Here is a 271,664-nt window from a genome sequence, read left to right as displayed (position 1 = left end):
AGGCTTTCTCCCCATCTCATTTGCATAGCAGTTCATCCACTTACTCATAGCCTGTGTTCCTCAACTTATTACTATGGTATTATTATATTGCTTTCCTAAGGAGTCATTTTAGACATTCCCCCAATTGTCTCCTCCCCCCACAAAATTTTTAATGCTTAAAAACTTTAACATATATATCTGCTGTAATTCACAAACCATTGATGGCATTTTTCACCCTCAAGAACCAATTTTTATTTCCTTGGGGGTCATATTTGCCCCCACCTTTAAGAATACGAGATTTATTCCACTCTGTTTCCTGAGCATCTACTTTGTGCGAAGCACTGTTCTAGGCATTGAGTCTATAGTAGCGAGTAACAGATTTAAGCACCTGCCCTGTGGAGCCGACAATAGCTGAGGTACCCAGTCCGAAAGCCATTTGGTCTGGTGGTTCTCCGCCTGTTGGATTGGTCAAGGGCCCCCATGTCACCCCCTCCCACTCTCATAGTGTTCCTCTCAACTTTCCTTCCTCTGTTCTCCCAGGAAAAAAACCAGAAGCCCACACACCTGGTGGGGGCCTTCCTCGCCTTCATCTTGGGCAACCTTTACTTCTGGCTGCAACTCCTTCTCTCCTGGCGGATGAAGGGCCTGCCCCAGCCCGGGGCCCCCTGGATCCAGCCGCTGCGCCTGATCCTCTGCAGCCTCTGCACCATCCTCATAGTGGCCAGTATCCTTATTGGCATGGGGGTGGGGCAGGGCATGGGGTGGTCCCTCCCCGGGGTCAGTTTCCTGTGCCCTTGCTACGTGCTGTGCCGCGGTGGAGATTCTTCGTGTGTGCGGGCCGCAGTCTCCCGCAGGATCATCGTGAGTGCTGACTGGAGGTCAGCCAGCCTGGGGTGGAGCTCCATCTGCTCCACGTGCTAGCTGGGGGGACTTGCGCTGCTTTCTTCCACGCCTCTGCCTCCTCACTTACCAAGTGCAGGAGTAACAGGTCCACCTGTGGTTGTGGGGGGCGGGGAGGACAGTGCATATGAGGCGCTTAGATCTGTGCCTGGCATACAGTGAGGCCGGTGCATCCCAGAGCATGACCTGGAGCCAGGCATGGTGCTGGTGTCTGAGTGGAGGCAGGTGGAGGCAGGGGAGCCTCTTGGCCAAAGCCGTGGTGAAGGTCTGAGGAGTCAGTGATGGGCCGCACCTCTCTTCCCAACTCCAGGTACTATGGCTTCACCTGTATGTCTTGAAATGGCCATGGGGAAAGTATTTACACCAGAATAATTGTCAAATGCTACCAAGGAGAGCCAGTTGTTAAACATTTGCCAACATGCCTCCAAGTGGAGGCTCAGTTCCTGCTCGCTTCTGAGTCACCCCAGAACCAGACACTTTCCAGCAGCATGGCACACCTCTGGGTGGGTCCAGTCCCTCTGAGGCCGGGTCCATATCCTTTATCATGAGTAATTCTGATAGGGAGTTCAAGTGCATAGAGAGACAGCAGGAGCTGCTCATCAGTGAGCAGGCTGGCAGGGGAGGCCGAAGGGAAACCAGTCAAGGCCTGGCCGGCTGCGGGCAGTGCGGGCAGTGCGGGGTGAGCCGGCTATCTCCCTTCCCAGAAGAGCAGCGGGAATCCCAGAGTGAATGGGCAGGCTGGCCCTCAGCCTGGCCTTGAGCAACTCCAGCCTGTGGGAACTGGAGTCCTGCTGGTAAAATCCAGCTGGTCCCTCGGAATCTTCACAACCAGGGCTGATAATTAGTTTGGTTGCAGCGAGCGGGAAGGAGCCATAAAGATGGACAGCCCAGTGATAAGGACTGGATGCCCACGACGATGGGTCTGAGACCTGACAGGAATCTGTGGCTGGTCCTGCAGATGTTTGTCCCAGGCTGGGAAGTTGCGGGGAGGGACAGGTGTGTGCAGAAGGTGGAAAAACCAGCTCAGGGAAGGGAATGAGGATGCTGGTCCGACCAGGAGTTCAGGATCTCTAAGACGAGGGGTCACAGGTCTGGGTAATTGGAGAATGGAAAGCCCATGAAGCAGCGTCAGTCCTGGGGGTCAGCAATTTCTGCTCAAGGACTCCCACCTGTTTTGTGCGAGACACCTAGGGCCAGGGGTATCAGCTGCATTCACCATCTGACCCCACTGCCTGGCACATGAGTTTGGAATCCATGGAGGAATGGAATACTGTCTCAGTTGATCCAGGAGGGGCAAGCTGGAGCTAGATTTGATAAAAAGGAGAAGGGGGCTCCAGCGAGAGGTTCCAGAAAATAGGAATTTTCCCCGTGCAGCTGGAGCTGTGAGGCTGCATGGGCTGGTGGTACAGAAAAAGGCTTTAAGGAACTGGACCTGCAGAGCCAGAGAAGGGATGGGTGGAGCCTTGGGAAGGGCAAGGCAGGTAGGAGAGGTGACCCACTGGCCAAGGCAGCCTATCGAGGCAGGACGGTCCGCGAGGGCCCAGCAGGCTTGGGGGAGGAGATTAGGCTGTGGGGCCTGTGGGTGAGGCGGGAGAGGATGTTTAGACCAAGCTGTAAACAGCCTAAGGCTGGTGGGGGAGGAACATCCAGAGGGAGCAGCAGAGCCATCCTAGAAGGGTGGACGGGACAGACACAGGTTTGGGATCTCGGATGTGCACTTTAACCAGAGGTCACATGCAAAGGAAAACCCTGGCACGGAGAGATGGGATGGGAGGACTCGGGCTTGGGGGAGGAGGTGAGGATCCGCGCTGAGGGTATGGCCAGCCGCTGCCAGCTGAGCCGGGGCAGGACGAGCGGTCCGTGGGAGGACACCCAGGTGGGCGGCGGCCTGGGCCCTGGGTTCTTCCTGCGCGCGCGCCCTTGACTGTGTGTGCAGCGGTGGTCCTCTACTCCGGGGCGCTGCGTTCCGCCGCCGCTGCCTGCGAGTGGGCGGTGGCCATGCTGCTCTTCGTGCTCTTCGGCCTCTTGGCCGTGGACTTCTCCAGCCTGGACGGCTGCAGCCTGTGCCTTCAGCCTCAGCAGGGTCTCGGGCCCCCGCCGGGCTCCCCCGTGTCCCTGCAGGTCCAGCTGTCGCAGGCGCTCTGACTTGGGCCCTGCCCTTACGGGTGGAGGAAGAAGAGTGGGCCGATCCCTCCTTCCCCCCACCAAGATGAACCATCGGGGTCTCTCCAACGGGCTGGCACTGGGGGCTGCTGACCATTCCTGTCCCGGAGCCTAGTGGGCATGTGCAGGGGGCTTGGAGCAGCCAGAGCCGGCATTCTGCCTCCGCCCTGCATCCGCACCCAGGAAGCACAAGGCCAAGGCCAGCCAGCTGTCCCTGATGGAGGCTGTTTATTATTGGTTGTTGTTGCCGCCGGTGGAATCAGAGACACGACGCAGGCAGGATCACGCGAAAACCAGAATTCCTTCCGGAGAGCAAATCCGTACAGAAGGTTGTGGGGGTGGGTGAAGGACCAGGGGAGGAGGGGCCCGGGAATGGGGAGTTGGGGACGACACAGGGACAGAGGGCCCCTGTCCGGATCTGCTAAGCCACCCCAACCAGCTCCCATCCCTCCCCCACCCCGCCCACAGAGTTTGATCAATAAATAAAATAATAAATTAATCAATAAATAAAATAGAAACGGTTCCCCACCCCCATCTCCCCTGAAGCCCCCCCGCTGGGCATGGCCTGGCACCCCATCCCTGCAGGGCAAGGCCAGTTTCTGGGTCCCCCTCCCAACATACTCCTTGGGCCTTATTTACAGATTCACAGTTGGGGGGCAGGGAAGGGGGTGGAGGGGCTCCCCTCCTTCCCCGGCCCCCTGGGGTCAGGGCAAAGGGGTCCCGTTGGTGGCCAGGAGCTTCTTGTCCTTGGGGGGCCCTCGGCGGGGAGAGCCGCTCAGCTCGGGGTCTGGGCGGCTGGGTGGGGGCTGCAGGCTTCGGGGTGGGGCGCCGGCAGGCCGGGTCTGGGCCCCGTTCTTCTCATCTGTGAGGGAGGAAGAGGTTTTGTGCCGGCTCCAGGGCTGAGGTTCCCAACAGCTGGTCTCAGCAGCCTCAAGACCCTGCCGAGGCTGGATCAGATTCTCCACCTGTGGGACTGCGAGCCGGTGAGGCGGCCAGGGGACACCAGCTGCTAAGGAGGCCTGCCCTCCCAGATGGGGATGTGCCCTGGCAGCCCACAGGGCTTTGGAAACCAGCCAGTTAGTCCCAGTGAGGCCTGGGCCAGTTGGGCTTCAGGTGACTCTCAGGGGCAGCAACACAGAAGGTCAGCCAGAGGCTGCCCCTTACCTCCCGCTAGTTCCATGGGAATGGGGCCGGAGGGGCCACTGCATGTTGCTTGGGGGTCCCAGGCCCTCCAGGTTGGGTCTCCTGACTCAGGCCACCCTCCGGTGGGGCTTGACTTCCCCAGATGAAGGCTGCTTACTCTTGGGGACTCAGTGGAGATCTGGGGGCAAGGAAGTAGTCTAGCAATTTCCATGGGGGCTGAAACATCAGAAGTCTCCTGATACAGGCCAGGTTCCTCTAAGACTGCCGATGGCTGGGGGCAGGAGGGATGCTGCCTCAATACCGTAGCAACAAGTAAAGTTTTGCTTCTAGGGCACCCCGTTTTCTTTACAAGAAAGGTGGGCCCTCTTGGAATCCCTGGTTGCTGAGGCCAGGTTTCCTTGGCAAGAGGACCAGTAGGCCTGATTTTCCTTCTGGTTGCCCCAAGTACCCATAAAGGAGAACAGTGTTTCTCACCTGGGCACTGTGTGTGTGAATGTGCAGTGCCGGGCATTGAACACAGGGCTTCTTTACCACTGAACTACATCGCCAGACCTTTTCTTTATTTTGAGACCATCTTACTAAATTGTTTAAAGCCTGGCTAAGTTGCTGAGGCCAGCCTCAAATTTGAGATCCTCCTGCCTCAGCCTCCCAAGTTGCTGGGATTACAGGCATGCACCACTGTGCCCAACTTCCAGCCTTTTAAAACTTTTTCTATTTTGAGACAGGGTCTTGCTAAGTTGCTGAAGGTCTTGCTGAGTTGTCCAGGCTGGCCTTGAACTTGAGATCCTCCTTCCCTAGCCTCCAGAGTAGCTGGGATTACTGGTGCACCACCATGGCACTACTGACATTTGGGGCTTGGATAACCCTCGGCTGTGAGGCAGCTTCCCTGACCTCTGCCTACTGGACACCACGTGTATCCCCTTGCTCCCCTAGCTGAGACAACTACAAATGTCTGCGGACACTGCCAGATATCCCCCAGGGATTTGTTCAAGGAATGTCCCCCAAAGGTGTCCACACCCTAACACTGGAACCTGTGACAACACTACCCACACACAGGGTATTAGAGACCCTGAGCTGTGATTAAGGTGAAGCACCCAGGTAGGGAAACCACCTTGGAATACCTGGGTAGGTGCGAGTGGCCACATGAATCCTTAAACACCCTTTCCCAGTTCAAGTCGGGCCAGGACAGTGTTACGGGCTCTGGATGCAGAGGAAGGGGCTGTGGCTCGAGCAGCACAGGCAGTCTCTAAGGGTTGCAGAAGGCAAGGGGAGGCTGTCCCGAGAGCCTCAGGAGGCGTGGGGGACCTTGGGTCACCCAGTGTCACCCAGTGATGCCAGGCCGGTGTACGATGATAGCTGGTTTGTGGTCACTTGTTAGTGGTGCTCACTAACCCGGGGCAAGGCACCCCATCAAGAGTCTCAGGTCCCCAGGGCAAAGACCTGACCCTGGGGCTCAGCATTCTCCAGTGACAAGGCACCACGGCTCCTGCCCCATTGCTGGGTCTCCTTTGTCATTCCCATTCATGGGGGAGGGGACAGTTTGGGAGGGAACAGTGACATGTGAGGCTCATGCTGCTAGACTTCCCCAGGGCAAACAACTGTCCCCTGGTGGTCATATTGTGCCTGGCACCTGCATTCACTGTCCTGTGGGACCCCTGTTCCAGGGAGAGGCCACAGTGTCTCAGGAAGGGGACCTGCTTTCCTGAGCAGGAGCTCCTATCACTTAGGAACTCCGGTCCTCACCAGCACCAAGGGTAGGCGCACCTTGTGTGAACGCTGCATCCCCCAGATTCGTCTGCTGGAATCCCAACCCCAAAGTGATGGTATAGGGAAATGGCCTTTGGGAGGTGACCAGGTCCTGAGGGCAGAGCCCTTGTGAATGGGGTTAGAGCCCTTGTAAGAGAGACCTGGGGAGCTCTCCTGCCCCCTCCATCAAGTGAGGACTGAGGGTACAGCCAGTGGGTGCCATCTGAGCCAGGAATGGGCTCTAGGCGGGCACCGACTTTGTTAGCGCCTTGACCTTGGACTTGTAGCCTCCAGGCTGTGAACAATGAATTTCTGCTGCTTCAAAGTCATCCAGTCTAGGTACTTCCTATCACAGCCTGAATGACAACAAATCAGCAGGGTGAGGCCTGGCCTCTGCTCTGCCCCCTGGTTGCTAGGGACCATTAGGCCCTAGCGTCAGGGCCCGTTAAAGTCTGAATCCTTGAATGCCAGTGACATCTGAGTCCTGCAAAGAGGACAATCAATTTGTCCCAGTTTTCAGCTAAGAGTCTTGCATCCCAGAACCATCCCCTTAGTGCCAGGGAACCAGGATGACTGGTCACATCCTCCAGAGCAGAGGTCCAGAACCTCTGCTGCCAGGATGTTCCACTGCCCCCAACTGAGTGGCTACTCCTGGAGGCCAGTGTCCAGGTTGCTAGGGGGTCTCTTCTGCTCAGGACACTATAGACAAGGCCTAGGCACGATGAGGGCCAAGAAGCCTGACTGGTGGGCCTGGCTTTCTCGCGCTGAGGCCATGGCCACCTGCCACCCACAGGCCCTGCCACCCACCTGCCAGGGCCTGCACAGAGGGCTGGTCGTGAGTGCTCAGCAGCTGCGCCTGGATGGTTTCCACCACTCGCTTGAAACGCCGGCTGGGACCTGGGGGGCAGGCGGACAGGAAACACAGTGACTCGGGATAGGGGTAGGGAAGGCCTCCTGGTCTGCAAAGCCCAGCGTCTCCACCAAGCAAAAGACTCTGCTCTAAGCCTCAATCCCTCCACTCTGTGGGGACAGCATGGAACCACAGTTTGCAACGGGTCTCCACCTTGCTATTTAGGGAACTCCTCAAACTAGACACCTTCGACTTAAAATAACAACAGGTGTGGGTTTCCATTTAAATAGATGCTGTTGCTTATTTGTTCCTAGTTGAGGCCTTGAAGAGCCAGCCATGTAAGAAAAATAAGAGGGAGAGAAAAAGATTGATTACAATGGAGAAAGCCCTGCGTTTTAGTCTTTAGGGGGAAGAAAAAAGAAAAAAAAAGAGCTCTGATTCTTTTCAGTGATGGGGCACCCAATGCTCCACAGCCACCTGGCTTAGAAGCTCTACCTCCTGGTACAATCAAGATCAGTGACAAGGAGAGCAAACAGAGGCCCTGTTATCCAAACTCCCACGGTGAGGATGCGGGACCCAGCAGAGTCCGAAGTGAGGTTTCCTGTGGTTTTCTTTTTTTTTTTTTTTTTTTTTGCGGTGCTTGTGCTTGCGAGGGGAGCACTCTACACACTGAGCTACCTCCCCAGCCCTTCCTGTGGTTTTGGTCTCTTGACCAACTCTTGATTGGTCATGGTTGCTTGAGTTAAATTTCTTGAGGCTGCAGCCAGGCTCTGTGGGGAGAGGTGCTGTGACCAGCTGATGTGGGACTGATATCTAGGGGCAGCATGCCGAGTCTTTGTCTCTCTCATCTAGGATCTTGAAGTAGTAGGAAGAGCTCTGCTGTTGACCATGAAGTCAGGAGGTCCAGGCTGAGCCCCAGCTCTGCCATGGCTTACTGTGTGGTGTGGTCAAGTCCACTTACCTCTGCAGGACTCAGTTTTCTCCTCTGTAAAATGGGTGGCTGCTAGCACCTCAGAGGCTGCTTGGGAACTCCCATGAAATGATGCACTCAATATTTACAATACAATATTTACAGAGCAAACTCCCACGGACAGACCAGGGAAGAGAAGGAAGTGGGGGCCTGTGGGGGAAGTCAGAGCGGCCGCCCTCCCCGCACTGCGGCCCTCCCGGCCCACTCTCTTATCTGAAGGTCTTGGACACGGAACGTGGTTAGGAAGCAGTACTGTCGACTCACCGGAGATGAGAGTGAAGGTGACGGAATAGATACCACCTCCACTGCTGCCGTCCCGGCGGGGGGAGGGCTCTGGACCCTCGGAGGAGCTGATGTCCACCTGGAAGCGGACAGGCTTCTGGAAGACGGAGGGACCGCCACTGGCCTTGTACTCAGCCCTGAAGCTGGTCTGGGACAGCACACTGTGACTCAGGCTGGGGATCTGGAAGGTGAGACCCCGACGGAGTGAGTGTATCTACAGCCCACAACTGGCCCTGCTCCGGACGACAGTCCTCCGAGCCACTAGGGGAGCCACAGAAGAGACCCTGGGAGGCCCCACTGCTTGCTGGTACCTGCAGTTTCCTCTGCCTTAAAATAACTGAGGTATCAAAGGAGTGGCTGAAAAACTGGATGCCAACCCCATGAGGAGCTGCAGGCTCTAGGACCACAAGAGACCCACGTCTCCCTCCCGTCACCAGTACTACTGATAGCCCCAGACACTCAAATGCCATTAGCACCCTGAGCCCAGAGACCTGCAGTCCAGCAGCAGACAGCCCTAAGGTCTGCTGGGAAAAGTGGCTCCTCCTGCCATCTCAGGCCTGGTGGCAGAGGGATGGCAACTCTCATCCTCCACTGCTCCCTGGAAACTGTTGTCTGGGCTCTGAACCTACAGGTCTCTGGGCACGAGAACCCTTTCCCGCCTCCCTGCCCTACACTGAGCAAACCTGATTAGAAAAGAACCCGGGGAGTCCCAGAAGGAGGACAGTCTGGGGAGGCAACCAGGGTCTGTGGATCTGGGGAGGCCAGGCTGATGGCTCTCACCGACAGGAAGGCGTGGACAATGTCCGCTTTGATGCTGCTGAGAGGTTTGTCTTTCAGCACAAGGAATATTTGTTCTTCTTTGTCCAAGGAGATGAAATTCCCAAACCAGGAGCGTTTTGCCAACCTGCAGCAGGGGTGGGGGACAGCAGGAGCAGGGCACGGAGGAGTGAAATCCCCATGCTTCCCTCCCCGTCCCATTCACTCCACAGGATCCCCCACCCCACTCACTGTGGATGATCCCCTTGCCCCCCTCTCCCCTTCCCAGTCCCACTCACTCTGGAGAGGACTCTGGCGTTAGGCTGGACATCTCCTCAGCGGTGGGGACTGGATGGGAAAAAGGAGAGAACGTGGTCAACACTTGTCCATCCATCGCCCCGGTGGCCAGCAGCCACCTCCTCCCAGGGCTTCCAGACCAGAGTGGGTACGCATTAGTCTCCCAGCAGCTAAACCCCACAAGGCAAGGTGCCTCGTGGGAGCCTTCACCGATGAGGCCACGACCCCTGGGGCGGGGCTCGCGAGCCGTGGACCAATGGGGAGGGAGCCAAAGCAAGAAGGGGCATGTTCTTCGGATGGGCCCCTCTTCCAGGGCTGGAAGTTCACCTGTCCCACACCTGCACCTCTGCTCACACCCCTCTCAACCCGCGCTCAGAACACGTGAAGCCAGCCTTCTTCCTAGCTGGAGACCCCTGGGAACCAGCTGTTCAGCCCTCCGGCGCCTTCCCCACTTTAGGCCTCAGCAGCCCCAGCCCTTGCGTCCCATACCCTGCATCTTGCGCCGGTGGAAGCGAGGGGAGCCCAAAAAGCTGTTGCGAATGGAATTGAGACGACTCCTCCAGGCGGCTCCCCCGACGCCACCGCCCGGGCTGGGAGGCGGCGTTGTCCCCGGGGTTCCGGTGGGGCTGGCCCGGGGTGTGTGCAGGGGTGAGTGCAAGGGGGTACCCCCTGAGGAGCGCGGGGAGCCCGGGGGTCCGGGGAGGGGTGTGGAGCGGGCACTGGGGGGTGGGGGCTGCTCCCCGGTGCCTCCGCCTCTGGGGCCCCGGGAAGGCAGCGTCTGAGTTTTGGAAGTCGGAGAGCCCCCGCCTCGGGCCTCATCTCCAGCCCCGGGCTCCGGCGAGAAGGAGAAGACCGGACTCTGCGGAGGAGCAGGCCGATGAGGGCGGTCTACCATTCCCAGGAGGCGCCGGCACACACACCGCCTTTGCCTGCCCACCCGCCAGGGGCTTCTAGTCCCTCCCAGAGGCAGAGGTCTGCTGCGTTGCGGGGACAGAGCAAAGCCTGGCACACAGTAAGCGCTGTTAATTTCTCCTAAGTGAATAAATGAACCCTTCAGACACACGGAAAACCCAATCCCAAGGAGGTGGGGATGGCCAAGTGATGGGCTGTGATGACGCCTGGGCCTCTGGCCCTCCAGGGACAAGCAGGCTTCATGGAAATTGTCATTTCTGCTGCTCAACTTTTGCTACACAGTGGTTCACCCTCTGACCCCTCTAAATTCTCTGGGAACCTGGCCTTACCCGTGGGCTGCTTAGAGGACTGGAGGACAGACCAGTGGAGGCTCCACTGACACTGCGGGATCTGCTTCCAGAATAGATTAAAAAAAGAAAGAAAAGAAAAGAAAACGTTGTGAGGATTTAAAAGGTTCAGACTTCCACTCGCTTCCACAGCCCTTCCAGATGAGGACACGAGGCCAGAGAGGGGAAGTGCATTGCCCCAAGCACAGTCACATCCGAGGCTGGGTGGGGGCTAGAACCCTGTACTCCCTCCACACCGGTGGACCCAGGGTCCTTCTTGGAGAGGCAGGAACTCCCACCTCTGGCTGTGCTGGGCCATCTCCAAGGCCCGTCGGGTGGGCACTGGGGAGCCACCACCCCCAGCATCTGTGATGCTCAGAACCTCCATGGACTTGCGCTCTGGCCGCCGCTTCCCGTGCCGGCTCAGCATTGGGGAGTCCACACGCTTTCGTGGCGGGTCTGAGGGCCAAGAATTTCAGCCCCATTAGTGGCTGGATTTGCCCAGCTGTATACTGCATTTACATAACTGCCTTGTGAATGCACAGGTGGGGAAACCAAAAGGGTTTTCATCAGTGTCCAGCTGTTTAAACACAGAAGCCCAGGCCTGTGGCATCGTCCTCCCTCCGGAATCCTGTGGTTTGGGCTGCTCACCAACATCATTGCGGGGAGGCAGGTCCTGGTCCTCACAGCTGGGATATCGCTCCTTCCGATCCAAAAGCAGATAATATATCATTTTTTCTTGGTTCTCCCTAAGACAGGGAGGAGGGAGGGGATGAGGAGAGAGCTGAGGTGGGAAATCAGTGCCCAGAGGTCTCATCTCCTCAGCTGCAGTGGCTTTCTGGGGCTCAGTCCCACCAGCAGTTAGTCCTGTGGGGCCATTTTTCTGGCTATCAATAGAGTTGGTGTGCCATGGTTCCGTGCGCAACACAGGTTTGCTTAACCCTAATAATAATACTACCTAACGCCTGGGAACTTCCTAAGTGCTTGTAAGTACGACATTGGGAAGGCGCCGTCCAGGCCAGTCTCTGCATCTATTTACTTTCCCATCTAATACTTTCCAGGCTGGTCCCCAAGCTCCCACGCTGTAGCTGTAAACCAAACCCCTTTGCTGTGGTCTGCGTGAGCACAAGGCCCTCGCGCCCCCTGCCGGCTTCTGGGAGAACTGCGGCAGCTAGTCCTACGCGGGCGAGGAGTGTGCACGCAGGGGTCGAGAGGGTCTTACTCCTCGCTGCGCAGCTCGCGGTGCAGGCGCTCGCGGTCCCTGAAGCAGCCCAGTGACGCCATGCTCTCCAGGACGTCGGGGTCCAGCTCTCCATTGGAAGGCAGGCTCCTCATGGCTACCCTGCGGCCCGGGGCTGGCTCCAGGCACGGGTCCGGCTCATGTTTCCCGCCCCTGGAGATGGGGAGAGACATTATCCGGAAACCAGTATTCACCTTTGGGCCTTCTTCATCCTAGACTCAAAGTCCCGGGCCTCAGCTTGCTCCTCTCTCAGGATCTCAAGACTCTGGGTCCCCAGGCCCTCGTCCCTCTGACCCAGGCATCCTGGACTCCTAGGCCCCTCCTCCATCTGACCCCCAAGCCCCTTCTCCACCTGTGGCCTCCTCCCCAGCATCCAGAAGTCTGAATCCCTATTCTCTCGTCATTCAGGAACTGTGGCATCTACACCCCCGTCTGCTTCCTCTCTGCTTTGGCTTCTATTCCTTCCTTTCTCAGGGACCCAATTGTCCACTTGCCCCTTACTCACAGGTACCAAGGATGTTTCTGAATCTGCTCCAGCTGTTAGGAGGAATTGTAGAAAAGCAGAAATGAGGTCGCATGCACACAGTAGGCGTGGAATTAAAAGCTGACTGGGAGAGATTCCTAACCGTTCGGATGCTAGCCAGGGTCAGGATGACATTATTTCTCCACCTAGTGGCGGCTAGGCGCATCGCTCTAAGGCACCAGCGGCCCTACTACGTCTTAGCTTCCCGCATGCGCAGTGTCATCCCTCAGCTTCGCGCGCCCTCGGCCGGACCAGTCAGGGCAGGCCTCCGTCCAATCTTGCGCTACCTCCTCCGCAGTTGCAAGGTGCAGATTTTGTTGGACTTCTGGCTGCGGCTCAGCTAGCGACCCGCGCCCCATGCCCCAGGGATCGATGGGCAGATCCTGTAAACCCCTTTCTATGACTCCTCTAGGGCTTGTGCCTTCACCCCCGACTGCGCACCGCTGCAGGTCCCCCCAAACTCACGCTAAGCCTTTTTTCGGGCTCCACTTCGATCATCCCCCTCAGGAGGCTCTGGCAGTCTGGAGGGATGAAGTGGGGCATGTGGAAGACGCCGCGTTTCACCTTCTCCAGAAGCTGGCGGAGGTTGTCATCGTCAAAGGGCAGAGCCCCCTGCGGGAGAAACAACAGAGCCCTTTACACAGAGGGGACGATTTGCCAGGCGAGAGTCTCAGCACTGGACGCTCATCAGCAAGTTTCACCTCACCCCAAGCACAGGGGGTCGGGAGCTTTTATTGTCTGTTTGCGGATGGGGAAACTGAGGACTGATGCGCAGTACTAAACAGCAGAGCAGGGACTCCCAAGGGACAGTCTGGCACCAGTGCTTAAGGGGCAGGAATGCAGCTTTGGGGTTATTCCTTAAATCCAGGGTTCTCCCCATACCAGCTTTGGGAAGGGTAATCTTTGCTAGTTCATTCATTCATTCATGGAAAGGTGAGCTCGTGTGTGTCAAGGATCCAGCAGTGAGCAAAACGAGCCCCTGTCCTCCTACAGGTCACACTACAGGCCAGGAGACCTCAGGTAAAAAGCAAACAGTTCCCCGATGACAGTGGGGAGGGAGGCTTCCTTTCCTTGGGAGGAGCCCTTGGAGCAGAGACCAGAGCGCGGCTGAGCCCTGGTCCAATAACCTGTCCTCCTAGGAGGGGAGGACACAGAGGCAGAGCCTGGTGGGCTACAGCAGGAAGCCAGGAGCTCCCAGCGGTGAGGAAGAGGTGAGGCGGGACTCTTCCCCAGCCCCATCAGAGGGAGCGAGGCCCCGCGGATACCTTGAGTTTGGATTTCTAATCTCCAGAACGGCTGGAGGATATTTCTACCACCAGTTTGTGGTACTTTGTTATAGCAGCCCTAGGACATCAAAAAAGAAAGGAAGAGCATGCGCCTAGGACTGAAGGCATGCACAAGGACTGCAGGTGACAACAGTGACCGAGGAGAGACAGGGGTGGCGAGCGTGCGCGGAGGTAGGTGGCAACGGGTCACAAGGGGCCTCGCAGGAAGGCAGTGAGCACAGCGGCCAGCATGGTTTCTGGTGCCCGCCTTTGCTTGCGTATTTATGCTGCTGCCACTAGCTGTGGGAGGTAGCACCACTTCTCTGAGAACAGCAATGGGCAGGGACACTATCCACCCCAGGGACGGTGTCAGAAGGAGCTGCCTGGTACAGTGCGGGGCTCACAGGGGGGCTTCTGCACCCATGGGCTGTTGTTGCACATCCAACAACGGTGCCCTGCTGCACCCCAGCTCCCAGCCAGTTCACTAGAGATGGCACAGAGGACAAGGCCACATCCCTTCCTGCGTGCAGCTTTGCCTGGGACGGTGGCAGGCGCCACGCACGGATGCCTGGTTACCAAGCAACAGTGACCGAGTGAGCAACAGCTGCATTTGGAGGAAGACAGACAGTACACAATCGGACCTGTGGACGAAGGTGGAGTGTGTGAGCAGGGTCGGGGTCAGAGGCAGAGCAGGCCCAGGGTTAGCCAGGGTCCAGCACAAGGGACAGCACTCGCTGGAGAAGACCATGAGCCCGAGGGCTCTTCTAGTGTCCCAAGTGCCCTGGTGTCCCACTACAGGAGCGTGTGGATGGATGACGCAGGGTGTGCGTGCAGGCAGGAGGGGGTCCTGGGTGCTGCTCTCATGGTCAGGAGGCCTGGGTTTGGCACTGGTGCCTAACGCCTAGCATGGAGCCTCCATTTCCTCCTCTCTGTGACAAGGACATGATGATCCTGCCAGGAGGCATTAATGTGTGGGTTAAAAGTGATGACAGTGACAACACAACTGATCCCCCTTGTCATGTTGTATACGGTCACCCTGAATGCTGGTCAGTGAGTGGGGACCACGGCTCCCCCGGAGGACAGCTGGCTGTGACGGTCCTGTCCTTACAGCCGGCACCTCAGCTTGTGTTTGTGTGTCTCGTTTACAGACACCTTTGACGCATACTGTGCCGACACGGACTCACGGCCACCGGCACTGCCGCTCCACCTGGAGGAAGCTCGTCCCTCACTGGTGCTCCCTGAGGCTCCTCACGGTCGCCCTGTGCTCGGGGACGCTAGCATGACGCTTGGGGGCCACGTTAAACAGGGAAGTCAACAAAAGCCACAAAAACACAGGTGCACAACACTAAGCAGACTGCAGAATGGACTGTGTGCAGGGTAAGAGCCAAACACGCAGAGGCAGGTGGCCGGTCAGCCTCAGTTGGGCACCGCACCCAGGTGTGTGGCTGGGCCACTGGGAGCTCTGCTCTGTGCATGTCCCGGGGGCCACTGTGGAAGGCCTTCAAGTGCTGTTCTGGGGTTCTAGGTAAGCTCTGAGAGGTGCATTTGCAAATATGCAGCCTGCCAATCTGGCGTGATAAACTGTTATCACGCATGATTCCTGAGCGCCGCTCCAAGGGCTGTGTGCGACCTTTAATCGGAACCCTCAAGACACAGGTACTGATCATTCCCACTGTGAGGGTGAGGAGACTGAGGCTGGGAGAGGAAAGTGTCTTGCCTGCCCAAGGTGAGGGAGCAGGGATTGAACTTGGCCTTCTCACCACTGGCTGTAGAAGGCGGAGCTCTTGGGTGCGCTTAGCTGGCCGCCTGAGTGCCTCTGCTGCTCCCCCACAGGGTTCTGAGCCCCAGGAAGGCAGTGCCCGATTGGCCTCATTCCCCGTGGTGCTGGCCACATAGCCTAGTGGTTAAGAGACCAAAGGTTGATCCCAGGTCTGCCTCTAATCACTGTGTGCCCTGGGACAGTCACTCCCCTCTCTGGCCTGCTGAGGGAATCACGTGCGATGATGTGCTTGGAACAGTGCCTGCATAGCTCACTTATCTATTCACGCTGCATCAGGGTGCACAATGTGCCAGCGCCGGGGTCGCAAAGATCAGCTGACAAAACAACAAAGCACACAAAGAATAAAGGCCTGACACGGGCCCTGGCCTTGGGGCGCTTCTGAGAGAGAAGACATCGTGCAGGAACACAGTGACACAGAGTTGCCAGGAGAAGGACCGACTGCTGGCCGCGGGGCTCTGACCTCACGGGGTGAGGGAGGGGGAGACGGAAGCCAAGGGAGGCTCCTGGGAGAAGTGACTGTGGAGCTGAGGGCTTCAAGAAGTCTAGATATTTACTAGGTGAGCAAGCGAGCTAGCAGGGATGCAAGTGTCCGGGCAGAGGGAAGAGCGGGTACAAAGGCCCTGTGGTAGCAGCCAGCCTGAGAGCCCCCGGCCCCATTACACGGGTGGTTTAGATACTGCAACACCCAAGACACAGCCAGGAAACAGCCCTTGTCCCAAGCCCTGCAGCTGCCCCTGGGTGCCCCATCCCTTCTGGGGACTTCCCTCAACCCTCTCACAGGCCTGTGACTGGAAGGCTGGCTCGGCACAGAGCAGCTGCTGCAGCACCTGGGTCCGCGGGGCGCTGGTGCCTTCCCACCAGTTAACTATCCGGGAGGCACCCGAGGCGGGGATGCCGCACAGGTTCTTTGCTCCACCAGGCAGGGCTGCTCTGGAGTCGGGGCGCAGGCAGCGGGGTGCCTTACCACAAGCAGCGCGAAGAGGATGACGCCGCAGCTCCACATGTCCGCCCGGCGGCCGTCGTACTTCTCCCCCTGGAAGGGAGAAGGCCCCGCTCGCTCTCCTCCGGGCTGCCTCGGCTCCCCGCCCCGCGCCTGCCCCTCACTCACCTTGATCACCTCTGGACACGCATAATGGGGGGACCTGAGAGCAAGAGTGGAGTCAGCTTCAGGCCAGCCTCGGCCCTCCCTGGGACGGGGCCGGCCCCACTCACCCGCAGCTGGTCTCCAGGAGGCTGTCCCCCACTTGCAGGGAGGCCATACCGAAGTCTGCGATGCGGATGTTGTTCTTCTCATCCAGCAGCAAGTTCTCTGGCTTCAGATCTCTGTGGCTGAGACAGGCAGGTGAGTCAGCCTGCCGCCTCCCAGGCAGCCAAGGCCCCACTCACTAGCTCCGAGTGGGACACTTCTGGCACCTTTTCATGACAATCACAATGTGCCCCAAAGTCTAAAGCTGCCCATGCACCCAACCAGCTTTGGCCTCACGATGGGCGGACACACCACCCTTCCAGGGATATTTCGCAGGCCATCCCAGACATTGTATCAGTCTGCACACACTCAGGTGAGCAGGTGCAATGTGAGACGTTTTGAGGTTAAGAAGGGTTGATATTGAGCTGGTTCTTTAAAATGTCAAAATATATCCATACTGAATAAAAACCCCACTGCACCCCACCTGGTCACCCCTCCCTCGGGACCCTCTCACTCCCAGGCTAGACTCCTTAAGGCTTAGGGGTCAGGTGGAAGTGGAGAGGGGCTGTAGGCCTCTGCAGCTCCTACTGCGGGGGGAAGTCCAGTGACTGGGTCAGGCTTGTCAGTGACGGCGAATACTGCCCCCGAGGGGACACAGTCTTCCTACCAGGGTTGACACCGTCCCCTCAAAAGGAGGGGCTGAAAGGGCTGGGGAGATAGCTCAGCTGGTAGAGTGCTCGCCTCGCAAGCACAAGGCCCTGAGTTCAATCCCCAGTACCGCAAAAAAAAAAAAAAAAAAAAAAAGGAGGGGCTGAGAGTTAAAATGGGCTGCATGTGTGAGCCCCTCACCCTGATCTCCACTGCACCCCAGACGTGCCAGAGGGACGGCGAGTGATCAGGAGGCTAGAAGATGAGGGCTTCCATTGGGCACCTTAGGTAGTCATAGGGTGCTGCATACTTACTATCTTGTTTGGGGGACTGAAAGTGATTCAGTGAGGAAAAGGTGAGTCCTCATGCGGATGTTCCTATGACGAAGAATGAACGCCAACCCTAACTTGACACCATTTACAAGAATCAACCAGAAGTGGACCCCGGACCTAAATGCAAGAGCTGAACCTACAGCCAAGAGTGGTGGCACATGCCTGTGATTCCAGCTGGTGTGGGGGTGGGGGTGCTGAGGCAGGAGGGTCACGAGTTCAAGGCCAGCCTCAGCAACTAAGAGGGGCCCTAAGCAACTTAGGGATACCCTGTCTCAAAACAAAAACCAGAAAGGGCTGAACCTACAACTTCTAGGAGAAAGCACAGGAGAAAATTCAATTGAGCAAAGGTTTCTAAAACAGGACAGAAAAAGAATGAACTGTAAAAGAAAAAAACAATTAACAGACCAGAGCTCACAATTTTAAAATGTTGCTGGGGGGGGGGGGTGCACATGTAATCCCAGCAACCGGGAAACCTGAGGCAGCAGGATCACAAGTTCAAGGTCAGCCTTGGCAACTTAGCAAGGCCCTAAGCAACTTAGTGAGACCGTGTCTCTAAGTAAAAAATGAAAAGACTGGGCATGTAGCTCAGTGGTAAAGTACTCCTGAGTTCAGTCTCCAATATACATATATAAAAGTTATTCCTAGAGTTATCTCTTCTTCCTAGAGTAAAAATTATTACAACTCCCTAGTAAAAAGACTGATCGTATGGGCTGGGGCTGTAGCTCAGTGGTAGAGCACTTGCCTAGTGTGTGTGAGGCACTGGGTCTGATCCTCAACACCACATATAAATAAATAAAATAAAGGTCCATCAACAATCAAAAAATACTTTAAAAAAGACTGAACATATTTTTTAAAATAGCTAAAAAATGGGCAAATAACCTGAACAGTCATATCTCCAAAAAAGATATACAGGGGAGATGGGAATAGGAGAGACGGAAGAATGGATCGGACATCACTTTCCTATGCTCATATATGCATTCACGACCAGTATGTACCACCACAAGTGTGGGAAGTTATACTCCACGTGTGTAGGACATATCAGAATACATCCTAATGGGGCTGGGGTTGTGGCTTAGTGTACAGCACTTGCCTAGTATGTGTGAGGCACTGGGTTCAATTCTCAGCACCACATATAAATAAATAACTTAAAATAAAGGTTCATACACAACTAAAACAAAAAAATTAAAAAATACATTCTACTGTTATGTATAACCAAAAAGAACAAATAAAAAATTAAATAAAAAAGAAGATATACAAAAGGCTAATAAGCATGAAATAAGATGCCCAACATGAGAAATCATTAGGAAACTTCAAAGTAAAACCACAATGAGGCAACATTTCACATCCACTAGGATAGTTATAATCAAAAAGACAGAAAATAGCAGGTGTTGGTAAGCATGTGCAGGGGCTGGAACCCACTTTGGAAGATGGTCTGACAGTCCCTCAAAAGACCAGAGTTACCATTTGACCCAGCAATTCTCTAATGTATTTACCCAGGAGAACAAAAACACAGGTATACGCAGAAACTTAAACAGGCATGTTCTCTTGTCCTTGAGTGCCCATGTTACTCATAACCGTCAAGAGGGGGAAAACCCAAAAGGTCTGCTATTGGATGAACAGAGAAACAAAAGATGATCTATCCATTCCATGGAATATTACTCGGTCATGGAAAGGAACAACGTGTTGACACACTACAACATGGACAAATCTTGAGGACATTTTGCTAAGTAAAAGAAGCCATATGAGGCCATATACTGTGTAATTCTATTTATAGGAAATGTCCGGAGAGAAAAGTCACTGAGACAAACACAGGGGAGTGGGGAGTGACTGATTAATGGATCTGGGGTGTGAAAATATTGTAAAATTCCATGGCAGTGATGCACAGCACTGCAAATACATTAAAACTACTGAATGGTACACTTAAAAAAGCTGGACCATATGGGCGGCGAGTTATATCTTAAGAATATACAAAAGGGAAAAGATTTCTTTTGGGGCCGACCACACAGACTTCTCCTCTGCCTTCCGTGTGCCCCAAGGTAGCCCCTCCACACCTCCGTGGCAGCGCTCAGCCCAGCCTCCCCCTCACGCTGCCCCCTCACCAGATGGAGTAGCTATGGCAAAAATCCAGGGCAGACACAATCTGGCGGAAGAATTTCCGGGCCTCCTTGGGTGTCAGTCTCCCCTTCTTTACCAGGTAGTCGAACAGCTCACCCCCAGAGACGTGCTCCAGAACCAGGTACCTGAAGGATACAGGGGGGCAGCGGGCTGGAAGGGGCATGTGGAGGACCACAGGGCCTGGTCTTCCTCTTCCAGTGGCCTCTGAAAATCAGAGACCCCAGTTCCCTTGAGTCCTTGGGGGAAGAGACTTCGATTCCCAGAAGTCCTTGGAATGAAAACACTCCAATTCCCAGGAGTCTCTGGGACAAATGACTCCAATGTCTACCAGTCTCTGGGAAGCTCGAATAATCTCCACTAGCCCTGGGCAGCAGAGACTCCCATGAATACTTCAGGAAGACCCACACTTGGACTCCTAGGCGTTTCAGGAGAGAAGGCAGCTCCATTGGCACCTGAAGTCAGAGACCCCTAGGAAATAAACACCCTACTGCCATTAATCCCTGGAAAATCACACCTCTATTTCCCAAAAGCCTCTGAGATGAAGAGACCCCAATTCTTACTCACTCCTGGGCAGTAACGATTGCAATATGCACCACGGGTAGACTACCACTCCCATCAGTCCTGCAAGGTTAAAAACTGCAGAGTCCACAAGTCTCTGCAATGTAGAGTACTAGTTCCCATCAGCCACCTGGAGCCTCAAGACTTCAAATCCCATCAGGCTCTGGGGGTTAAAACTCTAATTCCCATCACCTCTTGGGAAGCAAAAGCTCAATATATGAGCTCTTGGACAGCCAAGATTCTGGGGTAGAACACAAACTCCCATGGGCCCTCCTCCCAATACTGCCAGTGGAGGTGAGTGGTAACTCTACCTGTTGAGACAATGGCCCTCCCATCTCCGCACCTGAGAAAGCTTGAGAACTACAATTCCCATGAGCATCTGGGCCAGGGTAGCATCAAGACTGGGAAATCCAGTCGCACATCTCATGGATGTTGGAGTCATTGCATCCAGGGAACTGGGTGGTGGGGGCAGGAGGTCTGTCCCTTCTACTGCTGCCCAGGCCAACTGTCCTTTGGGCCACCAAAGTCTAGACAAAGAGGCCTATTCTCTGGAGTCAGGACAGCTGGATCCTGTCCCCATCCTTTCCAGGGGGTAGCTCTGAGATACAGACTCAGAACTCCTAAGCAGGCCCCTTTTGGAGTGTCCAACCATGGCACCTGGACCGGTGGAGGGGAAGGGGTCTTCCGTACTCCAGTGTGTGTGGGAGTTTGGGGAGCGCCTCTGGGCTGGCTAGGCTTCACTGCCTCACAACCCCGGGGCTGGTCTGCCCTGCTGAGTGGGCTCTGGCCTCAGCGTCCAGACTGCCCAGCAGAGGACGTTCCCTCGGTGCAGCACCACGCGGGCGGGGCTGGGGAAGCAGCGGGAGGCTCAGCCTCCACTCCAGACAGGGCCACTCAGGTCCTTGGCCAGACCACCCTGAACATGCCCGATCTCGTCTGATCTGGGAAGCTAAGGGTAGGCCTGGTCACTGCTTGGAAGGGAGGGCAACTCAGGTCCACTGTCCTGCCCCCAGCATCAGGCCCTTCTCAAGTCAGCCCTGGAGTGGCCTGGGGCAATCCCTACAGCAGGGCAGGGGCTAGGCCTTCAACGTCCAGCCAGGGAGCCCGAGATGCCCAGGCTCCTCCGGGCCCTTTCTGGAAGGGCCTCGTCCCAGCAATGGGGTGGGAGCACAGGGGCTGGGCGTCTATAAATACCTACAAATATTTCTTGTTCTCGTAGACGTCATGGAGCTTGAGGACGTGTGGGTGCTCGATGAGCTTCAGGATGGCGATCTCCCGTTCCACCTGAGGGCCCGGGATGCAGAGATCAAGGTCAGCATGGCCTCCCAGGCTGTCCCAGGCCCAAGGGTGCTCCACCACACACACCTTCATCAGCACTGACTCCGACAGCTTCTCCCGGTTCACGATCTTGATGGCAACCTTCTGGCCGGTGATGCAGTGGACCCCGAGTTTCACCAGCCCTGGGAGCAGGGTGACAGTGTGGGTGTTCTCTGGAGCCCTCGCACTCCAGTCCTAAGGCCCTTCACCACTGTTTCCTCCTCCTTCCCCGCAGGCTGTTTCAACCGCGGCCTGCACTGCCCTGCACTGAACACCTGGGAGCTCACGGTTGCCATTCCCATGCAGCACAAGCCCACCGCTTCCCGGACCCAATTCAGTTCTGCCCGACTGTCCACTCATTCCCTGTCCCTCCACCAGCCTCCTCTACTCCCACCCCAAGTCTGTCCTTTAGGTATGCCTGCCTAGGTTTGTCCTTCCGTATTTTCTTTCTCCACTGTCTCCATACTTATCTCTCCCCCATGAAACTTCTTACTATCTTGACCCCTTGCTCCCATGAGTTCTCTGCCTTTCAATCTTTTGCAAACCCCACATCTCCCAAAGAATATGATCTTATATTTTCCCTTACCCCAAACCTCCCCATCCTTCACCTCTCCAAAACCTGATCTCTCAATTCTTTTCTGATCTTGTTTTAATAGCAGCCATACTTGAAATTATACAAACTCCAAGGATATGTCCAGTCCCAGCCCATTCCTCTCCAGGTTCTTTAACACCAGGACCTAAGCTCCCAAACCACAGATGTAGTCCTTCCTCCCCTAGACCCAGGGCTCCAGAGCTCGCCTCCTCCCTCAGACCCAGGGCTCCAGAGCTCACCCTCCTCCCTCAGACCCAGGGACCCAGGCCCACCCTCCTCCCTCAGACCCAGGGCTCCAGAGCTCACCCTCCTCCCTCCGACCCAGGGCTCCAGAGCTCACCCTCCTCCCTCAGACCCAGGGGTCCAGGCCCAGCCCTCCTCCCTCAGACCCAGGGCTCCAGAGCTCACCCTCCTCCCTCAGACCCAGGGCTCCAGGCCCAGCCTCCTCCCTCAGACCCAGGGCTCCAGGCCCAGCCTCCTCCCTCAGACCCAGGGCTCCAGGCCCAGCCTCCTCCCTCAGACCCAGGGCTCCAGGCCCAGCCTCCTCCCTCAGACCCAGGGCTCCAGGCCCAGCCCTCCTCTGACCAGGTGTCCAGCTTCCTGACCCCTTCCTTCTTTCCCGTAGGGCTCAGGAATTCAGGTCAGCAAGACCTTCGCACTCCTGGGATCAGGATCTGGAGGCTGACCTCTCCATTTCCTGTCTTGGTTCTGCCCCTCGGCTTCACAGAGACCCTGCTGTGCTGCCCTGGGACACTGATGTGGGCACCAGTCTCACTCCCATCCATCCAGCAGGAAGGAGGCTGCAGGCAGCTGCCAGTGTTTAGCAACAGCAAAAGCTGATTCCCCTTGCCACGGCTCCTCCTGGGAGATGTGCCTCCTCTGCAGCCCACCTCTCCACCTTTCCATCTTTCCATCCCATTCCACACTGAGAGTGTGCCAGGGCAGGGGCAGAATGTCTAGACCCCATGCCCCTGGCAGCCCAGCGGGTTGCCTGGTTCACAAGGTCCCTAGACCCGAGGGCAGTGGGAGGAAAGAGGCTCCCCAGGATGGAAGCTCCTCCACCCAGCCTGCGGCGGTACTGCAGAGCTCCCAGAGGCAGCCAGCCTGCGTCCGCACCGCCTCCGTCCCCACTGTGCCCTGGACCCCCTCCAACCTCTGCCCCAACTACCAAAACCAAGAGTCCAGACCCCTCTTCCTTCCTCACACCCAGGAGTCCAGGCCCCAGCCTCCTCTCCTCCAGGCCCCCCAGAGACAGAGTCCCCACCCCCTCTATCCTGGGGACCTGCAAGTCTGGACACCAAGTCCCTTCTCTGTGACCGGACCCAAGGGTCTGGACAGCAGGCCCCTGCCCTCTAAGTACCCAGGTCCCTTCCTCTGCCCCCACCTGCACCCTGCCCAGGCGGCAGGTATCCCCTCGGGCTGGACTCACCTGTCTGTCCCTTGCCCAGCGTCTTCTCCAGTCGATAGGGGCCCACATATTGGGCGTGCTGGGGTGGGTGGGGGTGGGGGTGGGGGAGGTGGTAGGCGGGGGAGCCCCCGCCACCTTCCTTGGCCCCGGACGACATGGTGCCCTTGGTTCCGGCCCGACCGGCCCCCCGGCCGCCCCCCCTGCGGCCGGTCGCCCCGTTCCTCCGGTGGGGGCCGGCGACAGTTCCGTCCCGGCCCCCCCGGCTGCTCCCCACCTCTCCGGGGGTCCCCAGGGGGCTGGGCTGGGCCCCCCCGTCGGCGGGCCGCGGAGCTGGGGGAGGGGGGGCTGGCCCAGGGGGGGGTCAGGCCCCGGGAGTCGGCATGACCCGGGGGGGCTGCGCGGCCCCCCCTCCCCAGCCCGTCCCTGGCCGCCCCCCCCTTCCTGCGCCTCCCCGCGCCGGGGGGGTCTGAGGTGCGGGCCGGCGGATGCTGCAGGCCGAGGTCCCCCCCGCCCCCCCACGCGCCCTCTCTCCTCCGCCTCCTCCTCCTCTCCGCCTCCCCCCGCCACCTCGTCCTTTCTCTCCGGCACGCTGACATCACCATCCGGGGACTCCGGGCCCTTCCCCAAAGTTAACCCTTTAGGAGGGGGGAGGGGGTGGCGAGGGGCGGGCCTGGGAGCTGGAGGGATGGAGAGGAGGCAGGAAGATGCTGGGAGGGGTGGAGGATGCAGGAAGAGAGAGGGATGCGAGAGAAGACAGGGATGCAGGAGGAGCCAGGGATGCAGGAGGGAAGCGGATGAAGGGAAGGATGGAGAGAGACATGGAGCCCACAGACAGAGGCAGAGATGGAGGCACACAAAGAGGGAGACTGACAGGCGAGATGGCAAGAGAGATGCAGACCACCAGAGGCAGGGGTGAGGCAAGAGAGAGACGCAGGGAGGCGGAGGCAGGGGACCAGACAGAAGAGAGGGAATGGTGGGCAGGAAGAGCACAGAGACACGGACAGGGCGAGAACCACTCAGCAGAGGTGCGGGCAGGGATGGGAATGTGATGTGGAGAAAAACAGACGGGATGGCAAGATAAATGCAGAGACAAAAAGAGGGATACAGTGGGAACTGCCAGGGGACATGGAGGGTGCACACTGGTGGAGGAACCAGTGCTGGGCAAGATGGGGACAGAGCAGAGGCACAGAGGACGGGGAGGCAGGGGCAAAGAAGGGAAAGAATTTTTGGGTATTGCTGCCCCAAGACTGGTCTCTGTTCCTCAGGTCCCCCAAGATCACCCACCCTGTGCTCTTTGGCCAAGCTGTATCTTCACCAGCGTAGGGACTCACATCTCAGGGTGCTTTTGGATTCTCTTGCTCCTACCGAGAAACTTCCAGAATCCCCTGAGGTCTCATGGTGTTTTAGATTCCTAGGCATCTGTCCTTGTCTTGGGTCCTGGAAATCATCATACAAGCCCCACTATAATCCATATATCTCCACTGTGCACATCCATGTATCTGTGCTCAGTTTGTGGGTAATCCACACACCCTGTTAGATTTCTTTTAAAAAACTTTTAGGGCTGGAGATATAGCTCAGTTGGTAGCGTGCTTGCCTTGTAAGCACAAGGTCCAGGGTTCAATCCCCAGTACTGAAAAAAAAAAGTTAAAGGACACAATACCTTTATTTAATTTTTACGTGGTGCTGAGGATTGAACCCAGGGCCTCAGGCATGCTAGGTGAGCACTGTACCACTGAGTCACAACCCCAGCCCCCATTAGATTTCCACATAATCCAGACTCCTCTATTTCAGATACTCAAAGGCATTGGCACCCTTTTAATTCCTAAGTCCCCTATAGAGTGTGCTGTGAGACTTTAGGCTCCTATGAGATGCCCAAGTCTATGTATGCAACCACCCTTTTTCTGTGAGTCTTTAACAAGTGCCAAATCTGAGTCAGGCACTATTCCAATGGGTAAGGATATGGCAGGGAACTGGATCTGCACAAATGCCTACCCTGTGGTTCTCCCATGATAGTGGAGAGACAGCTGATCGACAAGGTAAACAAACAAAATCATTGTTAGACATGTCTGACAGTGCTGGTCCATGCTGAAGAGGTGACTAATGTGGGAAAGGGGTTAGGAGTGTCTGCTGAAGGGAGTATGATTTTAGATACAGTGGCCAGGAAGCAAAATGAACTATGCGAACAGCCAGGGCAGTCCAGGAAGAGGAAACAGTAAGTGCATACATAGGTCCTGAGGCAAAAGTGTGCCTGGGTGCTATAGGGATATTGAAGGGGCCAGTGTGGCCAGAGAGGAATGAGCAAGGGAGAGATTGGAGGTAAAGAAGCAGATTTACACAGTTTTAGAAGCAGGGTGGCCATATATCCTGGGTTATGCCTATGTAAGTATTAATTTGGTCTCTTTTCTCTCTGAAGTGTCTCACTACAGAGGGAAAGTTATTTGATCACATTCCTTATAGGATATTTTAAAGCCCAAGGCTTTTATAGGGCACATGTGGTTTTTCATCTAGACTACCAGAGTATTATTTCTACAATCATATATACAATACTATATCATATAATGTCACGTGATGTATGTACATTCATATTATACTATAGGTATTACACATGATCATATGTACACTATGTTATAGATAGACCTGTACACAGATGTCTACACCCTAATTCCCACACCTGTAAATGTATCATGTGGCAAAAGTAACTTTGCAGATGTGATTGTGTTAAGGATCTTGAGATGGGGAGAGTGTCTTGGTTATCTGGGTGGCCCAATGGCATCACAGGATGAAGGAGGGTCAGAGTCAGGGAGATGAGGGGATGGAAGCAGAGGTCAGAGTGACATGGCCACAAACTAGGGGAGGAGGGTGGCTTCTAGAAGCTGGAAAAGGCAAGGAAAAGAGTCTCCCCAGGAGCCTTCAGAAGGAATCTTGCTGACACCTTGATTTTGGCCCACTGACACTCATTTTGAACTTCTGCTCCCCAGATGGTCAACATAATAAGTGTGTGTTGTTTTAAGACACCAAGTTTTTTTGGGAATTTGTGAACAGCAGCAATAGAAACTAATACAATAGAGTCCCAGATCCCTGTCCACATCACAGAGCTGCAAACACCCACAGCCCTTCCTATCTTTGCCCCAAATATCCCCTTGCACAACTAAGGCCAGCAGGTACTCAGTATCTCCGTACTGGTGGCCCCACCTGAAGTTGGGCACACCCTTCTGGATGGGGAGAGCCTCCTATGCAGACCAAGATGTGGTTTCTTTAAGCCCAGCACCAGGCAAACACCCTGCAGACCTAAGCCCCATATCTGACGCACAGAGGCCTAGGGCTTCCCTTCAACTGGGCTCTCTTAGCTTTCTGAATTCTGACTCAGGTTCTGATGGCCTCCACAATTCCGTCCTCTCTGGCTGGCAGGAGTCAGGTAAGAGTGCCTGAGGGATAAGAGAGATCCTCACTGTAGCCCCACTTGACAAATGAGGAGACTGAGGACAAGAAAGTGGTTGTATATTATGCACAGCTTATGTATTAGGGCTGAAACCCAGAACTCCAGTAGTGGGGATAAAATCAGATCTGGGCATGCGGTGGTGATGCCTGTAATCCCAGTGACTCAGGAGGCTGAGGCCAGAAGATTGCCAAGTTTGAGGTCAGCCAGAGCAATTTAGGGAGGCCTTGTCTCAAAATAAAATAAAAAGGATTGGGAATGTGGCTCAGTGGTAGAGCGCTTGCCTACCATGCACAGGGTTCCGAGTTCGATCCCTGGCACCTAAAAAAAAAAAAAAAGCCTAGGCACCAAGCTCCTGAGGGGAAGCGACCAGTCAGACAAGCAGCGAAAGTGGGCGTGGCATGCGAGGGGCGTGGCCCAACCGGAGCAGCGGACTCGCTAGTTGCTGAGGCGGGGCTTAACGGGGAGAGGCCGAAAGGCCTAGAACAGGGGAGGGGAACACGAATGTGGGCGGGGCCTACGCCGGCGTGGGTGGACTTTGCGATAAGGAGGCGGGGCTCGCTAGAGGGAGAGAGCTGATGGGGGATGGGGCGGGACCATGGGAGCAGGGGGCTGCCGGGAGGGGCGGGGTCGAGTGCGGTATCGGCCCAGAGCCCTGGCTCAGAGCCCAGGGCGAGCGCATTCAGCCTCACCTACCGCGCCAGGTTGGGTGGGTGCGTCAGGCACTTCCGGGAGAAACCGTGCGTATTTCCGGTCAAGATGGCGGCGCCCAGCAGAGTCAGGTGCGGGCGACTGAGCCTTTAGGCGCGGCGGCGGCTCGGGGCGCGGGAAGGTGAGATCTGTCCCGCTACGGCGCCCCTTCTCGGAGAGGAGGGAAGAGCCCTGTTGCTAAAGAGAACGAAGGGGCAACTTATTGCAGTGGAGGCGGGATAGTAGGGTTGCTAAGAGACGGGGACGCACACAGTGGAGATGGGGGAGGGGATTTGTTGCTAGGGAGAGTGGGTGGGGCCTGTTGCTAGGGAGGAAGGAGGGGCTTAAGGCTTTGGGGAAGGGTCCTGTTGGTATGAAGGAAGGGCAGGGGGTTGTGGTTAACCCGGGTGTGGGCAGAGAGGTTTGAGGTCATGGCGGGGCGCCGAGCTCCCCTAAAGTGCCACCTTCTCAGCAGACCCCCAGGAATCGGCCCATCAGGAAGACAGAGCTGCCTCAGCGGTGACCACCTTCTCTCCCACAACACATTCTTCCCTTCTTCACAAAAGGTCCATGGCAGACAAAGGTTCGGGGGGCAGTCGCCTCCCCCTGGCGCTGCCCCCAGCGTCCCAGGGTTGTTCGTCAGGGGGCAGCGGCTCTTCAGCAGGGGGTTCGGGCAATCCCCGGCCTCCACGCAACCTCCAAGGCCTGCTGCAGATGGCCATCACGGCGGGCTCTGAGGAGCCAGATCCTCCTCCAGAACCCATGAGTGAGGAGGTAAGGTATTGGGACCCAAGAAGCTGGGGTGGGGGGCCTGGGGCAGACGTGTCTTGGGGAACTGTGGCTTGGGGAATTAGAAGCTGGGAATTTCCTGGATGGGGGCAGGATTCCAAAGGTGGAGGCATGGTAGTCTGTATTTGTGCTTGGTAGGGTCTTTGTAGACTGAAGGTCAGATGTCAAGTGTCTTAGGGGACAGATAACTGTATTCCAACACTGTTCTGGGATGCATAATAGCTTTCTGGTTTCAAACAGAAAAACAAACAAACAAAAAGGCTCTTTAAAGTCAGACAGACCTGGATTCAGCATTGTCTAGCTGTGTGACCTTGGATATTTTATTTAATCTTTCTGTGCCTGCAGATCTTCATGTATTTGCAAATTGCTGATAAGGACAATAATGAGAACTTTTCCTCTTTTTCTTTTTTCTTTGCTTTCTTTCTTTCTTTTTTTGGTACTAGGGATTAAACCCAGGGGTGCTTAACCACTGAGCTATATCCCCAAAAATGGCCCCCAGCCCTTTTTTATATTTTGAGACAGGGCCTTGCTAATTGTTGAGACTGGCCTGGAACTTGGTATCCTCCTGCCTCAATCTCCTGGGTCACTGGGATCACAGCACTGTGCCTGGCTATAACAGCACTTCTTAAGGTGGCTCAGAGACCAGTTTCATTTGGCCTGCACAAATGCTTTGTGTTCAGGCAGTACATCAATTTGACTTCAGTCAGACTGTACCAGTTGCTAATGGTGTGACCTTGCCTTGGGCAAGTCACAGCTTCTCTGTGCTTCTGTTTTCTCATCTGTGAATTGGGAATAATGGTAATTCCTCATAGAATTGTTTTAAAGATTGATAGCAACATTTATTAGATGTAATATTTAATTGGCAATTACTGTATGGTTCTAATCCATTTATATACATCATGTCATTGAACTCTTAAAACAATGAAGTAGTTGGACTGGGGAGATAGCTCAGTCGGTAGAGTGCTTGCATTGCAAGCACAAGTTCCTGAGTTCGATCCCCAGCATGGCAAGAAAAACAACAACAACAACAACAACAACAAAAACAATGAAGTAGGAAACAGACAAAGAAAGGTCTGTAGAGCCCTCTCACGAGTACTTAACATAGGGCCTGGCAAAAAAAAAATTCTAGTTACTAGCTCTCAGCTCTCATCCATTTTGACCTGGTAGCAGCATTTGATTACCCTCACCTCCTTGAATCTTCTGTCATTTGCTTTTTTAGGATGGTATAGTCTCCTGTTTTTATCCCTCAGTCACTGGCCCTCATTTTCTCCTTTGATTCTTCCTTGTTTCGTGATTCTTAATGACGGAGTGCACCAGAACCAGTCCTGAGATCTCTTGCCGATACTTTTCCTGATCTTATGTTGTCTTGAGGCATAACCCTGACAAGTCTCAAATTTATGTCTCAAAGCAGTGGTCCGCCACTAGGAGCAGTTTTATTCTCCCCAGAGAAAAATTGGCAATGGGTAGAAACATTCTTGGTTGTTATAACTGGAAGGAGGGTGCTGCTGGCATCTAGAGATTGCAGGTCAGGGACACTGTGGCCACTGGATTCCAGTGTGCGGAACAGTCCCCCACACAGAATGATCAAGCTCAGTGTCAGTAGAGCCAAGGTGGAGAGAGTCATCTGAGCTGGAGCTCTACCCTCTAGCAGCCACCCAGTGCTCTACCTGCGTGTGTAGACCATAGCCACACTTAGCAGTTAGGTCAGAGAGTGAACTCTTGCTGCTGCTCCCACTCCGCACCTGCTGTTCTGGTAGCCTTTCTGTCTCCTCTCTCTGGCATACCACATCTCAGCTAATCACACTTTCTCTTCATAATGAGTCTGGGATCTGAGTATTTCTCACCACTGCCTGGATCTCTGCCTCAGCCTCCTGACAAGTCTCCCCTCCCTGCCCTTCTCCCCTCACCCTGCTCAGACCCCCGCCTGGCGGCTCCCCCACCTGCTTCCAGTGAGATCCCAGGTCTTTATAGCCAGCCATAGGGTAAGACCTGATCTGCTCCTGGGACTCTCTCCCCTCCCCCTCTGCACCTGCCTCCTTGCTCGCTTTGCTTCAGCTCCATTGACTCCCAGCTGGTCCCTCTGCCTGGAGTATTCATCTCCTGAGTATCTGCCCGTCTGTTCTGTGACCGACCTCATGCCGCATGGCCTGCCCACGACTGTCCCGCCCAGTTGGCAGCCCCCCGCCCCAGCTGCCCACCCCCTGTACTCACCCGCACCCACAGTGCTTGTCCCATCACTGAGCTGTGTGCTGCATGGTTGCTTGTTTCATGTGCCATCCACTCCTCCACCAGAGTGAGCACCCACCCCTGCAGGAGTTTCTGTCTGCTGGCTCAGGACCAGGTCCTTAGTGCCCAGGAAAGAGCCTGGGCATAAAAAGATGCTCCCTGGTGTTTGCCACAGAGGGCAAAGTCAGCCTCGTGGTGGCTGTCACTAGTACTGTCACTCCCTAATTAGCTATGGCTCTTCTGTCTTCATCTTTGTCCTCCAGCGACGCCAGTGGCTGCAGGAGGCCATGTCGGCTGCCTTCCGAGGCCAGCGAGAGGAGGTGGAGCAGATGAAGAACTGTCTCCGAGTGCTGTCCCAGCCTGCGCCGCCCACAGCTGGTGAAGCTGAACTGGCCAGCGACCAGCAAGAGCGTGAGGGGGCCCTGGAGCTGCTGGCCGACCTGTGTGAGAACATGGACAATGCAGCAGGTAACCCCTCGTCCCCACCAGGGCCTGTCACCTCTGTCCACATCTCAAACAGCTCAGGCTCGTTGCGTCTCTTGAGGATCACATCACTGGCCCCATTCCAGCCTCTGGCCTCCTCCTCTAGCCAGGAGGATCAGGGCTCTTCTTGGACCCTAATAAGCCAGCCTGGTGGTGGGTTCTGTCCACCATTTTCCTAACAAGTTCTGAGGCTGGTCATTTCTTTTCTGTCTGCTGACCACCCACTGCTACTCCCTAGAGTATGAAAGGGGAGGTGGTTTGGGGTGGAGTGGTCAGGGAAGGCCTCCCCTGAGGTGATGTTTGATCAGAGACCTGAAGTGAGAGGGTGAGTAGTGGGATTATCTCTTGAAAAAGCATTCCAGGCAGCAGTAACAGCCAGTGCAAAGGTCATGAGGCAGGAATGTATGTTCATGTTCAGAACTGCAGGAAGGCCCTAGAGGCAGAGTGGAGCAAGTGAGGGTCCAGGGGTAGGAAATGACACGGGGCACGTGGGACCTTGAAGATTGAGGTGCATGCTCTGGGTCTTACTCTAAACATAGCAGAGCCCATAAGTTGCAGCAGGTGGGTGCTGAGTGATGTGGTGTGGTCATCAGGGTTTGGGTTGGGGCTTCACTTCCGTGGCTGCTAGTCCAGACTGTGCTGCTTCACGGAGCAGGAGCTTAGGCAGGTCCCTGGAGCTCTTGAAGCCCTGGTCACCTCCTGTGTCCATGGGCTTATGAAGATGAGAGGTGAGAGCTGCACGGGACTCCATCTGCCCTGCTGCGGGCACAGAGCAAAGGTGCAGGGCAGGGGTTCGGTGTTCACTTTGGGCATGGCAGGACCAGGTTGGGAAGGCCTTCTTACTCCAGGCTCGGGAGCACAGTTGGCACTCTGGGCCTCGGGGAAGATGCCCAGTGTTTCCTAGATGTATCTGGGCAGTGGGTACTGTGCCCCCAGTGTACCAGATGGCTTTCGTGACTTCGTCTTTGACTTGATCAGGAAACTGTTGGGCAGCTGCTGTGTGCTAGGCACTGTGTGAGTCTCCAGGTATAGCAGCAGTGACTGGTAACCGGTGGGGAGTAAAGGAAGCGTCCCTTTCCTCTGGGACTTGCTTCTCTCCACATGTGTGTGCACACGAACACTTTTTTTCCCTTTTTTTTTTTTCGATTTAGAGACCAGGACCTTGCTGAGTTGCTGAGGCTGGTCCTGAACATGCCATCCTCCTGCCCCAGCCTCCTGAGTCCCTGGGATTACAGGCGTGGTCATTGTTTCTGGCCAGCTTTTTTCTCTCTTGGTGTGACTGGCTTATTTTTTCCTTGGCAAAACTGCGCAGTGCTAGCGAAGATGGGCTGTGCAGAATGTCCTCTCACGTGGTTGTTGACCTCGCTACTATTTGTTGAGGCAAAATCCATGTAACAGAATTAGCCATTTTGAAGCATGTAATTCATGGTGTGTAGTGTACACACAGTGTCATGCCACTGTGTCTCCAGAACTTTGTCGTCCCCCCCAGATAAGACCCCATACCCGTTAAGTCATGTCCCTGTATGCTGAGGTATTGGGGTGAGGACGTCAGCCTGTGAATTCAGGGGCGTCATTCAGCCTGACTGACTTCTGCCCTCTGTCTCCTGCACAGATTTCTGCCAGCTGTCGGGCATGCACCTGCTGGTGGGCCGGTACCTGGAGGCAGCGGCTGCAGGGCTGCGGTGGAGGGCGGCGCAGCTCATCGGCACGTGCAGCCAGAACGTGGCGGCCATCCAGGAGCAGGTGCTGGGCCTTGGGGCCCTGCGCAAGCTGCTGCGGCTGCTCGACCGGGATGCCTGCGACACGGTACGCGTCAAGGCCCTCTTCGCCATTTCCTGTGAGTGTCCCAGGTGTCTGGGTGCAGGGGTCCGGGCGGGGCCAGTACTGTCCAGGAGGGGGCCTGCTGGATCCGCCAGGGGCAGGGGACGGGGCACCTCGGTATTCCTGTACTTCTGTGCCTGGCAGGACAGCACTGGCTCTGGAAGGGAGCATCGGCCTCTCTGGAGCACACTGTGGGTCTGAGCTGATGTCAGCCATGCAGGGAGGTGCTGGAACCACATCCCGTGTGGATGAGAAGGGTCGACTGCCAGAGGACGGTGTTGGCTGTAAATCAGTTACCCATAAACTTAGCTCATCAATAAAAACACGAGAGCCAATACTCCTTTTTTTTTTTTTTTTTTTTGCGGTGCTGGGGTTTGAACCCAGGGCCTTGTGCTTGCAAGGCAAGCACTCTACCAACTGAGCTATCTCCCAGCCCCCAATACTCCTTTTAAATGAGAGGGGATGTGACAGGTCTTGCCCTACCAGATCTGGCCTGCAACAACATGGAGCAGCCCAGCTCTGTTGTATTTATAACACAGGTAAAGGGGGCAAGACTGGGAGGAACTTCTTCTATGATGCACAGGATGGGGTGGAGTTAGAGGAGCCATTTTCTTAGAGGACTGTTGCAGAACTAGACAGGGAACCATCCCCACAGTGCTGCACACCCGCCGGCAATCTGGGACAGACCTCAACCTCAGCCAGTTCTGGGAAGACAGACCCCTACGTCATGAGGCCTGGCCTCGGATTCTGCTAGATGAGGATGGCTTCCCACAGTGGGCAGCACTGTTCCAGTCTCAGCCCCACTCTGTCCTCGCCTGGGGCCAGTTCATTCTTCCAGGGACCATCCTGTGTACCCTGAGCTGTGTCCCCAGCCGCCACCCAGCGTGATAACCAGGACGCCTCTGGCGTTGCAGAGTCCCTGGGTGGAGACCACCACGACTCCACCTTTTATCCTGATGGGGGCTGTTTCTCAGGATCTGGTGGCGTGGACGGAGACTTGGCCAGGGTTGTGCAGCTCTTACTGCCTCACCTTTCGAGGTAGGGACCACAGCATGCCCTCTGCAGAGAGGAGGGGCCAGGCCAGGGAGGCCCGTGAGGACACAGGGAGCAGTGTCGCGCCTGTGTGTTGGTGCTTGTGTGTGCGCTACGCTGGGACCCCCACACGGCCTTGTCCTTTTTTAACAGCTTTATTGGGACATAGGTCACAAGCCACACATTGGCCTTTTTAGGGTGTACAATTTAGTCCTTCCCAGCACAGTCACAAGGATGTGCAGCCCCCATCTGATTCATCACCCCCAGCGCAACCCAGTGGTACTAAGCAGTCTGTGACCGTCTCTGCTCCCTGCGTCCCCCCGTCTGTCTGCTTTGCTGTTGAGGCTTTGCCTCTCCTGGACTTCTGATACGCATGGACCCGAGCGGCCTTTTGTGTCTGGATCTTTGGGCATATAGCCGTCCCCCTGTCGCGTGCGCCATGCTTCTTCCCTGTTTGTGGCTGAGTGAAGTGCCCCTGTGCAGGTATCGCAGGTCTGCTCATCCACCTGCTGATGGACGTAGGGCCTTCGAGTCCCGGTTGTGAGCCATGAACATGGGTGTATGAGTCTGTGTGGATGAAAGTTTTTATTTCACTGGGGACGTACCTGGGAGTGCACTTGCTGTGTCATGTGTGACTCCTTGTCTTTCTATTCCAGGTCGACTGTTTCTTAACTCTGGCAGCCATACGTGGTCATGGAAATGGGGTGCAGGGAAGGGCCCACACCCTTGTTCCTGAGCCCTGGTGTCCTGCCTGTTCCTGTGAGATGGGCAAATGGTGCTGGGCACAGAGGCCAGGGAGAGGAGCAGGGAGGGTCTGGAGGGGACCAGGAGGAAGGGAGCATTCTAGCCAGGGGAGGAGTCACAGAGAGGAGGGCATTGGAAGGTCGCAGGGTAGACTAGGCAGGCGAGGGACAGACATAGGCAACTCAGCCACGAGGGCACAGAGGAGAGGACTTGGTGTCCAGAGTTGGCAGACCAGAGTAGGACAAGGAGGGGTTGACTGTTTTCTTCTTTGTTTTAAAAAGTTCTTAGTCAGGTGTGGTAATCCTAGAGACTCTGGAGGCTGAGGAAGGAGGATCATAAGTTCAAAGCCAGCCTCAGCAACTTAGCAAGACCCTAAACAACTTAGTGAGACCCTGTCTCAAAATAAAAAATAAAAAGGGCTGGGGAGTGGCTCAGTGGCTAAGTGCCCCTGGGTTCAGTCCCTAGTACCAAAAAAAGTAGTTCAATTCAGCGTTCAGAGAGCCTGTAAGATGGCCACGTGGCTCAGTTCAACAGGCAGACAAGAAGAGAATGGAAAGCCTGTCTCTGAACTGCTGGTCCTTTCTCAGATTCACTTGCATTTTCTGCCCCCAGAGACCGTGGCAGATCTGTAAGCACAAATGTGTGAGGTGTGTGTGTGAGTGAGGGTGGGGTATGGGTGTGCGTGTGTGGTGGGTGTGTGTGAGTGTGGTGGGGTGGGGTTGTGTTGGGTGTGTGTTGTGGAATGTGGGGTGGGGGTTTGTGGGGGGCGTGGGTGCGTGTGTTGGGTGAATTTGTATGGTGTGTGGCGTGAGGTGTGAGAGCACAGAGCACACAGATGCACACATGCCTGTCTTTCTCCCCTGCCTTGACACGCACCTGGTGGAGCACTGTCCCCACTCTCTGCACCTTGAGCACCTCAGCGGCAGTGGCTTCGTATCTTTGCCCAGTTCTATGGAGGCGACGGGGAGCAGCCCCCTCCAGTCCTCCTTGCTTTGTGGTCATGGGGAACAGGGTGTCATCTGTGCACCCTGCCGAGCTCTGGGCAGGTGGTGCCTCCTTTGAGCCCCACAGTGCCTTCTGAGGCCAGGTGCTGAAGGCCAGCCTCCACGTGGTCCTGGTGGACAAAGGTTTGGTGAAGGCTGCTGAGTGGCCTCACAGCGTGGCTGTCCCCCCAAGAGGGTTGTCCTGGTCAGGAGCTACGCTGCCATTTGTTTGGAAAGGGGGTTGACGTACCCATTTTGAAGCACGCAGTCCGGTGGGACCTGCCCTTTCTTCGGTGGCTTCAGGGCACGCCCTTGCCTGCACAGCTGCTCATGGCCCATGGCAGCAGCCTTGCTACACTCGCTCCTCCTGCGAGCACGGAGGGCTCACTTGCTCTCCACCTGTGAGTGGCTCTGTGTCCACAGAGAGGGGGATTCAGAGACTTGGGGATCAGTGGAGGTGTGCCTGTGAGGGCCTGGGGACGGAGACTCTCGAGCACCAGTGTGCTTGACCCAGGGTGCTTTACCACCACGTCACATCCCTAGCCCTTTCTGTTTTACTTTTAAGTTTTAAGTCAGGGTCTTGCTGAGTTCTGGGGCGGCCTTGAGCAGTTGCAGGTTCACAGCAGAACTGAGTGGAAGGTACGGAGTTCCCACGACCCGCCTCCCTGGTTGTCAACATGCCCACCCTGAGCTGCGTGTTTAACTAGGTGGACCTCCACTGCCTGTCACTGTTGGCGGAGCCCATGGTTGCCCTGCGGCTCACTCTGGTGTCCACCAGCACAGGCCATGGCTTCACGGCTCCAGCCCGTGCTCCTCCTGCCTCGCAGCCCTGACCCTTCTTCCTTGCTCCCGGCCTGGCCTCGGCTTCCCGCAGGTCCTGTGGTTGGAACCCTGCTGTGTGCAGCCTTCTCTGGCTGTCTTCTTCTTTCACTTGGTAGTGTGCATTTACGGTTCCTCTCTGGCGCAATAGCTCACTTCTTTTCAGTGCTGAATAAGTGCAGCATTGCAAAAAAAATTTTTTTTTAGTTGTAGATGGACACAATACCTTATTTTATTTATTTTATGTGGTGCTGAGGATGGAACCCAGTGTCTTGCACGTGCAGGTGAGTGCTCTACCACTGAGCCACAACCTCAGTCCCAATAAGGGCAACTTTTAAACAATTTTTGGTACTGTAGCTTGAACCCAGAGGCATTTAGTCACTGAGCCATATCAGCCCAATTTTTTATTTTGAGACAGGGTCTCACCAAGTTGCTTAGGGCCTTGCTGTGTTGCTGAGGCTGGTCTCAAACATGGAATCCTCCTGCCTCGTCCTCCTGAGCCTCTGGGATTACAGGGGTGTGCCACTGTGCCCAGCAAGTACAGCCTTTCTAAGGGAGAAGTGTGACTCTGTGGTGGCCTTGGTTTTCATTTGAAAGAGGTGGAAGCCACACCCAGATAGCCCTGCTGCTGCCCATAGGGTGGATGTACCGGGGTGGGTGGGAGGCGGAGAGTGAGTGTGGGCTTAAGAGGTAAAGGTCTACAGGGAGCAAATGGCAGCTTTCAAAGAGGGGTGATGGTGTCATGTTAGAACTGGGGATCTGGGCGCCAGCATCAGTAGAGTGGACCAGGGATGCTGCTGCACACCATGTAGTGAGAAGGGAACTCCCACACCAGAACTCCAGAAGCACAGCGCCAAAAGTCTGCCGAGTCCAGGCGTGAAGCCCTGTGTGAGGGGCGTGGTGGCTCCGGGATATCTCTTGATGGACGTGTTCTTTCCTTATTCGTTTGTTTGTTTATTTATTTATAGTACTGGGATTAAATCCAGGGGTGCCCTATTACACAGCTACATCCTCAGATCTTTTTAGTTCTTGAGACAGCATCTCTCTGACTTGCCCAGCCTGACCTCAAACTTGGGATCCTCCTGCCTCACCCTCCTGAGTTGCTGGAATTGCAGGCATGTGCCACTGTACCTGGCTAGCATTACCTATTTATTTTTTTCTTAGTTGCTGTTGGGCCTTATTTTATTCATTTATTTATATGCAGTGCTGAGAATCAAACCCAGTACCTCATACGTGTGAGGCAAGTGCTCTACCACTGACTTACAACCCCAGGCTGCATTACCTATTTTTAATTCTCATGACTGCCTCAGAGGTAGGAGCTCTTGGATTCCCAGGTTACAGATGAGGAAGGTGAGGCCCAGAGAGCCAGGCTATAGATCATGCATGGCCTTCATCCTGACAACAGAGAGAATTCTGGAAGGCCTCTGGTCCCCAGGGAGTCAGTTCTTGGGCAGGCTCTAGGCCTGCAGGAACAGGAGTCATAGGCAGCTTGTGGCCACCAGGTACCTGCACATGGCGGGCGTCGGTGAGGAATTGAGCCTTTCATTTCAGTCCACTTCACTGAAACGTGGAGTAAGAAATCTGAGGGGCTGGGGTCCTAGCACAGTGGTAGAGCGCTTGCTGAGCATGTGTGAGGCACTGGGTTGGAGTCACAACACCGCATATGAACAAATAAAGTTCTCGACAACTAAAAAAATACATATTTAAAAAAAAAAAAAAAAGAAACCTGAGGCGGTGCACAACATTCTGTGAAAGGCAGCTGTGCAAAGGCAGCTGTGTGAAGTGTCCTGTTAGGTAGATCCAGAGAGACCGAAAGTGGATCTGTGGTTGCAGGGCTGGGGAGGGGAAATTGGGGATGAGTGTTCACGGTGCTGGGTGTTGGAAGTGTTCTGGGTTAGGTGGCAGGGATGGTAGTGCCCCGTGGGAATCTGCCTGGAACCCCTGAGTTGTGCACTTAGAAACAGTGAACTGTGGGTTGGGAATTATTCTTCCAAGAGACTTCCAAGAAAGGTAGACGAGGTGGGCTGGGGATAGCAGTGACAGCGGTGACGGTGGTGGTGGTGGTGGCAGTGGTGACTCTGATCTCGAGGCCTCTTCCCCAGGCCTCGTCCGGGAGCAGGAGGCTGGGCTGCTGCAGTTCCTCCGCCTGGATGGCTTCTCTGTGCTGATGCGGGCCATGCAGCAGCAAGTGCAGAAGCTCAAGGTCAAGTCAGCGTTCCTGCTGCAGAACCTGCTGGTGGGCCACCCAGAGCACAAAGGTGGGTGGCCTCTGCCATGGGGAGCAGACATTCTGGGAGGGGAGGGGACAGGTGTGGGTGGCATGGGGTGGCACGGGACTGTCCTTTTAACCCTGCAGCCCTTGCCCTAGGGACCCTGTGCTCCATGGGGATGGTCCAGCAGCTGGTAGCCCTTGTGAGGACGGAACACAGCCCCTTCCACGAGCATGTGCTTGGAGCCCTGTGCAGGTGTGCTGGGCCCTGAGGACGGGCCAGGCGGTTCCTACTGGGGAGACAGCTCAGGCGTCCAGCCTCCTCCCCCCGGACCCAGGACTCGGAACCTTCCCTGGGGGATGAGGAGTGTGGGATCAGGAACCACAAAGCCCTAGTTCCCCCACCCTCACAGCATACAGAGCTGCCAGGGAGAGGGAGGCCTTTCCTGCTGCCCAGCCCCAGGAGCAGCTGAGTGTTCGCAGAGGTGGAAGGGAGCGCCCTGAGCGGTTTGGGGTGGGGTGGGACTTCGTGGCAGATCTGTGCTGAGTGTCTCTCACCATCTAGTCTCTGAGATGACATGGGACAGCTGAGGTCCCTGTGCAGGTGGGAAGCCAGGTGCAGCGTAGGCAGTGACCTGCCCAGGCCCCCATGGGAGCACGGGTGGGTGGGGGCGGCCCGGGCTGTCCCTAAGTGGCTCCCCTGTGCCCCGCAGCCTGGTGACAGACTTCCCCCAGGGCGTGCGCGAGTGCCGGGAGCCTGAGCTGGGTCTGGAGGAGCTGCTGCGCCACCGCTGCCAGCTGCTGCAGCAGCGCGAGGAGTTCCAGGTTCGCAGGCGGGCACGGAGGGGGTGCGGGAGGCAGGTCAGTGAGGGACGCGCGGTCGACGGTCGTGTAGGGAGGAGTGGTCAGCTACTCCTTAGGCGTTCGGTTAGTGGACCGGAAGTGGTGTTCCTGAGTGAGTGACGGATTCAGCCGACTGTTGGCGGGTGCTCTGTCCATGCTTACGCGTGCTCAGCAGAGCCATGCTCAGTGCCTGCCACCCTCCTGGGCCATCTGTCCCGCTGTGGCATGGAGCCCCTGGTGGTTCTGAGGTGTGGGTAGGATGTGTGGGCTGCTGCTTGCTGCATCTGTGTGATCAAGCCCCAGGCATCCCGTGCCAGGCACTACATTGGGCCATTCCAGGGCCTGCCCGAGGCTGCCCTGCCCACCGAGAGGTTCACCACTCGTGGGTGGCATCATGTGAACTGACCAGCACTTTTTTGTTGTGGTGGTGGTGGTTTTGGTACTGGGGATTGAACTGGGGGCATTTGACCACTGAGCCGCATCCTCAGCCCTTTTTTGTATTAAATTTAGAGACAGGGTCTTGCTGAGTTGCTGAGGCTGGCTTTGAACTTGTCATCCTCCTGCCTCAACCTCCCATGCTGCTGGGATCACAGGCGTGCATTTGAACAGCACCCGGCCAGCACTCCTTTTTTTAAAAAAATGTTTTTTTAATTTTTTACTTACTTTTTAAAGATTTTTTTTTTTTTTTTTAGTTGTAGATGGACACAGTACCTTTATTTTACTTATTTTTATGTGGTGCTGAGGATCAAACCCAGTGCCTCACACTTGCTAGGCAAGTGCTCTACCACTGAGCCACAACCCCAGCCCTAAAGATTTTTGATAGCTTTCTTTCTTTCTTTAGGTACTGGGGACTGAACCCAGGGGCACTTAACCACTGAGCCACATCCCCAGCCCCTTTTATGTTTTATTTTGAGACAGGATCCCACTGAGTTGCTTAGGGCCTTGCTATGTTGCTGAGGCTGGCTTTGAACTCAGATCCTCTTGCCTCAGCCTCCCGAGCCACTGAATTCAGGCATGTATCACCACACCTGGCTTTTTTTAGAGCTTTATCAAGGTGTAGCTGACGTACAATAAAGTGTTCGTATTGAGAGAGTAAGCACAGGCGATTTTGGCCCAGGCAGCGGTGGAAACCTTCACTCTTCATCTTCCACTTGTGAGGTAATAGGGAGCCCGTGGCAGGCCCAGAGAGACACTGGGTGCTGGCGTGGGGCACAGGTGTGCTGTGTGTGCGTGCACAATGGAACATGGTTTTACACGTACTGTTTTATACGATATGCTGTCAGAGCAGAGCTACAGTGAGGAGGGACGACACCCCTGATGGGTAGAGAGTGTGTGTCACCGTAGGTCGGTCAGTTTGCTGTGGCTGCCACCACAAACAGTGGCTTTGGTCATTCATTGTGGTGCTGGAGATGGAACCCCAGGTCTCATGAATACTTGGCAAGCGTCCCACCACTGAGCTACATTCCCACCCAGTGGAATGTCTTTTTTCTTTTTGTTTTTGGTACTGGGGATTGAACCGAGGGACACTATATCACTGAGCTATAGCAACCCCATCTTTTTTTGTTATTTTGGGACAGGGTCTCATAACTTTCCCTCAGACTTCCCATGCTCCTGCCTCAGCCTCCTGTGTCACTGGGATTGTAGGTGTGCACCACTGTGCCCAGTCAACTGAATGTCTTGAAATAAACATATTCTCTCACAGTTCTGGAGGCCAGAAGTCCAAAAATCAGGGTGCCCTCAGAATCATGCTTTTGGCTTCTGGTCCTTGCTGGCACTCTGCAGCGTTCCCTAGTTGTCATAGTCAGTCCATCTCTCCTATCTTCATGTAGCCTTCTTTCCTCTGTGTTTTGGAAATCTTTCCATATTTTTAGATATAAATGTAATGTTAATGCAATTCAATTATATAGTATTCTCCATATTGACTATAAAGAGCTAGTCAGTCCTTTTTTGTGGGCATTTACTTTTTTGGGGGTCCTGGGTATGGAACCCAGGGCCTCATACATGTTAAGCATATGCTGTGCCACTGAATGAACCCCCAGTCCTACTGATGCTTTTTTATTTTTTTTTTGTACTGGGGATTGAATGAATCCAGGGGTACACTACCACTGAGCTATGTCCCCCGCCCTTTTTATTTTTTATTTTGAGACAGTGTCTTGCTAGTTTGCTGAGGCTGGCCTCAAATTTGTGATCCTCCTGCCTCAATCTCCCATTTCACTGGGATTGCAGGTGTGCACTACTGTGCTGGGCTACTACTAACAGATCTTTCAGTTACGCGATTCAAATGTCAAAACCCACAGGGAGGATAAACAGTGAAAAGTATCTCTTACCCACGTCCTCAGCTATCTGCGTCCTCAGCTGCCTGATACCTCTTCCAGTGCCTTTGTGGCCTTCCTAAGATACTAGGTGTGCATCCAAGCAAAGGTGCATATCAGTTCCTCTTTTCTTTTCTTTGAGCAGAGTTCTCTCCTCCTGACCGCAGTTTTTGTGCTGCCTTGTTCCCTTTCCTAACCCCTCCCAGCACGCGTGGGTTCTTCCCTGCTGGTGACATCTGCAGGGAGCGCAGACTTCTCTGACATAGCTCTCTCCTACAGGGGTGCAGGTTCTTTTCATCTGTTACAAACGCTGCTACGGGGAGGATCTTTTATATGCATTAGCTTGGATGTCTGTAGAACATGTTTAAGGAGGGAAATGGAGCAACTTGGGAAGCATCAAAATCAAAACTTGAGTGTGGGGGTGCAGCTCAGGGTAGAGCCCCTGGGAGCTCCCCAGGACCCTCTCCTTACCCCCGCCCCCCAAAAGAAAGAAAGCTGGGTGCAGGAGCTGCAGGTGGGTGAAGGAGCGCAGGCCGTGCCGTTAGCTGCTGCTGGGTGTTCCTCCTCAGCCGCGCGGGGCTCCCTCCCTTGTGGCCTGCCTTAGCTGACTGCTCAAGTGATTTTTCCATCCGGTTTGCATTTTCTCCCATGAGTGAAATTAGGCATTTTTTCCTTGTGAACAATCATTAGTTATTCATATCCTTTGTCCATTTATTTATTGAGTACTTTTGTTTTAAAAAATTTTTTTTAGTTGTAGATGGACACAATATATTTATTCGTTTATTTTCATGTGTTGCTGAGGATCGAACCCAGTGCCTCACACATGCGAGCTACAGTGCCAGCCCAGTTTGATTTTTGCAGTACTAGGGATTGAACCCAGGGGCACTCTGCCACTGAGGTACATCCCTAGCTCTTTTAATTTTATTAAAATTAATTAATTTTTTGGCATCAGGGATTGAACCCAGAGATGCTTAACCACTGAGCCACGTCGTAGCCCTTTTTATTTTTTGAGACAGAGTCTTGCTAAGTTGCTTAGGGCCTTGCTTAACTGCCCAGGCTGGCGTTGAACTTGTGATTCTCTTGCATCAACCTCCTGAGTCGCTGGGATCAGTTGTGGGTCACTGCCCCCAGCTTTATTTTTTATTTTGAGTCAGGGTCTTGCTAAGTTGCTGCCGGTCTTGCTGTGTTACTGAGGCTGGCGTGCAACTTGCCATCCTCCTGCCTCAGCCTCCCGAGTTGCTGAGACTACAAGTGCAAGGCACTGCGCCCAGCTGGGTGGCAGAGTTTATATTTGAACTTTTAAAGGTGTTTAAGCATTAAGTATGCAAGAACTTTGTCATATAAATCACAAATACTTTTTCCCCAACATATTTTTTTTTCACTTTTTTATCTGCAGTTTATCTGCCATGGAGGTCTTTTGTATTTCCGTTAGCGTGTTTTTTTCTGGTATCTGGGGTTTGTATTCACGAAAGGGGTTTGAGTGTGCAGTGATGGGGTCAGTCACTCTGGGGAGTCAGAAGTGACCGACAGTGCTGGTGAGAACAGACCAGTGTGGGAGACCCCAGGTTCTAGCTCAGTAGTTCAGAAACCAGTGGGAAGGGAAAGCGAGTAATGGACCTGAGCGGTGGTCGGCAGAGCCAGGGTGGCTTCTTGGGTGGTCGGGAAGTGACGAGGACTTGTTCCTGCTGCTCTGCGTGCTGGTGGCAGGGTTTGGCCTCTGCTCAGGTCTCCCCTCTCCCCCGTCACGCAGGAGGAGCTGGAGTTTTGTGAAAAACTGCTACAGACCTGTTTCTCCAGCCCCACGGATGACAGCATGGATCGGTGAACGAGGTGGCTTCTTACCTTCTCCACAGGAGCCCCCAGCCTCCTGCCTCCCTCCCTCCCACCCGAGGCATTGAGGGGCCTTGTGGAACCTGGGCCTGGGGCATGCCAGCCTGTACTGGGCTGCCCCCTGGAGGGGTCGCCCAGAAAGGCACCGGCTCCTGGGACCCCACCTCCCATGCTTGCTTGCCCTCAGTCCCTTTCTCACGCCTGCAGTACCCTTCTAATAAAGGTGTTTATCCTCCTCCCCGTCACTGCCACCTTGTCACCTCCCTTGGAGGGTGCTTGGGGGAGGGCAGGAGAGGCATGAGCTGGGGGACTTGGAGAGCCACTGGAGAAATAATAAAAGTGTTGCTCCTTGACCCGCAGAGCCGTTGTCTCCTGTCTTCTGGCCTCTAGAGAAAGAACATGGGAACGTCTGTCCTTTTGGCTTACCAGCATCTCTGAATTCTCCTCAGTTTGATTAGAGGTTCTAAGGTAGAAGTCATTCCTTCTCAGCATCCTTGCAGTAGGATAGTCATGTGACTTCACCTCCTCCAGTGATGGGAGCTAGTGATGGAGGAGGCCCCGCCCGGGTTACATGCTGGCCGGGGCTGGAGCAGATGCACCTGGCTTTTAGAGAGGGTGGGCAGAGATTCTGCCCATAGTGACTGTGCTGGATGCTGGTGACAGCAGCCGCTGTGTCCCAGGAGCAGGCTTGTGGCTGGGTGCAGACTGGTTTGATTGCAACTCACTAAGCCTATCTCTGGAGCCTTTTCAGAGATCTGAGGGGAACCACTGCACCCCCTTTAATCAGTTCCTTTTCTGTTTAGCTAAAGGAAGTTTTGTCATTTGCAACCAAGAGTCCTGACTGATGCTGTTTTTCAAGTCATTGAGCCCGGGGTAGTTAATCCTTGGCTGACTTCACTAGTCAGGATTGAAACCTGGGCTCATCCCTAGGCTGTCCTGGTTTCCCCACTCCATGTGATGCTAGCTAGACTCATTCCTCTCATGTGGACTATACCTGTACACCAGGAATTTTTTAGTCAATTTGGGATTTGGGGCAATTATTTTCACCTCTCTACCCAAATTCAGGATGGAGAGGTAGGTGCAGGATCTGAGAACTGGGACTCAAATGTCACCTTTATGACTGTTACAACCATTTGAAAAATTAGTCTGTCTTGCTGCTCCTTCACCCCCACATCAGACAAGCATGCCCAGCTGCCTGAGTGGGTCTCCCCTTGGGTGGTCAGGAGCAGGCCAGAGCACAGGTGTGCTGTGGGCAAGTTGGCTGCACATGGGAGGAGCCCAGGGCTGAGCAACAATGCCCATGGGAGCAGGTGAATCATTCCGCATCCTCTGAAGGGGTGGAGGCCAGGATAGAGACACTATTAAGCTCCTTCATGTACATACGTGACGGTGGGAAACATTGTTCCCACTATACACTCGAGAAGTTCCAATCCTATTACTCAAAACAGCATCATCGGTCTGTGATGTCTGCCCAGGTAGAGACAGATTTCAGTCCCCAGCCCTTGCAGCTTCCGGGATTCTTGAGATCTGCTTCTCATGATCCATTTGGTGGTTAATATGATGGTCCTCCTGCCCCACAGTTCCTGACACTGTTGAAACAGTGTGACAACTATGCCATATTGAGGGAAAAGACAAGGGAGCCAAATGCTGGGTTGCTGGGTCAAAGATAGGATCCCAACATAGAAGAAAAGCAGCAGAAGGAATGCCTCACTGTGGTCATTAATTTTAAGTGCCAACATACCTGGGCTATGGGACACTTGGCTCATGAAACACAACTTCTAGATGTGTCTTTGAGGGTGTTTCTGGAAGACATTAGCGTTTGATCAGTAAACTAAATAAAGAAGGCTCCTCACCAGTGGGAGTGGGCATCACATCATCTGTTGAGGGTCCAAACAACAAAAGGGCAGAGGAAGGGCAAATTGACTCTGTCTTCTGCCCTTGGACATAAGGCTGGCTGGTTCTCAGCCTTTGGACTCAGACTGGGACTTGACTGTTGGCTCTCCTGATTTTCCAGTCTTCAGGCTTGGTCTGGTAGTACACCTCCAGCATTCCTGGACCTCACGGGACTTCTCAGCCTCCATAATCGTGTAGGCCAACCCCTCATAACCACTTTTTGTGTGTGTATGTGATGTCAGGGATCAAACTTGGGACCTTGCACACGCAAGTGCTTTACCACTGAGTCACATCCCCAAGCTAGATAAAATCGTTTTCTATATATATGTATTTTTTGGTACCAAGGATTGAATTCAGGGCACTTAACCACTGAGCCACATCCCCAGCCCTCTTTTTGTATTTTATTTAGAGACAGGGTCTCATTGAGTTGCTTAGGGCTTCATTAAATTGAGGCTGTCTTTGAACTTGTGATCATCCTGCCTCAGCCTCCCAAGCCACTGGGATTACAGGCGTGCACCACTGTGCCTGGCTGCTTTTTATATATTGATAAAAATCCTGCTGGTTCTGTTTCTCTGGAGAACCCTAATGTGCTCATAATTTCTGCAAGTTATATGTCAGGAACCTGAGACCACTTTAAAATGAGACACCAAAGATGAAAAGGAGGCTGAGGTTGTGGCTTAGTGGTAGAGCACTTGCCTAGCATGTGTGTCAGCACCACAAATAAATAAATGAATAAAATAAAGGTCCATCAACATCTAAAACAATTAAAAAAGATGCAAAGTGAAGATTGGCAAACCCAAGGAAACCTATTGAGAACTGTGGTAAACTACATTGTGCAGTGAAAACTCTCTCCCTTCCATTCTGCCTCCATGAGACAAGAGGACTTTTCTATCCCATTCTGGGTGCCGCATATGACCTCTCACCACCGTGTGCTTCCCTTTTACCAAAAAGATGGTGGCCAATGTGAGGCTGTGGACTTAAAATATTCTAATGCAGTTGGGCTCAGGCTCTTTGGCGTCTGAGCATGAGACATGGAGAGCAGTCTTGCCAGCCTTCATATGTGCAGCTCCAAGCTGTGATCATGGCACATGCCATGCCACTGAGATGGCCTATCATGCGGTACCAGCTGCCAGATGCAAGGACCAAGCAAAACAGGGAGCAACAAAGACACTAGATTATTTCTAGCAGGGACCAGAAGAGACAAGGCTGAAAAATCAAATTAGTGACAGGCTTTAATCAGTGGATGCAGGTGAAAATGACAAAGATCAAAGCCATTAGAAGTTAACGGGTGTTAAGGACAAATGTATAATCGGCCTCGAAATACAGAAAAGAACAACATACTCAGATACATGATTTAACAAAATGTCCCTGGAATGAAAATATCAATCTGCAGGTTTAAAAGCGAAAGTTATGTTCCTTAACGCACTTACTCAGCTAATCCTCACAGGAGGCCTCCAAGATGGGCAGGGGGGAAGCTATGAAAGCTGGGGAAACTGATGGGCCAGATGGGCCTACGTGAACACAAGGTCTGGGCCCGAGGAGCGGGGACAGAGGCCAGCCAGAGCCACGGAGAAGGCACCGCCAGAAAAGCGGGGCGAGGCAGAGGAGAGAGGGACACGCCGGCAGTACTGGGCCGTGAGGAGCGGTACCGCGGACGGAAGACAGAGCGGGGAGAGAAGCCCGGGAGCAGCTAATCACTGGCTCGGTGATCACTGGCAGCACAGCGGCGCCTGCACCTAGGCGGTCTGAGCTCACACAGAATAAGGGCGCCGCCCAGCGCAGGCACACTGGCGGAGGCAGGGTTACGGAAGGACAGTGCCGATGCCCGGGACAGGCGCATGCGCACTGCGGGAATTCGGAGAGTAGCCCTGGTGCACCTGCGCAGCGAGGCGGCGGCGGGAGGGCGGGGCTTCCGCAGCCGCTCGCGCTCGGGGCATTGTGGGATAGTGGCGGAGTGAGCCGGGCGTCGGAGGCCCTCAGGCGGACTGCGGCCCGAGACCCAGCCGCTTCGGGGGAGTCGGCAGCAAAGGAAGCGGGCCTCGGCCTCCGTCGGCCGCGGCGCAGCTCTGCGGTCCGTTCGGGCTGTGGAGAAGGACGTCCTCCCGCCTCGCGGGCGCCGGCTCGGCCGGGAACCCAGCCGACTTCCCCGTCCCTGCGCGCGGAGGCGCCTCGCGGGCCTCACCACCCGTTGCCACCCTCGCCGCGGCCCCCGAGCTCGGCGCGGCCCGACCGAGGGCGCGTGCGCGCCCCGAGCCCGGCGCGGCGCCTGCGCGAGCCGCCGCCCCCGCCCCACAGCCCGGGCCCGCGGCGGGGCCGAGCCGCCGGCGGCGGGGCGGGGGTGGGGCGCCCCGATGAGCCCCGAGTGCGAGGAGCCGCCGCCCCGCTGCGCAGGTGAGCCCGGTGCCGGCCCGGCAGCTGTTGTGGCCCAGGTGTCCCTCCCGTCTTTTCCTCTCTGCCCGAGTCTCGGTCCCTTCCGTCCCTTCCTCTGCCTGCGCATCAGTCCTTTCCCGTCCCTTCTTGTCCCCCTCCTCTCCCTCTCTCCCGAGCCTCCGTCCCTTCCAGTCCTTTCCCGTCTCTTTCCGTCCCTTCCTTCCCGCTGGAGTCGCTCTCTTCCCGTCGCTTCCTCCGTCCATGTCTCGGACCCTTCTGTCCCTTCCCGTTCCCTCCTCTCCTCCTGGTCTTCGTCCAGGCCCTTGGCCTGAGTCTCAGTCCCTTCCCACCCCTTCCCTTGGCCTGACAGCCTGTTTCTTCTCCTCTTACACATACTGTCTTCTCCTTGGCCCCCTGAGTCTCTGTCCCTTCCCCTCCACTCCCAAGTCTCTGCCTCTTTTCCTCAGCCAGTGTATCTCTGTCTCTTCCTTTCTGCCGCCCAAGTCTCTTTCTCTTTCCCCTGTCGCCCCCCGCCCATTTCTTCTCAGTGTCTCAGGGCCCTGTCATATCTCCTGCCCACTCCCATTTTTCCCTTGGGAGCCCCTCTGGTCTTATAGTTCTTGCCTGGGCCCTCTCCCACCCTCTTCCCTCCAGCAGACATCAGGGTCCCTTCCATTGGGACCCACATTACCTGCTTAGCCCCCTTGGGCCCCTCTGCCACTGCCCACCCCCTCAGTCTTCCTCCCCTTGGGTGTCACCTCTTTTCCTCCTCAGACCTCTCCTTCCTGCATCCCCCCACGTCTGCCCTTTATCTTGCCAGCCTTCTTGGATTCCTTGGCTTCCCTTCACCTGACCCAAGGCTCCTGCCCTGGTGTTTGGTGGCAGAAGCCTGGGGAGATCTGCCCTGCCTCTGTGCAGTGAGGCCTGCTGAGGCCAGGCTGGGCCCAGAAGGTGGGGAGCTGCTCCCTGGGGAGACAAAGGCACAACTGGACAGTCACAATTACTGTCTTATGATGAAGTAACTCAGGGCACTGCTACAGGAGGCCACAGAGTGGGAGAGACTGGTGAGACTGGCTGGACAGGTGGCTTTTTCTGTCTAGGAAGGATGAGTAGGAGTTGACAGATGGAAAGTGGAAAGAAGGGCCTTCCGGGTGGAAGGAACAGCACCTGCAAATATGTAAAGGTGGGAACATTGGAAGAACCGTGAATCCTCTGTGTGGTTGAGTGAAGAAGCATTGAGGGTAGAGGGACAGAGTGGTTTGGCTGAGATGCCCTGTCCATGGCTTTGAATGTGACCTCTGGTTAAGGTCTTACACCCTTACACACAGACACCCATGTCTGTACTGAGGATACAGGTGTTACTGGTTACCGCCTGAAAGGTGTTTCTGGAAAGGAAGCTGCATTGTCTGTCAGATGTGGTACTAGGTTCAGAGTTGTAAAGAAACTGCAGCGGGGTCGCTTTCCAGTCTGAGGGCGAGGTTCTAACTCAGCACCAGGGCAAAGACTTGAGATTGCCTGAAGAGCACATTTGAAGTGATTCGTATGCGCAGCCCTGTGTTAACGTACTGCACACATGGAAACCCTCACCACACCCTGCCGCATCCACTTACTAGTGTTGGAACGGTGGTTGGGGTTGGTTTATGCTGTTTAAAGTGCAGCGTGCTCTGAGTTTTTTGCTTGCTTGTTTGTGGTGCTGGGGATTGAACCCAGAACCCTGCACATGCTCGGGAGGTGTTTTGCCACTGAACAGAGGAAAACTTTTGCCTAATGAGTATCATTTTGTCCAATTTAAATGACTCTAGTTTTGGGATGGGGTCATTAGGAGGTAGGAAGGCAAGTATGTATTGTCAGAGAGACCGAGGTGTCAGTCCTGTCTGTGCCTTTCAAAGTGATGAGACCTTGAGCAGTTACTAAGTGCTTTGTGCCATCTCCTCATTTTTAAGTGGGGTTAACAGGAGTGCTGTCTGAATAGGGTGGTTGTGGGGATTAAGCATGGATATTTGTATATTCCATAGCTGAGTGCCAGGAACTGTAAGTGTGCCTGAACCAGTATAGCTCTTTAGATTATTATTTGATATATATTGCAATATATATCCCTCAACTGGACAGGGAACATTTGACTATGTCTGTAAACCTTTTTTGGTTGTTTCAGCTGGGAGAGGGGATGTTACCAGCATCTAGTGGGTGCATGTGGAGGCCAGGGATGCTGCTCAGTGTCCTACAATACAGGAGAGTCCCCTCACCACAGAAACCAATCCAGCCCCGAATGTCAGTAGTACTGATGGTGATAAACCCAGCTTTATTGCTTGAGCAATGGGTATAATATGGGCTTATCTCCTCTGTTGCAACTTGTGAGTGGCAGTGTTTTATGTGGCCTGTTGTGTATTTTGATTTATTTTCATTGTTTTGGTGGTTTGCTTTTGTTGGGGGATACACTGTTTTCTTTCATTAGAGGATGACCTTTTTAAGGATCCGTGACCAAGTTACCTTACCCACCACCTGCCTTCAGTTTTCTTTAATCCAACAAGTACCTTTAGCTCTGAGCCTTGCCTTATGCTAGATCCTGAAAATTGGCATCTTACAGGCAGTCGGATGCCTGAACAGGCATGTCCTCTCACAGAGCTTGGGCTCAGATGCTGTCTTGGGATGACCAGGGAATGCTGTAGAAGGAGGCATGGAGGAAGTACTGTGTGGAGACAAATTGGCATCTTACAGGCAGTCGGATGCCTGAACAGGCATGTCCTCTCACAGAGCTTGGGCTCAGACGCTGTCTTGGGTTGACCAGGGAATGCTGTAGAAGGAGGCATGGAGGAAGTACTGTGTGGAGACCTGCAGCACCCAGGAGGAGTGAGTCAGACTGGAAGAGCAGAAAGGAGGATGGAATGAACTGCCCAGCTGGGGCTGAGAGCAGGCAGGTGAGGTGTAGCAGCTGTTGGGTGCTGTGCCATTCTCGTAGCAAGAGGTAAGGTGAAAGGCCTGTGCGCTCTGCTGAGCCTGCACGTCTCCCCTGTTTTAGGTAGCATGACTTGTTGGGGATAAGCTCTCCCTACCATACCACACAAGGGTTTTCCCTTCGAATACTGGGTTTATGGATCCTTCTCTAGGAAGTGCTACCTTAGGATGACCCCATCTGTAAGCTGTTTCTCAGAGGGGAAAACAGACCTTGGTCTAGGCCACATGGAGATTTCAGTTGGAAAGAGGATTTGAACCCAGATCACCTGTGATATTCACTCTGCTTTTTTTGTTTGTGTATGGGTTATTTGAAATCTGTTCACTGGTCTTTTCCTTTTCTCCTTTAAACCTGTGACGAGTTCAGGAGATGGGTCCTGAGTGTGAGTCCCCTCCCCAGTTCCTGACCAAGTGTCCTTAGACAGTTTCCTGAGTACTCCATCCCTTAGGTTGGTCCAGAGCTGCCACTTCCCCTGGGAGTGAGATTTGTTATCAGAGGGGGAGTTGCCTGGTTTGCCCTCTAACTGGGGACTCTCCCCCAGGCTTTCCCAAACCCTGGGAAAATCCCATGTTGTTGTACCTTACAGCCTTAGGTAGGCCCCTCCCCCCTTCTCTCAGTGGTCCCGTCTTCCAGATGTTTGTCAGTAGCCTTGCCATGGTGGTGTTCGGTCTGCAGCCATGCTTCCTGTGGGTTCTGCTCAGAGGTGGCAGGGTTGCTGCTGTCCTTTCCCTGTCCTTGGAATTCAGTGTCACAAACCCCCTCTCCAGATTCGGTTTGGTGCTGTGAAGTTAGAAGTTCTGCTGACTCTGAACCATCTAGCCTTTTAAGGAGCTGGATGTTAGCAGGCCTGCTGCTGGTAGCAAGTTCTCTCCCCTCCTAAGACAGTCTGCTGTACTATGGGCCTGTCCTGAGGCAGGAGCCTCCGCTGAGCCTCCGTAGCTTAGGTGGCTGTCTTCAGAGGCCTCTGTGCCCTCCACCTCCTTCATTTCCAGGTGCTGAGGGGCCAGGGTGGGTTAGGAAGGTTTGGCAGATGATTTTCCTGGCAGGCAGTTGTGTGTTTGCAGGGACAGTGACTGCTGCTGTGGGAATGCAGTGAGTCCCTGTCTGACCAGGGAAGGGGCAGGGGCTGGAGGACGTCTGATGGGCAGCAAAACAAGAAACTAGAGGTAGTGGTTTAGGACTGGCAGGAGAGGCAGAGGTAGTTTTCATTTTTTAAGGGCTTCCTTTCTCATCTACAATTTCCCCTTCTTCCGTTTGCAGCCAGAGCCATGGTTTTCAAACGGTCTCTAAGGTCTCTCAAAACTAGTGGTAGTCACTTCCGTTTTCTTGAAGTTGCTGAAAGTTGCAAAGGGTGGGGGTGGCGGGGTGTGTGGTGCCTGCCTGAGTATTTGAGTGATCTCAGGAAAAGTACTTGAGTCACTTGGGGAAAGGTTGCGTGTCTCCTGCTTTTCTGTTTTGAGTGCCATTGGTGACTGTCTCTTGCCCATCCCGCTCCAGTGTTTGAACATGGTCTCAGGGGCAGCCTGGACATGTCTTCACTCAGCTCATTTTCATAGAAGCCTTCCCTCCTGGGTTTTGTCCCCCATTTCATAACTGGGGACATATGGCTCAGAAAAACCAAGTGCCAGGTTAAAGAGTGAGCGTGAAACCCAGCTGTCTTGCCAACCCCCAGAGTTTCCAGCAATTTTTATTAAGTTGAAAGATGGGTGCTGAGAGTCAGGGCTTGAAGCCAGAGTGGACTGAGTTTGTGGTAGGGGAAATTTCTTTTTCTTTCTTAAGTTCTGTACTTGTATCTTCATTCAGAACCAGTGTTTGGAGGGTATCAACCACCACTCAGTTGAATTTGATTTTTTCAGTCTACTTCTGATTTTTGGAGGGATGACCTGAGACTGAGAGTTTAAGGGTTCTTGGGGCTTACAGAAGCCCCGCGTACCACATCCATGCCAGCCAGCCTCTCCCTGCTTGTTCTGGAGGCCTTCAGCCAGTTCTTTGGGGAGCCAGATTTGGGAGCGAAGCCTGGCCTGTTCTGTGAAGCAGGTGGTGAGTTTGGAGTAGGGGTAAGACAAGTTTTGGAGCTGAGGGACTGTGGCCTGTGCCCTGTAACCAGTGCCTTAGAAGTGAGTGAGTGTCATCTGTCAAGAGGCCAGGGCACATTGGAAGGAGCAGAATCCTGGCTCTGCCTCATGGTGGCTGAGTAGCTGTCCTTCTGGGCCCCTTTTCCAATAGGGACAATGAAAATTCATTCCATTGCCTCGATGTAGAGAGAGGAGGTGCTGTAAGTGCAGGTGCCTGGTTGCTCCACAGGTGTTGTCATGGCATGGCCCCATCCTGCTCCTTGGCTCAGGGGATGTTGCTAGTGAGAGATGGAGCATGGGCAACCTGGGTTAGTTCCCCAGAGCAGAGCCATGGTGGCCAGGCCAGTGGGCCTCTGTGAGTTCTGGGCTGGCTGGGATATAGAGAGCCCAGACCTCTGCCTGGGCCTCAGTGTGGTCGCCTCGGGCAGCTTCTGTTTCTTTGGTAACAGTTTTGATATATAATTCATAAGCCAATGCGGTTTGTCCACTTGAAGCGTCCAACTCAGTGGTTCTTAGTATGTTCACAACTTGGTGGAACCATTGCCACAATTTATATTTTTCTGTTTTCTTACTCTTACTGTTGATTTTAGAAAATAAAGAAAAAAAATCACTCCAAAAGGAAACTATTCCCATTAGCAGTCACTCATCCAACCCGCCCTGATTCCTGAAACTAATCCACTTTCTGTGTCTGTGGACTTGCCCATTTGGCACGTTTCCTATCAGTGGGGCTACACAGCATGTGGCTCTTTGTGCCTGGTGCGCTCACTTGCCTTGGGCCACTTTCTGACCTGCCTGGTCTTCCTGCTGCTCCGGGATAGTCTCCCACATGGAGAGGCTGTGTGTTCACCACATTGAACTTCTTGTTGGTTCCCACCACATGGGCTTCAGCCGGAAATTAGAGTCAGAATTAATTTGGTGGTTGTCCCTTGAGATTATGCTGGTCCTAGGTACACCCGGATCAGGAAATGCATCCTGCCCCACCTTCACTGGTGTCAGGTGCTAGGTCAGCCTGTTGCGTCCTTCATCATCAAGTGGAATAGAAAGTAGGGACAGGTCCCTGAGGTCTCAGGTCTGGCACCTGGGCAGAACTAGGAGTCCCACTATGCAGGCGTTTTTCCTGTGCAGCAGAGTGCTTTTATCTTCTCATGCTGGGAAGAACACACCCTGCACTCCCTCTGTGGAGCCAGCCTGCCCCTCCCAGCCAGCCACAGAAGGGCAGGAACCTGTGACCACTAGTTTGGAGATGGGTGTGTCTTTCAGCTAGTATTTGTGAGCAGTTACTGCCACAGTGCCAGGTTCTATGTTAGGTGCCACACCAGGTGCTCATGGTACCCAGGTGAGGAAGATTTGGGAGGAAGCATCTGTAGAGGCAGTGTGTGTATACTACAAGTGCACCATTACTGTGCAGTAGAGATGCTTCCAGACAACACTAAGTGCTGTGTGGGTCAGAATGCTTGTTCCAGGGAGACAACACCGAACAGTTGATGGGGACGGGGGCTGGGCCTGGTTCTGCTAGGCTGGTTGGGGAAAGCACCAGTGTGGGCTCCCCATTCTGTAAGCAGAGTGCTTAGCAAAAGACAAAAGCATAAGAAACCCATTACTGGGGGACTCATTGAGGTGATCCAGGCATAGCATGTTCTGGTGGGTTTTTTGTTTTGCTTTTTTCTTTTTTGGTGCTGGGGATTGAACCCAAGGGCACTCTACCACTGAGCTACATCCCTAGCCTTTTTTAATTTTTGTATTGAGATAGGGTCTTGCTAAGTTGCCAAGCCTGGTCACAAACTTGTGATCCTCCTACCTCAAATTCTCAGCCTCCTAGTAGCTGGGATTTCAGGTGTGTACTACTGTGCCTGGCCATAGCATGTTCTGGAAGTAGAAAGAAGGCTGATGTGACTGGGGCAGTTGTGGAACTTGGCATGAGGGATGCTGGAAGATCTAGTTTGGAGATGGTATTTGAGAGCAGCAGGAGGCCACTGAGGGGCTGTCATTTGAACAAGCTCCCACTGACTGGACTGGCTGGCTGTGGAGGATGAGGTGGAGAGCACCTGGAGACCATGGGGAGGTGTGGGGTGGTGGTTGTGCAGAGAGAAGGGAGATGGAGGGTCAGCAGTGCCTGTCTTTGGACTGGGAAGCCCTGCTAAGCCCCCGGATTTCTTACGGTGCCAGGTTGGAGGACAGCTGAAGTGTCTGAATGACAGTGTCCTACTGATGGGCAGGGGTGAGCTGTGCTATCACAGCTGTCCACCAGGGTCATGAGGACCATTGCCTTCCACTGTGTGTGTGTGTATTGCTGGGGATTGAATCCCAGGCCTCACATATGCCTGGTAAGTCCTGTACTGTTGAACCACATCCCCAGCTCCCTTTCCACCCTCAGTCCAGAAGGTGTCTGTTGAACAAGTGCTAGGATGAGGTAGATGCAGAACTTAGCATTCAGCCAGGTCCCCTGAGGAACAGGAGGGTTGGCTTGGAAATGCAAAGCTCCTTGGGATAGCCAGCTCAGATGCTCTGGGCAGCTTTCGCGTCACAGGGTAAGCACTGGAGGCAGCCTGCTGGAGCTCACTCATTCATCCAGGAAGGCCCTGTGATGGCACAAGGCTGCCATGCTCTGAGAATTTACCTTCAGGGCTGAGTGTTAACGCCACTACTCACCCCTCAGATCTGGCATGGGCACATTGGGCTTGGGCAGTTACCTTAGTGTACCCCTGTTTCCTCACCTGTAAAATGGGGCCAGTAGTAGATTCTCCTTTGGAGAATAGTTGAGAGTTACAACAGTGAAGTCCTTAAGAGGATGGTTGGTACAGTGGAGGTGCTAGGCACCTTGATCAATATTGTCCTTGTCAGATGATAATATGACAATGCCTCTATCCACAAAGACCCTTGAGGCCTTCTGGGTGTCCTGCATAGTGCCACGGGCTGCACATAATGGAGTGGTCTTCCTGGGGTCTGTAGATTGTGGAGGAGACACCCCCAAGGGGTAGAATCAGAGCTCTGGACAGTGGAGGTCAATCTGTGAGCCAAGTGGACAGGGAGTGGATGAGCAGGGGCACAGAGCCTGGTGTGTAGACTTGCAGAGGTGGGGGCCACATGTCACTGAGCATACGGAGGGTGGGCTCAGCAGAGGGGAGGGGAGGTTGGGGCCAGGCCCTCAGGGCCCTCAGAACAAAACCAGGGGAGCCACTGCAGGACTCTGAGTAGGAACAAATATGAGGTGTTTGAGTTAGTACTTTAGAATGGTTATTGGAAAAGCAGCCTGGGGACAGGTGCCCAGGTGTAAGTCCCAGTGAGTTGTGAACCTAGGATGCGGGGGCCTTAGAGGAGTGGGGCTCTTCGGTGTCCCTGCTGTGTCACAGACTTGAGTCTCCCTTGCCTCTCCCAGCCCCCACCTGACAATCTTGGCTACCACCGATCCCAACCCTTTCCTTCATTCCACCTGCATAGACCAGGGCTCAGAAACTGACAACACATCCCATCAGGATTGTAGATTCCCCAAGGTAGTAGGAGCAAGGTCCCAGCCACGCTTCCTACATGCCTTAGGGTGGTCCCCTTGTCTGACAGGAGTGGACAAATGAGCAAGGAGGTGAGGGAGTCTCCCGCTGTGATTCTGGCCTGGCTTCAGCCTGCTCTGCCTGGGGGCTCCACCCCAGTCACACTGCTCAGGTTGCAGGTCAGCAGGTTCAGGATATAGTGGAGGCCTATGTAGAGAACTTGGAAGGGTTGAGTGGAGAGAGTGCAGAGGGCATTGTAGGAGAGGCACCAACCTGTGTGTTCCCAGGAGGAGGCATCCTGCCTCCCATCATGGCCTGCATCAATCACCTCTGCCTCCTCTTCCATGGTTGTGAGACTGAGGAGGCAGGTAAGGAGCAGGAACTTGCCTGTGGCAGGAGCTCCATAAATGTTGTCCTTGGGGCCAGATGACCTGCAAGGTCCAGGAGGCCACCTGTGAACCTGAGCCTTAGGTCCTCTCATCCTGTGTGGTGGGGTAATGGCAGCCTCTGTGGACCAGTTGTGGCCTGGATGTTGTGCTCAGTGTGTGTTGCTGAACCACTGGCCAGGAGCACAGGTTGGCTCTGCCACCCATGGGTTCTGGAGCCTCGGAAGTCCTTATGAGGAGCTGTGTGCCAGTGCATGTGGGTGGCTGAGAACAGCACTGTCTGGCCTCTGGTTAGTGCACCATATGAGTTGCTCTCATTGCCAGTTAGTCACCTGTGTCCTGGGTAGTGAGGAGCTGGGTGTTGGTAACTCACTGGGTTCATTTGGGCACTGGTTGGTGATGTTCTGGGAGCCTCCCACCCCCACCCCTAGCCCTTCCCTGCCTCAGGCCTTCATGTGGGGTGGTGAGGAGATGGTTGGGATGTGTTTGTGTATGTGGTGTCCAGGCAACAGCCATGGCCTCCAGACATGCAGACTTCCTCCTTGCCCCTTGCCACTGCCTGCACCTAACGAGTAGCCTTGGGTGATTTGCTGGGCTGGGCATCAGTTGTGTACTAGAGGTCAAGGAGCATTTCAGTTTGTTCAGCAGATACAGATAGAAGTGAATCTGAAGTCAGAATTTCAAGCTATGTCCTTAGGGTATCCCTGCCTAGATGTGTAGACAGTGAACCCTTGAGGTGAGAGGAACCAAGCTCACTCTGCAGCGTCTGGCCTCTCCTTGCAGGTCTCGTGTGGTCTACATTGAGGACTTCACCAGGCCTAGGACTGGGGGTGGACAGGCAGTGGGCCTTGGGCCCTGTGGACTGCAGGGGAGGTGACTTGAATACTGGAGATGATGGTGGGTTGGAGGGTCACTGGCAGAGCCTGATGCTCCCTGGGAGCATCCAGCTTGTGCAGTGGCAGTGCTGAGCTGAAGCTCATCCCTGGAGACAGGCTCAACCTGAGGGTGGGAGCTGGGTCTGCAGTCTGGGAACAGGTACGTGGGGGGCGGTGGGGATGTTTGGCGTCTGGCTGGCATCTGGCTGGCATCTCGTCCAGCAGGGAGTGCAACATGCAGATTGTGTACTGTGCCCACAGGGCGCCATGTTTTGGAAGTTTGACCTGCACACAAGCTCGCACCTGGATACGCTGCTGGAGAGGGAGGATCTGAGCTTGTCTGAGCTACTGGATGAGGAGGACGTGCTGCAGGAGTGCAAGGTCGTCAACCGCAAGCTGCTGGACTTCCTGCTTCAGCCACCGCACCTGCAGGCCATGGTGGCCTGGGTCACCCAGGAGCCACCAGCCAGTGGTGAGGAGCGGCTGCGCTATAAGTAAGTCCCCCACATCACCCCTACATTTAGTAAGTGAGTTGGGAGATTAGGAACTGAGGCAGAGTGGGCCTGGTCCCTCCCGGAGTCACACAGCTCCCCTGGGTGCAAACCCTGCCCAGCTGCAGATTGTTTTATATTGTGGAATTTTCTAGACACACCCATCACTCAAGACCTGGTGGAAGGAGTGAGTCTCTCTTCTCCCAGCCTTGACAAGGAGTAGTGTTTTGCCAGTATTTTATTTACTCAGCCCCTACTTTTTCTCCTGCTGTTTTTTTCCCAGCTGAGATCTTTATGGGGGTAATTGTAGGATGAAATGCAGTTGTAGGAACAATAGAGAATTCCTGAGTTCCTGTTGCCACGTGACCACCAGTGGTATCACAACTGGGATGGTGACAAGGATGTTAACCCTAACCCTAACCCTAACCTGTTGAAATGAGGTTCCTTGGATTTACTTGGGCCTACTGTGTGTGCAGGTGCTAAGCTTATCACCCTCAGAGTTTTGTGTGTCTAGAACATCCTGAACACTTCTGTCACAGAGACCCTCATACGCCCCTCTGTAAACACACCCACTTTCTCCCACCCTGTACCTGACCCTTGGCAACTACCAGTTGTCTCTACATATGTGCTTTTTTTGAGGTGCTGGGGTTCAAGTGCAGGGCCTTCTGCATGCTAGGCAGTGCTTTACCACTGACCCACACCTCAGCCCCTTCTATGCACCTTTGTCATTTGAAAAGTATTATCAAGAGCATCATCTAATAGGAGACCTTTTGGGCTTTTTTTCTCAGGTTAATACTCTGGAGACTCATTCAAGCTGTAGTGGGAAAGATGATTGTCTTTTTGTTGTTGTTGAGGTCCTCTGTGATTGACTGTAACTTGCTGTGATTTGAGCCCATGTGCCTTACACCTCTGGAGGGCTCCCCATGGGCTTTAAATCAAATCCCCTGGTTCTGGATCACATCTTTAACACCTGTGACTCTGTTGTTTTCCCTTTGGGATTGTGAGCTTGAGAGGGCAGCAGCTGGCATCTATCCTTGGTGCAGTGTGCTCTCTGGCATGAGGAGTGCCATGGTGGAGGCTCCCTGTGACCTCTGCAGGGAGGGAGGCAGGACCAGGTGGCAGGCCTGTCGGATTTGGACCTGTGTTCGCCCTCGTACTGCCCCTCCTGGGCCCTTGCGTAGTTCCCAGTGGCCTCCGGGTCTGTGCCCTTCCTGTCTCTCCTCTTTCTCTGTCTGCCCTCTGTCTCACTCCAGGTTTTCAGTTTAGAGTCCTTGAGCCAGACAGAAGGGGATGAGGGCTGCTTCTCAGTTTGCCTTTTATAACAGGGACTTGGTAAAGCAGAGCCGACTGGGGAACTTGGGGCCTGGGGGGTCTCATGCTGCTGCTACTGCTGCTGCTGACAGCACCTTGGGCATGCCAGCAGAGTGCCCCTCATGCTACCTGATGTCTGTCAGATGCCACCCTCCCCCACTGTGTGCCTTCTCTCTTACTCTGGTTTCCCTCTCCCAGGGCCTCTATTCGCCCTCACTCCACTGTGTCCACTGGGCTGCAGACCAGGCTGCTGTAGCAGGGCAGCCTCCTCTGCACACCTGCACCTTGCTTGACCCAGGGTCCCTGCCCCTTACCAAGAAGTCTGCTTTCTAGGGGAGGGGCACCTGTTGGATCCTCCACAACTTATGGATTACACCAGAACAGGTTGTAGCCTCCAGGGGCTTTGAGTGGTAGCCTGGGCAGAACAGCTCTTGTGCTGGGACTGTCTGGCATTGTACATGAGTCTGAAGAAGCGAGGCAGGAGATGAGGTTAGAGGGTTAGAAAGGTTGCCTGGGGTGTGGGGCAGGGATGGGCATGCAGGTGGTGACCTGGAGAGAGCCAGTCTCAGCTGGGACAGTGTGTGGGCTATTTGTGCACTCCTTGGGAAGAGTGGGAGTTAGTGGTGGTGGCAGGGTAAGGAAATGAAGGGACTTCAGGACCATACTCAGGTCAGGTGTTGTCTTGGGGTGTTGGGGAGCCTCAGGAGTTCTTGGAAAGACCTGGGGTGAGGAGGACCTTAGTGTTCCTTTTGTTACCCTTTCCTGGACACATAGCCCAATGTTCTCTGAATCCCTCAATCCCCATGCTTGCTTCCCAGGTACCCCAGTGTGGCCTGTGAGATTCTGACCTCAGATGTGCCTCAAATCAACGACGCCCTGGGTGCAGATGAGTCCCTCCTGAGCCGGCTCTATGGCTTCCTGCAGAGCAGCGACAGCCTCAACCCGCTGCTCGCCAGCTTTTTCAGCAAGGTCATGGGCATCCTTATCAACCGCAAGACAGACCAGGTGCCTGCTTCCCTTCCACACCAGGGTTGGGGGATTGCTTGGGATCAAGGACCCTGGGCCGTGACGTGGCCCTGTGTCCCCAGCTCGTGTCCTTCCTGCGCAAGAAGGACGACTTTGTGGACCTGCTACTGCGTCACATTGGCACCTCAGCCATCATGGACCTCCTCTTGCGCCTGCTTACCTGTGTGGAGCGGCCCCAGCTGCGACAGGATGTCTTCAATGTGAGGAGGGCCCCACTGGGTCAGGGTTAGAGACCAGCCAGTGCAGTGGAGCAGCACACTGCCGAGGCCAGCCTCAGCAAGGTGGCGAGACAGAAACAACAACACGACAGGGCTGGGGGGTGTAGCCCATGGGTGGCACTAGCGAGTTCTCAGGAAGTACCAAAAAAAGAAAAGAAAAGGGAACCTAATGCAGCGCCTGCCCTCTCGCCCTCAGTGGCTCAATGAGGAGAAGATCGTCCAGCGGCTGATCGAGCAGATCCACCCATCCAAGGACGACACTGTGAGTGCCCTGGTGTCTCCAGGCCTCGTATTTCAGGTCCCGCCCCTGCTTCTTGCCCCTTAGAAAAGGAGCAGTAAGGAAGGGCTCAGAGCACAAGGTGCATCCCCCGTCCCACACAGCTGTGGGCTATGGCAGGTGCCATGAGGGCCTGGAGGTGTGGCCCTGCCATCTCGAGGGATGAGGGCACAAGACTGAGCTATGACTGCTGCCTGCTTGGTTAGACCCAGTGCTCTGCTTGGGCTTCACCTCCTTTTTGGTACCAGGGATTGAACCCCGGGGCAAACCACTGAGCCACCTCCCCAGTCCTTTTTATTTTTTTATTTTGAGGCAGGGTCTTGCTAAACTGTTGAGGCTAACTTTGAACTTGTGATCCTCCTGTCTCCCCCTTGCGAGTTGCTGGGATTGCAGGCATGTGTCACCACACCTGGCTTTCCTTTTTCTAACAGCTTTATTGAGTTATAAATGGTGTATTGTACAACATACCTACTGAAGGTTATAGTTCAGTGGATCCTAGTACATCCACAGTTTTGTGTATTACCACATCAAATTTAGAGTGTTTTTCATACTCCAGAAAAGAAACCCTGTGACCAGTTTCTCCCAGTTCCACCTGCCCCTCTCCCAAGCTTTGCTCTTGTCTGGATTTGCCCTTTCTGCTCATTTTACACAAGTAGTTTGGGGCTTTGTCTTTTTGTTTGTTTGTTTGTTTAGGTGCTAGAAATCGAACCCATGGCCTCACACATGCTAGGCAAGTGCTCTACCCCTGAGCTACATTCCATCATGTTGAATAATATTGGAATCTGGTACTAGATGATATTCTGTCTCTGGCTTCTGTCCCTTGACATTGTTTTCAGGGTTCACCCTGAGACTGGGTTGTGGCTCGGTGGTGAGCACTTGTACAAGGCCCTGGTCTGCCCCAGTACCACCCGCAGGCTTCATCCTCATTGCAGCCTGGGTCAGTGCCTCATTCCTTTTGGTGGCATAGTGATACTCCGTGGTGTGGAGAGACCATGCTTTGCTTTCCATCTACCAGCTTGTGGGCATCTGTTGTGAGCAGTACTGTGTGTGTGTGTGTGTGCGCACGCGCGCGCGCGTGTGTACATCTGTTTTCTGGAAGCATGTGGTACCTCTTTGTTCCCTTCCTCATAACATTTCCCTGTGTCTGTGTGACTATCCTTCTCTATCCCAAAGGGGCTAGGGGCCACAGATGGTCAGCTTATGCAGGGTCCTCACCCATTTCCCCCTCCCCAGCAACATTCCAACGCGTCCCAGTCCCTGTGCGACATCATCCGCCTGAGCCGGGACCTGATGATCCAAGGCCAGGACAGCCCGGAGCCTGACCAGCTGCTGGCCACCCTGGAGAAGTGGGTTTGCAGGATGGAAGTTGAGGCCCAGGGAGGGGAGCCGTCTTGGGTCTTCCCTGCCCTGGCCCTTCACTCTGACCTACTCCCACTTCCCAGGCAGGAGACCATCGAGCAACTCCTGAGCAACATGTTTGCGGGAGAGCAGAGCCAGTCTGTCATTGTCAGTGGGATCCAGGTGCTGCTGACCTTGCTGGAGCCCAGGAGGCCCAGGTGAGGGTGCTGACCAGAGGTGGCATGCCTTGGTATCCGTGGGGTGAAGCATGGCATTCGGCTGCCCCACCATGTAATGACTGGTTGTATACCTATATGCCAGTCAGATGTGCCAAGAGACACATTTTGTTCCATTGAGGAGGAGGAAGCTGAGGCCAGGCTCACTGTTCAAAGCTGATGGGGCCGGTGGTTGGGGATGCAGCTCAGTTGGTAGAGTGCTTGCCTCACAAGCACAAGGCCCTGGGTTCAATCCCCAGCACTGAAGAAGAAAAAAAAAAAAAAAAACTGGTGGAGGGAGGGAGGGGCAGCATTCGATGACTCTCTGGCCCCAGGACCCAGCCCTCAAGCTATTTTGGGGCTTCTACTCTACCTGCCATGCTCTGCCTCATCCACTTCCCTTTACCTGTGCCCAGTGAACTGTGGACACTGGCTGGACTGGGCTTGCAGTCTTCCTTGCCCTGCTGGTCTGGCTCATCCAGAGGGCTCCAGAGGAGCAGCCACAGGGCACATGACTGCTGGCTCCTTTCCCAGACATGTAACCAGCCCACTCCTGTGTAGAGTGCGCAGGCTCATCTGGCTCACTCTGCCCTTGATCCTGCCCCTGCTGCAGGTCGGACTCTGTGACCATGAACAACTTCTTCAGCAGCGTGGATGGGCAACTAGAGCTTCTGGCCCAGGGTGCCCTGGACAGTATGGCATCCAGTGTGGGTGCCTTGCACGCCCTACGCCCACGACTCGGCTGCTTCCACCAGCTCCTGCTTGAGCCTCCTGAGGTGGGGAATGTGGGGGTTATTGTGGTCTCCAGGGGCAATGGAATGGCAGGGAAGGTGGCCTTCAGGATCTGAACACGCTCCTGTACCTGCAGCTGGAGCCACTGCGGATGACATGGGGAAGCCTGGCCCCACCGCTGGGCAACATGCGGTTGCACGTGGTCAAGCTCCTGGCCAGCGCCCTGAGTGCCAACGATGCTGCCCTGACACAGGAGCTCCTGGTGCTGGATGTGCCTAACACCATGCTGGTACAGGAGCCCAGGGGATTGTGGGGCCAGGGGAATGGCAGGTCAGAGGTCGTACGTCCCTGGTGCCAGCATGTGTCCCACCCCTCAGGACCTCTTCTTCCACTATGTCTTCAACAACTTCCTGCATGCTCAAGTGGAGGTGTGTGTGAGTGCCATGCTGAGCTCAGGGGCCCCTCCCGATAGCAGCTCTGAGACGCCTGCTCCAAACCCTGTGGTGAAACATGTGAGTTGGGGTCCCTGCCTCCCTCCCTCTGAGGGCCTGTCCCCAATGGTATACCCTCAGAGGCCTGTCCCTGGCCCCTTCTTGTGCCTGTTTGTTGGGTGGCACCAGGCTGGGTGGGACATATGCAGGGCAGCAGCAGGGACCGAGAATGCTGGGCAGGCCTGTGATCAGGTTGGCTGAAGGCATGTGTGTCTCCACACGCGTGTGCACGTGTCTTGTGCTCTCTGGGAAAGAGATGGCGGCTACGGAGGCAGGGGCCTAGCCTCTGTCCCTCGCTGGGACCTGGTGAAGTGTGTGCTGAGGCCCCCACCCGATTGCCGCACCACCAGGCCAACCCTGCCCTGCTCTACTTTCTACAGCTGCTGCAGCACTGCCGCCTGGTGGAGCGCATCCTGACCTCCTGGGAGGAGAACGACCGCGTGCAGTGAGCTCCTGCTGCCTCTGCGGGTGGACGGGGCAGGGGAGGATGGGCCAGGGCTTTTGTGGCCCTGGCATCCACCCCACTCTCCAGCTGTGTCCTCCCTCTCATCCAGGTCTGGGGGGGGCCCGAGGAAAGGATACATGGGCCACCTGACTCGGGTGGCCAATGCCCTGGTGCAGAATGCAGAGCAGGGGCCCAATGCTGAGCAGCTGGGGCAGCTGCTGAAGGGTGAGGCGGGGGCTGGCCAGGATACCCAAGGGGGTGGGAGGGGGCTGGAGTCTGATGGATGCCTCACAACGCGCACACGCGCTTCCCTTCCCTTGCGTACAGAGCTACCAGGGGAACAGCGGGAGCGGTGGGAGGCATTTGTGTCAGGACCCCTGGCCGAGACCAACAAGAGGAACACTGTGGATCTGGTGAGGCCTGATGTTTCTGGCAGGAGTGTGCTTCCCTCCCTCTTGTCTGCTTACCTCGCTCTGCTGCCATAGGGAACTCCAGCAGGCCTTGACCGCTGTCCTGTCCTGCCCCAGGTGAACACCCACCACTTGCACTCCTCCAGCGACGACGAGGACGACCGGCTCAAGGAATTCAACTTCCCTGAGGAAGCCGTGCTGCAGCAGGTGGGCCTGGGGCTGTGTCCGTCTGTACCCGGGTGAGGCTCTTCCTGCTCAGCTTCCCTCCAGCCCCAGCCTCCATGCCCCCTGCAGGCCTTCATGGACTTCCAGATGCAGCGCATGACCTCGGCTTTCATCGACCACTTTGGCTTTAATGACGAGGAATTTGGGGAGCAGGAGGAGAGTGTGAAGTGAGTATACCTGTGTGAGGCAGGGCACTGCCTCACCTCACAGCAGCGGGTGCTATTCCTGTGTGTGTGAGAGAGGCTGGGGCGCCGTCTTGTCTTGACAGCACACGCACCAGCGCACGTCTTTCTCCCAGCCTGTGCCACTGCACCTCCTCTTAGACTGAGACTGGGCTCTGTAGTCCCCCTCCCTGTGCTGAAGCCGTGCAGGTGAGGCACACACATCTCCCATGGGGGATAAAGAGTAAGTCCCAGCCCCTGGAGCGCAGTGACCAGCATGGAGGCTGATGTCTTGCCTCATTGAGAAACTTATGAAGAGTAAGTTCACCATGTCACTGGGAGAAGTGGAAGAATGCGACCTTAGAGGGCAGGACATGGTATCTTCCTGCTGTTAGATCATGGGGATGCATATGGAAAGGGGTTGGCATGGGGAAGGCTGGGGTCAGCATGCCCATCACCACTGAGGGTGCTCTGGGAGCCTCGTGGGTGTCGTCTTATTTTAGGATAACACCCACAGTTGCCTTTGGGCAGGGCTTCTGAACCCAGCACAGCCAGGAGGCCGAGACCCCAGGACAGAGCTGGTGAATGTGGGGGGATTGCTGCTGCAGCCACTCCAGGGCCCCTGTGCAGCACTGCGTGAGAGGCACCATGGTAGCCTCTAGTGAGCTGTGCCCCTGTGTGTCCCCCGCTGGACTGAGGTTTCCTTAGATGTGGCTGATGATCCTGTGTTTGCTGCTTCTCAGCCCAGGACCTGGGCTGTGTGCTGTGCTGGCCTTTTTTTTTTTTTTTTTTTTTTTTTTCAGTACCATGGATTGAACTCATAGTTACTTAACTATTGAGCCACACCCCCAGCCCTATTTTGTATTTTATTTAGAGACAGGGTCTCACTAAGTTGCTTAGGGCCTTGCCTTTGCCGAGGCTGGCTTTGAACTCACAATCCTCTTGCCTCAGCTTCCCAAGCCTCCCTGCCACTGCACCTGTCTGTGCTGGTCTTATTGATCAGAGGCCTGTACTGAGACTCCTGGGAAAGATGCACAAATACAGACCTGACCCCATCCTGGTGGGAGGATGGACTGACTACTGAGTGAATGACATTGACAGCTTCCCTGTGAGATGAAGCTATGACCCAGTCACTGTGGCACACACCTGTAATCCGTGTGACTTAGGCTGAGGCAAGGGGTCACAAGTCCAAGGCCAACCTGGGCACCTTACACCCTATCCGTAAATAAATAAATAAATGGCAACAAAGCTGTTACCTCTCCTACCAAGATAAATTACATGAAAAAAAAGTGAAGAACAAACCCATGAAGAGTTTTCTAGGAGGGAAAATGTATGGATATCTAATTTTGGGGATGGAGATTCAGGGTTCCTATTGCAGGAGTCGTCAAGTCAGCTAAGAGATGGCCAGTACAGAGTGGACATCTGGGCTGCCCCACCCTGGGCCCGCTGTGTGCCTCAGCCCGTTTCTTTGTGCTTTGAGAGGAATCCGGACACTCCTTTGTAGGGTGGTTGTGACTAGAGTGTGTGAGCAGCGCCTGGCGCAGGCCCAGTGAAGACCCAGCATGGCTTACTCAGCGTCTGCTGGGAATGTGTGTCGGGTGGCCTGTTGCTCCACACTTGCGAGTGACTGCAGTCCTGCAGGTCTTGCTTTGGGGAGCAGGTGGTATGCAGATGGAGTCAGAGTGATGAGGGTGGGCTGTGTGTCAATGAGTGAGGGGGACGCGGACCCCGCGGCACTGTCTCAATGCACCTGCCTTCTCGTCTCTCCTAGTGCGCCTTTTGACAAGACAGCCAACATCACCTTCTCCCTCAACGCTGACGATGAGAACGTGAGTGCTTGCCCATCCTGGATTGTGGGGGAGTGGGCGGCTGTGAGAGGGAATGGAAAGAGTAGCCATCATCCCGCCCTGTACCTGTAGCCCAACGCCAACCTGCTCGAGATATGCTATAAGGACCGCATCCAGCAGTTTGACGATGATGAGGAGGAGGAAGAAGATGAGGAGGAGGGCCAGGGCTCTGGGGAGTCAGATGGAGAGTATGGTGCCTGGCAGGGCAGCCAGCTGGTGAGAACGGTCCGCTTGGGCCAACCCCCCGGAGTCCGGTGAGTTCCCGCTGAATGAGAAATCAGGAAGGCGTGATAGTGTGTAACTTGTTGGGCCCTTTGAATTTTGAGTGATAGAAACCCAGAGCAAATGAGTTGAGTTATAGAAGGAAAGGATGGTCTGGGGTGCAGGCGGGTCCTCCTTTCCATCACATGGCTGCTCCCCCGTACGAGCTCTCATGCACGTTTCCCGTAAAGGGAGTAAAGTGACCCCTTTCTTCTAATTCCATGAAACTGGAATTAGGTTGCAATCAGCCTGTGTGAGTGTTGTGTTATGTTTTCATTCTGATACTCATGATTAAGTGGACTCATGCTGTGTACATTTGCCAGCATGAACACCAGCTCATGTGCTGCGACTCCATGGGCTGCCTGGTGACTTGATTTGCAGATTAGAGTGTTTTATGTTAACTTTTTGGGGGGGATAGTACTGGGGATTGAACCCAGGAGCATGCTGCCATTGAGCCACAGTCCCAGTCCTTTTTACTTTTTATTTTGAGACAGGATCTCCCTAAGTTGCCCTGGTTGGCCTTGAACTTGGGATCTCCCTGCCTTAGTCTCCCACATTGAGGCATGTGCCACCACACCTGGCTTCGTGTTACCTTTTTAATTGATGTGTGTTGTGCATATAGACAAGTGTACAAACCCCAAGAGTATGGCCACATGGACACCCTTTGTCAGTGCCTGGTCCAGGAGCTGGACCTTTCCATTTCCCATGGTACCCTCTGTTGGCCAGTGACCTCACATCCTGCCCATGGACCACTGTGTGACCCTATGGTACAGGTTGAGCATCCTCTGTCTGAAATGCCTGGGGCCAGGTGTTTGGATTTTCAGAGAAGGACCTCCTTTTGTGTCTGACCCCTTTTGCGTCTGACCCCTCTTGCCGGCCCTGTGCTTGTGAGGCCTGGGCCCTGGGTGGTGCGTCAGCCCTCATGGTGTTGCCATGCAGTGATGCCACTGTGAGCACTGGATGTGCACTGCCCGTTGTGAGTGGAGCTGTGCGAGCGCCCTCTCGTTTCTGAATCCAGCGTCAGGGACACGTGTTTTCTTTTTTTAAATACTTTTTGAGTTGTCAGTAGATCTCTTATTTTATTTATTGTATGTGCGGTGCTGAGTATTGAACCCTGATCCTCAGACGTGCCAGGCAAGTGCTCTACCCTGAACCACAACTGTTTCCTTGTAAGAGTTTATCATGCTGGCTCTTCCATTGAGGTTTTGTTCCAGTTTGAGTTAACTTCTGTGTATGACTGAGTAGGGTTCCAACTTTATTCTTCTGCATGCAGATAGTCATTTTTCGCAGCAGCAGTTGTTAAAGAGGGTGTCCTTTCTCTGCTGAACACTCTTGGCACCCCTGTAAAGCATCATTTGACTATGTATGTGAAGACTTCCTTCTGCCTTCTCTGTTGTGTTGGGTTGTTTTGTGTGTCTCCATTTATGCCAGCATCACACTATCTTGATTGCTGTCAGTGTTTTGTAGTAGATTTTGAAATTGGAAAACGAGAAACTTTCATTTTTGAGATCGTTTTTACCAGATCCCTGAATTTTAGGGTCAGCTTGTCAGTTTCAACAAAGAAGCCAGCTGAGGTTCTGATAGAGATTTCATTGACTTTCTAGAGCAATTTGGGTAGTATTGCTATTTTGACACCAGATCTTCAGATCCAAGAACTTAGGATATCGTTCTATGTAGGTTTTTAATTATTTTCAGCAATGTTTTATAGTTTTAGAATATAAAGCGCTCGGTGTCTTTTTGTTGCTATTATAAATGGAATCTTCTTGAAATCATTTTGAGATGTTGCGGGCGTGAATCCCGGGACCTCTAACAGTGCCGTACCTACCATGGTTCAGTAAGGCTTGCTAATGCAAGGGTGCGGCTGCTGGCTGCAGTGTGTTCTGTGTGTTGACGTCGCCTCCATCAACCTGGTGAAACTGGTTAGTTCTGGTAGTTTGGGTGGGTATTAGTGTCTTCTGTGAGTAGAGATGCTTTTGTTTCTTCCTTTTGTTTCCTTTTCTTGCTCAGTTCTCTTCTAGAACCTTCTGCGCCTCGCTGGGCAGAAGTGGTGGCAGTAGCTCCCGCGTCTTATTCCTGGTCTTAGGGGAGCAATCAGCTGTTTCTCATTTAGTCTGCTGTTGCTTGTAGGTTTGGTAGATGCCTAAAAGGAGATCCGTCCACTCAGCTGTTGAGTATTTCAGTTTGGTTTTTACTCTACACAAATGAATTTCTTTCCAAAGTAGTCTCTGCATGTGGAAATGACGTGCATTCAACATTTTAGAAGTGATGTACAGTCAGACCTGCATTTCCGTGGGTTCTCTATCTGCAGACTCAGCCAACTGAATTGAAACTTTTCAGAAGAAATTTTATTCTGCACACGTGCAGACTTTTCCCCTTGTGACCATTGTCTAAACAACAGAGCATGACAACTGTTTATGTAGCATTTACACTGTAATAGCTATCATAAGTAATCTAGAGATGACTTAAAGTTTATGGGAGGAAGTGTGTAAGTTTTATGCAAATACTATGCCATTTTCCTAGCACAGTCCCCAGGGGGCACCAAGGGACTGTGTTGTTGTCTTGCCCCTTCCTCAGCTGGTTGATAGACAGGCTGTTGGGATTTTCTTTGCCGTCGAGAGTCATGTGTCAGTGAACACTCAGCCAGTGTTCTTGGAGCAGCTGTGGGTGCCAGGTGTTTTTCTCAAGGCCAAGGCTGTGGCAGTGACCAAAGTCAGCAGAGGAAGAGAGTGAACACTTTTGTTCAGTGGAGGCTCCGGGTGGGGAGGTCTGCTGGTGGAAGAGGATGCTGGGACTCGAGAGCTGGTAGCCTGTGGCCAAGAGGACAGATGGGAATGACTGTCTTTATCATCCTGTTCAGCACATGCAGAAATCCCTTGTCGCCAGGCTGTAGAACCTCCCTGTCAGTGGCTTCCCCAAGTCCTCCTCTACCTGTTTCCTTCTGTCTGTCTGCCCTGTGGCCTGAGCTGCAGTGGGGGAAGTGGGTCAGTGGGCTGTCCCTGCATGGCCACCTAATGAAGTGGTGTCTGGAGCAGGAGCGGAGGCAGCACAGACAGTGAGGATGAGGAGGAGGAGGAGGAGGAGGAGGAAGATGAGGAGGAGGGTGACAGCAGGGCAGCCCGTATCCGGGTTGGCCCCACTTCCTACCCCACAGCTGGCCCTCAACCTCCTGGTAAGTGGTGGGTGGTGGGTGGCCAGGTACTCCTGGAGTGTGTGCCACGAGTTCACCTTTATCTCCATTCCTTCACCTCTGCCCCAGGCCCGAGCTGGACAGCCACCTTTGACGCAGTGCCTATGGATGCTCCAATGGACTCCCAAATCTCCAGAGAGGAGGAGCTACACTCTGGGCCTCCAGCCCCCGCGGGGCCCCTTGACATACCACCCACCCAGAGCCTGACCAGTCCTCCAGCCCTCAGTGCTCTGCAGCTCAGGTGGGGATAGGTGGGACAAGTGGGCATGGGACTGGCATTCCCCGGTCTAGGTCCTGGTCCTCTCCTTAAGCTTGGGTGCTGATCCCAGCCATGCCCTCGGGCTCTTCTTATCTCCCAGGTCTCAGGACCCCACACCCACCTCAGCACCTCAGGAAGTCATGGATGGTAGCAAAGTGGCAGAGCCCTCTGGTGAGCCTACCTGTGCCCTGCCCACTTGGGTCCCTGGGGTCTGAGCCTAGCTGTGTCTGAACTCACTGGAAGGCGGTAGCTGAGACCTGACCTGTCCCTTCCACAGCCCCCTGCCAAGCCTTGGTTAGTGTTGAGGGCCTCCAGGCTACCCTGCACGGGATGCGCTCCACCCCCAGCAACTTGGACAGGTAACCAGGGATTGTGTGGGCTGTTGGGCGGCAGGGGCAGCCTTACGTTCCTACAGAGGTGGGTGTGGTATCTTTCTTATCCCTGAGCTGCTCCTGGTTGCTGAGCCTCTCCTTGCACTCTCTCTGGCCATTTTTTTTTTTTTTTTTTTTAATAAATACATATAGGGAAGGGGCATGCTTGGGGGCTCTTGTAGCCCCAGAGGCAAAGAAAGGCTTCCTGGAGGGTGTGAGGGGTCTTCAGAAGTGGATGTGCACAGGACCTGTGTGGGTGCAAGCATTTCCTGCACAGGGTGTCCAGGGGGCAACTGAATGTGGGGTTCTAAGAGGGCACTGCTTGCTGCCCCCACCGCAGTCCTACGCGGGCTGCTTGGTCCCACTTCACTCTGCCGTCTTCTATTCCCATGGGCATCCATGAGGCTACTGAGCATCTAGCTGGTACTATCCTCAGCAAGTTCGCTCTGGGAGTGATGGGCAGCCTAGGTGGGCTACGGTAACAAGTGAGGCCACCACTAACTGCCATGTTGGTCTTGCTTACAGTGCCACCAGAGACCTCTCTACCTCCGTCCCGGCCTCCGGGGCCGACCAGCCCCCACAGACCACGGAGTGGGAGAAGAGCCCAGGGCCTGTGGAGCTTCCCCCAGGCCAGAGGTGAGCAGCGAGAAGGCCTCCCTGGGAGGGGAGACTAGGAGGGGGCAAGGCTGGTGGGCATGCAGTGACCTCTGGGTCCCCTTCTTTTCTCTGACAGTGCCCAGACCCTTGAGCCTCCTCCAGTGCCCAATGGCTCTGCCCCTGGAGGGCCCATCTCCCCGGGCTCCCAGTGAGTGTGGCCACAGCTTGGGGCAGGCGGGAGGGAGTGGGACAGGGCTCCTGGACCCTCATGTTGTTTTGTCTCCCTCTCCTCCCAGGTAGCTGCCTGGTGGTGGTGGTGGCCAGATCCTCCGTCCTTCCCGTGGACCCGAGTGGGGCAGGGTGGGTCCCATGATGCCCCCTGTTCCTGTCCCCCCGTTCGTTCCCTCACATTCTCTCCTCTGGACTCCCAGGAGGCTGGTGCCAGGGAGACAGCCCCTACCCACCCCCATTTGCACTGAGAAGAAAAATTACGGAGCTTTATCTCCTAGAATAAAGATAGTCACATGGAAAGAAAGGGGAGAGAGAGAGAGAGAGAGAGAGAGAGAGAGAGACATATATTATATATTATATATATATATATTGAGGGAGTAGAGAGGAAGCCAGGATGCTGCATAGGGCCAGCGGCTCCAAAGCACAACCTCCCTGTCTGTCCCAGTGGGGGCTGGCGCTGGGGTCCTGAGGCCACTGCCTATGCACCCGTTCTGTGTTGCGTGTTCCGGTGCCGACGCCCACACCCACATCCAGCCTTTCAGCTCAGGTCCACCTTGGGGGGAAGCCCGCGAGGGTGTCAGGCCCAAGTGGGGCCGTGCCTTCGCCCAGACCCTGCACTTTCACCCAGGCGCCTGGCCCTGGGGAGTGGGGCCTCCCTGGCAACATCCCCAGGGGCCCTGAATCAGTTTGGCTGGGCCCCCTTGCCCAGGGGCCTGGGGTCCCAGCCCTGCTGCCGTGTGGCCTTGTCCCAGCTCCCTCCCCCAGCCTGGCGTGAGTGTGTGTGTGTTCGTGCTGAGCTTCTATTTCATATTGCAAATATAAATAAAGGAAGACTGTTTACGATTCTTGATCGTCGGACCTTGAGTTCTGGAACTTGGGGTGGGGTGAGCCTGCTGCACATGGCCAGGGGAGAGCAGCACCCCTTCCGAGCCTGTGACCCTTGTGGGACATGCTTCTGGGACTGGTGATGACCCATGGCCAGATGAGGCAGAGATTTCCAGGAGGAAATCTGCCCCCGTCCCCAGTCTGCACAGATCCATACCCCCTGTATTCCACATGCCCAAGCGTCCCTGGTCTGCACATGCCGGCTCAGGTGGGAACTGTGCCGAGTTGGCTCCTAACCAGATCCACCTGCCCTGCACAGCTGGGGATTTGGAGGCAGCAGGGAGCCCTGGGTTCTGGGGCCTTAGGTTCTCGCTAGTGGGAGGAGGGAAACTGGAATCCCTGCACTCATCCCCGGTGGGAAGCAGCGAGCTGTGCTGCTGGTGAATGGGTTTCCAACAAGACACATGACCTCCCAATACTGTCCACGTGCCGGTCCCCATCGTCCAGACGGGAAGGCTGAAGAGTGAGTATTCTGGCACGGGGCACAAGGACAGCATCCTCACTGAGTACTCCTTCAGCCGATGCTTGGCAGGGAGTGGGTTCAGGAGGCCCCCTCCCATCCCTTCCCAGCTAGCCCACTCCACTGGAATCCTGAGCCACCTGTTCTGATTGGCTGGGCACAGGACAATGGGAAGGGCACCTGTGGGCCTCACCCCACTGGGAGCAGAAACCAGGCCAGGTTCGTGTATGCTGGGCAGCAGCTGTGGGGATGGAGGGACCCCTGGGTCCTGTTAGTGGGCATCAGGCAAGGCTACTCCTGGGGTGGGGCAGTATCTCTCTGGACCCTGTTATCAGCCTGAGTCCACAGGACACTGGGTTAATGTGTAACCATGACCTCTCCCCTCCACCCCCTGACCTTACCAGCTCCCAGATACAGGCCACTCTGGTGTCACACCAACATGGACAGTGGGAAGGAAGTGCTGCTCCTGAAGACGCTTCTAGTCCAAGTGAGGGCCCAGCAGAGACATGGGACGTGGGGCAGGGACTGGGGTCCTCTGTCCACCCAGGAGGCTGAAGATCCTGGTCCCTGAATAGGTCCAGCCTGGGACGGCTCCTGTCCCAGGGTGGGGGTAAGGTGGGGAAACTGGGAGTCCTGAGTGTCAACCGGGCTTCCTCCCTGAAGCACCAGCAGGCACGCAGATGGCTGAGCCCCTTCATTGTCACCTGTTCCATCTACTTCCTTCTCTGGATTCCTGAGAGCCAGTCGACCTGTGTCAGTGCCCTGGTCAAGAGCCTGCCTGTGCTCTCCCTGGTGGCGTACCTGTGGGCCGTGTCCTCTGGCGGGAGCTATACCTGGCTCCTCCAGGGGGCTCTTGTGTGCTCGGCTGTGGGGGACGCCTGCCTTGTCTGGCCCGAGACCTTCCTTCATGGTGAGTGGGGAGTTGGTGACGCCGTATCTCGGGTCCTCACTGGGGAGTTGAGTTGGTACTGGGGCACGATCCTGCAGTACAGGGAGGCTCCCTGACCTACGCCGAATGAGGGACTAACAGCATATTGGGTGAGACAGTGAATAGCAGGGTGCAGCTTCGAAGTGGGGGTCAGACAGCGCGAGTTAGAAGGCAGAAGGGGCATGGAGGAAAGTGAGTTGGTTGAGCAAGGTTTTGCTGAGGAAGTGACCAGTAAGCCTTCTTGAAGGAGGTGCCCCATGCATGTGTTGGGGAGCACGTTCTGGGCAAGGAAATAGCTAGTGCAAAGCCTGGGGGTAGTGGCATATCAGTGCCTTTGTCCAAGTGGGCTAGGGTGGTGTGCAGAGAGTGACAGGTGGAGGACGTGGGTATGCCAGAGCATGGGGCAGGGCCTGGGTACATTTTAAGCGTTAGGGTTGCTCCTGCTGCTTTGAGAACTGATGGAGCAGCTAAGGGCAGGGAGAGGTTGGAACTACTGAGGAGGTGGCCCTGTCATCCCAGCAGACAGCCATGGCATGGCCAGAGTGGAAGCTGGTGAGACCATCCTTCTCTCAGAAGTGGGTGGGGGCCAGGGCACAGGGAGAGGCAGGACTTGGGTGGTTCTGAGGACGGCCACCTCACCTCTCTGGGCACCTGCCCTCCCCCCAGGCATGACCGCCTTCGCCGCTGCCCACTTCCTCTACCTCTGTGCCTTCGGCCTGTCCCCGCTGCAGCCGGCCCTGCTGACGCTCGCCATCCTGGCCTCTGTGGTGTACTACGGCCTGCTTCTGCTGCACCTCGAGCCGGACATGTTCCTGCCAGTGGCTTTCTACATGCTCGTCCTGACCACCATGCTGTGGCGTGGCCTGGCCCGGGGTGGGAGTGCTGGCTGGGGCGCTCTACTCTTTGCCATTTCTGATGGCATACTGGCCTGGGACATCTTTGTCCAGCCCCTGCCCTGTGCCCGCCTGGTGACCATGTCCACCTACTACCTAGGCCAGCTTCTCATCACCCTGTCAGTCCTCAAGAGCCTGGGGCTCAAGATGGACTGACCAGGAGCCAGATGCCAAGTCCCCTCCCTCCCCTCTCCCAAAGACTGACCCAGCCTGAGAAGCGCTGGCGCGCCTCGGATGTGGCCACAGGTGCTGTCTGTCTCAAGACATTTGTGTGCTCTTTGTGGATTTCCAAATCTGCCCCTGGCTTCAAGCTACCTTCCCTGGGTTTTGGCTCTGACTTGGGGCCTCTCAGCCAGACCCATGTTCTGCCTTCCCCTGTCTCCCCATCCACCTGCCCCTTCCCACGGCTCCCAATATGTTTTTCTTGTTGCCCAAGTAAAGTGAATATTGAAACGTCAGCGGCACCATTATTTTGGGAACGTGTCAGAGAGGAATGATCACAACCCATTAGAGCCCAAGAGGCAGCATGGTGCCCATGGGACCCTCTGGAGCCCTCAGGTGGGGGCATCCATCCTCCCCTTGCTACAGGGGGACTACAGTATGAAGGCCAGAAAGGACACAGCTTAGGGGGCACAACCCACTATAATTACAGTATCAGGAGTTGAGGTGAGGAGGGGACAGGTGACGAGGACATGTGATAGAGCAGGAAGGAAACCCAGGGGTGACTGCAGCTGTGTGACCTCTGCGACTGAGCACATGAGCTCTGCAGACCCAGCTTGACCTCCGCACCCCTGTGTGCTGTAGGAGCTCTTGCAGCAGAGGAGATGCGTGGTGGGCTCTCAGCGGCCAGGGCACAGCAGTGAAGGTGGGGATCGAATCTGCAGCTGGAGAAGGTGGAAGCAGAGGGATTCCCTTGAGGAAGGGGAAGATAGGAGGCGAGGAAACTCTGAGGGGGTGGACTGTCATGTCTGCAAGCACCACTTCCTGGTTTCCTGCCCTCCCTCCCACAGACCTCCCGAGGAGACTGGGAGGAGGAGATTGAGAAGACAGCAGCAGAGGGAAGTGTGTGTCAGTGCGAACCCGCAGACGTGGGGGACTGGTCTGGGAGTCGTGCTGTGGGTGGGTGCTTCCTGCCAGGACCCCCAGCCGGCTCAGGATGGGAAGGTGGGCTGGGGAGTCTGTATTTGGAGGAGAAAGGGCTGTAACCTTGGATTGCTGGGCCTGAGGTAGGAGGCTGGGATCTGGACCCCTGGGTCTGAGGGGGTTTCCTGACCCCTTCCCTCTCCCTGAGCTGTGTGGCCCAGCGCACAGTCATGATCAGCAGGAGCACAGGCACCACAAGCTGTGGCCTGGGACTCTGCCTCCTGCGTGTGTGCAGGAAGAGGGCTGCAGGGATGCCCTAAGTACACACGGGGTGCCAGAAACCTGTGCGCCTGTGTGGGTGCATGCAGTCACGTGCACAGAAAGTCCGGGACTGTTCCTTTGCCACCAGGGCTGTGTGTGACTGACATCCTCTGTAGGCAGAATGGACCCCAACACCGCTGTATCCTGATCCCCAGAACAGGAAATATGTTCCCTTCAGTGGGAAATGTGGCCTAAAGTTACTGACGGAATTGAGGTTGTTAATCAGCTGGCCTGAAGATAGGTTGTCCTGGTTATCTGGGCAGCCCCGTTATCCTAGGAGTCCTTTAAAAAGTGGTGGGGAGGCAGATTTGAAGAAGCCTGGCTGCTGGCTTTGAAGGTTAGAGAAGAGCCATGTTCTCCCCTGGAGCTTCCAGGAGGAACAGCCCTGCCTTCATCTTCACTTAAGTCAGTGAGACCCATTTCAGACTGTCTGAGCTTCAGTCCTGTAAGATAATAAATGGATGTAGTTTTAATGACTAAATTTGTAGTGATTTTTTTATAGCAGCAAATATAAAACTAATATCTCAGCCCGCCTTCTTGGATGTCATGAAGTGTTTCCTTAGCCGAAATCTGGGGCCTAGGCCTACTCTGCCTGGCCTCCCTCCCAGTTCAGCTGCTTACTGACCCGAAGAGCGTGTGTGCCTCCACATTCTAGTTTGCCAATGTGGGAATAAGAACAGTTCCAGGCTGTATGAGAGCCGCCTTGGCGCTGTGTCTCCAGCAGTCTACTGAGGAGGCTCGCAGGCCTCTCTCCTGTTGTCTAACCCTCCCATCCCTCTTGTCTGCAGCAGAACCAGAGGCTTTACAAGTCTGAGCACTTGTGCCTCCTGGGCTGGCCCCTCGGGTGGCACTGTGACTGCAGGTAGGCTTGCTGGGGAGCACTGAGGTTGGCCCTGCTGCTCCCTTGTGGGTGGCCTGCTCCTCCGGCTGGAAACCTGGGTCTTGAGCTGTTCTTACATGTGGCTCATTTGAGCTCACAGAGCTCAGGAGGTGCTGGGCCCAGTGTCTGCAGACCCAGGCGGTTCCTGTCTGGCTGTGGGTACTGCAGGGTAGCTTCCTCTCTGCAGCTTTCTGTCAGGCTCTGAAACTCCTGACAGAAACTCAAACTCTGGACGGTGGCTTTCCCCAGGGATTCAGCTCTTATCCTTGGCTTGGTCTCTGTTTTGTGTTGTGTTGGTTGTTCTGTTGGAGAGTTCTTCCACCTCTCTTCCGAGCCTTCTACTGTATTTCATTTTTATTTTAATCTTATTCTTAATTTCCCAGAGTCTTCTCCTGGTCTCTAGTTGTTTTTCACAGCAGCTGGTTTCTTCTATGCGTAAGTGGCTCTCTCGCGTTTTTAATCTGAAGCTCTCTGCTGGACTTGGCTTTCTTCTGTTTGCTCAGGAGTTCTGTGTTCTGCTGTCTGTTCTTTCTCCTTCGTAGTTCTCTGTGGTTGAGGTGTTTCCCGATCTGGAGCTTCTCCTGGGCTTATTCCTGTCTGGGTTTTTGCTAAGCTGAGCCTCATTTCCTCCTGCAGTACTCAGGTTTTCTATCTATCCATCAGTCATCTATCCATCTACTATCAATCATCTGTCACCTATCCAGGTACCTATGTAACTTTAAATGAGCTTTTTTAATTAAAAGGTTTTTTTTTGCAGGGGGTTGGGGATTAAACCCAGAGCTTGGAGCATGCCAGGAAAGCATTTTACCACAGAGCCACATCCCTGCTGTACCTGTCTGATCTTATGTATCACCTCTGTACCATCTACCTTCCTACCTACCTGCCTATTGTCTTTTTATCCAACTACTGCCAATCAACCATCTGTCATCTGTCAGCTAATGTCTGTCTGTATCTATCTAATCTGTCACCTATCGGCTCACTCAGCATTTATCGTCATTCATTCTCATTTCTCTCTCTTGCACCCTTACAGGCAATACAATAACTAGAGCCCCTTGCCTGCTCTAGTGGAGACTACCTTCTTATTTCTGTGACCATAGGCGAATCTTGCCCGTCCTGAGGTTTCGTTTTAACATTGATCCGGGCTGTGGAGGGCAGCAGTGCTTCGTTCCTTTTAGTTGCCAGACAGACACAGCTGTGCATCCCACATCCAGGTTGTTTCCAGCTTGGGGCTTTTATGAATGAGGGTACTATGAGCATTCTCCTGCAGGTTTTTGGTGGGCATGTTTTTATTTTCCCCAGTAAATACATAGGAGTGGAACTCCTGGCTCATAGGTTAGGATACGTGAGTAACCTTATTTTAAAAATGGTCAGTTCTCCAATTGACCGTGGAGTTCACAGCCCCTCCAGCAGTTAGCAGAGCTGCTGGGATTCCAGGCTTGCTCCACTGCGCCCAGCTCTTCTCCCTGTTGGTGCGTAGACTTCCCCTGGGTTTCCTGGAATGTGTCCTTTATCTGCCCTCTCTGTATGGTGAATGTTTTCTTCTAGCTTATGGCTTTTCTGTTATTTTCTTAATGATATCTTTGATCAGCAGAATTTTTTACTTGACAGAATTAAATTTATGTTTTTTTTCAAAATTTGTTTTAGTTGTTGATGGACCCAATATCTTTATTTTTTATTTTATGTTGTGCTGAAGTTCGAACCCTGCCTCACACGTGCAAGGCAAGCTCTCTATCACTGAGCCTAGCCCCACATTTATGTTTTTTTTCCCTTACAATGAATGCTTTGTTTCTTGCAGAGAACTCTTAGCCTATTCCAAGTCTGTGAAAATATCTTCATGTGCACTGTTCTGCAGCGTTTCAGTCCCAGCTGTTATATTTAGATCTGTGATCTTTTTTAGGTTAATTTTTGCAAAGCAAGGTTGAGATTGATTTACTTTCCCATGTGCCAGTCAGCTGCTGTGAATGTACCACACTTGGTTTGCCCTTTCATCAGTTGTTAGATTTTGAGTTGTTCGCACTGTGTGGGTGCAGTGAGGATCCTGGCACAAGCTTCTCATAGGTGGATGTGTTTTTTATCTCCCTGGAGCATATACTCAGGAGGGGGATGGTCCCTCCCTTTAGCCTTTGAAGGAACTTCCAGATGGTGTTTTTTTTGTCTTTTTGTTTTGTTCGCAGTGCTGAGGATTGAACCCAGGGCCTCGTGCTTGTGAGGCAAGCACTCTACCAGCTGAGCTATCTCCCCAGCCTGCTTCCAGATGGTTTTTAAAGTGGCTCCACCATTTTACATTCTCATCAGTAGGGAGCGTTCTGATTCTCCTCCTCCTTGTGCATACTCCATATTTGTCGTTTGGATTAGAGCCTCTGTGTTAGTCGGCTCTCCATCACTGTGACAGAGACCTGAGATTATCAAGTTATAAAGAGAAAGGCTCACATCCTGGAGGTTTCCAAGCTTGCCTGGTCGTTCCTGTCCCTTGGCCTGTGGCGAGGCGGCACGTGGTGGGAGAGCATGGCAGAGCAGAGCCTCCCGACAGGCAAGAGAGGAGGGTGGGCCTGGGTCCCTGCGTGGCATGCTCCCAGGACCTGAAGCCCTCCTGGCCTGCCCCTCAGAGGCTCTGCCGCCTCCCAGTGGCATCCCCCTTGACTGCTTGTGCCGGCTCAGGATCCAGAGCCTCGCACCCTGAGTCGCAGGAGTGCACCTCAGTATTTGCTCCTCGCTGTTCTTTACATTCAGAGGCAGCACTGCTGACTGGGGTTCTCTATGTGGCTGGCTGCTGAGGCCCAGAAGGGAAACTCCAGAAGGCTCATCTTCCTCTTTCGTGTGTGTGTGTGTGTGTGTGTGTGTGCGTGCGTGTGTGTATGTATTTATTTATTCTTTGTACCAGGCATTGAACCCAGGGGCACTTTACCACTGAGCCACAAGCCCAGCCCCCAGCCCTTTTTATTTTTTGAGACGACATTGCTTAGGGCCTCGCTGATTTGCTGAGGCTGACCTGGAACTTGTGATCCTCCTGCCTCAGCCTCTCACACGTGTGCACTACTGAGCCCAGCCGCTTCCACGTTTAGCAGGTGTGAATAATGCTGTTATTACTGTGGTGTACACACATCTGTTTGGGAAACTGTCCTTACTTCTTTGGGCACACACCATGTTTTCCATGGCAGCCACACTGTCACATTCCCACCACCGAGCACCAGGGTCCTCACCAAAACTTGTTTTCTTCTCCTCCTCCTTTTCTTTTTCCTTCTTTGTTCTCCTTCCTCTTTTCCTTTTTCTTACTTTACAGCACTGGGATTTGAACCTAGGGCCTGGTGCATACTGGGCAAGTGCTATACCACTGAGTTACAACCCTTTTTTAAATTTTGTTTTTGAGACGGGGTCTTACTAAGTTGCACAGACTGGCCTTGAACTTGTGGTCTTCCTACCTCAGCCTCCCGAGTAGCTGGAATCCAGGTATGCAGCTGTCCCTGGCTGTTGGGGTGTTTGGTCGTAGGCATCCTGGTGGGTGTGAGCTGGTAGATGTCTCGTTGTGGTTTTGCTTTTCACTTTGCCGATGGCTAATGATATTGAGCATCATTTCACATGCTTGTTGGCCATTTGTATATCTTCTCTGGAAAGCTATAAATTCAGGTCCTTTGCCTGCAATCCTGCTTCTCTCATGTTCGTCCCCATGTCCTCTTCCATCTTAATCTAAAAACGGCTTACTCTTCCTCCTGAGCGTCCTGTGTGCACCACACCCCTGTGGGACTGCTTGGCATCTCTTCCTCCCTGGGTCTCACCCTCACCTCCTGCTGGTGCAGTCGGTCCGTGCCACCTTCTCCACCGTCCTGGTCTCCGGTGGCTTTTTGCACCCTTCCTTAAACCTGGACTGACACTGAAAGTGCCTGGCATGGATCCTTCGTCTGTCCAGGCTTCTGTTCTGCTCTCGAGCTGGGTGGGGTGCCCGGTCCCCACAGTGGGGGTGAATGGGCACACTCCCTCAGGCCTCTTGTACCAGGGCACCGGGCTGTTTAGGGAGGCTGCAGCTACAGGACCTAATCACCTTCCTAAAGTGCCTTCTTTTAATTCCATTATCTTGGGGATTTGCTCTCCACATCTGAATTTGGGGCATACAGGTCTTCAGAGCACAGCAGATGGACCCTGGCCTTTCGGATGGCTGCTGGCTGCAGGACTGCTGGAGGAGGGCACCCTGAGTTGCTGGGTGCTGGGTCCTGGCTTGGGGCACTGGGTGTGGCATGTTTTGAACAACTAGATATTCTAACCACATTGGCCCTCCCGTCTCCCTCTGCACCCCTCGAGAGTTGGGAGGTGGAAGGGCTTGAGAAGCAGGGTCTTTGCCATTCCGTGTGCCACAGCACGCAGGGATGCATCTTGGCCGGGGATCTTGCCAGCTGCGTTGGGAGAAGTGAGGATGGCATGATGGCTTGGCCGAGGAGGACCAGGTGGGGGTGGGAGGACCAGAGTGCCGGGGACACGCAAACCCACCCCAGCCTGCTCCCGCTCCTCACCTCGGGCTCCACCAACACAGTCGGACAGTTCCTACTCTTACCAGCCCCCCTTTGAGTGCTGGCAGCTGTATTTTCGTGGGTAGGGGGCGGAGGCTGGGGACCATGGGGGATCTCACCATTTCCCAAGCTGGCCCTGCTCCCCTCGGGGTCCCCATCAGTGGAGCTGCACCCCTCTCGCTTCTCCACATGCCCGTGTGTCCCTGCACCACAGTGTCCTGGCCGAGCCCGGAGGCAGAGGAGGAGAGGGCTGCGGGCAATGCAGGACTTGGGCACAGCTGAAGGCCTGTCTCGGGATGCAGTTGGCACCACTTGGGGAAATCTGAACGAGGATAGCGAGGCCCCGTGGCCCCCACACCCACCACGCTCACCGAGCTGTCCCCTAGTCGAGTGGCGGCTGGGTCTGGCCTGGCTTTCCCATCAGGAGCATCATGGGCTGCTGGAAACCTCACTTTCCAGACCACCTCATACCAAGGACAGTGCCGGGAGGACTCGGCTGCCGGGTTCTTTCCAGGCTCCTTCACGCTGGCCTGGGGCAGCTGCATCCTTGTTTCCTGTGAGTTCTGACTTCAAGCCCCGAGTGGATGCCCAGTGAGCACCGTGCCTGGGGACTTGAGCGTGTACCGAAGCCTCAAGATACTGCTTTGGAGTGAGCAGCCTTGGGCACGCAAAGGTCACCTGCATCCAGGTCGCAGGCCGCAGCACCCTGCCCACGTTTGTACAGTGCTTCCCCAGAACGCAAAGCTACCAGCTGCCACCAGGAGGGGGCTCTGTGCCCACAGCCCCACCTTGACTTCCTCAATATGGGGAGGCAGACTCTGGTCGGTCACCTCCTGGGTCTTTCAATCCTGATTCCCCACAGACAGGAAAGAGGAAAACCATGGCAGGATTGGGTGAGGAGCGGGCAGCAGGGTGGGCAAGGAGCAAGCAGCCTGGAATGGCTCACGGCATGGTGCCGAGGGAGGGGCCAGACCAGGGAGGTGGGAGTGGCCCAGCTGGATCTCCGTGGTGGATGCTGAGATCTCGACCCTAAGGCTTGATCAAATTCCAATCGACTGGTATTTCCTGAGCCTTCATTGGCTTCCAGGTGGGGAGTTGGACTGTTTCCAGAGATGAGTAGACTTGTCTCAACCTTTAAGAAGCTTGACCTGTGCCTGTAATCCCTGTGACTTGGGAGGCAGTGGCAGGCAAGAATGGGGCCAACCTGGGCAACTTAACAAGACCCTGCCTCAAAACATAAAGGGGGCTGGGCTGGGGCTCAGTGGTAGAGCGCTTGCCGAGCACATGTGAGGGGCACTGGGTTCAATTCTCAGCACCACATATAAATAAATGAATAAAGGTCTGTCAACAACTAAAAGAAATCTAAAAATAAATAAAAAGAGGATGTAGCACCCCTGGGTTCAATCCTCAGCACCCCCCTCACACTCTAAAATTCCAACTGTGATAAAAGAAAAGAAAAATAGGCAACCCACAGCCTATTAGATTAAGAGAATTGGCTTAGTTATACTCCAAACACGGGAGGGGGTGGCCAATTGTATACAGGTCTGCCAAGAGTAGAAGGAGAAGGAGGCATTGGCTAATAGAGAAAGGACTTACTAGGCAGGGTAACAGCATGTGCAAAGATCCTGGGGTCTGAAACAACTGGAGTGCCTAGGAAAAAGGTGTGGGATTTCTTTCTGTGCAGCCGAGTGAAGCCAGGAGAGGAGGAAGAGGTGAGCTGGCAGTAGACCCAGAAATCTGCACTATCAAGGTGAGCATTCTTTACATTCAGTCAACAAATATGTATCGAGAAACTAGCAAGTTCCTGTAAGTGTCTCTTCCAGTGAAGGGACCTATGTGATGTCTTTTTTGGGTTGATCAGGTTACCAAGGTCCCAGGGAGAATCTTGCCCAGACCAACATCTGTTTGTTAGGAGAAAACTCTTTGTTCAGACTAACCAGTAAATGCTAGGAGACCCCACACGAGAACACTAGCTGCCATGGAAGCAGCACCTGATCAGGCCGAATCACTAGGCAGTTGTCACTTCCATGATCTGTCCACTGTGGGTTAACCGTGAGCGTCAAAGGAGAATGTCATCAGTCATCCCAGGCTCATGGTGGCAACGATCTCGCTTGGATCTCCCACTTGGGACAAATGGAGAAGTCCTAGCAGCTTCCATTTCTCCTTCCTGCCACCAGGGACACCAGGCGAGGCCTGTGCTGCTTTATGACCTATTTCCCCTGCACTCTTCGCAGCTGAGGCAGGAACCCCCAGGCCCGAGTGCACCCGCTGCCCTCGGTGAGTGGTCCATTGTCACCTGACACCCCCAAGCACCAGCAGACCAGGGTCCCCCGAGACCTTCTGTTCATCCTAGCAATACTACGGTCCCCTCTCCAGGCCCCCATCGCCCTGGAAACAGGTGCTGGGGAAGCCAGGAGGAAGGCCTACGGCCGGCTTGGACGGCGTCAGCGAGTCCTCCCTGCAGGGCGGGCGGCACCCAGCCCCACACACACCTCCGCTACAGGCACTGCGCAGCCCCCAGCTCCTGGGAGCGCTGCGCTCCCGAGAGAACTGCCCTTGGCCAGGCAGAAAGGTGGTGTAGCGGGAGGTCCAGGGATTCTCACCCTGGGAGGCCACAGTTCAGGGCCTTGACCCACGATGGGCCCTCCGAGGCCACACTCGGGTCCTTCCCCTGCCCGTGCCGCTCCCTCACACCTTTTCTCCTTAAAGCGTGTCCCCAAAACCCATGCGCTCCTGGCAGGTTTTCAGCATCCCTACTCAGTATTTGTTTCTGTGCTGCTAGGGACTGGACCCAGGGTGCTTTGCCACTGGGCCATCCCCACCCTTTTTTTCAGTTGTAGATGGACACAACGTCTTTATTTTCTTTACTCTTACGTCATGCTGAGGGTCGAACCCAGTGCCTCACGTGTGCTAGGCTAACGCTCTACCTCTGAGCCACATCCCCACCCCTTTTTACTTTTTATTTTGAGACAGGCTCTCACTAAGTTGCCCAGGCTGAACCTGCGTTGGCCTCCTGAGTCGTGTGACGGCGGGCCTCCAGCCCAGCCCCTGTGAGCTGCTGACTCCAGGCTCTGCTCCCAGGGACGCCAGCTAGGCACCCTGGCACCCCCTGTGGTGGCTCACGCCTGGTCTCTGTCATCCCACAGGGGAACTGATCACATGGACCACGTCACACAGCAGGCTGATGGGGGCCGGGAGGAGTGTCAGAGCTGGGCTCCATCAGTGACTGCTGGGGAACTCGTGGTCTCGAGGGTGAAGGAGACCAAGATCCTGGTGGCCCCGTCGGTTGTGCCTTCCTGCAGCGGGCGGCCTGCTCTGTTGGCAATTCAGAGCCAGGGAGCCGGGGCAAAGCTCTCAGGTGGGCTTTGAAGGGCACCGAGTGTCCACAGAGGTGATCTTTTGCTTTTAGACAAGGAATGTGGGCATCTGACAAGCTGGGGAAGATCCAGAAGGATGGGGAGGAAAGAGGAAGGGAGAGACCCAAAGATCAAAGACACAGGAGGAAAACAGAAAGAAACCTAGGTCACTGCTAGGGGATGGGGCCGGCGCCACCTACAGGAAATCCTGCAGCCTGACCCTGGGTACCACAGCCGGGGCTGTGAGCAGGACTTCCTGCGAGCAGCGGCGTGACCCCTGAGTGCCACTCCTGCCACCATGTCTGTGTGAACAACTTATGTTCTTGAGCATAAAATGTGCTTACGGCTGGGCACAGTGGCACACGCTTGTAATCGATGTGGCTCCGGGTACGGCACCCCGGTTTCAATCCCTGGTACACACCCCCAACCGCCAAAATTGCTTACGTAGTGAAAATTTTAAATCAGACAAAGATTTAAGAAAAAATTAAAATTCCTATCATTCCAATCAGGATCCTCAGGAGTGCCCTGGGCGCAGCGTGGAGGTCAGTGCTGCACACCGGGGGGCGCAAGAGGGAAGAGTGGGGAGAAGCCATGTCCAGCCCCGGAGGTGTTGTTCCCGGGCCCACTTCCTCCGTTTGCCTTTGCGAGGAGCCATGTCTGGGAGAAGCTCCCGGAGCAGTGCAATAAGTGCTGGTCCCTCTCCTTCCTGCCCTTTCGTGGCACTCGCTGCGTGACCGAAGGGGGCCAATGCTGCAGAAAATGGCGAGAACGGCAAGCCTACACGTGGTGGCCCACCAAGTTGCCCCCATCACTCGTGCCCTCTTCACACCTCCGTGCAGCGAGTAGGTGCCAGTCAGGGGACAGGGCGCTCCAGAATGTCAGGAGGCCTCTGGAGGCACTTCTGCCTGCTGGTTTCTCCTGGAGCTGGAACCTGGTCGTGAGGTGCCAGGATGCGCCGTGGGGAGGCGTGCATGGTGGAGAACTGAGAGTCTGGCCCTGCAGTCAAGTCCTGAGGCCTCACACCAAGAGCCTCCAGGTCCACCGTCCCCGGGGAGACCCACCAAGCCCAGTGGAGCCTGCCGATGAGTGCAGGTTGGCCACACCTTGATGGCAGCCTCAGGAGGAAGCCAGAGCAGGAACGGCCCGGCAGGACACTGCTGGATTCCCAGCAGCCAGGAGGGGACGGATAACACATGCTTGTTGCTGTTGAACCAGTGCGTCTCGGAGTGACGTGTTACACACAATAAACAGCCAATACGCACGTAGCACCTTAGCAGTCTCATGACGTTTCCTGGAAGGTAATATTTTTTCTCCTTTCCATTTTATTTTTTATTAATAAATGCCACATAATTCACCCCATGGCCTTCTAGAAGAAGTAAGTGAGCGGTAACTGAATTATTTTTCATCAACCAGGAAAATGCTTCCCAAGTTGATGGATGAACCCCAGGTATGCACCTGCCTCTCCCATCAAACTCCGTCAAGGTAACCAGCGGGCAGCCCTTTTACCAAAACAGGGACACTGAGATGTCCACGCTCCAGAGCTGGCCAGAAGTGGGTAGCTGCTTTGTATCTGAGGAAACTAGTATTCAAAACTCATTTTAGGAACAAGGAAACAGGGAGATGGAATGAATCACTCCAGGTGCACAAGTGACCAGCAAGAATGCAAACACAGGTCTTGGCTCCCGTGCTACCCGTGCGGTGCAGGTGCCCGTGGGCCAGGCCAGCAGTAAGCCAGGGAAGACACCGAAGGCCCCTTCTGGGCATGAAGGGCTGGTGGAGAAACCAAAGAGAATGCGGCCGAGACACTGGAAGCTTCAGGGACCAGGCCCTGGGCTAAGTAGTACACATTTCTACAGTCATCTCGCTCCTTCCTCACTGTATTTACAAAGGGCTGTGCCCATGTTTTTAGAGGAGGAATCTGAGTCACCATAAGATGGTGGCTTGCTTGAGGTCACAGGTAGACTATGGCGGGTGGATATGCAAATGCCAGCCATGTGATGTGGCAACAGATGCGGCCCAGGGCGACCCAGAGCAGGTGAGTTCTGAACTGATTTCCAAGCGAGGAACAGGGATGAGATGTCCTGACACAGCGGGAAGAGGCACCTAATGGGGGCAAGGCATGTGCCAAGGCCAGGAGGTGGGAGCCGCAAGGGACGGGGCCCCTGGTGGATGGGAGAGCTCGGCCGGCCGTCTCCATTTGCTGCCATTCCTCGGAGAAGAGGGAGTCAGAGGGTCGGCTCAGCTCTCCTGCTCCGCTCTCCTGCATTCCTGCGACAGCCGGAAGCAATGCCACCTCAGGGTTTCCCTTCACGTGAGTGGAAGGGAGACTTCATGGAACAGAGCAGGCTGAGCTGGGATGGGGGTTCCCAGGGGCGCCTGCGGCAGGACAAGGAGCAGAGGTGAGGTAGAGGGGCCAGGGCAGGGCAGGGGGAGAGCCAGGTTCACAGGCCGCAGCCTCTACTTCCTCCTCCTCCCCTTCCTGCCCTCGCCTCTGGCCCCACCAATGGGCTGGGAAAGGGGAAACTCTTGAGTTTAAAGTCCAGCAGGTGGAAGAACCAGGCCTGGGACTCCTGTGTTCCTCCAGCGTCTGGACATGGCCAGTGCAGGCAGGGGCCTCGGGGTCTGGGGGAGCTTGGTGCTACTGGTAAGTCCTCTCCTCCTCAGGTAGGAGCTCTGGTCCCAAGGGAGGGAGAGGCTGGGGGCCAACTCACATTCCAAGTGTGAGGGAACTGGGTCCTTGAACCCGGAACCTGAGGAGGCAGGGACCAGTTACTCCCTGGAGAAGGAAGGCGGATTGAGTTTGGGGGAGACTGTCTTTTACCTAGGATGTGGCACTGCAGTGAGCACCTGATGCTGACTCTCCAAAAACACAGCTGTACTCACAAAGCTCCAAGATCTTCATTTGCTCAGACGCAGGGGTCCAGGCCCAGCCTCCTCCCTCAGACCCAGGGATCCAGACCCAGCCTCCTCCCTCAGACACAGGGGTCCAGGCCCAGCCTCCTCCCTCAGACCAGGGTCCAGGCCCAGCCTCCTCCCTCAGGCCCAGGGGTCCAGGCCAGCCTCCTCCCTCAGACCCAGGGCTCCAGGCCCAGCCTCCTCCCTCAGACCCAGGGGTCCAGGCCCAGCCTCCTCCCTCAGACCAGGGTCCAGGCCCAGCCTCCTCCCTCAGGCCCAGGGCTCCAGCCCAGCCCTCCTCCCTCAGACCCAGGGGTCCAGGCCCAGCCTTCCTCCCTCAGACCCAGGGACCCAGGCCCACCCTCCTCCCTCAGACCCAGGGGTCCAGACCCAGCCTCCTCCCTCAGACCCAGGGACCCAGGCCCACCCTCCTCCCTCAGACCCAGGGGTCCAGGCCCAGCCTCCTCCCTCAGACCCAGGGACCCAGGGACCCAGGCCCACTCTCCTCCCTCAGACCCAGGGCTCCAGACCCAGCCTCCTCCCTCAGACCCAGGGGTCCAGACCCAGCCTCCTCCCTTAGACCCAGGGACCCAGGCCCAGCCTCCTCCCTCAGACCCAGGGACCCAGGCCCAGCCTCCTCCCTCAGACCCAGGGACCCAGGCCCAGCCTCCTGCCTCAGACCCAGGGCTCCAGCCCAGCCTCCTCCCTCAGACCCAGGAACCCAGGCCCAGCCTCCTCCCTCAGACCCAGGGACCCAGGCCCAGCCTCCTCCCTCAGACCCAGGAACCCAGGCCCAGCCTCCTCCCTCAGACCCAGGAACCCAGGCCCAGCCCTCCTCTCTCAACCTAGGAGTCCAGGCCCAGCCTTCCCTCCTCAGATGCAGAAATCCAGACCCTATTCCTCCTCTCCGAGTGTGGTGTGTGGGGTACTTTGTTCGATTTCCTTTTCTTCCCATCTCTGCTGTGTTTTTGATTGCGTCCCTGTTCCCAGTCTTCCAAGGTTGTGTTTTTCTGAAAGTGAAACTGTCAAGTTTATCTCGGCCTTGCCAGGGGAGCCAAACTTAGCTCCTGTGTCTCTGGAGCCCCACCCTGCCACGCTCGTTCTCCTCCCTGCCCAGAGCACTTGCATGTTGGGGTGACCTTTGTCACAGCCCAGCGCCATGCTCCTTTCCTCAGGCAAGGGTGACTCATGGGGGTGGGGTCATTCACTGGGTTACCCCAACAGCCCCACAATCCCTCCTGGGTCCAGGGAAGTGAGGTTATGTCTAATTATGTTTTCCCTGCGCTTTCCCCAGATTCTGTGCAGCTGGACAGGGTCCAGGGCAGCCGGTGAGTGAGCCCTTCTGAATTCACTGTCCACAAAAACAAAACAAAACAAAAAATAAACACAAACAAACAAACAAAAAACTCAGGACCTCAACTCCCATGAGCCTCTTAGAGTCTTCATGGAGGTCCTGGTGTCCATGGGAAGGACTGAGGAAAGGGTTTTTTCCTAAGCTTGGAGTGGGAGGGATGGTATTCATCTGTTCCTTTGTTTACACGGTTCTCTTGTCAATTCTCAGCCCCCAACCCAGTGAGAAACCTGACAGTGGGCGCTCGGACCAACAGCTCCATCACCTTGCACTGGGAGGTCCCCGAGGACTCAGACTCTCAGAACCTCACCTACTGGGTCCAGTGCACTGGAGATGGCAGAAATGAGACCCAAAACACAACAGACACCAGCCTCACGGTGGATGGACTCAACTCGGCATCGTGGTATGAATTTTCTGTGTGGGTAGAGAAGGATGGAGTATCTGGCTCCAGGGAGGTCCTCAATGCAACCACAGGTGAGAAGCCCCACGTCCACTCCCAGTTCTATTCCATTTGCTCCTTGAAGAAGGGTGGCAGAGGATGATTGAGAACCCCCCAGAGGTGTTACTTCCTTGTCCTCCACACTGGGCATATGCCCAGGCTTGGGACTCATTGGACTGGACCTTCAGTGATCTGCAGGAGAGATAGGCCATATCCAGGGTTACCTTTCTTCAGGAAACAGAGTGTCCTTGGGCTCTCCTGCCTCTGAGTAGGGATTGAACAGACTTTCCAGACCACAATGCTAGGGTGTCTTAGCAACCACGGCTCCATAGGAGCCAGGGCAGGTCACCTGCACTCTGGGAGACTAGATGCTGTGGTGTGGGGACACTCTGATCCCCTGACTCTTGCCTAGTCTTCAACTGTGCGATAGTCCTGGAAGCTCAGACCTTCAACTCTAATCATCCTGCACGGACAGCATCCTTTTCTAGACCTCATTATCTCTTATGGTAGTCACCATCATGTGTGGGTTTTATTTTTATTGTTTGAGTGGAAGTCTCCTCATGTTGCCCAAGCTGGTCTTGAACTCCTTGTCTGAAGCGATCCTCCTGACTCAGCCTTCTAAGTGCTGACCACAGGCATGTGCCACCATGCCTGGCCACAGTTGGCTTTTGAAGTATAAGTTCACTAAAACTGCAAAGTCAGGCCCAAGTTTCATGTACTCAAGAACCCTGTTGAAAGACTCCAGGCCCAGGTCTGTCCCCACAGGGCCAGTGCCTGCCATACTGAGCAGTGGAAAGCGTGGCCAATGCCACAGAAGTCCAGTTGGAAGCACTGGTCTAGGTCTTTGCTACTCAAGTGTGGTCCGTGTGTGGGCAGCACCGGCACAACTGGGAAATGCAGGACCTCGGCTTCATCCCAGACCTTCCCAATCTGCATCAACAAGACCTCCCAGTGAGGTAGTGCACATTAGTGTCTGAGCAGCACTGGCCTAGACCATACCCCCAATCGCTGGGACCACCAGTTGAGGGAGAACTAGGAAGGCTGAGGGCTTCCCCATCTTTTATTCTATACCCTTGCTCACGTTGGATCTTTCTTGTTAATTTCTCAGCCCCCAACCCAGTGAGAAACCTGACAGTGGGCGCTCGGACCAACAGCTCCATCACCTTGCACTGGGAGGTCCCCGAGGGCTCAGACTCTCAGAACCTCATCTACTGGGTTCAGTGCACTGGAGATGGTGGCAGAAATGAGACCCGAAACACAACAGACACCAGCGTCACGGTGGATGGACTTGATCCTGGTTTCACATATGAATTTTCCATGTGGGTGGAAAAAGATGGAGTTAAGAGCCCCAGGGTTACTCTCAGTACAGCCACAGGTGAGAGGCAGACCTTTCTTTGTTATAGGGAGCTAGAAGGATTGGCTGGGAACTGACAGGAGAAGTAGCAGGTTCTGTGATCCAATAGAATGATAAAGCCACACGGGCAGTGTGTGGGGGGCTGTAATTCCAGTGATTTAGGAGACTGAGAAAGGATTGCAAGTTGAGACCAGCCTTAGTAACTTAGTAAGGTCCTAAGCAACTTAGCGAGACCCTGTCTCAAAATAAAAAATAAAAAGGGCTGGAAATGTGGTTCAGTGATTAAGTGCCCCTGGATTCAATTCCCAGTACTCACCCTCTGCAAAAAAAAAACACATACTGATTTCCATTTTCTGCCAGTCACATCACCATAAGGAAAAAGAAGCTGCTGGAATGAATCACTGTGAGCTATTTCAAGTGGCCCCACAGATCTAAAGTAGTATCACTCCACGTGTGATCAGCAGGAGAAGGGTCAGTAAGGTTGACCTTAGTTCCCCACCAGTATTTCACGCCATGTTTTACTCTCATGTGCATCTCGATGGGAACAAGCCACATCACAGGAGGATAGCCACGTGGGGCTTGTGCTACCATGTTGGACACAGCAGGTCCGAGCCACCCCCTCCCACCCGCTGGGTCCGAGGGTTAAGGAAGAGCTGGAAATTATGAGGCCCAGAAGCCACAACTGATTTATCTTCCTGACTATTTCCAGCCCCTAACGGAGTGAGCAACCTGAGAGTGGGTGCTCGAACCAACAGCTCCATCACCCTGCACTGGGAGGACCCCCAGGGCTCAGTCTCACAGAACCTCACCTACTGGGTCCAGTGCACTGGAGATGGTGGCAGAGATGAGACCCGAAACACAACAGACACTAGCGTCACGGTGGATGGACTTGAATCTGGATCTTTGTATGAATTTGGGGTGTGGGTAGAGAAGAATGGGGTTAATGGCTCCCAAGAGACTCAAAATGCTGCCACAGGTGAGTGGAGTCACTACCCCTTTTCTGTTTTAAGAGAGGTGGTATGTGATGGTCGAGGAGTGACAGGAGAAAACTGCCTTCAGGCCTGTTGAGCTGGATACTCGTGAGTGCCACCTCCTGGGGCAGTTCTGTCTCAGGTAATAAACAAAGGTCGCTCACAGTGCCTCCAGCTTCTGACGGGTTGGTCAAGGCCTGAGTCTCTGTGCCGTCCTGAACACCAGGGTGTGTACCTGCCTGCGCATAGAAGGATGCGTAGGGGTCAAGGCGTGCCACCTGAGCCCTGTGAGATTCACGCACTGCCAGTGGGAGCTCTCCATTCCTCTGACCTTTTTAATCCCATTTGTGTTGCTCATTCGGATGACATTCAGATGGACATTCGGATTATCGGGTGCCTCAGCTTGATGTGGACAGCTCCCTCCCTCTAGATCTACATTGTCCAATATGGTAGCTACTAACTGCTAGTGGCTACCTAAATTGAAGCTAATTACGTGGCATAAAATTACAAATTCAGCCCTGCTGAAGGTCTCTCAGTAATTCCTTCATCTTCCACCGGGCATGCCTACCTTGAGAGACACTAGGAAACATTTCCACCATTGCAGAAAGCTCCCTTGGGCCTCTTATAAGGGCACTGAGTCCATATACGAGGGAATCACCTCCCAGAGGCCCACCTCTTAGTAGTATTGTGTTGAGGATTAGGTTTCAACATATGATTTCTGGGGAACACAGCTATTCTGGTCATAGAACTACTTAGATTATGACCCGTGTGTGGGCAGCTTCAGTGTCCACAGAGCTGACTGGAATGCAGAATCTGCTAGACCTGCTGACTCAGAAGTTGTATTTTAGCAATCCCTCAGAGGCATGTGTGCATGAAAGTTTGAGAAACGCTGGTCTAGACCATGCCCCCTTATCTACTGGGATAAGCAGTTGATGTAGAACTGGGAACTCTGGGGGCCTGGAGTGCCACACTGACCTCACTCTTTACTTTGCACCCCTCCTCAATTTGGATTCTTCCTCATTTTTTAGCCCCTAACCCAGTACGAAGCCTGTCTTTGGAGGATCAGACCAACGACTCCATCGCCCTGAGCTGGGAGGCCCCCAGGGGCCCAGACCTTCAGGACTACACCTACTGGGTGCAGTACACTGGACAGAGTGACAAAAATGAGACGCGAAACACCACAAGCACCCGTGTCAGGGCTGAGGCACTCGAACCCGGGACCTTGTACCAGTTCTCTGTGTGGGCAGAAAAGCACGGAGTACCCAGCTCCAGGCAGAATCTCAGCATCTCCACAGGTGGGAAACCTCACTACTTAGCCCCTGTTCTGGTGAGAGATTAGAAACTGGCAAAGATGGCACCTCCTCTGGGTCTGGGCTCCAGCTCTTTGATCCATGGTCTCCTTAGCCCCATGGAGCCAGGACCACGGGAGAGAGGTGGCCACGTGGGGAATGGCTCTGCCCCAGAGAAGAGGAGGGCTCGTACAGATGTCTCCTGTCGCTGAGAGCTGGGCCGCAGGCGCCCAGGCCTTCAAGGCGCCATTGCTAAGAAGCATTTCCTGACCAGCTAAGCTGCACAGGCTTGGGCATAAGTGTGTTCTACACTCCTGGGGACTAGGACGTGGAAATCCTGACTCTCCGCTCCTTCCGCCAGTCCCTAATGCTGTGGCAAGTCTCAGGACGCAGGATCAGACCAACAGCTCCATCACCTTGAACTGGACGGCTCCCATGGGTCCCAGTCATCTGCTCTACACCTACCACATCTTGTGGGTTGAGGAGGGCGGCTCTGACACTGCGTCCAATAGCACCTCTGAAATCGGAATCACACTGACAGCGCTGGAAGCTGGGAGCCTGTACAGCATCACCGTCTGGGCTGAGAGGAACGAAGTCAGGGGCTATGCCCGTACCCTCACTGAGGCCACTGGTGAGACATGGTCCACTTCTGGTCCCAGCCCTACTGGGATGGGGAAAGGGAAAGTGTGGGGGAACTCTGGAAGCTTCCAGGAGATAAAGAGAGCTCAGTAACTTTATCCAGTCTCACTGGAGCTTGAATTTGTAGGTCTTAGTCCTAGGAGTTCAGCAACCAGGATTTTGAAGCTATGGAGCCTGTCTTTCCTGCCTTTGGGAAATAGGCTCTTTGGGGTCAGAGAGCATCATTACCACCTCTTGGGAATCAAGAGTCACCAGCTGGACTATAGTCAGCAGATGGTTCCAGTGAAATAGAGGAACAAAAATAGTCTCAGCTCTCAGCTTATATATTGGTGACTCTCAAGTCAGAAGAATCAACATTACTGACTCCAGAAACTGGGTTCATTGTTGATGAATGGAATGTGGGAGCCTTAGACCCTGGGTTGACCCTCTGGGCTAAGAAAACTAAAGTTGGCATCTCCCACTAGCAACTTGGTATGTCTAGGAGTGAGAGGTTTAGACTTTGTGGGCTGAGGTGAGTGGACTACAATTCCCATCATGCCATGGGGTCAAGTCTTCATAAACCACAGTGAGGGAGTCCAAGGGTTCATAGGAATTGTAGTTTGAGGGGACAGTGTGTCCATTTGGGGAGAAGAAAAAGGGATGGGTAAGATCCAGGGGTGTAGCCAGGGGACAGGAAGAGCTCAGATGATGTTGGTCTCCACCAGGCCACAAGTTTCTGAGTTCTTTTCTGTGGCTCATTCTCCTTAGTCATTAGAGCCATGGATAACGGGCAGCTCAGCCTTGCTGTGAGTGGGAGGCAAGCAGATTCAGGGAGGAGGATCTTTGAGCATACTTCCCCTGAAGGCTCATCCTCACTTTCTCAGCTCCCAACGAGGTTACACATCTGCAGAATGCAAGTCAGACCAGCCACTCAGTGACCCTGAAGTGGCAGGCCCCTGCAGACCCCCACGCTCAGCTTTACACATACTGGGTCCAGTGGGCCAGCGAGGAGCCTCCCCAGAGGGAGCAAGATCCCAGCAGAGACTGGACCACATCAATGCACAGGACCAATGAGACTTGGTATGAGGTGGAAGCCCTCGAGTCTGGCACTTTGTACAACTTCAGCGTGTGGGCAGAGAGGGAGAACGTATCCAGTCCCACACAGAGCCTCCGTGCGCCCACAGGTGAGTTGCCCTGCCTGCCCTCACCTGGGGGACTGGACAAGGGCCAGGATAGGCAAGTGGCAGGTCCCGTTATGCCCTGGAGTCATGTCTTCGTAAGCTGCAGTGACACCAAGTCCAAGGGTTTGGGGTTTAGTTTGAGGGGACTCCCATCCATTTGGGGGGAAGAGAAACCGAGGGAAGGTGAGACATTCGAGCCTGTGGCTTGTTCTGAGGACAGACACGACTAGAGGGGTGGGGGGAGGCACGTCGGGTGGCCCCTCCTGACTGCTCTCCTTCCTTCACCAGCCCCAGCCGCTGTCACCATTACCTCCTGCGTCAGCACCTCTGGGGGCTATGGGGTCATCCTGAGCTGGTCCTGCCCCTCGGGGGGCTATGAGGGCTTTGAGTGGGAGGTGGGTGTGCAGCGCGGCTCCCAGAGTGGATCTTCCTGTGGCGAGGACGTGTCCGTGCTGGGTCTCGGGCCAGCTCAGTCCTACTCGGCCACGGTCACAACTCTCTCCAATGGAATGAGGACACCGTCTGTCCCTGTGACCTGCAGCACCGAGAGTGCAGGTGAGCGGGCAGTGGGGCCTCCAGGCCCTCGTGAGAGCAGACACAGGCTGTCTTTTGCTTCCTGATTCCTCTCAAAGAGCTTTGTTGAGATATAATTCACAGAACACACAATTTGCCCACTTAATGATACAATTCGGTGACTTTTAGCATGTTTGTGACGTGGGGCAACCATGGCTGCTTCAATCCTAGAACATTTTTGTATCCTGAAGAGAAAGCTCCACTCCCTCAACCATCACCTCCTAGCTCCCCATTCCCAACCACCGTGACCAGACAGCCTCTAACTTGTATCTTGATCTCTCTCCAATCCACTTCCCATCTCTATAGATTTGCTTGCCTGGACATTTTATAAAAACAGAATCATACATTATGTGGTCCTTTGTGACTTCCACTGAGCATGATGTCTTTGAGGCTCATCCATGCATTAGCAAGAAGCAGTACTTCCTTTTTATTGCAGAATAATATTCCATAGGCTGTATATACCACATTTTTGATTCATCAGTTGCTGGATCAGTTGGGTTAGTTAGTCAGTTCCACTTTTGACCATTGTGATCAGTACTGCTATGAACATTTGGGCACAGGTTTCTGTGGGGACACATGTTTTTATTTTTGTTGGGTATATGCCCAGGAGTGGAATTGGAGTGTCATATAGCAACTGTGTTTTTGTTTTGTTTTGTTTTGACTCAAACCCAGGAGTGCTTTATCACTGAATCACATCCTCAGCCCTTCTTATTTTGTATTTTTGAGACAGGGTCTTGCTAAGTCACTGAGGCTGATCTTGAACTTATGACCCTCCTGCCTCCCAAGTTGCTGAGGTCACAGGTGTGTGCTGCCACCCCTGGTGTTCGATTCTATATTTAACGGCTACATTTTACCCAATGTGACTGCACCATTTTACGTTTAGCAGTGGGTACTTGAAGTTTGCTGCTTGGACTTTGGAAAGTTCTGATTGTGTGTCGAGACTGTGGCTGTGGGCCTCACGTCCCCCTCTCCATCCCTTCCCATCAGGGTGTCTTACAACACTGGGCCTCCGGTCTGCAGAGAGTCTGGAAAGAGCGCGGGTGGAGGGTGATACAACGATAAATGGGTGCTACTCCAAACTGGGCTTTGCCAGATTCCATTGCTCAGCAATGTCCTGCTCTTAGCAGCAAGGGTCCCTGAGAGGACACATTCTGGTCCAATTCTGTAGGTCCACGTCCACAGGGAAACAAGTCCCCATAGGGGCTGTACATCCCTGCTGGAGCCTGTGGAGCAGCAGCCTGCCCAGGACTGTTGAGCAGCTGCCGCCCGGGGTCCCCCTGGCTGGTGAAGACGGCTGTGGGCTTGAGCTCCCCCAGAGAGCAGGTGTTTAAGGACAGATGCTGGGGCAGCTGTGTCCATCGGAGCCTGGGGCCATCTGAGACCTCAGGCACTACCAGGCCTCAGTGATCCCCTGTGGGGAGCCCTTCCCTCAGCAAGCAGGACCGAGAAGACGGAGCCTGGTTCTGGGCGGGACCGAAGCCTTCGTGTCAGGGTTAGGGTTTGCTCAGCCTCAGCTCTGCTGACATTTGGGGCTCGATGCTTTTTTTGCCATGGCAAGCTCTCGGCCTCCACCAATTGGATGCCAGCAACGCCCCCGCTACCAAGTTGTGACACCCAAAGTTGTCTCCAAACACTGTGCAGAGGCCCTAAGGGCAGCCGCGCCCTCTGAGAGCCACTGTCTGGCCCAGGAAGGGTGTCGTGTTTAGTGCCAGGTCTGCTCAGAGTGGGGCGTCTTTGGATCAGGAGCCTGAGGACATGTCAAGGGGAAGGTGGATGGAGACAGCGTTGTCTGGGAGGTCGTCCTTTCCCTTCTCTGCTCAGCAGCTCCACCATAGGCCTCTGAGCACAGCTGGCTGAAGACAGAGATAGGAGATCAACAGACAAGACTTGGGCTCCTACGGCTCCCTTTGCCTTCCCCCCAGGAGTCATTGCTGGAGCTATTGTGGGTGTACTCCTGTTTCTCATCCTGGTGGGCCTGCTGGTGTTTTTCCTGAAGAAGAGGTGAGACTCAGTGCAGGACTGACCACCCAGAGGGTGGGGACAGGGCAAGGAAGGGTGAGGATCCCTGGTCTCAGCCTGACGCTGAGCCTTACATTCCAACATTCTTTCCCCAGGAATAAGAAGCGTCAGGAGAAGGCAGTGCCCGGGGATCTGGTGTTCAGGTGAGTAGAGGGCTCGGGGGATCATCCAGAAGGACTGCTGTCAGGTCATATCAAGGGGTGTTTGCTGGTAACTGGTCAGGTCAGAGGGCAGGACCGGTGAATCCACTCAGCAGCCTTGGAGAGGACTAGCGCCTCTGCAACGGGGACCATGGCACTTCTAACCAGTGTCCGTCTGAGGTCCAGGACATCCCTTCATTCATCAAACAACAACCAACAACCCGAAAGGTGTTGGACACTCTTCTAGGCAACAGTAAATTAAACAAAGCTTCTTCCCTGTGGAGTTTGCCCTCTGGCCTGGGAAGACATTAATAAGTGAGATAATATAGTATAGGATGTATTAGGAGAGGATAGGAATAAAGCTCACCAGAGGGGAAAGACCTGTGCAATAAAAATCACAGAACGCTAAGGAAGGAAACAGAAGAGGACACCAGATGATGCACAGAGCTACCATGTTCATGGATAGGTAGAATGTTTTACAAAATGATCGTATAACCAAAAATGATCTACAGATTTGATCAACCCCATCAAAATACCACTGACATTCTTCACAGAACTAGAAAAAAAGAAGTTCTAAGATTCATACAGAAGAATAAAAGACCCAGAATAGCCAAAGAAATTTTGAGCAAACAAAACAAAACAAAACAAGAAAAAAACAAAACCGATGCTGGAGGCAACACAATACCTGATTTCACAGAGCTGAGTAACAAAAGCGGCCTGGTGTTGGCATGGAGATCAGGGGAGAAGACTAGAAGACGCAGAGGCAGACCCACAGATATGGTCATCTGATCCTTGGCAAAGGTGCCAAAGACATACGTTGGAGAAAAGACTCCTTTTAATAAATGATGCTGGGAAAACGGGATATCCATATGTAGAAGAATGAAATCAGGTCATTATCTCTCACTCTGCACAAAAGTCAACTAAAAAATGGATGAATGACCTTGGAATCTGACCACGAGCCACACCTGCTGGAAGAAAGCACAGAGACAACCCTCTAACACACAGGCACAGGAAACAACTTCACCGAGAGGACTCTGAATGCTCAGGAAATGACACCAAGAATCAATAAGTGGGGTGACATCAAATTAAAAAGCTTGGGCACAGCAATGGAAACAATTAGGTGTGAAGAGAATGCACAGAATGAGAGAAAAGCTTTGCCATCTGCTCTTCCAACGGAGGATTGATGTCCAGAAAACAAAGAAGTCAAAACATTTAACATGGGCACACACCAAAAGACCCCTAAATAATCCAACCAATAAATGGGCAAATGAACTAAAGGGACGTTTCTCAAAAGAGGAAATTCAAATGTCCAACAATTTACCTGACAAATGTCCAACACCTGGCTGGAGGTGCCACTGGAGCCGGCTTGGCTGGCGAGTCAGACTGAGGAGTCGGAGCTTGGGCCGCAGCTGCCTGGCGCCTGCCCCTGGTCCCTGGCTCCTGGTCCCTAGTCCCTGGTCCCGCGGGCCCCGCGGGCGATGCTGGAGCGACCCAGGGAGTTGGAGGCGGCGCTGCTGAGTCCCGGTTCCCCGAAGCGGCGGCGCTGCGCCCCCTGCCTGGCCCACTCTGGGCCTCAGACCCTGGACACAGGGCAGTTGCTACAGCGTTAGGTGCAGCTCCCGCCCTGCCTGGCGGGGAGCCGCGCCTTCCAACTCCGGAGCAAAGCAAAGTTTTCAGAACATAAAGCAAGAATATAGTCGTTATCAGAGGTGGAGACGTTAAGACGGTGTTCTCAGAGTGAAGCTTGTGCTGGGAAAGCCGCCTCCTCACTTAGCATTCAGGGCACCTGCTACTCCAGGTTCCTGGCATGAAGAAGGACCAGCCCACCTTTACCCTTGGACAAGGTGGAGTGATATGTGAGAGGCTCCTCAAAGACTGTGAAGGTAAAATTTGGGAGGAGTATGAGCAAATCCTCAATACCAAAGTAGCAGAACAGTAGGAATCTTTTGTGAAATTCACACATGGTCAGATTATGCGGCCATATGGGGCAAGACCGACAAGCTATGTATCCTGAAGCTTTCTTGCATTGTCTGGGTACCAGCTTTGCCCTCAGAGATGGCTGCTGTACACTTTTTATTTTTTGTTTTGTTTTTTCAAAGTGGGAGTTTATTTATTTATTTTTTTAAATTTATTTTTATTGTAAACAAATGGGATACATCTTGTTTCTCTGTACATGAAGTAGAGGCGTACCATTTGTGTAATCATACATTTACCTAGGGTAATAGTTTTTGATTCATTCTGTTATTTTTTTTCTTCCCCCCACCCCTCCCACCCCTCTTTTCCCTCTATACAGTCCCCCTTCCTCCATTCTTGCCCCCCTCCCTATGTGTCATCATCCGCTTATCAGTGAGATCATTCATTCTTTGGTTTTCTGAGATTGGCTTATCTCACTTAGCATGATATTCTCCAATTTCATCCATTTGCCTGCAGATGCCATAATTTTATGCTGTACACTTTTTGCAACAGGTTTGATATCACATTTCAGCTCCGAACTTTGTATATGGAGAACACTTAAACATTTCTGCAGGTCCATTTTATACAACTTGTAAGACCTTAAAACTTTCTGGTTGCCACAAGCATGTCTTTCTTTTCTGCTCATCCAATAAACAGCTGTGTCCTACTGTGATAGATCTTCTAAACAAAAATACCTGGAGTAGCAGTTAGCAAAATATGCCTTCAGTGGCACTCAACAAATGAAGTTTCCCCAAGCACAGTTCTCTAAGAAGTGTGTGAGACAGTGTGTGTATATGTATGTATGTATATTTTTAGTTATTATTAGTATTGTGCAATTTTTTTTTATCTTGGGGATTCTGGCTGTGAATTTGATGCATATGGTTAAAAACATTTGTTTGGTTTACAGAAGATCATTAATGTTTTGTGACCATATAAGTTTTAATAGTGGATTGTTTTATGTGTAGGTATTATTGTTAAATACAGGGACTGTTTCCAGGCATTGAATATGAACCTTAAGTTAGGAAGGACATTAGATGTGATTATGAGGCTATAACAAAGGTCTGAGGTCCTAGATCTGCAAATGTGTGGTGAGAAATTAGAACAAACTGGAGACAGGCCATTGACACATGGACTCTACCTAGTCATGTCAGGAAAAAGGAATCCTTGACTCCAAACCTTAAAGTACTCTGTGGAGTTGGCACTGGCCTCATTCATACAATCAGGAAGCTCCCTGGACACTGACCCTCTAAAGGGAAACAGTCTCTCCTGGAGCAGAAGCACTAGGGTTTGCTTGGGAGCATAGCATAGGTGAGCAAGGGACTGGGCCAGGCCCCAGCAGCACTGCTATTTGGGAGGAACCACTTCACCTTTGTATCGGTTATTAATAAAAATGCAATTCAGATTATTTGGTCAGGTTCCCCCAAATTCTGAGGTGTCCATGTTCAACTACTTGAGCTGTTTTGGCAACACCCGAAGAATGTGGGGGAAAAGGAACACTTTTGATTGGGTTGTAAATTGGTACAAACACTATGGAAATTAGTATGGAGGTCCCTCAAAAGACTAGGCATGGCCAGGCACTATGGCAGGCGCTGTATAACAGCAGCTCAGGAGGCCGAGGCAGGAGGATCTTGAGTTCAAAGCCAGCCTCAGCAACTTAGTGAGGCCCTAAGCAACTCAGTGAGACCCTGTCTCTAAATAAAATATGAAAAAGGTCTGGGGCTGTGGCTCAGTGGTTAAGTGTCCCTGGGTTCATTCCCCTACACCAAAAAAACAGAGACTAGGCATAGAGCCACCATATGACCCAGCTATTTCACTCCTCGCTATTTATCCTAAAGAACTGAAGTCTTACTACAGTGATACATGCCCACCCATGTTTATAGCAGCACAACTCACAATGGCCAAACTGGAACCAGCCTAGATGTCCATCAAAGGGTAAATGGACTAAGAAAATGTGTTATACATACACCATAGAGTTATACATACAAAGAGTTATATTCAGCCACAAAAAACTAGATACCATTATATTAAGTGAAATGTTTTTTCTAATATGAGGAAGATAGAAAAAAATTTTAAGAAGGACCTCATGGAAATAGAAGGGAGACCAGTGGGAGACCAGCACAGTAGAGGAAGGGGATCAGGGATAGGTAGGGGGGAGGGAGGGAGGCTGAAAGAACTGATCAAGTGATTTCCTGTGAATGCATGAATATGTTGTAATAAATCCCCTACCACATATCATCGTAATGCACCAATAAAAACTATATTCCATGGGGAGCAGACAGAAACAACTGGAATTACAGAAAGTCAAGGGAGTTTTTAAAACTCACAGTGAAAAGACAGAGCAGCATGTCTACAAGCTAAAGGGAAAAAAGAGTTGGTACTAGACAGAGTACCTTCTGCAGTGATGGCCACAGGCCCTGAGGGCTGGGAGGGCTTCGGACTTATAACCCAGGAGGAAGGGAATAGGGGACAGTCCTAAAAGAGAGAAGAAACGCCCATTCCTTTCAAAATACTTTTTAAAAATTTCAACTATGGCAAAATACACCTAACAGTTTACCACCTTCTCCGCTTTTAAGCCTGTGGTGCAGTAGCATTAAGTAGTCTCTTACGGGGTCTCCGCTGTCTATCTTCAGAGCTCTTTGCACCTTACAAAACTGAAACTCTGTCCCCACTGAACACTCACTCCCCACCTGCCTCCTGGCCCCTGGTGCCCTGGTTCCACCTGCCGTCTCTCGGGCTTGATTCCTGTGGGTGGTTTGTAGGCGGACTCCGCGCTGTCTTCTGTGATTGGCGACTCGCTGGCACACCGTCATGGTTGCTGCAGCCTCGCCAGGGTCTCTTTCTGTCCTAAGGGGAAGAGTGTTCCACTGTGTGTGGGGGACTGTGTTGTGTGGATCCACTCATCCACCAGTGGGCCCTTGGGTGGCCTCCAGCTTTGGGCAATCGTGCATAGTCTCACTGTGGCCATGGGGGTACAGAACTCTCTTGGAGTCCCTACTTTCATTTCTCTGGGGTCTACACCCAGAAGTGGCAGTATTGAATCAAAACTTTTTCTTTGATACCAAGAGCACATGATTAAAGGAGGTTAAAAGCGTTTCTCCTTTCCTCCCTGCCACAGATTTCCAGGGGACATCCTGGCCCAAGACTTTGCTGAGCATGTCAGGAAAAACGAGAAGGACAGCAACTGTGGGTTTGCAGAGGAGTACCAGGTGGGCTGAAGGCGGGAGGGGCTCCGTCCCATGTGCCTCAGCCCAGCCAGGCCTTCCCACACGCTCTGGGTTTAGAGCAGCAACACAGACCTTGCTCAGTTGTGCAGGGATTCTCGGGAGTGGTCATCCTTCCAACAGGGACATCTTAAACGCTGAGGAGCACTGGGGGCAACCATGCAGTGACGCCCCTACTGGGGTTCTCTGCCTTTCCCCTAATGCCTGCTCTCCTACCTGTCCCTAGCTTCTCCCTAAATCCTCGCAAATGCCCCACAGGGTGGGTAGCCACATTGCTTCTCTTTTTGTGGGTGACACAGAATCCCAGGATGCAAGGGAAAAGATGCTGAGATGGAAGGGGAGTCCTGGGGTTCTTGGGGGAGGTAAGATACTGCAACACCATGCACCCCCTTTGCCTCTGCCCCCAGCAACTGACCCTGGAAGGCCATGGCCAGTCTCAGATGGTGGCTTTAGCTCCTGAGAACAAGGCCAAGAACCGCTACAGAAACGTGCTGCCCTGTGAGTTTGGATTTCTGCTGTCTTCATCCCCAGCCCTACTGTTGTCAACACCCCATTCCTGGGCCCCTTTTCTATTCCTGTGAGAGACAAAGCTCCTCCCCCTGGTGAGTCCCGTCGAGAATCTCCTAGCCCACCCTGCCAGCTGGGGTCCTTCTGCCCCTCTCAATCCCTACATAGCTCCCAGTGTCTACATCTGGTTGTGACTTCTCTCCCTGAGTCTCCGGCTTCTCTCTGCCTCTCTGGGTCTGTCTGTGTCTCATTTCTCTCTCCACAGTGCTAATGCCGATTTCTTCTCCTAGATGACTGGTCCCGGGTGCCCCTGCAGCCCCTCCATGAAGAACCAGGCTCTGACTACATCAATGCCAGTTTCATGCCTGTAAGGTGGGGGCTGGGGCTGGAAGAGGCTCAGAGAGTCTCAGAGATAAAAGCTGGAGGAGTCACAGATGACCCCTGATCTGCCTGTTTTCCTCAACCAGGGACTTTGGAGCCCCAGGGAGTTCATCGCAGCCCAGGGCCCCCTGCCACAAACTGTGGGTGACTTCTGGCGCCTGGTGTGGGAACAACAGAGTCAGACCCTGGTCATGCTGACCAACTGCGTGGAGTCTGGCCGGGTGAGAGGGCCTCTGCCCTGGACGCTGACCGAGTGTAGATCCTGACACACACCTCAGATTCCTCCACTGTGGCCCCAGTGTGGACCCCTCTCCTCCACCTGGGCTGTCTGCTGGGTCACTTGTGGAGGTGTCTTATCTACTGAATACACAGACTGGGTCATTTATAAAGTTCTGGAGTCTGGAAGCCCAGGAACATGGGGCAGGCATCTGGAGAGAACCTTCCTGCTGACTCATAACATGGCGGAGGGCATCACATGGAGACACAGCCACCATGCCAGCCAGGGTTTCTTTTAAAGCAGTGAATGCCACCATGGGACCCTGCCCTCAGCACCTCCTCCAGCCCTGATCACCTCCCAAGCCTCCCCCTCCAAACACCATTACCGTATGAATTTGGGGACGAGGTTTCCAACACATGGAGTGTTGGCGACATGTGCACACCTCAGCAGGGAGTGGAGCTGACCCCTCTGCCCTTGGGCTGGAGGGTCTCCTTGCTAGCATGCCTCCATACCTGGCTGCCCGTGGGTCCCCCTGAGCAGAAGAGCCACCTGCGGAGAGGCCTTCCCATGCCTGACTGCTCTGTCCTCCGCCAGGTGAAGTGCGAGCATTACTGGCCTCTGGACGCTCGCCCCTGTACCCATGGGGACCTGCAGGTGATCCTGGTGGGTGAGGTGGTGATGGACAACTGGACAGTGAGGGATCTGCACCTCCTCCACGTGAGTGCCTCCAGCCGGCTCAGAGCGCTCCCTGCAGTCTGACTGCAGCGTGCTGCCCGCAGACACGCTCTCCCTCCCCAATCCTTCCTCCTTCCAGATGGAGGAACGCAAGACCCTATCTGTGCGTCAGTTCCACTACCTGGCCTGGCCGGACCACGGCGTCCCACACCCAGATCCCTTGCTGGCTTTCTGGAAGGTGCTCCGGCAGTGGCTGAACCAGACCATGGAGGGAGGCCCCCCCATTGTGCATTGCAGGTAAGCATCACCCTGGCACCCTCGCTTGGAGAGAGCCCCCACTGGGACTCAGAGAAGGTGTAGATGGGTTCCTGGGGGCTTGTAGAGGAGGTAGAAGAGGAGGAGGAGAGTGCAGAGTGATCAGGGTTATAAAGCAGATTAAGAAGGTGATGAAATCTGGGGTACAGTTCAGTGGCACAGCGCTGGCCTTGCTTGGGTTTGCTCCCAGCAATGAAAACAGGAAGGAGGGAGGGAGTGGGGAGAGCGGGGCACAGGGGAAGAGGGCTGAGGATAAGGGATGGGTGGGAAAGAAAGCCCTGAAGGAAGAGCAGGTGTGGGCAGGAGCGGCAGGAGGGGCAGCGAGGCTTCGAGGAACATCTGAACGCCCTGGCTCCTGGCTGCACCTCCCTGCACCTTCTGTTCCCGGTGTTTGTGCTGAAGCCTGCACAGATGAGGTTCCACCTAGGTGCACACCTCAGCGGGAGGAGGAGAGGGGGTACTCGGGGTGACAATCTGAATTGGGGTGTTCTTCCAACGATGGTTGATGTTTATGAGACACAGCCAGTCACGCTGGTCCTCAGCACAACCTCACAAGGGGCCTTCCTCCCACTTAAAGTCAGTTATTGCTTTCAAGGCTGGTAGCAAGTGGCCAGACTGGGATTCCTTTCTGCCTGGCTCCAGGTGGGGCCCTTAACTGCTCTCTGCACTGTGTCCAGAGGCAGACCCTGTCCCCAGCTGGTTCCCCCAGGAGATGTCCCCAGTTTCACATGGTCCCTTCCCTCCAAATGCAGTTGCAGAAGTGGTTAGTTCAGAGGATTAGCTGAAGCTATGTAAAGCAGTGAGCTCTAACATGCAACAACATGGATGAATTCAAAATCACTGTGTTCAGTAGAAGAAGCCAGACAGAAAAAAAACGCACCTTGTCTGACTCCATTAATATGAAATGTCCAGAACAGATAAATCCACAGAGAGAAAACAGACTTGTGGTTCCGGGGGCTGGAGGAGGAGGGTCTTGCAGTGGGGAGCGACTGCTTTCGGGGTATGGAGTCCCTGCTGGGGATGATGTGAGTTCTGTGACTGGAAAGAGGTGGCAGTACAAACAAATGCCACTGGATTGCTCACATTGAAATGGTTGGTTCTGTGTTTAGAGGAATTTAGAAAAGATCCGCTCAGGAGTCCATCTTCCCTAGCTTGTCACCTAGAAGCTGCATGGCCTGCGAAACGTGCTGGCTGTCATCTCCCCAGCTTCCATTTCTCCATCTGCAAACTGGGCATGCTCATTAGGCATGGGAGGGACGGGAGGGTGTGTAGCACTGAGAACAGGGCCCGACAGATGGAAGGGACTCCGGCAGCCACTGTCCCTGCTCTCTACTTAGGTAAGCAGCCCCACACAAACGCGTGATCCTGACTGCTCCAGCAGCAGCTCCCCTCCTATGACACTCCCCTCCTGTGACACTGGCCTTGTCCCTGCCTAGTGCTGGTGTGGGCCGCACGGGCACTCTCATCGCCCTCGATGTCCTGCTTCGGCAGTTGGAGTGTGAGGGTCTCGTGGGGCCCTTCAACTTTGTGAGGAAGATGAGAGAGAGCCGTCCGCTGATGGTGCAGACAGAGGTGACGGAGGCGGCGGGCAGGGCGGTGGGCCCGGGGGCACCCCTCATGCTTCATGCAGGGGCGGTGGGGCCAGGGAGGCACCCCTCACGCCCCATGCTCCTCCCAGGCCCAGTACGTATTCCTGCACCAGTGCATCCTGCGGTTCCTCCAGCAGTCAGCCTCAGCCCCAGCCCAGTCGGAGACCACCTACGAGAATGTGGCAGAACTCACCTACGAGAATGCGGCTGCCATCCGGGCTCATGAGTCGGGGGATAAAGACACAGGCAGCTGATCTTACAGCCCAGCAAGACTCAGCGCTCAATCCCACTGCAGCCAGATTCCTGGACCCTGGGAGAGCAGAGGGCTGGGGTCTGGGACTCCCAGGCCCTGTGGGAAGCGTGTCCTGGGAACCCAAACTCCTGTTTTCCAAGAGGAGAGGGGTTTTCTGGGCTTCAACTCAGAGATCCTGTGGGAGCCAGGACCTGGATTCCTGGTCCTTGCGGGAGAAGGGTGGCAATAGGTGGATTTCCTGGTGTTTTGTTTCATTTTGTTTTTGTGGTACAAGAGTTTGAACCTACAGCCTCAGGCATGCTAAGTGCTCTACCACTGAGTGACATCCCCAGCCCTTTTTATTTTATTTTAAGTCAGGGTCCAACTAAATTGCCCAGACTGGTCTGAACTGGCCATCTTTCTGCCTCAGCCTCCCGGTGACTGGGATTACAGGTGTGTGTCTCTGTGCCAGGCTTCAATTTCCTGGTTCTTTAAGGGAGAAGGTGGCTGTGGCCCTGAGTGGAGGGTTTCAAGGAAAACGACTGGAACCTGAATTCCAAGGGGTGGACTTCTGGTGACCTGAGGAGCAAGGGCAGGCAGGATCTGTCCTGCTTTTACTTCAGAAATCAGCTCAGTCTCCTGTGATCTGAGGTCACAGGGCTCCCTCTGCCTAGGTGCCTGGGTACCCCTGGCTCTGCACATACTTCCTTTAATCCCAGGCCTTATTAAATCATTATTTTCCCCCCGAGTTGCTCCAGTGGATTTCTGGGTCCAGAGATAATTTCAGGGTGGGAGTGGGGGTGGGTTCCTGATCTGAGGCCCTGAGCAAACTGTCAGGGAGGAAATTCTTGGGACCCACAGTTTTGCACCTGAAAAATATGTTTGGCTGATCCAGTCTCAGAGAGGGCTGCGGATCTGGACCTGTGTGTCCAAGGTCAGCCTGAGGGTGGTCTGTTTGGAGCCCAGGGCACCGGGGCTTGCCCTAGAGGATGGCAAGCTCTGGGAGCCCATATGCTGGCGACTTTGATGCCCTGACTAGGGCGGTCTGGGTACTCGAATAGGTGGGTCTCTAGAGGAGGTTCTCTTGGGTCCTGGAGCCCCGTTATTTCGGCCGTACCAGGTGTGTTTTGTGTGTATATTGTGGAGTCGGGGATCAGTGTGGATGTAAGACGGCTGGACCAGAAGGTAGAAACTTGTAGGATCAACATCAGTGGGCGCCATCGTGGTGCCAGGGTGGGGCGGGCCGAGGGGCGGGCCGTTCTCTCTCTCCCACCTCCACCGCCTCTGGCGCGCGCGCGCGCGCACGGCGGGGCTCCTCTCAATCGCGCCCCCGCCTTGCGGAGCCCCGCGATCAGCACCCGGGACAGCGCCGGCGGCCCACGAGCTGGGCGGGGTCCCGGCCCGCCAGCGCTTCAGTGTCTGCAGGAGGGTCCGGTCCTGCGGCTCGGCAGGTAGGAGCTGCTGGGACCCCTGCCCGAGCCCATCCTCAGTCCCACCGCTAAAGGGACGGGATGTGTAGGAGGGTTCGGGTGCGGTGGATGGAGGGATACTGGGAAGGATCAACGGAAGGGAGTAGGAGGGTGGAGCCTGAAATGGAGAGGTTGGGATTTAGAGATGCGAGACAGGTGTGGAGACAAAATGCCAGAGGGCGGGATAGGGGGCAGACAGAGGCGGAGGGGAGGGACCCCTGAAGACCGAGGCCAGACAACAGGCAGAGGGCAGGAGAGTCGAGGGCAGAGGCAGATGGAAGACAGACACAATGGGGAAGACGCCTGTTAGGGGTCAAAGATAGAAGTGGATCAGGAGAACAGGTGTGAAGACAGTTTGGGATGCGCGGAAGAGACCAACGGTCCGAGAAGGAGGTGGGGTCCATCAGAAATACTGGGTAGTCCCCACCCCCAGCAAGAGTGGGGAGGGCCACATGCGGAGGAAGCAGCCGCTGTGGACGCAGAGACCACGGGCGGCCCCTTGCCACTCTTGGTGTGCCAGGGAATCTCAATCGCCAGGGTCCCAGGCGACTGCTAGGCCGGGAGCGAGCATGCCCCGCCCGGACTCCGCTTCTGTGCGTCAGCCCCGCCCGTTGTCCTGGCAACAGTCTGTTGCCCGGCAACCAGCATTGCTCCCACCCCATCCGAGTGGGGCCTGACTGTTGCTCTGGGCAACACAGTTCGCTGGTTCCCACGCCCGCCTTCGCCCACATCCGGTTCGGTCCAAGGGTAGGGCAAGGAAGGGCTACAAACCTGCCGGATGTCTGGGGGGATGCTTTGGAGGCAGGGGACGTCCCTCGGGGACGGATATAGGCCCCCCAGACCCGTCCTCAGTCGCCGGAGGGCTGAGACTACAACTCCCAGCATACACAGAAAGCCGTGACAGTGAAAGTTCTTGGTGCGGAGGGCTCAGTGGAGAACTCAATGGATGCCTGGGGTGGGAGTGGGGGGCTAGGGCGCTTGGGTGCCTCTGCAGCAAGGACCGCAGGACCTCGCCGCCATGTTGCTGGAGCCCGCGACCCCGGGACCTGCAGCTTCCGACGCGCCCCCGGATTCCAGCCGCATTCGCCACAGTACAGGTGAGGAGACCTTGGGCGGGAGCCGACGGAAAGTCCTGCGGGATCATCGCGGGCGGGATTCGGAACCCTGCTGGCTGCAAGGATAGGATTGTGGTCGACTCCTGGGCTGGAATCTGAATGAAAGAGAGTGTAGGGGAGGACAGGAGCTAACAGGTTTGCAAGAAAAACCAGAAGTGGATCAAGGGGCGTGGCATGGAATAGGATCTTGGATTGGTGAAGGAACTGGAAAGTCCACTTCTCCCTTAATTTGCCTATACAGAAACAGGACCAGGAAGGGGCAAGCATCAGGGGTTGGGCAGAAATTAGAATGGGTTGGAAAAGATGTTGGAACTAATAAGCAAGCAAATCTAGATGATGTCATCCTGGTAAGGGCATCAACTAGCTGGAAGAAAAACATGGGAGGGAAATGGAATGGAGGTGGCTGGAAGGAAAACGAGGCCAGGATTGCACCTTCCAAGTAGGAGCCTAACTGAATCTGCCAGGCGGCTTTCCTGGCTTCACTGTGTGTTCTCTCCACTCCTCTACAGTGCCCCCCTGGGCCCTGGCCACCATCGTACTGGTCTCAAGCCTCCTTGTCTTCAGCTGCTGTTTCTGTTTCTATCGTAAGCGGTGTCGAAGGCGGCTGGGCAAGAAGACCCAGGCCCAAGCCCAGGTTCACCTTCAGGAAGTGAAGGAACTGGGCCGGAGTTACATAGACAAGGTGTGGCCTGGCCCAGTCCCTCAACCTGCCCTTCTCCACCCTGCTCCTCTCTGTGGTCCAGCAGATCTCAGTCCCCAGTCCCTTCCCTCCTAAACCTGGGACATTCTTCCCTGTGTCTCGCTCAGCTGGACTCTGGGGACCTAGAGATGGACCTGATCTAGTCGCTGTTCACGAGAATTTTCCAGTCTGGTAGGGGAGGCAGATGCAACAGTGGATGGCATAGGTCTTGTGCAAGGGACAGTTGGGCACTAAATACACAGAGAAAGCACACCACAGCCTAGAGTCAGAGGAGGCCATGTCTATTTCCTGCCTGTGATAGACCTCAGTAATCAAAGGCTGACTCTGCTTAGCCTGCAAGTGATGGGGCATAGTCCAGGGGATCTGTGGGTTTCCTGTGGCTTTGATTCTGCTACCAGGGGAAGAACTCACCTGCCCTTGCCCCTGGCTCCCTAAGGTGCAGCCAGAAGTGGAGGAGCTGGAACCCTCACTGTCAGGGCCAGGGCAGCAAGCAGCAGAGAAGCATGTGTTGGGACGACTGCAATACTCACTGGATTATGACTTCCAGAGTGGCCAGGTGGGTGTGGAGGAGGGGATGTCTTGGAGGGGCGTTCAGCCTCTCCCCAGAGCATGCCCTGGAAAGGAGGCTAAGCCTCAGGTCCCCTCTACTGGGCACCTGCAGCTGCTGGTGGGTATCCTGCAAGCTGAGGGACTGGCTGCCTTGGACCTGGGAGGTTCCTCAGACCCATATGTGCGGGTCTACCTGCTGCCGGACAAGCGGAGGCGACATGAAACCAAGGTGCATCGGCAGACGCTGAACCCACACTTTGGGGAGACCTTTGCTTTCAAGGTGAGCTCCCACCTTGTTGCCCCACACTCCACAGCCTGACCCCAGCTCCTGGAATGCTGGGGACCCTCCCTCTTCAGCCTTTCCAGGAGATAGTCACAGCTCAGGTGGCAGCTACCACCTGGGGGCTCTTCCACTGGACCCTGTGTTGTCCTCGGTGTTGGGGGGCACTGTGACCCCTGGGCTGTTGTCTTGGGCCTTAGGCCCTCCCACTTGGGTTCTGTTGGTCCATGGTTTTGTTCCTGTGGATCCTGGTGCTCCCCCACGTTGTTCTGTTAATGTCCCCCACTGTTCCCTTGGGCCCTCACTACTCCACTCCGCACCCTTCACGGGAAGGTACTATACTCTACTTCCTCTTCCTCCCCTCCACTTGGTATTTTCTCCGTGCTCCCTCCCCACCCAGGTCCCCTATGTGGAGCTGGGGGGCAGGGTGCTGGTCATGGCTGTATACGACTTTGACCGCTTCTCTCGTAACGACGCCATTGGGGAGGTGCGGGTTCCTATGAGCTCCGTGGACCTGGGGCGACCAGTGCAGGTCTGGCGGGAGCTGCAGGCGGCCCCGAAGGAGGAGGTGAGCATTCATGGCCCCGCCCCGGAACTCCGCCCATTCCTACCCTGGACCAATCAAATCATAGACTGTTCAGAGCACCGCCCCCCCCCCAGCGTGAGGAGGGTTAGGCTGGGGCGCTTAACTCTGGACCATTCCATTCCAAGGCATGGGGGAGGGAAGAAGGCTGAGAGAAGATGGACGTGGAACTGGGCTCTGGTGACGGATCCCTTTCTACTTTTTAGCTGGAGAAACTCGGAGACATCTGCTTCTCTCTCCGTTATGTCCCCACGGCTGGAAAGCTCACTGTTATCGTCCTAGAGGCTAAAAACCTGAAGAAGATGGACGTAGGCGGACTGTCAGGTGTGTGGGAAACAAATGGTGATGTGGGTGTGATCGCTGGCTCTGGCTAAGTAACCGAAGGAGCGGGGCCCTTGGAAACGGAGCTCCGGGATGCCATGCAGGATATAGATTCAATTTTGGCAGAGAGAGAGAGACCTGGGTGCATGGACGGAGTATCTCTATGGTGGTCCAAAGAGTCGTCCATTCTCCAGAACCCCTGAACTCAGAAGTGCTGGGCGGGCGGCGCCATAAGACTCCTCCTCCCGCTCCCCAGACCCCTACGTCAAGGTCCACCTGCTGCAGGGCGGCAAAAAGGTGCGGAAGAAGAAAACCACCATTAAGAAGAACACTCTCAACCCTTATTACAACGAGGCCTTCAGCTTTGAGGTGCCCTGTGACCAAGTCCAGGTGAGCTCAGACCTGCCCCTGCCTCCGCCAGAACAGCCCTGGCCCAAGGGCCCAGGCCTCAGGAACCCCTGTTGCAAGGGGAAGGGAGAGTCTCAGCACCCGGTAGAAACCAGGTCCTGGAGGCTGAGGTATGTTATCCATCTCAGTTTTCTCCTGAGGGTCCAGATGCCCCGCCCACTAAGGAAGTCTTCTAAAACCTGGGCTCGGGCATTGTCTCCCCAGGATCAGATGCCCCACCTCTAAGATGCTCCACCCAAAACCAGATCAGCTTGTTCCCACCCTTTAGGGTTCTGGCTACTAAGAAAAAGACTACCCCTCCCCATCCCTGACCCTTTAGGGACTGGGCCCTTGGTGTGGCCCTTGTCTGTGTGTAGGAGTTCTGAAGGTTTGCACTCCTGGGAGGGCTGGTCCCAAGGAGGCTCCTGACCATACCTGAGCAAGGGGGTTCTGAAGGTTTATCACCTTAGGAATTCATTTTTTTTTTTTTTTCTTTTTTGTACAAGGGATTGAACCCAGGGACACTTACCACTTACCACATCCCCAGTCCTTTTGTTTTTATTTTGAGGGGCCTCCCTAAATTGCTGAAGCTGGCCTCGAAGTTGTGATCCTCCTTTCTCAGCCTCCCAAGTCACTGGCATTACAGTCATAGTCCACTACCCCCAGCTAGAAAACTGTTTTTGAAGTAAGAAAGGCTTCAGGGCATCTTTTCACCACAGGGCTCCTCCCTTCCATCTGTCACCCTCTCTGTCCTCTAGAAATGGCACTTTGATTTCTGGTATCACCCGGAGAGGCCCCTGTAGCAATGACACCTGAGCATCTCCTGGTGCCTTCTTTCCTCACCCTCTCCTCTTCTCTTCCTCCCCGCCCACTCCAGAAGGTCCAGGTGGAGCTGACCGTGCTGGACTACGACAAGCTGGGCAAGAACGAGGCCATCGGGAGGGTGGCTGTGGGCGCGGCAGTGGGTGGCGCTGGCCTGCGGCACTGGGCGGACATGCTGGCCAATCCCCGGAGGCCCATCGCGCAGTGGCACTCGCTGCGGCCCCCTGACCGTGTGAGGCTGCTGCCAGCGCCCTGATCCCTACGCCCAAGACCCTGCCAAACCTGGATTCTGGCACTGACCCCGGACTCCTGAGCCTGACCAGAGTCCATCCCAGCCCTGCCTTAGGCCTCTGCCTCTGGCCCCCGACTGCCCCAACCACGGATCCATGCCTGCCTCCCACCCCTACCGTGCCACCGCGACAGCTTTCCAACCCCAGGAGCACACTCAGAAGCCCCAGGCACCCCTGGGGCGGGAGAGCAGCCCGGTCTGGCCCGCCCCCAGGCCCCGCCCTCAGCCGTGACAATCGGCCACGCAGTCTAGTATCCCCTGCGCTCCCAGCGCCTCTCTTTCCACACAGCTTGACTCCTGCACTGCTCTCCGGGCCAAATAAACACTCAGCAGCTCTGGTGGCCTGGCCCCAGTGCTCCTTGAGGGGTGAGCAGGGCTGGGGGCCAAGAGGGAACCTCACCTGCGCTTACCGGGCAGCCCTGGTGCTGCCCACACTGGAAACCCAGTTCGGCACTCACTTCCCAGCCTCCCCTGCCCCCTCTGGAAGCTGTGATCCGAACGTCTTCCACATTCGCTGCTGCACTGAGAGTCCCCTGCTCACGAGCTTCCCAGGCCCTCCAGGCCCTCGCCCACCCCGCTCGGTCTCACACGCAGCCTCCAATCCTCCCCTGCCGCCCTCGCTCCTCCGCCCTCTGGTTCTTCCTTGCATCTCGCATCATCTTCCTTTTCCGAGGTCTTCTGTGTGGGCCAGCACAGGTGCAAACCCAGACCTACCCCAGCCGCTGACTCATCCAGAAACAAATGGACAGTCTCCCACGGAACTCTCCAAGGCTGGGAGAAAGGACGTGTTCAGGAGAGTCAGTGACTATTTCCACCTCGTTCTTCTTTCAACAAAGGCTGCTTCCCAATTCGTTTGTGGGAAGATGATGGATTCACTGACTTCCCCCTCACCATACAGGGTTTTGGGTGGTAGACAAAGGCTGTGGACTCTGGCCAGGAAGTTTCTGAGCAGTGAGTTGAGTAGAAAATGGTCAGAAAGTACCCCCATGTTCTAAGGAAAGGGTCAGAGTACAAACATTCCTGAGCTTCCTGGTAGCCAGTGGGCAAAGGGAGTCAGATCCATTCCATGCAGTATGATGTCCATGTGATTTAAACATTTCCCCAAAGGAATGCTGTAGTCTCTCCTGTGCGTCTTTATGAAGACAGCACGGCATTATAACTACTACTGCTACCACTGCCAAGATCCTCACAGCACAGCAACTCTGCAAGACCCTGTCTGAGAATGAAGAATGAAAAGGGGTGGGGTGTGGCTCAGTGCTAGAGCACCCTGAGTTCCATCCCCAGAGCCAAAAATCAAACACACAACTAAAACCCACAATTTTCACTCCCAAAATGACAAATGAGGGACAGAGAATCAATGTGACTTGCTCAGAATCACATAGCCAAAAGGTCTGTCTGAGTCCTGGCGTTGAATCTGTTCCAATTTAGATGACAACCGTGGGGCCCTGGTTCTATCTCAGCAAGAGAGCAGACCAGTGAGAAGAATAGAGCCATTACCACTGGCCCTCCGCGTCGGAGGGAAACCAGCAAAAGCTGACGTGGTTCAGGAAGGCGGTTGGGGACGTCCTTCCTGAGGAGGGGCCGTTCAGCTGAGGTGGGAATGATGAATGACCACCTGGAAGACCACACACAGGGTGACGCACCGCGGCATGTCACCCGACAGGAAGGAAGGAGCGCTCCTCTGTGCTTCAGCATGGCCCGCCTGGGAATGTTACTGCGAGTGACAGAGGCCACAAAAGGCCCCAGTAGCCGATGGCACTGTTGCTGGGGAGTTCCCCAGGACGGCCGCTGCCCTACTGAGGAGTGGGGTCCGCGATGCATGGGATGGGGAGGGGTCTCAGGTGGGGTGTCTGTTTAGGAAAGCAAGAGACACACTGAAGGCAGAGAGGGAGAAGCACCCTGGGGGCCTGGTCCTCTTCTCAAGGGAACTGGGGAGAGGTGGGCGTGGGAAGGTGTGGGGTGACATCATCTAGTCAGTCTCAAGATCCTCGGGTGGACGTCTCCATTGTCTGGTCAGCAGGTAATGTTGGAAAGTCCCTTAAAGTATAACTTTCTTTTTTTTTAATATTTTTTAGATGTTGATAGACCTTTATTTTATTCATTTATTTATATGTGGTGCTGAGAATTGAACCCAGTGCCTCAGACATACTAGGCAAGCACTCTGCCAGTGAGCCATAACCCAGCCCCTAAAGTATAGGTTTCTTAAAATGCTGTGTCTCTCTTAATCCATTTATCAGAGGGATAATCAACAGTGCATCAGGGAATTTTCCTAAGTGGGTGAATTTACAGCAATTAAGATTTGCCAGAAATTTGGGAGGGTCAGGCCTAGGAGAGTATTCGGAACTTCTGAATTAAAATTGTCTTTCCTGTCCTTCCTTTATACCTATTTTAAACTTTCTTCCGCCTGTATGAAGTCTCCAGAATTGACAACTCTGTAGAGCCAGAAGGTCACTTAGTAAATTGGTGGTTGCCCCGGACAGCGGGGAGAGAGAATTGGTCAATAGGTATGGAGTTTCTTTTTGAGGTAAGAAGAAAGTTTTGTGACTAAATAGTCGTGCTGGTCATGCAGCATTGTGAATGAAAACCTTGGTAGACATTATGCTGTGCACATTTTACCACAGTGCTAATGGCAAAAGGATGAGGGGGAGAGAATCACAGGAAGAAGGTGTGCAGACTGCAAAGGCCCTGGGGCAGGAACAGGTTTGCTGTGTTCCCACAGGATGGGAAGCCAGTGTGGCTGGAGGGAGGGGAGGAGGCCCACCCCCAGACCATCAGGGCTGGAAGGCCCAGCTGAGGAGATGGATTGTTTCTAGTTGCAGTAGGAAGCTTCTGGTGGTCTTTTTTGTTTTAGTTTTTTTCTTCCCACTTATACACAACATATATTTTAACTTTCTTTCCCATTTGAAAATTAATCATTGGGTGTATAATATTTAGGTTGATTTTGGAGGAGACCAATTTGGTGTGCACATCAAATATGTCCAATATTTCACTGTTCCTGTGGCTAGCAATAATGGGGGCCACCTTGGGAAATTTTTAATTTATTTAAAAATGTTATTGTGCATATTGAAGTGTATAATGTGATATTTTGATATACAAAGAGAGGAGCAGTAACTCAACATAACTGCCATCTGCCCAGCTCCCCCTTCAAAGGCAGGGGTTTGAGAGGGGAGTGACTTGGTTTGATTGGCATTCAGGAAAACCCAGGCTCCTTTCACCAAGAGTGTTGATGGGAATGGTGGCAGTAGGGATGACAGGCATTAGGCCTCCCTGCGGGGAGCCAGGTTGAGGCTGCCTGGGCTGAGGGCTGAGGGTGGGGCCTGGGAGCAGTTAAGCCCACAGCAACTACAGCCCTGAGTCCTGCCACTTGGCAGACCCTGAGTCAATGGGTTTACAAGCACCAGGTCTTTTTTGTCTTCCTCAATTCTGTGATATTGGTAGATAATATTATATACAATATTACTATGATCTTGGCAGATATTATTTCATATACTCTGATATTAGTAGGGATTATTAGCTTCTGATGCTCAGGCGGTGAAGTCAGGTGGCCCAGGCTGCTCAGCCAGCAAGATCCTAGGCGAGATGCAAATCCAGGCTTGCCTGACACCAAGGACCACCACCCTCACCAAGGTCTCTGCTGTCTGGTTCCCTGAAGACCAACCAGAGGAAAGTCACAGGTGCAGGACCGTAGCCATCCTGTGGAAAGGTAGAAGATTCCCTGGCGAAGTTGGAAGGAAGAGCAGGACTTTTGTGGGGTGAAGGAGGGAGAACGTTAGCGGGAGAGTGCAGATTTAAAGGCAAGAGGGGCTTGGTGTGCTTCTGGTGGTGTTACCAAGTTCCTTCTGCCTGGAGCAGGGTGTGCCCTTGCCATGCTGAAAATGTCCCCACCATGGTTGATTCCATTGAATGTAAAGTCAGTGGGTATGGAATTAAGAAGAGATGCCTAGCCAAGAGGGGTGACCCACACCTGTAATCCTGACTCAGGAAGCTGAGGCAGGAGGATTGCAAGTTTGAGGCTAGCCTCAGCAACTTAGCAAGGCCCTCAGTGACTTAGCAAGACCCTGTCTCAAAATAAAATATGAAAAGGGCTGGGAGTGTGGCTCAGTGGTAGGGTTCAATCCCCAGTACAAAAAAAAAAAAAAAAAAAAAAAAAAAAAAAAAAAAAAAAAAAAAACCTACTAGTACAACATTACAGTATTTCCTAGGGCCTGGATGAGCCTCCCAAAATTTAAGATGAAGTCAAGCAATCAAGATAAATGGTACTTTAATGCAAAGTTGTTTAAAATACAACTTAATCTAAAAGTAACATCCACTATGGGAAATTTAAAAAATGTAAACACAGGATACAACCTGCACTTAAAAAACTAAATAAAACAACCTTGCCCTTAGACATGACAACCTCACCTAATCATGGGTCCAGGGTTTTTTTGTTGTGGTTTTGTTTTGATGGTACTGGGGATTGAACCCAAGGATGTATCCTCAGCCCTTATTATTTTTTGTTTTGAGACAGGGTGTAGCTAAGTTGCCCAGGTTGACTTTGAACTTAAAATCCTCATGGTTTAGCCTCCTAAATGACTGAGATTACAGGCATGCATCATCAGCTCTGGTTTCCTGGTCCCAATTTGAATAGAACTTTATTTTCAAAGACACGTGCTGGTTGGCTCTAACAGGCTGATTTAACTTTTCAAGATATTGTACATATATACTGCATATACACACACTATATGTATTGGCAGTGTTCGCGATGGAACCTAGGACTTCCCACAAGCTAGGCAAGCACTGTACCACTGAGGTTCACCATCAACCCTAAAATAACATTTCTTCCCTGTGGGTATAATTAGATGGAAATAACCTCTAGGGCATCGATAATAGTAAAATATAATGAAACAGTAAGCAATGAGTTTTGGGTATTCTTACTTTTAATTTTAAATAGCTGTGAGTAGTAACTCGCTCATGAAATTTCAAAAACATAAGAGCAGGTGCCCTGATTCCTACCTTGTTAGGTCTGTGTTAAGGCAGCCCCAGTGTGTGGGGAGAAAAGAGGACACAGAGGTTTGCAGTCTGAGGTATAAGCCACCTCTGTGTCGTTCATTTATCAAAATTTGTTCCAGTTTTGCCTTAATTTGAAGCCGCAGTCTTAGGCCTTCCCCTTCCCAGAGATTTGGACCGCCCCAACCCCTTCCCCGGCATCCTGCAACCCCGTCCCTTCTCCGCCCGCTGTAGTCGTGACAACCGCGTCCACACACCCTCCTCCCCTGTTCTCCCGGAGCCGTTCCTCAACTCTCCTATTGGTCAAAAGTTCATGGTGGGCGGACCCCACACGTGAGTATTGGTCTGTTGATAGCGGCGGTGCCAGCCCCCACGCTCCCATTGGCTGATTGATGGGAAGGGGCGGGGCTCTGTGCCCGGCGGTGCAGGTGCGCTGGACTGCCGCACCGCGGTCGGCGAGAAGGGGCGGGTCGCAGTACTCGGCAAGACACAGGTGAGGGGGTCGCGTGGAGCCCAAGGGGCGAGGAGTGAAGGGCGGTGGGAGGGTATGGGCTGTACCAATGCGGGGTTCCCAGAACGTCTGTCCCGCAGGGCCATGACCACGCCGGCGGGCTCCGGCGTCGGCTTCGGCTCTGTGTGCTGGTGGGGGCTGTCCCCGGCGCTGGATCTGCAGGCTGAAAGTGAGTCCCCACGCCAGGACCACAGTGTCTGAGACAGCGGTTCCTTCCAACGCGCGCAGACCCTCTTTAGGACTTGTAGTCCGGGAGTCCCTGGCAGGGGCCCCCAACGGTCCCACGGCTCAACGGCGGCGGCGGAGGGGGCGGCGCGCTCCGGTGTCCTTCCTCTGCGCGGACTTCGAGTCCCAGAATGCATAGAGGCTCAGCTCCCCAGAGAACCCAGGCCCCGCGTGAGGCCTGCTGTAGCACTAAGGGAAACTTCAGGGGCCGCTCTGATGGCCATCAGCCTCAGCCCGCTGTCTTCCTGCACGCAGGTCCTCCTGTGGACCCAGACTCTCAGGCAGATACAGCGCACAAGACCCCTGAGCTCGATGTGCTGTTGCTGGGCTCGGTTGATGGGCGGCACCTTCTGAGGACGCTGGCCCGGGCAGCGCTCTGGCCTCGAAGGAGATTTAATGTGAGTTGGGAGTTCTGGGTTCGTGGAAGAAGGATGAAGATGAGAGCCCAGATTCTCGAGTCCTTGAGAAGAGGGAATTGGAATTAAAAAATTCTAGGTCCAAAGAAGGGGCTGGAGGCTGGAGTCCCAGGTCTGAAGGAGATGGAAGGTGGGAGCCAGATCCATTGTCCTGGGGTATGGTACTGCTAGGTTTCAGAGGGAGGAAGAATCTAAGGATCAGGCCTGATGCAGTGGCACATGCCTGTAATCCCAGTAACTCAGGAGGTTGAGGCAAGAGGATTACAATTTCAAAGCCAGCCTCAGCAATTTATGGAGGCTCTAAGCAACTCAGCAAGAGTCGTCTCTAAATAAAATATTTTAAAAGGCTGGGGATGTGGCTCAGAGGTTAAGCACCCTTGGGTTCAATTCTTCAGTAAAGTTTAAGGATCAGGTCTCCAGTAGTGGTGGGGAGGAGCATTCCGGGGGCTTAGGCTCCTGTGTGTGAAGGAGGGGACTGGTGACAGGACTCAGGCTGGTGGAAGAAGGGGACTGAGGGCCTACTCTCCTGGGCCTCCTAAGAGATAGGGATGCATGTCTTAGAATTGTCCTGCCCCATCCACCATTCCAGTTCTACGTGGTGGAGAATAATCTGGAAGCTGTGGCACGACACATGCTGATCTTCAGCCTAGCCCTGGAGGAGCCTGAGAAGATGGGGCTTCAAGGTCAGTTGCTAGGACCTAGGACCAAGGCATTCTGACCCTCACCTCCTCTCCCTACAGGGGTTCTGGACTTTTAGTGATATAATTAAAAACTTTGGTCATTATCCCTTACTTCATCATTTGTACTCGTAGAACCTTAGTTTTTTCCACTGTAAAATGGGACTAAATATATTACCGCCTGGAGCCATAGAGAATTCTAGGAGAAAAATCCACATGAAACTTTCAGAACAGTGCCTGACACTGTGTATGCTTTCAAAACTTCCCTTGGGAGAAGGCCACAGGAGATCGGGAAATGTCCGAGAGGTGTCAAGCCTCCAGGATGTGGGGAGGCAGAAAATGACCATTCTTTGGTAACATCTTCAGTGCAGTGTCTAAGGTCCCTGGACTCAGGCTGCGTTCAAATTCTTGCTTGACTTGCTCTGTGACCTGGGGCTGGAATCTACCCCTTTCCTCCACCCATAGGATTCTTGTGGGGATTCAGTGGGATTTAGTACTTGGCTTAGGACATCAGCTCAGTACACTTGAGGGGTTACTATTTTTATCAAGATTATAGATGGTCATTGTCATCAAGAGTCCATACATTTAGAAAAATTGCACAATAACCCTTTTCAAAGGTTTTTAAACAACTAGAACTAACTAATCTAAAGGTTTACAATTCTCTTCTATAAGGTTCTTAAGTAAAATGAAACAACTTATATGTATATTTTCACCTCTATGTATCTATATTATGTATTACTATATATAACAGAACACAATACATGTGTATATCTCTCATATACAACTAAAGGTATATGGCTTTATCTTATAAACTCAAACAACTAAAATCAAACTATTTAACTCTACATTTAAAAATGCGCAGATCTCCATCTATATGTGCAGATCACTTTCTGTATTTTAAAGATAAGGGAAGTATAGTTTAAACAGGAAGTTCAGGGTTGGGGTTACCTGAGGGGGCTGAAAGAATAGACTCAGAACCCTAGTTTAGGAGTGTTTGTCCTTCAAGATGTAGTCCCAGGGATGGTGCCGGGAATCCTCATGCTCACTGTGTGACCATGAAATAATAGTGCGGCGTTTAGGGTCTGATTTCTCGGTTCACTTGACTCCCTATTTCCACCTTCCCCCAGAGCGGAGCGAGACCTTCCTGGAGGTGTGGGGGAACGCACTGCTGCGCCCCCCTGTGGCCGCCGTGGTGCGTGCCCAGGCGGAGCGCCTGGCGAACCTGGTCCCGGAGCCCGACCGCCTGGCGGAGCAGCTGCCCTGGCTCAGCCTTTCCGCGCTCAAGGTGCTGCGGCTGCCCGCCTCTCCCGGGCACCGCCTGGGGTCCGGTAGCCTGGGAAGAGTGGCAATGGGCAGTCCTGATGGGTTTGCGTTGATGGAGCGGGATGGGGGCTGCGAATTTCGCATTCCAGGTCCCCTCTCGCATGGGAGGTTTATCCTCGGGGTAGGGGTGGCCTCTGCTCTCCGAGCCTAGTCCGCACCTCCTGGGGTGGAAGGGAGGGGCAGGCAGGAGAAGCTGCTCTCCCTGCACTCCTCACTCCCCGCCTCCTCCCCACGCTGGCCGCGCCGCGCAGTTCCGCGAGCGGGATGCCCTGGAGGCTGTGTTCCGCTTCTGGTCCGGAGGGGAGAAGGGGCCCGAGGCCTTCCCCATGAGCCGCCTCTGGGACTCGCGGCTGCGCCACTACCTGGGCTCCCGCTATGACGCCCGGCGCGGGGTCAGCGACTGGGACCTGCGCATGAAGCTGCACGACCGCGGGGTGAGGGGCCCGACCCGAGTCCTGGGTGCGAAGGAGGAGGGCCGGGGTCTGAGGGAGAAAGGCGGGGACTTGGACCTCTGGTCTCAGAAAGGAGGCCAAGTTCACCCAGGCCTCCCTTCTCTCCCGCTACCCCCAGGCACAAGTTATCCACTCCCAGGAATTCCGACGCTGGCGGGACACAGGTGTCGCCTTTGAACTCAGAGACCCCAGGGCCTACCACGTGCCCAACAGAACTCTGGCATCTGGTCGCCTCCTGAGTCACGTGCGTATCCACTCTCTGGTGTGGTCTGCGCCTTCTCTTCACCGACCAGGAGTCAGGGTCCCCAACATGGACCTCACCTGCCTCCTTTCTCCCTGCTGTTCCAGCGTGGAGAGCGTGTGGCAGCGCGTGGGTACTGGGGGGACATCGCCACCGGGCCCTTCGTGGCCTTTGGCATTGAGGCAGACGACCAGAGCCTGCTGCGGACTAGCAATGGACAGCCAGTCAAGGTGTGGGAGGGGACGCTGAGTGGGGGCCTCCTCGCACGCTCCGCCTCCCCCTGCCAGGCCCCACCCCTGGCTAACAGGGCCCTGGTGTGAGGTAGGCGACTCTATCCAAATAACAGGACCCTCCCACAACTTCGCCCACGCCTTTGCCGGCTGTTCGAGTCCCTGCGCTGTCCTAATTCAACTCTTGGAGTGCAAGCGCGCCCGGAATTCTAGTCCCGGCTAGCTCACACCCCGCCCTCCTAGTCCCGCGCCTCCGCCGGCCCCCACCTCGACCTCGCAGCCCCAGCCCCAGTGTCTGGCCACGACCCCTCTTCCACACAGACTGCCGGGGAGATCACGCAGCACAACGTGACAGAGCTGTTCCGAGAAGTGGCCGCCTGGGGGCGACAGAAAGCTGCCCAGGATGACACGGACCAGGAGCAGCCTGGTGGCTGCCCCAAGCCGCAACCGTGGACTTCAGGTAAACCACGGGCTGGTTCAGGCTCCAGACACCGCAAGTCTGAGCGTGGCCTTGAGCTGGTTTGGGATGCCTGGGCAGGGGACCTTTCCTTCTTGATTTCCCGCCTCTTTTTCTCTCTTCTCTCCCTTTCCTAAATCCTGACACCATCCTCAGGGTTCCGAATCCGCCTGGAAGCATTCTCAGCCTACCTGCAAAGGCCTAACAGGGAGTTGTCCAGCTTCCCCTTGCACACGCTTCCCACCTGGACTCTGCCTTCTAACCATCCCCTCTCTGGCCCTCCCTGGGTGTTTGTCCCCTTGTGGCCCTGGATCACCCACTCTTTCCCCTCTTGAGTTTCAGTTGCTTGGTCGGTAAGATGGTTTTCTGTCTGCTGAGCCAATCTTTCCAGACTTTTGCAGAAATCCACCTCAGAGAAAGGATGGAAAAGTACTTCACGAATGTCATCCTCAAGCCTTGCACGTCTGCCCAATTCTGTCATCCCTGTCTGCCTCTGGGTTTCTGTCCTCAGGGTTCCACCCAGAGGTGACCCCTTTGGCTCTTTCCCAGCAGCCTCTGCGCGGGAATCCTTCACGGTCCACTTCCTGCCCCTGGGTTCTGCACAGACTCTCCACCACAAGCGCTGCCACCAGGGCCGGTTCCAGCTTCTCTACGTGGCCTGCGGGTGAGGGGAAGGCAGCTATGCTTACTGAGACCCAGGCCCAGGCCCCAGCCCTTCCTCTCCCAGGACCCAAGACTTGAGCCTCTCAGCCTCCTCCTCCCTCCAGGCCTGTCCCCAGTCCCCGCCTGCCCGAGGACCTGAGGCCCGAATCTCAGCCTCTCCCCTCTCCTCTCTGCAGGATGGTCCATCTCCTTGGGCCTGAGCTCGGGGCCTGCGTGGCCCCCGGAGGGAACCTGGTTGTGGAATTAGCTCGGTGAGCCAGCGCAGCGAGGGTGGGAACGTCTGGGCTGGGCGGCTTCCCTCACACGGCTCTCCACTCCAGGTACCTAGTGGACCTGCGGCCCGAGCAGCTTCAGGCGTTCTCCACCCGGGTCGAGGAGCTAGCGCGGGCCGCTGGGTTTGCCCGGCAGATTGGGCCCAGCCCCTCGGAGACTTTCGCGCGCTTCTGCAAATCGGGGGACTCTGTCCCCGGTGGCCTGGACCCAACTGTGGGATCCGAACCTCTGCCTGGCGAAGTCCTGACCCGGCCTCTGGAAGTAATGAGCCCGCCCAGGGCGGACCAGGTCCCAGCCACCGAGTCCCTCTCGCTGTCCTCCCCGCTTCAGGGTTCCAGCGCTCAGATCCCGCTCCAGGGGTCGCTGGCCACGCCCACCGAGAGTCCTGCTGGGAACCTAGAGTCCGTCTCCACCCCAGATCAAGTGCCCCATCCCTAACTTCTAAAGTCAGGTCCTGGAATTGGAACCCACCCCGACAATTCTAAAACACTGCGGGGCTTCTTAGCTTTACTCAGTGTTCACTCAGCCCCAGAGATGGAGCGAGAATTTTCAAATTCCATTTCCAGGACTCTAAGTTCGAGTCCCAGAATCCAACATTTTTCTCTCAGAACTCGGAATTCCATCCCTGAGACTAAACCCAGCCTCGATTGAACCTTGGGTCTCAGGCCTTCTGCCTTCACTGCCTCCGCCCCGGAAGCTCCATTCCTAACTGGTGGTGGGGGTGTCTTCCCGCTGGGCCTGGTCATTTCACAGGTGGTTCGAATAAAGAGTGTTGGGTCCTCTTCACTGTGTGTCCTAGTGTCTTTCCTGTTGGCAGTCTGTCTTCAGGGTTGGGAGAGGGCAGCGTCCAGGAGACCAGACCTCCTAGGTTTCCAAGTGGACTAGGGAAGCATTTCTCAATGCTGTAGCCTGAAGATATGGGGCCCACACCTGGTCCTCAGACTCATCGACATGTATGGGGTGGCCAACAGGTCGGGGCACTGAAACTGACCTATGGTAGTGAAAAGATTAAAGTTCTAGCACAAATGGAGACTGCAATTTAGTGAAGGGCTGGGGCCTGGACTCCTGGGTCTGAGGAGGAGGGGCTGACCCTGGGCAGATGGGCCTGAGGGATCAGAATTGGGGCTAGACTCCTCAGTTTGAGGGAGGAGTGTCTTGTAGTCCGGTACTCTTTTTTTTTTTTTTTTTTTTTTTTTTTTTTTTTTTTTTTTACACATTTTCAAAAAGATGTTGATAGACCTTTATTTTTTATTCATTTACCTGTGGTGCTGAGAATCGAACCCAGTGCCACATACAGGTTAGGCAAAGGCTCTACCACTGAGCCACAACCCAGCCCACCCGGACTCTGAGTCCGGGTGGGAAGGGGTCAGAATCTCCAGAGTTGGAGGGCAGAGAGGGGTCTGGATTCCCTGGCCACCAAGGTGACCGAGTAGTCCTGCTGGAGTGCGTCCAGCCCCACCCCTCACGCGCCCCGTTATCTCCCATCCTGGGCAGGGGGAGGAGACAGCAGTATATTTAGTCTGTCCTCGCCCTTTATCTCAGTGTCCTCAGTGAGGCTTGGGCAGTCCGGAGGAGACGGAACGTCTGGAGCCTCCAAGGTCACCGGGACACCGCTTCGTTGACCCTCCTCGAGACCCCGTATCCCTTCTCTGCCTCCTGAGATCCCTGTCGGTCTCTGCATGGCGGACGAGTGAGTGAAGTTTGGTAACCCAGACCCTGAGGCCCGAAGGCAGGGGAAGTGGGTGATCTCCAGCATCCTGAGAGGGTGGGAGCGGCGAGGCTCCACACCTGGCCTGAGAAGGGAGGCAGGGTGGGGTTCCTGGGTGGAAATGAGGTAAGAACTGGGGACTCTGACCCCTGGGACCCAGGAAGGGGGCGCTGCTTGCCTGGGTCTCTTGGTCTGAGGGGCCTCAGGAGATGGAATCTTAGGGGTCAGACTCGGGCCACCACTAATCCCCCTTCTTGTTTCTCTCCTTCCAGCAGCAGCGATGCGGTGAGAACCGCGAGTCCTGGGCGTGGGCGGGACTCTGCAGCCGGGTGGGCGCTGCAGGGAGGGGCTGGGGCGTGAGGCTGCAGCCCTGAGAGAGGGTACGCGGAGAGGCTGCAGGGTCTCGGTGGTGACTCGGCCCGCTCCCCCACCCCCAGGCCGGGGACCCGCGCCCCGCGCCCGCCCCGGTGCGACGCCGCTCCTCAGCCAACTACCGCGCCTACGCCACCGAACCGCATGCCAAGGTAGGTGGGACCTCGGCGGGGCTGGGCTTCCCGGGTTCCGAATCCCGAGGGACCCGACACCTGACGGGAGGGATGCGGGCCCGGATCCTGGGACCCCGAGAGTCTTCGGTCATGGGCGGAGTCCGGGCGGGTGGAGTACAGTTTCTTAAAGGGTCAGGTTCGGACTGGCAAAATCTAAAAGGGAACGGCACTGCCCACAACATTGCTTAGGGGGGGAATGGGCGGTACCTAGCTTGGGCAAAACCCCGGGATTGGTGGATGGGCCCGAGGGCGTGGCTTCCCATTCATTTTGGAGATGGGCCCAAATCTGAAACAGTTTCAAGGTGTCCTCGGGGTATCTTCCTCCCACCACCCACCTTCGAATAGCCCCTCTCGCTCTTTCCTTTCAACATGTCACCATGGCAGAAAAAGTCTAAGATCTCCGCCTCAAGAAAACTGCAGCTGAAGGTGTGAATGTGGGTAGGGGGGCGGAGCTTCGGATACGTGGGCGGGTGTGGGACTTTGTCCTTAGGGGCTTGACTTCACTTGGGGAACCCCTCTGAGGGAGGGGAGGAGCTTTGGAACCGTTAAGACCAACCCTGAGTGGCCGGGTGTCTGGAAGACTCAGGACAAAGTTTGATCCCCTTACGGAATCAAACTGCAGTCCCTCCCGTCCCTCTGCAGACCCTGATGCTGCAGATTGCAAAGCAGGAGCTGGAGCGGGAGGCCGAAGAGAGGAGGGGAGAGAAGGGTCGCGCTCTGAGCACCCGCTGCCAGCCTCTGGAGTTGGCTGGGCTGGGCTTCGCGGAGCTGCAGGTACCTGCTTACCAGACGTGGGCACCTACCCTGCTTGGGACCTGAGGTTCTTAGACTTGTCTCGCATCCCTTGAGATCTTACCTCTAGGGATGTAGAAGTCCTGATGAAAGTCACCTACAATTTCAAAACCCAGACGTCATTCCTGCAACCCTGAATCTGTCAAGTGCTCAGGACTCCAGGCTCCTACAACACTTCCTTTACAGTTCCCTGAATTCTGGGCTCGGATCTACTTCCTCAGGACAATATGTTTAGGCGACAACCACTCCTCCCTCAAATCCAGGAATCCCGACCCCAGGCCCCCTCCCTCAGACCCATCCTGATCTCTAGCTTTTCTCTCACAACACACACTGTGCTCCTCCACCAGGACTTATGCCGACAGCTCCACGCCCGGGTGGACAAAGTGGATGAAGAGAGATACGACGTAGAGGCGAAAGTTACCAAGAACATCACCGAGGTGGGAAGCACTGAGCAGTTTGGGCACCTGCACTGGTCGGGCAAGATGCTGGGATTGTGGTCTCAGCCCAACTGTTGCAGCTGCTTTTGGTCGTGGGTCCCAGGAGACCCAGGACAACCTGTGAACAGGGTGTGGAAGAACAGCAGCGTAGCAAGGAGGGCTGTTGTGGCACAGGGACAGCACATGCAACGCCGGCACTGGGAAGTGTGGGGCCTGTCTGTGGGAGTGTGTGGGTGCAGCAGTGGGCGCTGGTGAGCAAGTCCAGGCACAGGCCAGGGAGTTGGGTTTGCAGGTCCAGGCCAGCGGTGTGTTCAAAGTTTTGAGAGATGAGGGCGGGGCACGTTGTAGAGGGCTCTGAGTTCCAGGACTGGAGGTCTGAACTGGGAAGAGTGGGCAAGGCCGAGGCACCTGGTACTGGAAGGCGGGACGGGGAGAGGAAGAGAGCACATGGTGGGAGAGAGTGGTGAGGAGCCAGCACGGGGCTGCCACTCCCCCTATGCCTGCTGGCAGATTGCAGATCTGACCCAGAAGATCTTTGACCTTCGTGGAAAGTTCAAGAGGCCCACCCTGCGGAGGGTGCGCATCTCTGCAGATGCCATGATGCAGGCACTGCTGGGGGCCCGGGCTAAAGAGTCTTTGGACCTGCGGGCCCACCTCAAGCAGGTGAAGAAGGAGGACACCGAGAAGGTGAGTGTGGGCTGGGACCAGGAAAGGGGATGCTGGGATGGGGCCTGGGGGCAACAGGCCTAGGGCCTCAGTTGAGGGCCTTACCTGAGGACAGGTGGCACTTGGAGCTGAGGTGAGAGGCACCATGGTGTAAGGTATATGGGAAGGACACAAAGTGCATTTAGAAGACAGAAGTCGAGGGGAGACAGGAAGTGCATCAGGGAGACAGGGAGTGCATCAGGGAGACAGGAAGTGCATCAGGGAGACAGGGAGTGCATTCGGGAGGTAGAAGACAGAAGTGGAGGGGAGACAGGAAGTGCATCAGGGAGACAGGAAGTGCATCAGGGAGACAGGGAGTGCATCAGGGAGACAGGAAGTGCATCAGGGAGACAGGGAGTGCATTAGGGAGGTGGAAGACAGAAGTGGAGGGGAAACAGGAAGTGCTTCAGGGAGACAGGAAGCAGCAAGAGGCCAGGAAGTTCACAGGACAACAGAAAATCCATGAGTGAGGAAAGAATAGCAGGAGGGGAACAAGAGGAAGAGACAGGAGTGTAATAGGAAGAGAAGTAAGGAAGGAGGCACGAAGTGTAAGAAGGAGACAGGAAGTGGAAGGGGGAAGTTGGCCATTCTTCAGAACCAGATTCTTGGACAGGCATCCAGAGTGCAGTAACCAAGCAAGGCAAGAGAGCAGGTGGAGTCCCTTAACCTCTGACCCTACCCTCCAGGAGAACCGGGAGATAGGAGACTGGCGCAAGAACATCGATGCGCTGAGCGGAATGGAAGGCCGCAAGAAGAAGTTTGAGGGCTAAGCCTCCCTACCTACCACTGTGGCCCTGAGAATGGCCCAGAGGAATAAAAAGCTTCTCCCTGAGCTGGAAGTGACTGTGTGTCTTTTGCCCTGGGGCTTAGGTATGAGAAAGCTGGGAAAGTAGGGGGCAACTCCCTTCCAAAGCCCCACAGCAGGTAAGGGAAAGCTGGGTTTCTAATATGGGGTGTTCTCAGCTCTTCAGCAGAGGACACGGTACATACAGGGTCAGAAGGGAGAGACAGAGAGGCATGTAGGGACAGACCGGGCCAGAGACCCAGAGAGAGAGAAAACAAAAAGACGGAGACATAGAAAGGAGTGCAAAGAAAGGAACAACAGGGACGAGATGTATTCAGAGAGGCACATGGATGACAGACTCCGTAGAGATGGAGATAGTGACCCAGCGGGGAGAAATGCAGACCCTCACAAAGAGCTAGAGAGAGAAACAGGGGACCCAGACAGACAGAGCCAGAAGGAGGCAGAAACAGAGCCTTAGGCAGGCAGAAATGTGAGAGATGGTGACCATCAGAGACACACAGAGTCTGGCAGAGTGAGAAGCTCACAGAGAGTCCCAGACAGAAGAGATGCAGACAGACCCAAAGAGATACCCTGAGAAATGCACAGAAAAAAACCCACGGAGGTGAAGACCATGAGGGACAGAGTTACCAGCAGGCATAGAGGGGTGCGAAGCCTGCACTCCCAGGCTGGCTTCCCTGGAGTTCAAGGTCATGACTTGGCTGGAAGTAGGGAAAGAGGATACCAAAAAAGATCAGTGTCAGATGGAGGTGGGGGTTGGGAGCGTGAGGTCTCACCAGCCTGACACCCCATCCTCCCCCACACACACCTGCTGCCAGGCTTTAGTGCCTGTTGTCACCAGGGTGGAATCCTGGTGGCAGACAAAGAGGTGGGGGTGGGGAGGGGGAGTCAGGAGTTGGACAGTCACAGAAGGGGGAGACAGAGGAGTAGAGAAAGACACACATAGAGACCTGCAGGTGGAAAGCCAGGAGATGAGAGGCAGAGACCACAGGGTTTGAGGATGGAGAAATAGAGGCCCAGAGAAACACAGAAAAGGGGAACAGAGATGGAAACAGGAAGTGTCCCTCGTGTCCCTTTGTCACTAAGGGTTCTCCAGGGCCTCTGTTTGCAGCCTGGGGATTTTACAGCATAGGGTGTTGGTGCTATAGGGGAGCTTGGGGGGGGGTGCCTGATCCAGCCTGGGGCTCCAGGGAGGTGCTACTGGGTGAGGGAGGGGTTTGGGAGTAGCCCACGGGTGCTTGGACCCTGAATCTGGAGCTAAGGGGGCAGGGCAGCCTCTGAGCCCAAGGACACATGTTTGAGCAAAGGAATTCTCTTCCCTCCTCCGACTCTGGGGCGGGGCTGAGCCACAGCTATAAACCAGGGCTATAAACCCCCAGAGGCATTTTGCCCTCTTCGGAGCTCAGCCTGCGGTTCAGAGCACCTGCGGACCCAGCCTTAGGTAACAGAGCTCTCTGTGCTCTGTGGTCTCCATGGCCCATGTCCTTGCGGGAGGGGAGCTGTAAGGGAGAAGGGAGAGAGGGAGGTCTGGGAATTCTGGAGGCTCGGACTTCAGGGGGACTGGGGATGGAGGGGAAATGTGGGTTACAGAGTCCGGGGGTCCCTCCTTTGGACTGCAGAGGTCTCAGAGTCCAGGGGAATCTCAGAAATCGGGGATATCTGGGCTTGGAGGTCAGTCTGGGTATCAGAATTCAGGAACTTAGACTCTGAGGGTATGGAAACTGGGGCAGGGTCTCAGAATCTGAGGTCTTTTAATCAGAAGGTTTGGAATTGTGATGCCAGAATTCTGGGTCATGGACTGGGACTCTGAGCTTGGGTATCATGGGTTGTTTGGTTTTTTTTTTTTGTTTTGTTTTTTGTTTGTTTTGTTTTCAAAAGACCTCGAGGTCTCAGGGCCTGGGGGTCTTCGGATGCCAGGCCCATGCCTGGACTATCATGGATTGGATCGCTCAGACTCTGGAGACACAGGACTTGCTGTTTCTGATCAGGGGCATCAGAATCTATGGGCATTGGGATTTGGGGGCTCCCGGGGTGGGGGTCTAGGTGTTTCAGGTCAGGCTGAGGTCTGAGGACCGAAGCTGCTCTCGGTGACGAACCCCCACAACCCCGTCGGTGGATGTGGGTGAAGGTGAAAAGAGGAGACAGGTGGGAGGAAAACCAGCCAAGGGGGGTGGTGAGGGTAGGAGAGGGGACGGGTGTGACTAATTGTCACAGAAGGCCCCCCCTCCTCAAATCCCTTCTTAGGAAATGTCCTCAGTTTCACCGACTACGACATCCCTCCGAAATAGCACTAGGGGTGGGGCAGCTATTGTCTTCAGGCCGCTGTCTCTTCTCCAATACCTCCTAATCCCCACTGCGATCAGGTTCCCGTGGACTTGTCACAAGACAAAAGAGGACAGCTGTATTGAAGGGGCGGGTCTGCAGCCTTGGTGCCAGGCTGGGGCCACACCTCCATGCTAGGTTCTCCAGCGTGATTTGGGATTCTGGGTCTCCAACCCTCGCCCCCTAGGCCCAGGCGCCCAGGCTCCCTACTCCCGCCCCAGGCCCAGGGGTCCAGGCCCCAGGCTCCTCCTAGAGGACCCCGCCCCACTCGCCCTTCCCTCTGGTCTCAGGTCGCACCAGGATGTCGGACACCGAAGAGCAGGAATATGAGGAGTGAGTGGTACCGGCGGGCGGGTGGGTTCGGGGGCGGGGGGGGAGGCGGGAATCGCCCACCACGACGTCTAACTGTCCCCTCTTCTCTCCCCCTGTCCGGGTCCTCAGGGAGCAGGCGGAAGGTGAGCGGACAGCCGGCCGGCCCGGGGTGGGGACGCCCGGCGGCCCCCGCCTGTGGGCGCAGGTGCGGGTGTGGCTCCCGGGGCGCCGCGGGCCCTCCCGGCCCCCGCAGCCGCGGCACTGGGTCCCTGGCGCCCGAGACCCCAGCCCCGGGGCCTGGGCGCTCGCGGGCCGCCCCCGGAGCTCCTAACGCTGTGTGGTCGCCCAGCAGAGGAGGAGGCCGCGGAGGAGGAGGAAGGTGAGGCCCGCGCTGGGCCCGCGCGGTGGGAGCGGGGCGCCGGGTCGCGCCCGGCCTGACCGCTGTCCCCTCTCTCCCCCCGCCCGCGTGACCTCCCCGTCCTCGCTTGTCCCCCTCCCAGCCCCCGAGGAGCCCGAGCCGGTGGCAGAGCGAGGTAACGCGGCTGCTCCGCTTCCCGAGGCCGCCGGACTTCCTCCGCGCCTGCACCCGCCGCCCCTGCGCCCGCCGCCCCTGCACCAGCCGCCCCGGCCCTTTAAGCCCCGGGGCCCCGCGCCCCCTGGTGGCCGCGAAGGGAAATGGCCTGTGGCCTGGGCGCTTTCCCTTTGGTAAAGGGACCGACCCCCGCCTTCTTCCCCACCCGAGGAGCTTGCGGAAGGGTGGGACGCTCGCCGAGAGGCGCCGCCTCGCCCCCTCTCCGCGCCCCACCCTGTTCTTCCCCCATATACATTCAAAGGCTGGGACCTGAACCCAGGATCGTAGTAAGAATGGGGTGTCCCGGGGAGGGGCGGGGAGCAGAACTCGGTCCCTGAAAAACGGCAGGGACTGGGGCCCCGCAATGCGGGTCTTGATGGAAGAGGGCAGGAGCGCTGGGCGCATAAGCAGAGGTGGGTCTGGCTTTGGACGCTTGGATTTCCCGAGAGGGTGCGGGACCCCCATACCAGTGATGAATGTATATCCGATGCGTGTGATCCTCCTCCTCCTTTATGGCCACCCCGACTTCCTTCTCCCCTTTCTTTTCCCTGTGCCCTTTCCCCAGAATTGGATTCTCCTGTCTTTCCCTGAGACCCTGGGCAGAAGGTTGGGGGGTTCTCTATGGGGATGTCAGACTCTCACCCCCATAACTCTTCTTAATTATCTCTTTGTATCCCCCTTCATCCCCAGAAGAAGAGCGCCCCAAACCAAGGTGAGATTCTATGGGGTGGGGACTGGGGTACCCACTACTCCTAAACAGTTCCGAACTCACAGAGATAGAGTGTGGAAAAGGCAGCGAAGACAGGGGATTGAAGTAAGGCAACAGCGCCACCACTCTCAGCCTGCGGACAGTTCCACTGTGTTTGGCAGGGCAGACCCTGTTTGCCACCATAGTGGTGAGATAGACCAGGGAAAGTGACGGGAGCCCAGGTTTCAGAGGAGCCGGGCGGGGGCGGGGCGGGCATTCACGGAAGGCTTCCCCTGGAAGGCGTTCTCTAGTGGAAAGGAAGTCGGAGGGGCATTGTAGGCAGAGAAGGCTGTGTGGTGTGTGCAGAGTCTAGTGGCCAGATATAAAACCAGTCCAGGGAACTGATGCAGACACGGGTCATTCTGATGGTGAGCATCCTAAACTAAGCAGGTCAGTTGAGGCTCTGGGAGCTCAGGAGGTGACATTGGAGACAAGGCTTGGAGATGCAAGGAGGCAACCATCCAAGTATGGAGGAAGTCGGAAGCATCAATTCCCTGGACCTGGATTGGCAGTGGTGCAAATTTCATTACAACTAGAGTTCATTGTGTAAGAAGGAGCAGAGTTTTGGAGGCCAGGGCACTGGGGAGCCATGGAAAGGTTTTGAGCAGAGGAGATGTAGACCCAGATCTAATGGAGAGAGCACATGAGAACACAGATGTGTTTCAGGGCCAGAGAGGGTTTGTGGAGCAGGTGAGGCCACTAGTGGGTGGAGTTTGTCAGGGGAAGAGCATCCTGGGAAGACCGCACTAAGTGCAAAAAGGCTCAGGGTGTGAAACCACGGGTCACAACCAGGGCACCGTGAAAAGCTGAATGTGTGAGTGAGGAGAGGAGAGAAGGTGGAGGGGCTGACGGGGGCTGATGGGGCAGGGTCTGAAGGTGACTTGGACTTGTATTTAGGATGGGGCCATGTTGAGGAAGGATTCTGATCAGGGCTATAGCAAGGTCTCTCTGGAGTTGTAAAGGAGGATGAGCCACAAGCGGGAGGCAGGGTGGTCAGCGAGGAGGCTGGGAGGTTGGTACAGGTGGGAAGGCAAGAGGCCTGTGCTGCAGCAGGGGGCTATGGTTGAAAGGAGGGGACAGATGAGAGTCCAGGTGAAGGGGCAGGACTTGGGGACAGTTGAGCTATTGGGCAAGGGAGAGAGGAGGCAGGGTCAGCCCTCAAGGGTCTCTGGCCTGGGAACAAATGGACAGTGGAGCTGCCACCTCCTGGAGAGGTTGATGAGCTCTGCTGGGCATTCGGTGTGGGGAGGTGTCCGTCAACCTGAGTCTGGGCTGGAGATGGAGTTGGCGTGTCCTCAGCACAGTGGCCTCTGTATCCATGGGCGTGGTGTTTGTGGATTCCACCAGCCGGGATCAGAGATGTTAGGACATTCCGACTGAACTGAGCATCTCCAGGCTTTTTTCTTGACTTTATTCCCTAAGCAGTACCATGCTATTGATAAGCAATGCCGGCTACATAGCACTTGCCTTGAATCAGGTGTGGTGAGTCATCTAGGGATGACTCAAAATATGAGTCACTTGCAAACATGACACCACTTTGTGTGAGGGAGAGTTCATGGAGGTCCACATCCATGGGGATCCTGGAACCAGTTCCCCCCAGACACCGAGGAAGCACTGTAATTGATCATTGAAGTCCCTGGAGTGCATTGTATTGATCATGGGAGTGTCCTTTGAATGAGGAAGAGGGTAGACTCATGGGGAATGGGGTAGCCAGAGAGGTAGAGGCAGATCAGGAAAGAGAGCATTCCAAGGAGGTGGGGGTTATGGTTTCGGAAAATCAGAGAAAGGTCTGGGCTGACTCCGAGGACAGCCCCACCCACACGACACAAGCCACGTGTCATTTAAATGATTTATTAGATACATTCTAAAATATTCCTCAAAACAGGTAACATGAATTGTCAAGCCACATTTTATTCAACCTGATATATTCAAAACGTCATCGCGTATAAAACATCGTTAGGAAGGTGGGCCTGCTCACTGCCTTTGTCCCCATCTGTCCCCCAGTCGTCCTGTGGTCCCTCCTTTGATCCCCCCGAAGATTCCGGAAGGGGAGCGTGTGGACTTCGATGTAAGTATCAGGCGTCCCGAGTGCTGCGCAGCCGCGGGTCCGTGCGCCCCGGGCGGGTTAGGAAGGCGCGCTGCCCACGCCCTCCTCCCCAGCCTCGGTGTGCACACTGCTTTGCTGCCATCAGCTGGGAGCCCTCGCTGTGCGGTCAGCCCGGTCCCTGACGCCTGGGGCCCTGAGGGACTGGGCTCTAACGGCGCGCTCTCGCCCCGCAGGACATCCACCGGAAGCGCATGGAGAAAGATCTGCTGGAGCTGCAGACGCTCATCGACGTGCATTTTGAGCAGCGGAAGAAAGAAGAAGAGGAACTCATTGCGCTGAAAGAGCGCATTGTGAGTGGTGGAGTGTGGCGTCCCCAGATGCCTCCCGAGCCGTGTCTTAGGCCTTGGGAAACGCGGGAAAGCGGCTGCCCTTCAGTTCAGAGCCGAGGCGGAGACTTTAGGGAACTGACACACTCCGACCCGCTTCTCTCCACCCTTGCCCGGCTTGGGGAGGAATGGCTGGCTCGCTGGCCTCGGCGCCCCCTCATTCTTCTGCCCCCAGGAGCGGCGCCGGGCGGAGAGAGCTGAGCAGCAGCGCTTCAGAACCGAGAAGGAGCGGGAGCGGCAGGCCAAGCTGGCGGTGGGTGCCTCGCCTCCCCCGGAGGCCTCCTCTTCCTCCCTCAGTTGGGTGCTGCTTTTCCTGTTTCTGATACTCTCCGAGATTCTGAGAAGGTCCCTATGCTGTATCACTTAAGGCTCTTTCTGTGGGAAGGGATGGAAACCCCAACCATAACTGGATTCAGCAGAAAGAAAATTTTATTGACTCATATAAAAAGACTGGCCGGGCGCAGGTGGCGCAGCCACGTAATCCCAGCGGCTGGAAGGCGGAGGCAGGGGTACAAGGTTAAGGCCAGCCTCAGTCACTTAGCTGGAGATCCTGTCACAAATAAAACATAAAAAGGGCTGAGGAGGTGGCTCAGTGGTTAAGCGCTCCTGGGTTCAATCCCTGATACAAAAAAAAAAAAAAAAAAAAAAAAAAGGCTAGAACTGCTGTTGCTGGATCAAGGGACTCAAGAGACACCAGAGAGACAGAACTTTTCTCCTTCCAATCCTTGACCACCTTTCTGTGAATTCTAGGGTGACCAACTCCCCCTCCTGGCTTGTCTGGTAATCTCTTGGGTTTAGCCATGAAAATCCCACATCCTGTTAGTCCCATGCACACTGGAATGGCTGACCACCCTGCTAGGCACCCTCACTTGCAGAGTGGCCACCAGCAGCCCTGGCTTAAATTCTTTCTGTGTTTTCCACACAAACCCAGGGAGACACTGAAACTGCTCTTTCCCCCATGGAGCACAGCCCTGGCCATAGCTGATCCCTGAGGGTGCTAGGGTGGTTTAGAAGGCTCCGGTTGGTTTGAAACTTCACCCGTGTTGGCATTAAGAGGATCCTCATGCAACCCACTTTTAAAGGTGGCAGCAGGGTACAGTGGAAGGCAGAATATGCCCCCAAGATGCCCACACCCCAGGCCCCAGAGTTGTGCAACCTCACACAGCAGAAGGGACTTTGCAGATGAGACCAGATTAACGATCTTGAGAGGAGATGGTCCTGGATAACCCATCTGGGCGGCCTGAGTCGTGCCAGGGCCTCATTAAGGGAGGGAGGAGGGAGAGCCAGGGAGATTTGAAGATGCTGTGCTGCTGCCTTTGAAGGCAGAGGAGGGGGCAGAAGCCGCACTGCCTCTGGGATTTGGAAAAGGCAGGGACCGGCTTCTCCCTCGAGCCTTGGGAGGAACCAGTTCTGCTCACACCTCGGTTTTGACCCAGTCAGGCCATTTCGGGCTTCTGAACTGTGGAACTGGAAGATAATAAATCTGCATTGCTTGAAGTTTGCAAATTATAGCAGCAGTTGGAACTGGGGGCGAGAAGGCCGGCTGTGCAGACCACCAAGCCCCCCGCCAGCCCGCGGAGGGGAGGGGGCTCAGCTGCACAGCCACCATCTCTGGAAGGTGCACTGCAGACTTTCTGGAACATGGTGGTGCGGCAGCCCTTCCTCTTTAGCCTTTCTTTGTTGTCGTTGTTGTTGTTGTTTTGCTCCCTTTGGTGCTGGGGATGGAAACCAGGGCCTCTTGCATACTAGGCAAGCGCTCCACTACTGAGCCACACCCCAGCCCCGGCCACCAGCCTCTTTATCTCCAACACCGTGGCATTAGCTCCTGACACTCTGAGGACAGGCACCCTCCTCTCCTGAGGCCCGGAGAGGCAAGGCTCACAGAGATGGCCGCATGGCGGAGTCCACCATTGCAGGCTGCAGGCTGCAGGCCATGCCAGCACCCCACCCCGACACTTTAGTGTTTGCTGGGAGGACATTAAAGTCCCAGGGGAGGAATGTACATGTGGTCAGGCAGTGGGGCTGGGAGGGACGGAAGGGAGCTCCTTCGTATTCCCCATACTGATATCCCAGCTCTCGGGCATGGGTCTGAAGGGCCCTGCATTGCCCATCTTCGCCCAGCGTGTTGCGGGGGGAACTCCCTGCTGCCACACCCCAGGCCCTCCTCCCTCAGCCCACAAGGGAGGCCATGGCGGACCCTCCTTTCCCACAGGAGGAGAAGATGCGGAAGGAAGAGGAAGAGGCCAAGAAGAGAGCGGAGGACGATGCCAAGAAGAAGAAGGTTCTGTCCAACATGGGGGCCCACTTTGGGGGCTACCTGGTCAAGGTGGGTTCAGCCGGCAGAGGCTGGGAGTCTACCTTCCATGGGGAGGGAATGCGGGCCCAAACTTCTGGTTCTGGATAGAGGAGGGCTGGGCCTGGGTCCCTGAGTCTGAAGGAGGAGGCTGGGCCTGGGTCCCTGGGTCTGAAGGAGGAGGCTGGGCCTGGGTCCCTGGGTCTGAGGGAGGAGGCTGGGCCTGGATCCCTGAGTCTGAGGGAGGAGGCTGGGTGAGGACCCTGGGTCTGAGGGAGGAGGCTGGGTGAGGACCCTGGGTCTGAGGGAGGAGGCTGGGCTGGACCCCTGGGTCTGAGGGAGGAGGCTGGGCCTGGGTCCCTGGGTCTGAGGGAGGAGGGTGGGCCTGGACCCCTGGGTCTGAGGGAGGAGGCTGGGCCTGGACCCCTGGGTCTGAGGGAGGAGGCTGGGCCTGGACCCCTGGGTCTGAGGGAGGAGGCTGGGCCTGGACCCCTGGGTCTGAGGGAGGAGGCTGGGCCTGGACCCCTGCATCTGAGCGAGATGGTGGCCAGGAGTGATGGTCCTGGTCTGCACTGAGTGCCTCTCCCTCCCCCAGGCAGAACAGAAGCGTGGGAAGCGGCAGACCGGGCGGGAGATGAAACTGCGCATCCTGTCTGAGCGGAAGAAGCCTCTGGAAATCGACTACCTGGGGGAGGACCAGCTCCGGTAGGTGGCTGGGGAGCCTGGGAGTGGGCGGGAGGCAGGGACCCTCACTTGGGCGAGGTGGGCCATGCTCTGGATCTGAGCCCTGCTGCCTTCTCTGAATCGTGTCACTGGCAGGGACCGGCCACCGAGGCCACCCGACCGCGCTGGCCCAGGTGGAGACGGTTGCTGCTGGTGAGCTCTGGGACTCCTCATCCCACTGGAGCCCGCCGCCGGGAGGGGCTTTTCTTTTTTCCCTGTGGCCTGGACTCTCTTCCCTTCCCCTCCTGCTACTCAGGAGCCCCGGTCTGGAGGCCCTGAGTCTGTCCTTCCGGGGCTCCTGTGTCTTGATGTGCTCTGGCCTGGGGTGTGTCCTGAAGCCAGGGTCTGCATCCGCTCCCATGGTTGAGTGACAGGGCTCAGAACTGGGGCTCCTGGTGACACCACCACCTACTAGCTGTGTCCTCTGAGGCGTCCTGCTCCTCACTGGCAAAATGATTCAATGACAGCGAAGTCTACAAAATCTACCTCGGGTGCTGTGAGGTCAATGAGGTGGCAGCCTCCTGAGGGGGACTCGCAGCTCATGAGGAGACTGTTAGCATCCTCCTGTTAATGGTGAGGAACCTGGCACAGAGAAGTGAAGTAACCTTTCTAGGGCCGTCCAGCAAGCAAGTGGAAGAGCTGGGCCTTGAACCCGGGTAGTTTGGTGTGGTGGTCTGTATTTGCTACTGCGCTGTGAAGTGGTTTGACAGTAAAGGTGTGGCGGCGGGCTCTCCAGGAGCAGAGTCTAGGTTCAGCGCTTGCCCATTTCCATGGTGTAAACACTCCAAGGATTTCAAATTACCAAGGTGAGCCGCTAGGCAGAGTTGAGGAGGTGTGCACAGGAACGCTGGGAAATGTAGTCTGTCAGGCCACCCCAGAAGTCCAGAGTCCGAGGTGTGAGTTACCTCACTGGCACCCCAGGGCCACGGAGGACTTTGGGGATTGTAGTCCCGGCTCCTGAACTCTAGTGGCACACTGGGATTTATAGTCTAGGGGAAGCGCTGCAGTGGGCTTGGAAATTCACTCTTTTTGTTTTTGTCAGGGATTGAATTCAGGGTGACTAACCACTGAGCCACACCCCCAGCCTTTTTTATTTTTTACTTTAAGACAGGGTCCTAAGTTGCTGAGGCTGGCCTCTAACTTGCCATCCTCCTGCTTCAGCCTCCCAAACTGCACATGTTGTCTTGATGCCTTCCGAGCTGTGTGTCTACCTACCCACACATGGTTCACGGGGAGACCCTCATGGGACTGGTGTAGCAAAGTGGTGATGTTCACACTTCCTTTTTCTTCCTATTTTGCCTTTTTCCCTGCTACATACCTTCTCATAATTTGAGTTCAATCATATTGTTTGAGAATCTCAACTAAATTTTTTTTATTGGATGGAGAAACTTGAGGCGTGTAAGGGGCTCTACAACTTTAAATGAAATACAGTTGTCCCTCAGTGTCCATCAGGACTTTTTGTGGACCCTCCAGCCCCCACCCCAGAAGCCAGAGTCTGCAGGTGCTCCTGGTCATTGTCGCATGGCGTGGTGTCTGCACAGAGCCACGCACACCCTCTCGTATGCTTCCAGTGTTGACTCCGCATTGTGTACAATAGTTGTTGGCGCAATGTGAGCGCTGTGTCAGGCGTTGTGCCCTGCTACCCAGGGAATGCCACAGGAAAGAAGCCTGTGTCTGATCAGTGCAGACACAACTTTTTTTTTTTTTTTCCAAATCTCTTTTGTCCATGGTTGGTTGGCTGCGTGGGTGGGACTACCCACACGGAGGACCAGCTGTGCCCCTGGAGGAGAGGGCCCTGGAAATCCAGAGCTGGCAAAAGGCAACTCAAAATGCTAATGATAAATAAACGAGCCAGGCACTTCACATGCCCCATGTTGCCCATTGTAGTTCGGAGCGGTGGACTTTTATCCGTTAGATTTGGCTTCTGGTAGCTGAGGTCTGACTACAGCAGCCTAAATCACAAAGGTTTAGTTTTTCATGCAGGAGAAATCTGAAGGTAAGTAGTCCATGGCTGATGTGGCAGCCCTATAAAATTACCAGAGACCCAGACTCATATCTTTTTTTCTACCACTTTTAGTCCAATGTTCCCGTACTCAGAATCACTTCATGGTCCAGTATGGCTGCTGGGGCACCAAACATCACATTCATGATCCAAGCAGCAGAAAGCAGTTGCAAGGAAAGAGCCACAAAGTCTTTCCTGGAAGCCCCACTCAGTGAATTACTTTTGTCCCTTTGACCACACTTACCTGCAAGGGAGGTTGGAGTGTTTGCTTTTCAACTGGGCCTATCGTACAAGGTTCTGCTTCTGAAGAAGAAAGGGAGACTGGATATGAGCATGGTTGGTAGACAGTCAGTCATCTTTTCTGGGGGGAGTACTGGGGATTGAACTCAGAGGCACTTGACCACTGAGTCATATCCCAGCCCTATTTTGTATTTTATTTAGAGACAGGGTCTCACTGGGTTGCTTAGGGCCTCACTAAGTTGCTGAGGCTGGCTTTGAACTTGTGATCCTCCTGCCTCAGCCTGTGGAGCAGCTGGGATTACAGGCCTGGGCCACTAGGTCTGGCTCCCACTCGTCATCTTTGCCATAGTTTTATTTCTGCATTTTTTAGGGGAGGAATCAGGATTCTAAAGAAGTCCCTGGGCCATGGTCATAAATGAGAGAATGGGTAGAACCAGGACTGGAGCCAGGGTTTTCTGACTCTGGGGAGGGGGCTCTTAACAGTGGGGAACTGTGAGAGAAAGTGATCTCAGTTTAAAAATCCCTGGCTTCCAATACTGACAAAATAGTGCCACTCACCAAACGCTCGCTGTGTGACTCTGCCCGGTTCTCTCAGCCTCTCTGGGCCCAAGCCGCTCTGTCTCTCTGAGGGCATGGCTGCCCTCCATTATGCCCTCTTACCTTTCCAGGGAGAAGGCCCAGGAGCTGTCGAACTGGATCCACCAGCTGGAGTCCGAGAAGTTCGACCTGATGGAGAAGCTGAAGCAGCAGAAATACGAGGTGGGCGCCTCCCCTGCTGGAGGGCGGGCGTGCCCGCGGGCCGGTGGGCGGGCCGGTGGGCGGGCCGGTGGGCGGGGCGGCGGGCGCCAGCCCCTCCGCCTTCCCAGCCTCTGCTCCCGCCCCGCAGATCAACGTGCTGTACAACCGCATCAGCCACGCCCAGAAGTTGTAAGTGCGCGGCCGGGGCCCTGCTGTTCGCGCCCCGCGGGGCTCCCGCTTCCCGCCCTGGTCCCCTGCGTTGGGGCATCGCCCTCTGTCCTTCTGTCCCGCTCTCTGGTTCCAGTCCCTTTTCTGTGCCCTTCCATGCTGTGGTTTGGGGTGGGGACAGAGATCTCCTGGCAGGACATCACACCCAGAAGAGGCGCCTGGTGTCGAGGCGGGAGCCCGGGGCAAGATCGCTGCACCCCCGCCACGCACCAGGCGCTGTCCGCGCCGCCCGCCGCCGGTCCGGTCCGGTCCTGGCGGAGAAAGCCCGACGTCCCCCGCCCTCGCTCCCCGCCCGGCCGCGCGTCGCCCATCCGCAGACCACCCTTCCCCGTGGGCATTTCCCAGCGCCGCAGGTCACCCACAGACACGGGGCCCCCATTACCGCCCCCCGTGGCCCCTCAGGCTGAGGCCTTGGCCCACTGGCTCCCCGGGACCGGGGCGGGCGCTTCGCTTGGCGGAATTCCTGATTTAAGGGCCCGGCGCCCATCTCCGAGGCGGGGGAGCCGCGGTGCCTGACCCCGCCGCCTTGTCCCACAGCCGGAAGGGCGCAGGGAAGGGCCGAGTTGGAGGCCGCTGGAAGTGAGGAGCGCGGACGGCGCCCACCTGGAGGTTCCGGGAGCGCTGGAGGGTCCGTCCCATCCGTAGCTGAAATAAAGGCTCCCCTGAGGCACCTGCTCAGTGCGCTGGTGGTGGTAATGTGTCATTCGTGGGCAATTGGCTCGTGCTTGACAAGTAGCTATTGCTTGGGAGAGTCACCAGGAAGCGCCAAAATGACTCGAGCGGTCAGACCCTGGCACTGCCCGATGGACGCTGGACGCTCAGCAAAGCTGTCCTCGGGAGTTCCTTCCTGGGACGTGCCCACCACTGCACCTGGGTGTGCAGCAGCCTCTCCCGTAATTCCCCAAAGGCAGCGGCAGCCCAGCCGGCCCTCAGGAGCGGATAGCGGAGGGCCCGCAGGTTTGGGCGCAGGCACACAGCCCAGGCCGGGCCTGGAGCCCTGGGGCAGCTTCATCTGGTCGGGCTCGTCAATCCTGTGGCTCAGTCTTCAGCTAGCTGGTGCTCTTCCAAAAGAAGGTCCTGTTATTGAGGAAGGAGACGGGAGTCATGGGCCTACTGTTAGCAGCTCTGACCTGGCCGGCTCCTTTCACTGCCCAACACAGGTCCAGACTCTGCACACTGAACCGCTTCACTTCCTTCCCAAGGACAATAACCCAGGTTCTTGGGGTCAGGAAAAACCTATGAGTTAGGATTGCTTGTGTCTCTGGAAGGATCAACATCCTGCAGACATGAAACCAAGTTCTCACTCCCTGAATCTACAGTGGCGGAAAAGGAACAGGGAGGATGTCATCATCACCATCATCATGCAACCACCAAAGGGACAGTGGGGAAAGGGACGCACGGGACAGTGGTTGGACAGAGGCAGGGGCAGGCCAGCAACCTGGAAGACCTGGTTCCCCACAGGCTGCACTCCCTCTCTGCCACTGCTGTGTGCGGAGGCTGCCTGGGGAGGTCATCTGTCCAGTACCACAGCTAACGCCGGCATCTGGAAGGGTACTCTTCTTGGGGAGACAAGATTTCAAAGCCTTTCTCTTGTTGGGCTGAGTTGGAGACCCAGATTAGTGTGTCACAGGCAGGCCAGCCCTAGATGTCCCTGACAGTATAATTCTCTCTTAAATTTAATCTGTTCCTTGGTGCAAATAACTCTGCTTAGGAGAGTTTTTAAATGACATCATAGTCTCCCCTCTGCTGAGCCTCACAGGAGTCGGCTCGTTACTTCTGTGTTCTCAGCGCATCCCCTTATCCAACCATCTTTATTATACAGACTAGTGTTTGTTTTTCTGCCATCACAGGGGAAGAGGGAACAGTTTCTTCTTATCTTTCTGAGATTATTTTTGCTAGCTGTCAGGGGTGTCTTGCGGTTCTGAGGTTAAGCACCCAAATTCCACTGTTAGCGTTGAGAGAAAACAGCAGTCCTGAGAAGTGCGAAGACATCAGCTCCAGAAAGGGAAGGGCGGAGTTGGGCACACTGACCACACCTGTGATCCCAGTGGCTCGAGAGGCTGAGGCAGGACAATGGCAAGTCCAAGGCCACCTCTGAAAATTATCCAGACTAAGCAACTTAGCAAGATCTTGTCTCAAAATAAAAAACAAAACAAAACAAAAAACAAGGGCTGGGGAATGTAGCTCAGGGGTTAAGAGGCCCTGGGTTCAATCCCTGGCTACAAAAAAAAAGAAGGGAGATTTATTCAGTGGGACATGAGGGTGAGGGTGACGGTGCACGCTGACATCATCTGCCCACCGCAAATTCACGTGCACCATCTCTCCAGCTGCAGGAAGCAGAGACAGGGACTAGCCACAAGTCACAGAGCTAGGAAGCAGGTAGAGAGAAGATTCGAACCCAGGATAGTCAAATCCAGAGCTGGAATTTGTAACCTTTGTGGTAGAATAGGATTTTAGAAACAGAAGTTGAAGCAGTTGATTACTAACAGAGCTTATGGTGAGAGTTTGTCCCACAGGTCACTGGGCGGGTTGGCCATATGCCCCAAATCGTCTTTTCTGCACATAAGTAGTCAGAGTCACAAAAAGACATATTTACATGAATCCTTGCAAATACAATCACAGCACTCATAACACATAAATAGTTACAACATATCACAGTTATGCAGTGCCACAGAAACGCACACAGCTGCGCCGCACAATATGATGATTTACTTCTTGCTAACCTGAGGGAAGGAAGTTGGGATGTGTAAAGTGCTGGGTTCCTGGACTACTTCTCTAGATCCAGGGGACTGTCTCTTTGTATCTATGGCCTGCCAGCCCCAGGCCTCACGGCATCAGTAGCTTCTCTGCATAAAGCCAAAGGATTTCAGAGTGGGTATGCTGCTCCAGTGTCCCTTGGGAAAAAGTTTATTGCCTCTGAACAGATTTTGGTAGCTTTTTTGTGTTCCTGTCTCAGGGTCCACATTCTTCCAAGTTTGGGTTTGAGTGTGGGATACTTAATGAGAAGGTATGCTTCTCTCCTCGGTGTACTATTAAGACCACTGGCCTAGCGGTGTGCAGTGAGTGGCCTGCGGCCTGTAAATCCAGACCGGGGAGGCTGAGTCCGTAGAATCACAAGTTTGAGACCAGCCCCAGCAATTCAGTAAGACTCTGTTTCAAAATTAAAAAAAAAAAAAAAAAAAAAAATCAAAAAGGGCTGCTGATGTAGCTCAATAGTTTGGTGTCCCTGGGTTTACTTCCCAAGTACCAAAACCAAAACAAAACAAAAATCCACTGACTTTCCAAACCCACTGCATCAGCTCGTCCTGGACTACAAATCCCAGCGTGCTACTAGAGTGCGTGAGCTGGGACTACACGCCCCCAATACTCCGTGGCTCCAGAGCCCTGGTGAGGTCGCTGACCTAGTGAGCTCTGGTCCTCAGTGCATAGTGTGGGGACTGGGGACTTCTGGGGGCGTGATGCTGACCACTACATTTCCCAGCGTCGTCTCCCCGCCCAGCCCCGACACAGCCCAGTGCCCTGACTTTTGCACCTCCAACCTACCCCGTGGCAAACTGGGTGCTTTGCCTTTAATGTCTGGACTGAAGACTCAATTTCCCCTGGCGCCCTAGCGTTTCCCACGGCCTAGGGCGTTCATTCATTCATTCCTTTTCCCTCGCGCGCCGTCAGCTCAGTCCTAGGCCCTGAGAAGAAATACTACACACGCAAGACAAAATCCCCTGCCCTCATGGAGCTTATTTCTAGTTGCAGGAGGAAGATTTAAAAAGCTACATAGTTTATGGAAAGTTGATAACGTGCAGGTTAATGCTAGTCCTGCCTTTGGGACGCCGCCCTCTCCCGCTCTCCAGCACTCCTTTCCCAGCAGGCCCGGGGTTGGGGGAGGGGGAGGGCCGAGCTTCGTCCTTTTATAGGGCGCACTACGCTTCCCAGGATGCCCCGGGGCCCCCTTCGGCCTGTAGAGCCCGCCTCCGCAGTCCCCGCGGCACGCCTTCGCCCAGGCCGATTCCGTGCGACGCCTCGGAGCTGCAGACCCCGCCGTGCCTCGGGAACAGAGACAGCAGCGTCTTGCGCCAAGGACTCCTTTTCCCAGCGACCCCGCGGCCTGCCGCTGCCCCGCCCCTTCCGTCGGGCGCTTGGCTTCCCCGCGCGCTTGGGTCGGCATCATGACGTCAGCGCGCCGGGCCGTCCCAGGCGGCGCGCGGCTAGCGGCAGTTCCCGGCGGCCCCCGGGGCGGGCGGCGGCGGCTGTTCGGCGCAGGGCGCTCGCTCGCTCGCTCGCGGGGCGGGCGGGCGGCGCGATGTCGGGGGAGGACGGCCCGGCGGCGGGCCCGGGGGCGGCGGCGGCGGCAGCCCGCGAGCGGCGGCAGGAGCAGCTGCGGCAGTGGGGGGCGCGGGCGGGTTCCGAGCCGGGTCCCGCGGAGCGGCGCGCCCGCACTGTCCGCTTCGAGCGCGCCGCCGAGTTCCTGGCGGCCTGCGCGGGCGGAGACCTGGACGAGGCGCGCCTGATGCTGCGCGCGGCGGACCCCGGCCCGGGCGCCGAGCCCGACCCCGCCGCTCCGCCGCCCGCCCGCGCCGTGCTGGACTCCACCAACGCCGACGGCATCAGCGCCCTGCACCAGGTCAGCGCCGCGCTGGCGTCCTCTCTCCCCGGCCCCGAGCCACCGCGCAGGCACCCCCGGCACTGGCCCTGGGCTTTGCAGTCCTGTGCCGACCCGTCTTCCGGCGCCCTTTGCCGGCCTGCCTCGAGCTTCCTTGTCCCTGTGCTGAGCCGCTCTCGCTGGCCTGGCCCCTGACACCTTGCGCGGCGCTCTCCAGGATGTGAGCCATCTCTGACAGCTCAGTCACATCGGTCCGCTCATTGCCCTCTCCCCGACCCCGCGCGCCCTTCACTCGTCTCGTCGGTGCCACCTCTGCCGTCTACTGCCGCCATCTCTTTCCTGTGTGCCACTTAATTTTACAGCTCTGCTTGCTTCCATGCCTACGCTGGCCCAGTTTCCCTTTGCAGGCAGGTCCTACTTCCACGGAGCTGCATCCTTCTCTGTCGTGGGCCTGTTTCCTTCCGCAGCTTCTGGCCTGGGCCACCTCCTTGGCTAGGTTCAGATCCCTTAGTGCCACTTTCAGCTTTCATCTCCTGCCATACTCTTCTTTCCTTTGACCTGTCCTCTATTGCTGCCCTAGGATGATCTATTTCGGCCAATGCCTTCTAAGCCCTGTCCCACCTTGTTCCCTGAAGCAGGTGCTTCCCTTGTTGGGTCACCTCCCACTGTCTTCTGTACCCTGGTACTCAGTTGTTTCTCTCTTCGTTCTTCTCTTTCCTTCCACCCGGGCCTTCTGTTAGGGGTGTTTGTCCTCTCCATTCCCCCCGTTTCCTGGACAACCTCAAAGCACCAGACTTCTGGCTTTGGGCTACTTCTCTATTCTCTTGGTAATTTTGCTCAGACACCCTTCCCCTCTGTGGATTTGGGTCACCTCTCTTTTTTCATTTGGTCAACTACCCCCTCTGATGGCTGTAACCCCAGTGTCAAGTTACCTCCTGAAAGGTTCTAGAGCTTCCCCCTGCACGACCCCTTATCTCTTCAAGACACCCTGCTTGCTGCCTCATGTGATCCTGTATCCCAGGGCCATTGCCACCTTATGTTCCCAGGGCTCTCCGGTTCTGAATGCTTTTATCTATGCCCACTCCCATTGGTGCCACCAGGAGCAGGACTGGCCACAGAAAAGCCCCCATCCCCAGACCTTCTTCCTTCAGCACCCATCTCCTGGCAAGCATCTTCCTCCTCTGGGGGCAGAGTCCATCTCCTGGAGCCCCCTGCCTTTTCTCCTTGCTGAACCCCTGTAGTTTAGTTACTGATGAAAGCAGACGGGACCTGGAAAGAGCAGTGTGGCTGGGGTGGAGTGCAGGGTGCAGAAGGCGAGGATGCTCAGTCAGGCCTTTTTAGATTCCCAGGAAGAGGAAGACCAGTCGGTCAGGCCTGAGTTCTGATCTCTGCCCCTTGAGTTTCCTTGCCTCTGGAATGGGAGGTAGTCAGTCACTCCGTAGTAGGGTTAGGGTTAGGGGTAGGTCATGTGCGGATAGTTCCCTTTTCAGGGCCTGGTTGTTGTAGGTGTGCCCTGGGGAGATGCTACCCCTTCCATGCCTATGGAAGCCCCAGTGCAGTCTGGGACATTTTCCTTCTCCAGAGTAGGTTCCCTGCCCTGGGTCCAAGTCCTTTAGCAGCCCAGGAGAAAGATTCAGGCATTGGAGTGTCCTTTCCTTCTCCATCATCCATGCCCTGGATTCTCTTGTAGCTTTCCTACCAGGGACTCCTGAGCCCCTTTCCTTGGCATCCCCAGAGGCCCCAGACCACTTCCTTCACTTGGAATTCCCTCTGTCCTTTCCCACCAGGTGGCCTCTTAGACAAGAATCTCTTCCCACTGTGAGCCCTTCATAAACCTGCCCTCCAGGACTGTGAAGGATTGGGGTGGTCTGAGGAGATGGGAAGTTATGCCTCAGCTTGTATGGCCAATAAGTGAGAGCTGCGGTTTGATCAGGCCTTGTGTAGGGTGACCAGCTTACTGGAACTGACCTGGTGTTGGCACTATAAGTCTCAGACGCAGGAGAACCCTTGGTACCAAGTAGGGATGATCAGCCACCCTATTTGGTAACTCCAGAGTTTGAGCTAGTTTCTCCACCTGGGCTGAATCCTCCCTTAGCTGGGTCCCAAGCACCCACTGCCTGGCCAGGTGTGTTCCCTGAGTGCTCAAGCTTCAGCCCATACCTCAGTGTTGGCAAGACCAGTCCATTCCTCCCCCCTCCCTTAAACTGCCTTGTGCAGTAATGGGTCTGGAGTAGTAGGAACTGGGAACCAGGATTCTTAGGTCTGAACTGGGAAAGACTGGGTGCCTGGACCCCTGGGTCTGAGGGAGGCAGACTGGGGCCTGAACTCCTGAGTCAGATGGAGGAGGAGCTGGGCCTGATTCCTAGGTCCCTGGTGCCCAGGCCTCAGGCATCTTTCACATGGATGCCTGTGCCTGGCCAGGTCCTTGAAAGGGAAAGGCCCATCTCTCTCCTTGCCCCCCTCTCCCATCGTCATGACAACCGGGTGGAAATAAACGGAGCCCAGAGTTCATCCCGTTCCCAGGGCACATGTGGCCCCCCTCTCGCGGCCTGAGTTTCCATGACTTCATGCTCTTGGCCCTCATAGCTGCCTCCCCCTTCTCCAGATGGGTAGCTTTGGAGAAGAGGGAGTTGGAGGGTTAACTTATTCTGGGGACCCAGGACTCCCTTTCCTTCAAACCCAGTTTGGGTCCCAGTGCCCACCAGCATCCACATGGACCCCAGCCTAACTCCCTCTTCTGGCCCTCTGTGCTGTGTTGACTTGGGTAAGGACTCAGGGCTGGAGGATCAGAAAGGATGGTCCAAGTGAACCCTGGGCCTTGCACAGTAGGCCTTTGGCTGCTGAAAGGCAATACGCTTGGGCCCTAGGCACAAGGGACATACTTGCTCCTTTTGGGAATCTTGCCTTGGAACCTGGCTGTCGTGGGGATGTGGTGACTTTACCAGCCTTGCAGTCCTGGGCTCCCTCAAGGGCAGTTCCTGGAGGGTCTGCTGCCGGGTGTTCTCCAGCCCTGCTCCTTGAAAGTGCCTGGCTGAGTCTGAGGGAGGAGGGGCTGGGGCCTCATCCCTTAGAACATGGGAAGCCCTGTCTTGCTGCCATTGTCTGTCAGTGCCATTCAGGAGTCCCACATGGAATGAGATGTCCTGGTCTTCTGGGTCCTGTTCAGGCTGCTGAAGTCCTCTTGTCTGGACACCTAGCTGGCCTAATCATGGGGTAGCCAGGGACGTCTTAAACAGCTGGGTGACCAGAGGAGCCCCAGGGCCTGTGCAAGTGGGCATCAGGGCCTTTTTTCTCCACTGTCGCTCTCACTGGACCCCTGGGTCTGCTTAGTGGTCCTTTTCAGGAGTCCTGCCTTGCTGGGTCTTCGTGGCTAAACAAGGGAGGCCCAGCTAATGGGTCTGTCCCCACCCTCAGGCCTGCATTGATGAGAACCTGGAGGTGGTGCGCTTCCTGGTGGAGCAGGGTGCCACTGTGAACCAGGCGGACAATGAGGGCTGGACACCCCTGCATGTGGCTGCCTCCTGTGGGTACCTGGACATCGCCAGGTGAGGCAGGGGGCAGGCAGGCCTTGGACTGGGTGGTGGGCCCAGACCTGGCAGCCCTGACCTTCCTCTGCCCCCAGGTACCTCCTGAGCCACGGGGCCAACATCGCCGCTGTCAACAGTGATGGTGACCTGCCCCTGGACCTGGCCGAGTCAGATGCCATGGAGGGGCTGCTGAAGGCGGAGATCGCCCACCGAGGTGGGCCTCTGTGTTGTGTGCAGGGAATCAGGCTGCCTGGGCCAGGGCCCAGTCCATGTGCCAGGCTTCTCTGACGTTTCTGTGCCTCCATTTCCTCTTTGTGAGTGGTGGGACTTTAGGGAGGCGAGTGCCTGGGGAGCCCCAGGGGCTTCGGTGCACAGAAGAGCACGCCCTCTTGTTGGCCGCATGGTGAGCCGCTGGTCTCAGGAGGTGGTATGTCTTCTGAGGGGAGTGGAGGCCTGCAGGGGACTTTGGGGGCTGGTCTCCCCTGAGTTCTTCCAGTGGGGTGCAAGAGCCTCTTCAGTCTGTGGTTGTGCTTGTGTCTCTAGGGAGGTGGTGTCCTGCTTAGAGTAGGTTCTTTGGGGCTACATGAGGGCTAGAGTACCTGTGGTCCAGGGCTGGCTGGTGTAAACTGGGTGGCCACAGCTCTCCAGTGCAGGGCTAGAAGCAAAGACTTCTGGAAGCCTGTTGGGTGGGGAATGCTGAGCAGCCCATTGGGACCAGTGGGAGCAGGGAACACCTGTGGGATGTCCCTGGAGGAGCCCTGGTTGCAAGTGTGACTTCTGCAGCCTGACTGTGGGTCAGTCCAGTGCCATGGTGCCCAGCTGTTTGACTCCAGTGTTCCTGAAGCTCAGGTTCCTTAATTCATAAGGCAGGGATGATGCACCTGCCACCTTGTCAGGGCCCATTGTGGGTGCAGTGCTGCATGCAGGTCTGGAGGGCCATTGAGGAGGTAAGGGGAGGCTGGTGAGGAGCAGAGGCTGGAGGTGGTGCCAGATTGTGTCTCTTCCGCCTTGCACGTCCCTGTCCTGGTGGAGAGGCCTATGGGTTGGGTGCTGGCATGCCAAGCACATGGGATGGAGAGCCATGGGAGGTCGGGAGCCAGCCTGGGACCTCAGTGGGGGAGGGCATAAGATGGGCTGCAGAGCTGGGCTTTCCCCTCCTGTCTCCATGCTTTATTTTGGAAAAACTTCACTGAAAAACTTGAGACTCAGAAGTTGCACCAGTAGTATGGCGAATGCGTGCATAACCTCTGCTGAGTCCACTGTTTTAAAAGCAGCTTTTCAAGATATAATTCACATACCCTACGATCCACCCATTTGAAATGCACAATTCAGTGGTTTTTAGTACATTCAGAGTTGTGCAATCAGTACCAAGAGAGAAACCCCACAGCCCTGGGCCTCAGCCCCCGCCCATCCCCCAGCCCTAGGCAGCCACTAGCCTGGTTTCCGACTGGGTTTGCAGCTCCCAGGCATTCCCAGGTGGGGATCATCCGGAGTTGGTGGATCTGGCTAATGGTTGCGTGCTTGCGCTACCCTGCTCTTGTACATAGAGAAGTAAACGTGTTTTTCCCTTTTTCCCTCCCTTTCTCCCATTTCTGAGCCCATTTGAGACTGTTGAAGATTTAACTCTTGGTCCCTGATACTTAGCTGGCATCTCCTACCACAGGGACAGCCGCTGCACACTCTCACGCTGCAGGTCCTCACCTGGAGTCCCCAGAACCGGGGCAGGGGCACCAACTGTCCAACATCCTGAGTTATCTGAAGAAATGACAGGAATTGTAGCTGACACCAGCTTCTCAGAGGGGCCCACACTGTGCTTCTGTGGGGCAAAGCAAAGGCTGAGGACGGCTCTGTGGTCGGGGGATGTCGCTTGTCTGGTTAGCCAGGAACAGAGGACAGTGGCACTACTCAAAAGACCTTCAGCTACATGACTGGGGTGGGTTGCTGCCTGAAGACCACAGCCCCCGGGTTTCAACCTCTGCTGACGGTTGCCAGGCCTGCATTGTAGCCTGCACCCCAGCTGCAAGAGGATGCGGCTTTTGCCCCACCTGCTGGCCCTGTGCGCCCAGGAGATGGAAAATCCCTGGGGGCTGGGCATCCAGACAGCTGCCTTCTGGTGTGTCCCTGGGAGCTAACCCCTTCCTTGTCCCCTCTCTGGGACTGCTGTGCATTTGTGGGGGTGGGGGTCAAACAGCAGGGGCCTAGGCTGACTTAACTCAGAGGCCCCTGGTCCAGGGGCTGGAGAGCCGAGGCAGGCAGGGTGCTCTCCAGGTACCAGATGCACTCCACCGTGGTGCAGGCCAGAAAGGGTGCGCGCACCATGTTCACAGCACCATCACAAGTGACCTGGTGATGGATGGATAAACATACACATCACGGGAACTCCGACACATGCTACAGCATGGGTGAGACCTGAGGACAGCAAGTGAAATGAGCCCATGACAGACGAGCACTGTTTTCCGCTACATGGCTAACCTCGAACAGTACAACTAGAAATGCACCCCTGTCAGCCAGGCATGCTGGCCACACCTATAATCCTGGCAACTCAGGAGGTTGAGGCCTGAGATCCTAAGAGCAGCCTCAGCAACTTAGCAAGGCCCCAGGTAACTTGGTGAGACCTTGTCTCAAAAAGTAAAAAGGGCTGGGGATGCTCAGTAGTTAAGCACCCCTGGATTCAATCCCTGGTACAAAAAAGTATATGTATATATGTATACACACATACATACATACATACATGTGTACACACACCCTCAGAGAAGTCAGAGATGGACAGACTGTAATCCCAGTGTCTGGGGAGGCTGAGGCAGCTGATCACAAGTTTAAGGCCACCCTCTGCAAGACCCTATCTCAAAAAATTAAAATATTTCAAACGTCGTTACAGTTGTTGGCAGTCCCCAGAGGTCCGAGCCTGCATCCAAGAATGGATGAATGGGTGATCTGAGCAGGGGACAGGGGGAACGGACAGGACGGTAGACAGTCAGGGCTTCTTGCCTGTCTTGACCGGTCCACCAGCTGCTGCCCAGCAGGACAGCCAGGGCCATGTGAGAACAGGCATGAGTGGCTGTGTGCCGCTGAGGGTTTGTCTACACAAGGTCGCTTTCTGGAAGTGGGTTGGAGTTGCCAGGGCTGGGTGAGGGAGTCTGGGGAGTTGTGAGTGGGCTCAGGGCTTCTGTCTGGGGTGACCAGAACACTCAGGAGCTGGGTAGTGGCGGTGGTTGCACAACGAGGTGGATATCCCCAGTGCCACAGGATTGTGCCCTTTCAAGTAGGGGAAGCTGTACATTTTGTCTTGTTTATTTTGCCACCACCATGAAAAGTGAAAAACACAAAGGCACTAGTGCCCACAGACCAGTTTTCCAACCCCTAACTAAGAGGCCTTGCCACCAGTATCTCTGCAGTAGGTTGAGAGTGCAGGGCACACACATGCACGTGTGCTGGTGGCCAAACAGGAAGTGAACTCCGCCTTCCCCTCCTTGCATGAGACATTCAGCCACAATGGGCGGCCCCACTGAGGAAGTGGCGGGAGTGGGAGGGGGTGTCCAGTTGCCCTAGTGTTCCCCTGAACTCTCTGGGCACAGAGGTGGCACTAACCAGGAGACAGCCAGGAGGCCCAACTGTGACCCCCTTGGAGCTGAGACCAGAGAGCCTGGGTGCCTGCCGCCAACAGCACCAAAGTGCAGTGCTACCTGGGTGGATTTGGTCTCCGGTAGGACCAGGACACAGTTTTCAGGATTGCATGTTTTGGACCCATTTATTGCTTTATGGCAGAAGTCTGCACTGTATGTAGTCAGGGCACCAGCAACAGCATGTGTTCACGGTGGCAGACTGCGCCAGAGTGGGTGGTGTGGGAGTGGGAGGGGCGCAGGGGTCTCAAGTTGCTCTGTAATATTCATACTTTTGGCACTGGGGTTTGAACTCAGTGGTGCTTAAGCACTGGGCAACATCCCCAGCCCCCACCCCTTTTTTTTGAGTTGGTCTTGTCTCAGGGCCTTGCTAGGTTGCTGAGGCTGGCCTTGGACTTGTGATCGCCTGCCGCAGCCTTGTCACTGGGATTACAGGAGTGCACCACCATGCCCCACTGTGATACTTACCTTTTAAGCTGGAAGTGGTACATGAGGATTCTTTGCCATTGTCAACCAGGGGAAATGCAATGTGAGCCACAAATAGACACAAAATTTTAAGTTGGTGCATTTTGAACAATAAAAAGAAAGAGGAATGCCAGGCATGGTGGCACACACCTGTAACCCCAGGACTTTAGAAGGCCAAGGCAGGAAGATTGCAGATTCAAGGCTAGCTGGGCAACTTAGTGAGAGCCTATCTCAAAATATAAAAAGGATTGGGATGTAGTGTAGTGACAGACTGCCCCTGGGTTCAGTCCGAAGTACTGCAAATAAATAAAAATTAATCTTAATAATTTATCTTATTTAGGGCCAGGGATGTACTTAGTGGTGTACTGCTTGCCTAGCATTGCATGATATCCTAGGTTCCATCCCCTGCATCAGAAATAAGTAAACCAGGCAAGGTGGCCATGCCTGTGATCCCAGACGCTTGGGAGGTTGAGGTCCAAGGATTGCAAGTTCAAAGCCAGCCTCAGCAATTTAGTGAGACCCTGCCTCAAAATAATAGAGTCTGGCACAGTGGCACACTCCTGTAATCCAAGTATATCAGGAGGCTGAGGCAGAAGGATCATGAGTTCAAAGCCAGCCTTAGCAATTTAGGCCCTAAAGCAACATGGTGAGACCCTGTCTCTAAATAAAAATATAAAAAAGGGATGGGGATTCGGCTGAGTGGTTAAGTGCCTCTGGGTTCAATCCCCAGTACCTAAATAAATGATTAGTTCAGTATTCCCAAAATATTGTTACAACATGCAAGCAATTTTTAAAAAAATTATGACCTGGGTGCAGTGGTGCACGCCTGTAATCCCAGTGGCTTGGGAGGCTGAGGCAGGATGATTGAGAGTTCAAAGGCAGCCTCAGCAAAAGCAAGGCACTAGGCAACTCAGACTCTGTCTCTAAACAAAATACAAAACAGGGCTGGGGAGGTGGCTCAGTGGTGGAGTGCCCCTGAGTTCAACCCCCTACAACAACAACAACAACAAAACAAAACAAACCAACAATAACCAAAAACAAACAAACAAACAAACAACCCTTCATGCATCACTTTACCTTCTTTTTCTCATACGTCAAAATCCAGCAGGCATCTTACATTTCCAGCACATCTCCATTTAAACTAGCTGCATTTCAAGGGCTCAGTACGTACTGAGCTGTGGGCTTTGTTTAGGACAGTCAGCTGTGTGCAGCACCTTGGTAACTTAGATATTTCACAACTGAAAGGGGAGAGGGCTGGGAGGTGGCTCAGTGGTAGGCTCGCGGGCGTGAGGCCCTGGGTTCCACCCCAGCACCACACAGAAGACACACAGTAGGCCGCAATAGCCCTCCCGGGGAAGAGACACACTCCCTAGAAAGGACCTGTTCGCCTCCCTTCTCCGGAGGCTCTTGAGACCGCGCACGGTGGGCCAGCCTGCAGCCCCGAGAGCCTGCCCACTGCGCAGCGCAGCCAGCCTTGCAGGTTTCCGGCCTCGGGAGCCGGGTGCTGTAGAGGCAGCAGGCTGCCTGCCGTGCGGTGCGGAGCGGAGCTGCCTGCTTCACTACCGGTGGGCGGTGCAGTTGTGGGTGGTGAGCACGTGGGGGGGACGTGGTGCCGGTCGGGGGTGGGGGCGCGCCAAGGCTGGGTTTGCTCAAGGGGCGGCGGCGGTGTTGGGGTGGGGGCTTGTATCGCGGAAAGCGGAGGCGGATCTCATTGGCCAGGCCCTCAACTGCGCCCCTGGACCCCTGGGGGCACAGGTCGGGTCGCAGGACCTGCGGCCGCCGAGTGCCACCACGCGGAGTCCCACCCGTTACCCGTTCTGCTCCAGGTGTGGATGTGGAGGCAGCCAAGCGGGCCGAAGAGGAGTTGCTGCTGCATGACACCAGGTGCTGGCTGAATGGGGGCGCCATGCCCGAGGCCCGGCACCCGCGCACGGGGGCCTCCGCCCTGCACGTGGCCGCCGCCAAGGGCTACATCGAGGTGATGAGGTGAGTGGCGCCACCTCGCCCTGCGGCTCCCGACGCTGCACCCCACGAAGTCCAGCCTGAGCCGCCCCACAAGTTGTGCGGTGTAGTCTTACTTGTCATTCAGTGTAGAACATTTTAAAATTTGTGATCTTTCTTCTTTGATCTGTGGATTTAGAAGGGAGTCCTTAATTTCCAAGTGCATGGAAATCTTTAATTATCATTTCATACTGATCCCCTTTAATTACAATATGGTCAGAAAATGGATTCTGTGCAATTTCAACTTTTAAAATTGGTGGTTTGTATTATACCCAGCGTGTGTTAGCTGGGAAAGAACAGTGGGGTCAGGTGTGGGGTTTGTGCTGGGTTCCTGGGGTGGCCGTGTAAGTGTGTGGTTAGTCCTTTGTTGTCCCAGAAATGCCTCCCCTTATTCTCTCAGGCGTTGTGAGAGGTGTGTTAAAAAGTTTGTCACTACAAGCCAGGCACAGTGGTGCACACCTGAGATCCCACGAGGCTGAGGCAGAAGGATTGCAAATTTGAGGCCAGCCTTGGCAACTCAATCAGACCCTGTCTCAAAATGAAAAGAAAGGACTGAGGTGTGGTGAGGCTTAGTGGTGTAGTGCTTGCCTAGTGTGTGAGGGCCTGGGGTCAGTCCCCAGTGTTGCTAAACAAAACAAATGGCGGAGCTGCAGTCAGCTTGTGTTGGATACCTGATAGGTCCTGGGAGTCCAGTGGTGGGACAGACCTGGGCCCACGTGCTGCTTGCAGCCCCCTGGGGAGACGTGGTCGGCTGCGGCTCTCTGCTCTGGGGCCTTCCCATGCTCTGTAGGATGTTGAGCAGCAGCCTTGGCTTCTGCCCACCAGATGTCAGAAGCACTCCCCCCAGTGTGAGAAGTGACTCTGGACACTGACCCATGTCCTCTGGGGGGCAGCAGCATCCCAGTTGATGGCCGTGGACTTGGAAGTATAGACTAGGGTGACAGGGAAGGTGAGTGTGATGGGAGGGGCCTGTGTGAGATTTGGTGGTCAGGAGGCAGCAGGTGAGAAGGACCGCACCACCCTGTGTGCCCTGCGGGCCCAGCACAGACACCAGGTGGGAGGATAGCCCACGGAGGCTGAAGGTGCAGGGGAGACAGAAGCCCAGGGAGCCCAGGATGGCCTGCTGGGACTAGCGGGCTGGAGCCTTGTAGAAGACAAGTGGCAGGGTCAGCAGGGCCCACGGACCACCTGGTGTCCAGCCACTGGGTGGCATGGGGGCGGCTGTCTGTACCTGCGTTGCTGTGCCCTTTCTCACTGACAGATTCACACTCCAGTCCCCTAAAAATAGGCCCATCCTGCCCAGGAGAATTTGGAGTCTTCCTGGACTCAAAACCCTGCCTGTGGCCCAGTGAGCTGCCGGGCTCGTTCCCCTTCACTGGCAGAGCCAGCTTGACCAGAGTTGCTGGTGTCTCTGACTCTGGCAGGTGCTCGCAGCTGGGGCCTCCTGCAGCCAGGGGACGTGAGCAGCCCTGCCTCCACCCCGAAGTCATGGAGGCCAGAGGCCTCTCCAGCTAGTGCGTGTCGGGCGGCAGCATCACACCACTGAGAGCCGCTGCTCAAGCCGGCATGTCCCAGCACTTGGGTCCTGAGATGGCCCCTGGGGGGTCTCCCCTTCACAGGCTGGGGCTGGCAGGGGGAGCCCCGCACCTGCCTCCCTTGGGGCTGCCCCTAGATCCCATACCAGGTGACCTGAAGAGTCCCCTCTGTGGGCATGAGGAACAGGCTCTAGAGGCCACTTCCTGGGCCAGGGTGGGTGGCCCAGGGTCCCTGTGGGGAGAAGCTTGGGTCAGTGTCTGTTGACCAGTGGATCCAGGAGCGCTGGGATGTGGGCAGAGCTGGTGCCAGGGCCACAGCGCAGCTGGCTCATCAGCCCTTAGCCCAGATGTCCCCTTATGGTCCTTGACCCCAGCTCCCTGGTCCTCAGGCTGCTCCTCCAGGCAGGCTATGACCCAGAGCTCCGGGATGGAGATGGCTGGACTCCTCTGCATGCGGCCGCCCACTGGGGTGTGGAGGACGCTTGCCGCCTGCTGGCCGAGCACGGCGGGGGCATGGACTCGCTGACCCATGCGGTGAGGCCAGTACCCAGGTGGTGGTGGGTGGGTGGGAGGGAGGTGCCTGCCCCTCACTCATCAGCTGTCCCTCTCCTTCCCCCCACCCAGGGGCAGCGTCCCTGTGACCTGGCTGATGAGGAAGTGCTGAGCCTGCTGGAGGAGCTGGCCCGGAAACAGGAGGATGTGAGTCTGGGGGCCAGACTCCCTCCTTTCCCAGCAGCTCTGAGGAGGGGGCTGGGGAAGACCTCCTTATGTCCTGACGCCCTTGGCCCAGGGTGCTCTTCCCACCGGGGGACTCAGTCCCAGCAGAGGGCCATGAGCAGGGCGCAGCTGGGCAGCTGGAGGAGGCGGGTAGTGGCAGGCAGAGGGATGCTCTGGGGGCTGTGTGCCTTGCTCAGGGTGGGCTCTGAGGCCTCTCACCCCTGCTGGTTCCCAGCCAGCCCTGGGCCACTCCTTGCTGGGAAACAGGCTGCCAGATGTCATTGCGCTGGCCTGGGGTGCTGGGGAGCACTCCTGGAGACTCTAGAGCACTCAGCACTTCCCTCTGGGTGAAGGCTCAGAGGTGGGCAGCAGTGGCCTGGGAAGCCCTGTCCTCCAGTCACGGGCCATCCCTGGGGCAATCCCTGAGGAAGGGGCCAGGGCTACCTATCTGTTGCTGGGACAGCAGAGGGGTGGGCAAGTGCCCTGGTGTGGTAAGGACAGGGAGAAGGCTGAGCAGGTGTCCTCGAGAGCCAGAAAGGCCCCTCTTGGGATTCTGGAGGCTAATCCTGGGGTGGGTGCGTGTCAGGTCAGGTGTCAGCACCTGCCTGTGGCAGCTCTGGGCTGCCGGATCAGGGCATCTCCTCTTCCAGGTGCTGCTTGGCCGGGTGTGGGCAACTTGAGTAAGTCACAGATCCACCCCTGCCCAGGAGACAGCCCCTGTGGTTGGCGCTCCCTGCATAGGTGCTGCTGGCACTGGTGGACCACAGCTGTGTGGCCAGTGCCGCCTCCCAGCAGTCCCCTTCCCTCCTTGCAGCTTCGGAACCAAAAGGAGGCCTCCCAGAGCAGAGGCCAAGAGCCTCAGGTGCCCTCCAGCACCAAGCACAGGAGGTAGGCGGAGCAGCCCCAGGGGAGGGCTGCAGGCTCCCCAGGGCTGGCTCCAACACCCCTCCTGCCTGCAGGAGCTCTGTGTGTCGCCTGAGCAGCCGCGAAAAGATCTCCCTCCAGGATCTGTCCAAAGAGCGCAGGCCCGGCGGGGCAGGGGGGCCCCCCATCCGGGACGAGGATGAGGGAGAAGAAGGCCCCACAGGTAGGGCCTGAGGGAGGAGGGCTGGGGTCTGGACCCCTGGGCCTCAGGGAGGAGGGGCTTGGATCTCTGATTCTCAGGCAGCTGGTAAGTTGTGTGCCTCCACCCCTGTTCCCACACCACAGAGCCACCCCCTACAGAACCCAGAACCCTCAATGGAGTGTCCTCCCCACCGCCACCTAGCCCACCAAGCCCCATGGTGAGTGGATGCCTAGAGGTCCTAGGGGCATAAAACCTGTTGGCCTGGGCATGGTGGGCAGGTCAGGACTGTCCACACATCTGGACAACGGAGCCCCTTTGTGTGGCTCCTGCCAGAGCTGGTGGGAGTGGTGACTTGTGGACCTTCTGGGGTTAGCACTTGAAACCTCTGAGCAGAGGGTCTTTCTCTATAACGAGACCACCTTCTTCACCTAGCTGTCCGAAGAGACCCCCTTTTCCAGGTGCTTCGGCCTGCAGAAGACAGGGAGCTCTGGTGCTCTGGGTCCCCCGGAACGGCGGGGAGCTGAGGCAGCCCCTGGGGCCGGGCTGCAGCGGTCAGCCTCGTCCTCTCGACTGGAAGGGACCTCTGCTCAGGTAGGTGGGGTGAGGCTGGCAGGGATCTCCCCAGGAAAATACCCTGTCCTGATCTTTCCCCTCTCTACAGGCCAAGGAGCCTCGTCTTGCCAGAATTCCCCCAACACCCTCACGGAAGGTGCCAGAGCCCTCTACACTGTGAGCTCCGGGGGCCCGGGCGGGTGGATAGCAGGCCTGGGTCCCAGGCCTGGCAGCATCGTCCTGAGCAAGTCCATTTGCTCCCTGGGGTTACTTTTTCTCCTCCCTAACACACTGCCTCGGTTTCCCTTTTGGCAAGTCAAGTACACGCTCAGATAGAACATCAGGTCTGCTGTGATCTGCCCACTTTCCCCTCTCCTGCCCCAGGGCTTTGCTCTGTCCCTCCTCACATCCTCAGGGCTCACTTCCTCCTTCTGTCTCGGGGGTCTCTGTTTGGATGTCACCTCTCCCTGTGGCACCCTGTCATGGTGTCTGCCTCACTTGCATCCCTAGCTCATGCTGGTCCTGTGTCTTTCATCCGAGCGGCATGGTCTTCCTGATGCAGTTGCTCAGCTTCTGCGCTGTTGTCTGTCTGGTGTCCTCTGCTTAGAGTGGAGTGTGGCACAGCCGAGTCGTCTCTTGACTGCGGCACCTCCAGTGTCTGGCGCTAGTGCACGCTTGCGTAGACGTAGCTGAGTGAATGAATTCATGCAGCATCCTCCTCCCTCCAGGAGAGAGCCTGGATCCCCAGGGAAGCCAAGCGTCCCTGCAGCCTCTGCCGGCCCCCCAGCAGACCCCCGGGACCGTCGGAGGTGAAGAGGCTGGGGCGGGATGCCCTGCATGGGGGAATATGCACTGCCCAGGAGTCCAGGGTTCTGGGGGCTCTGCTGGACAGCGTGTCCCAGGCTTGTTGGGAAGTCCTCCTTGTCATACTCCACACAGGTAGAGGGAAGGGGCTAGGCTTCAGGGAATGCTCCCTGAGGTCTGGTCCTTCACGCAGGTCCTACCAGATGCCTGTGCGGGATGAAGAGTCTGAATCCCAGCGGAAAGCCCGCTCCCGCCTCATGCGCCAGTCTCGGAGGTCCACACAGGTGTGGGGGGAGGGTTGTGCTCTAGGCCCCTGGCGCTGAGGGAGGAGGGCTGGGGTCTTAGCCCCTGGGTCTGAGGGAGGAGGCTGGTGCCGACTCTCCCTTCTGCCTGTCAGGGTGTGACTCTGACGGACCTCAAGGAGGCGGAGAAGGCAGCAGGGAGGGCCCCCGAGTCAGAGCAGTCACCCCTGCCAGGCCTGGTGAGCACGGTTGGCCAGGGCGGTGGGTGGCATCGGGTGGTACAGACTCGATCCAACTGACTCCCACCACTTCCCCAGCAGGATCCTGCCCCTTCCCCGAGGCCCCGAGTCCCTGGAGTGGAGAACGCCGAGGGCCCTGCCCAGAGAGGTGAGATCTGCTTCCCTGGTTGCTGGGATCCACCTGAGCTCTCCCACTTGGTCTTCCCGCTTCCTGGGGGTGGAGGCCCAGGGTTCCCCTCCCACTGGGCTGATTCCTGCCCCTCCCCAGCAGAGGCGCCCGACGGGCAGGGCCAGGGACCACGGGCAGCCAGGGAGCACCCAAAGGTCGGCAAGGAGCGGAGGGGCCCTGCGGAGGTGAGGGCGCTCAGGTGGACCTGGGGGCGGGCGGGCGGTGCCCCCCTCCACGTCCGGTTGAACCCCCCTCGCCCTTCCTCAGGGGGAGGAGGCGGAGCCCGCAGACCGCAGCCCCGAGTGCAGGTAGGCGCGGGTGGGCGGGGCGGGCTGGGAAGGGCTGCCGGGGCAGCACCTCGTGACGCCTGCCCCGCCTCCTCCCCGCCCACTGTTCCAGCACTCCGGATGGCGGCCCCTCGGCCCGCAGGCAGCGCACGCAGCGGGACCTCCACCCCGAGCCCGAAGAGCCTGAGGGGGGATTCAGGAAGGTGCAAGATCCCACCCCACACCCCGCCCCTGTTGGGTTGCTCCACGGCTGGAGGCCCACGTCCCGCCCTTTCCTGCCCCTCCCTGACTTTGCCGGCATTCTCCATGCCCCCAGCTGTACGCAGAGCTTCGCAGGGAGAACGAGCGCCTTCGGGAGGCCCTGACTGAGACTACGCTGCGGCTGGCACAGCTCAAGGTGGAGCTGGAGCGGGCCACGCAGGTGAGGGAGCGGAGGCCTGGAGCAGCAGGAGCCAGAGTACTCAGGAAGGCCGCGTCCTCTGGGAGGGGGCCGGGCGCCCAGCCACGGGGCTCCATCTGGACCTAGCGTTTTCGTGACTTGTCATGAACCACAGGGTCCAGGTTTCTGGCTTCTGTCTAACTGAAGGACAGGCAGTTCAGGGCTAGGAGCCTGCACTGTCCTGGACACACAGGCCAGCTCACTTCCTGACCCCTTTGTCTTGTCTCTCTTCTGGCCAGCGGCAGGAACGCTTCGCAGAGAGGCCGGCCCTCCTGGAGCTGGAGAGATTTGTGAGTGGGGGCAGCTGGGATGGGGGCTGCTGTGTCCCCAGCCTTCACTCACGTGGGTCTGGACGGGGCCACACTGAGGTTCTGACCTGCCCTGCCCTGAGTCCTCAGCCACACTTGGCTTCTGACCTTGCCTGCTATGTTCCAGGAGCGCAGGGCCCTGGAGCGGAAGGCAGCGGAGCTGGAGGAGGAGCTGAAGGTGGGTGCTCTGGGGTGCTGTGGGCCGGGTGCAGCCTGCCCAGGGCTGCCTGCTGATTCTCTTCTCTGACCCAGGCCTTGTCTGATCTCCGGGCTGACAACCAGCGGCTCAAGGATGAGAACGCAGCACTGATCCGTGTCATTAGCAAACTGTCCAAGTGACTCGGAGGACTCTCCCCGCACCCGTATTTATACAGCTGCTTCTGCCACACGCACCCTTCCCCGAGTGAACACAAGTGACAGGGCTCCAGGGGAAGTCACTGAGAAGCCATAACTGCCTCTTGGGACCTCAAGACTGGGAGGGAAGCTCAGAGTCCCCAGGAGCCAAGGGGGCCATCTGAAGCTAGGGTGGAGGTGGGAGGCCGAGCCAGGTAGGGGGATGTCCCCAAGGAGGGACTGCGGCCAGAAATGGGACCAGAAAGGAAGCAGGACCAAGAAGTGCAGGGATCAGTAGTCAGGACCAGAGTGGCTATCCCGGTGGTCCCCACCTCACGTGTGATGCCACCCCAACACCCTCCCCTCCCGAGCAGGGATCCAGCAGTGTGCCAAGAGACCCACCGGCCTCCGCCAGGTGGGCCTGTATATAGGGTCCATGTGCAATAAGGAGGGATGTCTTCTATTTTTTGCTGCCCCCTGCCCCCCATTGTCTGGGGAGGGGGAGAAGGTATTTTCAAGATAAAGCACAGGCACCACAAATAAAAGTCGTGACGTTGCCAATGGCTTTGTCCCCAGATGGTGGGACGTTGTCTCCTGCTTCTGTGCTCAGATTGTGCGTGTCTGTGACCAAACCACTGGGCTAGTTGGGCGGCGGGTGCTTCGGGCAGTTAGGTGCTTGCTCATGGAGTGAGGGGGGCACTTCAGAAAGAGTGACCAATTGGAGCAAAGACCCCAGGCCAGGGTAACATGACCACAGGCAAGGTGGGCATGCTCACCTGGCTAAGACCACCGCCCTGAACACAAGCTGAGGGACTCAGGATTGCCACAGTTCCTTCGAAACAAATCCTGGTCAATGGCCACATTTAAAATTTGGGGTGATTGACATGAAAATCTGGGGTTTGGGCTTAAGCCCTGCAGGGGTGTCTCCAAAGATGGGGCTTTGCTCACGTGCCCACTCGGCAATTCTGCCACATTCTACAGGCCAGGTCCTATTCTACTTGTTGGTGTTCAGTGGTGGGCACAGCAGATGAAGGGCCAGTGTGCTCCAGGAGGGGAGGCATCCAGGAACAACATGGACGCGTTTTGGTGGTGGTATTGTGGAGACTTGGAAGCGTGTGCTGTGTGCAGGGTGGGCTGGGTAAGCCTCGGAAAAGGCTGCCCCAGCAGATCCTGGAGCGAGCATGTCTCGAGTGTCCTTGGGTGGTGACAGCCACCTTGGGTGTGCAGAAGCCCTGGGGTGGAAGTGTGCTGGCAATGTGGAGGTGCAGGAAGAAGCTGCCGTGGCTGGAAGGAGGTAGCTTAAAGAGCTGAGGGCTGCTGGTGGGGACGTGGCCCTGGTGAGGACACAAGGCCTGACTGTGTGCCTCATCTGACTTGGGTTTGAAAGTCCCTCTGCTGCTGTATTGAGAATGGGCTGGGGGTCGGGGACAGGACGGCCAGCCAAAATCCCAGCAAGAGTTGACAGTGGTTGGGGCAGGGTGACAGCTGTGGAGAAGGTGAGAAATGGCCAGATTCTTGGGCACCGGAGGGGACAGCCAAGCTGACTTGCTCCCTGGGTCCTGTGTGGCTCCTCTTCAGTCTGCAGCCTGGTGGCAGTAGCCATGGGGGCTTGCTGAGGGGGAGTGGAGCAGGGCATTTGGGGAATGGCCTGCCAGTGGAACTGTGCCAACCAAGGCCTGCTGGTGGGAAGAGGGAAGCAGGCGGGTGGGGAGCCTGGGGACACAGGTCTTGGCAGCTGAGCTGGATCTGGGGTTCTAGCCCATGGGCCATGGGGAGCCAAGCGAGGCCTTTGAGTGGGGGCGGGGGTCAGGGACAGGGTCCATGTGGGAAGGAGTCTTGGAGGCCTGAGGTGGCCCCGGGTCAGGAGCCCCAGGCATGAGGCATCAGAGAGGAGGACCTGAATGGGCACCTGCCTCATTGAGGCTGACTCTGGCCTCTGATTTTGGTGGCACCATCTGGTGGCTCAGGTAGAAACAACCCCGAGGGAAGGGGCAGGGGTCCTGCAGGGATGCTGGTGGTGCTGGGGCTGCAGGGGGAGGTGCCAGAGCTGGGACAAAGGGTCATTTGTCTTAAAGTTGGAGGGATGTCCATTCTGAACAAGGGTGAAATCCAAGAAAACCAGACCTCATGGACCCCCAGATAATGGGGACAAGTTGCAGGCAGCTGGGGAGAAAAGGAGCTGTTTTTAAGGGGACAGAGGTTTGCAATTAGACATGGTCTTGCAGGACACAGTGGTCAGGAACCTGTGGTATGCTCAGGAGGCAGCTATTCTACATGGTTGGACTGCTGCAGGAGGTGGGGACGATGCATTGAAGTGGGTGGTGGGAGACTAGCCTGGGAGATGAGGGCAGGCTTCCCAGAGTTGGTCCTGAAACTCAGGTAAGAAGCAGAGAAGGGCCGCTCCGGCCAGCAGAAACAGCAAGTGGAGAAGGGCAGGGGCGGAGGCAGGCAGGCAGGGGGTGGTGAGAGGCAGGCTGCTGGGCTGGGGCCAGTGGGTGTGCTCTAAGCCTCTAGGCCAGGATGGACATACAGCCAGAGACAGGTGCTCGGGAGATGGGGCAAGTTGGAGGACAGACTGGTGGTGAGGAAGCCAGAAGGAGCCTGTTTTAGGGTGCCCTGGGTGGAGCAGAGGTTTCAGAGAAAAACTCAAGGCGGGACATCTCCCAGATTTCTGGCCTCCTGTAAGCCTGTGAGTGGGTGAGGGGCAGGGGTCCCTGAAGCCAGTAAGAGAGGGGACAGCGGTGGACACTGCAGGCTCAGAAGAGGCTGTTTATAGACTGGGCTGCATGCTACAATGCACTGTGCTCAGGAGGGCGTCCTCTCCAGTGGCGGGAGAGCTTTTCCTGTCGTTGGTGTTCACTCTTCCCACTCCCACCAGTTGATGGTGGCTCAGGAGGGACTTCAGCAAGAACGGTTGAGTCTGTCCACCAGGGTAGAAGAGACCAGGGCCGCCTGGGTTCGCGCTCCTTTAGGGAATCTGCTGCCACTGATGGGGAAGTCCAGTGTCTCAACCCGCAGTGCGTGGGAAAACGCTTGTCATTTTTTGCTAAGGGGCCCGGAAGGGTCAGATGACCTCCGTTTTCATCTCGCCTTCCACCTTCTTCTTCTGCTTTTCCATCACTGCTTCCAGCTCTGACACCTTCTCTTTGTCCTGGAAAGTGGGGTGGAAATCAGGACCTTGGTGCCCCAGTCCGCGGCGCCTTGTCCCTGGCTCTGTCTGGGCCCAGACCTGAGCACCCCGGCTCACCTCCAGCAGCGCTCGCTGCACCGTTAGCTGGCTGTACACACGCGCCCCTTCCTCAGGGCTCACTGCCCGCAACTCTTCTTTTTGCAACGAGAAAAGCTGCGCGCCGGACAGTACGCCCAGCGCGTTCACGGTCCTGAGCAAGGGCAGCGAGCGCGGTCAGGCCCATCGGCCACACGCCAGCCAAAGCGGCAGAAGTCGCCCGAGTCCCCGCCCACCAACCACAGCGCGCACTCCTGTGGAGGTGGGCGGGACTTCTCTGGGAAGTCCAATCGGAGCTTGGAAAACAAGCCAATCACAGCCCGAAATTCGGCCTTCCAACCAGACGCTCACCAAGGGCGGATCCAGAGTTCGCCACGCCCCGCGCCAGGCCAATCTGAACCTCCGCTCCCAGCTCCCGCACCTCGCCGCGGGCGAGCCGGCCGGACCCCACTCACCCCGGACTAAAGCCTTTGGCTTGCAGCCAGGCGCGGACTTTCCCGGCGTCTGAGTGCGGGCTGAGCTGCGGCTCCAGGGCGCGGGGTCCCTGGGTTGCACGGCTGGGACTCGTGCGGCCCTGGGCCAGGCGCGCCTGCAGCTCCTCGTTGACACTCAGCATTTGGGAGAATTTCTCTGCAGGCGGGATACCGGGAGTGCGTACTCAGGCGGAGGGGTGTCGGGCCGCGTCCGGCCCTCCAGCATCCCCCGGGTGGGTGGAGAGTCCCTTTGCTCTTAGTCTCGGTTTCCCTACCTGGAAAGCGACGAGGACTGCTCCCAAGAGGGGCTCTCCCAGGAGGGAATGCCCCACCACTCACCCTTCTCGCTGGGATCCAAGTTGTTGAGGCTATCGCAGCTGTCCCAGTGGGGCCTCGCTGGAGCAGGAGCCGGGGCAGGAGCTGGTGGTGGAGGGGGAGTGCTGTGCTCCTAGAGGAGAGTGAAAGGAGGGGATCTGAGTCAGGGAGAAGGCTCAGAGTCCCCTTTCCCCTCTGGAGATACACCTCTGATCCCTATCACGTCACAGTACCCTTGACAGCTGATCCCCCTGTCCCTCCCTCTCAGGACCCAGCATCCAGCCCCAGCCACTCCTCTTTGAAGACCCGAGTCTACCCTGACTCACCACACATCCGGCAGGGCTTTGGATGTGGTCCCTCTGGGGTCCTCGGTGTGGTGTCAGGATATTGTAGGGCACATATCCCTCCTGGCCCTGTTGGTCCCTAACCTTCCACCACTTGCGCCTGTCATCCAGGACCTGGGTAGGCATAAGGAGGAGTTTTGAGGTCTGGGTCTGCAGGAGTGCTGGCCAGTTTTAGCCCTGCAGGCCCCCACATCTCTAACCTCCAACACATCCTGTTGCTTGACGGATAGCTCACTGCTGTTGCGGGCCTGGAAGTCATAATTACTCAGGACCCACTTTCCTGCTGGCTCTGGCTCCAGTTGGGGCTCAGCTTCCAGCTCTGGCTCTTGGTGACTGAGGAGAATTGGAAGGGTTGGAGATCAGGAGGCAGCCAGCCCCGCTGGTCTGGGTAGTAAGGTGCTGGTGTGAGCTGGGGTTAGAGCCAAGCAGGGGTCGCAGCAGTGGCCAGGTTAATAATGTTAATAGAGATCAGAAATGGGGATAATGGCTCAGACATATTTTGTTCCTTTTCTTGCCTGGCTATAAGCATATGGCATGGGTACTATTATCTCTCACCATACAGGTGAGAACAGTGAGACTCAGAACACACAGCTAGGAACAGCTACTGTTTACTGAGCATCAATAGGGACTGGGTATCAATCGGCGTGATAGCACAAGAGCAGTCAAATGATTGCAAACACTCATGCAGCCCCACATGCCAGGAACTGTGCAAAGTCTGTTATAGATATTAGCTGATTTGCTCCTCCTGACCACCTTGGTAGAACCATGAATTTGTATCTCCTTCAGTTTTTCCTTCCCCAGGGAACTCATTACCTCTGCTTTTACAGGTGAGGAAGCTGATGCACAGTGATGTCAAGGTCAGGGAACAAGAGAGAGAGAGGCATGACTGAGCTGGGCATGGTGGTGTACTCCTGTAACCTCAGCGGCTTGGGAGGCTGAGGCAGGAGGATCGCAAATTCAAAGCCAGCCTCAGCAAAAGTGAGGTACTAAGTAACTCAGAGAGACCCTGTCTCTAAATAAAAAGCAAAAAAGGGCTGGGGATATGGCTCCAGTGGCTAAGTGCCCCTGACTTCAATCCCTGGTGCCTCCCTCCCCCTGGGGAAAAAAAAAAAAAGAAAGAGAGAGGCATGACGGGCCTGGCCCAGGCAGTTAGCCTTGAGAACTGTCCTGCTGTGCGTGCAGCAAATCCGAACTGAGCTGGGCCACATCCTTGGGCTCTCTGCTAGCTGGAACATCAGACTTCTCACCCCTCCAGGAAGGGCTGATCGTTTTTCCTGTTTCCCTCACAAAGAACTTGAGGCTGAGAAGGTATGTGAAGAGCTGGAGGGGCTGAGTTCAAGATTTGGAAGCACAGAGGAGGGGATCTGCCACCAGGCAGCTGGGGGTGGGTTGGATATGACCTAGTAAGAGGGACCTCAGCCCGGATCAGGCCTACCTGTGCAGGGGAGAGGGGGGGTCTTCAGGGCCGCGGCGCCCCCTGTGTGGGGCTGGCAGCTCCCAGCATGCTGTCCCTGCTGAGACCCTCTGCCCTGGCTCTCACCCAGACCCCCGTCATCTCCAGCCTAACCGCCTTCTCATCCATGTGGATTTTCCCAGTCTGCCCACTACTTGCCCAAGGACTCTAGAGTTCTGGTCACTACCTTTTTCCTTCCCTGAGACCCAAGACCCAGAGATCCCAGAGTTTCGTGGAACCATGGCTTTGGATCCCTACTTCTTTAATTCCCAAGGATCCAGAGTCTAGGTCTCAAGCTTCAATTTCCTCACCTTTTAGCCCCCATAATCTCTAAGTCTACACTCATCAGGAACTTGGACTATTGATTTAAAACCTTTGGGAAACTGAAAGTCCAACCTGCCAATCTTTGCCTCTTTCAGAGATCCAGAGATACTGCCATTTCTTAACTCCCCCAGAAACGTTCCCTCAAGCTCTTGAAGTCCCAAGCCTGTTTCTCTGGATCTCTAGGACCCCAAGCACCAGATCTGAGTTCTTCCAAACCCAAATGTCTAATCCCCAGCCTCTTTCCTCTAATACCCAGGGCTCTGTTCTTTAGAAACCCAGGCATGAAGCTTCCCAGGCTCCAGAAAGCCAAATTGCGTTTGCCTAGTCCTTTGAGGACCTGGGTGCCTAACCTCTTAGACATACCCATTCCCAGCCCCTTCCTCCCTTAGTCTCAGGACTCTGGGCCTCATTTCCTCCTCCCTGGGACCCACTCCATCCCTCCCTATTCCCCCCACCCCGTCCCAGCCCCATCTCGTCACCACCTCACCCACCTTTGAAGAGCCAGGAAGACCAAAAAAAAAAAAAAAAAAAAAAAAAAAAAAGGGGTGGAGTCAGCACTGGGGATCTCCCAGGCCACACCCCTCCTGGACCCGGCTTCCCAGGCCTGGAGCAGACACTCACCCATTGACAGCGACCTGAGGAGCGCTTTGCTGCAGGAAGTAAGAGAGCCTGGGGTCAGGGGGACCGCGCTGGAACTTCCCAGCCTAGGTCCTGGCTGTCGGCTGGCGCACCCCTGGCAGCCCAGCCTTACCTGCCAGCGCCTCCTCTCGTGCTGTAGCTGTCTCTCCACTGGGTCCTCCCAAGCGCGGCCCTGAGGGTCAGTGGCCGGGGGCTCCCAGCCATTGTAGAACTCGGGGCTGTATGGGGGTCCCTCTTCCAGGGGCAGCTCCAGCCTGCGACCAGGAAAGGACCGGTAGCTCAGGTGATCCTGGTCCACCCGGACTTAGCCCTGTCATTGACTTCACTAAATTTCGCCCCTTCCCCTCAGCCTCCCTTTATCGAATGATTCTAACCCCACCCGCTCCCTACGTTCCGCTCACGACATTAATACGGTGATTCCACTCTAATGCTCCGCCCAGCTTCTAACTCTCATCTCTGATTCCAACGCGGGTTTCTAGCTACTTTCATCTCGCCCTTTGGCCCAAGTCGGATCTCTGGTTTCGCCCTAAGACCCTAAGACTAGACTCCATTCAGGTTTCAAATCTACAGGTCACAACTCCCTTAAGCCCGCCTCTCCCGTTAGTCCCGCCCCATTCACCTAAGCCCCGCCCTCGCCCTATAGTCCAGCAGAATTCCTCCTTGGGTTCCAATCCAACAGTCTGGTTAGATCTTAAACCTCTCCTTCTTTCTAATTTTTGGCCTTCTCTCCTATCGGATACTAGAATTAGGTCCTAAGTGCCAGACCCTCCTGGCTAAGCCCCGCCTCCAACCCACTCTGGTCCCGCCTTCTTCCCAGTCCCGCACCAACCCTGGGCGGGTCCATGAATCCCCCAGCGAGGTCCAGAGTGTGTTTTCACGAGGAGTGACATTGTCCCGCAGCAGCGCCACCGCCTCGGACGTCAGATGCGGCCGCCTCACGCTGCTGGCGAACTCAGGGCCGCCCGACGTGTTCACAATCTGCAGGAGGCAAGAGTGCGCAAGCCACCAGACCCTCTTGAAGTCTAACCCATTTCTCCTGCTGGGAGGCCGAAGGCCTTGGGCGCAGGCTCACCATCTGCAGAGGTCCGAACAAAAAGTGCAGCAGCTCCGGGGAAGAGGGGTTGGCGATGTTGCCGCGCAGCCGGGCCTGGGCGAGGAGGGGTGGTTTGGCGTTAGAGCATGGACGAGTCAGGGTCACTGTCCCCTCACCCCAAGAAGCCCAGGGGTGGGTGCGTCCTCACCAGCAGGCTGAAGGCGTACTTGATTTTCTGAAGCACGTCGGTGTACTCGGCCTCCGAGGGCGGCTTGGCCCTCAGAGTCAGCAGGCCCTCTGTGGGTGCGGACAGGCGCGGGGGTGGGGGCACAGGGACAGCGTCCGAGTCAGAGAGGGATAGACACCAGCGGGTACAGTCAGTAGTGAGAGGAGGCCGCGGCGGTGGAGGCCCCGGGGAGGCTATTCGGGAGTGCCTTGGAAGGGGTGCGCCCGCCTCCGCTCCCACCCGCAGGCGCCTCTTACCCCCGGCCTCCCGGCGCCGCGTCCTGCGGCCGCGCTCCCGGTGCTCCAGCACGCGGGCGGCCTCTGCCGACTTCTGAAGCCTCGATACAAAGCTCTCCACGTCGTCGAAAATGTGGTTCAGGATGTCCTGCGGGACGAGGCGGGAGACGCGTGGGGCTCCTGAATCCCGGACGTTCGCGCGTTTACCCAGAGGCGCTCCCCCGAGGCCAGGCCACCCCCCGACCGAAGCCGCAGGTGACCGCTCCAGCATTCGGGTCCCGCCCTCGGAACCCAGCTCCCCACCTCCACAGCCAGCCTCGGCCAGATCCCGGACCTTCCCCAGCACCTCCCGCCCCCGCAGTTTGATTGATGGACGGGTCCCCCAACTCTGGGCCCCGCGTCTGCAGGCTGGTGGGAGCCACGCACCACTTCTCGCTCCGCCTGCAGACCCGCCAGCTCAGGACCCCGGGGGCCCAGGTCTGGCGAGGCCGGATCTGCGAGGCAGGCGGTGCGCGCCGGGCCCGGCCTTGCCGCCTCCTCCGCCTCAGGAATAGGCTCCACCTGGGGTCGCCCGCGGCCCGCGGCCGGCTCCGCAGAGCCGATGACCGCGCGGACCGACGGGCGGCGCTGCAGGGGTGGAGTCTCCGCGGCCGGCGAGGGACCGCGCTGCAGCTCCTCTTGCGTGGCCCTGCGGAGGGAGAAGGGGAAACTGAGGCTGGACCAACCGAAAGGACCCGCGGGGAAGCAGAGAGACACTGAGGTTGGAAGGAGTCAAACATAGGCTGGGCGTTTCGTAGGGAGCTATCTGACATACGGAGGGAGACCAGGCCCAGGGCGTGAGAGCAGAACCCTGGAGAGGGCTCTGGGAGGTGGTAGGGCCTGACCAGGTTGGCGTGCCTCCGTTCAACCCACGTTCCGCTCCTAGTTGGAATCAGCTCCCCGTGCTTCTAGTCCAGTTCGCTCACCTGAGTGCTGCTGCCCGGCGCTCCCCGCGACCGGAGCGGTAATTGTGCAGAGCCCCCTGGATGTCCTCTCGCATCAGCTCGGCCTGCCAATCATACTGTCAGGCAAGGCCTCCCCACGCCCCACCCGCTGCCCTCCCAGGCCTCGCCCCGGTTGATTTAATGGCTCAGCCCTGGTTCCCCGATGTTTGCTCACACCCGTGGACCCACGCATGTCCACTCCTGGACTTGCACTCTCGCCCTAACTCTGCCCCTGCCGTGGGCCACGACCCGGTCGTGGAGACCAGTCTGGTTCCTCGTCCTGGACCACACTGCCCAGTATCCTCCTTCTGGTTACTCCCCAGGCGCTTCTGTTCGGTTCACGTCTTCTGAATGCTCTACCCTCACCCTCTGGTCCTGTCTTGTCCCGAGATCAACCTGTCTGAAAAGGCCACTCCCAGAGCCTCTTTCTCAGGTCACGACCCCTCCCCGGTACCCCAGGCCCCGCCCCATCATGTGGAGACCCCTCCGCTTCTGCCTGGGCTGGGACTCTGGGTCCAGAGCCCCGCTCTCACCCCGAGGCGCAGGCCCTGGAAGAAGTGCACGTCTGGCTGCGCACGCTCTGGCTCCTGACACACCAGGAGCAGCAGCGAGCGACTCCGTCCTGGCGGCGTCACCGCGTCGCAGCGCAGGATGGCGCCCAGTGGATAAGACTCCAGCTCCTCCTGTGATGGGAGGCAGACGGCTCGGTAAACTGAGGCACGAGTCGACAATGCTATCAATTGATGACATTAGTGCAGCAACTGGGCAGTGCAACCTCACGAGGTAACGGGATTAGGGATAACACCCCCTTTTAATAGGGGAGGCCAGAAAAGGGATGGGGCCTCCCGCCAAAGTTCCCAGAGCATGTGTGGGAGCCCAGATTGACGCTCAGACCCTTGAAGCTCCAAGGTCAAGCTTTCCATGTCGCTGCAGGCTCGCCTGTCCACTCTTCCCACCCACGTGCTCCCTGGCACCTTGGAGACTGTGTCCAACAGGGTGACTCGGTCAGGGGACACTCGAAGTAGCATCTCCTGTGCCCAAACACGGCCCTGGCTGTCCATGGCGGCCAGCTTCCTGGAGGCATCCTCCACGGTGTGCACGCCATCCTCCTCGCCCAGGCAGAACGTCACCAGGTGCTGGCACCCCACAAAGAGCACATTGAGTCCCCCAAGGAGGAGCCACCCTTCCAGCCTGAGGCTAGCCACTCCTCTAGGAAGGCGTCCCTGAGCGTCTGTGCACCCCTGGCCTACCACCCAGAGCCTGTGGCTCCTCTTTCCTTGGAGCTGCTAGCACTGGGGGCTGGCTTCTCCCCAAGACTAGCGCCCCTGAGTGCAGAAGCCAGTCTGAGCAGCAGCAAGTTCCTCTAAAACCTCCTCTGGTGTCCGTTCCATTAGAGTGCCAGGCACTGAGGACCTCTGGAGCCATCTGCCCTGTCTCATCCACCATTGCTGCTGATTTGTCCCTGAATCCAGCACAAGAGCTGGTCCACAGGCAATGTCGGTGGACTTGATGAAGCTGAGGTCCGTGACTATTCAGTGTCTGAGGCCATGTACAGAAAGTCCATTTTGTGGGTGACTAGAGGACTTCTTCCTGCTTGATGACCCTGCCTATCAACTGTCCTATCTGTATAGTTCCATTTTCCCCAGAAGAGCCCTGTGGAAACAGACCCCAGACTCACATTGACATGGTACTGGGAAACATCAGCCATAACCATGGTGGAGTAGCGCTTCCTCTGCTCTGTGGAGAGGACAGTGCACCAGGATGGGAGCCCAGTCTCCTCCCTCAGACCAGATGGGAGCCCGGCCTCCTCCCTCAGACCCAGACCCAGGCCCCAGCCTCCTCCCTCAGACCCAGACCCAGGCCCCAGCCTCCTCCTTCAGACCAGGGACCTAGGACTCCAAGTCCAGCCCTCCTTCCTCAGACCAGAAGTCTGGGCCCAGCCCTCTTCTCCCAGGAGCCTGGGTTCTACCGCCATGGTTCTCTTTGACCCACACTCACCGTAGATAGACTTGGCACTTGGCTTGGGGGCAGCTTCTGGGCTGGTGAAAAAAAAGGGGTGAGAGGGACTGTGGGAGAAGATCCCAGGAGAATGGCAGGCAGGGCAGCAGGACTTCACTGTGAGGGTAATGGGGAGCCATGCAGGGTATCAGGCAGGGAAGGGCAGAACCAAGGCAGGTTCTAAGAAGATGGGTAAGGTGGTTAGTGGGTATGGGGACAGGAAGTGTAGTCTTCAGTGTCTTGAAGACCTGGGTTCAAATCCTGTGTGCTGCTTCCTTGCCATAAGATCCTGGGCAGGGACTTAATTTCTCCTGCCTCAGTTCCCCTTCTGTAGGGTAGCATCCACCTGTAGGGCTCTGGGCAAATTCAATCAGATGAGGCAGGTGGAAGAGCTGCAGGCTCAGTACCTGGGATCATCCTTATTATGGTGATGCAAAGGACTTCAGCACACAGTAGTTGCTCAATAAATTGGAATTGGTACAATTGCATTAGCAGTACCTGCAGTAAACAGAAATGTCCCCTCCCCTTGCCACCCCATGAGCCAGGCTCCTCCCGTCACCTCCTTCTCCATCTTCTCTTGTCCCCAGCCCCGTCCCCAAGTCATTGCCACAAGAATCCTCAAATCCCCGTTTCCACAGAAATAACAGCTCAGGGATCCGGGATGAGGGATAGAGAGGTCCCACTCTATCTGCCCCTGCAGTCAGATGTCCCCACAATTTGATTAGCCCTGAGCTGGAGAGCTCACTACTTCTGATGAACTCTCTGATTCGCAGCTGTCCCTGTCCTCTGCGGGAACCTGGAGTCCCCAGCAGGAATCCCTCCTGCATCTCCAGCAACGGCTCAACCCCCCGAAAACAAGGTCATGACACGGCGGCCATAGCAGTCCCCCAAGGCTCCTGAGGGGCGTCCTGCCGGGTCCCGCAGCTTCACTCCATCAGCTCTAAAACTGTCCTTGCTTCACAGAGGAGGGCTGGGCTCAGGTGAGTCAGTCCCTCTGCAGGTCACCCATGGCTGAGCCTGGACACAGCTGTCTGTACCTGACCAAGGCTGGACAGGGAGGGACGGGCTCTGGCTTTCCCCCAAGTGCAGGGCCTGGCTGCTGCAGATAGATCCCAGCTTGGCGGGTGTGGTGACGGGGGCCAGAGGGCACTTACCCAGTGGTGGTGCTCATGGTGCTGGGGGAGAGCTTCTCCTGCCTGGAGACCTGGGAGCCAGCAGAGATGGAGCCCGACGTCTGCTGGACCTGACCTGACCAGCCCAGCATTTTCCCTCAGACCCAGGGTCCAGCTTAGCCCTCCTCCCTCAGACCCAGGGCTCCAGGCCCAGCCTCCTCCCTCAGACCCAGGGGTCCAGCCCAGCCCTCCTCCCTCAGACCCAGGGGTCCAGGCCCAGCCTTCCTCCCTCAGACCCAGGGACCCAGGCCCACCCTCCTCCCTCAGACCCAGGGCTCCAGAGCTCACCCTCCTCCCTCCGACCCAGGGCTCCAGAGCTCACCCTCCTCCCTCAGACCCAGCGACCCAGGCCCAGCCTTCCTCCCTCAGACCCAGGGACCCAGGCCCACCCTCCTCCCTCAGACCCAGGGGTCCAGGCCCAGCCTCCTCCCTCAGACCCAGGGGTCCAGGCCCAGCCTCCTCCCTCAGACCCAGGGGTCCAGGCCCAGCCCACCTCCCTCAGACCCAGGGGTCCAGGCCCAGCCTCCTCCCTCAGACCCAGGGGTCCAGGCCCAGCCCACCTCCCTCAGACCCAGGGGTCCAGGCCCAGCCTCCTCCCTCAGACCCAGGGGTCCAGGCCCAGCCTCCTCCCTCAGACCCAGGGGTCCAGGCCCAGCCTCCTCCCTCAGACCCAGGGGTCCAGGCCCAGCCTCCTCCCTCAGACCCAGGGGTCCAGGCCCAGCCCACCTCCCTCAGACCCAGGGGTCCAGGCCCAGCCTCCTCCCTCATACCCGGGGGTCCAGGCCCAGCCTCCTCCCTCATACCCGGGGGTCCAGGCCCAGCCTCCTCCCTCAGACCCAGGGGTCCAGTCCCAGCCTCCTCCCTCATACCCGGGGGTCCAGGCCCAGCCTCCTCCCTCAGACCCAGGGGTCCAGTCCCAGCCTCCTCCCTCAGACCTGGGGGCTCCAGGCCCAGCCTCCTCCCCGAGACCCAGGGCAGCAGCCCAGCCCTCCGGGGCTCAGGCCTCCTTACCAACAGGGTCAGGCTCTGCCTCTCTCTGAGCCCTCAGCCTCTCTCCCTTCCAGACTCTGGTGCCTCCTCTGCTCCCTCCCTGGGCAGTCCCACCTCTGCATACCTGAGCTGCTCACCTGGCACTTCCCGCTGAGGTGGCCCGGGCGGGGCTGGCCCACAGTCCAGGGAGGGGGCTGGGGCGGCCTGGCGAGCCCGGAAGCCTGTGCCTGTTGTAACAGCAGAAGGATGAGACGAGAGTCACAGGCTGCCCTCCCGCTCGGCACTGCCCACTGCCAGCACTGCCGCCCAGCTCTGTCTCCTTGGCAGTCCCTGGCCGAGGGCCTGGGGGCACGGGAGCCTCCTGTCCGTCTGTCCTCCTCCTGGGCCCTCACCCCACCCACAGGGTCCTCTTTGGAAATTTCCCTCTTGACCCTCCATGTGATGCAGGAGGAGGATGCTAAGATTGAGGTCACTGAGAGCTCCAGGTTCGTCACCGACGTGCGGGTCTCCAGGCTGTCCCAGGACCTGGACCCTGCCCCACCTTCGCCCAGTGCAAGGGCCCTGTGGAAGCCTGGGTCAGTTCACATTGCTCCTCTGCCCAGAATCCACTAGTGGGTTCTGGTTTCTCTCTGGGTGGAAGCAGGAGTCCCAGCCGGCCTTCCAGGGCACGGGTCTGATCTTCTTCCTCTCCCCATCGCTGCTTCAGTGCTCTGCCTCCTGGCTGCTCCTGGAGCCCAAACCCCATCCAGCCTCAGGGCCTTTGCACTGGCTCTTCTCTCTGCCTGGATGCTGTTCCACTGGATGGCCTCATGGTTCATGGCGAGGAAAGAACCCAGAGAGAGACACAGATGCGTGGCGTGGTATAAGTGCCAAAGCAGCGGCAGGCGTGGCTTCGAAGCCTGGCTTTGCCTCGCACTACCGTGGCAATCTGTGTTAGCAGCTCATGTCTCCTCAGAACGTTATGGACACATGCGTGTGTGCAAGGGCCTCACCACACTACGAAGCAGGACGGGGAGACAGAGGCACGTGCAAGCTGAGTGGTCTGCCCACCATCACGGCTAACGCATGGAGGAGGTGGTTGACGCACGCCATGCCACACAGACCCACGTCCTTTGGTGCTACCCGTGCTGCTGCTCTGTGACCCCAGGCAAGTTGCTTCACCTCCCTGAGCTTCAGTTCCCCAACTGCAGAAGAGGACTGCCACATGTGAGGACGAAATGAGCATCGCGGAGCTCTCAGCGCTGCGCCAGGGCAGTGGTGGCCACCAGGGGCACGATGGCCCTTCTTCCACCTCTGCCCTCAGGGGGACACAGGGCCCTGTAGATGCACCCAGCAGGCAGCTCGAGGGCCAGGGCAGACTTCCTGGGGCAGGAGGCAGCCAGCACTCAGCTGAAGGGCAAGTTTGACAGTCGAGGAGGCCGGGAGGACGGGAGCTTCTAGGCCCTGGGTCCACTAGGATCCTAGGTCCACTGCCTGGGCGAAGCAGGCGGTGGCCTCCAGCCCAGGGTGGGGAGTGTAGAGGAGCAGCAGGGTCAGGGCTCCTGCCGTGGGCATGCCGCGGTCCCCCCAGCCGTCTTCTGGGGGGGGTGCTAGGGAAGGAGCGTCACCCGCCACTCACCCACACAGAGGAGAGCACACAGGCTCAGGGTGCAGTCCCCAGTCACAGGGGCCCTGGGCTGTGAAACAAAGGCAGAACTGGTTGAGTTCAGCCCCTTTCCCACGTGCAGGTGGAGAAAAGTGTCTTGTAGAGGTACTTGGTGTGAGTCAGGGGCCTGGACCCTGCTCTGAGGGAGGAGGCTGGGCTGGAGCCCTAGGCTGAGGGAGGAGGCTGGGTCTGGACCCTGGGTCTGAGGGAGGAGGCTGGGCCTGGACCCCTGGGTCTGAGGGAGGAGACTGAGTCTGGACCCCTGGGTCTGAGGGAGGAGGCTGGGCCTGGAGCCCTGGGTCTGAGGGAGGAGGCTGGGCTGGAGCCCTGGGTCTGAGGGAGGAGGCTGGCTCTGGACCCTGGGTCTGAGGGAGGAGGCTGGGCCTGGACCCTGGTCTGAGGGTGGAGGCTGGGCTGGAGCCTGGGTCTGAGGGAGGAGGCTGGGCCTGGACCCCTGGGTCTGAGGGAGGAGGTGGGTCTGGACCCCTGGGTGTGAGGGAGGAGGCTGGGCCTGGAGCCTGGTCTGAGGGAGGAGGTGGGTCTGGACCCCTGGGTGTGAGGGAGGAGGCTGGGCTGGAGCCCTGGGTCTTGAGGAGGACTGTGGGGCCAGCTCCTCTGCTGGGCGCTAGCACAGTAGGCCCGTAGACCCCTCCTCCCATGGGTGGACGGCTGTCTGGTGCAACCTGTGAGCCCGAAACCTGGGTCTCCGCCCTCACCAGGTCAGGAGCCTCCTTCCTCCTTCTCTGCAGCAGAACCGGCCCCTCCCTCTCTCCAATCCTTGGCAAGTGGTTAGAAATACCAGGGCTCCCACCCTTGCAGAGCCCGACGTGGGCAGTCGGGCAGGGGTGGCAAGTCTCTGTGGTGAGGCCCAGGGGTCTCTGCCTCAGAGTCCTCTGCCAGCCCCTGCTGTCCCATCTGCCATTGCTGTGACCGCTGTCCTGAAGACGGCCCTCTGCGGGTCTGCGTTGGCCTGGGTTCCCAAGCTGGTGCATCTCAGGAGCTGGACTGTTCTCCTCTGGGTTGGGAGGTCCCTGGACCCAAGCATCATGCTCTGCCTGGACTCAGCATGCCCAGCCCCCGTGTCCTCCCTGAACCCACCCATCTCCTCCATGATCCCACCTGCACCCGGCCCCACTTGCTGATGAATCCACAGCGGAGAAAGGCTGTTGGGGAGGGGGAGGCGATGCATGGGGGCGCTGGGCCTGGGGACCATGGACTCACCTGTACGTCCGTCAACATGGTCATTCAATGCGCAGCTCCCACAGAAAAGCGTGTCTCATCATTTGTCCTGAAGAAAGTCTGAGGACGTGGATCCTGCTGACGGGGACACGTGCAGTAATGGAGGTGGTACGGGGCACTGCGTAGCCCCAGAGGAAGCCTTTAATGTGGCCTTGCAGGGGGAGTGGGGAGGCGGGAGAGAGAGACAGACAAAGGGACCAAGACGTCTTCCTGGGCTGGAGCTGTGGCCTAGCACGAGGGAGGCCCTGGGTCCGATCCTCAGCACCACATAAAGATAAAGGTATTGTGTCCACCTACAACTAACAGGTATAGGATTGTTTTTAAAGCAGCCTTCCCTGGTTCTGAAAACTGGATGGGGTTTTGAAGGGTGAACAGGAGTTTGCCCAGGAAGATGAGGTGAAGGTACATGCTAAGCATAGCAGTGGCATATGCAAAGTCTTGACGTCAGGTAGAAGGGAACACTTAAGCACCTACTGTGTGCCAAGACGGGGAGGCAGAGGAAGCTGGGGCCTCTGTGGCACTGTCACCACCGGGGTGGGTGTGGTGGGGACGTGGAAGACAAACACGTTAAGACCTGGGGTTCTGGCAAGGGCTCTGCAGGGCACGAGGGAGGGCAGGCGCCTGGGCGGTGTCAGGGGGCCTCGCGCGAGGCTGGGCTTGGGGACGTGGAAGGCCTTCAGGGCGAGCCGGCGGCGGCGCAGAGGTCAGGTGGGAGGGTCCGTGAGGCGGGCTGGGGACAAAGGCGGCTCGCCCCATTCCTGAGAGCCGTCGGGGGGCGGGGGCGGGAGCCGGCTCCGCAGGGCGGCCCAGAACCGGCCGGGCCGGCGCGGGAGGCGGGAGGCGGCCGAGCTGTTTGTTCTCTGGGCGGGACGCGGGTGGGGCGCCCCTTCCTGAAACCCGAGCAGAGGCCCCCGCGGTGACCGCCCCGCTACTCCCTCCCGAGAACGGGCGCGTCCCAGACGGGCTGTGGCGCTGGGGCCCAGGAGACCCGCGGGACGCACGCGAGGAAACGACCGAGCGCGCGGCGGCGACCAGAGGGGGCGCTGCGCCCCGCTCCGCAGCCCTCCCGCCAGGCGTGCCTGCTGCTCTTCCTGGGCCTCGGCCCTGGGCAGGTCGGTCGCGGGCAGCCGCCGCCCCGTGCGGTTCCACGCGTCCTCGGCATCCCGCAGAGCCGGCCGTCGCCCCTCCCGGGCCCGCCTGTGGTTCCGCACGCTCCAGGTGCACGGCTCGCACCGCGAGTGACCTGGGTCTGGCTTCTCCCCGCGAGGTGAGCAAGGCTCCTCCGGGCCGCACTCATCTAGTCTCCAGATCATTCCAGGCTTATGGCAAAGTTGCAAGAAGAAGGGAAGACCCGCCCCCCCCCCCCTCGGTCACCAGGGAACAGGGGGGGCAGTCGTGTGTGTCCCGCTCTCTTTGCACTGAGTGGCCTGCAGAGCTGATGTCACTTAACCCCAAACACTTGCAGTGTGTTTTCTAAGGACACTGTCACTGTGTCACACAGCCCCAGTGCACGGCGGCTAGCTGTGCTGCAGGCCTCAGCTGAACTTCTGATTGCCTCAGTGACGTCCTTACAGTGAGGCCAGCGGTGTGGTTCTCTCTCCCCAAGGCAGGGTTCCGTCCCAGCTCATGCCTCTCCGTCTCCTTGAACCTGGAATAGCTGCCAGGATGGTTATTTTGTGGCCTGTCCCTCAGCGTGGTTTCCTTGCTTTCTTTCGCTTTCTTTTGTGCTGGGGACCAAGCTGGGGGTGCCAAGAAGGCAAGCACACGTGCCCCCACTGAGCCACGCCCCAGCCTGGGAGGGCCTACTGGGCTTTGCACTGTTAGCAACAATGTCTCAGGACCCACCTCCCGCTCCTCCTCCGCCATGACCCACCAGCTGTGCTGTCTGTTCATCCCCACTTGCTGCTGCCAGGCCCATCCCTCCCTTCAGTAGTTTTCTCTTTTCCTTAGGAAGCTTCTCTTGGGGAGATGCTGAGACCGTGTCAATGTCCTGGTGCTTCACAGAACCTTCAACCATTAGTTTGTCAACCTGTGGTGCTTCCTGCCTGGATCAGCCCTGAGGACTGTGGTCCCAACTGGACACTGAGTGAGACCTGAAAAGAATGCCTGGGTTGGTGTCACCGAGGGAGAGGGACTGGAGGGAGGGCAGGGCAGGTAGAGAGACAGGCTAGGAGGCGTCACCCGACCCCTCGGGGCTGCCGAGATGGGTCAGAGCTGGAGGAAGAGCAGGCAGGAATGAGAGGAGAAGGGACCAGGGAAGCCCACGTTTTTGGTCTAAGCAACCGGGAGGACGGAGCTGTGGCTTTCTGGGACAGGGAGGGCTGCTGGCGTAACAGGGAAAACCACTGCCGGCTAGTGCCTTGAACCAGGTGGGAACTTATTTCTCACGCTTGTATTTGTGGGTGGAGGTTCAGGGCTCATTGGCACCTGCCTCCTGGACCTTAGGGACCGGGCTCCTCCATCCCACTGCTTTGCCTGATCCACGGGAGTCCAAGACCCCATGCGCCCTGTGGGCAGCTCTGCCCCCGTCCTACTCCTCCCCCTATACCAGCATGTCTGTGATGAACTTTCACCTTTTACTTACAGGAAGTGCTCCGTGGCTTCCGCCTGGCGTATCTGAAGGGCCAGAATCACTACTCCTGTGTCCTGGGGGCATTAAGTTAAATGCATGAACAGGAGCTCCGTGATGCTTCAGCAGCTGATCTGGTAACCAAGACGGCTACCCAGGACTCGCAGGTGGGCGGTGGACACAGTGTGGACGTGCCGGACAGCGGGAGGATTCACGACCTGGGCAGGATGCAGCAGGACAGCCCAAGACTTCACCATGCTGCACAGGACGGAGCACAATTTAAAACTCGTGGATTGTTCATTTCTGGAATTTTGGACTGTGGTTGATCCTAAGTAACCAAAACCATGGAAAGTGAAGCCATAAACAAGGGGTAGACTACTGTATAACTTCCACCTCATGGTCCAAGTTGACTGCTCCAGTCCGGCCGTTACATCTGCCTTCCAGCCAGGAGCAAGGAGGGAAGGGGAGGTGTCATTTCCTTTTAAGTGCCTGCGTGCCATTGATCAGAACTGAGATGCATGGCCACACCTAGGTGTAGCGGAGGCAGGGAACTTAGTCTTTATTCTGGGTGTTCTTGAGCCCAACTGTAAATCAGGGCTGGGGAAGAGTGAGTCGACTTCCCCAGGGGAAGTCCCTGGTGCCGGATCTGCTCTTCCTGCATCCTTCCTACATCCACTTTCTCTCTCAAGTTCATAATCTAGACAGAAAAAAGAAAACCCTAAAGACATGCATCCGCTCACGACCTTCCCTTGCTCAAACTCTTCTGTGGCTCCCCAGTACTCTGAGTCAAAGCCACGCTTTGCAGCCTGCTGTTTGAGCCACGCTCTGGGCTCAGCCTCACCCCTTCCACCAGCACCACACCTTGCCCCAGCAGCTCTGCCTCCTCCTGCATCTCCCAGGCTTTCCTGCCCCGTCTTTGTGCAGGGCTGTTCCCACAGTCTGGAGCTCCCTGTGACTGACGCTCCTTCCTGCAGGAAAGCCACCCCGCCCCATCCCAGCTGGCAGGCAAGCTCACTCACTCCTCTCCTGTCCTGTCCCTCTGTCCCTCTCATCCCCCCGACCCTGCTTCCTCTTCCCCTTTGCTCCCCATTACTGAGCCCAGCACAGCGTGCTGCACTGGGGAGCCGTACTGACAAAAATCCAGATGGAACGAGGCGATGGTCCCCGCTGCTCCGATGGTGTTGCAAGTTATTCCAGCACTGTGGCTTCAGACACAGACCATGGTTACTTCCCGTGGGTCTGTGTCTGCACCGGGCTTGGTGGAGGCAGCTCCCTTCTGCTGCATCTGCTGACAGTCAAGGCCAGCCGGAAGCTGGGGCAGCACCTGGGCTGGAGAGTTGGACAACCTGAGTCAAGATGACGGGCGCCTCAGCCTCCTGACTCGATTCCCGCTGACTATCCAGCCCAGCTGCTCTGGGGCATGTAGATGTCTTTCTCATGCTCCAGCAAAGGGCCCTCAAGGTGTGGCATGTGCAGGGGGAGGTAGAGGCTGGGAGGACACACAGACTTACATCATGATCACCTGTTGGACCACACACTCTCAAGGGGAGGGGACACAGATGGCGCCTTTCCATGGAGGAGACTTGAGGTCACATTGTAGACCGTGCATGTGGTCGGGATATACAAGTTGTCACCACCCTTCCAAAACCCAACCAGAGCCTGTCATCCCAGACATTCAGGAGGCCAAGGCAGGAGGACTGCAAGTTCAAGGTCAGCCTCAGCAACTTAGTGAGACCCTGCCTTAAAATAAAAATAAAAAAATAATAGCAACAAAAAAAGAGTTGAGAATGTAGCTCAGAGGTAAAATACCCTGGGTTCAATCCCCAGGAAACCCCCCCCCCAAAAAAAAACACCCCAAATTAAAACAAACCCCAATCTGCCACAGAGCCAGCATGGAACTGCACCCCTGCTGTGTCCAGAAGCATCCAAGAGCTCCGCGTGCTCCTTGGTATGCTTTGCCCAACTCCAGTGCCATCCCCACTTTACAGACGGGGAGACCGAGGCACGGAGGAGAGCAGCTAGCCTGTGCACAGCTCGGAGCTGCAGGGCACCAGTCTTTAGCCCTGGGGTGTGCACGCTTCAGCTCCTCTTAGAGCCCAAGATGTGGGGTGCTCCCTCATTTTAGGAAGTGCTTTGGGGGAGCTGGGTGCAGAGTCTCTGATGGAAAAGCAAGGACAGTGGCAGAGCCCTCTCAGCACCCAGGACAGCACCCCGTGCTCCTCAGGAGCTTGTCAATGACAACAATAGCCTGCCTGGAGTCTGAGGAGACATTCCTGCATTCCTGCAGTGTCTGGGAATCAGGTCCTCAGAGCAGGGAATTCCCACACCTCTCTCTCCTGACAATGGTGACAGCCGAAATATTCTGGCACTCACTGAGGGTTACCTCTGGGTCCTGACTCGCTTCGTGTCATTCTAATGACTTCAATGGCGGCAGCAGGCTGACTGTGGCCCACCACCTCTTTGTATAAATAAAGTTTTATTGGAACACAGCCAAGCTCATTTTCGCATACATGGATGCTTCCAGGGATGGTGGCAGAGAGGCTGCAGTTGCCAGGCCGGCAAAGCTGAGGTATCACCTGGCCCCTTTCAGAAGACCTGTGCCCATCCCTGTGCTGGAGGCAGGTGACACCAGACTCCAGGTTACGGACTGGAGAGGGAGGCTCCAGGAGGGGTGCTGCTCGGCTCCAGGTCAGGGAAGCAGCACGAGGACTGTGCGTCCGTGCCATTTCATGTCCACGTTTCTTTTTGTCTTTTCCTTTCCTTTCATTTTCCTCTTTTTTCTCTCTCCTTCTCTCCTTTCCTTCCTTCCTCCCTCCCTCCCTCTGCTCTTCCTCCTCCTCCTCCTCCTCCTTGATACTAGAAATGGAACTCAGGGGAGCTGTACCATTGAGCTACATCCCCAGTTCTTTTTTAGTTTTTGTATTTCAACACATTCTCACTAAATTGTTGAGACTGGCCTTGAACTTGTGATCCTCCTGCCTCAGCCTCCTGAGTCACTGGGCTCATAGGTGTGCCACCAAGCCTGGTGGTATTTGCCTGTTAGTGCCCGGCTTATTTCACTTGACATGTCCCTGAGATGGCCCATGTTGTAGCATGGGTCGGTACTTCCTTATCAGGCTGGAAATATTCCATTGGGTGTATAGACCATATTTGTTTATCCATCCATCAGGGGACAGACAGCTGGGCCCTTCACTGCCTGTCATGGGATGGTTTCACCTACACCTCAAGAAACTGTCATTCAAGAACAATAGAAAGCTGTAGCTAAGCAAGAAGGGGTGCTGAGGCCCACACAGCACACTGTGGAGGTTTTTCTTTTTACACTAACACACACACATGCTCATGTGACCTTAACGTCATGTGCCTTGCTCAGAGCCAGCTCTCCTTGCTCTGGGGGTAAATGAAAGTTCTCAAGCTTTTGAGCCCAATGAGCTGTAGATAGTTGGTCCAAAACACATGTAGATGAATGACATTTTATTTTTAGCACCTGATGCTCAGGGACCCTGTCTATCTTGCTGCTGAATGCTCAGTGTCTGCATTCAGTAGGTGCTGAACGATTGTTGGAAGGAGTGACTGAGCACTGGCCCATTGCTGGACATTAAGGCTGCTTTTATTTGCTTCTAGCCTCTTGAAATGAGGCAGAGGTGAGGCTGTGGGTACCTTTCCTCGGTCTGTTTCTTTCTGAATGACTGACCACTCCTTCGCACAAATCCCTACAGGGGACTGGCTGGGTCACACCTGTCCTCCATCTTCCATGGACTTGCCTCAGAAGGTTGAGCAGCCTGAGGGGAACCTGTAATTGACACCCCACCCACAGGGAGTGTTCCACACCTGCCAACACTGATTATTATCCTTGTTTTTTATTTTGCTTTTGGTACAGGGGATTGAGCGCAGAGGCACTTTACCACTGAGCCACATCCGCTGTCCTTCTAATTTTTTGTTCAGAGACAGGGTCTTGCTAAGTTGCTTAGGGCCTTGCTAAATTGCTGAGACTGGCTTTGAACTCCCAATCCTCCTGCCTCAGCCTCCTGAGATCATAGGCATGTGCCAACACCTCTGGCTTTTTATCTGTAGTTTTATTTATTTATTTATTGGTACTGGGAATTTAACCCAGGGGTGCTTAAAAACTGAGCTACATCCCAGCCCTTTTTATATTTTATTTGAAGGGTCTGACTAAGTTGCTTAGGACCTTGCTAAGTTGCCATTCTGTACGGCTATCTTTTATTTTTAAAGTTGATTTTTCTCAATTGGTGCATTACAGTCACACATAAAAATGGAATTTACTGTGCCATGTTCATCATGCCCATGACATAGTCTGGTTAATTTCATTATGCTGTTCCCCTTTTCCTCCCCTCCTCCTTATTTCCTGTCCTCTATTCCACTGTTCTGTTTTTTTCAGATCCCACTCCCCCTTTTACAATTTGTTCTTTCTCTCTGGCTTCCACATGTGAGGGTAAGCATCTGACCTTTGACTTTCTGAGTCTGACTTACTTCACAAGCATGACGTTTCCCAGATCCTTTCACTTGCCAGTAGAGACATAATTTCATTCTGCTTTACGACTGAGTTAAAACTCCACTGTATGGGGAGGCTGAGGCAGGAGGATGGCGAGTTCAAAGCCAGTCTCAGGGCTGGGGTTGTGGCTCAGTGGTAGAGCGCTTGCCTAGCATGCGTGAGGCACTGGGTTAGAGTTTCAACACCGCATATGAATAAATATGAATAAAATAAAGGTCCATCAACAACTTAAAAACAAAACAAAACAAAAACTAGCCTCAGCAACAGCAAAGTGCCAAGCAACTCAGAGAGACCCGGTCTCTAAATAAAATACAAAACAAGGCTGGGGATGTGGCTCAGTGGTCGAGTTCCCTGAGTTCAATCCCCAGTAGCAAAACAAAACAAAAACACTCCACCCTGAGCACACGCTTTAAAGATGGAGCGAGTCTTGCCAGGGTAGCTGCGCCAGTTTGTGGATTGAGTGTGACGTCATTGGACCCGCGGCTAGCCCCGCCCCCGCCCCGAACTACCATTCCCAGCGCTCCGAGCACTCGGGGCCCGTCCTCATAGGCCGCGCCCTGGAGGCCACGCCCCGGCCGCGCCACGCCCCTCCTGCCCGGTTCCGGGGTCCGCTGCGCTGCGCTGCGCCTCGGCACGTGGGTGACTGGGCGGTGCACTCGTCCCCGGCCCCGCGGCGGAGCCCGCTCCTCACCCGGCATGAACCGCTACCTGCTGCCGGCGTCGGTGCTGGGCACCGCGGTGGGTGGCGCCGTGCTGCTCAAGTGAGTACGTGCGGCCCGCGTGCGCCGGTCGCAGGCCCGCCGGCCGCTGGAGGGCAGGGAAGCCCGGGAAGGGGCGCCGACCCGCCGGGCCCGAGTCCCCGCTCACGCGGCCGCAGCGCCCTTGCAGAATGGAGCCGTCAACCAGGCCAGGCTGGCAGGGGCGCGTCGCCGGTCCAAGGTCACCCGGGGCAAGGGGCGGGACCCGGCCCTGGTGAGCATTATGGCTCTTTCCTTCCGGATTTCCAATTGATTAATCCAGTCATTTGGCAAATATTAATCGTACTCTTACCGCGTGTTACCTGCTGGCCTACATGCGAAGAAATCAAAGAAACAAGTAGCATTGTACGACTCAGTAAACGGAAAGATCCTGTTACAGTGTGTACCTAGAACTTTGTTGCCTTCCTGCCTTCCTCCTGTCTTTCCTCCTCTTCCGGGAAATTAGGGACTTATTGACTGCAGAGTAGTAACAACCATACATTCAGCACCGCGGGGACAGCCTTTCCTTGTTAACCTGGGGGAGTGGGAAGCTTCCCGGTCCCACGTGTCTGACTTAGGAACCCACAGTCTTGCCACCACCGTGTGCTTGGAACCCTGTTTTGTTTCTACCTTTGATTTAGCACTGAAGGTTGCATGTTCTTAAGGGTTTTTTTTCCAATTGTTATTTAAAGCCATAGAGTTTCATCCTGAGGCTACATTGTAGCCCATCCCTGTTTACTAACTGCTTACTTTCTGCAGGTAGAAATAGCACTGAAAGAATGGAACTCTTCTAGGATCAATGTCTAGAAGTAGGGGGGTGGGGAGAATGCACACATTTATGGTTTTGACACCTAAGACTAAACACCATCCGGGAATGTTTAACACACTCTGCTGTGAGTACTCGAGTCGTACAAACCCTAACCCTGGGTATTATTATGGTCGGTAAAAAAAAAATTGTGCTGGGCACAATGACACAAACCTGTAATCACAGCTGTTTAGGAGGCTGAGGCAGGAGAATTGCAAGTTCGAGGCCAGTGCAGGCTATTTAGCAAGACCCTGTCCAAAAAAAAAAAAAAATCCTTTCTCAACAAAATCAATGGGGAAAGAGTGGTATTTCATATTCATGTGTATTTCTTTGGTTCCTGTAAGGATATCCCTTTCTCCTGTGCTGAGCTGTTTCCCAGGCTTCCTCTGTGCCTCCCCTACCCAGGGTGCAGGTGTCCAGAGGGACAGAGGTGAACAGTGCTGGGCGTTATGCTTGACAGGTGGCAGCCTTCTCAGAGGTTTGAGCAGATGAGTGACCTGGTCTGGATGAGCTCTGGTGAGGTCTGTGGCCAGGACGGAGTGGAGGGAGGACAGGCTCCATGAGCGGCAGCAGCAGGAACGTCCCGAAGGTGGCCAGGCTAGGCGACGGGCCAGTGGTAGGCATCTGAGGAGGTGGCCAGACTGGACTTGCTGAAGGTGGGCTAGTGTCCACAGCGTGGTGAAGGTTGGCGACTGAGGTCCCTAGAGGAGTGGTGTTCATAAGGCAGGATTGCAGGGTGGGGAGCGGGGAGTCGCTGTTGATGGGCAGAGTTTCAGTTTACAAATGAAAAGCCTCCTGGAGATGGAGGGGGTGGTAAGCATCATTTCATGATGGCGTTTGGTACCACAGAAGCGCCCCCTGTGGAAGTGGTCATGATGGCAGATGGTGTGTATGCTGTGTACTTTGCACAGAACCACTGCCAGGAAAAATAAAAGTAGAGGAGAGAAGACAGACAAACGGACAGGCAGTGCCAGCTGGTTAAGGGGGCTGGTGGGAGGAAGACTTGCGAAATTCAACATTGAAACCACGTATCCAAACAACTAGCTCTATCGTACAGCATGGAGAGTGTGGTTCATGACAACGGAACGTGTTTTCAAAAATCGCCGAGAAAAGATTTTTATCTTTACATCCACAAAAATAAGTGCATGAGGGAGTGGATATGGTAATTAGCGCAATGTAGCTATTCTGTAATGTATATATCTTTGAAAACGTGCTCCACATGATAAATATATATAGGTTTTGTCAAGTCTATCCAAATACAAACAAGAATTCAGTGTGTGTGTGTGTGTGTACACACACACACACACACACACACATATATATATGTATTTATTTTTTAAAAAATTTTATTTATTTTTGTTCCAGGGATTGAACTCAGGGTCACTTAACCACTGAGCCACATCCCCAGCCCTTTTTTGTATTTTAGTTAGAGACAGGGTCTCACTGAGTTGCTTAGGCTCTCGCTAAGTTGCTGAGGCTACCTTTGACTTGTGAGCTTCCTGCCTTAACCTCAAGCAAGAATTTACTTTATTAAAAAGATAAACACAACTTCAGGTTGGTTGTGTGGACCTAATACGGCCTGGTCATGTAGTCATGATGGGCTGTGGTTGGTTGGCCTGCTGTGGCCCCAGTAGCACATGGGCCGATTTGAGAGCATCAACCCTGATACCAGGCTGACCTGGATTTGAGTCCTGACTGATTTTGACTGTGAGGCCTTTGCCTGGGCATCTGGGAGCTGAGGGGCTTACCTTTCCCACCTCACTGGGGTTGCCAAATGTACCTGATCAGAGGATTTTGTGTGCCCAGCCTTGTGGGTCCCCTCTGATCTTAGGACAAGGTCCTGGGGTGGAGGCAGTGTTTTCCTGAGCACATACCATGTGCTGGCCCTTGGGAAGCATGTGTGGTAGCTTAACTCTGGGTCTGCACAAAGCCTGGTTGAGGCAGGCGCGGTCCTGAAATCTCAGCTTCTGTAGTGTCCTTAGTGATGCAGAGCTGGTCTGTAGACTGTGACTCTTGGGTCAGACCTGGCCCACTGCCTCTCCTGGTGAGTAAAGTTTTATTGGAACCTCTGTGTCTGTTTACGCATTGCCTGTGGCTGCTTTGTGCACTGATGGTGAAGGTGAGTACGGGGACAGGGACTTAATTAATCCACACTAAAGCTCAGCCTCTGGGGGCTGATAGCCAGTGAACTGCACAGTGACCTTCCCAGTGTGGATGGGTGTTGTCTGGCCAGCTGCCTCCTGGGGGATGTTAGCTTGCTTCTGTGGGTGTGGGGGTGGCAGGAGGACTAAGCCTCCTTCCAGATGCCCAGGCGTGCCCAAGGGTCTAGGCGTGCAGGTGGGTCTAGTCGAGGGTCTTGAGATTGGGAGAGTCTCCTGGGCCGTGGGGAGAGCGTCATCCCGAGGGAGCGCAGCCCTGACCTCCCACACAGGTAGCCCAGTGACCTGCTCAGACTGCTGCCTGCAGAGCTGGAGGGCGGCACATCATGGCTTTAAGCCCCCAGGCGTGTGGGCATGTGACAGCAGCTCCTCAGGCGGTGCGTGTTCACAACCTATGACTCACCTGGCGGAGGCCTCCTGTGCCGGCCCCGGTCGACACCTTGCGGGGACCCTGCAGCATCAGTGTTGTTTCTGTCATTTGGTCAGCGTGAGCTCAGGGCGGACTGTCCCCTAGCACAGTCAGGGGTGCACAGGTCGAGTGGAGAGGCAGAACTGACCGGGCTGTCTCTCACCTTCAGGGACTATGTTGCTGGTGGGACTTGTCCCAGCAAGGCCACCATAGCCGGGAAGACAGTCATCGTAACAGGTGCCAACACGGGCATCGGGAAACAGACCGCCTTGGAACTGGCCAGAAGAGGTGAGGCCCCGCCTGCTTTTGTGTTTCAAAGAGATTCTTGCACACCAGTGTTCACGCCAACCCGAAAGCAGAAGCAACCCCGTGTCTACCCACAGCTGACCATTAACAAGATGCGGTCCAGCCACACAGTGGGATGTGACCCAGCCTCAAAAGGAAGGAAACTCTGCTGGGCACAGTGGCACATACCTGTCATCCCAGTGGGAGGCTGAGGCAGGAGGATCTCGAGTTCCAGACCAGCCTCAGCAATCTGGCAGGCATGTTGGAGGCAGGTGGACTGAGCGGTGGCTTGATAGGTGCAGGAGGTGCATTATTTTTTGTGGGGGGGTGCGTTTACTGGGGAAGAACTGAGGGGTGCTTAACCACTGAGCCACATCCACCCTTTTCTATTTGTTATTTAGAGTCCGGGTCTGACTGAGTTGCTGAGGCTGGCCTTGAACTTGCAATCCTCCCACCTCAGCCTCCCGAGTCCCTGGGATTACAAGCATGTAATCTTGATAGGCATGCGAGGTGCATTTTCAGCTTCTCACTTTTTCAACCTGCGGTGGGCTCGTGGGGTGGAACCCTGTGGCGAGTCAAGGAGCACCTGCATGTCACCAGGGTCCACCCCCTTCAGCGCACAGGCAGTGATGTTGAGAAGCTGAGTGGTGCGGACGTTGCCACTGCCTGTCTTACGGCATGGTCATCACCCTGAAGCTTAGATACCTTGGTCCCTTTGCCCATCCTGGCTGATGCCCAAGCCACCAGCCCTAGGAAGCCAAGAGCCCTCCTTTGGCCTCCAGGCCTCGCCTGTTCTGGGGGCCCAGGCCAGTGGCAGTCGCTGACGTGGTGACTGCAGGGCCCCCGCTCTCATGGTGGTGCTTCCTTCCTCTTTCCGGCTGAGTAACACCCTGCCGCAGGCTGCACCACGGCCCGCTTGTCCACTGGTCTGTGGCTGACGCTGGGGTCCACTTTCTGCTGTCGGGAATATGCGGCTGTGGAGCCTGGCGGATGTGGATGCAGGCTTCCGTTTCTCGAGACCCTGGGGGTGAGTTTGCTTCATTTTGAACTGTGTCCCCCTCTGGGCTTCAGGAGGCAACGTCATCCTGGCCTGCCGAGACATGGAGAAGTGCGAGGCGGCGGCCAGGGACATCCGCGGGGAGACCCTCAATCACCGCGTCAGCGCCCGGCACCTGGACCTGGCTTCCCTCAAGTCCATCCGGGAGTTTGCGGCGAAGGTCATTGAAGGTAGGTGGGGGACGCTGACCTCGCGGGCCGAGGTCTGGGTGGCCACTCCCGGGCCCAGCTCTGAGGATCTGGAGCTGGGCAAGTCCTGGAGCTGTGGGCACATGCAGCCGCCACCTGTGATTGACAGCCCACAGTGACCGTTCACAGTTGTGGTTTACCCTTCCATATCCACCTGTTTTTCCCTTCACGTGGTTGGGAAAGAAGAATGACCTCTTCTCACATAAGATCGTTTGAGATTCAGACGTCAGCATCCGCTAGTGCAGCTTTCCCTCCCGCGGTGCGCGGTGCAGCCTGCGCCCCTCCCCTCCACCCAACCCTGGCGGAGTAGGGGAGCCAGGAAGCAGGCTGTGGCTGGGACGAGCTGAAGATCCGCCTGTGGGCCGAGGTTGCTGTCCTTCACGGGAAAGAAACACGCTCAGAAAATTTGTCAAATACCAGTGTGAAGAAGCAGAGCTAGACGTCTCTTCCACACCAGCAGCCATCCCGTTAAGGAGACAGGTCTCCTTCCGTGGTTGTTTTTTTTTAACTGGCGATCGAACCCAGTGGCTTAACCACTGAGCCACATCCCCAGCTCTTTGTATATTTGATTTTGAGACAGCAGTGAGGGATGAACGTTTATCCAGCACCTTCTGTGTACCTGCATGCACATGGTCCCAGCCGATTCCTCCAGGAAGCTCCTCTCTCCATTTCCAGCCGTGGACACCGGTGCTCAGCGCAGGCCCTGGGGACGCGCCCGGGCACTGAGCCTCCCCTGAGCCTCATGCCCCTCATGGGAGCCGGTTAGTAAGTCCTTTGTTCTGTGGGACTCTCCTGAGCACTAGGTGGAGTCTGGCCTCAGCAAGTCACGTGGTGGCCTCTGGGTGCTTCCCTGGATCAGCGGCTAGGATGAGAGGCTCAAGCCGCGAGGGCGGCATGTCCTACGCCTTACCCCGCTTATCAGAAGGAGGCACGGCGAGGGGTTCCCAGATGCCGGAAGGACCCCTGCCTTGCTGGGCCCCAGCCTGCGCCGCTCCCGGCCTCCTGGTCTCAGCTGCCGTGCTGGCTCAGGGCGTCATCCCAGCACCCGGGTGCTGTCCCCAGCCCCTTTGCTTCTGCCACAGCTCCTTCCTCTGGAGGAGTCTCTGTTCTGTCTGGCTCCTAGCTGCACTGGGACATCCGCTGGGAAGGTGGGACCTCGACTGTCCTGTCCACCCTGAATGTCCAGGGCCCATTAGTAGGTGCTTGGAACATACCTGTTGAGTGAATAATACACGTCTCTACCAGGAGGTACTAGTGTCCTTTTTACAAAGGAGGAAACTGAGTCACAGAGAAGTTATGCGACTTGGCCAGGGTCACACAGCTGATCAGGGTGGAGCCAAGGTTGATTGCTGGTCTGTCCGGACCCCGGCATTTAAACTCCCATTACAGGGAGGTCATCAGGGTGTCCCAGTGCACTGTGTCTTGTGTCCTCCAAGAGGAAACGGGGCACAGAGATGGATGCGCACAGAGGGAAGGTGCACGGCACAGGGAGAGGACACCGTCCGCAGCGGAGGAGGGGCCGGGGAGGCTGTCCCTCTGTCCCTCAGTCTCAGAAGAGCCGGGCTGCAGCCTCGTCCTTGTCTCTGGAACCGAGACCGTAGGTTTCTGTTGTTGAAACTGGTTTGTGGGGCTTGGTTATGGCAGCCTGGCAGCTCGGTGTGTGGGGAGCTCTGCTCTTCGTCCTGTTTCACAGACAGGATGCCGAGGCTCCAGTCTGTCTGAGCATCTTCCCGTTGCTTGTGCAAGTGGCGGACTTGGCATGAGGTTGGCGCCAATTGCCCCCAGTGCCTCGCGGCCTGTGAGTGCCCCTCTGCAGTGCTGAGGCCCCTACAGGCCAGATTTGCAGGCTTAGAAGGGGCCTGTGTGTACGAGTGTCCTGATGTGGTGTCACAAAGAGCCGCAAGCTGGGCTTGACCACCCGAAGTGCGCTCTCAACGGGTGTAGAGGCAGAGGCCTGAGCCAGGTGTCCGTGGGCTGCCTCCCTCTGGACTCCCGGCCAGCGCCCCTGCCTCTGCAGCAGGTGGAGCTGAGGATCCAGGAGTCTCTGCCCCGTCACCCCAGGGCCGCCCGGTCGCGTACTGAGCCTGTTCCCTTCTTGGGAACCCCAGTCTTGTTGGATCGGGGCCCATCCTGATGACCTCACCTGCACAGGTGGACACCTCTGTGGAGGCCTCATTTCCAGGAGGCTGGAGGTGGACGGGAGTCGTGGGGACGCCGAGCAGCCCTGGGCAGGGTGAGCCTGCCCTCAGCCCACGCACGTGTCCCGACCTGTCTTCCAGAGGAGGAGCGGGTGGACATCCTGGTCAACAACGCTGCCGTGATGCGCTGCCCGCACTGGACCACTGAGGACGGCTTCGAGATGCAGTTTGGCGTCAACTACCTGGGTGAGGTCGGGGTGGGACTCATGGTGGGCTTCGCCCAGCGGAGAGTGGCTTCCGCCCACCGTGCGGGGTCACCTGCTGCATTTGGGCAGCCGGGCAGCCAGGGGCCTGCCTGTTTGTTGCTTAGGTGCTTCAGCACCTCCCGTCCCTCTGTGCAGAGCACCGTGCTTCCATCTGTCTGTCTGTCCTTCCTCTCTGCCAACCTGTCATGATTCTGTGAGTCTGTCCACGTCCTTGATGAACCTGGTTCTGGTTTTAGGGGAGGGAAGTGACTGTAGGGTGGCAGCTGGATTCTGCCCCGGGCCTCCGGTCTAGGAAGAGTGGCGTGAGCCTCCCGCGGTCCTCACGCCTGGACCGCATGCCTGCAGCTGCTCTCTCCCGGCCCCACCTGCCCTCTGCTGCTCGCCCTGCTCTGTCCTTCCTCCCTCCACCAGCCCTCTCCTGGCCCAGAGCTTGTCTGCCTTCCCTTCTGCCCGAGTGCCCCGGCCATGAGGCCCCAGGCCAGATGCCCCTCAGCAAGGCCCCTCCTGGCTGCTTCATGCCACCGACTTGCTGGGTTCTTTCCATCCCGTCATGGTGTCATTTGCTGTTTTTGAACCCAGGGGTGCTCTGCCACTGAGCTACACCCCAGATCTTTTTGTGTTTTATTTTGAGACAGGGTCTTGCTAATTGCTGAGGCCGGCCTCACACTTGGATCCTCCTGCCTCAGCCTCCTGTCACTGGGATTGCAGGCGGACACACTGTGCCTGACTTATTTTCTTGATTACTGTCTGTCTGCCTCATCAGGCTGCAGATCCCTTGACAGCAGGGACTTGTTCTGTGCTGTCTCCAGGACCAGCAAGATGCCCTGCACATGCAGGTACTCAGTAGATGCCTGCTGGATACCGTGGCAGGACTCTTGCACGGGGGCAGCAAGGGGAATGGATCAGAGCCCAGGTCTGAGTAGCGCGGCTGGTGAGCAGCGCGTGGGCTGGCCTGCTGTTCCACGCGGCCATCTGCCGAGCAGGGCTGTGAGGGCCTGGGCGTTAGCCGTGCAGACGTGAGGGTTGAGTGGCTCCCCGGGGACCCACGTGGCGGTGGCTTCATTTCTCTTTGGGGAGCGTGGCCGTGTGGGGCGGGCTCTGTGGAAGCCTGGGTCCCGGCCTCTGGGTCTCCTCTTTGCTGTCTAAGGTGCCTCTGTCCTGTGGGCTTTAGCGGCCCTTGCAGGCCTCGCCCTAGTGGTGGGAAAGGCCGTGAGCGGAAGCCGCCCTGACGTTGCACGGCAGACGCTGCGGCAGCGGGAAGGCCCCGCTCTGCAGGCCGAGTCCAGGCCAGGGTGTGGGCAGGGCCGGCTCCTCGGCTGCTGCAGGCGCTCCCCGGCTCTTGCCGTTTTCTGCAGCCTTTGTGTGGCTCGGATGAAGCGGCAGCGCCCGATGCCCGCCTTCCTCTTCCCTGGCTTCTCCCCGCGTGTGAGTCTGCGTCCCAAAAGGCTCACCCTGATGACCTCACTTAGGCCTGATTACTCGTGTAAAGACCCTGTCCCCATGGAGCCATGTTCTGGGGTGCTGGGGACTTAACCCATAATGTGTGCTGTCATTCACATCCTGTTGGCCGCGCTGTCACATGACCTTGGTAGTGGCCAGGGAGTCCTCCCCTGGGTGTCGTGTGTGGCTGGACGAGAAATGCAGGAAGGAGCTCGGGACAGAGGGCGTCCTTCCCCAGGTGACCTCACACGGTTATCCCCGGGCTTGCCAGGGCCGGCCCGTGTGCCGTGGGGTGTTGATCAGTGCTGACCTCTTCCCACCAGCGTGGACAGGCCCAGGCAGACACGGGTGGTGTTTGCCGTCCTCACCCGCTCTTCCTGCTGCTGCGTGAGGAAGCTGCACGTAGGTGGAGGGCAGAGTGGTGTCCACAGAGGCCGGGTGGGGAGGCATTGGCCAAGGCTGCAGCATCTCAGTCGGGAGGAGTAAGTTCAAGAGATCATTATTTACCAGGTGGCTGCAGGTGATAACAGTGTACAGCGTCCCTCGGCATCCCTGGGGGCTGGCTCCAGAGCCCCCGACTGGTACCAGAACCCAAGGATGCTCAAGGCAAACCATGTAGTATTTGCACACGGCACGCAGCCTTCCTGTGCTTAAATGAGCTCTCTGTCAGATGCTGAACACAGTGTGGATGCTGACCTCTCAGTTTCTTACTCTGAACACAGTGCAAATGCCCGAATGTAGGTGAAACACATATTGTTAGGGAATGATGACTAAGAAAAGTCTGTATGTCCAGATCAATGTAGTTTTTTCTACATATTTTCTTTCTTTTTCTTTTGGTACCAGGGATTGAACCCAAGGGCGCTTAACCACTGAGTCTCACCCCAAGCCCCTTTTATTTTTTATGTTGAGATAGCATTTCACTGAGTTGCTTAGGGCCTCCCTAAATTGCCAAGACTGGCTTTGAACTCGGAATCCTCCTGCCTCAGCCTCCCGAGCCGCTGGGATTATAGGCGTGCGCCCTTGTGCCCGGCTTCCTGCATCTTTTCAGTGGTGGTCAGTTGAATCTGTGGATATGGAATGCTCAGATACAGAGGCCAGCTCTATTGTACACATGAAAATTTGCTGAGATTTTGAGGCATGTGCAGATGTGAGCCTGATTGGGCTGTTCCGCAGTGTGTGCCCGTTTTAAAACATGCACACCATAAATATATTCAACTTTTTTCTCAATTAAAAAAGTAGACCAAATGAGAACCCTGATGAGGTGCCATTCGCCTCCATTAGCGCAGCGATGGTGGAGCAGGCCACCAAAGCAGGTGCTGCTGCGGACGTGGAGGAACCGGGCTCGTGGGTTGCTGCTGGGAATGCACAAGGAAACAACCTTCGCGTTGAGCAAGCGCAGGCGCGAGCGTCCCGCTGTCCTCCGCCAGGTCACTTTCTCCTGACGCACCTGCTGCTGGACAAGCTGAGAGCCTCGGCGCCCGCGCGCATCATCAACCTCTCGTCCCTGGCCCACGTGGCTGGGCACGTGGACCTGGAGGACCTGAACTGGCAGAGGAGGAAGTACAACACCAAGGCCGCCTACTGCCAGAGCAAGCTGGCCCTCCTGCTCTTCACCAAGGAGCTGAGCCGCCGGCTGCCAGGTGAGCAGCTCCCTCGCCGGCCTTGTCCCTGCCCCGTCTGGGAGCTGCTGCGCCCTGGCCCTGGTGGGGAGGGCGGCCTGTCCAGACGGGAGTGAAGCCACGCGCCACCGGGCTCCCCACGCACGCCAAGGCAGACGGATTGCCGGTCCCCCTTGGCTGCTGCCCTCAGGCATTCTTCCCTGCTTGACCTAGACGGGTACCTGAGCCTCTTGGCTAGTTGTTCTCAGCTGGGAGTGATTTTGGCCTCTCAGGGGACATGGGACAGGGTCTGCAGACGTGATTATCACACCCGAGGAGGGTCTGCTGGCACCTGGGTGAGGTTGGGAACGCTGCTCAGCATCCTGCAGCATGCAGGGGGCTCCCAGCGCCACCCGCCCGAGGTGCTCGTGCTGAGAAAGCTGTCAGAGGCCCTTGCTTTTCGCGGGAGGGCAGCGCCAGCCTCACCTGGGAGCTGGCCGCAGCAGCAGCCTCTCAGACCCCACCCTGGCCCCCTGCTCAGACTGGCGGGGCCGGTGGAGCCCGGTGCCGTGGGTTCGTGGGCTCCAGGGGGGCTCTGCCCTGGCAGCCGTGTGGCAGAGCTGCCTTGTGAGATGGGACCCTTGACGTGACGTGGATTCCAGTGTGGGCGGCAGCACTGGGTGGGGAGGCCCCAGAGCACGGCCTGCGGCAGCCTGCAGCCAGGAGTGAGCCACCCCCCCTTCGCTTTTCTCCAGGCACCGGCGTGACTGTGAATGCTCTGCACCCCGGAGTGGCCAGGACGGAGCTGGGCAGACACACGGGCATGCACAGGTCCACCTTCTCCAGCTTCACCTTGGGTGAGTCCCCTCCTGGTCTGGGTCCCTTTGTGGAACTCTGACCCTGCCTTCTAAACCTGGGCCCAGGACCACCCCCAGGCCGTCCCTGGCTTTCCTTCTTCCTGGCCCCTCCCTGGGTCTTTGTGGTATGCAGGATGAGCCCCTCTTCTGTTGGTCTGGCCTCCAGCCTCCGCGTAGCTCCAGGAGACAGGCCAGAGCCCCCGCACCTGTGAGAAAGCCGTGTCTTGGAGAGGGAGGCGGCGGAGCCAGCTCTGGAGTCAGGCTGTGCTCAGGACAAGGCCAGTGTCCCCCCAGACTGGCTGAGCTGTGTGGGGAAACACTCCCCTTTGAGCCTCAGTGTCCTCATGTCCTCAGCGAGGGTCCCTCAGTTGTTGGCTGATCCCTCCTGTGAACGGCCATGCCCAGTGTCTGTCCCAGAGTGGAAGCTGGACAGAGCATTGGGCCTGGTGTCAGTGACCCTGGGGACGTTTCGTGGGTGGGGGCTGGTGTCAGGAGCCCCAGGTCGTGACTGCCCCCGAGGCATTCAGTGAGTAGAGGCTGTTTCAAGGAAAGCTGGGAGGGTGAGGACTAGGCGCTGACCAGGAGGAACGAGGGCTCCGCTGGAGCTTCCTGGGGAGGCGGCTTTGGGGCTGGTCCCTGCGTCTGGAGGGTTGTCTGGGCAGTGCCAGGAAGGGACCTGAGGTGGAGAGACATGCAGGACAGAGGCTGGAGATGGGCGCTGCAGGGCTCTGGGGCGGCTTCTGGCCTCAGGGCTTGGGCTCCCGAGGGTGGGGCAGGGCACTGGTGTCCTCAGGTGTGTGGACCGAGTGCCCTGTGGCTGCTCGCAGGGCCCATCTTCTGGCTGCTCGTCAAGAGCCCCCAGCTGGCAGCGCAGCCCAGCATATACCTGGCCGTGGCCGAGGAACTGGAGGGTGTTTCTGGAAAGTATTTTGATGGATTCAAAGAGAAGGCACCAGCTCCTGAGGCCGAGGATGAGGAGTTAGCCCGGAGGCTTTGGGCTGAAAGTGCCCGCTTGGTGGGTTTGGACTTGTCCCATGGGTCCCCTGTAAGGGGACAGTCGCTGTCCAGGTAACCTCTGAAGCAGGTTTGAAAGCCACCTGGGTCTCTAGGATGGAGCTTCAAGATCCAGGATGCTGCCAGCCTTGCCTTTATCACTCTCTGGGGGACAGTGTTGGCACCACCTCAGCCTCAAGGACAAGGGCACAGGCTGCCACACCCCTGCCATCCTCCAGGGGGCAGAACGGACTCAGCCTCAAATCCAAGGGTGAGGGCTGCCATACCCTCTCCATCCTCCAGGGGGCAGAACGGACTCAGCCTCAAATCCAAGGGTGAGGGCTGCCATACCCTCTCCATCCTCCAGGGGGCAGAACGGACTCAGCCTCAAATCCAAGGGTGAGGGCTGCCATACCCTCTCCATCCTCCAGGGGGCAGAACGGACTCAGCCTCAAATCCAAGGGTGAGGGCTGCCATACCCTCTCCATCCTCCAGGGGGCAGAACGGACTCAGCCTCAAATCCAAGGGTGAGGGCTGCCATACCCTCTCCATCCTCCAGGGGGCAGAACGGACTCAGCCTCAAATCCAAGGGTGAGGGCTGCCATACCCTCTCCATCCTCCAGGGGGCAGAACGGACTCAGCCTCAAATCCAAGAGTGAGGGCTGCCATACCCTCTCCATCCTCCAGGGGGCAGAACGGACTCAGCCTCAAATCCAAGGGTGAGGGCTGCCATACCCTCTCCATCCTCCAGGGGGCAGAACGGACTCAGCCTTGAGACTGAGGGCACGGGCTACCACACCCTCACCATCCTCCAGGGGGCAGTACTGGCCCCATATGTGTGTCAGCTGCCCACAGAGGGTTGGGCTGCAGGTGGGCACCTGCTTCAGGGGCTTGCAGGTACTACTTACCCTGCTGCCAATGGGTGAGCTGGGCCCTCAGGGGCCTGACTTGGGAATCCACACCGGAAGGCAGAGGGAGGAGACAGCCCCTCTGGCTCTGGAGGCCGGTGGCGGGTGGTGCAGGCCTCAGGGTACTGTTGAGAGCAGGCTGTCCCCTCAGGCATGGCTCCTGTGTGCTGGGCCTTGGCTCTACACCCCGGCCTCACGTGGGGCGTGCCGGACCCCGCAGAGTGCTGGGATTCCGAGGAGGGTTGGAGGCCCCCCAGCCGGCTTGCCAGGTAAATGGCCCAGGAGGCTGGGGTGAAAGGCGCCAGCTGCTGCAGAGGACCAGGGTTACCAGGACCGCCAGCCTCCCTCCAGTTCCCGCGGGGTGTGACCTCAGGCATGCCGACACGCTCTTTTTAAAATTATGTGTATATTTTAGTTGTAGGTGGACACAGCACCTTTATTTAATTTTTATGAGGATGAAACCAGGGCCTCACTCGTGACAGGCGAACACTCTGCCACTGAGCCCCAGCCCAGCCCCATCAAACTGCTCTTTCATAATAAAAGACCCAGAAACCCAGCAGAGTCCAGACCGAGTTCTGTGTGGGGAGGTGCCAACGAGCAGAGCAGGACCCCTCCTCCTCTCGGGAGCCAGGGCGTGGCACGAATCTGGTCCACTGCAGACCTGTGAGCTGGGAGGACCCTTCCGCTGCTGAAGCCCGGTGTCTTTCCGGACCGAAGCGTTGGAAATGGGCTGTGGATCGGCACTTGCCGGGGCTCAGACGTGGCGGGGCTCCGAAAAGCTCGGAATCAAGATGCACAAAAATGCTGTGGACGGTCGCGGAGGCCGCGGTGCCACTCAGTGTCCTACTACACAGAACAGGGTGGGCCGGGCTCAGAGGCAGCCCAGGGGGCGGCAGAGCTGAGGGGCGGTGCCGGGATCCGCTGCTGGCCTGGGCGTTGTGGGCGTGGTTCGTTTTTCTGCTGCCAGTCATGCCGAGATGGCGGAGGTGTGCTCGGACGCGCTGACTCCTGCAAGCCCCCAGCGGTCCCCCTCCCTGCGTCTTGCCCTGGGCCGTGCTCTCCCTTGGAGCGGGTGGGAGGAGACTCGCGCCTGAGGATGGCGCAGGGCCAGCAGCTGCAGAGGCAGGAGCGGATTCAGCTCAGAGGCCCCTTACACCCTGACTCTGGCCCCGTGAGAGAACGAATTCCTGTTGCCAGAGCCTCTGGGGCTGCGAAGTCTGTTGGGGCAGCTAGAGGGCGGCTGTGATCACCGTGCGGCTGCCAGGCCAAGCCAGGCCCCGTGCTGCTCCTGTCCAGCATGGGAGAGAAGCACTGCCCGGGTAGAACTAGTCTGGGTCATCGCGGCTCCTTGTGCTCATCTTAGAACCTCAAGAATTCCCCAGCGAGCGCCAAGAGGCCATGGACACAGTGCAGGCTTCCTGCATGGTGGACATGCAGGACGTGCGTGGCTGTCCTGTGCATGGTAGGATGGTCAGCAGCACCCGCTGTCCACATCCTGGATCCCAGGGACCGTCCCCTCCCAGGCGTGACAACCAAAACTGTCCCCAGGCAGTGCCAGTGTCCCCTGGGGGGGGGGTTACCTTCAGTTGGGCACCACTATACACAGGGTTTTGTGTCTTGTTTCTGGGGCTGCTAAGCAGATGCCCTGGCGCTGAGGACTAGCATGTGGTGGCAGCGCCTACCCACTGTGGCCAGTGGGGAAGAGGGAGAGGAGTGAGAGGGAGAGGGGAGGTGGCGGTGGCACTGGACAGATCGCTATGGAAACAAGGCGGGGGCCGGGGGTGTGCGGCAGGCTTCCAGTGGTGGTGCAGACCATACCTGAGACTGACTGGCTCCAGCAGGTCACTGAGAAACCCAGAGGTCTCTGCAACAGAGAGGGAGGCGCCGTTGGATACTGCATGCTGAAGGGAAAAAAAGATGAGATACATTTAGGATTTTGCAAGATGAGAAAAAAAACAGAAACCAAGGACACACCTCTTTCCCTCCTGTGCTGCGGGAAGAGCCACCTAGTTGAAAGCTGCAGTTTGGCGCCTTTGAACAGAAAGCTTTGCAGTAGCAGCCAACAGCATTAACCATTTAGGAGAAAATTCAACAAGAAATGTGCAACTCGCCTGAAAGCACCAGCCAGGTTCAATGGAAACACTAATAGGCGCGATCAGTCTCCACCTACCGACACCACACAGACGACGTCGAAAAGGAGAATCCAAACAGTCTGTGGGTACTTCAGGGGAATGGTCAGGTCAGCTGGTGACCACAAGCTTCACACCGTTTGCTCGCCCACCAGCAAGTCCAGAGCCAGGTTGGTCCCCAACCCTGCCCGCCCCTGTCCGTTGCTGCTCTCTGACTGCACGAGGCTCCCTCTCCTGCGTGGCCCTTCTTTCTTCCCTCTCTGGCCAGTGTTTCTTCTGCTGCTTCTTGCTGGAGGTGCAGGGTGCTCCCCGTCCTCCCAACCCTTCTCAGTGACCTTGCAACCCGCCCCCCATGAGGGGGGTGAGCTGCCTGTCAGCCGTTAGTGGGGGGTCTGGTCTGAAGCTCCAGACGCCAGCTGCACACCGGGGCTCTGAGCTTTTCCCACTCTGCACACCTGGGTTTGAGGGCACGGGGCTGCAGATGGTGTGGTCCAGACAGGGCAGGGCCCAGGGCTTGACCTTGACCTGAAGGGCGTGCAGGAGAATGAGGATGATGTGCCAAAGGCGCTCTTGGTTTGTGTTTACACTTATTAGACAAGGTAGCAAGCTAGACAGGTTGTTAAATTTCTATTGTAGGAAATGCATATACATGTAATTTCCTGTGTGTGTGTGTAATTTACTTAAAAGCTGTGGTGAGATACACGTGAGGCAGAGCTTAGCACATCCCCTCGTCAGGTCTGCGCTCTGCGGCAGCGGGCGCGTCCACACCGCTGCTCGGCCACCCCCACCGGCACCTCCTGGCTCCCTCATCGTCCCAAGCAGAATCCGTCCCTTAAGCTCCAGCTCTGGTCCCTTCCCTGCTCCCAGCCCTGGGGCCTCTGCTCTACTCACTGTCTCAACGAGTCTCCAAGAATTTATTTCTCCTTGTCTCACAGGGGCCTCTGGCTCAAGGAGACTCCACAGGTCCCCGAGGTCGAGTCGTGGCCGTGCCGTGCTGGGCGGAGTTAGACCCGACTGGCGTCTCCTGGCCTAGCTGGTGTCCCCACCTCTGTTTCTCCGACCACACTGCAGAAGTTGTGAAAGTGGTGTGGTTGGCTGCCTGAGGGTGGGGCTGGGGCCCAGCAGTGTCCCTTCCTGGGAGGGCCTCGCGGGACACCTGGTGCAAAAGCCCTTCCTGCTGACCAGGACCCGTCCTTCTGGACTGTCCTGTGGTCTGCTGGGCCCTGCAGAGCCATGGCTGGCACCCTCGTCATGCCGTCTACCTCGGTGAGTTCTGGGAGAGACGAGGTGGGAGGTGAGAGGGTGCCGCCCGTCTCCTCCTCCAGCTGCCCCAGGACCCCAGCGCCCCGCCCAGCCCAGGCTGTGAGTCGGGCTCTCTGGAGGACGCTCCGCTGGCTTCTCTCTTCCAGGACTGGATCCGAGGCGTGGAATCCAGTTCCCGCACCTGAGTCCACCTCCCGGGCTCCCTGGCTCCCTGGCTCCCTGGGCTCCTTTTCCTCCAAGACAGCTCTGACCTGTGGCTGGAGGAGCCCCAGGGACTCCTGTCCGCAAGGGTGGCCTCCACCGCCACGGTACCTCAGGCAGCTGCCCTGTGTCCCCATCGGCACATGGCCGAGCTGGTCGAGGACCAGGGGGCAGCGGGGCCACGCCCCACACGCCACAGGCCGTCCAGGGGAGGCAAGACGGAGTCGAGCGCAGCAGACAGGGAGGGGCAGGGGCTTCGCCCGATGGCTCATCTGGACACGGGGCACCTGCCTGCAGGGGAGGCACAGACCCAAGGGGGACGGAGGTGGACGTCGTGCTTCAGCCTCTACAGGCTACCCGGCTCAGCGGCCCAGCTCCGACTGGAGTCCAGTCCTGCGTGTCCCTGGCGGGGATGCCATCCCGATGGTGGCAGTGTCCCCTGAGCTCTGGAAACCAGGCAGGTGGGGACAGGGTCTGGGTTGTAATGGCCACAATGAAAAGGGCCCAGGGTCTTGGTCACCATGACAGCTGAGCTCTGTCGGTGGCCCAAGGCTTGTGTCCCGCCAGGTTGCTGGCTGGTGTCCCTCTCAACCGTTGTGTCTCCAATGTGTTTGGGATGAGGATTTTTTTTTTTCTTTTTTTGGTTTTAGGGTTTGAACCCAGGGTGCTTAACCACTGAGCCACATCTCCAGCCCTTTTTATTTTTTATTTTGAGACAGGGTCTTGCTAAATTGCTAAGACTGGCCTTGAACTTGTGATCCTCCTGCCTCAGCCTCCTGAGCCTTTGGGGTTACAGGTGTGTGTCACTGTGCCAGCTTGTTCTGTTTTTTAAATCCAGCTTTAGGAGATGGTGAACTCCGCAGACATGTCACTGTGCTGTGTCCTGGGCTCAGGAAACAGCAGGAAGCGTCACTCCTTGGTCCTGGCTGGAACTGACCAGCACTAAAGCCAGTGGACACGAGCTGCCTTTCTCAGGTGCTCTGTGGGGCAGTGTGCCTGCGTGTTGCTGAAGGTGTTGAGTCTCAGTTGTCACAGGGTCCTCTCCATTTTGGGGGTGGTGGCAAGCACAAGGGTGCTGTTGAACTCACAGTGAAGAGTTCGTTTACAACAAAATGATGCAGCTGGGGGTCAAGGTGGCCCTGCCCCTCTTCCCAGCGATGGTGCCTGTCTGGGAGGCTCAGCAAGACCCTGTCTTAAAATAAGAAATATAAAGGGCTGAGGATGTGGTCGGTGGGAGAGCACCCGGGTTCCGTCCCTGGTAACACACACACACACACACACACTCTCACTCACACACACACACACGCTCACACTCACACTTACAGAGGACTGAGCTCCTGACCAGCTGTTCCGAGCAGGGTTGGGGAAAGCCACTGGCTCTCAGGTAGACACATGGAGAACCGTCCTCCCGGGAGGATGGGAACCTCCCTCCCTCCCATGGGGAATCGTGGGGAATCCTATGCAGGACTACTACCCTCCTTCGGGGGACGGGAGACCCCCAGAGCAGCCAGCCCACGGCCAGGCTACTGAGGACCGGCACCAGAGGGCAGTCCTCGCTGCTTCTCTCCGTGGATGTTTGGTTTTGCACGTCAGCTTGCCACAGTGACTGGCGGGTAGCTTTTATTGGGGGTCGGTCCCGACCTGGGCACCGTTCAGCCCGTCCCATGAGCCTGTCCTGTTGAGTCTGTTTTATCCCAACGAGCTGCTCGCACCTTCTCTGACACGACTTCCACGCCTTCCTACGCTTGAGAGCGCAAGGGAGTCCAAGACAGCACCTTCGTGCGCTGAGCGCGGGTCCTCGTCCCGGGAGACGGCGCAGGCTGCAGTCCCGGCCCCTGTGGAGAGGAGCGTGGTGGGGAAGGGCGCTGGCGAACCCTGGTGAGGAGCGGGCGCCTCTGAACAGGCGCCCAGGGAAGGCGTCCCTGAAGGTGTGACTTGGCTTTAGAGTCGAGGGAGACGCAGCAGCAAGCCACAAGCTGGAGAAGGGGTCCCAGGCAGGGGCTGGCGTGCACTAGGCGGCGCTGGGAGCCGGTGCTGCCCTGGGTTCGGGAATCCTAACCCGCTCTGCGTGAGGGAGGACCCCATCCTAGTTCTTGGCCTTGCCCCTCCCCGTGGGAGAGAGGCCTGTAGGCCACGGGCTGTCTGCCCGCCTCCCTCTGGATCTCCAGGAACCCCGACTCCCAGTGCACACGCCCCAAACAGCCGCAGGTCCTTCCCTGCTCCAGGCATGGCACGCGCCTCCTGCACGCAGCGGCTTGGGAGAGTGGTGTGCGAGGGGCTCACTCCCTGAGCCCCCCAGCCCCTCAGGAGAGCTCAAAGTGGGGCTTCCCGGCGTCTGGACCGTCTGTCACTCTCATTCTCTTGCCCTTCCAGGTCTCTCCCCAAGCCCTGCATCTGGGCTGGGCCAGGTCCCATGGCTCCCCAGGGGAGCCTCTGTCCATCTTCTGCAGAGGTCCTCCTGGAACAGCTGAGCATCATCTGGAGCAAGTGGAAGGACCCAAGTGCGGGGTCCGTAAAGCCCGGGAGGCTCGCGGGACGAGGCTGAACTGATCACGTTCAGCCACACAGGGGCTCATGTCTGTCAGGACGAGAAGCAGGCCAACTGGACGGAGAGAGGCGGCCCTCTGGAGCTGCCGGCCCAGGCGAGGTGCCCCCATCCTCCTCTGGGCCCTGCCCTCCTGTCACTCACTCCCTGCTCTCGCTGCTGCCTGAGGCTTTCGCCCCGCGCTGATCGTGAGCACTGGCTCACCTGCTCCCTCAGCCCCATCCCAGGAACAGGGCCAGAATCCGGGTCTGGGGCAAATGAAGAGAAGATAGGGAGCTTCTGGGGCCACCGTCCCTTCAGAGTCGTGGCCTGGAACAGCGGTGTCAGCATTACCTGGGAGAAAAGGAGATGCTGTCTACGCCTCGCAGAGCCCAAGCCGGGACCTGACAGCTCCCACCGCGGTGCTCACCAGGGCGGGCTTCCGAGGGCGGAGACCACCCGATGTCCATCAGTGGGACGAGTGGGAAGCCGCCCGGCCCGTCACACGTGGAATGTCACTTTCCGGGGCTGGGGTTGTGGCTCAGTGGTGGAGCGCCTGCCCAGCGGGTGTGGGGCACTGGGTTGGATGCTCAGCACCGCATGTAAATGAATAAATAAATAATAAAGGTCCATCAACAACTAAAAGAATATTAAAAACACAACTTGACCATTAGAAAGAATGGAGTACTGGCCTGGAACCTGGATGACGTTAGTCTGTGTGGAGGAAGAGGACGCCCTACCGCAAGATTCATTTGTGTGACAGACCCGGAACGGACAGATCCACAGGGGTGGAAAGCAGATGGGTGTCCAGGGGTGAGGTGGGGCCACAGGGAGCGACGGCTTTCTGGGTGCAGGGTTTCCTTTGGGGCGATGGGCGCGTCTGGGAGCTGGGGAGGGAGGTGCTGGTCCAGTTTTGTGTATGTACTAACTGCTGCCGAATCATTCACTTGGCAAAGGTTAATTTTGTGTTAGGTGAATTTCACTGCCATTAAGAAAAGAAAAAGAAATGGGATGAGTGGGCCCTCCCAGAACCTGAGGGACAGCTCTGGGTGGCCCTGGGCACGTTCTGCCTGCCTTGGGCGCCTTGCACGAGGCTGTGCTGGGCTGTCCGTCGCAGCGGAGGGGAGACGCCTGGGCCCGGGCTCTGCGACCCACTCCCCTCAGGGCCCAGAGGGAACACGGCTTCCTCAGAACGCCAGGGTTCCCCCAGGTGTCTTCAAGGACACACCCACCCTCTGGGCCCAGCCTGGCCCGCGTGGCTCAGGAGGCAACGTGACCCTTCGCTGTCACTTGCCAGGCACCTGTGCCATGACCCTTTGTCCCAGGGAGCAGAACTGGCCTTTCCTCCAGGCTCCTCCCAAGAAGACCAGGAAAGGTTCCTCTCATCCCGTCACCTGGGCCCACGTGGGGACCTACAGGAGCCATGGCTCCGTCAACACCTCCCTCCACGGGTGGCCAGCCCCTGAGCAGAGTCCCACCACTGCCCACTCCGTGCACGTCAACAGTCTGCTGTCCAGCTGCGAGTCCCCAGGAGACTGGTCTGGGGAGAAGGTGGCCTCACAACATTTATCAGCACCTCTGCCCTCTTTCCCACCCGGCTGACCTGTGCTGGGTTGGTGCTGGGTGCTAAGATGTAGGCCTCATTATCATTCAGGTGTGGTGAGGCCAGCAGATCAGGAGCTGATGGCCACGGAGAGGCCGTGCCAGGGCCAGGAGCTTGTCCAGGGGCAGGGCTGGGGGGGGCAGAGCCAGGAAGGCAGGGCCAGCGGAGTAGGGTTGCCCGGTTACGTGGGCCCAGCGGCTCTGGCTGTGGCTCCTCTGGTCCTGGGCTGCTGGCCCTGGGGGTGGGGGGCAGAGGGTTGCTACCTGCAGGGTGGTGCCTGCGGAGGAGGCGCTGGGGGCCGGGCTCCCACCATTGTGGACCCTGAGGGTGTGCTGTGGGCCCTAGGACTCAGCTAGCTCGGCAGTGGGCCCTCCCCAGGCCACAGGGCCACGGGGTGCCAGAGAGATGTGAGCGGGAGGGGACGTTCAGGCTGCGGGCTCAAGTCCCCCAGGGTCGGGTGGCTTAACGGGCGGGGCCTCCCACGGTCTGTACTGGAGTGGGTGTTGAAGGATGAGCAGGGGTCTGCGGCCAGCGAATCCAGGGCCCACCCGAGGCGGCTGGGAGACCTTAGCTCAGGGTCTGCGGCCAGCGAATCCAGGGCCCACCCGAGGCGGCTGGGAGACCTTAGCTCAGGGCCTGCGGGCTGAGAGAGGAGCTGTTGGTGGGAGGGACACGGGAGCAGTCTGGGTGATACCGGAGGCCGCTTGGGGTCATGGGCAGGCCTGTGAGGTAAAAGATGACCAAGTTAGAGAGCTGGCTGGTTCTGCCACTGGGTCCTGCGTCCACGTCTGTGGCGGAGAACTTTCCCTGGGCTTGGGGCAGCATCCTAGCCATTCCAGTCAGGGGCGATGCCCCAGGGGACCTCTGTCCCTGTCTGGGGCCACTTTGGTTGTAGTGAGAGGTCACGGTGGCCTGTGGCAGCTGGTGGGTGGAGGCGCAGATCCCATGTCTGGTGCCACATTTCACTGGACGTGGAGGAGGACTTTGCGCTCGGCCCCCAGGAGCCCTTGGACCTGGCGGTCTGGCCTCCCTCTCCTGGGGCCTCTCCGGGGCTGGAGCTGCTCTCCCCAGGCCGGGGAGTGCTTTGGTCCTCCCCTCCCTTCACCCCACCACATGCCCCCACGTCGGGGTTCCTTTCCTGGGTGGAGTTCAGCCGTCCGTGCTTCTGCCCTCACTCCGGGGCGCGGGGGGACCGCTGCCGGCAGCTGGTATTCGTCATTGATGCTCAGCAGCCGGGATCCTGTGCTCAGCTCACATCCAGGACTCTGTTTGCCGCCTCTCCCCTGGACCTCAGGGGTCCCAAGCCGCGGCTCCTCCTTGGCCGCTCACTTGCTTTTCTGCTGTGGTTGGTGACAGAAGCCCTGCCATCTCTGCGTGTCGGGCGCCTTAACTGTAAACAGGGTATCGTGTGGGTCTTCGCCCTGCGTCTCAGGACTGCGGCTCAATATCGTGCCGCCAGGATCCATCTCCACCCAGCGACTTGCGCCCGTTCCTTTGACTGGGCCTTGGACGGCCCAGAGGCCGGGTCCACCCACCGTCTGCACTACCTGTGCTGAACGTGCTTTGTACCTTTTCATTTTGGTTCTGGGAATGGAGCCCAGGGCCTGTGCTACCGAGCATGTGCTCCACCTCGGAGCTACACCTGGTTGGAAAGAACGAAGAGATCAGAATAACTAAGGCCTGTGACATGGGGGAGTTGTATGAGAGTCATGCTTTATTCCCACAGATGAAGCTTGCTTGGCACGTGGCCGTGAGCGGTTGCTGCCTCTGGCTACGAGGGCAGGGTTGAGACATGGCGACAGAGCCTGCCCTTGGGCCTGTGAAGTTGAACATGGTTACGTCTGGCAGTTTCCAGGAAAACTGGGCCCACTCTTCTTCTGGAAATTTCCACAGTACATCTGGCACCTGTGAAGACATCTCTAATTTCTCCTAGGGTTTTAAAAGTCTCTTTTTGAAGCTTAGCTCCTTAGTCCATTTTAAGTTTATTTTTGACCCAGGGATTTCAATGCGGGTTTCCTCTGCTGCAGGAGGCAGAGTGCAGCCAGCTGTTGCAGAGACCGTCGGCGCCACCTGCTGGTGAGGCCCAGGAGGGAAGGCGATGCAGGGCCAGGCGGCGGGGCACCTCCTTAAGAGAAGACACCACCCGAGGTGGTCACTTAGCACTCAGGGAAGGGCAGGCCAGGCAGAGGGGACAGTGTGGGAAAGGTCAGGAGGGTGGATTTCCATAGAGAGGGGGTGCGGAACAGAATACGTGGGGGTGGAACAGAACGTGCGTGGGGTGGGTTTCAGGAGGGTCTTGGCAGTGATGGAGTACAGGGCCCAGATTGAGCAGGTCTGTGGTGGACAGGTTGCCAGAGGACGGCAGAGGGCGAGGGAGGGCCAGGGCAGGAGCCTGGGAGACAGAGGGCCTGTGCCAGCTGCTGGAGGATGGGTAAAGCGAGGCCACGTCCCCCTCACTGTGGCGCCTCCTCTCCAGGAGTGTGCAGAAAGCTCCTGACTGCAGGCTCCTGTGCGCTCCTGTGCAGCACAGGGATGTGGGCTGACCTGTTCCTTCTGTCCCAGGAGGTCAGTGTCAGCACCACCCAATGCCTCAGGTCTCAGTGTGAGCTCCGGCTCTTCCAGGCCAGCCTCACCGTGGACGCCAGGCACTGCCCCCAGGGCCACCCACAGAGGCTGCGGTCCTCCTGGTCCCCCTCACTGTGGTCAGACCCCAGCAGCCCCCGAGGCTCTCAGGAAGAGGCGAGCTCTGGTGCCCGCCTTCTCTGCAGGGTCGCTTGCGTCTGGCACCCCTGACGCTCAGGCAGTGATCCAGAGCCTATGGAGACAGAGAGGCGTGCACAGCACGGGGAGCCCTCAAAAAGCAGAAGGGCCGGCCTCAGCAGGCCAGCCCCTGGAGAAGGTGGCCCCGAGCTCCTGTGACTTCTTCATGTTGCCGCCAACCTGCAGACGGGCTGGTGGGACCAGCAGGTGTTTGGGCCAGACGTCAGCACCCACTCAGCCTCTGCTGGTGCCCGTGTGCGGGGAGCCACCTGCACAGCCGCACACACACCTGGAGTCGCGACCCTCAATTCACAGGGCGGCTCGGCTGGGGTCGCAGGCAGGCTTTGTTTCTGGGCTGTGATTCTCCTGTTGCTGAACCCTCCCCGCTGATGGCTCTCTACAGGCTCTGCCAGCTGGAATCACTGCAAGGGGAACAGGCTCAGGCTGCGCCTGGCTGGCGTGATTCTGCTGATCCTGCTGGGGTTCCTGGGGAGGCTGGCTCAGCAGGAGGGACCCCCAGGGAGCCGTCAAGAGGCCCCTGCACTGCCGGACTGGGGCAGAGTCCTGTGATGGTTGATTCTGTGTGGGCCTGACGGGCCACCCATGCCCACATTAAGCTTCTCTCTGGGTGAGTCTGTTGGGGTGTCCTGAGACTAGTACTTAAGTCGGGGACCCTCCAAGTGGCAGCATCACCCAGTCCATGGAGGGCCCGAGTGACAAGAGGCAGAGGCAGAGCAATTCCGCTTTCCTTCGGTCTCTCTGCTTGATCTGGAGCGTCTTGGCTCGTTGCCTCCCGGCTCTCAGACCTCTGGACTTGGGCTGCGTCATACCACTGGTCCTCCCAGGTCTCCAGCTGGCAGAAGGCACATGATGGGACTTCTCAGTCTCCACCACTGCCTGAGCCAATTCCTCAAGACAAATCTCTCCTTGTCCTGTTGGCTGCGTTTCCCTGAGAACCCCGTGCAACACAAGCCACACAATCTTATCCACTGACACAGAGGAGGGGTGACAGAACCCAGCACTTACTTGTAACGCTGGACCAGCAAGCTAGGAATAGAAGGCATCCTGCAACTTGCTAAAAGACGTCTACAAAAGACGTCTACCCCTGACAGTCCACCTGGTGGAAGGCGGGATGCTTCCCCTGGTGACCAGCAGCAACACGAGGATGCCCTCCAACCCCACTTCTGTTCAGTTTGGTACTAGAAACAGTAGCAACAGCCATCAGACAAGAAAAAGAAACAAGGCACATGAATCAGAAATGAAGTGAAGCCCGTGTCTATCTGCAGATGCCACAGTCTCAATGCAGAAAACTCCAAAGACCAAACCATGAACCTGCAAAAACCAGTTTCATTGCTGCATAGAAAGAAAACTTATTCAAAAAGGAAATCAAGAAAACAATCCCATTTGTGATGGCATCAAAAATTCTCAAGACGAAATCAACCTGGAAGTGGAAAAAATCTATGAACGAGATGGAAGAAGAGAAAAATTAGTGGAAAGATACCCACCTTGAGTCAGTTTTTGTAGAAGGTATGAGATTTGAGTTGAAGTTATTTTTATTGCATCCGATCATCCAATTCTTTCAATGCTATTTGCTAAATAAATTCTCTGATATCCATTGAATTGTTTTGGCTCCTTTGTCAAAAAACAAATTGGTCATATTTGTGTCTGTCTGTTTTTGGGCTTTCTGTTCTTTCTAGATCTGTGATCATCTTTTTACTAAAACTGTACTGTCTTGACTTCTGTGAAAGTTCATAGTAGCATCATTTATAAAAGTCAGAAAGTAGCAATAATTCACAATAGCCCCACATAAGCAATGCAAATGTCTATCAATTAACATTTAATTGCATCAGCTGAATAAAGAAATAAACTTCAATGTATTCATACAATAATATGTTATTAGACAATAAAAAGAAATGAAACTTTTCCTCAAAAAATTAAGAATGGAATTAAAAGCCAAGTGTGGCTAATTGGGAGACAGAGGCAGGAGGATCCTCAAGTTCAAGGGAAACAAAGACACCTGTTTCAAAATAAAAAATAAAAAGGGTTGTAGCTGTAGCTCATGGTACAGGAATTCCGCTTCTGGGTGTGTGCACAGACAAATTGAAGGCAAATATCAAAGAGGTATTTGTACACCCGAGTTCATAGCAACGTCACTCAAGATGCCAGAGGCAGAAACCACCCGACGTCCATCGACAGATGGTGGATCAGCAGAGTGTGGTGGATACATACGGGGGAATGTTGTTCAGCCTTAGAAAGGAAGAGAATCCTGCTCTACGCTGCAACGTGGCGAGCGTGGAGGGTGCTAAGTGACACGAGCCAGTCACAGACTGTGACAGGAAAATGTGTTCATTCCACGTGCACGTGGAACCCAGAGGCGCCCAATTCACAGAGAGCCCAAGAAGGATGGTGGGCCCTGGCTGGGGCGGGGCCAGCGGGTCGTTGTTGGATGGATGCAGTTTTCAGGGTGCTTTCTGTGGTGCCGGGTCGGAAGCCAGGGCCTGTGTGCGCAGGGCAGGTGCTCCACCACCCAGCCACATCCCAGCCCCGCGGTTCAGCTTTGTGAGATGAGAACTGTCCTGTTGGCAGAGGGCGGAGACGGCGGCTCAGCAGCGTGAGTGACTTCGTGGCCATGCAGTGAGCACCCTTCGTGTGATGTGTGTTTTACCCCAATTAAAAGAGGAACTGAACACTGATCCGTGCCACAGGCTGGACACCCTGCAGATGTGACGGTGGAGGCAGCCGGTCAGGAACGGCTCCCTATGGAAGATTTCCACGTGTCTGGAGACATCAGAACTGGCAGAGCCACGGGGGCGGCGATGAAGAATTCCTTACCTTTTGGCTGACTACAGTCTGGAGCGGGGGCTTCCTCTTGTTGGGACAGAAATAAAGTCCCGAAGTCTGCCTTACAATGGAGGGTCACCTCATCCCCAGTTACCAGGAGACCTGGGTGGGCGGAGAACATGGGCTTTCTGGAAAACGCACCTAAGAGAGGAGACCTGGTGTTGAGAGGATGTTACAGATACGGAGTGACATTTCAAAGGCACTTGTGTTCTGACCCAGGAAGACATCACAAATACACACTAGCAGGGACCCAGAGAGCCCTGCCTGTCCCTGCAGAAGAGGTCAGGGCCCTCCGCCAAAACTGCTGCGTTGTCTGGTTTTTTAAATATTGTATTTATTTTTTTTCTAATTAGTGTTTTAATTGTACCAGCTTATGGAGTACAGTGTGGTAATCTGGTGCACACTGTGGACTGACCAAATTGGGGTAGTTAACATTTCCATCTCCTTAAGCATTAAAAACATTTTGATCAACACATAATAACTGTTCATGTTCACAGGACACCTTGAGGTATTTCGATACAGGTGCAGATCAACCAGAGCGACCCCGACCAACTGTTGCATATTTATGAATAATCAGAAGAAAGGAAGCACAGCCTCCCAACACATAGTAGCAGCAAAGAGGTGAAAGTGCTAAGTATGCATTTTAAATGCCATGGCCATCCCTGTGGACACGCAGACTTGGAATTTTTTTTTTTCCTTTTTGGGTACCAGACTTGGAATTTTATTTTATTTTATTTTATTTTTGGAACTGGGGATAGAACTCAGGGACACTCAACCACTGAGCCACATCCCCAGCCCTAGTTTGTATTTTATTTAGAGACAGGGTCTCATTAAGTTGCTTAGTGCCTCGCCCTGACTGAGACCAGCTTCGAACTCGTGATCCTCCTGCCTCAGCCTCCTGAGAGGCTGGGATCAAGGCGAGGGCCACCTCGCCGCCGGGCCAGGCTTGGAACGTTAAACCCCTAGTACGGGCGGCTTGTCTTCGCAGTACCGCAGGCCGGCTCTGCGTTTCCACGCGCGGACCCCAGAGGGCGGTACGGAGCTCCGCGGCTCTGCGCCTCGGGGTTCCGCGCGCAGCTGCTTTGGGACGCTTGCGCAGGACTCAGGTTGCTGGCCGGGTCACAGGCTCCCACAAAGGGGCTCTGGCGAGTTCCTAAAGCAATCCGCTGTAGCCCCCGGACCCTGCCGTGAGGAATAGAAAGTCCGGGCGTCCATTCTCAGAATAGTATTTAGCCTTAATCGGGAGGTAAGATCAAATCACAGCCGTTTTAACTAGCGGTTCCTTTCACCGGCTCCCATTTAAAATGGGCAAGTTGCAAACTGTGACCCAGAGCTCCTCCTGCCAGGGCCAGGGTCGCGCTGCGCGAGGGATGAAAGCAGGCGGACTGCCCGCCCAGGGGCATGCTAGCCAGGTTGCCAGCATGCCCGGAGGGAGGAGTGGCCTGCTCACCCCCAGCCGTGTGGATTTCCTGCAGCTCCTCCCGGTTTCCAACACTCCAGTGCCGGAGACCTGGCTTGCAGGAAATCCGCATGGCTCTGCGGAGACCCCTTTCTAGACAACCTGATATAAAATTCACAGCGCTAAGCGTGCCATTCACCCACTTTAGGTGAGCTGACACAGTTGTGCGACATGGCTGGAATCCGTTTCTATCACCCCACAGAGACCCCTCCCGTTTGCCCGTGACCTTCACCACACAACTGCTCCGGGAGAGGGCAGAGCCCGCCAGCCGTGGCCTCCGTGTTCTGTGCGCAAGTCCTGCCTGGCGTTTCCCCCAGGATGGGAGGTTTCCCCTGCCTCACCCGCCCAAGGGCGCATCAGCGGGTCCTGCCCGAGTGTTCCCCTCACCAGCTCCATCCTAGCCACGTCATTTCCAGTTACTCAGGTGAAACACATGCCTGGGTGGTTTAAGTGCCCTCGTTCTGTCCTTGGTTACAACAGAAATCGAACCTCTCAGGAGATCCTGCCAGGCTGCTGCTTTGCCTCCAACTGTCTGGTAGTCAGTCTCTTTTGAGCCCCTTGCTGCTGCAACTGGCGGTCACCACTTCTCCCTGCCCTCTTGCACAGGCACCCCGCGCACCCTCCCTGCTCGGGAACCTGCTAGCTCAGCCGGGTGTGGGGGTGGCTCAGCGGGCAGCAGGGTGCTCGGGGCCAACACCCCTTTTTACATCTTTAAGTTACTGTTTTGAATTTTCACCATCAAAGCATGGCCACTGCCTGTCCCTAGGGCCACCCCCACGGTCCCCCATGCTGTCCTCCTTACAAGGGATCCTGGGCTGCCTCAGTGTCACAGGGGGAGTGATCCTGCTAATCCCTGACCCAGGCTGTGTCCTCCTGTGCGAACCCTTGCTGACATGGCAGACAGACTTCTAGGTGCTCCCAAGATTCCTGGCCCCTGGTGTCCCTAGGCAGGGTGCAGAGAGGACACAGCAGATTTCACCCTTGGTCACATCGCCTTTTAGGGGAAGAGCAAATGAGTTGGTGCAACCCATCCAGAGCCGGCTGAGCTGAGGGAGGTGACCTGGTCACTGAGAGGAGATGTGGGAAGGGACAGGGCTCCTTCTGCCTGGGACCTTAGGGGGAGCATGGCCCTGCTGGCCAGGGGCTTCACACTGCTGGTCTCCAGGACCACCAGGGAGTAAATTCCCACTCTGGTCCCACAGTCTCAGGCTGTGGCCAGGACATCAACACGGGAGCGAGCTGAGGTCACCAGCTGTGGGCAGCTGTTTTGGTTGGTGCCATGGACTCAGCGGTAGACATCTGGGTTTGTTGTTCTGTTGGTACTGACAGCCCCCGCTGTGGGTGGACAGCACCCGTCTCTCCATTTCAGGCTCTGTGCTCTATTGGCACCGATGCCAAGTGGGCCCCAAAATGGCAACTGCACGAGGCCTGTGAGGACTTGGCCTCAGGTATGAAAACCACTGGAGAGGCCAAGGTCAGAGATGGAGGCCGGGTTGTTATCTGCCTGGCGTCTGGAGGCCAAGGTCAGAGATGGAGGCCGGATTGTTATCTGCCTGGTGCCTGGAGGTCAAGGTCAGAGACGGAGGCCAGGTGGTAATCCGCTGGTGCCTGGAGTCAATGCCTTTGGCTTGATGAGCCTCTGCCTGGGCACAGGAGCCCTGGAAGGGTGCAGACCAGGCCAGCCCAGGCTTCCTTCCCAGGTCCAGCAGGCTCTTTCTCCCCTGGGCTTACTGGAGCACTCGAGAAGTCCTCCCCGCCTCCCTCACACGGAGGAGGAGGAGAGGCCATGGGAAACCTCTGGAGGAAGGAGAGCAGTGCCCAGAGGCTCAGCGTGGTCACAGCTGGGGCTGGCGGGATGGAAACGTGGGAACAGGGCGGGGGCAGTGGGCCCCAGGGCCTCTTCCCCAGGTCCAAGGTCCAAGTCTTTTATCTTTGGAAAAAAGAATAATTGAATTTCAGGGAATATAAACATTTTAGTGCCCAGATACTTTGGCTCAGATGAGATCCAGTGGTGAGGGGTGGGACAGACAGACGGCTGGCTGTGGATGGGAGGCTTTGGGGGCTCCTGTCTTGCCTCCCCGGGGTTCACCGGGTGCTGGGGTGTGCTGGGGTGTGCTGGGCTTGTTGTGGCTGTCCTGACAGACACATGGAGCCCTGTGGAGGGTGCCAGCCTGGGGCTTGAGAGGAGCCAGGAGACCGAGGGCCACACCCCGTGTCCTTCCATGAAGTGCGTCTCTACCTTTGTTTGCAGTCCACTTCCCACGTGGCCAGAGCGACCGTCAGCCGAGAGGGAAGGCACTCAGCTGCCCCACCACCCTCCCCGGCGATGCCCCCTCCACTCTCAAGGGACAGTCTTCTCCACCCTGAGCTCTCGTGCAGGGTCTGTCATCGCTGTGACTTGGTGCTTACTGACCACCAAGAGCATCAAGTTGTCAACACGGAAGAACCAGATTACGTGACATTACGACGACAGGTCCTTGGGGACCCCTGGGTGGGGGTGAGCTGGGGCGTTGTGCCTGGGGTGCTGTGGCTTGGATGTGATTTGAGTGGGTCTCCCAAGGCTTCAAGTGTTGACATTTATTTTCATTAAATTTTTTTATCGGCACATTATATTGTAAGTAATTGTGGGTTGTTGTACATCCACACGTGACTGCAACCTACCCCGGTCCACCGCTTCCCTTTCCCTTCCTCACCTCCCTCTGCTCTGAAGCTCAGTCCCCCTGTGAGATACCAAAAGGGCAAACACTGGATCACACTGTGGCATCTAGAGGTGGACCTCTGGGAGGAGATCAGGGCAGCCCCAGGATTGGATCCTGGAGGTTCTAGGAGAGAGAGAGAGAGAGACCAGACGCCCTCTCCACACCTGCTCGAGCGAAAAGAACAATTCAGAAAAAGAATCGCAGGCAGGTTGAGGGACTGGAAGAGTGGATCTCGTCCTTTTCCTTTGCCACATCACCCCACTGACCCAGCAGACGCAGTCCCTCTTCCACATCACCGTGTGTTGTCAGAGCACTAATTTTATACCCAGCCTTAGTAGCTCTCCAGGACAGCCGGCACTGTCCTGATGACCTTTGCACATGTTCTCCTCCGGTGCGGACATATCCCCTTCGTGACACGGACCCATCACACTGTCTCCTCTCAACACCAGCACCCCCACACCTCCAAGAAGGAGACCCTGTCTCATGACCGAGCGTGCCATCCGCAGAGATGGCCTCTGTGCGTCAATTCCCAGAGCCATGGCCCACATGTAAAGTTTCATGTGGTTAAAAGAAGATGGGTTTCTCGAAACCATGGGTAGGAACTTTACATGGGATGATCCAACCTGCCTCACAGGTTCGACACGAGCCGGCAGGCCTGTGGGATAAGCCGAGATTCCTGCAGGCATTTTTACATACCGTCCTTTCAAACCTTATTTTCATGCCAAATTGCTTTCATGGGTTCATCCGTCTGCCATGAGCCTTTCCGTCAGTAATGAACTTGAATATGAGAGAAAACCTCACCAGGCATGTTTCCTACTCCTCCCGTTGCAGAGCCCCCTGATCCTCCCCAGCCACCGAAGACAAAGGCTTGTTCATTAAGCAACGGTTAAACATGTCTGTGAGAGCCAGAGCTGCCCTCCTGCTTCCCTTCCCGACCTGTGGCTCCAGCCATCCCAGTGTCCCACACGGGTGCTGTCACTCAGGTGGGCCTGCAGCCCTGGTGGTGCTACCTTAGGGGGTGCAGATGAGGAAGCTGGGCTATGACCCCGTCCTGGCTGTGGTACGTAATGGGTGGCCTGCTTCCCGTCAGAATCAGAACATGCTTCCCTTGGAGATGGGACTTGTAGTGTGGGTCCTGCTGCAGGTGTTTGGGCACAGGATGCAGTGGCTGATGAGGGGCCCTCTGGGTGTCATCCCAAGGATTCGGGTGGGGTGGCACTTTCGTGTGACTGCGGAGTGTGAGGCACCAGATGCAGGGTCGGGAGGGAGACAAGGCAGGGGACTCCCTCACGTGCTGCCCCCGTGCCCTCAACCTGCAGCCACCGTCAGGCACGTGTCCCACAGTGACTCCATGCCATGCGTGGCCAGGCAGGACACAAGGTGAGACGGCTCCTCCCAGATGCAGCTGGACGTCCACAGGCTGGAACGAACCTTGCGTGGAACAGAGCTCGCTGGCCTGATGCGCGCGGTTTGCTCCTTGTTCCCGGGGGAAGGTGGGATGGCTGGGGGGTCCTCACGATGGCCACAGATGATGCGCGTGGGAGGCAGCGCTGGGTCCCCACCTAAGGTGGTTAGAGCGAGCCCAGGCGTGGCCGCAGAGCCCCAGCAGAGGAGGATGTGGGCTGGAGGAAGCAGCAGGCTAGTGTGGCCGCCATGCTGTCAGGGCGGATGGAAGGAACCACAGCAAGGGTCCGCCATGCGGCCTCGCTCTGCGTCTGGTTCCTCTCAGAGCGAATGGCGACACACCTCTTCTGCAGTCACGGTGTCAGCAGGAACCCCAGCTTCTCGGCGGCACGGAGTAGCTGGTTCATCTCACGGCCAGTCGGCGAGGTGGCTGTGGTGCTCGCTCCGGGTGCCGGCGGGGCGGACGGGTCATCCGATTTCAGGACTAGGGACAGGGACAGCTCCCCGCCCGGGTGTGCGACTCTCAAGGGGAAACGGTAGGCGGGAGAGGCCGGATTGCCTTGCCTCGCCTGCTTTAGCCCACCGCGCCCCGCCCCGCCCCGCCCCGCCCCGCCCCGCCCCGCCTCAGCCCGCCCCGCCCCGCCCTGTTCCGCCCCGTCCCGCCCCACCCCGGCCCGCCCCGTCCCGTCCCGCCCCGCCCCGCCCCGCCTCAGCCCGCCCCGCCTCAGCCTGCCCCGCCCCGCCCTGCCCTGCCCTGCCCTGCCCCTGCCCTGCCCCTGCCCTGCCCTACCCTGCCCTGCCCTGCCCCTGCCCTGTCCTGCCCCTGCCCTGCCCCGCCTCTTGCCTTGCACCTTGGTGTAGTTTCTTCCCATATTTCCTGTGCTCCAGATCCATTGAGCTGCTTGGATCTGTGACTTCAGTTTTGATCTAATTTATTATTTCTTCAAATATTTTGTTACCCTTCTCCCTGTGACCCGCTCCCCTTCCTCCTTGTTGGGGGTTTTGTTTACATGCATATGAAGCCGGTTGGGTTTTTTCCCCCATGATTTACTAATGATTTGGCTAGTTTTTTCCTGGTATTTTCTCTGTGTGTTTCCCTCATGGTAGTTTCTATTTCTACGACTTCAAATTACGAGTCTTGTTCTGCCTTGTCTAAACTGCTATTCATCTTTTCTGAGGCATTTCTCACTTTCGACATTGTAGTTTTCATATCTTGAATTTCAGTCTGAATTCCCTTTCATCTTTTTTATGCCTTATCTTTATTCAATTGCTTTATCTTCTTAAACATTTGGAATATTGCTGTAAGGAGTAGGTTAATGTTCCTGTCTGCTTGCTCTGTTTTTGGTGGCATTGCGGAGTCTGTTTCTATGGAGTGGTTTTTCTCTTCTTACTGCTCACATTTCCCAACTCCTTTGCCTATCTGGTAATATTTGATTTGCCAGACACTGGGAAGCTTACCTTGTTGAGTCCTGAACAATTCTGCATTCTTATATATAACTAGTTTTGTTTTTTCCCTCAGAACCTGTTATCTAGAAAGAGTCTCCTTCTTCTGAGACTTGCTTAGAAGCTCTATTGGCCAGAGCTGTTGGAGCAGCCTCTGAGGCACTACTGAAGGGAGGCCCTTCCGCGAACTCTCCTTGCTAGCTTGTGAGTTATGAGGATTTCAATACTCTGGACTCCTAGGAGAGACACAGGGATTGTTCCTTTATCCTGTTGGCTTGGGGAGTTTCTTCATATCCGTTTATTAATGAGGACTCGGCTGAAGACTTAAGGGCACCCTCTGCAGATCCTGGAACACACTGTCTCTGCAGCTTCACCCTTTCTCTTAGCTCTTCCCAAAGCTCCTGCTGCCTCGGACTCCCAACTTGGTCTCCCCAACGCGGGGAGATGTGGCACCTGCTGAGTCTCACTCCCCAGGTACCTCCTAGAAGCTCTCCAGCGGTAGCTGGGGCCCTGAAGTTCCTCACCTGATCACTGTCTTGCTGTACCTGATCTTTGATATCTGAAAACCCACTGTCTCAGGGATTTTGTGTTTTCTTAGCTATTTTATATTATTTACTTTATTTGTTTTTTATTTTTACAGATAGCATTTTGATTTATTGTACACAAATGGGGTGCAACTTTCTGTTTCTATGGTCGTGCATGATGTAGATTCACACCATTCGTGTAATCATACATGTACACAGGGTAATGATGTCTGTCTCATTCCACCATCTTTCATAACCCCACCCCCTCCTCCCTCTCATTTCCCTCTGCCTAAAGTTCCTCCATTCTTCTCTTATCCCCCCACCCCACTCCCATTATGTATCATCATCCATTTATCAGGGAAAACATTCAGCCTTTGGTTTTTTAGACTTGGCTTATTTCACTTAGCATGATATTCTCCAATTTCATCCATTTATCTGCAAATGCCATAATATTCTTCTTCTTTATAGCTGAATAATTTTCCATTGTGTATATATACCACAGTTTCTTTATCCATTCATCTGTTGAAGGGCATCTAGGTTGGTTCCACAATCTAGCTACTGTGAATTGAGCTGCTATGAACATTGATGTGGCTGCATCACTGTAGTACACTAATCTTAAGTCCTTTGGGTATAAACCGAGGCATGGGATAACTGGGTCAAAAGGTGGGTCCATTCCAAGTTTTCTGAGGAATCTCCAAACTGCTTTCCAGAGTGGCTGCACCAATTTGCAACTCCACCAGCAATGTATGAGTGTGCCTTTCCCCCACATCCACACCAGCATCTATTATTGCTTGTGCTCTTGATAATAGCTGTTCTAATTGGAGTAAGATGAAATTTTACTGTCGTTTTCAATACAAAGAACCCAATCAATAAATGGGCCAAGGAACTGGCCACTTTACAGAAGAAGATATACAAGTGATTAATAAATATATGAAAATGTGTTCAACATCTCTAGTAATTAGAGAAATGCAAATCAAATATTCTAGATCCAAGTTTGTTTGAATCCACAGATGCAGAACCCATGGATATGGAAGGTCAACTACATAAGTGTCTTACAGAGTTATCCTGGTACAAGTTTAGCTATGATGGGTTTAATGTACAAATCAGTTCTTAAAATAAACACAATAATAAATGATAAAAGACTAACACATAATTAAATAGTATTTCCTGGAGGATAAACACCTGCAAAGCAATTGAAAATTACATTCTAGGAATTGCAAACATTTGTTATTTTTCTTTCATTCCCTTCACTTAATAATACAAAAGGAAATTTGACAAAAACAAAGGAGAGAAGAGAATATTTACACAGTAGCCAAACATATGTCTCCTGTTTCCATAAATAACATGTGTTGGCCTCATATCCCTGTTCAGTCCACGCCATAGATGTGTGTAAGTGCATCGCTCTGTCTGTGACTGAGATTAGTGGGACTCATCCATACATCTGCTTTCCTGTCCTTCCCTGGCCACACTGCAGACTGTTTCTCAGCTCCCTTAATCTAGACACCTGGGTGACCAGTCTGGTCAGGTCTGCAGGTAGAAGTGATGTATGCCTCTTTCAGGCTTGGCTCCTGGAAATGCCCTTGAAGTTATCTTCCCCTCCTCTTTCTTCATTTGCTGGTAAGTGTAGAGGATCCACTGCAAGGTGCTGAGGCTGGAGAAGACGGCAGAAAGGAGAAACAAGCCTGGGTCTCTGGATGACTGGGGAATGGAGCATCCCTTACCCCCACCCAATTGCTATAAGCAACAAATCTTTAGTGCTTCTTCTCTACTTCAGTGACTGTGATAGTTTGTGGCATTTAAGTTCAAGATACAAATATCTATGATAAATACCGTACCAAGTTTCTTCACAGACTTACACTTTTTTTAATGCATCTAATTTTCCCCCCATAAAGCAATGGAAATACTAAACAGATTTTAGGAATTAGTTTTGGGTAAAAAAAAATAAAATAAAAAAATGAAATTAGTTGGTGGGACTGTTTCCGCCATGCTGCTTGACAAGGTCCAAGCATGGGGAAGGGCTCAGCAAGGCCACCATTCCAGGAAACTGCCGCTGTCATCTCTCCTAGGAATTGGACGTTTTCTTGTAATTATCATACTTATAACTATGCAACTGCAAATCATATGCCCTGATTGTTGTGATAAGAATTTAACCTCAGTGAGTCTGCGGAGCTTGGGGGAGGATGAGGAATGCTTTAAAAAATGCACCAGTATCACACATAATAAGTCTGAGGTACAGTTTGAGGAGTTCTTCATAAACTACGGTTACGGGAATTGCTTGCTCCTGTGCTGACCACACCCGCCCCAGGTAATGCTTTACCAGTAAACAGCCTAACAAACAGGAGACTTCTTGTCCCCACAGTACTAGGACAGCCCTACTTAGCTTACAAGATTGGGGGACGTTTGTGGAACCCACTTAGAGGGAAACAAGCAGATAAGTATAAGGACCCACCTCCCACAGAGCCACCTCCTCCCTATACAGCACTGTACAATGAAAATGGTGAATGAATAGTTAATATTAATGGTAAAGGACAAATGTCCAATATTTGTCCTTCCTTCAAAGGTTTGGACGTCAAGGGCCACCCTGGAAATGTAGGACCAAAGAACAAAGAAACAGCATATGCAAACAACTAGAAAAACATTATCTTAAGATCAAATGCCCTCATTGCATGTTAACTGGTTATGAGTGGTTTACGCTGGGTTAGGTCTCACATATGTATTACAGTACAAATCAATAACGTAAAGAATATTAGGATAAAAATGAAGCACTCACACTGCTTGTTTGGCAGTAAATAACCTAACTTAGTCTAACTGAGCTTGTTTAGGTAATAGAGTAGACCGTTAAGGTTAAATCAAAAACATAATAATATGAGCTAAAGATTAGTGCATGTTTTGCTTAGCAGTTTGGTAAATTTAGCTTAAAACAAAATAGAGTCACTATGCTGACAATAGGTCTGACACCAGAGGGTGAACAAAGGCCAGTGGGATGAAAAGAGGAAAGTACCTTTCACTGTAATTTGCTTATGTGAGTAACTTTCAGTAAATATAGAAAGTTGGCCTTAATGTACCCACTCTGTTAGACACCTGCTGGAGAGTGCGGTTAATGACAAATCTTGTGGTAATTTCTCTATAACTTGGATCTTGTTTAATCCTGCTTTACTTAATACTATAAAAGAAGAGCTAAAATAAATCTGAGCAGCTTCAAGTTGCTCCAGGGGTTCGTGTTGTTCCTCTGCTGACTCCACCCATCCTTCGGGGCCCCTCCGAGTTGCTGGGGCCGTCTCCTGGCAATTGGTATGGCCCACTTTAGGAAGAAGATATTACCTGCAAGGGTTATGTGTTTGCAACCAAGGCATGGATCAATAAATTAAAACTAAACTCCAAACAAAATTTGGTAGCATCCACGCAGATGCTTTTAGTTGCTAGGGGATGAGTCCCATATGGACTATGCTGGAGTTAACACGCTGTGTTTTTGTCCTATTGGCTGCCAGGACAGGAACAAAAGACAGGTTTAAAGAACCAGAGGGTGGTGAGACCTGAGCGCGAGGAGGGCACGTTTCACTTGTCAAAGTGTGAACTATGCTGTCAGCTGTTGAAAATATGATTTATTTTCATGTGCTCAACATAATACATTTCACCACTGTACTATTTTTATTGAAACTTCTCTAAAAAATGTTTTAATGATAATAGTAAGCATTTTTTCCCAATTATGATGTTTAGTAGTGTGGCTTCCTTTTTTTGCTATAATTTATTATATATTATAATTTATAATAATGTCTTCCTTGACTTTATTATTTCAAAAGCAGGCATGCTAGATACTTTTCAATAAAATTATATCACACAGGAATGCTGACCCTTATTGATGTGTTTATTAAGTGGTAACAGGAAACATGGTTTGATTAGTGGGAAGGTAGTGTTATGTATTCACTGTTAAATCATCGTTCACCATAAAAGTGTTGTCCTTTTATTTGAGGCACAGATAATCAGTGCGAATTAACACCCAAAGTAGTTCACATGTGATTGTTATAAGCTATAATATGCAGAGTTGTAAAAGTAGATATATATATTTACCAAGAGTCATACCAATTAGCAAAGACCCATAGGCCTGTGGTGAAAATTAAAAACCCACTCTTGGGGGTGGACTTTCAAGCAAGTAGGAAGAGAAACCTGAATAAAAATTCCAACCATGATTCAGAATACCACTATCTCTAGTAATTGTCCACCCCTAGTTACAAAGGCTGATGGCTGCCACAGTATCAAAGCATTGGCAAGTGTGAAAGGATTGGTCTTAATAGAAAAATACCTGCAAAATGAGATTCCTTTTGTTCTCCATCAGTATCAGTAAAGTGTTTTTCCAGGGTCAGTATTACTTCATTCTATAGCATGATCGTGGGGAATGAATGATGGTTACCAGAGTTATTACTAGGGTTCTCTCTATGTAAATGTCTTTGGAAAATCCGATAAACTTAACTGGGGATGTTTCAGTCCTCTCCTGTACAAACTACCAGAAAGAACAGGGCACTCACAGAATGCAGAACGTACGAAGGTTGACCACAATGGAGCTGGGATCTCCAGCTTACTTCTGAAATTAGTGGCAGGTGGGAGAAGAGGGCTACACATGGCGAGGACCAAAAATTATTTGGATGGATGTTATAAACTTGGAGTTTCATATGTTGAAATCCTAGTCACCAAGGTGAAGGTATGGGGAAGTGGGGAACTTTGGGAAGTAATTAGGTCTCAAGGAAAGATCCCACATGAGTGCAATTTGTGTCCCAATAAAGAAGTCCTTGAGGGCACTCTTGTTTGTTCTGTCATGTGAGGACACAGTGAGAATATGTCCATCGAAAAATCAAGAAGTGGGGCCTCACCAGACATTCAATCTGCCGAGCCTTTGATTTAGGACTTCCTAGTCTCCTGTATTATGAGCAGTACATTTCTGCATTGAAAATCCACCCACTCTATAGTAGTTGGTCCTAACAGTTCAAATGAACCAAGACAAAAGCAAGAAGTAGCAGAATAATTGCTAAGACACCCTAGAATAATTGCTAAGACATTTGTGTGTCAGAAAGTGGGGAATAAGTCCAGCTAAAATTTGGGAACTTCTGCCTTGGTGAAAGTTCTAGGGTGTGGGGCATGTTGATATATCCCTTCTACCGCGAAGGTGAAGGGTAAGTTGGTGAATTGGCTCCTCCTACAACCAAAAAAGAGGTAGAATAGTTGAATAGCTAGTGCGGCTCTTTGGATTGTGGTGGTGACATATTCCTCATTTGAGTGTATCACTTGGTACCATTACTGAGAGACTGAAAAGGTGCTAGTTTGGAGTTGGATCCAAACAAAAAGGCTCTGTAACAAGCTTCTCTGCCACGTGGGCATATGACCCAATAGTGTTTCAAGTGCTTGTTGCAAACAGAGATGCCTGTTTGGAGCCTTTGGCAGGCCGTAGGCCACAGCATATAGACCTTTAGGATTTTGGAACAAAACCCTGTCACCATCTGCAGGTAACTACTATCCTTTTGGGAAAAAAAATACCTCTTGGTTTGTTACTGGAAGAATCTGAATGTTAATAATAGGCCACCAAGTTACCAATACAACCATGAAGGGATGTCCCATGACGAACTGGGTATTATCTGACAGCCAAGCCATTCAGTTGGGTTTGCGTAGCAATACTACCATCAAATGCAAGTGGTGCCTAGAAACTGGAGTGAAGCCAGCCCTGAGGTACTAGTAAACTAAGTGGAGAAATGGACACTTGTAGCACTACAGTCCCTCATGGACATCCTTGAAGGACCAGGGTGATCTAAGTGGGAAAAATTGTGACCAATGCATCTGATTATATACTTTTCTTGGAGAGAAATGACCTGACATGTGCTTATATACCAATTAATTGGCTGCAGGAAGTCTTTGGCTGGATGACTGGGGACTTGGAAAAATCATGACTGGAAAAGTGATGATAAAGAAATGAGGGGAGGAGGTATATGGGTAGACATTTTTGGGCAAAAATCTTGAAACCATTTGCATCCCATGTGAATGGCTCAGCAGTGTCCTCAGCAGAGGCGATCTGAGTCATAAGAGAACAGAATGGCTTGTTCTGTGAAGGTCAGTCCGCCTCTTTCCCTACCTCCTCCTGTAGTTGTCCCAAGGGCTCATGAGTAAAGCAGCCATGGTGGTGGGGACGGAGATTACGCTTGGGCTTGGTGACGGCCAGCTACTCACCGAGGTCAATCTGGCTGATGCCACAGCCAAGTGCCCATTCTAGAGAGGAGACCAACGCCAAGACTCTGCTCTGGCACCCTTCAGTGCCGGGAGGCAAGTTGACTCTCTTGGGTCACTTCCCTAAGGAAAAGGGCAGAGCCTTGTCCTCATGGGAACAGGCCCTTCCTCTGAATACAGACTTCCTTTCCTGTGTATAATGCAGTCGAAAGTACTATCTATGCACTTGCAAAATGCCCCAGCCACGTATTCCATGAGGAAGACACTCTGTATGACTGAGGAACTCACCTCACAGCTAAAGAAGTGTGGCAAGGGGCTCATGCTCATGAATCTATGGTTTTACTATGTTTCTCATCATCCTGAAACAGTACCTTGAAAGAAAGGAGGTGAAGTGACCTTCTGAAGATTCAGTCACAGCACCAATTAGAGAGCAATACCCTGCAGGGCTGGGGAAATGTTCTCCAGAAGGAATTTAATGAGCTGCAAGGGAATTCAGATAGATAACACAAAGAGGGCTGGGGAGATAGCTCAGTTGGTAAAGTGCTTGCCTTGCAAGCAACAGGGCCCTGGGTTCGATCCCCAGCAACACACACACACACACACACACACAAAAAAAAAAAAAAAAAAAAAAAAAAAAAAACCCAAAAAAACCCAAAAACACAAAGAAATGAGAAAAACAATTCAGGATATGAATGAAAAATTTGCCAAAGTGCTAGAAACCCTACCCTGAGGGTTGATGAGATGGATTTCTCAGCCCATAGTTTTGAAGCTCTTGTTCCAGAGAGGAAGATGACCGAGTAATATTGAGGGCCCAGTCAGGTATTCAGAATCTTCCATGCATTAATAACGGTTATAGAAATAGCTATTATTCACTTCCTACCGACTATGTGCCAGCTATTGTACCCAAAGCTCTATGTATGTTGCTTCCTGTCTTAATAAAATGATCCTGTGGACTCTGCTTCTAATAATTACAAGATAAGCAGGTCAAATGATTCTTCTTCACAGAAAATAACTAGACCGACGGCAAAATTATCAAAGACAATCATCTAAGGTCCTGGAGAACAATATAAGGTAGGTCATTTGAGACATGTGTACTCATAAAAAAATTCCATTGCCATCAGGAATGAACAATGAGCTTACGGCTCTTTTAAAAATCTAAGAGCGTTCTCATCACCCCTAACTTGGGTAGAGAAAAACTGCAGTTTCTTCATTTGGAAATGGCATGTTTCGTTAGGAGCAGATGGTACTGGAGCTAGGAATCTGGGCGGGACTTCAGGTGTGAGAGCTATAGAGGGCTTATGGGTACTTGCGGACTGCTGCCCTCGCAGGCTCATTGGTTACTCCAGGGAAAGCGGCACGCTCATTGGCTATTCCAGGGAAACCGGCACGCTCATTGGCTACTCCAGGGAACGCGGCACGCTCATTGGCTACTGCAGGGAACCCGGCACCGACTGAAAACAGGAGTCGTGTGAATTTGCAGCATCTCTGAATGTGCACTGTAGTCCACATATTGCAGCAAATGATGAAAGCCTTATTAATTTTAAATATCTGACCATGATATCTTCCCAGATCGTCGCCTGACTTCCTGAAGATACAAGCGCAGGCTAGATCCCCTAGGGAGACAGGAAAAACAGTGAGAAGAGACACAGAAGCTGGAATTCAGTTTGGCCTCTGGTGATCTGACAAGACTGAAACAAAACCCACATCCCCACCCCAAGATCTTTAAAAGAAACAATGAATTTGAGACACTGTAAAATATTACCTATACTTCCCCTTCCTCCCCCATTTTCAACCAAAAAATTGTGAAAGGGGAAAAGGAACAGGAAAGTATGATCCACGCCTAAAAAAACAAAAATGCACTCACTAGAAACTGATTTTGAGTGGGGCCAAGTATTAGATTTAAGACAAAGAATTTGTTAAAACATTGAAATCACATGCAAAAAATTAAATTATACTGAGAATTATTAAACAAAGATAATTATTAAAGAAAACTATAAAAAAAGGCAAATGGAAACTTTTAGAGATTAATAGTAAATTAACTGAGATAAAAATGTACTAGATAGACTCACAGATCTGAGATGGTAGAATTTTATTTTTAAAAAAGTGGAGGTAGATAAATTGAATTTATCTAGTCCCAAACATAGAGAACAAAAGACTGAAAAAAAAATGAACAGAGCTTCAGAGATCTGTTGTTCAATCTTCAGCTCTGCAACATACACATCAAGGCCAGTAGTGGAGAGAAAAGGTCAGAAAATTTTTGAGAAAATAATGACTCAGATAGACCTACATTTTGGTAAAGTACATTAATTTACAAATCTAGGGAACTTCAATGAATCAGCAGGATAAACTAAGGGAAATCTCTAAACTTATGAGAGTCAAATTTTCTTGAAAAAAAAGAGGAAATCTTGAAAGCAGCAGATAATAATGACTAATCATTTAATAGGGAAACATTTAATAGGCAAGCTTCTCATTAGAAATGATGCAGACTACAAGACATTGCCCAAAGAACTTAAAATCAGCACATTACAGTGACACAGCCACATCAGTGTTTATAGCAGCTCAATTCACAATGGTCAAGCTATGGAATCAAACTAGGTGTCCTTCAACAGATGAATAGATAAAGAAAATGTGGTATATACACACAATGGAATATTACTCAGCTATAAAGAAGAATGAAATTATGGCATTTGCTGGTAAATGGATGGAACTGGAGACTAACCTGCTCAGTGAAATAAGCCAATCCCAAAAAACCAAAGGTCTAATGTTCTCTCTGATATGCAGATGCTAACACGCAGTAAGGAGCAGCGAGGGAAGAAGAGAAGTTCATTGGATTAGACAAAGGGGAATGGAGGGAAAGGAGGAGGGATGGGAAAAGGGAACACAGTGGAGTGAATGGGACATCGCTTTCCTATGCTCATACAGGAATATACCACCAGTGTAACTCCACATCATGGCCAACCACAAGAGTGGGATCCTGATTCGAATAAATCATACTCCATGTATGTATAATATGTTAAAATGTATTCTACTGTCATGTGTATGTAAAAAGAAAAAATAAAAATAAAGACAATGGCATATTCAGAGTGCAGAAAGAACAAAAGACCCTGTCAATCAAGACTTTTCTTTCCAGAGAAGTAATTTCTTGAAAATGAAATAAAACTATTTCCAGATAAACAAAAACTGAAAAAATTAATTGCTAATGGATCTCTTGTACAAAAAATGCTAAAAGTGATCCTTCAGGGTAAAATGAAGTAGAACCAGATGGTTACTCAGATCCAGAGAAAGAAAGAATGAGCATCAGAACGGCGGGGATACGTAATGTAAAGTGTTACCTGTGTGCATGTGGATATGTGGGTGTATGTACATGTAAGTACATATGCATACAGTTCTACACACACACACACACACACACACACACACTCTTGCCTTAGTTTCTTGAAAAGACATGACTGCTTAAAGCAACGAATCTTTACTGTCGTATCTAAAACGTCTACACGAAACCTACGACACTATGGCAAAAAAGAGTGCATAGTCCGTGCCCAGAACCAGGCCAAGTTCCCGTATTTTTCTGAGGAAAAAAAGTCAGAGTTAAACCTGAAACGGATCATAAGTTAAAAACACATGTTATCTTCGCGAAGAAAAAGAGCTACAAATTTAACAGAGAAATTAAAATGGCATGCCAAAAATATCTACTTTACACAAAAGAACAGAGAAGAGAAGAAGAAAAAAGAGCTGAAGGTCAGAGCCAGGCGGCGGGTTTGTGATCCCCGGGCCGCGAAGACCCAGGCAGGCTGCAAGGGTGAGCTCAGCCTCAGCAACGGGGAGAAACGTGTCTCAAGTTCAAGGGGGCGTGGCTGGCACGCAGCTCTGTGGTGAAGTGCTTCTGGGCCGGGGGTGGTTCCATCCCCAGGACCCACCCCTCAAAAAAGGGAAGACGGTGAAATGGCAGAACTAAATCGACATTAACAGGCGTGGACTAAGCACTGCATTCTGCAGGCATGGATTGACAGAGCGAGAATCATGCACCTGTTGTCTGTAAAGACAGACTTTGCGTTCAGAGACACCGAGAGTTAAAAGGTGGAAAAACCAAACTCGGCAAACTGAGCGTCCCCCTGCGGACCAGAGACACGATCTTCAAAGGGCCAGTATCACAGAAAAAAAAAAGATAAATGTATGTATTATCTAACTACATAACCCCAAAGTAAGTGAAGCAAGAGCTTCCAGAATAAAAAGGGGGACAGAGGAATCAATGACTTATATTCAGACATTTCAATACTTTACTCAGCGATTGACAGAATACGTAGAGAGAAAAATGAGAAGAAAATCTGAATAATACCATTGACTACTTTGACCTGTGCCATGCAGTCCACAAAGCCAGCAATAGAAAACTCCATTTTTTGAAGTGACATGGGATGTCCAGCAGGACCACCACGTTGGGCTATAAGTTGAGTCATGAAGGAAGATATATATTTTGAATAAACAGGTTACAAAAGATATATACTACAGACATTGAGAAAAACACACACACAATGAGGCTCAAGTAATTGTGCTTTAGGGAAATTAAAATGCAAACCACATGCAGAAGCCGCTACATGCCCACTAGAATAGCAAGTATCAAAAAGACCGGCAATTCTTGGGGAGCATGTGGGAAAGACAAATCGCACAGCTACTTTCTTCCGTCTGAGAAGATCTTACCATGGTTAACATACTTTAATGATGTGGCCCAGCAAAGCCACTTCCAGGTTTTACCCATGAAAGCCTGTTCCTACACAGGGTGCTTCATATTTATGGTGGCATTATTCACAATAGTTAAAAATCAAAATAACCCATCTCCATGAACTGGTAGGGAAATAAACAAAATGTGCCCTATCCATAATAATAGAATACTACTCAGCATTAAAAGGGGTTGCAATACTGATACAAGCTACAAATAACATGAATGAATTACAAAAAAATCATGCTAGGCCGGGTGCAGTGGCTCAGGCCTGTAATCCCAGCGACTCCGGAGGCCGAGGCAGGAGGATGGAGAGTTCAAAGCCAGCCTCAGCAAAAATGTGAGGCGCTAAGCAACTCAGTGAGACCCTGTCTCTAAATAAAATATAAAATAGGGCTGGGGAGGTGGGTCAGTGGTCGAGTGCCCTGAGTTCAATCCCTAGTACCCCCAGCAAAAAAAAAACAACAACAAAAACACGCTAAGCAAAAACACAAAAAGCGAATACCTGCGTCCATTCATGTGACATTCCTGAAAAGACAAACCTACTGTGACAGAAAGTAGGCGAATTATTTCTAGGACCAGGAGCAGGGTTGGGGCTTGACTGAACAAAGGACTTGATGGCACCTTAGGGGTCATGAAATGCTCTAAAACTGGATTGTGGTGACGGTGACCCAACTAAATGCATTTGTTTAGCTCCCTGAATTGCAGACAGTAAAATTGAATAATCTTGTTGTATGTAAATTACACTTTAGGAAAACAGATGGACCTACATAATTCCGTGAGGCCGACATTGCTCTTAGTTTGCAGCTGAGGAAACTGTCTCAGGATGCTTGGGCAGTTTGTTTGAGTTTAGGCTACTAGGCCGTGGTCACCCCTAAGTCCATGAGAGTAATGGTGGCTCCCTGCCATCTGTGGAAGCCCCAGGAACACCAGGAGGCTGGTCAGAGCTCCAGGTCAGCAAGCCCGAGGGAGCTGAACTGTGAGGGGCTCCTGCCTCCACGGAGGCGGAGAGAGGCTGAGTCAGAGACACCTTCTGGAAAGTTCTGCTCTTCTCAGAGGCAACGCAATCTCCTGCAGAGGACAACAGCTAAAGGAGGGTGTAAACTCTGATTTTGCCAGTTTTACAGTCATAAAACCTTAAGAGGTCAATCTAACTTCTTTTAGCTTTATTTTCTTAATCTATGAAAATAACTCAAAGATGCATCACCTTGAGTTTTTTGTGCGTTAAATGAGGTAACAGATATGAAGGATCAGAGGCTTGGAGAGACTTAGGAAAATCTCCCTCATGTTTTCCTCAAGGGAAATGGTGTTCAGCTTATAGAAGAAATATTTAGATTTCACTTTTTTTCTAAAAAAAATATTTTTTTACATTTTTGACAGGCACGTATAACATTTATATTTTAAAATGACTTTGAATTTAAAATGCTTGTGAAAAAATTAACTCTTTAACCATCAACCCTTTTAAACATCCAAATGTTAAAGGGAGGCAGTTCCTTATTTTTCTATTTGTACAAGGCTAGGATCCATCACTGACTTAAATGTGATTTTTTTAAAAAAAATTTGTTCTAATTAGTTATGCATGACAGTGGAATGCATTTTGACATATTGTACACAAAGGGAGCACAACTTGTCTTTCCTTTGGCTGTACGTGGTGCTGAGTCACACTGGTAGTGTAGTGTAGTCATACATGTATATAGGGTGATAATGTCCCTCTCATTGCACCCTCCTTCCCACCCCCACATCCGCTCCCCTCTGCTCTCCCCTCTGCCCAATCCAAAGTTCCTTCATTCTTCCCTACCCTCCTCCCATTATGGATCAGCAACCGCTTATCAGAGAAAACATTTGGCCTTTCGTTTTTTGGTATTGACTTATTTCACTTAGCATGATATTCTCCAGCTCCATCCATTTACCTGCAAGTGCCATAATTTCATTCTTTAAGGCTGAGTTATATTCCATTTTGTGTGTGTGTGTGTGTGTGTGTGTGTGTGTGTGTGACTACAGTGACACAGCCACATCAATGTTTATAGCAGCTCAATTCACAATAGCTAGATTGTGGAACCAACCTAGATGCCCTTCAATAGATGAATGGACAAAGAAACTGGTATATATACACAATGGAATATTAATCAGCCATAAAGAAGAATAAAATTATGGCATTTACAGGTAAATGGATGGAGTTGGAGAATATCATGTTAAGTGAAGTAAGTCAATCTCCACAAACCAAAGGCTGAATGATCTCTCTGATAAATGGTTGATGATACATAACGGTGGGGGCGGGGGAGGTAAGGAAAGAGTGGAAGAAGGATGGATTGTGTAGAGGGAAATGAGGGGTGGGGAGGAGGCGGGGGAAGGAAAGATAATAGAATGAGACAAACATCATTACCATATGTACATGTATGAATACGCAAGTGGTATGACTCTGCTTTGTGTACAACCAGAGAAATGATATTGTACCCCATTTGTGTACAATGAATCAAAAAAAAAAAAAAAAAAAAAACCCTGGTCATTCTGGTGCGGGTGATTCTAGATCATACTTAATCATATCTCACCTATTTCTCAAGATCCTCTTTTCCCAGGTATTTCTCATGATCATTCTAGTTCAGAATTCTCCAGGGCGCTCCTTGGGGATAGTAATGTGTGTTATAAAATAGGCTTTGTGATCACATAAGTTTGGTGACGCACTCTGAGGAATATACACTTGGCCTGTAATCATCTAATTCCTACTGGCCAGTATCGGCACACATCAAAAAGCTTTTCCTACTTTATATCTAAACTGAGTAAGTCGGCACTTTCTTTTATGCCTGTTTGGGGATGGCTTTCCTCTCTCCAGCAGAATTTGTGAGAGTCTCGAGCAGACATCTGTGTTGTAGTCCTTTGTGCTACTCAGGGCTCACGTGAAGACCGCTTCCACCTAGGAAAGGCAATGACCCTGACCCCCAGGTTATTTTAACTAACTGGCGTTGGCAAGGGCAAGAATGGTGCCTCAAGTTTCTGTTACTATGTTCCAGTCCAGTTCTTTCCTCTACTTCCCAAATAAGGCTTTAAACAAAGTTCCACCAGAAACCAGGCACCGGAAGGATCAGGAGCTCATGCAGACCGCTCTACAGAAGGCGAGCAATACAAGCCAGTTGGACAAAGCAAGGTAAACTTTGGAAGCTATAAAAATACATGGAAATTAAACAACATACTTCTGAACAATCAGGGGATCAGGGAAGAAATTAAGAAAGAAATTTCAATAGTGTCTGTCATGATATTTCCTTTTTCATCGTGAATTTTAGTAATTTGAGTTTTCTCCCTCCTTTTTGTTAGTGTGGCTAAGGGTGTATCAATTTTGTTTATTTTTTTCAAAGAACCAACTTTTTAATTTGTCAATTTTTTTGCTTGTTCCTTTTGTTTCAATTTCATTGATTTCAGCTCTGATTTTAACTATTTCCTGTCTTCTGCTACTTTTGGTGTTGATCTGTTCTTCTTTTCCTAGGGCTTTGAGCTGTAATGTTAGGTCGTTTATTTGTTAACTTTTCCTTCTTTTATTAAATGCACTCCATGCAATGAATTTTCCTCTTACTATTGCTTTCATACTGTCCTAGAAATTTTGACATGTTCTATCTTTGACCCAACTATCCCACTCCTTGGCCTATACCCAAAGGACTTAAAATCAGCATACTACAGTGATGCAACCACATCAATGTTCATAGCTACTCAATTCACAATAGTTAGATTGTGGAACCAACCTAGATGCCCTTCAATTGATGAATGGATAAAGAAACTATGGTATATATACACAATGGAATATGACTCAGCCGTAAAGAAGAATAAAATCATGGCATTTGCAGGTAAATGGATGCAGTTGGAGAATATCATGCTAAGTGAGATAAGCCAATTCAAAAAAACCAAAGGCTGAATGATCTCTCTGATAAGTGGATGATGATACATAACAGGGGGTATGAGGGAGGCAAGAATGGAGGAAGGATGGATTGTATAAAGGAAAAAGAAGGGTGGGGAGAGGGTGGGGGGGAAGGAAAAATAACAGAATGAGACAAACATCACTTCCCTATATACATGAATGATTACACAAATGGTATGACTGTACTTTGTGAACAACCAAAGAAACAACAGTTGTACCCCATTTATGTACAATGAATCAAAATCAATAAAAAGGAAAGAAATTAAAAATTTTATTGGAAAAAATGAAAATGGAAACATAGCATCCCAAAACTTCTTGAATACAGGAAAATATACTAAGAAGGAAGTTTATAGCAATTGGTGCCTACATTTAAAAAGCAGAAAGATCATAAGTTAACAACTTATCACTATATGTCAAGGAAGGAAAAACCAAAATTAACAGAAGGAAAGAAATAATAAAGATCTGAGCCCAAATCAACAACATAGAATAAATACACACATAAGCACACACTCACACATGCACATACACACAAAATGAAGATGTGGTTTTTCAAAGAGATAAACAAAATGATAAACCCTTAGCTATACTAAGAAAAAAGAGAAGACTCAAATAGAATCAGGGAACAAAAACGACATTACAACTGACAGCACAGAAATTCAAAGAATTATTGAAAATTATAATGAATAAATGTACAACAACAAATTTGGCAACCTAGAAGAAATAAAAAAATTCCTGGACACACAGCTGACCAAGATTGGACCATGAAGAAATAGAAAGCCTGAACAGCCAACAATGGATAATGAGACTGGATTAGTAAAAAAGTCTCCCATCAGAGAAAATTCCAGGACTGGATGGCTTCATGGCTGAATCCTATCAAACACTGAAAGAAAAATGAATACTAACTCTTCTCAAATTATTCCAAAAAAACTGAAAAGGAGGGAATTCTTCTAAACTCATTCAACGAGGCCAGCATGATCTTCATACTGAAACCAGACAAGGACACAACAAAAAAGAAAATTACAAGCTAATATCCCTGGTGAATAGAGATGCAAAAATTCTCAACAGAATATGAGCAAATCGAATTCAAGAGCACGGTCGAAGGATTACTCACCATGGTCAAGGTGGATTCACGTCAGGAATGGAAGGAGGGTGCACCACGCACCAGTCGGATATCGTGGTACGTTCGCCACATCGACAGAGCAGGGGCAGAGCAGCACAATCACCCGGATCGAGTATCGTGGCACATCACTTTCTATATACCAGTAGCCAACTAGTTAAGACATTAAGAACATAATCTCACTTACGATAGCTCACAACATAAAAATTAAATAGTGAAAAACGAACTAGCAAAACACCCTAGAAACAATTTAACCAAAAAGGTGAAGCATCTCTATAATGAAAATTACAACGTTGATGAAGTAAGTTGAAAAGGACACACAAAAAAAGAACTTATCCCATGTTCATGGATTAGAAGGATCACTACAGTTACATTGTCCATAATATGCAAAGTCATCTACAGAGTCAATGCAACCTCTATCAAAATGCCAATGATATTTTTTACAAAACTAGGGAAAAATCCTAAAATTTGTATGGAACCACATAAAACCCCCAAATAACAAAAGCAATCATGAACAAAAGAATGAAGCAGGAGACTTTATGCTACCCGACGTCAAAATATAACTACAAAGCTATCGTGATCGAAACAGCATAATATTGTCATAAGAATAGACACATTGACCCATGAAACTGAACAGAAAGCCTGGAAGTAAACCCAGACACATACAGTCAAATGATCTTTGGCAAAAGTGCTAACAACCTGCGTTGGAGACGTCACAGTCTCTTCAATAAATATTGCTGGGAAAATCGCCCCTGCAGAAGAATGAATCTAGACTCCTATCTTCCACAACATACAAAGATCAACCCCAAGTGGATCACTACTTTAATGTGAGATCTAAACCAGGAAAGTGCTAGAGAAAACAGGGGAAACGCTTCAAGCCACTGGAGTGGGCAAAGGAGTGTTTTGATAAGACTCGCAAAACACAGGCAACGAACACAAACACAAACACATACTAATAGAATCACATCAAACTAAGGAGCTCCTGTACAGTAAGGGAAACGGCCAACGGAGTGCAGAGACAACCTACTGAGTGGGGAAAATATTTGCACACCTTGAATCTGACAAGAGATCAATATGCAAAATATATAAAGAATTCAAACAAGTCAATAGCAAGAAAAAAAGTAATCCAATGTTTTTAAATGGGCAAAGGACCTGAATAGACATTTCTCAAAAGAAAACATATGGATGAGCAACAGGTATATGGGAAAAAAATGCTCACCATCTCTGAGCACTGATTTGCAAGGAAGTGCAAATCAAAACCACAATGAAATGTCACCTCGGTCCTGTTAGAATGACTATTATCAAAAGGACAAAAGAGTACATGTGGAGGGAAGTGAACCTTTATATACTGCTGGCAGCATTTAAATGAACATAAACAATATGGAAAAAATTTAAAATAGAAATACCATATTACCCAGCAATCCCTCTGCTGGGTATATTTCACAAAGCAATGGAATCAATATTTTAAAGAGATGTCTACATTCTCATGTTCACTTAGTACTGTTCACAGTAGCCAAGATATGGAATTAATCTAAGGGTTCATCAATTGATGAGTGGTTTAAAGGCAATGTAGTATATATACATGGTGAAATACTATTTAGCCTTAAAAAATAATAAAATCCTATCATTTGTGACAATGTGGATGAACCCAGAGGACATTATATTATGTGAAGTAATGCAGGTGCAGAAAAAGAAATACCACTTGATCTAATTTTTCAATGGAATCTGAAAGAGTTGGACTCGTAGAAGCAGAGAATAGAATGGTGGTTACCCAGGGTTAGGGATAAGGTTGGGAGTTTGAGGAAACATTGATTAAATAATATGAAATTTCAGTTATATAGGAGGAAAAAAAACTCAAGACCTCTCCTGTCCACCATGGTGGCTGCAGTTAATAACAATGCATTGCATTCTTGAAAATCACTAAGAGAGTAGATATTAAATATTCTCACCACAAAAATTAGAAGAATGCAAAGTAACATGTTAATTAGTTTGATTCATCCTTTCCACAGTGCATACATATGTCAAAACATTATGATGCACATTCAATGCAACCTATGTACAATATGCAAATATGTACAAATGCAAATATGTACAATTTTATATCACTTAAAATTAATTAATTACTAAAATTAAAACCAAAGAAAAAGAATAAAATGGAGTAGCAAGATGCCCAGAGTAGAACTCAGTTCCTAAAATCAAAGAATGAACCAAATGAACACAGAAAATTTGATGGGTAGGACTAGATCTGCAGGCAAGAAGTTTCTATTTAGCAAAAAGAAAGAACCTGAATTTGAACGGTGCTTTTGTTTTTGTTGATAAGAACAAACAGACATATTGATTACAGAAATGTAACTGACCTATTCGATTGTAAAGTGACTTGGATAAAGATGTTTTAGAGGAAAACTCTAAAACTTTGTTCTGTAATGCGAGTTCTTTTTGTTTTAGCCCAAGTGACTTTCTTGTAGACTTTGCTGCTTTGGGAAGTACTGCTCTGCTCTGCCAGGATCGAGCCTGAGTGCAGGGTGCTGTAGCACGTGGCTTGCTGTGTGGATGTGTGTGGACAATGTCACCCACGTGGAGGTGAATTCTAATGCAGATAGGTGCTTCCACGCTGGTGGAAACAGCTGACCATCCTGACCTAAACTCACCCTGGGATTGTATTCAAACTGTTACCCACCATGAAAATTATCCAGCCCCAAATGGAAATGTCGCTGAGGTTGAGGAACTGCACTAACCACAGAAGAAGATGCTAGACCTAGACAGGAATGTGCCAAGGACCCCCAGCAGCAAGTGGTTGAGTAGTACCCGGGGGTTCTGAACCAGGGGTCTTCTGTGGGGGCCTCCCTGCCACGACCTGCGTGCAGGAGAAGAGGGTTACCTGCTGGAGGAGGATGCTGGTTGTGTGTCACTCAATCATGCAGAAACTTACCTACTCCCTGAACACAGAGCCAATACTCTTCAGATGGGTGGGGTTGTGACGGGTCTGGCCACACCAGTTCCGGCCTCTGGCCTCTCACGACATGGAGTGGCCCAGCCCTCACTTATTTATGATACACAGGTAAAAGGGGGCGGGGACCAGGAGGAGCTTCTGTGTGATGGACACGTGGGGTGGCGTTAGGGGAGCCATTCTCTTAGAGGGACTAGACAGGGAACTGCCTGATTCTGCCAGATGAGGATGGCTTCCGCAGTCTTCCTCACCCGGTCTGTAAAACAGACCACACGTGCACCTGGGTCACGACCAGCAAGCAGGTCAGTCTTTTTGCTGCTAAGTATTCCTATGTAATTTTACTGCACTAAAGTTGAGTTCGGCTGTGCTATAGAGCATGAAGCACTCAGATCTCTTTTTTTCAAGACAATTTTATGTAAGCATTGAGGTTGGCTCATGTTTGTTTTTGGGGTGATTTTGTACCTGATTCTCAGATCAGGTCTGTCTAATGAAGCACAGGTGTCTTGTGTTCCAGGCTGTCTTCAGGTACTGTGGAGGTGCTGGCGCGTTATCCGAAGTGTCTGATGCTTCCTCTTGTCGTGTTTTTTAATCAACTCTTTTCTTCACTAATTTTTTTTTTTTTTTGCCAGCAATTCCTTTTAGCCCATGAATAATGCTTTTGAATGACTAAAATCATCTGGGAAGTCATGGGATGCATTTGAGAAGGCAAGATTCAGATTTGACTATAGATTTGACAAATTAGAGATAGGAGCAGAAACAAATAGGTATACAGGATGATAACCAAAGATGAAAAATAAGCAAATATTAGTAACAGTTCTTTATATTTATGACATGTGGTCCTGTTTCTGATTAGGAATTTACTTTTGCACAACTGTTCATCCAAAGAAGAATTCAATATAATTCATACAGACATTTCAGAAAATGTATAAATATGGAAAAATATTTAATGTATGCCTCTTTAAGATATCTCATTGGATTCATTGCCACCTATCTTTGTGTTTCTCATTATATTTTCATCACCGCCCATAGCATCTTTTTTCTTCCACACGTTTCACTGGTGCTGAGATTTGTTGCGTATTCTTACATGACATCTCTAAAATGATCTGGCCAGTACCCCAGTCAGATTCAGTCAGCACTTCCCTCCTCCCTGAGAGCTGCCTACCCCTTGGTCCCTTGCCTCTACTGACCTCCCTTTGGTGTGTTTTCATGAGATTCTCCCCACCTTTCTTTTCCTTTTTCCTTTCTAGCTTCTGATAGGGGAGAAAACATATGGCCCTTGATCTTTTGAGTCTGACTTATTTTGCTTAACCTCATGTTTCTCTAGTTCCATCCATTCTCCTGCAAATGACATAATTTCATTTTTCTTTGTGGCTGAGTAAAACTCCATTGTGTGTATGTAACACATTTTCTTTATCCACTCATCCGGTTCCATAGTGTGGTTATTGTGAATTGTGCTGCTGTAAACATGGCTGTGCATGTGTCACTGTAGTAAGATGACTTTAATTCTTCAGGATAAAGACTGAGGAGGGATACAGATGGGTCACATGTTGGTTCCATGCCCAGGCTTTTGAGGAAACTTCATACTGATTTCCAGAGTGGTTGTACTAATTTACAATCCCACTGAGAGTCTGAAAGTGTTCCTCCACTTTGTCTCCAGTGTTTATTATTATTTTTATTCTTAATGACTATGAATCTGACTGGTGTGAGATGAAATCTCAGTGTAGTTTTGATTTTCATTTCCCTAATTGCTAAGGGTGTCCAGTGGGACATCCTGTGCTATGGGGTAATGCATTTATTGACCATTTCTATTTCTTCTTTTTTTAATTTGTTCTTTTTTATTTTAATTTATTTTTATTGTAAACAAATGGGATCCATGTTGTTTCTGTTTGTACATGGAGTGACAGCATACCATTTGTGTAATCATACATTTACATAGAGTAATGATGTCTGATTCATTCCGTTATTTTTCCTTCCCCCACACCCCTCCCACCCCTCTTTTCCCTCTATACAGTCCCTCTTTCCTCCATTCTTGCTCCCTCCCACCCCCCATTATGTGTCATCATCTGCTTATCAGTGAGATCATTTGCCTTTTGGATTTTTGAGATTGGCTTATCTCACTTAGCATGATATTCTCCAATTTCATCCATTTGCCTGCAAGTGCCGTAATTTTATTATTCTTTATAGCTGAGTAATATTCCATTGTATATGTATACCACAGTTTCTTTATCCATTCATCAATTGAAGGACATCTAGGTTGGTTCCACAGTCTGGCTATTGTGAATTGAGCAGCTGTGAACATTGATGTGGCTGTATCTCTGTAGTATGCTGATTTTAAGTCCTTTGGGTATAGGCCGAGGAGTGGGATAGCTGGGTCAAATGGTGGGTCCATTCCAAGTTTTCTAAGGAACCTCCACACTGCTTTCCAGAGTGGCTGCACTAATTTGCAGCCCCACCAGCAATGTATGAGTGTACCTTTTTCCCCACATCCTCTCCAACACCTATTGTTGTTTGTATTCTTGATAATCACCATTCTACTCGGGGTGAGATGGAATCTTAGTGTAGTTTTGATTTGCATTTCTCTTATTACTAAAGATGTTGAACATTTTTTCATATGTTTGTTGATTGCTTGTAGATCTTCTGTGAAGCATCTGTTCATATCCTTAGCCCATTTGTTGATTGGGTTATTTGTATTCTTGGTGTAGAGTTTTTTGAGTTCTTTATATATTCTGGAAATTAGTGCTCTATCTGAAGTATGAGTGGCAAAGATATCCTCCCACTCTGTAGGCTCTCTCTTCGCATTGCTGATAGTTTCCTTTGCTGAGAGAAAGCTATTTAGTTTGAATCTATCCCAGTTGTTGATTCTTGCTTTTATTTCTTGTGCTATGGGAGTCCTGTTAAGGAAGTCTGATCCTAAGCCAACAAGGTGAAGATTTGGACCTACTTTTCTTCTATAAGATGCAAGGTCTCTGGCCTGATTTTGAGGTCCTTGATCCATTGTGAGTTGATTTTTGTGCAGGGTGAGAGATATGGGTTTAATTTCATTCTGTTGCATATGGATTTCCAGTTTTCCCAGCACCATTTGTTGAAGAGGCTATCTTTTCTCCATTGCATATTTTTGGTCCCTTTGCCTAGTATGAGAAAATTGTATTTATTTGGGTTTGTGTCTGTGTCCTCAATTCTGTACCATTGATCTACCTGTCTGTTTTGGTGCCAGTACCATGCCGTTTTTGTTACTATTGCTTTGTAGTATAGTTGAAGTTCTGGTATTGCGATACCCCCTGCTTCATTCTTCCTGCTAAGGATTGCTTTAGCTATTCTGGGCTTCTTATTCTTCCAGATGAATTTCATGATTGCTTGCTCTATTTCTGTAAGGTACATCATTGGGATTTTAATTGGAATTGCATTGAATCTGTATAGCACTTTTGGTAGTATGGCCATTTTGACAATATTAATTCTGCCTATCCAAAAACATGGGAGATCTTTCCATCTCTTCCTCAATTTCTTTCTTCAATGTTTTGTAGTTTTCATTGTAGAGATCTTTTACCTCTTTGGTTAGATTGATTCCCAAGTATTTTATTTTTTTTGAGGCTATTGCAAATGGAGTTGTTTTCCTCATTTCCCTTTCAGATGTTTCATCACTTGCATATAAAACTGCTTTAGATTTATGTGTGTTGATTTTATAGCCTGCTATTTTGCTGAATTCATTGATGAGGTCTAGAAGTTTTCTGGAGGAGGTTTTTGGATTCTCTAAATATAGAATCATGTCATCAGCAAACAGTGACAGCTTAAGTTCCTCTTTTCCTATTCATATCCCTTTAATTTCTTTAGTCTGCCTAATTGCTCTGGCTAGAGTTTTGAGGACAATGTTGAATAGAAGTGGTGAAAGAGAACATCCCTGTGTTGTTCCCATTTTTAAGGGGAATGGTTTCAGTTTTTCTTCATTAAGAATGATGTTGGCCATGGGCTTATCATAAATAGCCTTTACAATGTTCAGGTATGTTCCTACTATCCCTATTTTTTCTAGTGTTTTGAGCATGAAGGGGTGTTGTATTTTGTCGAATGCTTTTTCTGCATCAATTGAAATAACCATATGATTCTTATCCTTAAGTCTCTTGACATGATGGATTACGTTTATTGATTTATGGATGTTAAACCATCCTTGCATTCCAGGGATGAACCCCACTTGATCGTGGTGCACGATTTTCTTAATATGCTTTTGGATATGGTTTGCCAATATTTTGTTAAGGATCTTTGCATCTATATTCATCAAGGATATATGGTCCAAAATTTTCTTTCCTTGATATGTCTTTTCCTGGTTTGGGTATGAGGGTGATATTAGCTTCATAGAATGTGTTTGGTAGGGTACACTCCTTTTCTATTTCCTGGAATGTTGGGGGCTGTGCCAGCCAGAACGGCGCCTGATCACATCGGCAGTGAGAAGGTTAATTAACATAAGCGCATTCAGGTGATTTATCACTGGCTGTATTCAGTTAAGTCCACACGCACAATGTGTGCACAGGTGTTTCCAAGCACGCCTGCTTGGGCCTGCTCGTTTTAACCCTTGCCGTGATGGGGCAGCTGGCTCCTTGCCTGATCGCAACTGGCGTGGCCCTGACCTCTGCCTCCTGGAGGGAATATAAGCAGGTGGTGTGTGGGGGCGCGAGAGTAAGCAGCAGCAAGTAAGAGCAGCAGCTAGCAGAAAGAAGTGGAGTAGAAGCCACTATCAGAAAGGAAGAAGAAGAAGCAGCAAGCAGATAGAAAGCACCTCTGAAAAGAAGCACCTTAGGTAGACGCACCCTTAGTTCACAGGATGCAGGACGCACCTTTAAGAAGAAGCAGCAGAACTAAGAAGAAATAGATCTCTGATGAGTGTAGAAGCCTCTTTCTCTAAAACTTTCTCTCTAAGCAAAGTTTCTCTTCCTCTAAGCAATTCTCTTCCTCTAAGCAAAGTTTCTCTTCCTCTAAGCAAAGTCTCTCTTCCTGATAAACAAAGTTTCTCTTCCTCTAAGCAAAGTCTCTCTTCCTGATAAACAGTTTCTCTTCCTCTAAGCAAAGCCTATGTTTCTCTCAAAGTCTCTCTTCCTCTATAAATTAGTGAATATAGGAAAAATAGTTTATTTCCAGGCCCCTCTGATAAATACCTGTGCAATTGTTGCTGTGGGCGGCAACACTGGAATACTTTGAGAAGTATTGGAATTAGATCTTCTTTGAAGGTCTTGTAGAACTCGGCTGAGAATCCGTCTGGTCCTGGGCTTTTCTTGGATGGTAGATTTTTAATGGCTTCTTCTATTTCATTGCTTGATATTGATCTGTTTAAATTGTGTATGTCCTCCTGGTTCAGTTTGGGAGGAGCATATGTCTCTAGAAATTTGTCAATGTCTTCGGTATATTCTATTTTGTTGGAATACAGATTTTCAAAGTAGCCTCTAATTATGTTATGTGGTGTCTGTCATGATATTTCCTTTTTCATCACGAATTTTAGTAATTTGTTTTTCTCTCTCCTTCTCTTTGTTAGTGTGGCTAAGGATTTGTCTATTTTGTTTACTTTTTCAAAGAACGAACTTTTTGTTTTGTCAATTTTTTGAATTGTTTCTTTTGTTTCAATTTCATTGATTTCAGCTCTGATTTTAATTATTTCCTGTCTTCTATTACTTTTGCTGTTATTCTGTTCTTCTTTTTCTAGGGCTTTGAGCTGTATTGTTAGCTCATTTAGTTGTTGACTTTTCATTCTTTTCTGGAATGTGCTCCATGCAATGAATTTTCCTCTTAGTACTGCTTTCATAGTGTCCCAGAGATTTTGATATGTTGTATCATCATTCTCATTGACCTCTAAGAATTTTTTTATCTCCTCCCTCCCTGATGTTTTCTGTTATCCATATTTCATTCAATATCATATTATTTAGTTTCCAGGTGTTGGAGTAATTTCTGTTTTTTATTTTGTCATTGATTTCTACTCTCAGTCCATTATGATCTGATAGAACACAAGGCAGTATCTCTATTTTTTTGCATTTCCTAAGGGCTGCTTTGTGGCATAACATATGGTCTATTTTTGAGAAGGTTCCATGTGCTGCTGAGAAGAAAGTGAATTTGCTTGTTGATGGATGGAATATTCTATATATGTCTGTTAAGTCTAGGTTATTGATTGTGTTATTGAGTTCTATGGTTTCTTTGTTCGATTTTTGTTTGGAAGATCTATCTAGTAGTGAGAGCAGTGTGTTAAAGTCACCCAGAATTATTGTGTTGTGGTCTATGTGATTCCTGAAATTGAGAAGGATTTGTTTGATGTACAGGGATGCACCATTGTTTGGGGCATAAATATTTACTATCGTTATGTCTTCCTGATTTATGTTTCCCTTAAGCAGTTTGAAATGTCCTTCTTTATCCCTTCTGACTAACTTTGGCTTGAAGTCCACTTTATCTGATATGAGGATGGAAAGCCCCGCTTTTTTACTGAGTCCATGTGCGTGGTAGGTTTTTCCCCATCCTTTCACCTTTAGTCTGTGGATGTCTTTTTCTATGAGATGAATCTCTTGCAGGCAGCATATTGTTGGGTCTTTTTTTTTTTTTTTTTTTGGGTGCTAAGGATCGAACCCAGGGCCTTGTGCTTATAAGGCAAGCACTCTACCGACTGAGCTATCTCCCCAGCCCCTGGGTCTTTCTTTTCAATCCACTCTGCCAGTCTATGTCTTTTGATTGATGAGTTTAGGCCATTAACATTCAGGGTTATTATTGAGATATGATTTGTATTCCCTGTCATTTGGCTTATTTTTGGTTTTTAAGTTGGCTTGGTTTCTCCTTTGAGTGGTTTTTCTCTAAGGCAGTTCCTCCCTTTGTTGACCTACATTGTTGTTTTTCATTTCCTCCTCATGGAATATTTTGTTGAGAACATTCTGTGGTGCAGGCTTTCTATTTGTAAATTCTTTTAACTTTTGTTTATCATGGAAAGATTTTATTTCAGTTTCAAATCTGAAGGTTAGTTTTGCTGGGTATAGGATTCTTGGTTGGCAACCATGTTCTTTCAGAGCTTGAAATATGTTGTTCCAGGACCTTCTTGCTTTTAGAGTCTGGGTTGAGAAGTCGGCTGTATTGGTCTCCCCCTATATGTAATCTGATACTTTTCTTGCGTGGCCTTCAAAATCCTATCTTTATTTTGAATGTTAGGCATTTTCATTATAATGTGCCTTGGTGTGGATCTGTTGTGATTTTGTGTATTTGGTGTTCTGTAAGCCTCTTGTATTTGATTTTCCATTTCATTTTTCAGGTTTGGGAAATTTTCTGGTATTATTTCATTGAATAGGTTGTTCATTCCTTTGGTTTGTATCTCTGTGCCTTCCTCAATCCCAGTAATTCTTAAGTTTGGTCTTTTCATGATGTTCCATAGTTCTTGGAGATTCTGCTCATGATTTATTATCATCTTCTCTGTTTGGGCAACTTTATTTTCAAGATTAAATATATTGTCTTCATTGTCTGAGGTTCTGTCTTCCAAGTGGTCTAGTCTTATGGCGATGCTTTCCATTGAGTTTTTTATTTGGTTTATTGTTTCCTTCATTTCAAGCATTTCCATTTTTTTTTTTTTTGAGAATCTCTATCTCTTTGTTGAAATGATCTTTTTCTTCCTGCAGGTGCTCTTTCAGCTTATTGGTATTATCATTCATTGCCTGCATTTGCTCTTTTATCTCATCCTTTGCTTTGCGAATCATCTTAATCATGTATAATCTAAAGTCCTTTTTTTTTTTTTTTTTTTTTTTTTTTTTTTTTTTTTTTGGTGCTGGGGATTGAACCCAGGGCCTTGTGCATGTGAGGCAAGCACTCTACCAACTAAGCTATATCCCCAGCCCCTCTAAAGTCCTTTTCTGACATTTCTTCTAACATAGTGTCATTGGATTCTATTAATATAGAATCTAGATTTGTTTGGATCATTTTCTTCCCTCATTTTTTCATGTTGTTCATGTATCTTCCCCTCTAGCAGTGCAGATCTGGGGTATTGCAGATTTCCCCCTATAGGCTTATAGTGGCCCTATAGGTTTCTAAAACCCTTTCTTTAAGGGGAGATCAATATTAGCAGTGCCCAATTCAGACACTATGCCATCCTAGACCAAATAGCCCCTATGAGGACAATAACGAAATTGTCATAATAAACAGAATGAGTTCAAATATTATCTTCAATAAAACAAACAGGTTGGCAATAAGGTCTGCAGTTTCTAATGGAGGACAAAGAGGATGCAGAGGGATGTAGAATGTGGCTGTTAATGAGATAAGAAAAGATTATACATAAGTTCTAGACAATAGAAAGGGTGAGAGTGTAATCAAAAGAAATTGGATATTAGTATGCAAAAGAGGGAGAAAGAGATTCTGAGGGAACAGTTAAACAAAGGGAAAGGAGAGCAAGAAAAGTAAAGAAATAAAAACTTAAATTTTTTCTATAAGGAGAAAAAAGAAAATCTACTGTATAACAGTCATATAGTAATGAAACTTCCCAGTGTTCAGTAACCTGATGCATGAGAGGTACCTGACAATGAGCTTCAAGCCTCCAGCAGGCATCTCAGGATAGGATTTGCCTTACCTAAAGATCGGAGCTTGGGCTTCCAGTATTATCCAAGATGGCCACTCTGGCTTCGAAATGTTGTGGCAAATGGGGAGCTGCAGCTCAGGGTGTGGATGTGGTCAGCTGGAGGTCCTGGCGGCGGGATGTGGTTGGTCAGGCAGGGGTCCTGGAGGTCCTGTGTGTTTGGTGTGGTTGTGGGATCCTGGAGGCCAGGTGCAAGCAGTTGGTCTGGGGTCCCGGTGATAGGGTGCAGTCAGTTGGTCTGGGGGTCCTGGCGGCAGGGAGCAGTTAGTCGATGCGAGGGCCCCAGAGGCAGGGAGTGATTGTTTGGGCTGAGGTCTCCTGGAGATGGGGCTCAGTCAGTCTGGCCAGTGGTCCTACGGGTCGTGGCTGTTGTCTCAAAATGGCGGCAGCCACGTGTAATCAAACCTGCAGGTACTGTCACAGTGAACTTCCAGGCAACAGCAGGCAGCTGGTGCTCCACTGGCGGTTGGCGATCAGTTTGCTGACTGTTGTCAGATGATCGGGAGGTGAACCTCCGGCATTGCATGATGGGTAGGTGTAAGGCAGGCGATGGACCAGCCAGAGGCAGGCAAATGGTGGATGATAGGCGCCTGACAGTGAGCAATCTGCACTCAAAAAGGTGTCGCTATGCTGGCAGACTGCAGGTGATCACAGCAGACAAATGGGGTAAACACCAGAGAATCGATATGCAACAAAAACTGCCTCACCAAGAAACAGATATCCTCTGCTTGAAACAGGAGTTGCGGAGTGACAAGGAACACAGTCTCCCTCTAGTCCGCCATCTTGGATTGCCCTCTTAATTTGTTCTTTTTAGCTATACATGAAGCAGAGTACATTTTGACATATTTATACAAGTACGGAGTGCATCTTATTCTAATTACGATCCCAGTCTGTGGTTGTACATGATCTAGAGAGTAACTGTGGTGTGTTCATATGTGTTCATAGGAAAATCAAGTCAGATTCAGTCCACTGTCTTTCCAATTCCTGTCCCCCTCCCTTCCCTTCATTTCTCTTTGTTGAATCCTCCCTTTTTCCACTTGTTGTGTGTTAGCATCCACATATCAGAGAGAATATTTGACTTTGAGTTTTTGAGATTGGCTTATTTCACTTAGCATAATTGTCTCCAGATACATTCATTTATCAGCAAATGTCATAAAGTCATTTTACGGCTGAGTGATATTCCACTGTGTATATGTACCGCATTTTCTTTATTTATTCATCTGTTGAAGGGACCTAGGTTGGTTCCATATCTTGAGCTGCTATAAACATTGATGTGACTGTCACTGTAGTATGCTACAGATTTTAATCCCTCTGGATATATACCAAGGAGTGGGATGAACTGGGTCAAATGGTTGTTCCATCCCAAGTTTTCTGAGAAATCTCCATACTGCTTTCCAGAGTGGTTGTGCCAATTTGCAGTTCCACCAGCAATGTATGAGTCTACCCTTTCCCCAAATCCTTGCCAATATTTATTGTTACTTGTACTTTTGATTGTTCCCATTCTCCTTTTGAGAAGTATCTGTTTCATTCACTTGCCCGTTTAATATTTGGGTTATTTGAGTTTTTTGGCATAAAGTTGAGTTCTTTATATATTCTAGATGTTAATACTGTCAGAAGAGTAGCTGGCAAAGATTTTCTCCCATTCTTTAGGTTCTCTCTTCACCTTCTTAATTGTCTCCTTTTCTGTGCAGGAAGCTTTTTGATTTGATGCCGTCCCATTATTAATGCTTGACAGTATTTCTTGAGCCTTGGGGGTGCTGTTGTGGAAGTAGTTGCCTGTGTCTATATGCTGGAGTGCTGATCCTACGTTCTCTTCTGGGAGTCACATAGTTCTAATTCTTGACTCTTCCATTGACTGGGCTGACTCTTTTGTGCAGGTTGAGAGCCAAGGGTCTAGTTTCATTCCTCTTCATGTTGATATCTGGTTTTCCCAGCACCACTTGTTAAAACCATCTTTCCCCCATGTCCCTTGTCACCTTGGCAAGGATCAGATGACTGAGATGTGTGGGTTTGTCTCTCTTCTCTTCTGTACCATTGGTCAGTGTGTCTGTTTTTATGCCCGTACCATGTAGATTGTTTTAAACACACGGATTTAACTTTATTCACCATTATCATTTCAAGCTTGATTTATAAACCATTTAAAGTGCTTTAGAGCTCTGTATTACGAGAACTAAACAGGACAATTAGCTTCATGGGTTCGAGTTTCATACATTAAAACTAAATAATGAGCATTTTTTCCATGTGGGAACGATACAATATGATTAAGGCCAAAGGACCCAATAGAGCAGTTTTTTCTTTCTTTTAGGATCTAAACAAAGATTCTGAATGCTCAGAGCTCTTTTGCTATGTTATTTTATATTCAAATATCTCTCTGTCCATATTTTGAGTCAAATTATATGACCAAAACAATTTAGAAAAGCAATTAGCGTTGTAGCAAAAGATTTTTCATCTACACTGTCACGTTCAAAGGAATTTCTGTTGCAATGCTGACAAAATCTGTGGGCTGCTCTGGAACAAGGTGCAGGGTACTCACTACATTAACCCTGCAGCAGGTGACACAGATGCAAACATGGAACAGTCATGCACAGTTCATCCAGGGCGGTTCTGGTTCCCCAGCTAAAACTAGACCTGCAGTTGACGTGGGTTCAGGAAAACCACCTTTGAGAACTGTGACACAGTACCTTCCTCATCTCACCCTTGGCCACGGACAGGAAGTTTGTGGGCTAGCATGCTGTTTGCTTTGTGGACTGTGGTAGTAAGTGAGCCAAGGTGGGCTTCCTCAGAACTGGTGATGACCTGTGGTCCCGACTCTTCCCATTTTCCAGGTACAGTCAAATCTTTGTGTAAATCAGCAGATCATGAAGAAGAAACTTCCAGCAGCGGTAGGAACATCGCTGTGGCGGCGACCCGTCAGACGGCTGAGCAGATTTCATCCTGGATGGCGCTCTGAGACTTCTCTCTGGGAGCACTCTTGTCTTCTGCTGTCTTGTCACCCTCAATATCAAACTGGCACCCTTCAAGGACCTCACTGCTTTCGACGTTCCAGATGACCTCCAGCAGCTTCTGAGCTAAGCCCTTGTCACCGCCAGTGGAAGAACTCTGTCACCATCTCCTGGCTCCCGCTCAGGGTGAGGCCAGCTCCAGGGACAGCTGCAGCTGTGGCCACCGTGATGCCGCCACCCAGTTCAGAGGCGACCCGCAGCAGGCTGCTTGCAGGGCACACCTCAGGCCCCGCCCACACGGCCGCCAGGTGCAGTTTTGTTACCTATCTCTGTAGTGCAACTTGGAGTCAGGTGTAGCGATGCTTCTAGCATTGCTGTTTTGGCTTAGAATTGCTTTGGCTATTCGGTGTCTTTTATTTTTCCAAATGAATTTTAGAACTGTGTTTTCCTAGTTCTGTGAAGAATGTCATTGGCATTTTGATGGTGATTAAATTGGCATATTGTTTTCAGTGGTACCTCCGTTTTAGCAATGTTAATTCTGTCTACCACGAACCTGGGAGGTCTTTCCCTCTTCTGAGATCCTCAGTTTCTTCCTTCAATATTCTATAGTTTTCATTGTTAGAGATCTTCCACCTCCTTGGTTAGTTGTATTTCTAGCTACTCTATTTTTTTTGAGGTTATTGTGAATGAAATTGGCTTCCTGGTGTCTTTCTCAGCAGATTTGTTGTTGGTACATTGGAAACTGTTGATTTCTGTATGCTGATTTTGTAACCTGTTGCTTGTCAAGTTCCTTTATTAGCTCTAGCAGTCTTTTGGTGGAGTTTTCCTTGAATCTTCTAGGCATAGAATCAAATCATCTGCAATCAGTGATAATTTGACTTCTTCCTTTCCTATTTTTCATCCCTTTACTTTCTTCTCTTTCCTAATTGCTCTGGGTAGAATATCTAGCACTATATTAAATAGCAGTGGTAGAGTGTCTTGTCCCAGATTTTAAAGGAGATGCTTCCAGTTTTCCCCCATTTATGAGGTTGGCTTTGGGTTTTCTATACATTGCCTTTATGATGTTGAGGTAGTTTCCTTCTATTCCTAGTTTTTATTATTATTCATGCTGAATTTTGTCAAAGATATTCTCTGCATCTATTGAGATGACTAAGTGGTTTTCACCCTTAATTTTATTTATGTGATGAATTACATTTATTGATTTTCATGCATTAAACCATCCTTGCATCTCTGGAATAAAACCAACTTGGTCATGGTGTATGATCTTCTTAATATGTTTTTGAACACAATTGCTAATACTTCTTTATTTTTGTATCTCATTTCATTAAGGATATGGGTCTGCAGTTTTCTTTCCTTGATGTGTCCTTATCTAATTTTGGAATGAATATGATACTGACTTCATAGAATAAATTTGGAAGTGTTCCATGCCTTTCTATTTCATGGAATGATTTAAGGAGTATTGGCATTAGTTCTTTCTGTAAAGGTTTGGTAGAATTCAGCTGAGAATCCATCTGATCCTGGGCTTTTCTTTATTGGAAGGCTTTTTATTACTGCTTCTATCTCATTATAAGTTATTGGTCTGTTAAGGTTTTCTGTGTCTTCTTGATCTGATTTTGGCAGGTCATATGAGTCTAGAAATATGTTAATTCTTCTAGGTTTCCCAATTTATTGGAGTATAAGTTTTCAAAGTGGTCCCTAATGATCTGCTGGATTTCCGTGGTGTCTATGGTGATTTCTCCTTTTTCATCTCTAGTGTTATTAACTGTGTTTTTCTCCCTTTTTCTTTTGGTTAGTTTGGCTAAGGGCTTATCAATCCTGTTCATGTTTTCAAGGAACTGACTCTTTGTTTCATCGATCCTTTATGGTTGTTTTTTATTCTCAAGTTCATTGGTTTTCTACTCTAATTTTAATTATTCCTTCATTCTACTGGTTTTGTAATTAACTTGTTCTTCTTTTTCAAGGGTCTTGAGCTGCATTGTTAGGCCATGTATTTGGGATCTTTCTGATTTTCTTACATAGACACTCATGGCTATAAACTTTCCTCTTAGAACTGCCTTTGGAGTGTATCTAGTATGTTGTATCACTCTTCTCATTTGAGTCTAAGACTTTTTCACTTTCTCCTTTAATTTCTTGTGTATTGTTCCATCTCCATGTGTTTATATAGTTTCTGTCAGGCCCCACTTGCATCTTACCTGGCTTCCTTGATAGTAACAAAATGTCTTGGCAGTTTTCTCCACATTGCAACCAGAATACATGTCCTAAAATTTAAATCTCACCATGCCATTATCCTGCTTCAGATCTTAACTCTTTCCATCATTTTCCCAAGCACCTGTGGAAACGTCAAAGCCATGTTCTGTCCCTGTTTATGGGGCAGAGTCTCCTTCCCTGTACTCTGCCCATGCTCAGGCCAAATGGAACCTTCTGCTGTCTTCCTCACAAGCCAGCCTTTTGGTGCCTGGTTCCATCTGCATTTGAAAAAAATCTCATTGCAGCTCATGTATGCAGCAATCTCACTTATCTTCCAGAACACCAATCATGCTTCTGTGAAGTTTCCTCACTTACAGCTGTAAGTTGCCTCTAGGGTCTCATAATATGACCCCTACATACCTTGATTACAACACTCGATGATTTGTATTTTAACTACCTATTTACTCATCAGATTTCTCTCTAAATGTTGTAGGACATTCTCATGAAGGTTCTGGTATAAAGTAAATGTTCAATGCATATATCTAGAGCAATAGAATTAATAACTGACTACATACAAATTATAATAAAGTTAAATATATAATATAATATAATAAAGTCAAATGCCAATCAGTCACCTTCAAGAACTCCTCTTAATCCACATTTAGTCTTTTGTTAAAGCATTCTATAAAGAGAATAATCAAGACTTGTGGAATATTTAAAATGTAACTGAGGTTATTATTCTAAGTTATTTTTCTAAGTTAGAAAGATGATTTGCTATGTTAATTTTTGTAAGCATTGAGGGAATGTAAAAATGCATTCAAAATAAACCCAAATAGGTCAGTATGCTGTTATTTTAAAATTTCATTAGATAGCAAGCACATTTTTAGTGTCCAATAATATGGTGACGAATTACTACCAGGGCAATGTTTTAAAACTCCACTTCTTAAAATGTCTTTTACCACCTGAAAAGAGCCTTGTTACTATTGAATGATAATATTTTTGTATAGATTTAAATGGACTAAATTGAATATAACTTCAGTCACAATTATTTTAAAGGAAATAAAAACCAGTAATTTTCTTCCAGAAATGTCTCTCTGGTCATTTTCTTTTCTAATTAGTCACCTTTGAGAGATCTCCTATTTGCTTATTATTCATCATAAATATCTGCTCTGAGAAAATCTTGTGCATTAAATTCCCAATTCCTAATGGAATGTTTGCTATGCAATGTCTGGCAAAGAAAAATGGAGAGACAATTAGCTGAGGAGGAACAGAGCCTAATTTAAGGTATTTTTTAAAACAACAGAAAACGTTAATGCCCAAATATAATAGGTATGGTAAGAAATCAGGCAGACACTGAAAGACAAGAAAAAATTCACCAAACCAAAATCAGAGTGGAACAAGTCAGAATGGTGGTGATTTGGAAGCTGTCTGGCAGAACCCCACACAACCATGGGGCACCAGAAATGGGAAGATCTAAATTCTACTCTAAACTTGACCAGTTATCTGTGATTTTGTTGTCAGATGAGAAGAAAGAGTTGTCATTTGCTTACCAGATGTGTCAAGACGGTGTTGAAGGAAACCAGTTGCACTTCTAATAAGCAAGACAGTGCAAGCATGAAGGGATTCCTGTCTGACCAGGGTGAATTTTGTTAGATGCACTAGTCGCATCCAGCTGTACTGATGAGATGGCCCAGATGGAAATCAACCAACCAACCAGCCAGGGGAAGTGACAGAGGGGAGTCAAGCTCCTGGGGAAATGTACAAGGTACTTTATTATGACCCTCGTTGATTTAAATACAAGGCTATTAATAGGGGGAAAGTTCAATGATTGTCGCTTAGTGTTTGCAAAACATTTTTAAAGTTTATGCCCAAGATTGAACATCCTGTCTGTAAGAAAGCTTATGTATAGGTTATTTACAAAATTTTCAGGGGTTCTATGTGACAGCAATCCACTGGAGGGCAGAATATAGTAAGAATTATGGCTGGTTGCCTGGTGTATTGATTTGTTTCAGGACATAAATCGAATATCACATTACAGTTTAATTAAAAAAAAATGACATACAGTTCTGTCTGTTTTGAGGTTTAAAAAGATTTCCCTCGTTTAGTGCCTGGATGAGTCTGTGTGTTCCCGTTTGGTGTGAAGAAAGATGGAGCTGATTATATGTTGAAAGTATTTCTGTCTTACCGACAAATCAAAAATTGTGAATTCAGGTTTTGCGCTCAGTTAAACAGTGATGCATCTCAATCTGGCTAGACTTCAGTCTATACTCTATTTCCCTAAGGAAAGAAACCAGGTTTCCAGAGACAGCTGTCTTTAATTGAAGTTAGAGCGAGCTGCCTCACACGCTTGGACCCCAGAATGCTGAGTAGTGTTCTGGATCAGATCAGCTGCCTGTGTCACCTCCCTGTCCCCAGGGAATATATTTGATTTGATTTCTGGGCATTTAATGGCACATCTGTGACATAGAGCTTGAAATTCAACTTGTTCATTTAGCTGTGGAAAGAAAGACTGCATTTTACTAAAAGCAGTCATCTTTTGTTTAGAATAAGGCTTGCTTTCTCACCCAGAGTGCGTTCCTTCTTTCATCTCTCCATCCACCCACCCATCCATCCATCCATCCATCCATCCATCTATCCATCTATCCATCCATCCATACATCCATCCATCTATCCATCCATCCATCCATCCATCCATCCATCCATCCATCCATCTATCCATCTATCCATCCATCCATCTATCCATCCATCCATCCATCCATCCATCCATACATACATACATACATTCACTAATTTGGTCAACATTTATTGTTCAACACTATGCACTGTGCAAGCTCTAGGGTCCAAAGTGAATATGAAATTTCAGTTCAGAAGTACGGAATGGGACATAAACTCTCCTCAGAATATCAGCTCTCGGTGAGCCTAAGATGTTCTTCAAACAATAGCAGCAAACACATATGTAACTCTCTGAACCAGACATTTGTCATGAGCTCTTTACATAACAGTCCTGTGATGTAGGTTCCATCTGCATTGTCCCCCTCATTGCCATCATCATCATGATCTCCATTTATGCATAAGTATGTTGAGTCACAGAAAAGCCCAGTCCCTTACCTAAGTGGGTCACATAGTATGAGTGGTGGAGTCAGAATGTGAGGCTTCCTCTAAATCCCTTGCTCTGAACTACCAGCCAAGACACTGCTCCTCAGGACTGGGGTTCCAAGCGAAGCAAAAATCAACTTGGGAAACTGAAAATTTATGAATGGTTTTCTGCTTTTGTGAAAGACAGAATGTACTAGGCAACACAATGTTTTATTCAGGATATTGCAACAGGTAGGATGCTTAATAATGAACAACTCAAAGAAGAGATAGAGAACTTGGAATTTAATAAAACAAGGGAATTATTGAGGAAAGGTGGAGGAAGGCCATATTTCTGAATTTGCAAGTGCAGGGTGATCGTTTGCTGTTGTTAGTTGGCCATTTCTTGGGATAAAATGGGTCCTAAAAGGTGGAAGAATTTCTCAACTGATTCACTACTTAGCATAATCACAGGGTTCAGATAGTTCACCACTGTCAATTTTATTGTTTGTTGAAGATGATGAGTATCATTCCTTGTTGAACAGCTGAGTCACAATCATGGACCTCCCAAGACAGACAAGGAGGGTTTAGAAAATAATCCCTCCATCTCTTGTTGGCATTGTTTCTTCAAAATCAGTTGAACAATGTGTTGAGACACACTGGCCAAGTCAGTGATTTTAGAATGCTGGAGATCTAGCATCTTAAAGAAGCCATGATTGAAATAAAAAAGAGTAATATTAACATAAATGGTTGATTAAAATAAAGAACAGGACTTAAACTCCAAGATAATGAGGCAAGTAGATTCCAAAAGATCTTTGGGATATGCAAGACTGCTGGTCTCTTTTCTCGAAGCTCTGGTACTTGCACATCAGTGCCCTTGGTGATGCTGTTCAAGGTCATGGTTGCCTCTCTTGTGAGTGCATCACCCAAGTACATCACTAGGCTTCTATAATGGCTGAGATATGACTCTCCCTTAGTGTCCAGAGAGAAATCCAGGCCTTGCATGGCTGACTGAGAGGTGAATCCTTTGAGGTTTATGTCAAGTCCTCAGGCTTCAGCTTCTTCAGCTTCTGGGGCAAAGGGCCGGTTGCTAAGCAACTTAAGAGTCTCCCCACCCAGGAGTGATTTGGGCAGTTATCTAAGCAGATCACACAGAAGATAAGCATAACCCTTTACCACCTCATCTCAGAGTGGGCTAACAATCAAAGAAAATTTTGCCATTTTCGCAGAAGCAAGACCAACTTCTACTTTTGTACCAATATAATCTTTGAAATGAAGTTCCCTTTTGGAAGTCTTATAAAGAAATTCATTGGATTAGGCAGAATAATACCCACCTCCCAATGATGTCCACATTATAATCCCTGAAACTTGTGAATGCATTGCATGGGAGAATGAAGGTTTGCTAATAAAAATAAGTTTGCTAATCATGTGACCTTAAAAATAACAAGAGTATCTAGTACACCCAATGTAATCACAATGGTCATTTAGATATGGAAGAGAGGGGCAGAAGAGTCGATGTTGGAGTGTTAGGTAGCAGGCAGACGTGAGCAGTGGGAACATGGGGTTAAAGGGTAATTCTTAGACGGAGCCTACACGTCTTTCTTTGCAGCAGCTCACACAAGGCCATTCTGACCCAACTCTAATGTAAGAAGATGGCAGCCTTTGACTAAGAGCTTCTCATATCCTGGGTTGTCCTTCTCTCTCAAGGTTGAAGACACACGTCCAAAAACTCCTCCACGGATAAAAAGAGCAGTTACCCTGATCCAAACCAGACCACAATGAAAGGAGGCCTTTGTGACCTTGACGCAAACCAGAATGACCGAGAGCTGCCTTTGGACCATCCTACTGTCAATCAGAAGCTCCGAGGTAGGGCTTGGGTGAGATTCTCCAGAAACCTCCCTCCCATCCCAATAGAACTGAACTTACAAAGAAGTCAGTTGCCACTCTCCTTTTTGAGAGGATCCACTCTGCCTTGAGAGTGTCCTTCCCCCCTTTTTTCTCTCTCCTAATAAACTTTGCCATGCTTTTTACTACATCTCGTGTCTTGCTTGAAATCCTCTCACGCAAGACGCAAGAGTAGAGAATAGAGTCTCCAGTAAGATCTTATCTCAGGTATCATCTTATCTCCATTATCAAGAGCGACACAGTGTGAGAAAGACTTGCTGGTTTGTCGCTGGCTCTGAAGATGGAAAGGGACCCTAAACCCAGGAATCCAGGAAGTCTGCACAATCCTGAAGGTAAGGAAATGGTTTCTCTTCTAGAGTCTCCAGAAGGAATGCCCAGAAAGACTCCTTTTGGACTTCTGACCTCTAGAACTGTAAGAAGATAAGTCTGAGTGGTTTTAAGCTATTACATTTGTGGTGATCCACTGTGGTAACAATGGAAACCAGCGTAGTCATCAAACTTCAGTCAGCTTTGACTCTGACAAGAAAAACCCCCTTCTGCCTCTGTCCAGAGCTTTGTATATTCATTCAGGATTTGCCCTACATTTCTCTCTTTGTTCTGGATCAACCAGTCATTGTACCTCAGGACAAAACTGCTCTCATGTCATTGACACAAACGTGTCCCTGTCGTAAAATTTCTCAAAGTGGCAAATACAAACATGTTCTTTAAGAGACCCAGGTACAGAGCGTTCCTGAACCTTCTTGAGTCCTGTCTTCGCTGATCACAGACCTATCGCCATTCTGGTCTTCTGAGCTCCCAACAGAAGCGGCCGTTAATCTCCACTTACAACTATCTAGAGCATTTCCAGCCTGAACTGCTAAGCCTCTCAGAATTCCTCCCACCAATTCCAGGAAGCTCCAAAAGCTTCTGAACCACATGGTCAGATTAGTCACCCCAATGACCCCATTTCTTGGTACCAATTTCTGTTTTAGTCAGCTTGTCTTTGCTGCTGTGACTAAATACTCTGACTAGAACAATTGCAGAAGTGAAAAGGTTTATTTGTGGGCTCGTGGTTTCAGAGGTCTTAGTTCATTCCTCGGGGCTCAAGGTGAGGCTGAGCATCACGGCAGGAGAGCGTGGCAGAGGGAAGCAGCCCGCATCATGGCGATCAGAAGGCAGAGACTCCACTCTTCAGATACAAAGTGTCTACCCCAGAGCCACGCCCCATTCCCACAGCCACGCCCCATTCCAAGAGCCACGCCCCATTCCCAGAGCCACGCCCCATTCCCGCCTCCCAGCCACACCCACCTCTTCAGTTGTCCCATGGGGATCAAGTCAGGGGCTGGGTTAAGACTCTACAACCCAGTGTTTCCCTCTGAACCTTCCTGCACTGCCTCACATGTGAGCCTTTGGGGGCCACCTCACATCCAAACCATAGCACAGGGTCAGGATGCAGCTTGCGGGGACCACCCCCATGACTCTAACCAGACACCCACACAGTGTGCGGCCCTGTGGTGTCCTAAGGAAGTGAGAGTTGGGCTCTGTGACTTCAGGATCTTTTGTAATTGCAAGCGCTCCTCCAGCGACCTTCCCCCAGGAAGTTCTGACCGTCCTCTGCAGACCCTGCCAGGAATGAGCACAACATCTGCACAGAGCGGAGCCCAGAGAAGCCCGCGGGGAGACCAGGAAGAGGCTGAGGTCTCCTGGGGGGGGCATGTCCCCGCAGGGCCTTCCTACTGTGCACTTGGGGAGAAAAGCCTGGCCAGGACGCAGTGGCCCACAGGAGCAGGTGGTGACAGGCCAGGGACAGCCCGTTCCCCTGGACCAGGCGTGTCCAGCACAGACCCTGCCCTCCGTCTCTGCCCCCTTCTGTCTGGGTCCCTTCCCTCTCTTGCTGCCTGGGGTCTCAGCGTCCTCCCGAGAGGTGGCGGAGCCCCTGGACACCCTTCTTGGGGCAGACATGGGCTCATTTCTCATCCTGGGTGGTGAAAGCTAAGAAAAGGAGTTCTGTTTGTCCCAGTGATTCCTGTAAACTACCAGGGGCTAAATCCCCCCACCTGGTCCTCCCCTCTCTCAGGTCGGACCACCAGAATGGTGACGGAGGGCACAGCTCCCTCCTGATGCAGACGCTACGCTCTTCCAGGAGCACATGGGGAAAAGTCCTCCCGCCTGCCGAGCCCGGTCCCCCGTGGCCTCGGGAGGACAGGTGACTCTGCTCAGTCACATGCCTCATTCCTGTGACGTCCTCACTCTGCAGAGACAGGGCAGTTCCCTCCCCCAGGACTGTCCCCAGCAGGACCACAGCTCCTTCCTCATCTCCCCGGTGGGCCAGGCCCACGGGGGCACCTACAGGTGCTATGACTCTTTCAGATGCAGACCCCAGCTCTGGTCACTGCCCAGTGACCCCCTTGAGCTCTCGGTCACAGGTGAGTAAAGTCCCTGCCTGGCAGCAGCGTCTGTGTCCCAGGGTGTCCCAGGAGTGCCTGAGGAGGAGGTCAGCACAGGTGTGAGGGACCTTCTGCCCACAGGGCACTCGGGCCATATGTCATGGGGCCTGTCCCTTCACGTCGTGGGCTGGGGCTGGTCCTCAAGGGTCTCTGGGTGAGGCCCATTGGATCTGGGCATGTGGCTGTGTGTCAGCTGTACACAGGTCCTTCCTGAGCTGGGGGCTGTCCAGCGCTGAGGGCATCCGCCGCCCGTGTGGTCCCCACCACACCAGGCCTTGCTGCAGGGTGGGTGTCAGGAGGACAGGAGGGGTCAAGACCCTGCTTCCTGCCAGCAAGCTGCTGAGGCTGGGAAGCCGGCGTGGGAGAGGAGCACCCAAGGCAGGAGGGCGGCGGCCTCGGGGTCAACACCCCAGGTGTGTGGACCGACCTGGGAGCCCGCTGACTCGGCAGGGCTGGGCTCAGGGCTCAGAATGCCAGAGGCCTGCAGTGGACAGGAGTGTCCCACAGCCAGAGGCAGAAAGCACTCAGCAGGAGGCCCGTGAGCCAGGAGGAAGGGGAGCAGGGTGGGGCGTGGCCCAGGGAGGCGACTGTGGCAGCCCGGAAGTGGGACTGGACGGTAAGACTGGCCCCTGAACAGGGAATCCAGGCTCTTCGGCACCCGCTGTGCCTCTGTGGACCTGCTGGTGAGGCTGGGAAGCCCCCGAGCTCCTGTTAGCACACGTGGCTGTGGATCTGTGTGTCCCTGCCAACCCTGTGGCCTAGAGCTTCAGGTCACTGGAGGCACCCTCTCCACTCCAGTGTCCCCTGAGCCTCCCACTGGCGTCTACAGTCTGCAGCCTGGGCAGTGGAGCTGGTGGCGGGGAAGCAGAGGGCCCAGATGCAGATGCCTCCCCGCCTCCAGCTCCCTCAGCATCCGTGGTCCTCTGCGTCTCCACGTCGTCCATGAGGACTGGGCAGCCAGCCATGTCTTGTCCTGCACCCTTGTCCCAGGAGCCACCTACAGGCCTGCCCAAGCCCAGAATGGAAGAGGGGGCCTTCGGTCCACGCCGAGGGTCTGGGGGACTCATCCCCCGCTGCGGGTGAGGACTGAGGTGTGAGCGTGGGTGGACTCGCGGTGGGTCCATGTCCCGTTCTCTCTCCTCCCTGGAATCCTCCCAGGCCCGGGAGCCTGCTCCCGCTGGACCTGGGCTCCACTGCTGGACGCTTGCAGAGCAGAAGAGGAGTGGCGGCAGCAGGGAGCCTGAGAGCTGTCTTAAGCGCGGGCTCCAGATGCGGAGTGGAAGGATCTGCAGGAGCGTGGGCATCCTGGGCTCTGTGCGTGCTGGGACTTGTGGCCCCAGTCCTTCAGGAGGCTGTGTTTAGAGGGGACCCTCCACATCCCAGGGCCTTTCCTCTCTTCTCTGGATGTCTCTGTGACATCTGCCTTGGCTGCCTTTGGTCCTTCCTGAATCCTTTTTGTTCTAGATATTTTTTCACGGAACTGTTTTCTTTTCCTTCCTTAAACCTCATTGACTTGAGCCCCTCTCCTGGTCTTTTCCCCCATTTTTTCTTTTCATTTCACTGAATGTGATCTTTATTAATTTTTTTATTTACTGTGTATATTTAAAGTATGCAGCAGAATATTTTGATGCACATAGACATAGTGCAATGATTACCATGGGCAACAAATAAACAAACCCATGGTCCTGTTTGGCTTTTCTTGCTGCAACAAAATCCCAGAGGTTGGGACACTTATAAAATAAAAAAAGGTTTATTTGGCTCACAATTCTGGTGGCTGGGTGGGGGGCATGACACCAGGTCCTGACGAGGGTCTCCTTGGCTGTGTGGTGGCGTGGAGAAGTGGTAAGAGGGAGCTGTCTGCAGGCAGAGGACACTGAGCACCTGGGGTGGCCTGGCTGAACAACCCGTTCTCCTGGGAGTCCAGCTAATCCCCCATGGAGGACTGAGGATGTGCTTGGTGGTCTGGTTGCTTTCCCGTAGGCCCTGCCCCTTAAAGGTCCAGCACTGCCACAGGGAGACCAGCTTCTGGCAGGTGGACTCTGGGACAAAAACACATCTGAGCTGTAGCGTCGTCTCACACAGCTGCCTTTCTGTTCTGGGGATAAAAGTCCCGGAGGCCTACGCCAGCGGATTTCCAGCGCAGGAGACAAGTTCATTAGCCACAGTCTCTCTGCTGGGCTCGGACCTCCAGGTGCGCTCACAGTGCACCAGTGAAATTTGTGCCCTCACCTCCGTCTCCCGCGTCCTCCTGCTACCCGGATCCACCTTTCCCTCTGTATTGGAGTTCTGAGCAGAGGTGGTGGACGTCACTCATCCTGAGCTGTCACCTCCCGCCTCTTGGGATGGCAGTCGGCAGTCGTCAAAGGCAAGAGGTGAATGGTGGAGACGGGGAGGAACAGGTCTCGTCCTCTGGGGGTGGGTGTCTAGACTGGAGCAGCTAAAGACAGCGTGGGGCCCCAGAGAAACGGAAAGGGGGCTGCGTGTGGCCCAACCACGCCTCTGGGTGCAGCTCCTGAGCAGGGACAGCAGATGCTGCAGGACCAGCTTACGTGTGCACCTGAAGAGCAGCAGGTAGCTATGGACAAAACAAGAGTGAACAGCCCCCCCCCCACAGAAACGGGGGTCACAGAGGAGCTGGCCTTCCTCTACCCGCCTTCCGGACCACCACCAGAACCCCGCTGCAGACTGCTCGCCTGGGTTCTCTGGCCCACCCGACCTAAAGCGTCGGGCACACTGGTCCTCGGCGAAGGTGGCTTCGTGGAGGTGACTGCTCCTCCAGGGACTTGGGCTCCTGGTTACAGGGCGCCCCTGCCCCACTGCACCCTCGGCCTCACGGGCTGGTCCTCCTGCAGGACGCCGGCCCTTCCTCTCTCTGGGTCTGTAGGGAGAGGCACCCCTGAGCTTCCTCTCCACCCTCCACATGGAGAGGTCCCTGCTGGTCACCAGGAAGCCATGGAGGAGGCCCAGCAAGATGGCGGCGGCTGTGAGCGCCAGGGCTGTCCTGGGCCTCCTGTGGCACTGGGAGGGCCAGCTCTCTGTGGCGGCCTCATCCCGTGGAGCACGGCAGGTGGACACAAGGGCCTGGCCGTGCTGACCCGCTGAGGCGTGGTGAGCAGCAAGGTGCCTGTCCAGCCGGCAGGGTCCCTCGGTTCTTGCAGGACAAAGGGACATGTACTGAGGAGGGAACACTGGACAAGGGAGGTGGTGAGGTGCTTGGGCCATTGGTGCTGGGCACAGGTGACCTTGGCTGACGGCCACTGGCTGGATCTACACTGAGACACCGTAGCTGCATCTCTGTGTGGGTGCCACCAGAGAGCCACCAGTCTGGTCCCCAACACAGAGATGCAGGGTGACGTGAGCGGCTCTTGCTGACTCTCAGGGGTGTCAGTGGGATGAGGAAGGAGGAGGCAGGAACCCCAGTGGTGGGCCTCAGGAAATGGCTGGTGCCCCTCCACCGGGGGGGGGGGGGTTTCCGTGGACGAGGCCAGGTCACATGGTGGTCAGGGCTTTGAGGGACACCTGGTGTTGGGGTCTGGACCTGGAATGTCCCCGAAGCCTCGTGTGCTCCTGAGGTGGGGCTTCTGGGAAGGGAGTGGATCCTGAGGACAGGATGGACCCGGGGAGGTGGGCGCTGTCGGGGCCGGGACACGGGGGCCTGCCCTCCGAGACTGGCTCCCACTCCTCTCTCCTCCCGGGCTGCCCCGAGCCGGCAGCCTCCTCTGCTTCCCTTGCACCAAGCGCCCGCCTCACTCGGGCTGAGCAGCGCGTCCCCCTGGCTGCCCGCCTGGACCTCTGAGGCTGGAACGAAGCACGTCTTCCTCCTTCAGGTGGCTCTTCTTGGGCGTTTGTTCAGAGCAGTGAAGAGCCGACCGTCACGCCCTTCCCGGTCCCACAGGCCCTTCCTCCACATTCCCAGATCTGGGGGCTACCTCGCCCACCCAGAATCAGCCCCTGCTCAAGGGGAAGCACAGGGCCTCCTCCAGCTCTGCGGGGCCAGAGACCCAGTGCAGGCGTGGGCACCTCTCCCACGTCTCTGAGGCTGAAAGACCAGAGCAGGAAACCCAGGAGGAACGCAGGCCCATGCTGGAGGGGTGCAGGGTGAGGACCGGACCCGCTGACCAGGAGCACCTCCCCTTCCTGTGTAGCTGCCCAAGTCACCATCGTGTGGGGAGGGGCTCTGGGCCCCAGGAGGCTCCAGCCATGGGTATGTCCCCATGAGGTTCCTGAGTCCAGCCAGTGAGGTGTGTGGGGACCTGGGCCAGGCACCACCATGACCCCAGGGGCTTTTCTGCTGCTTGGACTTGGTGATGTGGCAGGGACGGGCTTGGGGTGGGGAGGGTAAAGATGGAGATTCCAGACCTGGCTCCTCTGGGGGACTCTTCCTCCATAGGCTCTGGCCACGTGGTGGCCGTGGGTCACCCCCTGACCCAGTGTCCCCTCTTGCACCAGGTCTGGGGAGGGCTCAGGTGTGGGGTCCAGGGTCACAGGGCACTGCCCTCTCACCAGGCCTCCCTGTATTTCAGTGCTGTTTGTGGACCAAAGGATCCAGGCCCAGGGAGGTGAGTCTCCCCCTTTCAGTCCTAGGCAGCTCTGGTCTGGCTGGGTGGACACTGGAAGAGCGTGTGGAGCCTCGGACTCGTGCCAGGGATGTGCCAGGGACCTGCCAGGTCCGGGCTCCACTGTCTCCCTTCAGTACTGGTCTTCACTGGTGTCCGTCTTGAAGGGATCTCCCTGGCATCCAGAGCTGCCCGGGAACAGCAGAGACGAACCAGGACCCAGAGACACAGGGCTGGGATGTTCCCCAGGACACCTGTCCCCTGAGGACGGGGGCCGTGTGTGCTCCTGTGTCTGGTGTCCTTTCTGCCGGCTGTCACCCGGGCGGCTGTGGCTCTCTGGTCCCTGAGAGGTGAGGTCACGGGGCCCAGCTGTTGCTCAATGCAGACCTCGGCCTTGTCTGGTTCTGAGCCTCCTGTGAGCTCGGCCTCCCCTGAGCCCAGTTCCTCCTTCCTGATGGGAAAGGGGGCTGAGGGTGAGCGTAGGCCGAGGGCCCCTGGTGGGGTGCGGCGCCCGCCCTGTGGGCGTGACCAGAGTCCACGGGCGAGAGCACTGGCCTCCAAGGCTCAGACCCTCAGCTCACCGTGGGTAGGACGCTCATGGTTAAAATGCCTCAACGCTGAGTCCATGCCTTCTTGATCCAGATAGGGCCCTGGCTGTGACCCCAGCCTGCTGTGTGCTGGGACGGGCTTGGCACCTAGCAGTGGCCCCGGCCTGTGACTGACAGCAGAGGAGTGAGAGGGACGAGGAGCTTCTGTGTTTGGAGGAGCCTGCTGCGGAGCAGGGGTCCAGGGAAAGGCGGGCGTGTGCTGGGGACAGTGGGCTGTAGGGGTGCTGTGGGGTCCCCTGCTGCTGTGGGAGCTCTGTGCTGAGGGGAGGCTGGGGCCGTGGGCAGGGCCACGCTGTGGGGAGGGCAGCCCATGGTGTGGACGTGGCCTCCGCGGGGCGGGACCGGGTCTAGCCAAGCTGTGGCTGAGCCGGGGGAGGTGGAGGGTCAGGGTCAGGCCCCTCAGTGCCCAGGAGGCCAGGCCCAGGGGTGCGTGCTCCTGTGTCCGGGGCCACCTGCTGGAGGCCGTGGGGGAGGGCCAGTGGCTTCTGAAAGCCCCCAGGCTGCAGGGTGGGGGGGTGGGGAGGTGGAGCCCAGGGAAGGAGGCCAAGCAGGACACAGCAGGGACCAGAGAGAAGCGTCCCCTGTGCCAGGGCAGTAGGGCCAGCAGAGCTGATGAGCAGAGGGACTGACGGCTGCAGCCCCAGGTGGTCGAGGAGAGCCCGTGGTCACAGTGCCCAGGAGCAAAGGTCAGCCTCTCCTCTCAGGAACACCGGGTATTAGGTCCCTTGATTGCCCGTGATTTAGGCCGTGTTTGACATAGCCAGACACGGGAGGGTGTGACTCGGGCCCTTGGCCTCCGGCGTCCCCTTTCCCGCCCACCTGCCCCTGCATTCCCCTTCCCGTTACCGTCCTCTTTTCCAGTTCCAGTTGGTTTTTACAGATGCACACGAAGGTGGACTCCACCGTGGTACCCTCACTGCGTACGCAGCATAGTTTGCTCCCTTTTGTTCCGCGCTCCTCCCTTTCCAGCCTCCTCCGTCCCCTCCCCGCTCCCCTCTCCACTGTGTCCCGATTTTCCCGGGGATCCCCGTTTTCCTCCCTTACTTTGCTCAGGCTTCTGCATAGGAGGGGAAACTCCACCCCTGATTTCCGTTGGCCTGACGGTCTCTATTTTCCACCCATTCGCTACAAATGCCACGATTTCATTCTTCATGGCTGTGTAAAAGTCCACAGTGTGAACACGCCACATTTTCTTTATCTGTTCCTCTGAGGACGGCCCCTGGGCTGGTTCCCTGACTTGGCTATTGTGCCTTGAGCTGCTATCAACACTGAGGTAGCCGAGTCGCCGAGGCGTGCCAACTCAGTCCTTTTGCATGAATGCTGAGGAGGGAGGCAGCTGGGTCATGTGGTGGTTCCGTCCTGGTTTTCTGAGGACCCTCTACGCTGCTTTCCAGAGTGGCTGTCCCAGTCTGCAGCCCCTCCAGCAATGTCTGACTGTCCCTGTTCCCCATGTCCTCGCCAGCATTTGTTACTGTTTGTGTCCTCGATCATTGCCCTTCCGGCTGCAGCGAGAGGGAGGCTTCGTGTAGTTCTGATTTGCATTTCCCTCATTGCCAGGGATGCTGAACGTTTTTTTTTCACATATTTGTTGACCACTCTTATTTCTTCCTTTGAGAAGTGTCCATTTAGTTCTTTTGTCCACCTATTAATTGGGTTATTGTTTTGTGACCTTAACCTTCCAAGTTCTTTCTATATTCTGTTGAAGGAGTAGCTGGCAAAGATCCTCTCCCATCTGCAGCCTCTCTCTTCATGCTAATAATTGCTTCCTCCACTGTGCAGAAGCGTTTCAGTTTGATGCCATTTCACTTATTGATTCTTGCTTTTATTGAGTTTTAGGTGTCTTGTTAAGGAGGTTGGTGCTGCACCAGTCTATTGGATTGTTGACCCTTGACCCTACGTTGCTTCCAGCAATCGCATAGTTTGTGGTCAAAGTCCTGGGTCTTTGGTCCACACTGGGTTGACTTTTGTGCAGGGAGAGAGATAAGGGTCTAGTTTTATTCTTGCACATATGGATTACCATTTTCCCCAGCACCATTTTTTCAAAAGGCTGTCTTTTCTCCAGGGTATGTTTTTGGCACCTTTTTCAAGGATCGGATGACAGCAGATGTGTGGGCTGTCTCTGTGTCTTCTAGTCTGTACCACTGGTCTATGTTTTGATGCAGTGACATGCAGTTCCGTTACTATAGCTCTGTGGTGTGATTTGGGATCAGGAATGGAGGTGCCTCTGGCATTGCTCTCCTTGCTTGGGATTGCTTTGGTTATTCTGGGTTTTTGCCCAGCAGATTAGGTCTTTTGAATACAGAAGGAGATCATCTTAGGACATAAGAAATGGAGCCTTTGAACTGGGGGCGACTGGTTTAAGTGGGTCAGCTAGTCTGGAGTTCAGGTGAGCAGTTTCAGGGTGCAGGCGAGGGTGTGTACACAGATGGACATTCAGAGGTGTGGACTCAGGAGATACAGGGAGGACAGATAGAGAGAGGTGATGGATGATAGCCAGGTGGATAGCTAGTGACAGATGATAGACAGTGACTCACTGATGACAGACAGGTATAGAGAGTGACTGAGAGTTGTTGGGGTGCCCCAATGTGGGGGTGACCCACATGGTCTAACCCTAGAGGCTTGCAAGGGGCAAAGGGATTAAGAAAGACACCTGAACATTTATAAAGAGACAGCTGGGACCAGGCGGGACACTGTCCTCTGATGGAGGAGCAGCGATCTGAGCTGGTGCAGCAGGTCGATCACGTAGGTTTTATCATCAAAAGGTGATCTGTGGGAAAGTCCCTCCAGCGCAGGCAGGCTTGAAGGCCGCACTTGCAAGATACTGAGGTTATCTTGTTATGCTTGGAACTCTCTGTCCCCTGCAGCTGGTGTCTGAGCTCGAGGCCAGCACTCCCATGGTCCTGTACCTTGGCACAGAGCTTCCTCAGTCAGGGCATTGCCTCGCACAGCTCCTGGGCAGTCTCGTCCTGCACCTTTGCACGGAGAGTTCCCACGGCAAAGCACAGCCACGGCTCCAAGGCAGTCAGAGTCCGTGGTCCAGGTCATGTTCTCCACCCCAGGAGGGCGACTATGCAGAAAGAGAGAGACTGAACCAAGAGCCCAGAGTCACTCCAAAGCCCGCAGTTTGCAGGTGCCCAGAAGGCAGCTTGTCCTGGGCCATGCTGAGAGTGGAGCTGCAGGGAGCCAGGGAAGGTCCAGGTCACAGGCTTGGTGACGTCCCATGTTGAGGATGGATTCAGGTCTAATGGTTGACCCAGCTCCCAGGTGGAGGATGGAGGTCCCTGTGCTGCCCAGGATTGCCAGTCAGGGTGGCGTGGCTGGCTTCACACCCAGGGGCAGCCCCCAGCCCTCCCAGGATGGGCTCTCCTACACCAGGTGAGAGATGACCTCTCCTTCCCCAGGGGTGTCCCTGCGGCCCTCCATCTGGGCAGCGCCAGGATCTCTGATTGCCTTGCACCGTTCTGTGACCATCTTCTGCAGGATCCCTCCAGGGTGACAGCGTGTCGTGTATATCATGTGGAAACCAGAGAGTCGTGGCCTGAGAGAGGCCCCCGGGGAGCCCCAGGCGTGGCCCAGTTCTCCCTCCAGGACGTGGCCCCCTTCCACATGGGGACTTACTACTGCCAATACCGGACAGAAGGTGACTCATCAGGATGCAGCGACCCACTGGAGCTGGTGGTGACCGGTGAGCAGAGGCCAGGACACCTTCCCCCGCTCTAGACTCTGCTGCCCACCTCGCTGGCCCAGGTGTGCCCAGCACAGACCCTGCCCAGGTCCCTCTCCCTGTGTGCTGACCAAGGCCCCAGGTCCCCTCAGTGCCTGGCTGTAGCTCCCAGGGTTGCACAGCCTCCTGCCACGGATGCCACTCTCTGGTCCTTGGTCCGGAAGATGAGAGGAGTCTGGGTTTTGTCTCTCCATCCCTGAATTCATCCAGGGGCTAAAATCTGCTGGGCTTCATGCTTCCCTCTCTGACGTCAGAGTGGAGACTGAGGGGTTCATGTTAATGATAGACTTAAAAGCAGGGTCTATTTTCTTCCAGGCGCCTACAAGGACAAACCCTCCCTGACAGCTCAGCCTGGTCCCCAGGTGGCCTCAGGAGGACAGGTGGCTCTGCTCTGTCACTCGTCTACTTCCTGTGACGTCCTCACTCTGCAGAGACGGGGCAGTTCCCTCCCCCAGGACTGTCCCCAGCAGGACCACAGCTCCTTCCTCATCTCCCCGGTGGGCCAGGCCCACGGGGGCACCTACAGGTGCTATGGCTTTGTCAGCCACAGCCCCCATCTCTGGTCACTGCCCAGTGACCCCCCTGAGCTCTCAGTCACAGTGAGTGTGTGTCTGACCACTGTGCCTTTGTGTTGCTGCAGGGGTGTCTTGAGGTGTTCTGTTCAGCCCCCGGTGTGCAGTGGTGGTACTCTTCACCCAGCCTTAGCTGAGGTCCCTCCGTGTGATTTACCCACCTGAGCGCTTACCTATTCATTGTGACGGTTTGGGGCAGATAAAAGTAAGTGGTTGGGGAAGAGATGACCTTTCCATCCATGGGAAGATGCTCCCTGACCTAGGCCAGCCCTTGTGACCAGAGCGACAGGCCATGGAGCTACTCGGTTGCAGCCAAACCCCTGCAGTCCCTTCCCCACAGTGCCTCTCTGTGTGGGGACAGTAAGCACGTCACCAGCTGGTGGTGACATAAATGTTCAAGTGTCTCTGAAGTTTCTTCACGGAAGGTGAGTTTCTGGTCCTTTCTGTGTCATGCTGTGACAGCTTTTGTACCTCTGAGTGGCCACTGGTGGGTAGATAGTGTGGCAGCCCTGCCCAGGATGGACGCTGGCCATGACCCGCAGGCCGTGCAGGGAGGCGCGGCTCCTGCCTGGGCTCCTGGGGCCCAGTCCCGCAGGCCTTCCCCTTTCTGGCCAGCTGGGTCTTCTCAGGTCTCAGGGAAGGGACGTGCTCCGGGCATGGGGACCCTAGGGGACACAGCACGGAGGGGTGAGAGACCCTCCTGGGGCCTTCTGGAGTGACAGGTCACTGTGACAGTGGCCTGGGTTAGGCTGGCTATGTGCAGCCGGCACCCGAGGGAGAGGAGCCAGGGAGGTGGGGGAGGAGCTGGAGACATCTGACGTCCCGTGTGGCGCGCTGGCAGTGAGCTGTGCCTGGTCACCCTGCACGGCAGCTCTTAACCTTATGTCTCCAGTCAAAATCGATCCTGTGGACCGAGTCGCACAGCCAGGGAGAACTGCCTCTGCTCGGTCACCAGAGGGCAGAGCTCCTGGCTGGTGGGTGTCCGGCCACCTCCCCTGCCTCTCTCGGGGGCACCGGTGCCCACAGCCTCCATCGCCAGTCTTGCCCCCTCGGTGCCACCCTCAGATCTGCTCCCTTCTCAGTCCTGTGACTGTCACCCTGTCACACCAAGATCACCTGTCACCCAGGACCTTGCAGGTTGGTCCCTAGTGATCCCTCCACTTTCCAGCTGGCCTCCTAAAGCCACTCAGCACCCAGGAAACCCAGTGTGTGAAACCACAGTTTCTCGTCCCGGTCCGCCACTCTGTGGGTGCTCGATGCGTTGAGACTTGACGGCAGGCGCTGCTCCGAGGCCCCCACGTCCTGTGTCCTGTTTCCGGCGGTGGCCGGCTGCCCCTGAGCTCTGCACCTTTCCCGTCTGTCATGGGCCCCGGAAGCGCCTCTCACCTCTGCTCTGGGAAGTCCTTCCGGCTGCAGGAAGGCAGTTCTCCTGGAGACCCGGTGTCTCTCTCCCTGCTCACTTCCCTCTGAATCCCTCTGGGGCGCCTGTCACTCTGCCGTGGAGTCTGTCTCTGGGAGTCGCCCTCCATCTCGCTTGACTCCTTCGCTGGGCAGGTTTGCTGCCGTCCCTGCGGCCAGCAACCCTTGGGTGAAGGTCTTGCTGGGTGGGTGAGGTGGCGCCGCAGAGTCCAGGGCGGACCCTCAGTGTGTGCTCTCCCCCAGGTCCCCCGAGTCCCCTGGTGGTCGGGGTCTCAGCAGCCGCTGCCCTCCTCCTCTGCCTCCTCCTCCACCTGTGCCAAGGCCGACGGAACCGCCAACCGGCCAGACACAGTGTGTCCTGGGGCTGAGGGTGAACTTGGGGGGACTGTGGGGAGGGGCTGGCA

General features: G+C 54.0%; 13 protein-coding genes, 2 long non-coding RNA genes and 1 pseudogene across 52 annotated transcripts in view; 14 read left to right on the top strand and 2 right to left on the bottom strand.

The window, feature by feature from the left end:
• Nucleotides 1–3,525, top strand: part of Tmem150b (transmembrane protein 150B) — a 7,220-nt gene extending 3,695 nt beyond the window's left edge. For all 5 annotated transcript variants that reach the window (XM_047528824.1, XM_047528825.1, XM_047528826.1 and 2 more), the window contains 2 exons: nt 520–703; nt 2,816–3,525. In XM_047528824.1, coding sequence (XP_047384780.1) covers nt 520–703; nt 2,816–3,024 — 393 coding nt within the window. In that variant the 3' untranslated portion in view covers nt 3,025–3,525. The remainder of the gene's footprint in view (nt 1–519; nt 704–2,815) is intronic.
• Nucleotides 3,526–3,568: 43 nt separating this feature from the next.
• Nucleotides 3,569–23,800, bottom strand: Brsk1 (BR serine/threonine kinase 1). Of its 3 annotated transcripts, XR_007105427.1 has the most exons (20): nt 23,310–23,800; nt 21,337–21,431; nt 21,170–21,255; nt 19,398–19,538; nt 16,345–16,461; nt 16,241–16,274; nt 16,097–16,165; nt 12,553–12,699; nt 12,070–12,101; nt 11,547–11,717; nt 10,976–11,073; nt 10,624–10,783; nt 10,328–10,388; nt 9,576–9,945; nt 9,089–9,137; nt 8,814–8,937; nt 8,016–8,214; nt 6,739–6,828; nt 4,207–4,363; nt 3,766–3,904 (listed from the first exon to the last, which is right to left on the bottom strand). XR_007105427.1 is itself a non-coding variant. In XM_047528748.1 (19 exons), exons 1-19 carry the CDS (start codon nt 23,443–23,445, stop codon nt 3,747–3,749), a joined length of 2,337 nt encoding a protein of 778 aa, XP_047384704.1. In that variant the 5' UTR covers nt 23,446–23,800; the 3' UTR covers nt 3,569–3,746. The 3 variants fall into 3 exon arrangements, 2 of the variants coding, with proteins under 2 accessions (XP_047384704.1, XP_047384705.1); XM_047528748.1 differs by lacking the exon at nt 4,207–4,363 and having other exon boundaries at nt 3,569–3,904; XM_047528749.1 differs by lacking the exons at nt 4,207–4,363; nt 23,310–23,800 and having other exon boundaries at nt 3,569–3,904; nt 21,166–21,255.
• A 3,582-nt stretch (nt 23,801–27,382) lies between these two features.
• On the top strand, nt 27,383–43,858 carry Hspbp1 (HSPA (Hsp70) binding protein 1). Of its 3 annotated transcripts, none has more exons than XM_047528803.1 (8): nt 27,383–27,556; nt 27,981–28,188; nt 30,693–30,897; nt 32,525–32,749; nt 38,414–38,569; nt 38,680–38,776; nt 39,234–39,345; nt 43,426–43,858. In XM_047528803.1, exons 2-8 carry the CDS (start codon nt 27,985–27,987, stop codon nt 43,498–43,500), a joined length of 1,074 nt encoding a protein of 357 aa, XP_047384759.1. In that variant the 5' UTR covers nt 27,383–27,556; nt 27,981–27,984; the 3' UTR covers nt 43,501–43,858. The 3 variants fall into 3 exon arrangements, with proteins under 3 accessions (XP_047384759.1, XP_047384757.1, XP_047384758.1); XM_047528801.1 differs by having other exon boundaries at nt 27,385–27,556; nt 27,890–28,188; XM_047528802.1 differs by having other exon boundaries at nt 27,385–27,556; nt 27,887–28,188.
• A 3,466-nt stretch (nt 43,859–47,324) lies between these two features.
• Ppp6r1 (protein phosphatase 6 regulatory subunit 1) lies at nt 47,325–72,477 on the top strand. 3 transcript variants are annotated; one of them, XM_047528744.1, is made up of 24 exons: nt 47,325–47,789; nt 57,801–58,033; nt 60,160–60,346; nt 60,430–60,567; nt 60,782–60,847; nt 62,096–62,208; nt 62,305–62,418; nt 63,029–63,191; nt 63,284–63,436; nt 63,525–63,659; nt 64,019–64,083; nt 64,193–64,308; nt 64,411–64,496; nt 64,611–64,700; nt 64,788–64,885; nt 66,651–66,708; nt 66,799–66,980; nt 70,020–70,156; nt 70,244–70,415; nt 70,534–70,604; nt 70,711–70,792; nt 71,330–71,440; nt 71,538–71,609; nt 71,698–72,477. In XM_047528744.1, the coding sequence occupies exons 2-24, from the start codon at nt 57,807–57,809 to the stop codon at nt 71,699–71,701; spliced, it is 2,640 nt and encodes an 879-aa protein (XP_047384700.1). In that variant the 5' UTR covers nt 47,325–47,789; nt 57,801–57,806; the 3' UTR covers nt 71,702–72,477. The 3 variants fall into 3 exon arrangements, with proteins under 3 accessions (XP_047384700.1, XP_047384702.1, XP_047384701.1); XM_047528746.1 differs by lacking the exon at nt 71,538–71,609; XM_047528745.1 differs by lacking the exon at nt 71,698–72,477 and having other exon boundaries at nt 71,538–71,613.
• An 866-nt stretch (nt 72,478–73,343) lies between these two features.
• On the top strand, nt 73,344–75,256 carry Tmem86b (transmembrane protein 86B). Its single transcript, XM_047528828.1, has 3 exons — nt 73,344–73,464; nt 73,641–73,887; nt 74,572–75,256. The coding sequence occupies exons 1-3, from the start codon at nt 73,348–73,350 to the stop codon at nt 74,952–74,954; spliced, it is 747 nt and encodes a 248-aa protein (XP_047384784.1). The 5' UTR covers nt 73,344–73,347; the 3' UTR covers nt 74,955–75,256.
• Nucleotides 75,257–89,481: 14,225 nt separating this feature from the next.
• Nucleotides 89,482–107,593, top strand: Ptprh (protein tyrosine phosphatase receptor type H). Its single transcript, XM_047528733.1, has 17 exons — nt 89,482–89,586; nt 90,731–90,997; nt 91,686–91,952; nt 92,976–93,242; nt 93,598–93,867; nt 94,739–95,038; nt 95,324–95,590; nt 97,531–97,609; nt 97,723–97,770; nt 102,836–102,926; nt 103,349–103,439; nt 103,739–103,815; nt 103,916–104,050; nt 104,641–104,763; nt 104,861–105,018; nt 106,473–106,608; nt 106,715–107,593. Exons 1-17 carry the CDS (start codon nt 89,517–89,519, stop codon nt 106,877–106,879), a joined length of 2,811 nt encoding a protein of 936 aa, XP_047384689.1. The 5' UTR covers nt 89,482–89,516; the 3' UTR covers nt 106,880–107,593.
• Nucleotides 99,246–99,781, top strand: LOC124966989 (akirin-1-like; annotated as a pseudogene).
• A 681-nt stretch (nt 107,594–108,274) lies between the features above and the next one.
• On the top strand, nt 108,275–115,743 carry Syt5 (synaptotagmin 5). Its single transcript, XM_047528796.1, has 9 exons — nt 108,275–108,308; nt 109,289–109,423; nt 109,951–110,123; nt 110,578–110,697; nt 110,803–110,970; nt 111,371–111,538; nt 111,760–111,877; nt 112,131–112,264; nt 113,139–115,743. The coding sequence occupies exons 2-9, from the start codon at nt 109,345–109,347 to the stop codon at nt 113,337–113,339; spliced, it is 1,161 nt and encodes a 386-aa protein (XP_047384752.1). The 5' UTR covers nt 108,275–108,308; nt 109,289–109,344; the 3' UTR covers nt 113,340–115,743.
• Nucleotides 115,744–118,769: 3,026 nt separating this feature from the next.
• Dnaaf3 (dynein axonemal assembly factor 3) lies at nt 118,770–124,600 on the top strand. 5 transcript variants are annotated; one of them, XM_047528776.1, is made up of 12 exons: nt 118,770–118,851; nt 118,950–119,038; nt 119,350–119,492; nt 120,100–120,193; nt 121,315–121,472; nt 121,762–121,944; nt 122,081–122,206; nt 122,311–122,433; nt 122,755–122,893; nt 123,443–123,554; nt 123,730–123,804; nt 123,874–124,600. In XM_047528776.1, exons 2-12 carry the CDS (start codon nt 118,954–118,956, stop codon nt 124,262–124,264), a joined length of 1,629 nt encoding a protein of 542 aa, XP_047384732.1. In that variant the 5' UTR covers nt 118,770–118,851; nt 118,950–118,953; the 3' UTR covers nt 124,265–124,600. The 5 variants fall into 5 exon arrangements, with proteins under 5 accessions (XP_047384732.1, XP_047384730.1, XP_047384734.1 ...); XM_047528774.1 differs by having other exon boundaries at nt 123,440–123,554; XM_047528778.1 differs by having other exon boundaries at nt 123,443–123,523; nt 123,874–124,016.
• A 763-nt stretch (nt 124,601–125,363) lies between these two features.
• Tnni3 (troponin I3, cardiac type) lies at nt 125,364–128,845 on the top strand. Of its 2 annotated transcripts, none has more exons than XM_047528831.1 (8): nt 125,364–125,516; nt 125,807–125,819; nt 125,972–126,058; nt 126,464–126,505; nt 126,722–126,853; nt 127,219–127,308; nt 127,819–127,995; nt 128,700–128,845. In XM_047528831.1, exons 1-8 carry the CDS (start codon nt 125,506–125,508, stop codon nt 128,781–128,783), a joined length of 636 nt encoding a protein of 211 aa, XP_047384787.1. In that variant the 5' UTR covers nt 125,364–125,505; the 3' UTR covers nt 128,784–128,845. The 2 variants fall into 2 exon arrangements, with proteins under 2 accessions (XP_047384787.1, XP_047384788.1); XM_047528832.1 differs by having other exon boundaries at nt 125,369–125,516; nt 125,810–125,819.
• Nucleotides 128,846–130,204: 1,359 nt separating this feature from the next.
• On the top strand, nt 130,205–142,106 carry Tnnt1 (troponin T1, slow skeletal type). Of its 3 annotated transcripts, none has more exons than XM_047528820.1 (14): nt 130,205–130,256; nt 131,428–131,470; nt 131,579–131,592; nt 131,802–131,828; nt 131,950–131,982; nt 132,714–132,732; nt 134,773–134,836; nt 135,049–135,165; nt 135,377–135,454; nt 137,414–137,527; nt 138,090–138,199; nt 141,128–141,218; nt 141,346–141,386; nt 141,963–142,106. In XM_047528820.1, exons 2-14 carry the CDS (start codon nt 131,439–131,441, stop codon nt 142,006–142,008), a joined length of 786 nt encoding a protein of 261 aa, XP_047384776.1. In that variant the 5' UTR covers nt 130,205–130,256; nt 131,428–131,438; the 3' UTR covers nt 142,009–142,106. The 3 variants fall into 3 exon arrangements, with proteins under 3 accessions (XP_047384776.1, XP_047384775.1, XP_047384777.1); XM_047528819.1 differs by having other exon boundaries at nt 130,206–130,256; nt 132,711–132,732; XM_047528821.1 differs by lacking the exons at nt 130,205–130,256; nt 131,802–131,828; nt 131,950–131,982 and having other exon boundaries at nt 132,711–132,732.
• Nucleotides 142,107–145,684: 3,578 nt separating this feature from the next.
• Ppp1r12c (protein phosphatase 1 regulatory subunit 12C) lies at nt 145,685–162,889 on the top strand. Of its 7 annotated transcripts, none has more exons than XM_047528740.1 (22): nt 145,685–146,043; nt 149,437–149,567; nt 149,645–149,763; nt 155,461–155,620; nt 157,545–157,704; nt 157,795–157,869; nt 158,702–158,775; nt 158,847–158,974; nt 159,097–159,170; nt 159,386–159,544; nt 159,615–159,682; nt 160,234–160,314; nt 160,503–160,593; nt 160,707–160,790; nt 160,872–160,938; nt 161,062–161,144; nt 161,227–161,267; nt 161,359–161,449; nt 161,563–161,667; nt 161,925–161,975; nt 162,121–162,171; nt 162,246–162,889. In XM_047528740.1, the coding sequence occupies exons 1-22, from the start codon at nt 145,723–145,725 to the stop codon at nt 162,330–162,332; spliced, it is 2,301 nt and encodes a 766-aa protein (XP_047384696.1). In that variant the 5' UTR covers nt 145,685–145,722; the 3' UTR covers nt 162,333–162,889. The 7 variants fall into 7 exon arrangements, with proteins under 7 accessions (XP_047384696.1, XP_047384694.1, XP_047384695.1 ...); XM_047528738.1 differs by having other exon boundaries at nt 161,059–161,144; XM_047528739.1 differs by having other exon boundaries at nt 160,869–160,938.
• A 1,691-nt stretch (nt 162,890–164,580) lies between these two features.
• Nucleotides 164,581–175,913, bottom strand: Eps8l1 (EPS8 like 1). 4 transcript variants are annotated; one of them, XM_047528750.1, is made up of 21 exons: nt 175,760–175,775; nt 174,731–174,824; nt 173,825–173,932; nt 173,577–173,617; nt 173,257–173,315; nt 172,553–172,714; nt 172,112–172,261; nt 171,561–171,643; nt 171,022–171,283; nt 170,617–170,743; nt 170,342–170,430; nt 170,173–170,247; nt 169,930–170,078; nt 169,213–169,354; nt 169,083–169,111; nt 166,885–167,017; nt 166,667–166,798; nt 166,365–166,473; nt 166,008–166,182; nt 165,574–165,706; nt 164,581–165,477 (listed from the first exon to the last, which is right to left on the bottom strand). In XM_047528750.1, the coding sequence occupies exons 3-21, from the start codon at nt 173,857–173,859 to the stop codon at nt 165,391–165,393; spliced, it is 2,172 nt and encodes a 723-aa protein (XP_047384706.1). In that variant the 5' UTR covers nt 173,860–173,932; nt 174,731–174,824; nt 175,760–175,775; the 3' UTR covers nt 164,581–165,390. The 4 variants fall into 4 exon arrangements, with proteins under 4 accessions (XP_047384706.1, XP_047384709.1, XP_047384708.1 ...); XM_047528753.1 differs by lacking the exons at nt 173,825–173,932; nt 175,760–175,775 and adding an exon at nt 175,876–175,913 and having other exon boundaries at nt 164,583–165,477; XM_047528752.1 differs by lacking the exon at nt 173,825–173,932 and having other exon boundaries at nt 164,583–165,477; nt 174,731–174,780.
• Nucleotides 175,914–179,442: 3,529 nt separating this feature from the next.
• Nucleotides 179,443–183,664, top strand: LOC124966945 (uncharacterized). The gene is made up of 3 exons (XR_007105435.1): nt 179,443–179,889; nt 180,573–180,732; nt 181,209–183,664. It is a non-coding gene; the product is annotated as an uncharacterized LOC124966945 (long non-coding RNA).
• Nucleotides 183,665–186,300: 2,636 nt separating this feature from the next.
• Rdh13 (retinol dehydrogenase 13) lies at nt 186,301–216,815 on the top strand. Of its 12 annotated transcripts, XR_007105428.1 has the most exons (10): nt 186,301–186,462; nt 189,981–190,099; nt 191,168–191,323; nt 193,621–193,725; nt 194,509–194,581; nt 196,613–196,825; nt 197,539–197,640; nt 201,383–201,840; nt 203,432–203,595; nt 205,508–206,376. XR_007105428.1 is itself a non-coding variant. In XM_047528804.1 (8 exons), exons 1-8 carry the CDS (start codon nt 186,398–186,400, stop codon nt 216,778–216,780), a joined length of 1,041 nt encoding a protein of 346 aa, XP_047384760.1. In that variant the 5' UTR covers nt 186,301–186,397; the 3' UTR covers nt 216,781–216,815. The 12 variants fall into 12 exon arrangements, 9 of the variants coding, with proteins under 9 accessions (XP_047384760.1, XP_047384763.1, XP_047384762.1 ...); XR_007105430.1 differs by lacking the exon at nt 203,432–203,595 and having other exon boundaries at nt 205,508–206,374; XR_007105429.1 differs by lacking the exons at nt 203,432–203,595; nt 205,508–206,376 and adding an exon at nt 202,606–202,686.
• Nucleotides 216,816–267,266: 50,451 nt separating this feature from the next.
• Nucleotides 267,267–269,649, top strand: LOC124966950 (uncharacterized). The gene is made up of 3 exons (XR_007105441.1): nt 267,267–268,920; nt 269,026–269,230; nt 269,585–269,649. It is a non-coding gene; the product is annotated as an uncharacterized LOC124966950 (long non-coding RNA).
• The last annotated feature ends 2,015 nt before the right edge of the window (nt 269,650–271,664 follow it).

The sequence above is a fragment of the Sciurus carolinensis genome, chromosome 16 (genome assembly GCF_902686445.1).
Source record: "Sciurus carolinensis chromosome 16, mSciCar1.2, whole genome shotgun sequence".
In the NCBI taxonomy this organism is placed as follows: Eukaryota; Metazoa; Chordata; class Mammalia; order Rodentia; family Sciuridae; genus Sciurus; species Sciurus carolinensis.
Note: the sequence above shows the minus strand (reverse complement) of the source record. Positions and strands in the feature narration are given on the sequence as shown.

What these genes read in the sequence shown, in the direction of transcription:
- Syt5 (XM_047528796.1), top strand. Translation starts at nt 109,345, where the DNA reads ATGTTGCTGGAGCCCGCGACCCCGGGACCTGCAGCTTCCGACGCGCCC. An exon ending in CCGCATTCGCCACAGTACAG is followed by an intron (nt 109,424 to 109,950) that starts GTGAGGAGACCT and finishes ACTCCTCTACAG; the next exon opens with TGCCCCCCTGGGCCCTGGCC. An exon ending in TGCCCTGTGACCAAGTCCAG is followed by an intron (nt 112,265 to 113,138) that starts GTGAGCTCAGAC and finishes CGCCCACTCCAG; the next exon opens with AAGGTCCAGGTGGAGCTGAC.
- Rdh13 (XM_047528804.1), top strand. Translation starts at nt 186,398, where the DNA reads ATGAACCGCTACCTGCTGCCGGCGTCGGTGCTGGGCACCGCGGTGGGT. An exon ending in AAGATGCCCTGCACATGCAG is followed by an intron (nt 194,582 to 196,612) that starts GTACTCAGTAGA and finishes GTCCTCCGCCAG; the next exon opens with GTCACTTTCTCCTGACGCAC. An exon ending in CTTCTCCAGCTTCACCTTGG is followed by an intron (nt 197,641 to 216,572) that starts GTGAGTCCCCTC and finishes CTTTGTTTGCAG; the next exon opens with TCCACTTCCCACGTGGCCAG.
- Ppp1r12c (XM_047528736.1), top strand. Translation starts at nt 145,723, where the DNA reads ATGTCGGGGGAGGACGGCCCGGCGGCGGGCCCGGGGGCGGCGGCGGCG. An exon ending in TCCAGCACCAAGCACAGGAG is followed by an intron (nt 158,776 to 158,846) that starts GTAGGCGGAGCA and finishes TCCTGCCTGCAG; the next exon opens with GAGCTCTGTGTGTCGCCTGA. An exon ending in GTGCCAGAGCCCTCTACACT is followed by an intron (nt 159,683 to 160,233) that starts GTGAGCTCCGGG and finishes TCCTCCCTCCAG; the next exon opens with GAGAGAGCCTGGATCCCCAG.
- Tmem86b (XM_047528828.1), top strand. Translation starts at nt 73,348, where the DNA reads ATGACCTCTCCCCTCCACCCCCTGACCTTACCAGCTCCCAGATACAGG. An exon ending in TGAAGACGCTTCTAGTCCAA is followed by an intron (nt 73,465 to 73,640) that starts GTGAGGGCCCAG and finishes TCCTCCCTGAAG; the next exon opens with CACCAGCAGGCACGCAGATG. An exon ending in GCCCGAGACCTTCCTTCATG is followed by an intron (nt 73,888 to 74,571) that starts GTGAGTGGGGAG and finishes CCCTCCCCCCAG; the next exon opens with GCATGACCGCCTTCGCCGCT.
- Dnaaf3 (XM_047528774.1), top strand. Translation starts at nt 118,954, where the DNA reads ATGACCACGCCGGCGGGCTCCGGCGTCGGCTTCGGCTCTGTGTGCTGG. An exon ending in TGAGAAGATGGGGCTTCAAG is followed by an intron (nt 120,194 to 121,314) that starts GTCAGTTGCTAG and finishes ACCTTCCCCCAG; the next exon opens with AGCGGAGCGAGACCTTCCTG. An exon ending in CTGGTTGTGGAATTAGCTCG is followed by an intron (nt 123,805 to 123,873) that starts GTGAGCCAGCGC and finishes TCTCCACTCCAG; the next exon opens with GTACCTAGTGGACCTGCGGC.
- Tnnt1 (XM_047528819.1), top strand. Translation starts at nt 131,439, where the DNA reads ATGTCGGACACCGAAGAGCAGGAATATGAGGA. An exon ending in GGCCGCGGAGGAGGAGGAAG is followed by an intron (nt 131,829 to 131,949) that starts GTGAGGCCCGCG and finishes TCCCCCTCCCAG; the next exon opens with CCCCCGAGGAGCCCGAGCCG. An exon ending in GAAGAGCGCCCCAAACCAAG is followed by an intron (nt 132,733 to 134,772) that starts GTGAGATTCTAT and finishes TCTGTCCCCCAG; the next exon opens with TCGTCCTGTGGTCCCTCCTT.
- Brsk1 (XM_047528748.1), bottom strand. Translation starts at nt 23,445, where the DNA reads ATGTCGTCCGGGGCCAAGGAAGGTGGCGGGGGCTCCCCCGCCTACCAC. An exon ending in AGCCCGAAAAAAGGCTTAGC is followed by an intron (nt 12,102 to 12,552) that starts GTGAGTTTGGGG and finishes TCCTCCTAACAG; the next exon opens with CTGGAGCAGATTCAGAAACA. An exon ending in CTCTGTGCAGGCCCTGGCAG is followed by an intron (nt 3,905 to 6,738) that starts GTGGGTGGCAGG and finishes CCTCCCTCACAG; the next exon opens with ATGAGAAGAACGGGGCCCAG.
- Ppp6r1 (XM_047528744.1), top strand. Translation starts at nt 57,807, where the DNA reads ATGTTTTGGAAGTTTGACCTGCACACAAGCTCGCACCTGGATACGCTG. An exon ending in ATGTGCCTAACACCATGCTG is followed by an intron (nt 63,437 to 63,524) that starts GTACAGGAGCCC and finishes CCCACCCCTCAG; the next exon opens with GACCTCTTCTTCCACTATGT. An exon ending in CTCAGTGCTCTGCAGCTCAG is followed by an intron (nt 70,416 to 70,533) that starts GTGGGGATAGGT and finishes CTTATCTCCCAG; the next exon opens with GTCTCAGGACCCCACACCCA.
- Eps8l1 (XM_047528750.1), bottom strand. Translation starts at nt 173,859, where the DNA reads ATGGCAAGGAAGCAGCACACAGGATTTGAACCCAG. An exon ending in AAGTGCCAAGTCTATCTACG is followed by an intron (nt 173,316 to 173,576) that starts GTGAGTGTGGGT and finishes TCCTCTCCACAG; the next exon opens with AGCAGAGGAAGCGCTACTCC. An exon ending in TGTTCGGACCTCTGCAGATG is followed by an intron (nt 170,079 to 170,172) that starts GTGAGCCTGCGC and finishes TGCCTCCTGCAG; the next exon opens with ATTGTGAACACGTCGGGCGG.
- Tnni3 (XM_047528831.1), top strand. An exon ending in CAAGAAAACTGCAGCTGAAG is followed by an intron (nt 126,506 to 126,721) that starts GTGTGAATGTGG and finishes GTCCCTCTGCAG; the next exon opens with ACCCTGATGCTGCAGATTGC. An exon ending in TTACCAAGAACATCACCGAG is followed by an intron (nt 127,309 to 127,818) that starts GTGGGAAGCACT and finishes GCCTGCTGGCAG; the next exon opens with ATTGCAGATCTGACCCAGAA.
- Hspbp1 (XM_047528803.1), top strand. Translation starts at nt 27,985, where the DNA reads ATGGCAGACAAAGGTTCGGGGGGCAGTCGCCTCCCCCTGGCGCTGCCC. An exon ending in GGCCCTCTTCGCCATTTCCT is followed by an intron (nt 32,750 to 38,413) that starts GTGAGTGTCCCA and finishes CCTCTTCCCCAG; the next exon opens with GCCTCGTCCGGGAGCAGGAG. An exon ending in GTGCTTGGAGCCCTGTGCAG is followed by an intron (nt 38,777 to 39,233) that starts GTGTGCTGGGCC and finishes TGTGCCCCGCAG; the next exon opens with CCTGGTGACAGACTTCCCCC.
- Ptprh (XM_047528733.1), top strand. Translation starts at nt 89,517, where the DNA reads ATGGCAGAAATGAGACCCAAAACACAACAGACACCAGCCTCACGGTGG. An exon ending in GGTTTGCAGAGGAGTACCAG is followed by an intron (nt 102,927 to 103,348) that starts GTGGGCTGAAGG and finishes CTCTGCCCCCAG; the next exon opens with CAACTGACCCTGGAAGGCCA. An exon ending in ACTGCGTGGAGTCTGGCCGG is followed by an intron (nt 104,051 to 104,640) that starts GTGAGAGGGCCT and finishes GTCCTCCGCCAG; the next exon opens with GTGAAGTGCGAGCATTACTG.